The sequence below is a fragment of the Manis javanica genome, chromosome X, assembly GCF_040802235.1.
Source record: "Manis javanica isolate MJ-LG chromosome X, MJ_LKY, whole genome shotgun sequence".
Taxonomy (NCBI): Eukaryota; Metazoa; Chordata; class Mammalia; order Pholidota; family Manidae; genus Manis; species Manis javanica.
The window spans coordinates 19330262-19618619 of record NC_133174.1 but is presented as its reverse complement, the minus strand read 5'-3'; the positions used below and the strand labels follow the sequence as shown (position 1 = coordinate 19618619).

The following is a 288358-nucleotide window of genomic DNA, read 5'->3' as shown; positions in this document are numbered from 1 at the left end:
TTGGCATTTAATATGCAGTCCTTATGGAATATGATCTTGGGAGTGCACTGGGTGTCCCCAGATACACACTATGTATGCCATTTCCATTTTTCTTTTTGCATTGTTGGATCTTATTCCATTCAACAGGGTATTTGCTGGCTTCACTGAATGAAATTGTTAAACATAGGAGAAAAGAAAAGAGCATCTATTTAAATACCAGAACAAAACTAGAGTCCTTTCCAATGCAATGCTGAGGACAGTTGCCATAATTTTTCTGAATGGAAAAGTCTTGCAATATATATTGAAGGTTGTGTGTGTGTATACACACACATGAACATAGAATGGGGGCAAGACAGGGTGAAAGGTAAGTCAGATTAATATAAGATTTCAAGAGCTACAAATACTGAAAGTTGTACTGAACATGACCAAGGGTTAACAAGATGGCCGTATGTGAAAGAGAAACGAAGAGCCAAAGGAAAATATCCAGGTGAATCACTGAGAAGCAGGAAGGAAATATTTAGAGCATTATTAAGTACATGTGTGTATTTTCACTCTTTTGTCTTTGTTAATGTTGCAGCTAGAGAAAATATTGCCTTGAAATCCATTGTCTACATTTAGAATTACTCATAGAATCATATCTAAGCTTAATTTTTACTTCAGAAAGAACTTTCCAGTGGTAGTAGTTACCTATTACTCTGTAACAAACAACCACATATTTGTTGGCTTAAAACAACACAATTAATTTTCTTCCAGTTCTGGAAGTCAGAAATTAAACAGGGGTCTCACTGGCTAAAATGAAGTTGTCAGCAGGCCCGTGTTCCTTCTGGAGGCCCTGGGAGAGAACTGTCTCCTTGCCTTTTCCTGTTCCAAGAGCCCAGTTAGACTCCTTGGCTCATGACTCCTTCACCACCATCTTGAAAGCCAGCTGTGTAGCATCTTTTCTCCTTTCTTGTCTGGTATTTCTGTGGGTCTGATCCTCCTTTGTCTTTCTGGTAAGGGCGCTTGTGATTATATTGCATCCAGCTGGATAATCCAGGATAACCTCCTTATCTCAAAATCCTTAACTTAAATCTGCAAAGTTTCTTTTGTCATGTAAGGGCACATAGTCACAGATTCCAGCAAGTAGAATGAGGGCATCATGAGGTGGCAAAGTAGGATGGAGCAGAGAGGACCTTATACAAACTGCAATGCCTCTCCACCCCTTTTATGCTCTCATTGTGCCCAAATATCATCCCCCAGTCATCACTTTTCCTCTCTCACATTGGACTCCACGAGGGCCGAGGATTTCTTGGTTTAGTTCGCCATTTCATACCCCCTGTGTGTGGTGCAGTGCGTGGCACACAGCAAGACTCTATTCATATTTATTGAATGGGCAACCCAAGTATATTCAGATCCTAGATATCTTAATTCCCAGTCAGAGGCTCTATCTATAGTATCATAATGCCACTTTTTTTGATTAGTATTATTTTATCAAAAATATTCTGAAAGTAGTTCCCATAGATCGGTTAAACTAAATAAAACACCTTCTCATAGCACAACTGAGAAGTTGCTGCATGCTCATATGTAATCCACATAAAATATCCTCAGGTTCAGGTTGTCATTAAACTGGATCACGACCCATGCAAGAGAATTTAGTCTCTTAGTCCTACTTTTACTTCTCATAGTTTACCAAGGAAAGAGAAAATATGTAATGTTAAAGAAATTGCAATTTTGTTTTGTAAAACATTCTGAAAACTGTTGAAATGAATTGAAGAAGTCATTTGCTTACACATTTTTAACTACTTAAATTTAGATGGTATTAAAGAATGTAAAATATATTTGGACCTATTTCAAGGTTTAGGAAAATATGCTCCTGTTACATATCTGTAGTACAGCAGTTTTTATCTGAAAGAAGGTTAGCATAAGAAGATTGAGATCCCTTTAACACAGAAAAAAAAAATGGTCCATCCATAGGTTGCCATGGTTTCAGGTTAGCAAAAAAAAAAATGAAATTGGAAGGTCACCAATAAGTCCTGAACATATTCTTTTTTACCAAAAGAAATCACATCAATGCAGTGTAAAATCCTAACAAGATTTAGAACAATACAGGCACTTCGAAAATTACAAAACCATTAGTCAATACCATATTAAGCTGATTTATTACCCCTAGTGCTACAGCCTTTTAGCTGCTGATGGGAATCCAGTTAAGAAATAAGATTATGACTCCTTTCTTGAGGTTTTCACACACTATTTTCTCAGAAAATAGAGTAAATTAGACAATAAATCATTGTTCATATCACTTCTCAACTAGTACCAACTAAGAGGCTGAAAAAATTTTCCCTCCTCTATATTAAATTCTGTAAAGTCATTTTCAGCCAAATGATGCAGAAGACCCATTGACTGCAAGGAAGGAAACCCAGTTTGAACTAGATTAAAGAACAAAAGAGAATTTACTAGATAGTCTCTCCCTCAATTACATCCCAGTGGCTTTGTGATAAGTCTCCCATAGGAAAATCTCAAGGTAGGTTTGAACTGCCCCTGTGTGAGTTGCTACTTGGGTCATGTGCCTCTTTACTCTATGAATGGTTCCTTGGACCAAGTAAGGAAAATCTGATGATTGGTTTAGATTAACTCAATTTGCCCTCTTGTCACCCCTCTGATAGGGATCAGAATGGCAGTTATTAGCAAAACTGGGTGTAGTAGGTGCAATAATGGCCCCCCCTCCAAAAATGTCTATGACCTAATCCCCAAAACCTGTGAATATATTTGGTTATATGGCAAAGAGGCATTAGGTTGGAAGATGGAATCAGGTGACTTTATAATCAGTTATTCTGGACTATGCCATTGTGCCCAGTGTAATCATAAGGATCCTTAAAAGTGGAAGAGGGAGACAGAAGAAAGTTAGACACTAAGAGGAGTGATAATGGAAGTAAGGGCCAGAGAGTTGCTATGCTTACTGGTTTTGAAGATCAAGGAAATGAACTAAGAGCCATGTGTAAGGTGGCGTCTAGAAGATGGAAATGGCAAGGAAATGGATTCTCTCTAAAACCCCCCAGAAAAAACAGAGCCCTGCCAACATCTTGATTTTAGCCCAGTGAGACCTGTGTTGGCATATGAACTATGCAATATGGGGTTTTGTGTTGTTTTATGCTATGTGTCTATGTTAATTTGCTATGGTAGGAATGGAAGACTAAAAGAAAAACATAGCACAAATATGATGAGAAAAATTTCTGTAAGCAAAACAAGAGTTTTATTTTGCCAGCCCTATATTTCTCCTTCCTCAACAAAAGAATCATTATTATTATTATAATGTTTAGTTTCATTTTTCATGGGGTTGGTGTTGAAAGGAACTATATCTTAGTATATTTCTTCCTATGAAAACAACCAAAATTTACATGACTAATAGTCTTCTTGCATGGGAGAAGTTATTCTGATGATTTTAAGAAGTTTCTGTTAAGTGAATCAAGTGATGCTATTCATTTTTTTCCCCAGAACTTGGTATTTAGCTCATCACTATGTGTGAACTCTGTATAAGACAAAGGCATTATTTCTGTCAATATTGTGGTTGATAATTTCCCAGCTAAATGTTTCAATTTAAAGTATTCAGGTATGCTCTTTTGTGTTTTATAAACTTCTTCAAATTGTATACTGGCTACATAATATACTTTACTTTTTACTTTCCTGATAAGACCCTCCTCATTCACCTCTCCATTGTTTTAAAATACCTGATTTGTTGTATGTTAAAATAAATTACCACACACAGCTGGCTGGCCTCTCCATTATTGCTTAGGGTTGATGTGGGTTTTTTTTTTTAACACTTCCAAGAGTTTTGAGGGAACAGAGGCTTATGAGTAAAAACTGCCTGTGAACAAATGTAATGTAATTTATACTAAGAAAACATTTACTTGTAAGCAGAGTTGCAGTTTTATACTGTAAACCCAGATGTGACACAGCAATGTAGCTCCTTTGTTTCCTATGGAGAATTAAAGAAACAAAAATACGAAACAACTTTCTTCCTAGGACAAGCCTTGTTTCCTGGCCATGGTAACAATGAGCCACAATAACCTGCATTAAACATGTCCCAGTGAATCGGTCACTAGTAAAGAGGTTTTTGAAAACCAGCCAATCGAGTAGCCTAACCCTTCTGAAGGGCTACCAAACAGCAAGTCACACTCCAGTCATCCTGCTTCCGTGGCTAAAGATCACCCAGTGCCCGAACACGCCATTTCTGAGGTCTGCCAATCTCTGAACTCCTTGCTTGCCCAAACTTCATAGAAGATCAGCACATTGCTTTGTTCAGAGACTGCGGGGCGCAAACACATCTCTCCTCTGCTTAATTGGCAGGAAATCCAGCTTTTTTTTGTTTCAGAAACTGAGTGGTAGCTTCTTCCTTGGATACAGTAATTGCTGCTACCTTCCCCGTAAACTGCCTTCATCTTACCCACCCAACCCTCTTACTCAGGAACAAGCGTGCACGTGCCCACAAAGGGGTTCAAGAACAAACTGAAAATTGACAGTAAAAATTAAAATTATTTTCTCAGTTTGTATTTTATCTTTGCTGTAAATCAGTGTAACCTGACTAAAGCTTCTTTCTTCTAATTTCTCTTCCCTTTCCTTGATTCACTGCCTTAAGGAGCACGGGGTTTTCGTTGGGCTTTATTTGCTGTCGCTGGGAGGAAAGGTATGTGGGAGGGTGGACGATTTGTTCTCCTGGAAGCAGAGGAGAGGAGGAATTCAGTTGCAGTTGTGGTCCTATGAGTTTTCTCTGTTTTCAGCTGCCCAGTCGCTGGTCTATTCTAGTTTTCGGACTGGTGACCACACTTCATAAAGAGGTCCTGAATCTGACATTCAGAGTCCATGGTAATAATCGTTTGCTCTCTGTGTTCCAGCCCTTTTGTCTACCCTTGAGTCCACTGGCCCTCTTAGCACCTGTGAGTTTTGCACTATTGGAGATTTTATACCCAGGCTGTAGGCAAGCTGCTCCAGGCTCATCTATCTAGCCATCTCCCTTTGCCACCACTATGCTGTCTCTCTAAATGTTGTTGAATTTGGTCTAGAGAGAGGCTTGTCAGATATGTCCAGGCTTTCAGATTCCTACAAGCTTTACCTATGGAATGATGCCTCTTGTTCCCCTGATATTCTCAAGATCTCCCATACTTAGTGTTTCTAAGTACCCCCATGCCTGCTTTCAGCTTAGTTGTCAGTAGATTGAAGATGCATTTTCCCACTACTTTTCTATTCCGCCTCTCACAAATCACTGACGAAGAAGGGTAGACTTACCACTTCCTTATATCATGGATTTCCCTGGCTTCTTCCCTGTAGAAACTAAAATTCACAACTCCAGTAGAAGGATTATCCTCTCTAAAATATGAGGTTGCTCTATGTTCTGGTCTTCCAAGTCCACTGCTCAGTACGTCAATGGCATATTGGGAAATGCCATTTCTCTCTTAATAAAATTCTTTTCTCTCTTCATAAAACCCTTTTCTTTTTTGATAAAAGCTTGTTTTTAAGATTCTTATCATGCTTTTAACTCAAAGAAAGTCAGTTTTAGATTCCAAAAGCTGACCTTTGATCCTCAATTTCTCTTTTATAACTGTTCCAATGATCCTAATGTTTCCTGTCAAATGAATGCCTCTGACTGAATAGGAGAAAGTTATAAGCACAGTGATGTAAAAGGTAGATGAAAATGTATTTTTGTGAAAATGTTATCTCCAATACATGTTGATACAAATTTTTTGCCATAATTAATTTTTTTTCAAAATATATTCAGATGTAGCACATGTGGCTTAAGGTAACACAAAGTATTAAAGGCCATTAATACTTCATGCACATGTGGAGGTTGACCCTAAAGATCTGGCAAAATAAAAGTCACATATTCTTCACTTCCAAGTGCTTTGAATCCCTCAGTGTTTAATACCTAATTGGTATACTTTCTCCTATGAGACTGAAAAACCAAGAGAACCTTTAACCTAGTTATCGGGTGAGTACTTTTGTTTGGTGGGTTAGTGAGGTCAGAATGAGGAGGTGACTCAAAGGGACAGTCACTCAACCACTAGTAAAGTGAAACAGTGGAGAAAAATGTAAAGGGTGTTCCAAGTGGCAAGTGGAACTAAGCAATACTGACAGAATATAATACACAAAATATAAATTCTTGCATGTTGCAAAACTCAACTAAAATAGTAGAATGAAGGCAATTATTTTGATCACTCTATTAGCCAATAAATGTAGATAAATGTGTATAAAAAGTGCTGAGTCTTTTTTGATACTATCTTAGACTATTCAGTTGGTTTAGGGTACCAACAGCAATAGCCACAGATATTTATTGCATGCTACACTGGGCCTGGTGGTTTTCCAAGTGCTTATATGTTGTTTTTATTTTTTAATGCTCATAACAGTCCTACAAAATAGTAATTATGTCACTTTTATATATTAAGAAATTGAAACACAAAGAAGTAAAATAGCTTTTGGAAGGGCACACAGATAATTGGCATGAAGCTTGACTTTTGATTTATGCATTTGACTTCATGTTCTTAACGTGTAGGCTCTGATATTTCCCCAGAGTCACCAGTCTGTTTGGAGAGTTGTGGACTTCAGAGTTATCCCAGGTGGTTGTGCATGCAGCAGGACTGTAGTATCTCTGAGTATAATCCTTAATTATTGTTAGTCCACACAAATGTTAATTCTCCCTCATTTAGGCATGCAGAATCTGCTATTACTCAAAATGTTTCAGTGATTATCACTTGGAAAGTATGACAATCTGTAAATCATAGTGTTGGGATTTTAATGAATAGGGAAAGCCTCAGATTCAATCCCAAACTTAATAAACTACAGCAAGATAGGGCAAGATGCTTCTCTGTCTGGAGTTGTAGTCACCCAAGAAAACTTTGTTTCCCACTTGGTAATAGTAACTGGTAGATGACTCAGGATACCTGCCATTTGCACTGCTGTTGTAGAAAATCACCAAGTTCTTTTTGAATATGAAGCCAAGCTTATGTCTTCTGCCAGTCCCCACTTTGCCCAAGTAACTGGTTATATGGAGGACAGAGGCTCTGCCAGAATCCAAGGCCCACCCTAGATTCCTATGGGTTTTGAGGACAAAGGAGAAGACATGTTCCCTGGCTGAGAAAAACTGTATCCCAAGATTCCTCATAGAAACTATTTTGTGAATAAACACATCCACTATTTAGGGCTTTTCTTTTTCATAGGATGATGAGTCTGGATATCATAGCAAACTAAAACAATAAAAAATAACAATAAAGAAGTTTAAAAATATAATAGAAATAAAATGACAGAAGAGCCAGAAAAATCAAAAGAGAAAAACCTATGTGTATCACAGTCCGCTTGTAGATAGAAGATACCTACACAGATACACAAGAATTGCACACATCTTTTACTTTGGGCTTTCTAATTCATTGTAAACAAACATTTAACAGTATTAATAGAAATGTGAAATAACAAAGATGATACAATTTTCTGAGGGTTTGTTTAGGGGTTTAGAATTACAACCTAAATTAGCTCTTAGGTTATAACCTTATTTCTAAAGTCATCATATAAACCACTATGAAATTTTGATAAAAATCCCTTAAAATATAATTGTAAATCTCTGATAAAGAAATTATTCATCTTATCAATGAAAGTTTGTGAATTTAACAGATTAGAAAGTATGATCTATATAAATAAAAATTTCTATTCATTTCATGTCTACTGAGGGTTATACATTATAAGTATTTTCTGAACCTTCCCAAGAATTCCAAGATGGCATTATTCACTCAGCTTTACAAATACAAAAGCAAAGGCCCAGAGAGACAGAGTAGCTCCCTTAAGATCATTCAAGTAATTGACAGAGTCAAGATTCAAACTCAGAGCCACTAATTCAGTACCATTAGTATTGGTGAAATGACATACCTTGTACAAAGAAGGAGGAGGAATCATTGGTTGGTTCTAGAAACAAAACATTTTACTATCAGACAAGAAGACTGAAGGCATATAGTCATTCAGACAAAGAATTTGATGCAACTTGTCTCAGTTGACATAGCCTATGAGAAGAAATGAAAGCAAAACAAACAGATGGGGGAACCAAAGCCAATTACTAAAATTAAAAAGATAGCAATAATTAAATGAACAAGCAAAAAATAAAATGTACATTTAATTTGCAAAAAGGTAACTCTTTTATGTAACATGGGAAATAAAATCTATTTCATGACAGAGATGACTAATACCTTCTGCCGGAAGTCCTTATCACTCATGTGCTCATTAATAGATGGCAGTATCAATAGCACTATTTTTTATACCATTTCATACAATTCTCAAATATTAGAACCTCTTGCAATACATACTACAATGATTAAATTTAATAAAGTATATTCTCCATGTCTCCTGACATGTATTTTTATCCACCTTTTTTTTCAGTTTCTCACACAATCATTCAGATCCAAACTGAGTCACCAAAATTTAAGACAATGTCAACTTTTCCCCTGCTTTTCAGACTCTTTGCTCTATCTGCTTAAGACCTAGCACCTAATAGCCTTTGGAAAACCAGCAGAGTTTAAAGTGAAATCCATATATGTTGACAGGGATTAATCAGTATGGTCTCTAAGAAGTAGATGGCTGTCTCGCTCAAAGTCATTTTTTTTTCCACTTCTGAAGTGTAAGGCACTTCCACTCACTGTTATAATCAATAGCCTTTGTAAGTGATGCAATCACGGGCACTTGAATAGGAGCAAATGAACCAATCCAATTAGATCATTTATGTGGAATATTATATGCCCATTTCCAAATGTCCTTAAATACAGCTTTCATCACCACCAAAACCTAAAGAAAGGAAATGTGAAAGAAACATTAGGAAACATAAAGTTTGCAGTAAACTCTGCCTCTTTGTACTACAATTCCATTATACTACGATTCACTCAACTGTAAGAATGACTCTGGCAGATGAAGGTTTATGCTTTCAGATACATAGAATAATAGGAGCAAGTCCTCTTGGTTTAGAGAGGCTGTTAGCTGAATTGCTGGGGAAAAATGCTTAGGGGCTTGATTTGAAGATAGGGAATAGATGCACTGTTGCTGTGATTTTTTTTTTTTATTGCTAGGAAACATTTTGCTTTCTCAGATATTGTTCAGCAGATACTCTCTTTTTAAAAAATAATCCGGTTTCTTAAAGTATGATGAAGTTATTTTTGTCCTTCTAGCAAATTTTTGTATCTATAATTTTTCACAGTGTTCAAAAGAAAGATTAGAAGGCATAGTTTGTTAAAACTGTTGCATGTTTTTATATTTATCCAAGTTGAGTATCCATATACAGCATTTAAAGGATTTGCTACTGTTTTTTATTCACCAATCTGTAAAGCTGGTAGGTTTTGCAGGTCTCCACATGGCTAACATGGTCTTTTCTTCTGCATTTGTATGTTCGTCCATTTATTCATAATTGTGCATTATATCCATGGGCTAATATGTAGAGACCATAGACAAAATCTCTGTGGTGTGGGAGAAAAGATATATAAACCCAAATATTTCCATATATGACAAGGGTTATGACAAGGTGAGGAGTGGCATCACAGAAAAGCAGGCCCTAACTTTTGAGAGAAAGAAAAGTTAAAGAATTAATCCTAAGTGAAATAATACAGACCGAGAAGAGCCAGAGGGAGTTTGCAAGTAGATTCGTATTCTAGAGGGAATAAAACTGTGTTAAAAGGCATCTTTGACAAAAGGTCCTCTCTTTACATTTCTTACTGGCTTAATACAATTAAGACTTTATCTCTAATGTCAAACCCCAATCCATTCTTCCAAAAGCTAATGGAATATTTCAAAAATCAAATCTCATATCACTACCATGGTTACAGATTTGCAATGGCTCATGGTAGGCATTAGAAGAAAACGTAGTCTTTGTAAGTTCTATTATGATTTTTACCAATGTTCTATTAACCCCTTTTGCAGACAGCTTTTATAGGCTTGAAATTTCATTTAATGACATTAACTTACATTGGCAGACTTCTAAGAAATGTTTTTTTAAACTCAATAGCTTCATTTATGTGTAGGACTGTTGAACCCAAATATTTCTATAAATCAAACAGCTGTATTTACTAGAAGAATGTTGATGATATTGTACATTACCTTATATGGTATTCTTTCTATGAAGATTCTTGAAAGAAATATCTCTCTGGTCTCAGAGTCAGATATGGTTGGTTGTTCAGAGGAGCTCTTTGACTTCTCCTTCTTATGTACCTTTTGAATCATGTAACTAGTTTTTAAATTAAAAATTTATTTATTATAGGTACTTTCCCATGTAATTAAGTATTCTTCTAAATTTTAGAATAAATTCTAAATTCTAAATACAATAAATTCTTGTATTTTAGTGGCTGTATTTTTTAAATTAAAGCATTATTGCTATAAAATCTTATGTTGGTTTCAAATGTACAAACAGTGGTTCAACAGTTACCCATATTATTACATCCCCACCCCCTCTAGTGCGGTCACTGTCTATCAATGTAGAAAGATGTTACAGAATCATTGACTATATTATCCGTGCTGTATTACCATCCCCTGACCAAATTATATTGTGATTGTGCCCCTTTATTCCCTTCCCCAACTCCCCAACCTCTCCCCTTGGTACCACTTGTTCCTTCTTGGTGTCTATGAGCTTTCTGAATCATGTCACTATTAGAGTGCCTCTTTGACCTGCCTAGTGGAATGCTTAAAATTCAGAATATATTATCTTCCATAAGGAAATGTTTAAGATATTAAGGAATTTTTTAAGTTGATATTATTTGCCTTTATCTTATTTCCCCACCTTATTTTCTTGACTTAGTATTTTTTCTTATCTGTTTTGTTTCATATAAGTATAGCATGAGTCTTGAAAATTCACATTAAATCTTCTTAAACAAGATACTACTAGAGGAAAGGAGGGAAAGAGAAGGGAGAAAGGAAAGTACACAATTCTCACAACTTTGTAACTTTTAAGGAATAAAAGTAAAGGAGGAGGAGAAAAAAACTGCTCTGCACTCAAGTTATACATATATACATATATATAATATAAATATGATGCTTCTCCCCTCTTTTGAACTGTATCTTTTATAGGACAACTTTTAAAAAGCATAGAGATGTCTGAACCTCATAGATTAGCTGAGAGAGACTTTTGTTAAAAATTACCTGGGGGTCAATGAATCCCCTATTCTCAGTCCAGATGATTCCTTCTATGGTTGCTCACCAGACCCACAAGATGCAGGGGAGATCACATAATCTAGCCAATTAAAGCATCCCAACTTCCAAGAAAAATGATCAGTTTGGAAATAGACCCAAAGCTAGCCAGTCAGAACTTGCTGGGAGACTTTTGATGGGACTCAAATATGTCTTCTAATGAAGGAAGCCTAGAGCAGCTGATGGTTCTTATGCTTTTATTTGCAGAAGCCTTAGAATGAGGGCACCACTGTAGGATGGAGGGATGAAAGCAGTAATAGAAAGGAACCTTAATGCAATTAGACTTTCTAGCTACATAAACCAATAATTTTCTTTATTGCTTAAAATCCTTTGAACTGGATCTTTGTCGTTTGTAAATTCAACTGTCGCAACTAACAAAATTCATATATAGGTAACTGATTCAAGCAGAGGAATGAAGTCTTAGGTCTAATAATAAAAATACCCAATGTTTAGAAGATGTTTTCTCCCCTCTATGTTCAAAGAACATGCTCTTTCACATTCTTACTACAAAAATTTGCACATGCCTTTTTCTGCTCTTATCTGTAATGTTAAGGGTTTTTTTAAATATGATAAGTCTTTATTTGATATTTTTTAAATTTAATTCACAGCTCAGCCTTGCATACCAAATTTTAACACAAGACATGTACAAAATAAAACAACAGCCCCTAGCCTCTAATCTACCTTTCCCCACCCCCTATTAATCATTTAGTGTATATCTATCCATGGCTTGCTGTGTATTACAGAAAAAGCACAAATAAAATATTAAATATATAGTCACAGATATAAGGTTGTCTGTGTTTATATAAATAGGATGATACTATACAAAATGTTCAGTGATGGTCTTTTTTACATAAACTGTCATATCTTTCCACTTCATTACTTGACTTTTTTTTATTAGGACCTTTTTTTTTTGAGAGGGCATCTCTCATATTTATTGATCAAATGGTTATTAACAACAATAAAATTCTTTATAGGGGACTCAATGCTCAATGTACAATCATTAATCCACCCCAAGCCTAATTCTCATCAGTCTCCAATCTTCTGAAGCATAACGAACAAGTTCTTACATGGTGAACGAATTCTTACACAGTGAATAAGTTCTTACATGGTGAACAGTACAAGGGCAGTCATCACAGAAACTTTCAGTTTTGATCACACATTATGAACTATAAACAATCAGGTCAAATATGAATATTCGTTTGATTTTTCTACTTGATTTATATGTGAATCCCACATTTCTCCCTTATTATTATTATTTTTAATAAAATGCTGAAGTGGTAGGTAGATGCAAGATAAAGGTAGAAAACATAGTTTAGTGCTATAAGAAAGAAAATTTAGATGATCAGGTGTGTGCCTTTAGACTAAGTGTTAATCCACGCTAGACAAGGGCAATAAAACATCCACGGATGCAGAAGATTTCTCTCAAAACAGGGGGGGGTTAGGTTCTAAGCCTCACCTCTGTTGATCCCCAATTTCTCACCTGATGGCCCCCCTGCAACTGTGCCTGTCTTAGGTTGTTCCTCCCTTGAGGAATCTTACCCGTCTCTGGCTAACCAGTCATCTTCCGGGGCCATACAGAGAAATGTAAAGTTGGTAAGTGAGAGAGAGGCAATATTGTTTGAAAAGGTTAGCTTTTTACTTCTTTGCAGATTTATGCCCTGTGGCTTTATGCCCAGTATTTGTCTTGAGGTATCTTTACCACTTGGAAGAATTATGATACTTGGTAAATTCGATATGAGGCACGAATTCTATTTAAGGGTTGTAATTAGTAAGGAAGAAGAAAAGCTATAGGAGTAGCAGACGGAAGATACCATGGGAAGATTGATTATTTCTTTGACATATCTTCTTGTAGAGTAACATAAGCATGTATAGGTTTTAAACTACTAATTAAATTGCATACACACATTAACATAATGGGAATACAGTTATATAACCAAAGCAGACCTATAATTACCAGCTATCTCCAGTGAAACTAAGAAAAACAGTTAGGCACCCTAGGCATTTATGAAAACATCTGTGATATGGTGGATATTGTCTAACTTAACTTGAATAGTCTGAGAGAAATCAGACAAATTAAAACAACCCATTCCTGGGGACTGTTCACATCCCATATGTTCTTTTAACAGTAGATAGTCTGTAGTCGTAACATTTTGGAGCGCTACAACTTGCACTTCTCCTAATTCTTGGTTGAGTTCCAACAGTATAGATCCAGTCAAATTTGTTGTTTTACTGTATGCACAGGCCAGCTTAGATATCTCCTTCTTCATTCCAATGGCAAGTCCAGGAACCAGTGGAATGAATGCAGCTACAACTGCAGCATCGCCTGGATCTTTGTTGAGCTTTTTTTTGATGATCATCTTCTGGTATGACTCCTCCAGAGAGTCCTGATGTTGGAAGTTCTTCTTCATATTGTGACTTAGTTCATTTTCTGGGTAGCCAAATTAGGCTTTGATCCTCTGTATAAACACAAACAGACACTTTGCCCACACTTTGATATGCCCTTTATACCATTGTGTAGCACTCATTGGAGGTCACCACACAGGAACTGCTTTTTTTTCTTTTTTTTAAGAGAAAGGAATATTATCAGAAAAATGTTCCTCCATAGCTGATCATCTGACACCCTTTAAGTGATCAAAATTAAGAATATTTAAAGCTTCCATTAATTGGTGACTTACAGTTAGTTTTATCCTATCAGGGAGTTATCCCCCTTTTCTTTCTTTCTTTTTTTTTTTTAATCTTTAATCTACACTTACATGAAGAATACTATGTTTACTATGCTCTCCCCTATACCAGGTCCCCCCTAAAAACCACATTACAGTCACTGTCCATCAGCATAGCAAAATGTTGTAGAATCACTACTTGTCCTCTCTGTGTTGTACAGCCCTCCCTCCCCTTTCTCCCTCCCCCCCATACATGCTAATCTTAATACGCCCTTTCTTCCTTTCTTCTTCCCCCCCTTGTCCCTCCCTGCCCACCTATCCTCCCCAGTTCCTTTCCCTTTGGTACCTGTTAGTCCATTTTTGGGTTCTGTAATTCCGCTGTTGTTTTGTTCCTTCAGTTTTTCCTTTGTTCTTATACTCCTCAGATGAGTGAAATCATTTGGTATTTCTCTTTCTCCGCTTGGCTTATTTCACTGAGCATAATACTCTCCAGCTCCATCCATGTTGCTGCAAATGGTAGGATTTTCCCTCTTCTTATGGCTGAGTAGTATTCCATTGTGTATATGTACCACATCTTCTTTATCCATTCATCTACCGATGGACATTTAGGTTGCTTCCGTTTCTTGGCTATTGTAAATAGTGCTGCGATAAACATAGGGGTGCATCTGTCTTTCTCAAACTTGATTGCTACATTCTTAGGGTAAATTCCTAGGAGTGGAATTCCTGGGTCAAATGGTAGGTCTGTTTTGAGCATTTTGATGAACCTCCATACTGCTTTCCACAATGGTTGAACTAATTTACATTCCCACCAGCAATGTAGGAGGGTTCCCCTTTCTCCACACCCTCGCCAACATTTGTTGTTGTTTGTCTTTTGGATGGCAGCCATCCTTACTGATGATACCTCATTGTAGTTTTAATTTGCATTTCTCTGATAATTAGCGATGTGGAGCATCTTTTCATGTGTCTCTTGGCTATCTGTATTTCTTTTTTGGAAAACTCTCCAGTTTCTCTGCCCATTTTTTAATTGGGTTATTTGTTTTTTGTTTGTTGAGGCTCTTTATTTATTTTAGACGTCAAGCCTCTATCAGATCTGTCATTTACAAATATATTTTCCCATACTGTAGGGTTCCTTTTTGTTCTATTGATGGTGTCTTTTGCTGTACAGAAGCTTTTCAGCTTAATATAGTCCCACTTGTTCATTTTTGCTGTTGTTTTCCTTGCCCAGGGAGATATGTTCAAGAAGAGGTCACTCATGTTTATGTCTAAAAGGTTTTTGCCTATGTTTTTTTCTAAGAGTTTTATGGTTTCATGAATTACATTCAGATCTTTGATACATTTTGAATTTACTTTTGTGTATGGGGTTAGACAGTGGTCCAGTTTCATTCTCCTACATGTAGCTGTCCAGTTTTGCCAGCACCATCTGTTGAAGAGACTGTCATTTTGCCATTGTATGTCCATGGTTCCTTTATCAAATATTAATTGACCATATATGTTTGGGTTAATGTCTGGAGTCTCTAATCTGTTCCACTGGTCTGTGGCTCTGTTCTTGTGCCAGTATTGATTACTGTGGCTTTGTAGTAGAGCTTGAAGTTGGGGAGTGAGATCCCCCCTACTTTATTCTTCTTTCTCAGGATTGATTTGGCTATTCGGGGTCTTTGGTGTTTCCATATAAATTTTTGAATTATTTGTTCCAGTTCATTGATGTTGCTGATAATTTGATAGGGATTGCATCAAATCTGTATATTGCTTTGGGCAGGATGGCCATTTTGACAATATTAATTCTTCCTAGCCATGAGCATAGGATGAGTTTCCATTTGTTAGTGTCCCCTTTAATTTCTCTTAAGAGTGACTTGTAGTTTACAGGGTATAGGTCCTTCACTTCTTTGGTTAGGTTTATTCCTATGTATTTTATTCTTTTTGATGCAATTGTGAATGAAATAGTTTTCCTGATTTCTCTTTCTATTGGTTCATTGTTAGTGTATAGGAAAACCACAGATTTCTGTGTGTTAATTTTGTATCCTGCAACTTTGCTGTATTCCGATATTAGTTCTAGTAGTTTTGGAGTGGAGTCTTTAGGGTTTTTTATGTACAATATCATATCATCTGCAAATAGTGACAGTTTAACTTCTTCTTTACCAATCTGGATTCCTTGTATTTCTTTGTTTTGTCTAATTGCCATGGCTAGGACCTTCAGTACTATGTTAAATAACAGTGTGGAGAGTGGGCATCCCTGTCTAGTTACCGATCTCAGAGGAAAAGCTTTCAGCTTCTCACTGTTCAGTATAATGTTGGCTGTGGGTTTAACATATGTGGCCTTTATTATGTTGAGGTACTTGCCCTCTATTCCCATTTTGCTGAGAGTTTTTATCATGAATGGATGTTGAATTTTGTCAAATGCTTTTTCAGCATCTATGGAGATGATCATGTGGTTTTTGTCTTTTTGTTGATGTGGTGGATGATGTTGATGGATTTTCGAATGTTGTACCATCCTTGCATCCTTGGGATGAATCCCACTTGGTCATGGTGTATGATCCTTTTGATATACTGTTGAATTCTGTTTGCTAATATTTTATTGAGTATTTTTGCATCTCCATTCATCAGGGATATTGGTCTGTAATTTTCTTTTTTGGTGGGGTCTTTGCCTGGTTTTGGTATTAGGGTGATGTTGGCTTCATAGAATGAGTTTGGGAGTATTCCCTCCTCTTCTATTTTTTGGAAAACTTTAAGGAGAATGGGTATTTTATCTTCTCTGTGTGTCTGATAAAATTCCAAGGTAAATCTATCCAGCCTGGGGGTTTTGTTCTTGGGTAGTTTTTTGATTACCATTTCAATTTCTTTGCTCATAATTGGTTTCTTTAACTTTTGTGTTTCTTCCTTAGTCAGTCTTGGGAGGTTGTATTTTTCTAGGAAGTTGTCCATTTCTGCCAGGTTTTCCAGCTTGTTGGCATATAGGTTTTCATAGTAGTCTTTAATAATTCTTTGTATTTCTGTGGAGTCTGTCATGATTTTTCCATTCTCATTTCTGATTCTGTTGATTTGTGTTGATTCTCTTTTTCTCTTAATAAGTTTGGCTAGACGCTTATCGATTTTGTTTATTTTCTCAAAGACCCAGCTCTTGGTTTCGTTGATTTTTGCTATTGTTTTATTCTTCTCAATTTTGTTTATTTCTTCTCTGACCTTTATTATGTCCCTCCTTCTGCTGACTTTAGGCCTCATTTGTTCTTCTTTTTCCAGTTTCGATAATTGTGATGTTAGACTATTCATTTGGGTTTGTTCTTCCTTCTTCACGTGTGCCTGGATCGCTGTATACTTTCCTCTTAAGACCACTTTTGCTGCGTCCCACAGAAGTTGGGGCTTTGTGTTGTTGTTGTCATTTGTTTCTATATATTCCTTGATCTCTATTTTGATTTGTTCATTGATCCATTGATTATTTAGAAGCATGTTGTTAAGCTTCCATGTGTTTGTGAGCCTTTTTGTTTTCTTTGTAGAATTTATTTCTAGTTTTATACCTTTGTGGTCTGAAAAATTGGTTGGTAGAATTTCAATACTTTGGAATTTACTGAGGCTCTTTTTGTGGGCTAGTATGTGGTCTATTCTGGAGAATGTTCCATGTGCACTTGAGAAGAATGTATATCCTGTTGCTTTTGGATGTAGAGTTCTATAGATGTCTATTAGGTCCATCTGTTCTAGTGTGTTGTTCAGTGCTTCCGTGTCCTTACTTATTTTCTGCCCAGTGGATCTATCTTTTGGGGTGAGTGGTGTGTTGAAGTCTCCTGAAATGAGTGCATTGCAGTCTATTTCCCCCTTTAGTTCTGTTAGTATTTGCTTCACATATGCTGGTGCTCCTGTGTTGGGTGCATATATATTTAGAATGGTTATATCCTCTTGTTGGACTGAGCCCTTTATCATTATGTAGTGTCCTTCTTTATCTCTTGTTACTTTCTTTGTTTTGAAGTCTATTTTGTCTGCTATTAGTACTGCAACCCCTGCTTTCTTCTCGCTGTTGTTTGCCTGAAATATATTTTCCATCCCTTGACTTTTAGTCTGTACATGTCTTTGGGTTTGAGATGAGTTTCTTGTAAGCAGCATATAGATGGGTCTTGCTTTTTTATCCATTCTATTACTCTGTGTCTTTTGATTGGTGCATTAAGGCCATTTACATTTAGGGTGACTATTGAAAGATATGTACTTATCGCCATTGCAGGCCTTAAATTCGTGGTTACCAAAGGTTCAAGGTTAACGTCTTTAGTATCTTACTGCCTAACTTAGCTCGCTTATTGAGCTGTTATATACACTGTCTGGAGATTCTTTTCTTCTCTCTCTTCTTATTCCTCCTCCTCCTTTCTTCATATGTTGTGTGTTTTGTTCTGTGCTCTTTTTAGGAGTGCTCCCATCTAGAGAAGTCCCTGTAAGATGCCCAGTAGAGGTGGTTTGTGGGAAGAAAATTCCCTCAGCTTTTGCTTGTCTGGGAATTGTTTAATCCCACCATCATATTTAAATGATAGTCGTGCTGGATACCGTATCCTTGGTTCAAGTCCCTTCTGTTTCATTGTATTAAATATATCATGCCATTCTCTTCTGGCCTGTAAGGTTTCTGTCGAGAAGTCTGATGTTAGCCTGATGGGTTTTCCTTTAAAGGTGACCTTTTTCTCTCTAGCTGCCTTTAAAACTCTTTCCTTGTCCTTGATCATTGCCATTTTATTTATTATGTGTCTTGATGTTGTCCTCCTTGGATCCTTTCTGTTGGGGGTTCTCTGTATTTCCATGGTCTGTTCGATTATTTCCTCCCCCAGTTTGGAGAAGTTTTCAGCAATTATTTCTTCAAAGAGACTTTCTATCCCTTTTCCTCTCTCTTCTTCTTCTGGTACCCCTATAATACGGATATTGTTCCTTTGGATTGGTCATACAGTTCTCTTAGTTTTGTTTTGTTCCTGGAGATCCTTTTATCTCTCTCTGTGTCAGCTTCTATGCGTTCCTGTTCTCTGGTTTCTTTCCCATCAATGGCCTCTTGCATCTTATCCATTCTGCTTATAAATCCTTCCAGGGTTTGTTTCACTTCTGTAATCTCCTTCCTGGCATCTGTGATCTCCCTCCAGATTTTATCTCATTGCTCTTGCATTTTTCTCTGCATCTCTGTCAGCCTGTTCATGATTTTTATTTTGAATTCTTTTTCAGGAAGACTGGTTAGGTCTATCTCCTTCTCAGGTGTTGACTCTGTGATCTTTGTCTGCCTGTAGTTTTGCCTTTTCATGGTGATTGAGATAGTTTGCAGAGCTGGTACGAGTGATGGCTGGAAGAGCTTTCCTTCCTGTTGGTTTGTGGCCTTCCTCTCCTGGGAGAACAGCGACCTCTAGTGGCTTGTGCTGGGCAGCTGCGCACTGACAGGGGCCCACAGACAGGGTTTCTGCTTCCTGCCCGGCAACTATGGGGTTTATCTCTGCTGTTGGTGTGGGCGTGGCCTGGCTCAGGCTGCTGCTCCAACACAGTGGAGCCCCGTTGGAGGGGGAGCGACCAGAAGGCTCTTTATCTCCGTAAAGGTCCTCTGTGCTCCCTGCTGCCCAGGGGGTTAGAGTGCCCTGAGATCCCCAGATTCCCTTCCTATCCCTTTAGTGTCCCACCCTATCCCTTTAGGACTTCCAAAAAGCACTCGCCAAACCGAAACAACAACAACAAAAAATAAATAAAATAAAAAAACGCACGATTTTCTTTGTCCTCAGGCGCCGGCCTCAGGCACCCACTCACTGGTCTTGCTGCCCTGTTTCCCTACTATTGGGGTCCCTGTCCCTTAAGACTTCCAAAAAGTAGTCACCAAAAAAAAAAAGAGGAAAAAAATAAATAAATAATGGCCACCTCCATTTCTTTGTTCTCCGGCATCGGCCTCAGGCACCCGCTCACCAGTCCTGCTGCCCTATTTCCCTAGTATCCAGGACCTCCCACATGCACTGTGCGCTCTGGTGCAGATGGCTAGGGCTGGGTGTTCAGCAGTCCTGGGCTCCCTTTCCCTCCCTGCTCTGACGACTCTCCTCCTACCGGGAGCTGCCTTGGGGGAGGGGCGCTCGGGTACTGCCAGGCTGCGGCTTTTATCTTACCCCCTTCGCAAGGCACTGGGTTCTCACAGGTGTGGATGTGGTCTGGATGTTGTCCTGTGTCCTCTGGTCTCTATTTTAGGAAGAGTTGTCTTTGTTATATTTTCATAGATATATGTGGTTTTGGGAGGAGATTTCTGCTGCTCTACTCATGCCACCATCTTGGCTCCACCTCCTGTTAAAGGTATTTAATCACTTTACCTATAACTTTGGTATCTTTTATATACATAGCTAATCCATGGAAGGGAAAAATGTAACATTTCCTTTTAAAATATGTTAAAGATATTCATTTGGAACACTGAACTGGCACTTTTGCAAAAGATAAGGTAGCCAGCCAACCTTCAAATAACCAGAAACCTGATATGCCAATGATATTTCAAGGATGGAAACAAACTGACTATGTTAAAACATAAAATTCTGAAATTCTGAACTGTAAACGTTCCCATTTGGTGGCATGTCTAGTTGTATTTCTCTGATACCATTATCCAAATTTAAGATCTGACTCTAGATGATAGTAGTCTTCATATACTCACATATTTTCTATCTACCCACAATTTTACTCTTCAAGAGTGACAAAGTCTTAGAATTTCAAAACTCATTTTAGGAATATTTCTACCTCAGTTTTCTAGGGCTTGAATATAAATAAAATGTAATTAGTAGAAACTACATCTGGCTTATTAACACAGGTTTTCCTGAAATCCTGTATTTTTCTTTTTTAGAATGATAAATATAAAAGGTTGTTTTTCATCTATACAGACAGGAGATTTAGGGTGGAAATATGCCATTTATAATTAATGATTAAAGTTCTTTCAGTCTAATAAGGTTATTAATATAAGAATGTATGTGAGAAAAATGGGTAAAGCTGTACTTTTAATTAGTTAATAAAACTTTTTCCTGATTCATTCCATCCATTCATCGTCTTTTCTGTACGGATTGTACTAGATCTTTCACAATGGAACAAAGAGAAATAAAATAATTGTCAGTTTAAAGGGCCACACGAGTTAAGTGGGTAATTTACAATTCAGAGAAATCCCACTAAGGTTACACAGCAGTAGTATTTTATTCTCATGGGTGATTCTCAAGGTCATACTGCTTCACTCCCTGATACATGCTATAATACATTTGTGCCCATTTTCCTCTCAAACCCACACAACCTATTAACCTAAAGGTCTCCTTTTGATATCCCAGTTGCACAGACCTAGACTCTTTTTGTTTTCAAGTGCTATTATCTTTTATTTTCCCTATATGTTCAGAAAGCCCTCTAGTCCCACTCTCCATTTATCTTATTATATAATTAGGCCCTTGAAATAGACACTTTGGTTACTGTGACATAGTAATACTCCCATCTACAGTTGCCCTTCTCAGGTGTAGCATTTTTGTTACTACAAAGGGTTTAATTATTAAATCAGACTCACACAAATACTAGATATTACCCAGCATCAAGCTATACTAATGATTCAGAAGATGCAGGTAAGCATAAAGAAGAAAGGGGTGGTTCTTCTTCTGGAAAAGTCCAAAGTTGTCAGATATCCATTTTCTAGTAAATTGTGGTAAATTTTGCTTTTAGATTAGGAGTTCAAGAATTTAAGTACTCCTCCATTTTATACACCATTAATTCCACAAAGAGTAAAATGCCCACTTGACTACCCCCTATTCTCCACCCAACCATGTTTATAAGCTGAGCTGTTAAAGGTCATGTGTCACTCATCTACTCTTGTCCACATACGAAGGGAAGAGGTTACAGGCCTATAGGTAACTCTAAATGTCAAAGCATGTAACATAAGGCCTAGAAGACATTTTGGAACTGATAACAGTATTATATATGGAGCACCAACTCTTTATTATGCATTATGTCATAAATAGAGGCTCACTGACAACTAAAGGATGACCCCTTATCTTTATAGAATTCATAGTCTAGTGGAAACAATATATAAATAAGCAATACAACACCTTATGACAAGTGCTAAAATTTATGCCAAGCTATTAAGATAACAAAGATGAAGGATACCTAAATCAGACCGAGGAATTCATAACAATGCCTTGAGGAGAGGGTATTTGAAACTGTTTCTTGAAAGATAATAATAACTTGGCTAAGAAGAGAAGGGAAGATAGTCATTCCAGACTCAGAAAATAGTAAACTAAAGGAACAATATGTGGATAAACTTAAGTGAGTTATGGTGTAAACAGCTTGTCATGATGAGAGCAGAAAGAGGTTGTGAGCGCACGTTAGAATAGAAACCGATGAAGGAGGTAGGGCCTGGATCTAATGTTTTTCTTTCATTTTTGAACCTCGAGCTAACCAATTAAAAATGTTAAGGTTAGAAAGGACATATTTTAACTACATTTCCATTCATTCTTGTACTATTTTCTATTCAACTATTCAGTTTGAACAAATACTTATTGAAAGCCAAGCACTGTCATAGAGGCTGATTTTACAAGTATGAGTGAATGGGACAAAGCCCCTTCTCTCTTATAGTTAAGTGGATAAGGAGAAACAATTTAAAAATAACACATATTCATTATTATAAAATACGACATTTGTGACAAGCGGAGCTAGGGAACTTTGAAAATAAAAATACCAGGTGGGAGCTAGCTAGGGGAGTTTATCAGTGAAGGCCTCTCTGGAAATTGTGTCAAAAGGGATACATGAAAGGAGAGAGAAAACAAATCTTTTGTGACTTTGCATGACAGGCAGAGAGAACTTCATGAACTTCTAATGTAGGAAATAACTTGGCATATTTAAGGACATAAAGAAGCCAGGAGCATAGTTAGGAACAAATTGGGACTTTCTATAGTAATTCAGGTGAGAGAAAGTAATGAGGATATTGATAATAAAAGCTAAAATTTGTTGAGTACATACTTAGTTTGAACCATGTTACAGTTGCTAACATACAATGATCTGACCTACCAAAATGGCAGTTTTGTGTGGTTCAGCCTATTTATACTAGACATTACATAAAATCCTTGAATATACAGTCTCATTTAATATTCATGAAACCATATGAATAGATTATTCCTCATATTTTTGCAATGAGAAAACTGAGGCTTATTGAAATTAAGTACTTTGTCCAAAGACATATGGCTAGTAAGAGGGTGAATCTGTCAAGTGCCAGCAGGGAGCAGGTGGTACATTCAGACACAATAATGTGAGGAAATATTAATACAGGGACTATTTACAGAGGCATTGATCTAGTTTAGGGAAACCAAAAGGGACAGTGCGGTAATCCAGGAGCAGCACCAGCCACCAGCTGTCACCTCCACAAGGCACAAAGGGGTTAGCAGAGTAAGTATTACCCAGAGAGGTAACTGTATGTAAAAGATTACCTGACAGGAGCTGTGGCCTTTGGTAGAGACATGAAGCAAATATATGGAGACTCAGTAAGGGAGAGAAATGGGCTAAGAAATACCCCAGAGTTGACTCTCCACACAGCTCTAGTTACCTTCCAGAACTTTCTATTAGAGGAACCCCACCAGAAGTCAGAAGGCAAAGAAGGCTATGGATATGGTCCATAAGGATCCACCTCATAGGGCACACAGCAAAGTAGAGAAGGTGAGGTTAGATTTGGAGAAGAGTGAGAAACAGAAGATATCCAGCATTGTCATGGAGCCGATATTGAATTGAGCTCATGATAAGCACAGTTCAATATATTGCTTGGTGATCTGAAGTAAAATTGTGGAATTAGAGATCATGAGGATGGAATAAATAAAAAAGCTACTAGAGGAGCAATCTATAGAAATTTGTGGGGGATGAAAAAGAAGGAATCTAGGATGACTCCAAAGTGGTTTGGGTGATTGGGGAGATAATGATGGCATTAAGTTAAATCAGGAAAAATGAAAATGGAGACAAAAATTCCATTTGGAGAATGTTCAGTTGTAGTGTCTATGGAACATGCAGCTTAGTGGGTGAGTAGGTAGCTGAGTGGGTGGATGGATGGATGCTTAAACAGATACAGATATATGAAATTTTGGGGATAGTTTAGAATTAGGGGTTAAAATTTAGAAGTTATTAGCATAAAATCTTAGTGGTTGAGATTTGTGATTTGATTGCAGTTTACTCATGGTAAATATACAGAAAGAAATTTATAGAGAACCAAGACAGGAAAACTAGGCTGTATGAATTTATAAGAGACAAATAAAGAAAGAGCATATACTAAAAACCATTGTTCAACTAGACAATTTTAAATAAGCAGGATAAAATAGTACTGCAGAAAAGAAGGGAGGAGAGAAATATTGAATGGTGGTTTACCTTTTTTTCTAATTCTAGAAAGATATAGAAGTGCCTATAGCAAATAGAGTCAGTTAAAATAATGTACATGCATCAAATATAAACACCTATTGGAACTTGCATGCTCTTTCATCCTTCTACCCTAACAGGTAGAAAGTTTTACCAACCTAAACTTTTAGGTAAATTCAGTGGGCAAGTAGAACAGACTGACAGGAGGACTTAGCACTGTGTGGGTAAGACAAACCATGGAAGGGTGCCAAAGCCAAAAACCTAAGGATAGTCTATGGTCAGGACTAATGAGAGAAGGGTATCCACATAAAATTCAATAAAGAGAAGCTATGTATTATGAAGATATTTGGTAAATTCCTTGAACATTTGTGTAGTGGACATTATATATTCTCTTGACTTAATTTTCCATTCTTTCTGTTCCAAGGAGTAGAAGAGGCAGGTGAGCTAGATTTTAAACTATAATTTCCCTAATAATTTATGAAAGCATATGTCTCATTATATATTTAATATTCTATTGATTAAATGGAAAGAACATGTTTCAAAATGGTATTACCTAAGTGAACTTAAAATAGGTATACTTTCTAAAGAAATTAGCTTTGAACTTATTTGATGAAAGATAATTAAAATAAAAAAATGCCATGGTCGCTTTACCTAGGATATAATAAAAATTCACACACAAGTATTATTGTATATATTGTGTATTAAGAGTGCTGTTGGACTACATCCCAGAGAATGATATTTAATGCTGATTATTACTGATGAGTAATACTATTATTTTTTTACAATTAGCTGAGCAGCATTATGAAATGGTTAACAGTGTGGCTAATTTTAGACTACAAAGAACATTTCTGGCCAGTCTAACAATATATTCAAAACAACTAAATATAACTTCTTAAAATAGATGTATTTGGTGTCTAGATAGTTTCTTAACTATTTGTGGCACTCCAACAAAACTCCCTACAGTTCAAAGACACATAATACAGTTCAAAGACTATAATTGGCCATTATATTATGTAGATACTCAGGACTTTGTTTTAAAAAGCAGTTCCTTGCAAAAATATATTTCATTTCTAAGACTAGTTTCTCATTTATGTATTTCTAATCACAATTGTGATTATATTTTCTATTTACCCTTTAACAAAGAGTTGTGACCACCATGATACAAATATAAATGGCCATTTTCATTTATAGTAGTTCTTCTCCAAGCTAATAAAGTACATGGGGTGCTTTTTTTGAGTGTCCAGAGCATAATTTTGAATAAAATTCACAGGAAATAAAAATTTGGCTTAATTCACTATAATAATCAAGCTCTTTATGGCTGAATAGGCATTTGCCACTGTATAATTAGGTGATAGTGTAATTAATATCAGTACTTAGGGAAGCATAAAAACAATTCATTCTTTAGCCAAGATTCATTTTTATTAATGTTGGGTGTTATACATTATATCATAATTCAACTTAATGTTCATTACCTACCCTGCCCCTACCTCCAAGGAAGGAGTATACTTCGCTGTGCATTGATTTTGGGCATGGAAAAAAGATTTGCTTTGAACAATGGAAATTAGGCAGAAGTAACAAGTGTGTGAATTGCAAATCAAGAATCAAAGAAATCTCATAAGTTTCTGCTTACCCACTTGGGAGCTTATCACTCTAAGCATGAGGAAAATATTCCCAGGTAGCTTCATCCTGGGCTCAGAATGAGGCCTATAGGGAAAACCTTCACTCCACTTGTAGCCCGAAGCAGAGTCCTTCAGATGATCCATAGACCAACAGGTTGAAACAGACCTGCATACACCAATACTTAGAAAAATGAGAAATAAGTGTTGTGGTAAGCCCCTGAGTTTGGGGGTATTTTTATGGAGTGTTAGAGAAATTTCTGGCAAAGACTCTAGGAAGAAAACCCAATTTATAATTGTTACTTAACAATTCAGAATGATGTAGTGAAATTCTATAGATTGAGTAAAAAATAGTTGTAAACTTTGAAGATTTTAAAAGAACATTTTAGCCAATTTACATGAATAGTGTCAATATAATTGTTAGATGATAAACAAAAATCAGAACATTTGTTTGTATGTGTTATTTCTCCATTTGCAGCTTTGTCAATCTTTTAGATTCTCTTATATATGTAAATATTGTGCCAACTATTAAAAAAATGAGACGTTTGTACTAGAAAAAAAGTGCCCTACTTCTACAAAAGACAGCATTGAAAAAACTAAATTTGAAAGCTTTTCTATGGGCACTTTTTAGCTCTTTATAGTTCCCTTTTGAGATGGTGTATTAGGTTCCTATTGCCACTGTAACAAATTCCCACAAACGTACCAGCTTAAAGCAAAAGAAATTTATTATCATTAGGTAGTTCTGAAGTCTTGACTCTGTTTTTACTGGGCCAGAATCAAGGTGTGAGGGCAGGGCTGCTTTCTTTTCTGGAAGTTTTGGGGGAAATCCATTTCCTTGTACTTTTCAGCTTTGGGTGGTCACCCACATTTCTTGGCTCATGGCCCTCTCACTCCATTTTAAAGCCAGAAATATTGGGCCTGGTGTATCTTCCACTGCCATCTATCTGGTTCAACCTATTCCTCCTTCCTCTTCCACCTAGAAGGATCCATGTGATTACCCTGAGCTCGCTAAAATAATCCAGGATAATCTCCCATCTCACGGTCACCTGACAAGCAATTTGAATTCCATTTTCAAACTTCATTGTCCTTTACCTGTAACCTAACATATTCATAGGTTCTGAGGATTAGGATGTGGACATCTTTGGGGGTTCATTCTGCCTACAACAGATGATATCATTGCAAGTTGATTGTACTAATAGTAATATTAGAACAAGATATTGTTTTGTACACATACACAGGCAGATATTGCAGGATAGTATATTAATACATATCACATAATCTACAGTGGACTTCCTAGTATTACCTCATCTGTTTTCAAGCTGCATGCATTTTTGGCAAGAAATCTAAACTTTCTAAGATTTGATTTTCTCATCTGTATAATTGGTGATAATGGTAAAGCCTACATCACTATTTTGTGAGGATTACATGCAATAATAACATATAGGTCCTAGTCTAATGTACATTGACTAATAAATAGAATCTATTATTCTAAAATATATGTGCATTTTTCATATAGCTGTAGATCAGGTATTATGTCTACTTATAATAATAGGTTGTTGATGTTATGTTGAATACTGTTTCTGGCAGGGAGTTTCAAATTATGCCTCTGGCTGTATATGAAGCTTATAATATTTATACACTGAATCTACAGTAATCTGAATCATTGTAGGATCAACTTCAAATGCATACTCATTTAATACTACCAGTGTTACTTTCCAAATACATTTGTCGCTAGCTAATCTCAAATCTCAAAAACTATCTAACATTAAAGTGTTGATAAGCTGCAATAATATTTTACTGAACTGAAAACAAATACAAATAAGATTTTTGAGGTTCTAATATTGCTTAATAATAATAGCTCACTCATTCTGTACAGAACTAATTGAAATTTAATTCCAAGTTAAGCTATAATTATTTCTACAGGATTATTACCGTATCAGTCTTGGTTAGTGACAGTTTCCTTGAGATGAAATCTGGCTATTTATTTTCCTAACCTGTGTTGTGTACAGATTCCTGTAGTACGCACAGAGACTCAGGTAAGACTTACTCTTCACAGCAGTATAGAATTGGACAGTTAAGTGACTCTAGAAAGTGTTATTCTTTCTCTTTAAATCAGATTTTAGATAGAGTAAATCCTCTAGCATTACACATTTCAGGATTCCATGCTGAGTATTTTACAAGATTCCTATTCCTAACAAATACCTATTTTAGGCAACTTGTTCTTAAAGGTGAAGATAATTAACTGGGATTATATACTTTGTTATCCTAAAAATTCACAAAATAAACTCTGCAAATGTTTTTAAGGGCCACTTAAAAGTACAAGGTGTCAACACAAAGGCAGTGAAAAAAAAACCTTCAATGCTTCTATTGGCCTAAATTCTTTAGCCCTAAATGATAGTATTCCATTTAAAAATAATTTTTGTGTATATTAATAACAGCTCAAATATAACAATACAACATCTGTGTTATGATGGAGGCTTTCACTGGGCAATTATTATTACAGTATCAATATTAATACATTGAAGATCTTTTCATGATATCTACACCTATGGCAATAGATTGGAAATATGAGAAGAAAACAGAAAAAAAAAATCTGTAAAGCAGGTGGATGGGCAGTCATTGACTTATTGACAACAATTAGATCACAGAACTGTTTCCTTACTGGGCTCAAAGACAGAGTATTACCATTCTGACAAGAGACAGAGAGATTGCCCTTTGGTGAATTGAGCAGCTCAAAAGGTAAGACCAAAAGGCATGGCCAACAGGGTTTCCCTAAGGAATCCCTATTCGTATGTATGTAAGATAAAGCTGACATTTGTTAAGCTCCTTCCACATCAGAATGTTAGTTTCCCATTTATAGTTACAGACAGATGCCCACATGTTCCTGGGAAATTTCAGGCAGAAATATGATAGCTTAGAAGAAAAAAAGATGAAGACAAAAAAATAAAAACAAGGAAACACACACACAAAAAAAATATAATTTGGAGGAGCAGACATCCATGGGGAGAAAATTTCAGTACCTACAGAGAAATATGAGAAAATATCACATCCATGACATAAGATCAGGATGTTATTTATAAAAAAAAGAAAACTGCAGAAAATAATACGTGTTTTTAACTGATTGTTTCTCAGCTCCAAACCCATTCTGTACTCTGCTTTGTGATGCTGGAACAGGGACTCGGTAATGCCTACTTCTGCTTTGCTAGTTGCTCCCTGTTAGGCTCTGTCACTCGGGGTTGAGAGGGACACCGTGAGGCTGGAACAAGGATGAAGGATTTATTCCCATTTGCTTCCCCGCAATGCATCTTCATCCCAGCCACCTGACTGTCTAGTAAGGCCAGCTAAATACAGTTTGCAGTTTCTTCCAACACTGGCAATGCTAGCTTCATCATGCCCCCATCAGGGATATCAGTCCTAGTCCACTAGAGGGCAGCACCTCCTCCCAGGTCTAGGTGGCGGGCCCTGGGGGCCCCTCCTCTGAATTTAGAGAACAGCACTAATTGAGTAGCGTATCCTTCTCAGAGATGAGAGAATCAACTCCCAACCCCTCCTGTATATTTCTAGGTTGTAATTGTTTCAACCTCTTAACTTTGTTCCTGTAGCCCCAGGGTGGTAGCCACTTCTGCCATCTCTAAATTGGTGAGTTTTCTTTTCACCCTTTCTGTTACTATGTGAACAAACATGTAACTAATTATTTTCTACAAGATTCTATCTATTGGTGTCATGTCTATCTTCTTAAAAGACTCTGCCTGACACTACGTAACTGGGGAAATGAAAATCTCAGTGGGCAGGTTAGAAGATAAAATTAGGCAGATCTTCAAGAGCAGAGCAAAAGATGAAGAAAATAAAAGTAGAAAATGAGCAGTTTATTCCAGGAAGCCTAATGGCTGAGTAATAAGCATCCTAGAAAGAGAAAATACACAGGAGAAAAGAAGCAAATATTTTATGAAAATTTCCTGGAACTCAAGTACATGAATTTCCAGGTTGAAAGAATCTAGTGAGTGCCCAGCACAAAAGATGGAAACAGGCCCCCTCCAAATAATATTATGAAATTCCAGAACACTGGAGATAAAAAGAAGTTCCCATAAGGGAGCAAAAATGAGTGTCACATACAAAGGATGGCTTTGAGCACTCAACAGTAACACAGACACAAAAAGAGGCATCTGAGCAATGTGTTAAAAATATAACATAATCAACCAATCAAGTCTCAAAAATATACTTTCCATGTGCCTTTTAAAAATAATTTAGCAAAGGATGCCCTCCAGCAGCACAAGCTTGTAAGTGAGGAAAGTGGAAGAAATGGCTATGTAGAAAATGCAAGCCCTGACCCAGGAAACTCAAAGGGAATTTCCGGTTTGGCCAGGAAGGGAGGCTACAGGGTGAGGAGTATGCAGTAGGAGTAGAGAATACCAGTCCAGATTAAAGCATGATAATATTTACTCTAAATAACTACATTTAACTGCAGTTGTGCTGTGACAATAAAGGGTGTTTGAAAGAAGGAAAACATAGGAGCGACAATGTGGAGAGCTCATCTATCACTGACCCAAAGATGAAAACAATAAATGTAGTAAACGTAAGCTTCCCGCATGTGTATGTGTATGTGTGTGCTCACAGAGGTGTGTGTTTCCTCCCAATTTATCTGCATGATTTTCAGAAGAGATGTGAAGATGTGGAAACTAAGTGGCAACTCTGTGTTGTTTGATAATAATTAATATTTATAATAAAAAGATACATATACATGTTATGTTGAAATATGGAGATATAAAAATGCCAGATTAAGTGGCTGAAAGATTCACAGTATTTGCCTGTGGGATAGAGGAATTGGGAAATTTATGAGAAATCTGGGGTAATGTCGTGTTTTTATTTTAAGTCATGCAACCACATTAAATTTGTTATACTATGTGTGTTACTTGATAAATCAATTAACAATACTGATCTTACAGGCCAACTCATTTTATTTTATTAATCTACAGTGCATTTTATTTATTTCTGGGTAAAGTCATAGGTCTTTCCTACAGATTTTTTAAATGTCCAAGTGAAAAAAGTAACCACCAGGTTGCTTTACTGGCATGAAGACAGATAGAAATTTCCAAATGTCCAACAAAATTTTGACATTGTCTGATGCAAAGTATTCTTATAATAAAAGTTCAAGTGAATGGATAATTAATGCCACCCTTAATTCATAGTCTTTGTTAGTGATACAGAATACTTATGGCTTGATCTTTGTTTATGATTCAGTTCTATATGCTATGAGAAAGTGGAAATAATGTTTATTGAGTGCCTAGCTACCAAACAATTGTCTCAATATACGAAGATACATTGCATTTAAAAAGGCACATTTATAAAGACATGAAATAGACTCATTAAGATTCATTAATTTCCTCATCTTTCAGAGACATGGATTAAGTACCTTAGTAGACATTACACTCAGATCAGAGGATGAGAAGTAACAAACAACTGCATGACATGTTCTTTTACTTACTATACAAAACAGTTCCATTATCCTCACTTCACATGTGACAGAATACCCAGAGATTTAATATTATGTCAAAAGTCAGATAATTTTAAGTGACAGCACTGGGATTTGAATTTAAGCTTACCTGCTCTAAAGCGTGAGTTCAGCAACGGCAGATCACCTCTATCATTCTCAGAAGTAATTGTTTCTAAGATTTATCAATTGCTAGCAGATGTTGTGCTTCCAAAATTACCTCTGTATGTGTTACCATCTAACATTTTCGACAAGGTTAATACGATTAAGTACATAGATATAGGTTTTGATTACCCCTTAAATCCACAAGGGTTACATTTTGCATATTTCTATGCAGAAGAATGCCATTCATGCCAATGGTTGGAGCACAATGCAGTTCTAGGGCCCTTCATGTTTAACCACCATTGGACAACTCTTCAATTTTCTAACTATTCTAAACAATTTAGAGTAGCTTAAAATGTTAAAACCTAAAAGGTTCTAATATTATATAATCCAACTAGAAATTTTATTAGGGAAAAAAGAAGGCAGAGACATTAAGTGACTGATGAAAGATCAGAGATAATGTGAGGGCAGTTTGGGGATTAAATCCCCAGGTGGTAACATTAGCTAACCAGTCCTTGCTATTTGGAACAGAGAGGCTGAAAAGGAAGATGGAAGAATCACCATCAAGACATTGTTTTCAATATAGAACTTGGCTAGGTTTTGTTTCCGGTGATTTTCTTATAAAATGTTTTTTTGTTTTTTTTAAATTTATTTATTTTATTTTGGTATCATTAATGTACAATTTCATGAACAACATTATGGTTACTAGACTCCCCCCATCATCAAGTCCCCACCACATACCCCATTACAGTCACTGTCTGTCAGCTATAAAATGTTTTTAATAATGATTGGTAAAGGCCCCAAATTATTGTTAGAAAATATATATGTTGTGATAAGTGAGAAAATAGGCATTCCAGAAAAGTAAGACTTGAGTAAAAGGGGTTTTTAAAATGCATTAAGGAACAATTAATTAGTTCTTCTAATTATTGATTAGAATAGTAAAATAGGGTTTACTGAAAAATGTGAGAAGCACAACAAGCAATATGTCATATCATATGTGGTCATTAAAACACATAGACAGTAACACTTTATTCAAGGATACAGACATATGTTAGGATGTAACACATAGTGAGCACCCATGGTGCTAATATGCATTAAATAATATTTTTAAAATGAAATAAAACAAGAATGGCACTTTGTGGAGCTGCTGATATGATAAAATGGATTAACTAAATTCTCTGAACCTGAAGTCCCAGAAGTAAATAAAATACAAAAAATTCTTGTTGATATTCTTTAATAATATGGAGTTATTTCTTTAAAGGTAATTATAAATACAAGTGATAAATTCACTCCTACATGATTTATACAGAGAAAAAATGTCTAATCATTGGAGTGTTGCTACATTGAGAAAATTGATTTTATAAAAAGCACTTTTTCCCAACTTTATTGAGATATAATTAACATATAGCATTGTGTAAGTTTAAGATGTACAATGTGGTGATTTTATACACATATATAGTGAGAAGTGTTTACCAAAATAAAGTTAGCTAACATTCTTCACCTCATAATTAGCATTTTGTTGTTACAGTAAGAACATTTAATATCTATTCTTAATGAAACTTTTAAGTATACAATAAAGTGTTGTTGATTATAGGCACTGCACTGGACATTACATCCCTGGAATGTATTCATCTTGCAACTGAAAGTTTGTACCTGTAAACCAGCATTGTATAAAAAACTTGAGAAATTCTATAGGATCCCAATAATTGAACTTCCTAAAAATTTGGAACCGTTGCCAAATCTCTTTCAGTGAGAATATCTGGTTCTAGTTCCAAAATTTGTTTTCACTACCTTTATGGTGTGACTCATTACATCACTATTATCTCATGAATGTTTAAGTTTTGGTTTACGTTTTGCTCTCTTCCTTCATAGTGCCAAAAAGTATATTGAAAGTTATATGTATTTGTTTTCTGTTGAACTTTGCTTTTTCCTAGAACTTAAGAATATTCATGCAAGTGAAGATAACATTGCTGATAAAAGATGCTTTATATGGGAAAGCATACCAAGTTCTAGGGACTTATGTACCACATGTTGCTATTAGGTAAATAGAAATCAGTAATTTAAGTTTGATAGGACAACTTTTGCATAAATGTATTCAATGTTGATGATTAAATGGAAAACAAAATTAAAATAATATTCAATATTTAGATATTTGGGTTGATTCTTGATGGTGGACTTCATATTCAGTATAGCTCTGGCAAGCCCTATATACTGCATACTCAAGGAGTGGTTATATCAATTAGCATGATTTTGGCCGCATATGGCAGAATACCCAACTCATAGTGACAAAGTTCATTATTAATATGGTGTGGTATTGGTGAGAGAGAACTGGATGCTTGGGACTGAGCACCAGTCTGACAAGTTATTCAAACGTTCAGAGCTTCGTTTTGTTTACTTGGAAAATATTGATGTTAGATTTACACAAACTCTTAGGTTCAAATATACTTCGGAGTTACACAACTCCAATTGCATTGTAATGGAGTTAGCCATTTACAGAAATGTTTTGAGGTTATGTTTTTTATTATCTAACCTTAACTACAGTGAATTCAGGCAAAGCAGGAGGCAAGCTTTGTCGCAGAATTGTCCTGTAGAATATGGTTATGATTTGGGTGAGGTTAGTAGGAAATTAACTAATGAGGGATGAGCCACCACATTTGACGTAACGGCATTGCTGGTGAAAGAACAGTTTGGCTCACAAGGCCACAGTGAGTGAGCATAGGGGAAGCAGGAGAACGTGGACTTCCCCTCTAAGGTTTTGAAAATGCGTCCAGCTACATCCTTATTATTCATATGAGGAGTTGTGACGCTCTTCGTCACCTGATGACACTCCACGTAAGAACATGATCATCAAGTCAAAAATGGGGCCACAGCACATAGAAGCCACAGGGCATAAATCTGCAAAGAAGTAAAAAGCTAACCTTTGCAAACAATATGGCTTCTCTCTCACTTACCAACTTTACATTTCCCTGTATGGCCCCGGAAGATGACTGGTTAGCCAGAGACGGGTAAGATTCCTCAAGGGAGGAACAACCTAAGACAGGCACAGTTGCAGGGGGGCCATCAGGTGAGAATTTGGGGATCAACAGAGGTGAGGCTCAGAACCTTACCCCCCCTACTTTGAGAGAAATCTTCTGCATCCGTGGATGTCTTGCTGCTCTTGTCTGGCCTGGATTAATACTTAGTCCATAGGCACACACCTGATCATCTGATCATCTACATTTGCCCTCTTACAGCACTAAACTATGTTTTCTACCTTTATCTTGCATCTACCTACCACTTCAGCATTTTATTAAAAATGAAAATAATAATAATAATAGGAGAAATGTGGGATCAACATATAAATCAAGTACAAAAATCAAACGAATATTCATATTTGACCTGATTGTTTATAGGTCATAATGCGTGATCAAAACCGAAAGTTTCTGTGATGAATGCCCTTGTACTGTTCACCATGTAAGAATTTATTATTCACTATGTAAGAATTCGTTCACCATGTAAGAACTTGTTCGTTATGCTTCAGAAGATTGGAGACTGACAAGAATTAGACTTGAGATGGATTAATGATTGTACATTGAGCATTGACCCCCCTATACTGAATTTTATTGTTGTTAACAACCATTTGATCAATAAATATGAGAGATGCCCTCTCAAAAAAAAAAAAAAAATGGGGCCACAGCAGCCAACAAGTCCTTAGCACATAGTGATCAGGAGGCATAATGCAATGACAAATGTAATTATCAATTAATAAATAACGTTTATTATTTGAATCATTATTTTAATAACAAAGTCTTTTTCAAAATGTTAGTTTTTGTATCATGTCAATTTCAATAATTGATCTGGTATTTATAAGTCAATTTACATCTTCAAATTTGGAACAAAAACAAAGAGTTTTATAGGTTGACAGTTACAAAGAGTGAAGATAAATAAAGGTACAAACATAAATATATTTCATAAAGTTTCTTATGGACCTTGCTAATGATGGACAGTAATCTGGTCTTTCAGTCCAGGTATCCAGACACAGTAAAATATCCTTATTTAAAAGACAGAATTGTAATTAATCTTAATCATTCTATTTACAGGATGCCAGTTAGAAAGTACTTAAAAATTACAGGTTTTAACAAATGAAATACACGTTAGATTCTGAGGGAACACATATTTATACACTCATGTTATGTTACTTGGTAGATTATACTCCAAGGTCCTGAACCCCATGCTGTGATGATGGATTTAACACTTCATAATGAGCACTAAGTAATATTTACTGTGTATACTCATTTGCATTAAGTTGCTTTATGTTAGAGAAATAAGAGCCTTATGTTGAGTTTATTAGAGTAGTATTAGGTTTAAGACCTCCACACTTTTCCCCATCTGTTAACTGGAATAACTTTTACTTGTGGAAGGGAGATCAAAATAAATGTACTTCAATTAAGCTACTTGTTTCATAGCCACAAAATTTCTTTTACATTTTCTGTCTTTGTGGGAGTTGGAGAGTATGCAGAGGTAATGATGTCTTTATTAAAATGCTTGACTCCATTCAAGAAAAGAGAAATATATTTAATGAAAAGCATTTTGTAAATTAAAGTCAGACAAGGCAAGAAAACTAGAAAAAAATTGCTCACCACTATAATTAACAAATTTTATACTGCATCTATTTTTTGCATTTTATGTAAATCATATTTTTAGAGAAAATAAGGGTCAAGGTCAGTATTCTCTGAATTCATTTTAGCATTTATATTTTTACTCATTTCATTCAATAGTACTTATGGAAAATTGTGGAGTCTATTTATGGATAGTGCTGACAAGTAGCTAAATTGAGGGTAACCTTCATTTTTAGGACATGTATGTCTGATTGAATTAGCAAATTAACTACATTTTATCACAACTGAGTATATGTGAATCCTTGGATACTGCAATTAATTCCTGCAAAAAGGTCAAGTGTGGTTAGATATGGGCCAGGAAAAAAAGCTGTTTCTCTACCGATGCCCTAATTCTTTCTCTTTATCATTCACATTTAATATCTTTCTTGCAGTTGTACAAACTATATCTGACCAATCTTTATTTTTGTTGTATTGTTTGGTTTTCAACTTCCTAGGTTCATCCTCCTTAACCTAGACCACTCACTCAATATGTATGTATTTAAATATCAGAACTAACAAGGTGCAGGCAAGATAATGAACCTGGTGAAGTATGGCTTTCAGTGACTTACTTCTCCTTTGATGTTGTTTCTTGATTTCTCTGCTCTCTGCAGCCACACTGTCCTGTTTTACCTCTAACAGAAGCTGTAACAAAATATCTATATACCAAAACATTCTACGCATAAGGTCATACTGTTTGTGGATTAACCGTACTTCAAATAACAGGAGGAATCTGTGGTAAATTATTCTAATAATGAAAATTCAGGATTAGGGTTCTGGTGTATGAGATCTTTTGAAGGGTAAAAGAGCTTATTAAAGCTTATCACATGGGTGGGTTCCCTACCCATTCTGTGGAAGGAATAAGTTTGAAATGGAAAGATTAGCATAGTTATAAAGTATGAAGCCATTATGTTTATGTCTTTTCAGTATTGTAAACTATTTAGAGGATTTTTAATCTCATCTATAAAGGCAACATCTACAGAACTATCATAAGAGAACACTGCTTATATTAGACTGCACAAGCAGTCAAAAAAATTCAGTCATTTTGCTCAAATTGCATGAAATTGGATCTATCAACTCTTTATTACATCTGGCCTTTATATTTATAGGTTGTACTAATAATTGTGCTATTGTTAAATTGCTTAAGAAGCTTAGAAACTAAGAAAAAGTTACCTATTTTTAAGTGAAGGATACAGAAAAATTGAGTCAATTAAGGAAGATCTGATCTACAGGGAATAGTTATGAAAATTTTAACTATGATTTGAGGAAATTGTGGGTAAATGATAATTAAATGTGTTTATTTTAAGAAACAATTAGAGTAATTTACATCATAATAAGGCTTTTATACAGCTTAACTCTGGGAAAAGTTTTCCTTTATTAATACTTTCAGTATTCAGTTATTCTTAAAAGAATTTTAAAATGACTTTAATTTTGATGTTGCATGCAATGCATTCTTCTCTAAATCTGCTTAGTACTCATTGAAATTGTATAATGTCTATGTAACACTGGAACATAGAAATACCTTTTCCATCCTTGCTAATACAACAACATCACAACTAAGCATGACCCCTGTACATTCGGTGTGGGACTTCAACTGGCCTTATTGGGATTGTGAACTGTGCTTGCTGCTGCTATCCTACATATTCTGAGAAATTCCCAAGCACCTTTCAGAAGTGGTTAGCACTCACTAAAAGCAGAGGTAATTAGACAAGAACAAATTTCGTTTCTCAACTTTATATCCTCCCACCCCCATATTGCTCTCTATAGGCCCAGAAGTGAAAAATCCGAAATTATGTATCCCTACATGAGTCTCTGTAAATACTTAGGACCTTCATTGCTTGAAAATAATATCTGTACTTTGCTTGAAAGAGTCCAGACGGGGTGGGGAAGGGGAATTACCAGTTTCAGTTAGTAATACTATCTAAAATGTGCACGGGTATTTCAATACCATAACCTAACTTGCACTTCTCTGCTTTATCAGCACCTATTAGAGGACCAAATCTGTTTCTTGGTAGCATGAACCTACCATCATATCAAAATATTCAGATTGTATTATTTAATGGTAGAATGTAGGTTGCTTAAGGTCAGTTGTAAGAAGATAATAAAACTGAACAATCATTGTATCTTTTCTAAAACATGATTTATATTTAAAAGTAATTTTTCTTATTCCTGTTGTTTTTCCATTCTAGGTAATAAAAATGAAAAAGAAAAAGTCAGGGAAAAATGATAAGTTGAGCTTTGATCAAAAAAAGTTTTAGAGAGTTGAAGACTTCATATGTATATTTGTCTTGAGTAATAGGAACAATTTACTGTTCCTGGTCAGAAGGACAAGTAATCTTGAAAAGAACACCACAGTTATTAGAGGTATAAAACTTATCCAGTGAATATAAATCATAGGAAAAGCCTAACAGAGATTGGATATATTTGATCACGTTTTTCTTCTTTTGCCTATTTTGCACCAAATATTCTAGATGAGTGTTCATGTATGTGAATGTTAACAGCAGGATTAAGAGTCTAAATGGAAATCCTCTTAGTTTCATGGTGCAAAACACAGATCGATGAACTGAGTATCACCAAGGAGGGTATTTTGCCCATATTAATAATTTGGGACACTCTGTTAAAAAAAAGAAATATAACTGCAGACAGCATGACAATAATAGGAAGTATTTTTTATTATTCTTTTTTATAGGAGTTTTTTAATCTGCTTGCATTCTGAAAGATTTCCCACTTGTCAATAAAAGTTCAAATAAACCAAGATAGTTTAGGTCAAATGTATTCTAGGTTTAGTCTACATTTAGACGAAAAAGGACCTTGACTTGAAACAACCAAATGTAGATTGGCTGTTTTCAAGTAAGAATAATTTTAATCCTCAGAGCAGAAACCTGTTAGAAACTACTATGAATCTTCTCATGTAATGGGTATCTCTTCTCTTTCACCTTAGTTTTGAAAGTTTAAAGAAAATCTCTCACATGGTGCCTGTGTCAGAATAGTTTTTTTTCTTCTAGATTCTCTTACGCATTGAAAGGCATGGTAACAGTTATCTATACCTGAAGAATAATCTTCTTTTTTCTTTTTTTAAAAATTAAAGTATAGTTGATGTATTGATTTCAAATATACAACATAGTGATTTGACAGTTATCTACATTATTAAATACACTGTTATTATCTGTCAACATAGAAAGATAGTATAGAATTACTGACTATATTCTCTGTGCTATATTTTTATCTCTGTGGCTAATGTACATTTTGATTGAGATTTTGTGCCTCTTTATCCCCATCACCTATTTTATCCACCTACACCAACCTTTCCACCGTGGTAACTGCCCATCTCTTCTCCATTATCTCTGAGTCTATATTCTGCTAATTGTGAATTTCTTTCTCACCACTTAGCCTTTGGGTAGGTCATAAGTGTTTATTACACTGTGGAATACAGTATACTTATGACTTATTCACAGGCAAAGTGGTGAAAAAGAAATTCACAATTAGCAGTAGAATAACATGGTAGACACATCTATCTAAAATATAATAAGCCATATTTCATTTTTATTTCAATTTGATCATAATATTGTACATCTGTATAAAATAATACTATATTAAATCAATATAGCACTTTAAAGGAGGAGTTCTAAATACTGGACTGGCTCAAATATAGGGTTCCAGTGGATTGTGAACATACTGTGCTCTTGAACAAAATTTCTTATGTATGGTAATATGTGCATTTTTCTAAGGAAAATACTCATAGTTTTCATCAAAATCTCAAAAGGTTCTGTGATGCTGCCCCTCAAAATATCATCACTTTTGCATTAGTGTTCTCAAAGCAATTTTATCCTGATTTTTTTTTTAGTTCTGAAAATAGCATAGGAGAAAAACAAAAAATTATTCTTATTTACACATAGGAGACTGAGACTCATGAGTGTTGAGTAACTGGCCCTATCATACAGGTAACAATTTTATAAGTCAAGCTGAGATTCCAGGAATTATGACATCTGGTTCAATAATCTTAAATATGAGATTAAGAATGATGCAATTAGTTTTAAATATATTGGATATACTTATTTTAAAATATAACCATAGATTCCATTTTATTTTTCCCATTAAAAATAAATACACAATTTTTCTGTTTAGAAAGTGTCACTTCACTTATCAAGTAGATCTTTGGTCTAATACCATAGCACAATAATCCAGCAGTGTTAAATTTTGGATTCTGGCAGGAGGGAACAATGCTCTATCAAGATTGAATATTGAATTTTGTGGTGGGTCAGAGGATGATGATTACTAATTTGCAAAGCAGAAGTCCTGAAAGAAAAATACTTCAGGTCTTTGCCATCAATGACAAAGGAAAGTTATTTGGTAAGCAAAGTCAAAGGGGCAGTCTTTCCTTTCACATAAAAAGAAATGCCAGAGAAAAAAGATGGTCGAGTAGGAAGGCAGGGCAGAAACCTCCTACACACACACCGAGGAAGTAACTATAGCAAATACTACTAACCCTGAAAATGATCTGAAGACTGCAGAACAGACCACCTACACCTGGTAAAGAAGAGAAGACCACATAGAGAAGGGTAAAGTGGCAGCACCACAGTCAGTTGGGACCCCATCCCAGCCCACAGGCAGGAGGAAGCGGAATGGAGCAGAAAGAGGATAGACACTCAGGAACTCTGCACACCTGGCCCTGGAGATTTTCTCTGGAAATGTTAGTCCACATGGCATTGTGTTCTGGTGATTAGAGGGGCTAGACACTAGGGAGAGTACTCTGGGAGGCTTAGATTCCAGCCACATGTGGAGGACAGGCATATGCCTGTGGTTCCACTGAGACCCAAAACAGAGGCAGCAGTTTGAAAGATTTGCCAGCATCAAGAGGGGTTTCAGAGGGGGAAGCGTTAGGTGGGCCTCACTCTGCAGGAGAGATGTTGGTGGATGACACTTCCCCAGCCTTCCTTTGGCCTAACAGTTTGGGAATTTGCAAGAGTCCCAAACGCTCCATTCCCCTCCCTGTCACTGGAGACTCAGCCCCAAGGTGCTTCCCTGCACACACACCTGCCCTCCTGGCCCTGCAGCATCAAACTTTGCTGCCTGGCAGGCAGATGGTGGCTTTCTCATCTTTCTCTACCCTGTCTCAGCCCAACTACAGAGATACCTGCAGGAGCTATCTCTGAGCACATCTTGTTCCCTGAGGGTGGCCCAGCCTCATTCACATGCCCCTCCACCTCATGAGCCTGTATGTTACCTGGTGACTGGCCACCATGTGGCCATTCTACCCACCATGTTAGCCCAGTGGCCCAGCCATCACTGTAGGGCAGGCAGAGGCATCACTGTTCTGATCACAGAGGGCCTGCTTAGGCAAACTGCTCTCTGCAGTGGACTAAGACAGACCACTGCCAGCAACAGAGAAAAGATAACCAGCCCATTGCCAACCAACAGTGACTGGGGCACCACTGCAAAGGAGAATCAGGCACTGGAGAATAAAGAATCTTAAGCATCTGGTCACCACAGGAAGCCTTCTTCATAAAACCATTACTCTCTAGGCCAGAAAGCATAGCAGATCTAATACAAAGGAAGAAACACAAAAATGCTGACAAATGGTGAGGCAGGATAATACATTCCAAACAAAACTGCAGGATAAGACACTAGAAAGAGGGCTAAATGAAACGGAGATCACCAATCTTCTTGTTAAAGTTTCAAAGGAATGGTCATAAATATACTCAATGAATTGTGGAAGAGTACTAAAGATCTCAGGGAGGACTTCAACAAAGAGAAGAGTCGAAAAAGAGCCATTCAGAGCTAAAGAATACAGTAACTAAAATTAAATATATAATGGAGCAAATGAAAAATAGATTGGTGCAAGTAGAGGAGACAATGAATGAGATGGAAATTAAAGAACAAGAAAACAATGAAGCTGAGGAAAAGAGAGAAAAAAGTATTTCTAAAAATGAGAAGATGCTAAGATACCTGTGACACAACTCCAAGTGAAACAATATTTGCATAATAGGGGTCCCAGAAGGAGAAAAGAGAAGCAAAGGAGTAGAGAGTCTCCTTGAAGAAATAATTGTGGAAAATGTCCCCAACCTGGGGAAGGAAATACACATCCAGGTCATGGAAGTGCAGAGAGCCCCTAACAAAAGGAACCCAAGGAACACAACATCAAGATAAATAACAATTAAAATGACAAAGATTAAAAATAGAGAGAGAGTATTGGAAGCAGCCAGAGACAGAAAAAAAGATTACTTATAAGGGAAACTCCATCAGGCTATGAACAGACTTCTCAGTAGAAATTCTACAGGCCAGAAGGGAGTGGCATGAAGTATTTAATATATTGAAACACAAGGACCTTCAACCAAGAATCCTCTACCCAGCAAGATTATCATTCAAATTTGAAGGAGAGAGAAAAATTTTCCCAGATAAACAAAGGCTGAGAAAATTCAACACCACCAAACCAGTGTTACAGGATATGTTAAAGAGACTTCTGGAGAAAGAAATTTTCTTAAGGTTACATAGTTTTTACCATTGAAAATAAACCCACAATAAAAGTCGTGAACCAGTTATTTACCAAGAAAGTATGAAATTAAAAGTAGTAAAACCACCATTACACAAAATCAGTCAAAGGATGCACAAAAATTCAGATTATGACATTTAATACATAAACTGTGGATAAGGAAGAAGAAGAAGAAAGAAGTACTTTTAGACTGTATTTAAAATAGAACAATCATCAACTTAATATAGATAGTTATATAGTTAGGAGGCTATCCTTTAACCTTATGGTAACCATAAATTTAAAGCATATAATAGATTCATAAAAGGTTAAAGAGAAATGTAATCACAACACTAAAGCAAACCATCAAATAACATGAGTATGAGAAGAATAAAGGAACAGAGAGGAACTACAATAACAACCAGAAAAACAATTAATAAAGTGGCAATAAGTACAGCTCTATCAATAACCACCTTAAATATAAATGGACTGAATGCACCAATCAAAAGACATAGGTGGCAGAATGGATAAAGAAACAATACCCATTTATATGCTACCTACAAGAGACTCATTTTAGACCCAAAGACATATACAAACTGAAAGTGAAGGGATGGAAAAAGATATTTCATGCAAATAATAGGGAAGAAAAAGCATGAGTAGCATTATTTATATCAGACAAAATGGACTTCAAAACAAAGTAACAAGATGCAAAGAAAGACATTACATGATGAAGGGGTCAGCCAGTCAACAAGAGGATATAACCATTATAAATGTCTATGCGTCCAAAATGGGAGCACCTAAATATGTGAAACAAATTCTTACAAAATTAAAGGGGGGTAATAGACTAGAACTCATTCATATTAGGAGACTTTAACACACCACTTACATCATATAGACAGATCAACCAGACAGAAAATAAATAAGGAAACAGAAGCACTGAACAGCACATTCGATCAGATGGACTTAACAGATAACTAGAGAACAATGCACACAAAGGCAGCAGGATACACATTTTTCTGAAGTGTACATGGAACATTCTTCAGAATAGATCACATACTAGGCCATTAAAAGAGCCTCAACAAATTAAAAAAGATTGAAATTGAATCAAGCAATTTCTCAGACCCCATGGTATGAAACTAGAAATAAATTACATAAAGAAAACAAAAAGCCTACAAACACATGGAGGATAAAGAACATGCTCCTAAATAATCAATGGATCAGTTAACAAATCAAAACAGAAATAAAGCAATTCATGGTAACAAATGAAAACAAAAATACAACAGTCAAATATTTGTGGGATGCCGCAAATCAATTCTAAGAGGGAAGTGCATAACAATACAGGCTTACCTCAAGTAACAAGAACAATCCCAAATAAACAGTCTGAACTCACAACTAAAGAAACTAGAAAGAGAAGAACAAATGAAACCCAAAGTTAGTAAGAGGAATGGAATAAAGATCAGAGCAAATAAATATCAGGCAAATAAAGATAATATTTCATGTATTTATCAAAATAAATAAAATAGAGAAGAACAGAACAATAGAAAAAAATCAACAAAACCAAGAGCTGGTTGAAAAAATTAAAAAAAAAATAGATCCCTAGCCATACTTACCAAGAAAAAAAGGGAGAGAACACACACAAAATCAGAAACAAAAAAGGAATAGTCACAACAGATACCACAGAAATACAACAAATTATTAAAGAATTCTATGAAAAATTAGATGGCTATAAATTGGACAACTGAGAAGAAATGGACAAATTCCTAGAAAAATACGTCTTTCCAACACTGACCCAGGAAGAAATAGAAAATCTGAACAGACGGATTACCAGTAATGAAATTGAATTGGTAATCAAAAACTACCAACAAACAAAAGTTCGTTACTAGATCACTTCACAGCTAAATTCTACAAAACATTTAAAGAAGAGCTAATACTCATCCTTCTTAAAGTATTCCAGAAAGCAGAAGAGGAGGAAATACTTCCAAACTCATTCTATGAGGCCAGCATCACTCTAATACCGAAAACAGGCAGACACTACAAAAGAAATTTTAGACCAGTATCCTGATGAGCATAGATGCAAAAATCCCTAACAAAATTTTAACAAACAGAATTTAAAAATACATCAAAAAGATCATCCATCATGACCAAGTAGGATTTATTATGGGAATGCAAGGATGGTACAATATTCATAAGTCAGTATCATACACCACATTAACAAAAAAGATAAAAACCACATGATCATCTCTATAGATGCTGAAAAAGCATTTGACAAAATTCAACATCCATTCATGATAAAAACTCTCCACAAAATGGGCAGAGTAAGTACCTGAATGTAATAAAGTCCATATACTATAAACCCACAGCTAACATCATACTCAATGGTGAAAAGCTGAAAGCTTTTCCTCTAAGATCAGGAACAAGACAAGAATGTTTACTCTCACCACTTGTATTCAACATAGTACTGGAGGTCTTAGCCATCAGACAAGATAAAGAGATAAACGCATGCGAATTGGTAAGGCAGAAGTTATGTCATTATAGATGACATGATATTATATATAGAAAACCCTAAAGACTTCCCAAAAAAAATGTTAGAACTAATAACTGGATTCATCAAAGTTGTAGAAATCTGTTGCTTTCTTATATATTAACAACGAACTAGCAGAAAAAAAGATCAGGAAATATATTCCTTTTATAGTTGCATCAAAACAAATAAAATATCTAGGAATAAACCTAAACAAGGGGATGGAAGACCTGTACTCTGAAAACTATAAGACATTCGTGAGAGAAATTAAAGAAGACACCAATAAATGGAAATCTATCCCAGGCTCATGGATAGGAAGAATTAATATTGTCAAAATGGCCATCATGCCTGAAGCAATTTACAGATTCAGTGCAATCCCTATCAAAATACCAATGCCATTATTCAATGAACTGGAACAAATAGTTCTAAAATTCATATGGAACCACAAAAGACCCTAAATAGCCAAAGCAATCCTGAGAATGAACAAAACTGGGGGTACTATGCTCCCTGACTTCAAGCTATATGACAAGTCTATGGTAATCAAAACAGTATATGTTATTGGCCCAAGAACAAACCCATAGATCAATGGAACAGAATAGAGATCCCAGACACAAACCCATGCATATACATTAAAGAAGCCATGAATATACAATGGGGAAAAGATAGTCTCTTCAAGAACTGGGGTTGGGAAAACTGGACAGCTATGTGCAAGAGAATGAAACTGGGTTACTGTCTAACTGCATACACAAAAGTAAAGCCAAAATGGATCAAAGACCTGAATGTAAGGCATGAAACCATAAAACTCTTAGATAAAAACATAGGCAAAAATCTCTTGAATATGAACATGAGCAATTTCTTCCTGGATACATCTCAGGCTAGGGAAACAAAATCAGAAATGAATAAGTGGGACTACATCAGACTAAAACTACAGCAAAGATACCATCAGCAGAACAAAAAGGCAACCTACAGAATGGGAGAATATATTCGTAAATGATTTATCTGATAAGGGATCACCATCCAAAATATGTAAAGGAATCATACACCACACCACCAAAAAGCAAATAACCCAATTATAAAATGGGCCAAGGACTTGAACAGAAATTTCTTCTCTAAAGAAGAAATACATATGGATAACAGGCACATGAAAAGATGTTCCATGTTATCATCAGGGAAATGCAGATCAAATCCACAGTCTGTTAAAATGGCCACATCTCATCACCTCGCACCAGTTAGAATGGCCACCATCCAAAAGACAAAAAAATAACAAGTGTTGCTGAGGAAGTGGAGAAAAGGGAACCCTCCCACACTCTTGGTGAGAATGTAAGTTGGTGCAGCCACTATGGAAAGCATTATGGAGGTTCCTCATAAAACTAAAAATACAAATACCATATGACCCAGTAATTCCACTTCTAGGAATTTACCCAAAGAAAACAAAAACCATGATTCAAAAAGATAAATGCACCCCTATTTTTATTGCCACATTATTTACAATAGCCAAGTTATGGAAGTAACCTTAAGTGTCTAGCAACAGATGAATGGATGAAGAAGAGGTGATACATATACACAATGGAATATTATTCAACCTTAAGGAAAAGAAATCCTGCCACTTGCGACAACATGGATGGACCTAGAGGGTATTATGCTCAGTGAAATAAGCCAGGTGGAGAAAGACAAATAAATACCATATGAGTTCACTTATTTGTGGAATACAAGAACAAAACAAAATGTAAAAAATAGCAGTAGACTCATAGACAGTGAGAAGTAACTGGTGGTTACCATGGGGGAGGGGTTGGTGTGGGTAGGTGGTGTGGGTGAGGGGGATAAAGGGGTGCAAAAATTCTCAATCATAATGTAAGTTGGTACAGCATGGAAGCTATAGTCAATGATTTTTAACATCTTCCTATGTTGACAGTAACTGCACTAGAGGGGGTGAGGATTTAATATGAGTAAGTGTTGAACCACTGTATTGTATACTTGAAACCAATATAAACATCAGTGATACTTCAATTTAAAATGAAAAGGAAATACAACACTGATGTATGTATCCAAGCAAAAGATTAACCAAACAAAAATGAGTTTTTGTTTTTGTACTCTTTTTCCTGTTTTGATTTGGCTTCACTTTTTTTTTCCCCAACTGAACATTCAGGCAGTACTAATAAATAAGGAAGTAACTTTTATCACTGACAAAAGGTGGAATATCATTTCAACATCACAGAATTAGGAGAAATACATGGGATTTTAAGAAGTAAATAATTTTTGGTAAATAATAAGTTAACTTTGACCATAGTCAAATAAAAAAAAGAGAGAGAACTCATAATGGATTGAAATAGGTGACCTAGTGAAAAAAACTTCAAGTCTTTATACTTCTGTTAGGTTAGGGCAGTATTATAATAACACTACTTCTCAAGTCTCCTATGGAAAGGTTTTAACATGTTTTAATATGTCTTTCCTGTGGTGAAAACTCCTTTATTGGAATAAGGTGTAACTTCTTTAGGTCACAAAGGTACATGTATCTGTCAGGATTCAACCAATGAAACATAACCAATAGGAGGTACATGTTAAGGGGTTTATTGCAAGCAACTGGCTTATGCATTTGTGGGGACTGGCTAGTTATGTCTGAAATCTATAGGATGTGCTACAAGGGAAGGCATTCTGGAAATTTTCTTTCCTTATAAACCTCAGCTTTTCTCATAACACCTTTCAACATATTGAATCAAGCCCACCCTGATTATTTAGGATCATCTCCTTTGCTTAACGGTATAAAATTACTTCACAGAAACACCTACATTAATGTTTGATAGATTGAATAATTAGGGACTATATCCTGGCTATGTTGACACATAAAATTGGTCATCACAATGTATTACTTATGAAATTTGCCACTTGGTGCAATAAAGACGGCTTAGAATAAGTTGCCAGACTGTACCCAAAAGTATGTATTATTTATTCTCATGATTCTACTAGTCTAGATTACTCAGAACCAAGGTTCAGCAACACTTTTTAGTAAAGGGCCAGAAAGTAAATATTTTAGGCTTGCCGACCATACAGTTTCTGTTGCAACAAAAATACATAAAGGAATGGGCGTGGTTGTGTTCCAGTAAACTTTACTTACAGGAATAGGGGATGTCCCCTTTTGATCCCTAATGTGAACTAGCATTGAAATTCTCAATATCATCATGGATTGTGGAACATTTTCTGAACGTTTGTGAACCAAATGTGTGTAAGACCCTGTGTTGGAGCCTAGACAAGTTGGAAGTAGCATGGACAACTGTGCAGATAATTGAGTAAAAATGCAAATCAAGGTGAAAATTAATTAAGTTCCAGTCAAAGGGCTCTGGGAAGTTGGATAAGGCTGTCCTTAAATCTGCCTATGGAGACCAGGTGGGGTTGCTCCAAGTAACTGACTTCTGAGTTGGCCCTTAAGGAAATCTCTAAGTCAACAAAGGAGTAAGGGCAGAAAGACACATGCCGACAGACAGACAGAGGGGAGCAGAGAGCAGATTTGCAGATTTTTGGAGGCAGAAAACTGCGTAATATGCTCAATGGGCAGTGAATAATCCAGTGTCACCAGGAGCTGTGTGGAGAGAATAACTAAGGATGATTTTGAGTATATAGACCAGGGCGAATGTTATACTAGGAAGTTTAGCAATTATCCTGTAGGAAATGGGGAGACCATGAAGTATATTTGAGGAGAATACATATGTGTCTATTCTACAAAGCTCCACATAGTGTCATTACAAAAAAAAAAGACGGACTGTTAATACCTGCTAGTGCTAATTTCTCCCTTTCACTGAGCATTCACTCCAGTTTTCTTTCAGGAATGAATCTCTTCCCATGCAGACCATGCACTTTGAGGGACAGTTCCAGAAACAATTATGACTGTTCTAAGAGTAATCCCATCTGCCTTTCTATGTGTACAAAACAAGGAAACAAGATGCTGTATTCTATGAGTAGGGAAAATAAAGATATGTATCTAGTGGGCAAACATTTCCATCTGCAGATATCTTCTATGACACCTAAAGCCTAAGTTATTAAATGTATGCTTTTATTGAGGTATAATTGACAAAAATTTCTTGTCTGTATAAGGACTGTATGAGTTCTATGTGCTAGATATAAATTGGGAAGTAGCGATAAAACAGTTAAAATATATTTGGAAATTAACCTAAGTTAAACTAAGACAGGGCCTAAACAGGAATAAGAAATAGAGGTTGTACTGTACCTCAGCTTGGTATTTTAATGTTTCTACTATAATACTGAAATGTAAATGTTGTTTTAAAATTTAGAATCTCATGTAAAGCAGTCCAGTGGAAAAACATTTATTGAGAAAACTTGTTTTCATTTTGTTAGAAGTACACCATGGTTCTGTTCTTTTTTTGTCTACAGGGAATGAGTATCTACCCAAGAAAAATAAATTATGCTGCTAGAAACTGTATGTAGCAAATGATTAATTTAAGGTACACTTTGAAATGTATGCATGAAATGCTAAGAAGGTGAATAGTTATAAAATGACTTAGCCCCTTCTCAGAAGAAATTATGCCTCTTGTAAATTTAGTGTACCTGCTGGTGTCTGTTTGCAGTTTATATTTAGCTCTTTCAGGGACCAAAAAAAGATGCTTTTGATCTCCTAACATTGGTAATTATCTCTAATTATAGGAAGAGTTCTGTGTGTGTGTGTCAAACAGCCCACAATTTTTTATTTCAGTTGGTTGCATATTTTAACTTGTGCTGTGCTTCCAAGCATCTGTTAGATTTAGATCATTAGCATCCTCACCAAGATAGCAGTCAATGAGACCATGAGAGTGTTTGCCTGCTTATAACTATGAGGAGAAAAATCCCACAGTCATTTGTTTTCCCATTCCCAGTTAGAATCCTATCAGGGAAACTTAGTTCAATGTTCAGTCACAAAAATGTACAGGATTACAAAGCAAAACATGGGAATTCAAGGATGAATTCCTATATCATGTAGACACATTTTGTCCTGATATATTCTCTGAAAATTAGAGAAATGTGATTTGGGTCATGATTTTGTTCAGTAGGTGCACATTCCATCAAAATCCAGAAATGTGAATGTTTCCTCATCTAAAAAATGGCTAGGGTTTTTCAGAGCAGTAAAATGAAAGATTCTAGAGCCAGCTAAAGCAGAGCTGAGAGGCCTAAGAGTAGGTAGTCAGGGATTGCGTGGGACATCCCACCCCTGATCTCAAAATTTAGCCTGAGTTCACGTAAACTCACGAGTAAGGCCTCAGTAACTTGCCTCTCCCATGGCTGCTCCACTTTGGTGCCCAGGCCTAAACATCCCCTCTAGTCTAAGGCTTACATAATCATTCACTCTGGCTTGGCATTGCTGATACAATTCAAAGCAGACCCATATTACCTCCTGAAGGACCAACATTTTTTTACATTTAAACATTCAAAATAAAAAAAAATACATATTCCTCAAAAAGTAAATGAACCACTAGGGTGCTCTTTTTTTTTTTCTCTAATAGTCAAATAACCTTTATTTGTGAAACAAATCTGTGAGACAATGACATTAACAGGGCTGGTCACCCACCTTTTTGACTTATTTGCATATTTAAATAATCTGATGTTAAGTTTGCTGTTTGCTGTTTTGTTTTTCAAATATGCTATCTACTTAAGGCAGCTTTCATCTATTCGTTAGGGTGCTCTTTGGGTAAGCTGCCTTCTAGCCATCAAGTTGACCTGGTCATGTATGCTCTCCTGTGTTTTGGAACTATTGCTTTAAGGGCAAGCTTTACTCACTCCTCCTTCTATCCGTGCTCTGCCGTGTTCTCCAGCTCTGGCACTGGGCTCAGCCAGTGGTTTTGCTTTCATCAAACGCATGTTTACAAATGTGATGCAAGAAATTTCAAAAGCATTTGTGTTTTTCTGTTTGCTGATTTTGCCCTCTGTCATCACCATAAGAAAGTCTTGCTTGGATTGGCTTGCTGCATGATGAGAAACATGGAGCCAAACTGAGTCCCCAATCATCCCCACCTTTCCTATCCTAGGATGATTCAATAGTCACCACCAACCTCCTGAAATGCTGATGATCCCAATGAAGACCTGCAGAGCTATTGAGCCCGCTTGCAGCTTACCACAGATAGATGGACAGGTTTAGTGACATTATGTTGAATCCAGTCCGGATCAGCTTATCCCTGCAGACTTATGAGCTAAACTCATGGTTATTTCTGTTTGACACTGAAGTTTTGTGACTAACTGTCATATAGTATTGTAGAAATGGATACACTTTGCATGAAGATCATATGAATCATGCTTGCATCCTGGAATCTCCATCTGTAATCAAGGCAGCTAGTCTTCCCAGGGGCTGTATCTGAATTTTAACAATGCACAGACATTGCTGGATGAATATTGCACTGGAGCCTTCACTCTTGCCTGCTCAAACATCCCTGGGAAGATGAGCTGTGTATACCATGAATGACATTGTATTGTATACTCACCCACACTGCCCTCTCTCACTCCAGTGAAGATGCCTACATCAGTTCTGAGACAGGTGGCCATAGGCCTTATGTCTCTAGCAACTGCTGGCAGACAAGAGAGAGTACATTAGGGAATGTCCAGAGCAGGGTCTGGATAGAATGTAGCTGTGTTTACATTTGTGTATGTTAGTTGGTAATGTGTGTGTTCTTTCTAGAGTGTGTGCAAAGAAAATTTTATTCTGCAAATGGGAGTTTATTCTACTGTTTCAGAATTTTGGTGGGAGACCATGAAGACCCACGTCTTCCTTCTCATTTAATTCAGAATCAGTCTGAGATGTGAATTGTGCTTGGTAAATATGGAGGCTCTGTGCAAAATATAAATTGAGAGACTGGTATATAGCAGGCTACTTGTGAAGCCTATGATTTCATAATTGGTGAGGTATTTTTCAGTGGAAGGTGCTTAATTTTTTCTTTTTTTTGCACAGATTTATTGATCTTCTCTTGTGAACCTTGGGGGTACAAAAATAAATAAGGTATCCTCTTAGCCCTCAAGGGTTTCAAAGCCTAATCAAGAGACAAATGCAAAAACTATTTTTGTATAGTTTTATAAGTGGTCTTTTTTAAAATAGTGATCAGGGTACTATGGAGAAAGAGTGAACAATTAGGTTTACACAGGAGTACAGGTTGAGTTCACGGAAGGCTTCACAGAACACACATTATAAAAATGAGTAGGCCAAGTAGGAGTTCTTTAGTTAGACATACGGAAAGAGATAAAACCTAGAGAAAGGGAGAAGCTAGAATATTTGAAAAACTGCACCAGGATACTGTCACTAGTTTGAAGATCAGTAAATTTGATGGCAACATGAGTGAAGCCTTAACAATGATGAGGAAGAAGGAATAAGAATCTAGGGGAACACAGAGGACTGTGGGAGATGTGAAAAGGAGATTTGACTTCATCCTGTAAATCATGCATAAATATATGAAAAAGGAATGTATAAAGATCAGATTTGTGTATTAGAAATGTCACTTCAGTATCCATATTGTGAAGTATTGGCCTGGCAGGAGATTTCTAGTTTCCAGTGGGTGGAGGTGGTGAATAATGACCTACATATACCTGGCATATAGAACAAAGATTGTGTCTAGAAGTAAAGACTTGGGTGTTATTCGCCTTATGAGGGGAGGGAAATCATTATCTTCAATGATACTGCCCCAGGAAAGGATAGAGCTAAAGAAATGCACACCCCATGGACCTATAGAACACAACTATTTAAAAAGGAGAGAGAGGTAGAGGAACCCACTAAAAAAAAAAACTAAGAAAGATGGGGGGAATTCAAAGACTGTGACTGATGAAATTTGTGGGAAATTACATCAAGAATACAGAAAAACTGAAAATTGTTTTATGGGAAAAGAGAAGTCATGTAGAAGTAAGACATGGTTTTTGAATTTGAAAATTAGCACACCATTGTTGACCTTATTCTGGTTCTCTGAACTTTTGTCAGCATTCAGAATGTTCTGTTAATTCAGCATTAGTAATAGCTTCAACCTTCTTGTCAAGTCCAGTCAATTTGTCTTCCTCTCAATTGCTATAATTGTAGCTAGAATTTGAAAACACAGTTTCTGATAAAAATCTAATTACTTGATTTGAATGTACAGCATGCAAGAATTCAACATTATTTTATTCATGTGATTCATAAATGATTTGGGCACTTCTTTAATTTATATGAATTGTCTACAATCTCTGAAGTTCATTTATGTCCAAATTTGAGTTGTCTCAGGCTGCCTCGTTAGCCTAACTACCCTCTCTAACATAATAGCCTTAATTTTTTTTCTGGGCAGGTGTCTTAGATCAGGTCAACTCAGAAGCAGACCTGGAGATCAGGATTATTGTTCAAGTAATTAATTAAGAAAGATCATTCATTCCTCCTACACTGCTGGTGGGAATGTAAATTAGTTCAACCATTGTAGGAAGCAATATGGAGGTTCCTTAAATTACCAAAAATAGAAATACCATTTGACCCAGGAATTCCACTCCTAGGAATTTACCCTAAGAATCCAGCAGTCCACTTTGAAAAAGACATATGCACCCCTATGTTTATCGCAGCACTATTTACAATAGCCAAGAAATGGAAGCAACCTAAGTGTCCATCAGTAGATGAACAGATAAAGAAAATGTGGTATGTATACACAATGGAATATTATTCAGCCATAAGAAGAAAACAAATCCTACCATTTGCAACAACATGAATGGATGTAGAGGGTATTATGCTTAGTGAAATAAGCCAGGCAGAAAAAGACAAGTATCAAATGATTTCACTCATCTGTGGAGTATAAGAACAAAGAGAAAAAAACTGAAGGAACAAAACAGCAGCAGACTCACAGGACCCAAGAATGGACTAACAGTTATCAAAGGGAAAGAGACTTGGGAGGATGGGTGGGAAGGAAGGGACAAGGGGGGAAAAGGGGCATTACTATTAGCAGACATAATGTAGGGGGTGGGCACGCAGAGGATTGTACAACACAGAGAAAACAAGTAGTGATTCTATAGTATCTTACTATGCTGATGAACAGAGACTATGTAATGGAGTATTTGGGGGGTACTTGATGATGGGGGGAGTCTAGTAAACATAATGTTACTCATGTAAGTATAGATTAATGATACCAAAATAAATTTTAAAAAAAAAGGTCATTCAAGAGAAAAATGTGAGTTAAAAGGGAAAGCAGGATAGGCACCAGGAGAAAGCCAAACAAGGTTATAATCTTAGGTGAAGTCCCAGAGAGGATTCCTTCAGTCTTACCTCATAGTAGGACTCTGGCTGGTGGAAATGAAAGCTCACACAAGAGGAGGCCGAAGAATGCACAAAGGGACCCAAGGGGTGTAGGTCAAACACCAACATTACCCTTGCGTGAGGGATCTCATCTGTCTTATATCTCTAGCACCCAGTTCAGATCCCCATCCTAAAGACCTTAAGAGCAGCAATGTCAGTGCTGCTCCTGATGGATGTCACTAGTGTCCCCTCTTCTATGACTTTGAATTCCAAAGTGCCATTCTGTAATTCAACCTGAGCCTTTTTTTTGTCAACTGCCATTGCTAAGGCTCTGATTCTCTCTGGAACCTTATGCACCACCCTTCTACCACCTCTCAAAGTATTCCTTGGGCTTCTTTTAAGAATGTAAGTCTCTACTGGCTATATAGAGCCTGTACCTCCTGAATTATATCGTAGACCTAGAAGTTCTCTACCCCATCAAAGCCATTAACACTGATGTTTTTCCCACCGAGTCTAGTTGTCTTCTTTGGCTGGGTGAAAAATTAGTCCACTCCAATTAATGGGCCAAATTTATGGACTTTTGTAATTACTCCTACCATGTGACTGTAATTGCATTATGAAGATGAATAGAATAGTCTCTATCCACAAGCTTGCAGTATACTGTTTAATTGATAAATGTGATATTCAATTAAAGAATAATGCAATAACTACCCATATATCTGTGTGTGTATGTATATAAAAAAATATGTAAGTGTATACACATATGCATACAGTGTGGCTTGATAATTTGGAAGAGGGAGAATTTAATTCTTAATAAGTATGGAAGGTTTGAGAAGAGATGAGTAACTTCATTAGGCTTGAGGATGAGTGAGTGTGATGGGAAAAACATTTTCAGGAAATGAGTTAGTTTATCCAAATGCCCAAAGGCAAGAAAAAGAAAAGGGCTATAGAGGACTGAAATGACTTCATTATGGCTAGAAAAGATCTCCTCCAAGGCATTCTTCCTCTTAAGACTCTGAAATGTAGGCTACCTATTTTTTCACAGTCCACAGCACTCTCCTCAGTGTCACTTCTCCACCATTATTATTCTGTCTTCTCAGAACAAAGCCTGCTCCTTGTTAACACCTGCTGTGTACCTCACCACCCCCACCCCTCAAGCTTTTCAACCTGCTTCTCATCCCCAAGGTCTGTGATCATTCTGGGAAGTTTAAAGATCATATGCTTATCCACCCAGCACACTGGCCTCTTAGCTACTGACTAATGTCAAGAATCTGACTTTCTTATTAAAAGAACTCTGACTTTTAATTTCAAGAATAATAACTCTCCCACCTGCAGTGGGATTATTTCTCAGACTGTAGTAAACATGTCTGTCTATTTTCCTTCATTGCCTTCAGCTCCTACTCAGGAAATGTATTTCAGCCTAGAATGGCTTCACTTTTGGTGTCAAGTCACATGACCCTACCCTTTCTGACTATAGCTCTTTTGAATCAGGGGAAACTAACTCAAAGTCAAGCAGGCAAGCACAATCTCTGGCTAAGGGACAGTGCTTATATACAGCTGGAAGACACTGAACACTCAAACTAAAAGATCTGGTAAAGATCCAGAATCAGTATCTGGCGAGCCAAAAAATGTGTACATGTCAAAATTATGTAGGAACAAACATTAAAAGCTTTTCAGACATGAGCAGACTTCAGAGAGGCTGATGGAATAGATGTAATAATAAAGCACGTGTGGAAAACTCTAGAGTAAGAAATAGAAATTGAGAGAATACATCTCTGATGATTTTTCTATTCTCTATGAGGTTCAGATGACTTTGTATACCCTACAAGGCTTTTATTTTCTGCAATTTTCTGTTCAGTGAGATTCTGCTATATTTTTATAATAAACTCTTTGTTTACTTGAATGTGGGTGAATGTACTGTATTTTCCTGAAAATGATCCATAACTGACACAGACACTACCTCTGTTTGTTTCCACTGCTATGCCCAGGCTTGTGAAATAGATAGTCCAGAGGCTTTCCTATTCCCATTTCTGTCTGCTGCAGGAAAAAGCAATCAAAATCAGTCATGGAATTTCAGCCTTAAAATTCCCAAACAAATTCATTTTTTCTTGTTGACTCCTAAAACTGAGGAATGATATTTACCATTTCAGTCATTTGCAGAGAGAATTGTCATCTTATAGAAGTTTAACTCTAAGAAAATGTTCTTTAAATAATATGATAATTTCATGTTTTGTAAGAGTGTCTGATATATGAGAGTGCTAAATTGTGGATACTGATAATCCACAATTTTCAGGTTTATGATATAAAAATAAAAATAACTTAATGGTAAACATTTTCTCACTTTATTTCAAAACAGGAAAAACAGTTACAGAAAATTTTATCCAGTATTTAATATTGTAGACCGTGGGTCAGTAAACTATGACCTGTGGACCAAATCCAACCTGTTGCCTTTTTATAAAGTTTTATTGGACCTATAGCCACACCCATTCTATGTATTGTCAGTAGCTGCCCTCATGATACAAAGGCAAAGTTGAGTAGTCACAGCAGCAGCCATATGACCCATAGAGCCTAAAATACTTCCTGTTTAGTCCTCTGTGGGAAAAAAAAATCTTCTTTTTTGCTTACTGTTGTTGTAGAAATAGTGCATACATTATTTATCAATCTAGTAAACAGCCTAAATACAACATAGGAAACTCATTTGGAGCTTAAATTTCTGTTCCATGAATTCTGCATTCACAAAATGTTCAGTCTTCTAGGGAGTAACAGATAATTTTGTTTTGTTGCACAGAATCATAATAAAAAGGAAAGAATTGACTAGTGATTTTAAATACAAAGCATCTTTAATAAAATGATAAACATGGTATTTTATTATCTAAAATGAATGAAGTTAACAAAACAAAGAAATCGGTTCAAAGAAATAGAATTCATTAGGGAAATTAAGAAATAGGAAAAATGGAATTGTATTTAAAAGTATAAGGTGGCTTCAAAGAAGTTAAGTAGGCAAAATAATAAAATAACAATGATCTGAAATTCAAATGTGAGTGTCTTTTGAATGGGAATAGACTAGGCTATTAAAAAGAATAACAGATACTTCATATTTAAAATTAAGGTCAACTTGTTTAAAAATACGAACTTGTGAAACTGAAGAGGCAAACTAAGAACTTTGTTTCTCAAAGCACAAATAACAAAAAAATTCATTGAAGAGAACATATGTTAATACAATATTAAATAAAGCACACCATTATTATATAAAGCCAAAAGAACAGTTAGTTCTTGAAGTATGACATGATAGAATGGTCTATTAATTCTTCCCTTTGCCACATACTCTCTCCTCCAACCTACAGACTATATGTTTGCCATTTCTTTTTCACAAAATTCTCCCCACTCAAAACCTGCAGTGCTTTGCCATTGAACAATGGTATTTTAGAGCGGAAAGCATCAAATGTTATCAAGACCACTAACCATGATCTTATATATGAGGGCAGTGGGACATGTAAGGTGAAATAGTGCCTGTGTGGTACATCTGAACAAGGGATGTCCAGATTGAACCCCAAGCACCCTGACAACTAGATCTGTGTTTTTCTACCACACTGAGCTTTCTGTAATACAGTTTTCTTTGATCTTTACTTTTACTGATTCATTACTGGAAAAACTGCTCTGGAAAAACTAGTTTTCTAGTTCTCTACTTAACTCACCTCAGCTCTAAGAGTCATATCCGATCTCTGTTTTTCTGTATTCTGCCTTTCTCTCAAGATACTAAGAAATGGTGAAGGGCTTTGCACAATGCCTATTACATAAAAAGCACTGGTCAAGTTAACTCTATTTAAAGGCAGAATATGAAGCTCCTTTGTTCCTCTGTGAAACTCAGTTATTTCCCTTCTCCCTGAGTTTCTTTAGAAGATGTGGCCTGTACTCATTTGGCTGTTGGTACCTGCTCCCCTGTATTGTACTTTATTTTTCTCTGTACCTACAAGGATGGTGTTATCCAAATACATTGTCAGCCCTTAAAGGCAAACATGATCTATAATACTTCAAATACATTAATTACTCAGTAAATGCTTACTGAACAGAATGGAGATTAAAACTATAGTTTTAAACTCCATAATTCCTTACCACACAGTCAGTTACGATAGTTTGGTGATGAATCAGAATATAGAGGAATAACCCAAGGATCATTCTAAGAATATATGTTGATCTACACAAAATTTAAATCTTTATAGGGATGCTTGAAAATAAATACCGTAAAAAGGTAATCTTCTTATTAGATTAGAATATTATTTGTAATATATTTGTGTTAGTACATGAGAGTTCAGCCTCAGCTTTAGAATAACATATGGGCTAGTTGTAAGTAAGATTAACAATGTTCATATGTTTTGAAAAATACAAAATTTATGATAGAGTTAAATAATTAAGGCCTTCTCTATGAGAACGGGGAGAATTATTACTTGATTTTAACTCAGTTATTTCAAAGCCCTAACTTAAGAAACGGACTGGTACAGAGAAGTAGCAGGTCAGGGAGCAGCATGTAAGTAAAAGCATTCAATGCAATCTAGTCCCACCAAACTTAGGGGTCAGGGTCATAATCTGACCTAAATTTAAAATGTCTAAATTTAAACACAATCTAAGTCTAAAGTAAATATTAGACGCATATATGCAAGCAATAAGTGATCTAAGTATAAATATAAGCATATTTTGTGCATATAATTTCAACTGAAAGAGCAAGGTGATAATTTCAGAAACACAGAGAACATGCATTCCTAACATTCTGCTAACTCTGAATGAGTTTTAATCATAATGTGTATATTAAATGTTCTTTCACTTGCCTATCATAAAACCTTAATATTGGAAATTATTCCTGATATTCTATTCACTAATACAGAAAGGGTGATGGTAACAGATAACTATTTCTGAAGTGTTATTAGTAAAATAAAATGTGAATATAATATTAAGATCTTAACTGATGCCTCCACTCAGCCAAAATTTGTATATTTTTAAAAAGTGCTGTTTTCATTTCCCAGTCATTTTTACTCTTTAGCCTTAATACTTTAACTTTTTAATGAGTGAACACTATATTAGATAAATTATCATTAACTCATTGCCTCATCTTTTACTTTCGGTCTTGGGTTTGTATATTATAATTTATTCCATGGGATACTGTCTACATACCAGGTTTTTATATTATAATTATAAGTATCACCTTTGATGTTTTCACAGAAAATGTTGTAGAATATCTCTTAAACATTAATAAGAGAATAATTGGCTTAATGCCTCACCCCAAAACAGCATTTTAATTATCATTTGTAATAGCTATTCTCTTAAATATATAAAACTAGACACATTCTTGGATTTCATTTGACTCAATTACCTCCATATTCAGGCAGCTCTGAAACTTTAAGAATGAGCAAGAATTTTGGGTGCAGAAGATGCAAGTATCATAATGGTTGATAGTGGGCTTTAGACCCATAACAAACATAGTGAAAACAGAAGGTAATAGAAAGTAATTAAGGGCCAGAAGTTCATGGTGAGAGCCAGGAGAACATTCAAAAAAGATAGGAAAATGGAAAAGTCACAGAAAGTTAGTGTAAATCATACCTGCATTCCCTGTCCATACCACAACCTCTTCCTAGGGCTAAATTCCACATCCAAAACAGAGGCTAACCATGCTGGACACTTGTTTTGTCAAGTCTTTCTTTCAGTTGTCAGTGGGCATGCCTGACAACCCTGACCAAAGGATCTTGAGGGGAAGGCTGCTGGAGGCAATTTTAAGAGGAAAGAAGAAAATCCCCATTAAAACAGGATTTGTAAGGAGAAACTGTTCATCAAACTGTGGTAGCCATCTTGTAAGCATAAGGAAAGACTGAGGTGGATAGCCAACATGTCAAGTAATATAGTCCAGGAAATGATCATAGACTATATTTCCGAAATCATAACTAGCTAAACCAACACTGCACCATCTAGTTTCCAGTCTCCTTGTCATATGAGAGGGTAATGAGCATCTGTACTAACTTGAGTAGGATCCTGTGTCCTTTGGGAAGGAAGTTTTCAGAAGCTTGAGTAAAGGTCATAGAAAGATTTATCCATCTCAAGAATTTGAGTCCCTCTTTTTATCTCAGGGACTAATGAGGGTCCCAGGAATGGAAGACAAAGAATTCTAAGTAATAAAACCAGAAGAGTAATGGAAGTTGAGATGAGGTATTGAATGAGGGGGGAAGGAAAAATATCTCTTAGGTGACTCACATGAAGGAAAAATATATTTTGAAGCATTTTTCCCACTCAAATGCAAGGGTAGGCTACCCTAGCAAGTTTCTAGCAATTAGGGATGAATAATTTAAAATTAATTATATCTTACTGCCTCTGGTTCAATGAGTAAAATGTCATTAATGGCCTATTCACTGTATTTTCTTTAGCGAATGTGAATATGTTCATTATGAATTACGTAGATTCATATGCAAGCTCCACCATCCATACCAACCCGCTCTACTGCTTCATTTTCACATTAGATCTTGAGTTTTTAAACCATGTAAACTTATTTACACAAGAGTTTGCAGGAATCTGACTCTCATAACTTCATTGTTCTTATTTTTCTTGTAGAAAATTCTACCTCTGTCTTTTGTTTTTATTTCTGTCTGTATTTTCCATGTTTAAATCTGTTTAATTAAAATTCTGGAAGGAAAGACAATTGTCCTTTTATACTATAGATTTTCCCTGGTGATGAGTCCAGTGTAACAAGTACAGTGACTGCTTAAGTTATTTATTAATAATGCTGATTATTTGAAAGATACTAGTCTAATTATCCACGCTACTCCTGCTTTATCCTGTTTGGCAACACTTTCAACATTAGACACTAACAATGTGTTTTATTCCCTATATGTCTAAACTAATGTGCTTAGTTCTCAGTATTAGTTTTCTATTCCTGCTATAACAAATTACCACAAACTTAGTGGCTTAAAACAATACAAATTTATTCTCTTTTAATTCTGTAGATCAGAAGTCGATGGGTCTCACTGGACTAAAGTCAAGTTGTCAGCAGGGATGTATTCCCTTCTGGGGGATTTAAGATAATCATTTCCATGCTCTTTCTGCATCTAGTGGCCACTCACAAACCTTGGTTCTTGTATCTTTCCCCGAAGATGCACCAGTGCATCTCTCTGGGCCTTTCTTAAAGAGTTACATCCTGTTCTGACCTCTCCTGCCTCCTCTTCTGTTTGTAAGAGCTCTTGTGATTACATTGTGCCCACCTGTACAATCCAGAATAACTTCCTTATTCTAAAGTCATCTGATTTATAATCTTAATTCCATCTGCAACCTTAATTCCCCTTGTGCCATGTAATCTAACATAGTCACAGGTTCCAGGAATTTGGATGTGAACATCCTTTGGGGGTCATTATTATGTATCTGCCACTTTCTGCATAAGGGATGTTTTTTCTTTTTGATACTTTTTTGTTTTTATTAACAGCAAAAGACAGATTGCTCTCAAAAACTCTAAGGAGAAACTTGAAACAAAACAAGAATGACTGAAACAGTTATGCTCTTAAATAGGAAAATTCAGTATTATGGAAGGTGCGTTTTCCCGAGATTTATCTGTAAATATACTATTATCTCAACTATTTGACAATTTATAAAATATTCTGGAAGAAGAAGCAAGCAAGAGTGTCAAGTGGGATTCGAAAGCAGAGCAGTAAAGAAGGAAGGAAGGTGGATGGAAAATACTCAGCTATTTACTAAAGTGTGTTTAACATCTTAATGGTAATAATGTTATATACACACATATATGTTCACAAATGCATGCCAGGATCAGTAACAGACACTCTCATACACTGTTTACTGGTAAATTGGTGTGACATTTTTGCAAGGCAATTTGGCAATATATATTAAAATGTAATCATATATTTTATCCAGTGCTCTTATTGAAAGGGATTTGGTCTATTGAAATGTTTGCACAAGTGCTAAGAGAAACATATTCATTTCTTGTAAGAATTACAGAAAAGAAACTAATGTCCATTAACAGGAAGTGACTATATAAATCATATCACATGCATTCAATAGAATATTAGGTACAGATTAAGAAAAATTAAGTACAAGTCCACGTGTTAAAATGTAAAGACCTTCAACATACCTAAAGTAAAAAATGGAAATAGTAAAATAATGTAAAGTTCAGTTTTAATTTACATTTTTAAATATTGAGAAGTACAGACAGAGGCTTCACATATAGAAAATGTAATTAAGCAAACACAAGAAATGAATAAAAATCACCTTTGTAAAAATTTGTAACAGGTCAGAGCAACTTTTATTTTCTATTTTGCATGCTACTGAACTAGTAAGATTACTTTGAGCAAGTTTAACTTTTCCAGGAAGAAAAGAAATTCATCCATCGAAATGAATAAAATCTATCTAATTTTACTGATGTAGAAAAATTTCCAATCAATTTTTAAAAAATTTATTCAAAGACCAATTTGAACAGCATGACCTTAGTTTTGTGCAATATATGTTTAACCTTGAAAAGGAAAAGATACAAAATGAAATTTTAAGGAAAGAAGAAATATTTGGCTTTGGACAGCAAGAGCAAAATGGGAATCTTGGGTGAAGAAAGGACACAGATTATGCATTCACAGAAACAAAAGCTAGCAATACTAAATTTACGGAGGGCAATCTGAAAAAAAAAAAAAACAGAGTGCATATGTTGAAAAGAGACCATGCTAAGCACTAGAGGAAATGTGCAGGATGGAGATAATTCTTAATACCAAGAGGACCTTGGAAAATGGGTAGAAATATATTATCAACTCCCTTCTTGAAATTCAGCCTAGCACCTGGGCTGTGGCTTTGTTCTCATGAATTAGGAAACCGTCAGAGTTTATGATCAATATTGCAGCTACCACAAGTGGCTAATTCACTCTAATCGCACCACCCATGGCAGATGATGGGATTATGTGATAATGTTGGTTGTATGAAAAATGAATGATATATAATCTCTTTCCCTAGGTTTACCAACTTGCAAACCAGTGAATTCAGATACTTTCTTTTTTACTTGCATAACAAAAAACAGGGCTACTGAGCTGTTCAGGTAAAATAGCATTTCACTTACAAATTTCAAAATGTGACATTTCAAACTCAATAAGGGCAAACTATTAAAATATCAAAAGACTCTGAAAATTTAGGAATGTAACAACTTAATCCAGTTCTGGTCAATGTGTTGATCCTGGATCAGCACATTAGCATTACCTGGGAACACCATAGAAAGGAGAATTCTTAGCCTCTACCTAAGGCTGACTGAATCAGGAACTTAGGTCGAATCCCAGCAGTTTTTTTTTAATTGGCCTTAATCCCAGGTGAATTTGATGCACACTGAAGTTTCAGTAGTGCAGCTTTAATCCATAAGAATCCAAATGAATGGCAAAGGATAGGTAATGGGACCCATGAAGCCATGGTTCTAGCTTATCTTTGTGAAATAGCTGAGGTTTTATAATTCAGATGTAGGCTTAACATCCCTTAGATTACATTCTCATCTGAGAAATACCAATCTTCCTTTCTCCTGAGTGAGCTGAGTGCTGGTGGAGCTAATTCTGTGTGAAACAGACTGTATCTTCTGTTATCACCGCTGCAGTGCAGAATGGGGCACTTCAAGGCCCTCCCTTAAAGCAGCTTCCATAGAAGCTGGCAAATAGGGAGCACTGAACTTTTCCCCGCACTGATACAGACAGCCATTTCTCATCATCTGGCTGTAGGCCAAATTGCCTCAACATCAAATGCTGATTCTTGGGTGGACACATTAGGACTGAGTGTGTTGGCACTACTCTGTGATGAATGTCCCATGGGGTGAACCTGAAACATACCTTATTCAATCCACCATAGTAATGAATCCATTTCCATGATTTTGATATCCACCTGTGAATACTAAACATCAAGAACACATTTTTTTTTCTTTTTCATAAAATGTAAATTGAATGCAGCCATTTCGGCATTTTCCTTCAGAGTTAAAAGTAGTCTTACCATATGAGCCAGTAATGAGATTCCTAGGTATTTACCTAACTGATTTGAAAATGAATGTCCATGCAAATACCTGCACATGAATGTGTACAGCAGCTTTACAAATAATCACCCAAAACTTGAAGCAACCAAGATGTCCTTCAAAATAGAATGGATAAATGAAATAAGGTACAAGCATATGGGGAGATATTATTTAGTGATAAAAAGGCATTAGGTGGCATTGTAAGCACAGACATGAATGAATCTTAAAGGCATAATACTAAGCAGGAAAAAAAACGTTGAAAAAATTGCACACTGCATGACTCCATTTCTAGTACATTCTGGAAAAGACAAAGCTATAGAGATGCTGACAGTGCAGTACTTGCCACAGGAGTTTGGGAAAACAACTGGATTGGAAAGATGAAGTGCAGGGGGTGTTTAAGGATGGTGAAACTATTCTGTATGATATTGTAGTGGTGCTTACATGAAACTGTCCACTTGACAAATCCCATAGAGTTTTACAGCACAAAGAGTGAAACTTAATGTATGGGAATATTTTTAAAAATTCGGAGTTCAGGGAAACCCAGAAAGAAATGCATACTATGACAAAAGAATCTGTATTACAAATATATGAGGTAACCTCAATGAAGAAATAGGATGGTGGAAGTTGCCGAGCTAAGTAGCTTTGGAAATGAGTGTAGACTCTAAGATTAAAGGCAGTAAGAACTGTGCTTAAGTATTGTACTCTGGTTGACAGAGTTTTCCCTGGGGAAGGGTTCACAATTTGAAAGCACTATACATACATGTATAGTGTAATTGAACAATTAACTAAATGGATTGTGGGTGGGAGTACCTTGATTTTTCACTTTTGAAGACAAAGTTTACAGATAGGCAAGATGGAAAGGCTACAAAAATCCATTTGGTACTGGATTAGAGGTGGAGACATTAGTATGAACTCGTTTAATTTACTAAAGATACAAATGGATACAGATAGAAATATTTATAGTTTATAGTTATAGATGTTTTAGTACACTCACATGTATTTTCTTGCTCTGTCAGTTGAGAGTACCTAGAAATAACACTCCTGGAGCAATGAGCACACTCAGTGCCCAAACCTTGATTTCCAATATCCCCCAAGAGAAGGAGCCAGGGCTCCATGAAGAAATCGCTGATTCTAGGACTGAGGCGGGGAAAATAAAAGGTGAACCTGGAGCATCTTGGAGTGCCATAAAATAAGGAAATGGTAAAAAAAAAAAAAAAATCCCACAACAATGGGGTTACGTCAAAGTGACCCTGGGACCAACCAAAAGAACACCCAATGGCCAAAGCAGGAACAATTTGAACAACAAAATAAGTAATGTAGTATTGGGTTATAACTCAAAGTACAAAATCCTCAAGACCGTACTGAAATAAATGATTGAATGAATTAATGGAAGAGAATGGACAAATACCCCCATGCAGAACAATTCCGAATGTTACAGGTTTTCCCTCTCAAGGAGGTGGCACGTAACTTCCAAATCCTTCAGTGTGGGCTGTGCATAGTGCATGGTACGCAAAGAGGAAAAAAAGAAAGACTTTATAGTGGAGATACGAAACAAACACTGCCTCAGCTAGGTAATCAAGGTTAGCCTCAACAATGACAAGCTATGATGATAGCATAATAAACCCGTGGTATAACGTGATTAGAATAGTACTTCACCACTGTGGTCTTCCTCCTGAAACCCATAGCTCCAGTCTCATCATGAGAAACACATCAGACATAAAACCCAGTTGAGGGATATCTGCAAAATACCTGATCAGTATTCCTCAAAACTGTCAAGGTCAGCAAAACAATGGGAAAGTCTGAGAAACTGCCACAGGCTAGAGGCACCTGAGGAGACATAATGACTAAATGTAATGTGGTAACTTGAATAGAACCCTGGAACATAAGAAGGACATCAGGTAAAAACTAAGGAAATCTGAGAAAAGCATAATCTTTAGTTAGTATCAAGGTATTAAAACTGATAGTAATTAATGTACCATACTCAAGTAAGAAGTTAAGATATAAAGAAAGGAAATGGGGTGTGGAGTGTATGAGAATTCTCTGTACTGAATTTGCAACTTCTCTGTAAATCTAAAATTATTGTAAAATAAAAAGGTTTCATGAAAAAATGGAATATGAATCTTTCACATAATTGCAATAGATGGAATGTATTAAGAACTGTGTGATCATTCTTGCTGCGTTTGGAATGGGTTACATTTGGGAGATTATGTTATGCATATCAGGGTGGTAATCATAGCTCAGGTGCATATTTTGCAAGTATGACAGGCAATGGCATTATATTAACAAACTTTATGATCAAGATATAAATTTAAGTAACACAGTGGCTGATAGGGAAGGTGGAAAATACTCCGCCACCCCCCCCCATCTCCCTTGCCGCAGTCACTCCCCAAACTCAGTGAATGCTGTTGACACTTTTAGGTTATTGGGAAAAGTAGGAGCTTCTTTTATTCAGTCTCTATAACAAAGATGACCACTTTCTTGATCTTCACAGTTAAATGGGCTCCCTGTATAACCCGCTTGAAATACTGTAAACAATGAAGATCACAATTTATCTTCTCTGTTCCCTCAAAATTTCTACTCAAAATTCTTTTAAAGAATTTCATGGATAATAGTTATCTTTCATTTTTCCCCCTTATCATGAGCTTTGCCTTTAATATTTTTTGGGGGGGAAAAGTTACTCATAGTATTCACTGAGGACTGTCTCCCAAATTTCCTGCTAGGTCATTCCAATATTTATTGAGCACCTACTGTATGTGAGATGTTGACTTAAGCTTTGGGATACAGTAGTGTGCAAAATAGATAAAGTCCCTCCTTTCATGGAGCTTGAATTCTGATGGATATGAATGAGAAAAAGGGAAAGTACAGGAAAACTAATAAATTATATATCAGGTGATGAAACATTCTATGAAGAAACACAAAGGAGAATAAGATGATAAAGACTAGTGAGGAATATGTGCTCTTTTTTAAGTATTAGATGTCAGAGAATGTCTCTTGATAAGGAGCGATTAGGGAATATACTTGATATTGGTAAGATGGTGAGACGTATGGCTGTGTAGAGCAGTTAATTATCAAAATTCTGAACCAGCAGCATCAGCATGACTAGGCAAGTTGGGGCAGATGATGGCATCCCCCCTAGACTTAGTGAACCGGAAACTCTGGGAATGGGACCCAGGAATATGTATTTTATGAAGTCTGACATGTGCTTCGAATGCAGCAAAAGTTTGAGAACCAATGGTGTACGGGAAGATAATTTCATGTGGAAATAATGCCAAGTTATGAAGGCACTGAGAGAGGAGTATGCTTATTCTGTTCGAGGAACAAGTAAACCGAAGGTAGCAGAAGCAGAGTGACTGAGGGGGAGAGAGAAATGAAAGTTAGGAGGTGAATATAGAGATTAGTATGGGGACTAGGGAAGCTGACTGTGTTGTGACTTGTAAAGCATTCTATGACCTTGGTTTTTATTTTGAGTCTGTCAGGTTGTGGACTCAGGCCATTGCTCCAGTGTATCTCCCTAAGTAGTTGACTCTGCGTTCCGTCCTCTGCAGAACAGGTGTTCCGGCTTTCCGTCTCATCTCAGATTGGTTATGTAAATTTAGATGAGATGATGTGCATAAAGGCAGTTAGTATAACCCACATACTTTCAACTATCTATTAACACCTAATTTGTGGCAGCACTGTTCTAGACAGTTGGGATAAAGTAGTGAATAAAACATAAAAAATGCCTGTCTTCCTGGAGCATAAAAAATGAGGGCAGTCAGTGCAAATGTCTTGTCTTTTCTCTAGATAGTCTTCCATTTACTTCAGAAAATCTGCTGTCTTCTCTCTCCTTTTCTTTCTCAAAACCCTAATCCTATTAGTATGAAATGCTGTGCTTGGCCAATTTTTTCATTAACATTTAAAGAGAAAATGAAACTATCTTTTTACTTTATAATCTACTTATGGAATGGAAAATGGCTGATTATTTTAAGACTGCATTTTGTAACTATGCAGCTAAGAAAATCTGAGTCACAACATAATAATAAAATCTTTCATCAAAAGGAGACTATTTAAAAACATTTTCCCACATTTGCTCTAACTATATCTGTATCTATATCACCATCTTTACTGAACCATTTGAAATTAAATTGTAGATATGGTGACATTTTACATCACAAATACTTCATCCTCCATCTCCTAAGAATGAGGACAGTCAACCACACAACTCCCATACTAAGTATCACTCCCAGGGGTTTAACAATGATAGAATAATTTTAGTGACCATAGAGTTTATAGTCAAACATCCCCAAGTTTCCCCAAATGCCCTTTTACAAATTTTTGGCTTTGGCCCAGGATCTAATGAAGGATCATTTACTACATTTGGTCATTATGTCTCTTGAATGTCTTTTATTCTAGAAAATTCCCGCCACTCTTTCTGTCTTTCATGACAGTGATATTTTGAAGAGACGAGGCCAATTATTTTGTAGAATGCCCCATATTTTAATTTATTTAAGTGTTCCCTCATGATTAGATGCATGAGAAATGCTGTTTTCATAAGAATTTTATAAATGTAATATGAACTTCTTATTATAGTGTATTAGAAAACACATAATGTCAGTTTGTCCCATTGTGGTAATGCTAGTTTGAAGACTGAATTAAGGTAGCGTTTTCTAGCTTTCTTCACTGTAGAGGTATTTTTATCCATTGTAATTAATGAGCAACTTGTATGTTCATACTATGAGACCGTCTAATATCTTCCTACAACAGTTCACTTAATGGTTTTAGCATCTGTTGATGATTCTTACCTAAATCAATAATTGTATTAGTGGTTGTGAAAGTCATTGCTGATTTTCTAATTTTATTACAGATAACAGTATTAGCTAGCATTTTTCTGAAATGAAGAGCTCTTTCTTATTTCCGTTTTGTTTTTGAATATTACTATTACCATGGGCTCAGTGATTTTTTTAATCTCCAATGTAACACAAACCATTACCATTATTATTCTTTTAGATGTTTAAATTGTCCAAATTTAGCCTGGTGTGACCTGATGGAGTATTTTGACAATTCCCACCACTTTTAAGAAATAAAGCTTTACTTCTTAACATACGAAAATATATTTTATTCTAGTGACAAAAATATTGTTACCTTCGTATTTCTTCTAATAACTTAGAAATCATAATTCTAAGTGTATTTCTCCATTTTATGCAACAGAATGAGTAGAGTAAAAAAAAAAAATAGGTGAATCACTTCATGAGTGATGAACTACTCCCAACGAAGTGAACATGAGACACCTGTATCACAGCTGTTCTCAGCTGCATTTGTGTCATTGCTGATCATTATGGAGAAAAAGAAAAACTGCAACCTTTTAATGAGGGTTAATTATAAAGGAGAGAAATTTTACAGAGCTCTCAGGAAGCTTAGTAGTGTTCTTGAGTAGTATTGGGTGATGGGTAATGATGATTTATCACTACATAGTTGCTGATAAAGTAATTCTCAGTAAAGTCTTGACAGTTTGTTATCACTGGTATAGAGTGTATTATTTTTTAATTGGTCGTAACATCTGTGGCTGAGAAGCAGGCTGTACCATCTATCAAGGTGGAAAGCCTGTTTTAAAATTGCTGCTGTATACCTGTGATACATGTTTCATCTTTCATTTTCTGTGACAACTGAAGCTTTCTATTTCACCATTTCTGTGTAGAGAGTAAATACTCATCATTTTGAGTATTTGTTTCCTGGTGTTTTGTATAATTATTTACGGTGGATATTTACCATTTGGGCTTAACTACATGAAATTATTTTGCTATCTGAGTCTGATTTTCACAAGGAAATAAATGACCTTCACAATTCTAGGGCCATTTGTGACACTCATTGACATTCAATAAATATTCTTATGTTCTTGGCTGATCTTCTTGTCCTGTGGCCAGACTTCAGTCCCTCATCCCTTTATTGTAAAGCCTGGCCGTAACTAAGTTGAAATAGGCAATCCAACAGGTGGAGTGGGAGATGTGGAGAAGTCAGAAAAGAACTTCATTCACCCAAGGCAAAAAGGAAAAGGGTCAGGATTCAGGCTAAGTGTGACATAACTCACCATTGGGAGCTTCTAACGTTATCAAATAGGTTAAGTATACCAATTCAGAGTCAGGGGGTGTTGACTATGAGGAAATAGCCTTTAATGAAATACTGAATCTGTGAAGCCAAAGATATTTTTCAATAATACTTTTGCACTGATTCACTTTCTTCCCCTTGGCTAAAGATGCATCTCTGTTGATTCTGCCTCTGGTCTAGGAACCAGAAACACTAACATTTTTAATTCTTCTGCACAGAAGCACTTGGATTCTTAATGAGAGTTCTTCTTAAATACTGAGTCAATTCCTTACATCAAAATATTTTGAAAGCACTTTAGGGGAATCAGGCTCCTTTTTCAACTCTAATAAGACCCTACTTGTTCAGAAAGTGTCCCAGATGACCTTGTAGGGAAGGAGAGGGGACAGCTATGCTACTCAGAAATATCTGCAGTTTTCAATCTAGGTAGCTGCCTTGTTTCTGTTAAGGAAATTAGCAACTCACATCGAGTGTGTTTCTTCCTTGACCTAAATCCTGCAAGTGGTTTCCTCAATAAGGGTTCACTTTAATTAAGGAGCAGTATCTATCCATAGCTATTATATGTTACTTCTTAAAATTACTTCATAGTACTGGCCACTACCTGATGTGGTTAATTACATTTAAACACTCTAGTTTCATCTGTTCATTTAATTGTTGGTCTCATATTCCATTAGAATATAAATTCCATGAGGGCAAGGACTTTGCCTTGTTAACAACTGTGTCACCAACACTAGAAAATGTATCCTGGCTCAGGGTAGATGCTTAACAAGCATTTATTGTTGAATGGAACGCTGGTACTTGTGTGCTTATGTGGGGTTAGGAGCATATACAGAATCATTGGAAGCAGAGTATAGTGCTCTCCATATGCAAAAAAGATGTGGAGCTTTATCTGAGGCCCACTCCTGAGGAGGAAGGATGCACTGGGTACACAGTGAGATATTTGCTCTGGTAATCGAAGTCTCTATCTTTACTCTGACAGCGTTAGCTGTATCCTCTCAACCTCAGACTTTAACATTGTATGTGAACTGGAATATACTAGTTTTGCCATCTCTTCTCCTTTATTCTCCATTATGATTTTTGCTCTTCCAAGTCTATGTGAGGACAGGAGGCTGTGGATTTTCACTTTTAAGTACTCAGCGTTTACTAGGATCCACAGACAACTTACTCCTTGAGACATGCCAGTCATTTCTGTATACCAGTTGAGAAAGCATTTCCATTTTTTCTGCTGTCTATCCTGCTAAAAGGTAATTATAAAATTGAATGTATTTTGATTATTATAGCACTCAAGCTATTCATTATTGGGTGTCTGCTATCATCCTCTTACTCCTCACCAGCAGTCAGTTCATCCTAGGAAAATATAAGTCAGAAATAGGAGGTGTGGCTCCTGGATGTGAGCTACAGAGGGAGGTATTTCAAAGGACATATTTCATTATAACAAGAGAAAACCCCCTCCACAAGTTCAGTATTTAGATAGGGTATGCTATAGAAATATATCTACACTTCATATCCCTGATTTTAACTTTCAGGAGAATCAAAGGAGAGAGAGGTCTTCTGATTTCCAGCTCTGTCTCACTTGGGGTAACAGCTAGTCAGGCTCTGATTGGCACTTCTTGAGCTTCATACCTAACCACATTTGTCTTTGTGAATTCAGTTTCCTAATATAAGATCTCTACAGAAAAAGATCTAAAATTCTCATTGCACAAAGAGTATTAGGAAACCTGATAAAAGGGAACATTAAGGAGAAAGTGGGCATAAGATTTATAAAAGTGGGGTTGAAGAAAAAGTCAAAGGTGCAAAGAGAGTAGTAAGAAAAGGAAATAGTCAAAATGTCCTTGAAGACGTTAATATCTTAAATCATTTTTCAGTCCATCCAAAACCCTTCATTACCTAACACCAAATTATTTTGATGAGAATCTCATAACACTGTACTCTGCTCTCTATATACTTTGGATCATGCTTAATGTGCATATTTATGCTTATGTGCATTTGTCAATATCACTTCCTCTACCTGGTATTATTTTCCTTGTCTCCTTTCCTAATCTAGTAAAATCATCTTCATATTTTCAGCTTGTATGAAGTATATGTTGTTATTATCCTCTATAGATATGGAAACTAAAGTTAATAAAGTTTAAGGGTTTTCATACCAATGTAATAGCAATTAACATTAAGTCTATAATGGCATAAAGTGAAATGTTTGACTTAACAGGTATATTTCTGAATAGAGAAGCTAATGTTCAAAAAAATGTTAATCATAATTTATATACGGCTTCCTCTTTCACTTAACTTTGCTCCACATCAGACTTTGTGGTTAACAAAAAAAGTAAGCAAGATAAGGATGCTGATTTACGATTAGCACACATAGCATAGAGAGGGGCCCAGGGAAGGCAGCATAGCACAGAGAAGACAAGTAGTGACTCTATAGCATCTTCCTACACTGTGAGAGACAGTGACTATAATGGGGCATGTGGTGGGGACTTGATAATGGGGGAATCTAGTAACCACAATGTTGCTCATGTGATTGTACATTAATGATACCAAAAAAAAAAAAAACAGAAAAGGATGCTGATGATTATTTCTTTATTGGTTATCTTCCAAATTTAACAAAAGAAAAAAAAATCAGCTCTTTCCAGAGTCATTCTTTCCAGTCATTCCAGAGAAGAGACTCTGATTCACTTTCAGCTTGGCAACCATGCTAACTCATTGAACTAAATTTTTCTCTCATCTTTGCCCTCTTTTGTCAAATAGCTGCTAAACATCAGAATAAATTGTGCCCATAAATGTGCCATGATTTAAGAGCATCCAAGCATTTCATTATAGCCCAGAGCTCCAGGAGGTAAAAAAAAATAATAATAATCCCAAGTAAAAATAAATTGGCAGTCATTCTAGGTAATCATAACAACAAGATGATAATAAAAGATAAGGCAGAAAAGGAAGAACCTGTTTTCCCTAGTTAAGAAGTTTTCATCTTTCCAGTTTCTCTTTGGTCTTGAAGAGGACCCTCTGAATTCCATTTGATTATTTTTGAGACTGAACATCCTTTCCTATCATGATGAGCTAAGCACAATTAAGAAAAGTAAAACCCACAGAAGGAATTAAAATAAGGAATAAACATTAGAGTTTTTCCTTTGAAGCAACTTTATTTTTAAGCACAAATGGCTGTGTATAAATTAATAATATGTATGACAAGATGAAACAATGAATTTAAACAAAGATAGGCATGCCACCCAAACAGAATTTCATCAAAGAAAAATGTAAGTGAATTAATCAACATTTACCCTATTTATTCTAAAACAATCTTGTATTTTGTTTTTTCCATCTGGTGTTAGAATTATGCTTACTTTTCTTATTGACGAAGATTGACTAAATATTACCCCAGTGTTAATTTTCTGTGGCACTAATTATAAATATCTCACTGGAAAAAATATGAAAGCAGAAACTCATTTGGAAAGCCAGTCACCTAGACTGCATACTAATAAATTAAAATCAACAGATAAGAGCCAACCCCTTGCTTGCCAATAGAAATATCTTCCTTGATCCGTTTGAGTTCACATGTCACAAATTTGTAGTCTATGGTTTAATTTCCATAATACATTAACATTATTAATAAATATATTTAAACTGTTACATATCACTGTGGGCCGTGTAGTACATAACACCCACAGCAAAACTGTTAAATAAATTGTGAGTCTGTAATGAAGATAAAATACTCAAGCTTAATGTACAATAGTTAATCAGTTTTCTGAAGTAAAAAGAAGACAAGGGATCCCCGTACACACACCACCTCCCCCCCCCCACACACACACAGACACATGAGAGTGTAGTTAAAAATGGGGGACATCTGAACAAGATCAGTGTATTGTATGACTGTGGATTTCCTGGTTGTGATACTGTGCTATTGTTTTGCAAGATGTTACCATTGGGGGAAACTGGGTAAAGAATGTGCAAGCTCTTTCTGTATTGTTTTTGAACAGCTGTGTGTAACTCTACAATTCCCTCAAAAAGTTTACCTAAAATATACAAGAAAATATTTACTTTGTATGTGACAGAGAAAAGAGGGAGCTTTGGGAATGGGATTGAGAAGAATCAAAATAGGAGGACTTAAAATCACTGACATATTGGTGTCGTTCTCAAGAGCCAAGAGTGCTGTAGGCATAGGAAGACAGCTTAGGTCCTGCAAAATTTTATTTTGCTCTGGAAGGAAGTAACCCTGGCTGCAGTCAACAAGTTAGGCCCTCTTGTACTTTCAGGAATGTTCCTATGGGTTTTTTGTATTTGGGTTTTTTTTGTTTGTTTCTTCTTAGTTATGCTGAAATAGGTTTACTCCTAATATAAGCTTATTATAAACTATTCATGTTGCTTCATGATGCAATGACCATGACAGTAGGGAGAAATTAGCAAACTACACAACTGGGGAAAATGTGAAAGATGAGCGTATTTTTCCATCTTGTTTGCCTTTTTGAAATGTATAATTGTTCTAATAAAGGTTATCAGTTTTATAAAGATGGATCCATCCTCTCTAAATTTATCTATGATTTTAGTATAAAATCTATACAAATATCAAGATTATTCTGTTACAGAAATAATCCAACAAGCTGAATTTAAAGTTCATTTGGCAGTAGGGAAAAACCATGAGCTGTGTCGAGCAATACTGTTAAAGAACAATAAAGGAAACTCACCTTATTTTAAACCAAAATAGAAAATTAAAGTAATTGAAACAAGGTGGAATTAAGGAAGGAAGAAGCAAAAGTTGACAAAGCTGAAGACTGAGGAGTAAAGAAGGCAGTGAGTCTGAGAGAAGAGAAAGAACGAAAAGGAAAAAAGAAGATTTCATGGAGTTACACAGTTTAACTTCATAAAGGTACTATAAGTAACAGTGCACCAAAAGATAAAATCAATGAAATTAAAGGGCAAGAAAATGACTAGAAGAAAATACATACAAGAGACAAAGGGCCACTACCCACAGAAGCCTTAAAACTTCTTTAAATCAATAAGGAAAAGGAAGTACATACGTGGGAAAAGGCCAGTACAATATAAATTGTGAAATGACAAAAGCAAATAGCCAGTAAACGCATCACTAGTGCTCACCCTTCATTAGAAATCCGTAAAATAGAAACTAATGCAAATACGAGATTACTTTGACCCTCAGATCAACATAGATGTAAACGTTTGATCATTTTAAATAATGTAAAGAAATAGACCCTAACTCTTTCATATCACATTGATTAAAGTGAACACACTGAAACATTTTGGGAAGTCAATTGACAAGATCTACCAGTATTCTGAGGTACTGATGGGCTAACTGAGAAATCAAATATCCCTACAGGATAGATTCATAGATGCATATGTAAAAATAAAAGAATATTCATTATATTATGATTTGTACTGATTTAAAATTTGAAATGAGGTAAACATGCTAAGGAAGTTTCTAGGTTAACTTTGTTGCAGTCACACTGCGTTGTTGATATGCAGCTATTATAGAGAATGAGGGAAATGTGGAAAAATTACACTGACAGAGAAAGATGTCTTGAACCAAGTCCCTCTTCATCCCTCTCTTACTACTGTCTTTGTATTTTTGCCTTTTCTAGAATGTCACATAGTAGGTAGCTTTTTCAGACTGGTTTCCCTTAGCAATATGCATTTTGAGGTTCCTCCATGTCTTTTCACGGCTTGATAGCTCATTTCTTTTTATCACTAAATAAAATTCCATTGTTTGGGTATACCATGATTTATTTACCCATTCAGCTACTGCAGATTGCTAGATCGTAAGTTCAGACTATGTTTAGCTTTGTAAGAAACTGCCAAGCTGTCTTCTGTAGTGAGTGTGCCATTTTGCATCCCTGTTGTTCCACATCTTCACCAGCATCTGATATCAGCATTTTGGATTTAGGCCAATCTAATAGGTGTTCAAATACATTTGAAGCAATGAATTATGGCTATAGGAATTGAACAGTGATATTTAAAAATGACTGCATTTTTCGGTTTCAATGATTTCTGAAAAGAAAGAATATTTACTAAATATGTTACACACACAAAATCTCTCTCTGTCATACATATACACACACTAAAGCTACAAGAAAAAAGCTAGTAGTATCAACTAGAAACAGCAGGTATTTATGGGGTTTTAGCTAACTGAATGTGTGGGTTTCATGTACGAACAAGCGTAAGGATTTAAATATATATGTTAAAACAGCCCTAACAATTAGTTCCATTTTTCTATCTATACAAGAAGTCCTTATGCATTGTACTTCACATTAACAGCATTATCATACCATTTTGCTTCCTTTGAGTACCTTTCACCTAAAATGCCCTTGCTGAGGCCCCCGGCTTAATGGTCAAGGAATGAGACATTGGGTAGGAAGGTCCTTATATCCTGCAGCCTGTGCACAAATCCCCTGATTGCTTGTGTCTCCCAACACTCAGTTGCTCTTGTATCTCTAGGAAAGATCTGTAACAGAAATCAAAATCTGAAACTCTCAGAATGGAAGCTTAAGATCTGCGAGCTCTTCAAACAAAACTAGCAATAGTGTAAACCGTGTGGAGGAGAAACAGAAGCGGAAAAAAGGAGTAAGAGACAGGAGAGAGGAGGGACACGTTCACCAATGTAAATAGGGGATTATCTGAGTTTTTGGTTCCAGTTCACCTTCAGTTATCACTGCTGATTATCAGTATCTTCATTTTCTTAGAAATCACTCAGAAACGTGTTTCAGATAATGAAGTTGTAAGCAGTGAGAAAGCTGAAGCCCAGTGGTTAATGTTCTCAAGAAGTTTCAAACTCTTTTTTTAAGATGTAGGAAATGGCAGGTCTGGTGGAAATTGGACAGAAAAAGAGCAGGAGGAACCCTGTAAAAGTGATACACAGTAAAATTGCACCAACCACCTCACTGAGCTGTAGTATACCTGCAAAAACAAACTTGTCCTTGCTTTAGGGTTTTTGATGTTTCATTTTGCAGTCGTTTTGTTTGTCTTTTATAATCTGCAACTAAAAATAAAAGCTGACTTCCGTATGGGTGTTGGCGGTATTGGGCAGAAATAGGAAGAGGACTGTATCTAGAGCAGGAATATATCTATGCATATAAAATGCAGTAGACTCTTTTTTCTGTGGGGGATATGCTGTTCCAAGATCCCCAGTGGATGCCTGAAACCAGAGATACTACTGAACCCCATACATATTATGTTTTTTTTGTATACATACATCCCCATAAGTTTTAATTTATAGATTAGGCATAGCAAAAAATTAGGAATAATAGCCAATTATAAAATAGAACAATTGTAACAATGTACTGTAATAAAAGTTACATGAATGTGTTTTCTCTCTCAAAATATATTATTGTACTGCACTCACCCTTCTTGGGATGATAATAGAGGATAGAAATGCCTATGTGATGAGATGAAGTGAGGTGAATGACATAGGCATCCTGACAGCATTAGGGCACTTTTCACTTTCTGAGCATGTCCGAAGGAGACTCATCTACTCCTGGACTGAAGTTGACCATGGAAAATGAAACCCCACAAAGTGAAAGTGCAGAGAGTGAAACCATGGATGGAGGGTGAGACTACTGTATATATAATATATATGTGTGCATGTGTGTGTGTGTATATATACACACAGATATACATATGAATTCTTTATATATTTATATGCATATAAATACATATCTGTTTTAATAGGTATATAAAATTCATTTACAAAAGGTACAGGTAAATTACAGAAGAATAGAAATAGAATGGCTAACTTCAAAACTAATAGAGAAATGAAAAAAGTTAATAAAAGTAAGGGATGTAGAAAATGAAAATGATCTAATTAAAGGTAAGAAAGAAGACAGAAGCCATGGTTGTGTTTCCGATTCTGAATAAACAAATAAATAAATGGCATGGCAGAAATACCATGTTGGTCAAAGTTGATAATGGATTAAAAGTCAGATCTTTACATTTGATAAAACAACAATAATTGAAATCTTTTAACCTACCATTTTAAAAAGCTTGAAAGTAAATAGATGCTTTTCATTTGCTCTTCTTTCTGGATGAGCTAATTCCATGGAGTCTGTGATTCACTTTCATGTTATTCAGGGATCACTCCTTACATGTATTTTTCAGAAGGAGGCTTTTCTTGGCCTCCTGATTTTAAATATACACCCCCTGAGTTTCTTTCACACTGCTATACTTTATCTTCATGGTCCTAATCAGGACTTGGCTATTTTGTGTGCATTTGTTTGCATGTCGGTTGTCTTTACCATCAGTAGGTAGTCTCTGTAACACAGGGATTATGGCTCTCCTCTGTGGGAGGAGAAAAGGTGGCAATAAACTCATTCTAGATCATCTCTCATCCAGTGATTGACCTCCACAGGGGGTCTCATGCCGGTTATTTAGTCCTCACAGAGGGATTCTCAAGTGCCAATATCCAATTCCTACCTCCCAGATATAAAAAGGACCCAGATTTAGGGTACCAGCTTGTCTTCTAGAAGCTCCCCAGAATATAAATTTCAATTTCTTTATAGAGTATATTCTGTCTTCAAGTGGGGTGGGGGCGTGGGATGGGAAACCTCTGCTTGGTGTATGGTCAGGGGAGGCAGAACCGTCTAGCCTTTACAGACAGTTCTTCCAGTAAATCCCTGATTTGTTCCTTTTTTCTAAGCCCTGCTATATAGTTCTTCCCACTCTGTGTGCCCTGAGCTTTAGTTCCTTCCAGAAATATCTATCAATTAATATGGTCCCATCAGCCTCCTCTATTCCACTTATCAAATTCCAGCGTTCCTATTTGTCACACTTCCATGAATCTAACTTTTATATATGTTCTATCTATATTCTTCATTTTTTGTTAACTATGGCATCAAGTTTTGTTTGGTTTTTGTTTTTTGACAGGGAGGTGAAGCAAATGCATGCGCTTGATCTGCCATCTTGAATAAGAAAGGTTCTTGCAATGAAAAAGGTTCTCCTTATCTGTAGTTACATGATTATGTGTTTTTATCATACTTTTACACACCTTTGGTTTATCTCATTTTACCCTTAAACACCCTAGCAAGGAATGCATTCTGATAGTTTGCAAAATCCACCTTAATTGGTTTCTGCTTTTGTCTTTGTTACTCCCATTTCTGAGAGTCATTACTATATTTGCAATTTTAAACATTTCTGCATTGAATGTATTGTTAAATTATTATTATTCTTCTCTGTTTAATAATGAAATCATTTAGAGACATGGAGAACTATTTAAACTTTATTATATATTTGGCTCTATACTAGTAGTTCAGGTGTACAGGACTGTCACTGTCCTTACTTGCAAAGGAATCCAATCTAAATAATTTCCCAAAGAATTATTTGGTTACTTCTCTCAGCCTGTTTTTCTTCATATTATAACTTAGTTCAGTTTATTAGTGCTGAATTTTATTTTTGTACATTATACATATTTTCTTTTAAGAAGTAATGGCATTTTCATTATTTTTTAGCAAGCACATTTTCAACATTTATTTAAACTTGATTCTATTTATAATTGCTTTTAATGTAAGCCAAATTTTCTTTTAAAGTACATTTCTCTCTTTTTTATTCTTATACTGGTTTATGTCTTAAGTTTGTTTTTATTTTTCCCAAGAATTAAGTTACTTGCATAATCCAAGTGGTTTAAGATTTTTAAATGAAGGGTGTTAGAAACTAAAAATACATATTTCCTAACTTTAAGATCATATAGAAAGAAAAAGCAGTTCAAGTAAAATACAGGATTATTTAATGAATGGTAATAACAAAATGATAAAATCAGATTAACTATAATAAAACATACACGTACTGGGCCTGAGTAAAACAGGGCCAAACATTTGTTTTTGCCCCAGTTTTAAATACACTGAAATAGTAAAACAAGACATGGTTGGTACCAATTTAAAATTTCACCAGTATTTTTTTAGCAATGTAGATTACCACACAGCTTTACCAAGATTGAACACTGGCATCTTTTTCAACTTGATGATATAAAATAAGATACAAAATTTTCTAAATTAAATGCTTGAGGTCCACTTAAGAGGCATTAAAAAGTAAAGCTTTCTGAATTGGTGACAGAATCTTTCATGAGCAAATATGAAAATTCTTGAATAAAATTTTTTCCCCAGCTTTATTTATTTATTATTGAGATGTAAGTTTAAGGTGTATGTACAATGTGATGATTACATACATGTACATATGGCAAAATGAGTATCACAATAGTTAGCTAACACCTATCCTTTCACATAATTGCCATTTGTGTGTGTACAGTGATAACATTTGAGATCTACGCTGTTAACAACTTTCAAGCATATAATACAGTGTTGCTAATTATAGTCACCATGCTATGTACTAGCCAGGTCTTTTTTATCTTATAGCTGGGAGTTTGTACCCTTTAACAAACATCCCCCCATATCCTCCATTCCCTACCCTTGGCAACCACCGTTTTACTTTCTCTCTTTCTATGAATTCCAGTGTTTTCAATTCTGCAGGTAATGAGAAGATGTAGTATTTGTTTTTGTCTTAAATCATTGGTTTCCAAAAACCTTTGCTCTTAAACCCCAGAAAAGTATTTTGTAAAATTTGTATTCCCACTCACATTTCTTTTTGAAGTTATCATGTCCAAGTTGCGATATTAAAATAATTTCAAAGAAACAACATATAGTGAATTATAAGTAGTGACATTTTTAAATGAAATTGCTATATCACATTTAGGTATTTCCAATGAAATATAAATTACTTCTCTTGGTATCCATTATCTGCTTAAATATAAATAGTTCGTTCTTAGTCATTTGAAATGTTGCCTCATTCTTTTTTTTATTGAATTAGCATTTCCATTCCATTTCTCCCACTGAATTTATCTTAATTTGATGTTTTTTCTGCTCATAATTCTTCTTTTATTACATGACCATATTCCAATGGCTAATATGTGTACATTTTGAAGTGTTATGTTTTTAATTCGATATAAAACTGTAATACTAATTTTTTGGATGGAGTTGTCATAATATCAGTTAATACATAACTGGTACGAAGAATATACATGACAGAATTTTGAGAATTATTAAACATGGAAAGTATTAAACATGAAATTTTTGTCTCTTAGTAAGGTGGATGGGGGTTTTCTTTTGTATAATTTATGTAATCCTAAATGAGTATTATTTATTGCTAGAATAAGCCAGGTTGATAAACTTTATCCTGATTTTTAATTTTGAAATAGGGAGTGTTGACAAACCTTGTTCACAAGAAGTAGAGAAATAGAAGTTTTGTTTTATGATTCAATTCTTTGAACTCCTAAGTTAGAAGCAAAAACAACTAACTGATCCACCATCAAGTGTATTTTAATGATCTAGTAGCTGACAACTTGATTAGATTCCCAATCAATTCCTTGGAAACCAAAGAAATAGAAACCCTTGCCTCCTCAAATGATCTGCTACCTGGTACTTAGAGTCCTTCACTTTTCCAAAACCAATGTAATTATATTACAGGAAATTGCTCCTTTAGTATCCTGGAGGTTTTTAGTACCTAGAACAATGTTTACAGAAACAGTGGAGGTTTTCTTTCTTTACAAGGGCCAAAGGAAGTTGTGAAGGGGAAGGAGGGAACTGGGAACTAGTGCCACCATCCCATGTGTGCCCTTCTTAGATCTATTTTGTGAAATACTGTTGAAGTTGAAGACCTGGAAATCATTATCTTTGTACAATCTATGCTTTCTATTGTAGGGAAGTCTTTGCCTGAGCCAGAGGTACACATACTCCAGGTTGAACACCTCTGATTCAACTAAAAATGGCATTTATTGTTTGACCAGAAGTCTAGAGATGTGCAATCTCTGGGTTTATTCTGTGGTTCTGCAGTGTTTTGGGGTACCCCCACTCCTTCAGTCCTTTACTGATAGAAATTTAATGGCTACAGCAACTCTAAGCATCATAGTGTGAAGTGTCAACATCAAAAGCAGAAAATAAGGGAGCAGAGATTCTACTTTTTCAGGGAGAAACAACATTCCCTAAGGTCTGAAGCAGATTTTCCATTTACCCGATAAGGGGCAGATATTCACGCTCAGATCAAGCAAAGGCAAAGGAAACAGAACTGCCATGAATATAATAGACCAGTGGTGACCCAGCTCCAGCTTAACTGGGACTATGTACATTGGTACTCTCCAAAAAATTCAGATTTTCTTTTTTAGCAAATAAATGAGTTGTAGTAACAGATGTCACCAGTGCTTTGCCCATATCTCCTAGGATTATTTTTTATCATTTTTGTGTTCTTTACCATTTTTGTATCTGCCAAGTACTTAGATGCTTTCACTCCCAACAACTAATACCAGTATCTCATTGTTTTGAGGATTGTCCTCAGGCTGCCAAACCTGTTCTGCTTGGGTGCATGGAGAGCCAATAGTACCCAGGAATTTACCATCCCCTTCCTCCTTCCTCGCCAGAAGATGTTTAACCAGTAACTAACTGGTATGGGAAATAGAAATGCTCCAGGTCCCTTGGGCCATAATGGAGACAACTCTCAGTTGCAATTAGCATGACGTCTAAAGCTCCTCTGTGGGATTTAGGCACAGTTCCCTTTGATGGGGTTTGCCTGATATTACACCCTTGCTTAGGCCCCCTCTCTACCCCAGCCCTTTCCCATTTTCCTAACACTTTTTCCAGAAATGCTTCTAGCAAATCACTTCTACATGAGAACTTGCCTCAGGGTCTGCTTCTGGAATACCCAGCCTAACACAAGAGAGTGGGCTATTAGGTAGCCTCCAAACTTTTCTGGAAATCCCAGAACAGAGGACTTTGGGATAGAAAAGCCTGGAAAGAAAGCATGTGAATAGTTCACTACTTGCAAATACAGCCTATCCATGAGGCTTTTAATCTTAAGGCAGCAAACGTATTTGCCAGCTTATTTCCACAACATGTGTAACTTTTGAATAGACTCACTCCCCAAAGATTCCTCAGTAGGGAGTAGAAAATTGTTAAAATAAATCCTAAACCTATAATGCTTTGGTTTATGAAATATAGCCTGATATAATTTTATCACATGAATCCCTTATATAAATGAGAGAATTCCAAATTGAGGCATCTATGAATGTAGAATTTTATATAGTTAGACTATAAAAAACAAATTAACATTATTTTATAGTTCCCCAGTAAGATTTAGAGTAGCAGAATTATCTCCCCATGTTATACAAACCATGTTCCTAAAATAAGATCAATTCCCCAACTACATGTAGAAATCCAGTTTATTATTTGAACTGTAGCTTATTATTGCTAGTAACACCCTCATATGAGAAAATTCTATGTACGTTGCAACAATTGGTGGAAATATTTTTATTTTAAATATATTAAAAATAACTTTTAAAATCATTTTTAGCGAGTCAACAGATAGCAATAGATAGATAGGTGATAGAAAGACAGAGAACATTTCTCACTGGAATAAAGGGCTCCTGAACAGAAAATCCCTAAGGGGTGAGCTAAATTTTAAATCATAGGTGTCAACTATGCTACTAGAGAAAACTGGCGAATGGAATGATAACAGATAATAAAATTATCTCTTTAAATCCATTAGTCCACTATATGCAAGGCACTATGATATATGTCTTTTCATCTGAACCTCACAGTAGCTCCGTACAAATTGAATGTAATTATCCCCATTTTTGCATATGGGCCAGTTGACTTTCAATAAGATAAAGGTACTTTTCCAAAGATATACAGCAAGCCAATAATAGAGCTGAGATTTAAACACATGTGTATATGTACCTTAAGTATGTGGTTCTATACCATTATGTCTGCACCATTTTATAAAACAAGGAATTCATGTTTTTTGGAGAATCACCTTGACTTGTTCTATTGATGTTATGTTAGGCAAAACACAGTGCACTTCCAATCCAGTCTGTAGGTATGATCGGTAATAACATGAATCTGAGCAAATAAAGATAGAAACAGGACTAGCAGTGATCAATCCAAGAGCAAATTCACGGGTTTTCCTGCCAGAGTGTCTCATGACTCTAGCCAGGATGTGGGTCACATTTGTATTAGTTCCCATGGATTTCAGGAACATGATAGAAAAGTCAGAAACTAATTCCCCATAGAAATTAGTAAGCCATTAAATGGAGATTCTTCCAAACTCCATTTGATAAGTTGGAATCATCATCTGTATTTCACAGAACCAGTGTGCAAAATTTTTACTTACCTCTGAGGAAGACAGGTTTGATTAAATGTATGCATCTTTTAGGTTTTTTTTGGTCAGAGTACATCATAGTAGCTTTACTTCCAGTACTCAGTTACAGAGAGAAAAAGGGAACAATATGGCTGGCTATAGAAATTAAGGGTATATTGATGTAAGAAAAGAGTTTTTGTTATATCATTTGTGTTTTCATACCACAGCAAATTTGGAAACTGAACAACATTTAACCATTATTAAAATTCCTTGGTCATATTTTTTATCCGTATTTTGGCCTCAGAATCCAGTTGTCATCTTAGGATCCTTCTGTCCTTGTCTTTCTATTGCCTGATATTTCCCCCTGGCTAGTCTTGGCTTCTCTATGGCTAATAATCAGAGCCAAAAGCTCTCCTCCTCCCTTTGGTTAACAGTTTTATTGGTTTCTAATTTATGTAATATAAAATTCACACTTTGTAAGTGTACAATGATTTTTAGTAAATTTATAGATTTGTGCAAGCATCACCACAATCCAGTTTTAGACCTTTTATTCATGCTAGAAAGATCCTTTGTGCCCATTTGCAGTCAGTCTCCATGCTAATCTACAGTCCCAGACAACCATTAATCTGCTTTCTGTCTGTATACATTCGCCTCTTCTAGGCATTCCTTATAATGGATATACATGACATACAGCCATTTGAATCTGGTTTATTACACTTAGCATAAGGTTTTTAAGGTTCTTCCATGTTGTGTATACATCAGTGGTCTGTTCCTTTTGACTAACAGTGTCCTATTATATGAAGTACCACATTTTGTTTATCCATTCACCAACTGATTGACATTTGGATTGTTTCCGGTTTGGCACCGTTATAAATAATGCTGCTATGGTCATTTGTGTGCAAGTCTTTGTGTGGACAATATGTCTTCACTTCTCTTTGGTAGTTACCTAGGAGTGGAATTATTAGGTTGTATGATACATTTATGATGATTTTTTAAAGAAGGACCAAACTATTTTCCAAAATGGCTGCACCATTTCACATTTTCAACAGCAATGTATTAGGGTTCTTTCTATCTTCTCTACATCCTTGCCAAAACTGGGGTTTCTTAATGGTGTTGTTTCCAGGACAAAAATCCAATTTATCATTTAAAATAATTTATTTATAGGTTTTGCTTTTGGTATCTTATCTAAGAATGCTTTGCCTAACTCAAGCTCTTTATGGTTTCCAGACCCAATTCCAACTTGGGGGAGGCGTTCTACCTCACACAACACAAAGCAATTCCTGGACACTAGCAGGGTATCCTGTCTACCCAGAGATAACATCAGACTCAACAGGTTAAACGTTCAGATGCCAGTTGCAGTCCCCAGGCTGTTACCTGTGCTTCTGACCAATCCGCTGTAGACTGGAGGTTCCAACTACCTCCACCTTCAATTCAGTTAATTTGCTATAATGGCTCTCAAAACTCAGGGAAACACTTACTTACATTTACAAGTTTATTAAAGGATATGATAAAGGATACAAATCAATAGCCACATGAAGAGACACTAGGGTGAGGTCCTTAACAAAGGAACACCTGTCCTTGTAGAGCTTGGGGCCTGGCTCAGTAGCACAGGGAAGTGTTCTGGTGCCCCAGATGTGGAAGCTCTCTGGAAAAACGAACCAAAAAGCTGCTTTCTTGGATTTTTATGGAGGCATCATGACATGGTCATGATTGCCTAAGTCATTGGCAATTGGCTAATTAAACCTCCAAGCCTCCCCTCCCCAGAGGTAGAGGGGGGTGGGACTGAAATTTTCAATCATCTAATCACAGGGTTGGTCCTCCTGACAACCAACTCCCACCCTTGGGGCTGGTTTATTAGTAACAAGACACCCATTTCACCTCTTTGACTATGAAGGGGTTTTAGATACTGTGTATGAAGATCAAATAAATCTGAGCAATAATTCTGAATGACCAAATATATATGTCTTATAATTCATTTTGTTGCACAAGTTCAGAAAGATTTTTTTCCCTTCTTATTCTCTAGAAGTTTTATTGTTTTGGCTCTTATATTTAAATCTATGATATGTCTTGAGTTAATTTTTGTGTATGGTGTAAAGTAAGAGTCTAAATTCATCTTTTGCATGTGGATATCCAATTGTCTTACAGTAGGTTGTTGAAAAGCAAATCTTAAGGGAATTACCTTGGCACTTCTGTCAATAATCAATTATCCAAGATCTATATACCTTGATTACTGTGGCTTTATAATAAATCTGAAATAGGGAAGTATAAGTCTTCCAACACTGTTCTTTAAGATTGTTTTGCTTATTCTGGATCTTTGCATTTCCATACATAATTTAGGATCAGCTTGTCATTTTCTACTAAAAAAAGTCCTACTAGGATTTTGAAAAGGACTGTGTTAAATCTACAGATAAATTTGGGGATAATCACTATCATAATAACATTAATTTTCCAGTCCATGGCTAGAGCATACTTTTTTAATAGGGAAGAGTGAACCCATTCAAAACAGCAAGAGAGGGGTTATCTTTAGATTCATAGACAGGCCATCCATTCTACCACTATTGAGGCCAGTTACAATGAGCAGTTGACCAAACAAATAAGGAAGTTTTATTCTGAATGCTTCTGTATTTCCCAAATAGATGAGTAACAAGGTCATAATCAGAGAGATAGACCCAGGAGTGATATTTAATGAGAGATAAGAAGTTGTGAAGAGGTTTTCAGGGCATGAGAGAATGAATTGACTAGGAGGCCGTGAAAGCACTGTGAGCGTGTTGAGAGTGAGTGCTCGGTTACTGCTTTGGGATATCCTGTGACTGTTGACATGAATTGGTCAAGCTAGCTTGCTGGATGTATATTCTATATTCCGTGTCACCCCTATCATCCCAGGCACTAGGCAGTGAAGACAAACAGCCAGCACCCACTACCAGACATGTGTAAGGCCAGGTTACTTCATTCACAGGAGTGGGCCCTGGTAAGACCAGCAGAACTGTCCAGCTGAGCCCAGCATGAATGACTGAGCCACAAAACTGTGCCCTAAAAAATGTTTTAAACTTGCTTTAACATTTTGGGTTCTGTTTCTCGATTGCTCATTAGTCAGTAAAGCATAGTACTTTCTTTGAGTCAAGCATTGTTTCGACAGCTTCACAGTTATTAGCTTATTTTAGGGTGACCATTTTATCCCAGCATAGTACCTGCCTGGTTTCAGTACTAAACGTTGAACATGCCAGAAAACCCCTGAGTCCTAGGCAAAGCAGGACAGTTGGTCTCTCTATAGTTAGCCCTTTGTTTCCTTAGATTTCAGTCTTGTATGTTGTTTGTAAAGTACATAGAGACTTGCATACATTTAGCATAAAGCAGGAAGCATTGATATACAGTCTCCACCATCACCTGGGTGATCTCACGCAATTTAATTAAACTGCTGGTCTCAGTTTCCTTGTCTATATAAGGGAGGTAACAGTATTACCTACTCACAGGGCTGTGGGGGGAATTAAATGGGTTTGAGGGGTTCTGAAAAGAGTTCTTGGTTCTATATCAATTAATTCTTATCAAAATTACTATTACTTTGTGGTGAAAAGTCTCTATTGATAAAGAGTGGGCAAATTTGAAAATGGTATCATTTTCAGTATTATGGGTACCGCTTTCAGTAACATGGCATGCAGTTGATCATTTACAGAGCAACTGTGACATTTTAGCTTTAGTTGAAATCTATTATTTCAAATCTCTGGTCATACAAAATTCAGTTAATTTAGGAGGAAGAGGGAAAGCTTTGATTCAATGTTTGATAAGCCTATCTTGGAGAATGCATATGGCACTGCTTGTTCATGTGTGCCTGGTGAGTGGAAGTTATGAATTTTTAAAAATGAGATTTAGCCATAATCACAGTAACTCATCTACTGTGGATTAAATATTAATAGTAATTTTCAACAAAGTAATATAATTATTTTTGGTAGAGGTTATTGGTAGCATTTGAATATTTTTAACACATCTTTCAAAGGAAATAATAAAACAGATTTAAGCAAAAAAAAAGTCATGAAGTCCCTATTCTTTTAGAGAAGAATAGTGAATGTAAATTTTATCATGTTACTGATATCCTTTAAATAGAATCATAATTAAAAATCTGCCTTTTGGAAGAAATATTTCACCACATTCACAATGCTAGCCTAGTGATTATATGTATTTGACTTGCTCACAGAATATGACCTGAAAGCCAGAAAATAAAAAGGGACTAATTCTACCAGTAAACTGGATTCCAGGGGAAAAAAAGAGAAAGAAGAAGATGATGTTAAAGAAAAATAAAATTGACTATAATGTTAAATATTGGAAAGCAAATTCATGTTGGCTAAAGACGAAGAAACATGATGGACTTAGTGGGTTATATGTAATTCTATCTCCCATTCCATAGATTTGGAGTTCCCTAAAAGAATTAAGTAGCTAATTATTGTGACTTTTACCTAGTTTTCCTGGTACCAGAAGTTCCAGGACATAGCAGGGGCACTGAGGATGTAAGTGTCTTCCCCGTTGACGCGAGAATGCCCATTTCACTCACAAGGGGGATAAAAACAGGAAGGGAATATGGTTCACATTTGATAAGTTTATAGTAGCCTGGTTTAAATGCATGAGTTGAAGTGTACGAACTTGAAGGGGGCTAGGAAGAGAGAGAGAGAGAGAGAGAGAGAGAGAGAGAGAGAGGGTGTGTGTGTGTGTGTGTGTGTGTGCCTCATATCTCAGGACAGCTTCAATGTGATTGTAGCATATTTCACCTTGCTCAGTTTCAGTAGATTAACTGCAATCATCAGTGACTCTCTCCAAATAGGTTTAGCATCATTGTGTACTGAGGTACAGTTTCCTCTAAGCTTTTCTGATTTTAATTTCCCTTCTGCAAAATTTCCTTCATCTTTCTCAAGTCCCTTCATGTTAGTGTTTGCTTTGTCCATTCTTTTTTCAATGTATTAACAGAATATATGGACTTGTAACTATAGAATATTTATATACAGAAATAAAAGTCCTTATTTCTTGAATCATCTCTTAATGAATAAGATGTTTATTGTAAAGATTCTTAAACATGTGATTTTGATCTGCTTGATGACAAAATATATTTCTATAAATAATATAGCAAAATGGTTGCCTGTATAACCTCTTTGCTGATGGTAATAAATTTGAATTTTTTTCTGACAATGAAACAAAGTCATTTTTGAAAATTAACAAAATTATATATATATTTGTAAAAAGAATAAAGTATAAAGATAGAAATGGTTTCATTTCCACCTTGCCTTTTTTCTTCAATGCATTTTTTTACTGTATATTTCCCACAAGATTAGAATCATACTCTGTGAACTGGTTTATAACATGGGTTTTGTTCACTTTACATGTAACAAAATATTTTACTAATATTATATTAATAGTTTACTAGTGACAATAGCTACAGTAATACTGAATGCCAGATTCTTATCTAAATAATTTATAGGTACATTTCAGTAATCTGCACAGTAACAATTTGAGGTGGGTAATATTATCTTCATTTTAGAGATAAGAAAACTAAATCTTTAAAAGAATAAGTAACTTGCCACTGACCATACTGATAATATAAACTAGAATACTGGTTCAAATACTGGTATTATGGTTTACAAACCATGCATTTTTGCTTCGTTTTGTTTTTTATAACTTTGTTTTACAGACTTGATAATATTCAGTTGACTGGATGAAGAGTAATTTATTCTTCTTTTTCTAGATATTTAGTGGTGTTTCAAACCATTCTTATAATTTGTCTTATACTGAGCATTCTTTTATAAGAACTCATATTCATAATTCTGGTTGTTCCCTTTAAGACAAACTCCTAGAAATGTACCTATTAAGTTAAGGCTTGAATAGTTTTAAAACTTGTAATCTGTATTGACAAACTGAAAGAAAGTTTTTGGTTTTTTTTCTCAATTAAGTACCATTGCACTGGCAGTATTTTATTTTGTAGATTTCTTTGCAAATGTTCTATTAATCTTTTTTAAGGTGATCTATCTTTATATGGATGATCATAATTTCAATATCTCCAATTCTGGGGTGGTTTATTTATGTATGGATCTAGATACAGATACGTATTTCCTTAGTATTTGCAAACACAGATATCCTGATGTATACAATATATTTTATTTCATCTATATTAAGATTTGTTGGCTACAGTTCTTCTTTTCAATTTCTCATTCATATGTTCTTCGCCTTTTAAAAAAATGATACATCTATCTTTAACTGATTTTAAAAATAAACTCATTGAATTACCATTAATGTTTAGGAGATCATTCCCTTAATTTACAACATTATGAAATTAATAGGGTAAATGACTTCTTACAACAAAGAAACATGTCTTTTATAGCTGATCATGGACAATAAATTCTGGTCAGCAGAACATAGTGAAAATGTTATGTGCTCGGTTCTGGGATCTTTCCCTTGGTAACTCAGGTTATAGTGTAACTTTCAGATCTATTCTGAAAACTACAGTTAGTCAACTTTTGCACAGCATTTCCATTGTCCATAATTTCTTTCTCATGTGTTTGTGAGTTGGCTGTGGCAGCAGATCAGGTTCAATTATGCAGCTTTGATGGTTCTGATGGAGTCTGGCAGGTCAGCTCACCAGGTGGCCAGGTACTGCCCCGTGCCTCTGTGCCCCCATCATTGCTGTGACATGGAATCATCAGACAGCTCACCAGGCACACCTGTACCATGGCATCATCCCTGTGGTATGTAAGGACCCAGTGTAGGAGGCCTGGGCTGAGGATGTGGACCTCTGAGTGAACTTGGCCTTGAATGTTGTCAAGGCCCAAGGCTTCCTGAAGAAGGGAGATGTTGGCCTTGTGCTGACCAGGTGGCGCCCTAGCTCTGGCGTCACCAACACCATGTGTGTAGTGCCTGTGCTGTGACTGGCCCAGAGCCCCTCCTCCAGCCCCTACCCCATCCTCTTCTCCCAACCCATCCATTAGATGCTTGCAGTGATCACTTGGGGCTACAATGTGGCACTTATAGGCTGGGGCACCAGGGAAGATGAATGTCTCTGAAACGTGGCTGTTTTTAAGACCCTTTTCCACATTGGGTCATGTGATTCCACCCAAGCAAGGGAGATAGATGAGGGAACGGTGCGGGACTAGAGGCCCCAGAGCTAACACAGAGGGCAACAGCTCCTGCTTCCCTTTCTTTGTGTACTTCTTTCAGTTCCTATAGAAGTGGATACCCAGAGAACTTCCAACCCTGGCCCGGGGTCAGGAGATAGCCATAAAAGTAGGGCCTTAGGGCCTGAGGCAGTGGTTCCAGTTCAAGTAGGCTCTGGCCCTGGCCCTGGCCCTTACTTGCTTCTCCAACCGCCTCAGCTTTCCCACTCCCAGTGTTTGTTGTGCACTGTGCACTTGTATTCTGACACTCATTTCAGCTGTCCCTGCAGACAATACTCCACCCACCACCTTCCCTACGACTGCAGCCACCTCCAGGCCTGTTGCTAAAGAGCCTACCTGTGTGTCAGTAAACAACAGCTGAAGCAATAAAAAAAATTCTGAGATACAGGCTGAAGTAGCAGCAACATTGTAGGCCATGTTCTTCACATGTTGGATGGTGGGTACACAAGAGAGTGAGTGAAAATGCAAGATCTTCTTAAATCATCTGCTCAGAACTGGCATATTGTCACATTCACTTGGTGAAAGTGGAAGGGATAGGGACACTCTGCCTGTTCTGTTGGGAGACACTTCAATATCTCATGACAGCATGGATGTACAGCACTATATAACATGGAAGAAGCAAAGCTGGCCACAATAGTCCTGTCTACCATACTCAGGTTATATTCTGTCTCTAAAACCTCCCCAGGATATGATGAGCCACTGAATTGCCTGTAAAATATTCCTTTTCCACATATCTTTGGTGGCTTTTATTCTCTACAGATACATCCTGATATTTTCCAAAACATTTAATTTTTTAACTCATCTGAAATTTATCTGGTACAAGGTCAGAAGACAGAGTATTCATCTGACTTTTCTACCACTAACCCTTTTATTCACATATACTCCGAAGCATCCTGCTCCTTCACCCTCTGGGCGGCTTTGAGTGTGGGATGCCACCCCACTGGAGGTGGAACATGTGATGTCACTGGAACCTGGATAGATATTGAAACACAGTGGAGTTGGGGACAGTCTTATGGGTCCCATAGTAATTAGAACCTGTGAGTGCCCAGGGAAAGAATTAAGCCAATAGAGGAATGAAGACAGAAGATGTCAGAGCACTAGTCTGAGTATGTGTAGCTATTTATGGACAGGGCACATGGTGACAGGTGCATCTATAGAGTCAGCAGTAGAGCAACACTAGTCAGTAACAGTGGATATGCTTACTGATAAATGTTGGCCTTCTGTGAGAGCAGGAACGCTGCTGAAGAAAATGTATAGGTAGATATGCGTGGGGATGTTTCTGTATATACCCCTTTTTCTGTGTAGAGAAATTGAATTTGTTTTCCAGAATCATTGTTTTTGATTAGTTTTTGCAAAAATCCTCCGACAGGTGGGGGAACGTTTGAAAAGAGTGAGGAGAAGGTGAATGAAAGGGTAGGTGTCACAAGGCAGAAATAGATTCAATCCAATTCAGATTTTATGTATGGTGGAAATAAAATTCAGGTGTTTTTTCTACATTCAATTTCACGAGAGTGATTTTTCTCCTTAAAAAGTTCTGATTTTCTTGTTGCAGCTTTGCCTCTTCCTTGCATAGCATAACATTTTCCCCTTGTACTGCTCATTGTTAACCCACTTCAAGGTAGCTTAGTATGATTTCCAATCAATATTATATGAGGCTCTACTAGGCATCACTTGAAACACAATATAAAATGCCCTTAGATATGAACCCCTGGCGTATGCTTCTGCTCTCCAACACATGTATTATCTTCCTAAAAGCCTATAGGTAAGGTGGAATAAGATTTCATTCAGTGATACAAATAATCTGTGTCAATATACAGTATACTGTTCCTGCAGCTAATTCCATCACAGCAGTTATTCACATAAAACTCTTCTTTGTTCTTTATGATGGTCAATACATCCATAATCAATTTAAATGTACTAGATTAAATAACTTCATTTAGGAAAATGAAATTCTGTATGTATGCAATTGAGATATATATATCTTTGAAAACCTTAGAAAATTTTATTGCTTCATATTAGGAGACTTGACTAGTAAGACAACAGAGCTCACCACTCACCAGGATTGCTAGACACTATGAGTTGGGTTAAATACGTGTGAACAGAAAAGACAGTGTTTCTCAGAAGTGCGGTACAGTGCAAGGATCAGAGGACAAATGAAAAATGTTACTAGATTCATGAAGAAACTGTCTAGGGTCATTAAATCCAGGATCTGAGAGATGGAGTAGCAGGACCTAGAGACATTAGGCTAAGAAAATAAGGACCAATGAGATGGAACTCAGGCACATTCTCTTGTAGCAAAGGTAAAAAGGGACACTGGATGATTGGGCAGAATCTAGAAACTAGATCTGAGTCAAAATCCTTACACAAAAGCTGCAAGAAATACACTGACTTTGTAGCTATTAAAGAAAAAGATTAATTTTAAAAGAAGTTTTAAGTGGAAATTAGTCTCATTAGAATTCCTTCCAAGATTCAGAACTGATACCCAAGAATAAATCACCCTGAGCCCATGGGTTGAAGCAGGTAGACAGACTAGAGTTATAAAGAACTGAGCAAGTGAGTCGTCAGCCAAGTCAGGACCCCACCTTCATCTTCCGCAGCTTGGATTTGTAACTGCTATGGCTGTGCTCCCTGACCGCCAACTCTGTGATCTCCCTTCTATGTGGAATCTAAAAATACCAACCAAACAAACAACAAAACCTAGCTCATAATAAATGATTATGTTGTATACCTGAAAGTAATATAATGTTATATGTCAATTACACCTCAATTAAGAACATTGTTTTCCATCTTCTTGTTCAAAGTGAGACTGGAAATTCTTCCCCAAAATACTACTTCCCCTGACACACTCATAAGTGCTATTTTCTTCTATATGCCCATAACCTCTTATTTTTTTGCCTACAAGCGGGGTTGCTATTTTCATTGCTGCTTCCAGACCATTTTTCCTTCTCTCTTCCTTAAAGTGCCCCAATGTTTGAATCTCATGTCATTAGGATATAATACACCCCATTACTCCTTATTGTAGCCATCCACACCTTCTTAGACTTATAACTGTTGTTTTACTAATACATTGGCCCCTGGTTCATTGACATTTCCCAGTATACTACTCCTGTTATAATAATAGCTAATAGCCAGTTCCAGTATCCATTTTGGTGACTCTTCCAATATTCAATTATCAGTCCCTTACCTTTCTTTAATCCAGTTGATTTTGTCTTCTACCATACCTTAACCATAAACTAATGGCCATAGAATTTGTTACTACCAGTAAATATAACCTCTTCAGAATCCTTTCAGTTCAAGCCTCCCACCTCCCAATAACCACCTGCTATCTTTTAATTTACTCCCTCAACCACCACTGTACCTTCAACTCTTTACTTCTATAATTTTTTTCCTGTTTCTCATGTCCCTCTTCTCCCTATTTCCTTTTTAATCCAACTTGAATTCCGTGCTCAGTCATTATTACTCTTGCTTATATAGATTCTCACATCTTTTGTCCTCTGTCACTAAGTTGTGGACACACTACAGCTGATTAAATATCCTTTTCTGCCTAGTCCTTGATGGTATGCACATAGTTAAATATAGCTGGAGCAAACAACATACCATGGTATTTAGGCTCACTTAAATTCATTGTCACTCACTCTGTATGATCTGAATGCTGTGCAGCTATCACATTGTATTTCTCAAGTCCATTCTCTCCTAGAGCAAGTTTATAATTCTTTCTTTCTCTCCACATTCCCAATCCCTTCTTTTCTCAGCTGATGACTCTGTGCTCTATTTCACTGAAGAAAAAAGAAATAAAGCAATCAAAGAAGAACACAAATTTCCAATAGTATGTCTACCCACTTACCTTTATTTCTGTCTGTATGCTCTAGAATCTCTATGGATAAACTGTTGATAATATCTAGATAAGGCCAAATACTCCACTAATTAACCATATCCCTTCTACACCAAGTCAAGCTCTCTCAAAGTGTCCACCAGCAAGGCTCCTGTTCTCTCCTGATTCAACAGCCTTTCCATCTACTGGATCATTTCCATCTACATGAAAGCAAACTATCATTCCTTCCTAAATTGACCTCACTTTTAGCTTTAGCTGCAACCACATTTTCTTCCTTTCCTGTACAGCAAAATAGAGGTTTTTTCTTTCTTTCTTTTTAACATGATTGTCTCCAATTTTTCTTCTTTCAATCTCTCTGGAACCCACCACCCCATTTTTTCAACCTATGAAAACTTCTTGTACCATGATCATCAATATCTAGTGGCAAGTTCTTAACATTCATATTATTTGCTCTATCAGTAGCTTTTGACAGAATGGGTCATTCCCATTCCTAAAATGCCCCTACTCCTTTAGCTCCCAGGAGACATCACACATGCCTTTTTTTCCTTTTTCATTTTTTGGTTTATCATCTTTTCCTAGGTCATCAACTTGACCTCTACATGCTAGATTGCCCTCCAACTCAGTCCTTGGACCTCTGTTCTATCTACACTTACCCCATTTGTCACCAAAACCTAATCCTTATCCAGGAACATACCTTGAATGCCCTTATTTTCCTTATGACTCCTTAATGTGTTATCTCTAGCCTAGACTTTTGCATTAAATGCAATACTTAAACTGGCATGTCAAACTTAACATGTATGACATTGACCTTGTATCCCTTATACAAAGTTATCCCTTTTCCAGTCTTTTTCATTTCAGTTAGTGGTTATTCCATACTTACAGTTGCTTAGGTCAAGAATGTTGGCACTATCCTTGACTTTTTACTTTATTTCACATTCCACATCCTCTTTGCTAGCAAATCCTATAGACTCAGCTTCAAATTACAGTTGCTTCACCCCCTCCACCCTCATGTTAAACCACTATCATCCCTTAGACAGCATTCTGCAATAATCTAATTCCTGCTCTAGTTTTTATCTTTCACTTTTCAATCTAGTCTGAAGAGAGCAGTCTAGAAAGATTATGCTTAAAATTAGGTAAGATGATGTCACTCTTGAGCTCAACATCCTGCAGGGGCTTCTCTTCTCCCTCAGAGTAAAAGCCAAAGTCCTTTCTCTGATAAGCAAGGACCTATGTGATTTGTGTCCCTTCCCTGCCATATTATTCTATAACCTCACATAGCTCACACTCATTCCATTCCTAACCAGAGAAGCCTCTTTGTTCTTTCTTGAACATGTCAGCCATGCTCCCATCTCAGGGCCTTGTACCTTCTGCCTGGAATGTTGTTCTCCCACATAACTTAATTGCTCACTCCCTGATTTTCTAGAAATTTCTATACAAATAAAATCTTCTCAATGATGCTTTTTCTGAAACCCAATTTAAATGTTTTATTCTGTCCCTCAGACTTCCTATTACCCTTCCCTACATTATCATTTTCCTTAGCATTTAGCATTATCTAATATATTGTTGTTTTTCTATTTATCTTATTATTTATCTCACTAGAATTAAATATCCATTTAAGAAAAACATTCTTCTCACATGAAATTCAAACATATAAAATATGTTGAAGTGATTCTAACGTTGTGTATTTTGTTTTCTATTGTGTGTTTTATGTACATGGTTTACACAATATGCTTTTTTTAAACTAAGCCATGTGTCCTGAGGTGTTATATATACAAATTTATTGTTATGTCTCATTCTTTTTACTGCTACACAGTATTGTGTGTGTGGTCCATAGTATTCCATTCACCAAAATTTTTTAGTTCTTCTACTACTGATGGACATTTACATTGTTTACATTTCAAGTTATTGCAAAGATGAATTCAGACTCCAGTGCATTCATGTTTGAGTTTGTCTTTATTATTCATTCTTACAAATAATGAGAAATAAAATTTGAAAGACATGGACTGTGTGTTTTTATGGTTAATAGTTTTACTCAAGTGCCAGTCACACTCAACAATAGCGTAGGAGAGATCCTATTCTCCCACAACTGTATCAGTGATGATATTTCAGATTTTGTAATTTTGTACTGTTCTGAGGGATTAAAAGCAATGGTGTGTATTACCGTTTTTTAAATTTAAATTCCCCTTATTGCTTGTGCATCTTTTAATCTGCTACTTGTATTGTCTATTTTATGAAGTATTTTCTGTGAATCGCTTCTTGTGTATTTTGTCCACTTTTCCATTTGTTTTTTAAATGATTTATAGTAATTTGCATGTGGATACTAATCCTAGGTGATATATTTTGCAAGTATTATCCTGTAATCATACACTTGATTTATAACTTTATGCTGTCATTTGCCATACAAATAAACAAATTTAGTATAGTCAGATTTATATGATTTTCTTTTCTAAAAAGTCCTATTAAGAAAGGCATTCTGAGCTCAGATCTTTTTCTTGTAAGAAAATAGTTTGCTTTATTTTTTCTTTATATTGTCTTTAACTCATCTTGATTTTTGTTTTTATAAATAGTGTATATTACAGATTCACCTTTATTTAATTTACTTTTACTTTATGCAGTTGAATATCAAACTGACTTTCCTTTTAAGCAAATTTGTGTTTTGTTCCCTGCTAGTTTAAAATGGCCTCTTTATCAAATGCTCAAATTTCACAGACAGACATGTCTGGTCTGACTTTCGATTGTGTTCTACTGATCTACTTTCTGTTCTCCTAATATTCATTTATTTTTCTAGATCTTTTATTGAACTCAATTATCATAGTTCCTTGAGATATTATGAGATGAAATATACAAAATGAATTCTTTCCAGAAGCTTTATAATTAATGTTCCTCTACTTCAAGTAGTGCAAAGAAAGGTCAGTTGGTGACTCTTAACCAATCAAGTTTTTATGTATATACTTTTCAGGAGACCAGCCATTATAAATGCAAGATTCACTCCTTTGAGCTGTTCAATCTCTTAAGTGAATGCTCAGAATAAGTTTAAAGCATCTGTAACTTCATTAGCTCCTCACCTATTTTCCAATTATTACCAAATAGCAAAGCCAGCAGAAAATCAATTGCTTCCTTTTTCTATCCCACAGGGAAAGACGGTTTGAGAAACAATCACTAGTGTCCAATTGCAACCAGCATTTTATGGCAACATGCTATCTCCCAACTGACTTTAGTTTAACTACCTGGAAAATTAAAGTAAGGTAGATTTAGGAGACGATGTCTAATCAATCTAGTAGACTTTGTTTCACTTTTAGGAAAATAGACACTACTGTATACATAAAGAAGTGATTTAAATATTAGGTAAAACATCATTTTAGCAGAAACTAATATCATTAGACTAGATGATCATAGTTAACGTATATTCATATAAATTAATTTATAAAGATACAAAACCTCATTGAATCAGTTGATGCTATATATTTATTTTTTTTAATTACACACTCCGTTGTTTTGAAAACAGAAGACTTATCCTGAAGCAGATGATTGCTCATTTTCCTCACAAATATGATCAGTCTTTCTTATAATAATTTATACTTCTGTAACACTTTAAAGGTTTATATTTTTTCAGAGAATACTTGCATATAAAATATTATCTTCAAATATGTATGAATAATGCCTTATATTGCACAGGACTTGTAACATTTACAATATGCTTTTGAATGCATCACCTTTATTTTTATGCATAAGAAGAAGGCTTTTAATCAGTTGCTAATTGTATGTCTGTTAGAAAGAATCCAGGTTGAGGGGAATGTTGGGGAAAAGAGGTTCTACTGGTTGCATTCCATGATTATATTCTGTTATCTGATTTTTGTGTTAATAAATGCCCCCACATCTTGCCTGATTCCCTTTTCTCTTTGTCCAGTCTAGGGAGGGCCACAGGGAAACATCAAATAGAAGTTATTTCCATTTAGGAAATCTATTTAGAAACAGCTGTTAGCTCTGCCCCTTTCCACTGATGTTACCCCCCTGCATTTCCTGCCACCGTGAGGCAATATGGACTGCATTCCTCCTAATCTTTGAACTTCCTCTTTAGCCTGGTTCTAAAACATCTATCTGGGCTTCAGCTGAGTTCTCAACACAACGAACAGGGATCCAAATACAAGTAAAATGAAGATTGTTCTGTTAATGTAATGGAAAAGGAAAAACCTAAGGTATTGTTAGTACTAAAGTACCAAGCATAAAGTTAATATCACGTTTATTCTTTTAGTAGTTCTGACTTATAAAAACAGCAGGTGTGAAGGTATACTGTTAGCTAGATATTTTTCCTAGGTATCTTGTTTAGCTGTCTCTCTATGATTTTCCTCATGTTCTTAAATTCTCTCTTTCCTGACTGTTACAGTAGAACATATTTTCCTATTCAAATAAATGTTTGATAATTGTCTTGAGTTTTCTCACTGTCCCCAAGATAATATGAAGGGAATATGACCCCAAGTAGGTTAATGTTCAATTATCAAGTATTAGTAAAGTGGATATTCAATAAACACTAGATGTTTTATGAGGCAATTTGAGGAAGAAAAGCAAGTAATACATATCTTAGCATTAGAACTCTATAAACCCTATAAACTGTGAGAAAGGTCAAATACGGTGTGCACATCACTTCATTAAGATGCCTACTACAAAAAAAAAAAAGAAAATTAACAAGTATTTCTGAGGATGTGGAGCAATTGGAACCTTTGTATATTACCGATAGGAATGTAAAAATGGTGCAGCCACTAGGGAAAACAGTATGGTAGTTGCTCAAGATTTTACCACATGATCCAGCAATTGCACTTCTAGTTATATACACAAAAATATTGAAAGCACGGACTCAAACTAGTATTTGGACACCAATGTTCAAAGCATTATTATACACAATAGCCAAAGGTGGAAACAACACAAATGTCCATTAACAGATGAATGGGTAAGCAAAATTTGGAGTATGTGTATACATATGTGTATATGTGTATATATATATGCAATGTAATATTTTTCAGCCTTAAAATGGAATAAAATTCTTATATATGCTGCAACACACATGAAAGTTAAAAACATTATGCTAAGTGAAATAAACTAGACAGATAAAGGGCAATTATTGTATGATTCTGTTTATGAGATATCTAGGATACATGAATTCACAGGGACAGAAAGTAAATGATGGTTTCCAGAGGCTGACAGAAGGAGGGAATGGGAATTATTATTCAATGGGTATGGAGTTACTATTCAGGATGATTTTTAAAAAGGCTCTGGGAATAGACTTTGGTTATGGTTACACAACACTGTGCATGCACTTAAGTGTAAAACTGAATTGTACACTTAAAAATGGTTGAAATGGTAAGTTGTATGTATATTTTACCATGATTAAAAAAAATTAGGTGGCAAGGGGACCAATGTACACAGGAATGAATGTACATCTGCATGTGACATCTAATAAGGCCAGGGGTTCATTTTCAGGGAATGTTTTGCAGAACGGCATACTCTCCTATTCCTGGCACTTCTGGAAATAACTGTTAGGCACAGAAAATAAGCTCTCTTTCCAGACTTATAATAATAATATACTATAAGCAGCTCACTCTTACCACCTATTAGCCCCAGTAAACTTCATGTAGAAAAATGGCCAGGGAGGAACATTGTGATTAGAAACTGGGACTTCTCCTGCTGCACCCCCATTTTGCCCCCACCCCTACACATAAATCCTAGACTCCAGAAATCAGGTATGTTTAAAATGGAGACCATTTGGTTAATAGGCTATTAGGATATCTTATTGACAGTTAGTTTCCCTGGTACATAGAAGAAACTAGTTCCCAGATCAAGTAAATCTCAGAGAAACACTTTCAAAATAATTTTTAAAGCTAGACCTGACCTTTTCTCTTCCACCAAATTCATTTTCCCTTCCACCACGATATTCCAGGTTCAGGATGTGTGGTTGGGTTTATTTATAAAGCATTTTGTTTGAGAAGCAGGAAAAAAAGCGATCTCATTGTTACAACCATTCACCTTTAGCCAGGAGAGGCTTGTGATATTAACTAGTACAATGTATTTGTCTCATTCTTTGCAATTGTTTATAGGCTGTAATCAGACTAACGGGTGTTTCAGGCAGAGCCTTAATAACCAAAGATATATTCCACAGATACCCCCCACCACATTTTTTCTTGTATTTACAGGCAGGGATGTAAAGTGTTCTTAAGAAGTCTCCACAGATCTTAATAGAGGGATGTTAACTCAGTTAGCTGGAAATTAGAGGAAAAATAACTCCTATGCAGATGCCTGAATGTTTAAAACCTACTTGACTCAAATCTTAACCTTTAAAAGGAGAGAGAAAATGCTCTACACATGAGAAGGTCCTACGTGCATTATTATTAATATATATAATTCAATGGAGCATAAAACCAATTTGGGCAAATAATGATTGACGATGTAAATGCCTTAATGGACAAAGTGGAAATGCCCAAGAAGTAAACAAGAGCTTACTGGATGTTTGTCTACCCTCTTTCCCAAGGAGCAGCTCATAGCCTGGTGTCATATAATACAGTAAAAAATGTAAAAGCTCATTTAAAAAATGCAATTCTCCTTATTTTAATATCTTTTTATAATCTTTGGGTTTTCCCTCCTTAAATTAACATGATTATTTTTAAAGATAATATATGTATGCAGACTATTATTTATAATCCACCTACTACATTAAGATAAGGAAACTAATGAGAATGTAAACTGAAAGGGGAAAGGACATATAAAAAAACTAAAATAAAAAAAATTGTCATTTAGAAAAGATGATATCACAAAAATAATTACTGTTGTAACACCGTTTCATCTTGTTGAGTAGTTGCTGTTTTATGTATCCTCCTGGAAACTTTGAAATTATCATTTGTCTTTTCCCATTTTTAATGTTAATCTTCTGCTTTGAAATGGTTTTCCTTCTGTAAAAGTTTCACTTTTTATTTTAGGATGAGAGTATATGTGTGTATTACTTACTCTGCCTTATTTGAAAGTCCCAAAGGAATTTAAATTATACATTAGCATCTAAGCAAGTGTTACAAATGAAGACCCTTTCTTAAAAGAAACTGTATTATTCATCTAGTGTACATTTTTAATTACTACTAACTTGCTTTCTTAAAAGACAAAACTTCCATGATCATGCTGTTTACTGAAGCAGTGAAACCATTCTTTACTGGCTAATCTATATTAGCTCAGTATGTTGAAGGATACTAAAATTTGTGCATTTCACTATCCCAATTTTAAATTATTTTATGGCCATGTATTTCGTGGAATGTCCATGACGTCCTTGGAATTCAGTACAGGTTTTACTTAAAGCCACTAATGCTGTTTTCAGTATAAATGAGAGTAATGAACTTGCCGTGCAGTACAGACTAATGGAGTTTGGTTGGTATGTACCTTTCTGAAAAACTGTGTAGCATACTACACATATGCTAGCATTTACATATGAGCTAGAAGGGCATTCATGTACACATCATGGAATGTGTAGGGTGATACTTAAGTCAAAGCTTTAATGACTCTTAGGGTTACTCATATCTGTACATATCTGAAGGACAGGTAGAGGCGGGCTTATCAGGTAGCTTCTTGCAGAGATAACTCAATGAGAAGAGAAAAAAAAGCAAACATGATGAGCTCAAGGCCAGGAGAGATGCTGCAGGGAGGGGTAAAATGCCACTTAGGTTGTGCTCCTTTCCATCTCTTGCACTCTTGACATAAGTCGTAATAGGGAACAAATGGCAAGCTAAAATTGATTTAACACAAGAAGCAGATGTGTCATTACAGCAGTTTTTGCTTCTTGTGAAGAAATGATTTTTTTTCTCAAGGATGACATCGGCATGCGAGTGGCTTTGCCAATGACAGGAGATAATACTCTCATCTCAGACAAAATCACTCTCAATACCAGGTATTAGCCAACAGGAAGGGACCATCGGCAGGTGCTAGCTGCCGGAACACTGCCTTTGGCAGGCATGAACAGCAGCTGTAACTTCTGCACAAATGACGAAATTGTTGCTGCCTGTTAGCATCAGCAGAAAGAGGAAACCTCACTAGCATAGGAAACTAAAGCGTAATGGTAGCATAATGGGCAAATATTCATTCTAATACATTAGAGACGGTGGTCTGATTTTATTGCTCGAGTTAAAAGGAGTAATCATATGTCTTCTCATAGGATATCAATTTCTTAAACATTTTTCTCCTTTGGACTTCCAAACAGATATAAGCCTCTAAGAGAATATGATTTTAAGATCTCATGATATCATATATACTCCATTCTATGTTTTACTGGATACCAATAGGGGCTCTCTCAGGATTAAATTAGATATTATAGAGAAAGAAGCCCAAAATGCGTTTAGCTATGTGAACAGTAGAGGAAGCAAGCAGTGAACAGTGAGAACAAGATGTGCATGTAGGGTGTGATCAGTGAAGAGAAAGGGAAAGAGTTTCTGCAACTTTTATTGGAATCAGTTCTTTGAAGAGGTTAATTCAAGACAGCTCTTTCACTAACTTTTTAGGAATGATTCTTCTAAGATGCTGCACATGATAAAAATGACTCATTATTCAGCTGTTGGTTGGGTAGAGTCGAGTCACAGCCAGTAAGTTGTAACTTAATGCAGAAATCATCAGGGGGTCAGTCACTGTTGAAGAAAGTTCTCCTTTGCTATTTTTTCTTCTGCTCTGCCATGACAGCACCCTTGATTTCCTGTTCTTGGGTACTTAGGAAGGAATTATTTGAAGCATTTAACTTCAACCTTTCCTCCTTCAGTCTTATCATTGAAGTTATTTTACTCTTAGAAAAACCATCTATTATAAAGAGGGATTATGTTTTAAATGACTATAATGTAGAAGGGGGAAATGGGTGGATCAAATTAGGAAGGGAAGACTAATGTAGGTTTAAATTAAAAATGAAACAGAAGTGACATAAAAGTGATGCATTTTCTAGATCCTTTACTTTATATTTGAAGAGCGCTTTTAATGTTCTGGCTGCTTCCATAATTGCTGAAAAGGATATGTTCATTTACAGCTTTAAAGGGTAGGTAGCCTTTTCAAATGTATTTTTCTGAAACTAAGTTGATATTCATTTTATATCTTTTGAATTTCTTCAAATGACTCTACTTCCAAGGTGTTTATTTTGGGATCCTAGGTAATATAGTGTATTATTAATCCAGACTTACACTGCAATATTTAGTCATTTTTCCCAAGCAAAATACCCATTAGTAATACAGTAAGCATTCACTTACTGTATTCAATATAATGTAACCATATGGGGCAATGACTTTATTTGGACCAAGAGAAAAAAGTTACTCTGCTACAAATAAATAGCAGACTGTATTTTGCTGAATTACTAAAATCTTGATCTGCCCCTGTCAAGCGATGGAGTCTGTACCCTCTCCCTTTGAACTGGTAGCAGTGGGTGGGGGTGGGGAGGGGCTTTGTGTGTGCCTCCTTTAATATAATGTAGTGATACTGGGTGACTTCTGAAATTAGGTTCTGAAAGGAGATATGGCTTCTGTTAGACTCTTTCCCTTGGGACACAAGTTTTGTAAACCCAGAACTAACTGACAGGTAAAAAGTCCAGCTGCCATGAAGCCACCATGCTGGATAAACCTTATGGAGAGGCTACGTTAGGATAGAGAGAGAAGCCAAAGGCCCCTCATTTGTTCCTGCTTTCAGCTATTTAGTGTTTCCAAGCCCAGGCACAGACTTGTGAGGGAATATACCTTCAGATGAGTCCAGGTCCCAGCCTTTAAGCTACTCCAGATGACACTGCGTGGAACAGAGACAGGCTGTCCCCACCATCCCCTACCTAAATTGTGAGCAAACTACATTTTGGAGTGGTTGATTGCATACCAACTGACGGATAGAAAAAAACTGTTGAACTCTAGATATATTCATTTATTATTTATATGTCAAGGAAGAAGGCATGAGACCTCTTTGTAAAGCCAGTGACCCTCACGAGACACATAGATTCTGAAAGACGGCCTCTCAACCCAGTATGTAGGAAACTCACAGGAAAGTGAAGAGAAAGGAATTGGAATGTCTTCTTACAAACCATTTTTCACTTACAAACCATTGAGTTACCAACCCAATCTGTATCCCAAATATTTCCCATACTATGTGAAAAAGTCTGTATATGTGCACCCTGGCAAAAACAAATAATGAGGGATTTTTTTCCTCTAAAAATGCAAATGTGGGCAGGAGACTAATCAGGCCAGGGACTCCAAGCTCAATGGCAGCTCAGGAGTGTTAAGGACCCATCAGACAAAGAGAGGACAAGGAGATCTATTAACTGTGAATCTTGCGGGGTATGGCTGCTAGGACTTAAAAGGATTTTGAGGGTGGCTCACAGATGGTAGAACCAGCTCAATGAATTGGAGAGGCCAGATAGGCTCAGGGAAAAGCACTATGGGGCAGTGGCCTAAAAGCCCATAGATGTAGATGAGATCAACTTAATACTGCTTTGATATTGAGATCAAATAACTGTCCATGGGATTTTTGTCAACCTGACCCTTATAAGAACAGTTTCAAGAGTGATAGGACTCTGTAAGCCAGAATGGAATTAATGGCATAAAGTCGGAGACTATAATGAAGACATCTAACCAAGAGAAATTTTCACTGCGTTCTGGAGCAGAGTAGAAATGTGGAAATCTCTTTCTTTAATGTGGTTCCTCCTTTCCTACTCACCTCTGCTTTGGATTTGAAAAGTGAGTATGAGAAGAAATTAAGACCATGTAAGTGGAAAGCAGGAGTAGAAAAGAAAAGGAAAGACACTGGTATTCGTTTACACGTTCTCAGAACCTGAGCAGATGAAAAGTCACTCTCCTACTTGTCCTTCTTCCCACTCAAGCACTCATATACTTCATCCATCTTATACTCTGCACCCATCTGCAGAGCATTTAACTTCATATTCTTCAAATTTAGCTTAGAGAACTCCTTCGAAGTTCACTGTTAGTCCTTCCCAAATTCAAGGAAAGAAAATCTTTAAAAGCCAGCAGTCTATATTAGAATGTATATATACTTATAAAAAAGAAGCCCAGAATGCCACTGTGTCGCTAATGGCTTCATCTGTGATACCAGAATGGCAATTGCATTGTGTGAATATTTAAAAGCAAGGCACTCTGTCTAGCTCATTCTAAAATCTACACATCAGTTTGGGATAAAATGTCGGGTGGATTCAAACTTGATAGATTTAGACATATGTTTCTAATGGATTATTCAGCCTAATGCTATTTAATGTAACTCCTAAATATCACTTGAATATGACGTGTGGTGATTTCTAGACTATATCATATACCTCTTCCAGCCCCACTCCCACCTCCCCTTATACCTAAATGCCAACTCCACACAGTTCCAAATTCGTAGCACAGTGTACAAGAGCTCCAAGGACCTTCCCAGCTTTATGTCCCGTCACTCCACACTTTACACTTTACAGTGTTCATATCACCAGTAGTAAAGCCCAGCTTTCTTTTTTGCAGGTGTACTGCAGAGCCTCACTTTATAAAATGCTCCACAGACACACACAAAAAGGTTATGTCATTTGAAAAAAAGAAAACTATCACCTATTACATTTTCTTCCTGTAATATCCCACTGCATAGCAGCAACTAAAGTTTTAAAAACCTTAAATTAACATGACCCCGAAGTTACACACTATGAACCTTTCTTAAGGACGCCTGAGCTCTGGGAAATGCAAATTAAGCAAGTGCTCCTCCCCAACAAGTAGAAAACCGTTATCTCACTTGTCAATGTTTAAATTGTCAAATGTTACTGAGAATAAATTGTGTCAAGATTACTTTTAAAAGAATTATCAGAAGGAGTTATTTTGTGCAGACCACAAATGCATGCCAACAGGATACTTTTTCTTTAGGTCTCCATAATATGCAAATGGGCACTGAAGGCTTCAGTTCATATTTCCAGCAAGAATACCAAATGCAAATTCAAAAACCTGTTGTGTCTCAGATAACTCAGATTGAAGTGGTGAGTATGTGCTCTAGAACACTGTACTACAGGATGCAGAAAAGGGACTAAGGTGAAGGGAAGACATTGATGTTGACTTTGAAGCATTTTAATACACTTATTTCATTAAATGCAAGTGGAATAGAGACATATTTCCAAATATTTCTATGAGATACGAACATATGTAACTGAAATAATAAAATCAGAGATTATAAGTAGGTATTTGACTTTCTTCTGTTTTCCTGAGGCTTTATATTTAAATTGACCAAAATATTTACATTTGAGTGTGCGCTTCCCTCGTTCGCCTGTCTCTCATTGGAATAATGGGATTAACTGATATTTGCACTTACTCAGGACACTTCATTATTTACAGCCTTTGGGAAGTTCTCTTTGAACTCCTTCTTTTTCTTTGTCTATCTACCGGGATCACTGAGTTCTCTGTACCTGTATAAAATACAGGACTCCCTTGAGTTTTACATGTCTCTCCTCTCCCTATCCAGATCCCTAGGTCTGACAGGTATTTAGACCTATCCCCCAGAGAACAAGCATGGTATCTTCTCGGGACTATTTATTTTCAGGATTATTACAGTGCTAGTCAAAATGCCACTGAATGTTTCTTAAATTAGGTAACATTACTTTTCAAATTAACTAATTGATTAACCCCAGATTTTATTTTCTTCTTTTGTTTCAAATCAGGTTGCATTTATCTCTTTTGATTCCTTCACTAAGTCATTTCACGTGCCAAAGACTTTAAAATCAGAAAGATGAAAGGTAGTATAAAACAGCCTTGGAGATAAAAATAATCATTTATCCTATGAACTTTAACTAGCTCTTCTGATACCAGTTTCAGAGAAATAACATCAGTGAGATTATTTGATATCAGCAGAACTCTGAGCCTGTAAAGGATGTAAAAATATATTTTTCTGTAAAAATAAATAAATATTTTTGCCACAAACTCAGTTTTCTTTATGTATATATTATATTCTTTCAGATCCTCAAGAATTATGCTGTGCCATTGCTAAAAACTTTAAAATTCATTGTTTTCTAACATCCATTTAGTAAATTTCAGAATAATTAATTACTAAAAGCTAAAAGTTGGTTGAGGTTAAAAAAAAACTCTTAGCTCTTTCACTGTCAATTTATGCATTACAAAGGTTATGATTAAGGTTTTAGCTTGTGGAAAGAGCTATAGTAACTGCACTAACCAATAATTTATGTAATTTATGAGCTTGATTCAGGCATTGAATTTAGTGACTATAAAAGAGAAAAGAGAGCTTCAGAGAAAAATTGTAAATGGTCTGTTCATAGTCTGTATAAATCAGCCAGGTATAAAGCATTATAAATATTTAAGCTTTTGTAATATAACCAGCTCTATTATCTAAAAACATAATCATAAAATTGAATACTTTCCTTGACTTGAAATAAGACATCTACTAAGGAATTTATAATTCTTTGGATAAATTGGGGAAGCAAATAACAAAGCAACTTCTATCAATTTCACCATTAAAAGATACCATATTTTTCATTTAGATACTTTATTTTACAAAAGATATAATTTTATTGCTTAAGGACAACTTTGCTGGATTTCAACTGTCTTTATTGGTTAATACTTTTTATAACCCTAGGAACTTTGCTTCAAATCTGCAGATTATTTCAGTTCATTATTATAGTCATCAGCTCTTTTAAAGTATTTCTTTATCAATAACTGATTTATACTTCAGCTTAGATTGTTAGATTCTCTTGAAAAGAATAACTGAAACTAATTAGTATTCATAATCCTTAGCTAATAGGAAATAAAGACACTGAGGTTTCTATCAGAACTTAATTAAATTTAGTGAGTTATAGCTTGGGGCTTCTCAGCGTGTACAAAACAGTTGCCGAATCTTGTCTTAATTACTTCCTCTCTCCATTCCATGATGATTCGATCATCTGTTAAAAAACCACCTTTTCAAATATCAGTTATTAGGTTTTGGCATACATTTATTAAAATTGGTATTGTGATGTTTCCCCTTGCTATTGGTTCAGAAGAATGGGGCTACGGGGTGGGGGAGAGTTGTTTCTTTGTCCCTCACTCCTCTTAAATTGTATCATTTTATTCTTTTGTGAAGTTATCTATCTTTTGGTGTGTTATGCAGCCCACATTTAATGTAGTGCCTTGCCACCTGGTTTATGTTCTTCCAAAAACAAAACGAAACAAAAAATACTGTGTTTTACCAACAGATTATAGTATCAACTTCCTTAGACATCAGTTGACATCTGTGACATTGTGAAGAAAGAAAAAAAAATTGTGTTCCACAATTACATGTTAATAAGCCCTTCGTATTTTCTGTTTGCGTTAAGTAGGCACCTAATGGAAGGTCAGGTCTTCAGTGTTCAGTAGTGCGGCAGCTCCCCCTATAGGAGGTTTGGGACTATATGCTCATCTGCTAATCCAGAGAAGACAGCATTCTTTTTCCTAAGCGCCTTAAGTGTTTAATCACTTTACTCAGGTACTCATTGATTTGTTTCTCAGCAATACATATCTTTAACATTATTTTCATTACGAAGGAGAGAGGGAGACTGGGAGGCAGGAGGAGGAGTGGGGAGAGAGAAAATGAGAGTGAGAATAGTGAGTGGACTGATGCCAAACCCTTGGAAGAAATTTCATAATGTAGTCCATAACAAGAGAAATCTACATAAAAAGTAATACCTATGAAAGGGACTCATTTAAACCTGTTTCTGTATAGTTTTCTTTTATTGGTCACAATTATATGGTAAGGGTACGTGGATGATGGGCAAACTATAACTTTATATGCATGTTCAGGCCACAAGGTGACAAATAGAGCAATGCTAGATGCTGATTACTGCAAATCTCTTAGGAAAGGATTTAGATGTCAGAGTGTTTTTGATAAATGTGACTGACATATCTTAGACCAATTAGAAAATGAAATTGCGATTCGAGTTTAAATAAGATAACCACCTCTAGAAATGCAATATTCCATGTCGCTTTCACACATAACATGAAAAGTTTGAAATTGCGACCAAGCAATAATTTTCTTAGACAAAATCATGTAATTAGCAAGCATTTCTTATTTGACACAATAGCAATAAAATCGATGATGTTTCTTCCTTCATATGGGTCAGTCGTTCTGAAATCTTGCTTGGTAATTTAACTATCTTGCTAAGTGCTGTCAAAGCCCAGCTCAGTTCAGTACAGCAGAGTTCAAATTATTACTAATTTCCAGTGACTGAGGTTCTAGTGAATGAGGATTGTTGTATAATAATATTATGTTGTATTCCTCAAAGTTATTTTACTTTACCAGAAAAACAAAATGTTTTATAAAAAAAGTACTAGTAACCTGAACTATGTATTCAGACTCATAACGTATTCCAAGCACCTTATGGGATACCTATGCCTATTGTCATTTCAGAATTACCTCAACTCACGTACCAATTACTAACTTTTTCAGTATCGTAAGTAAAGTGGTAAGTTAGTCCCCCCTCAGAGTATGTGGTTCAGGTAAAGTAGGTATAAAGTGGGTATAAAAGTTATATATGCATGAATTCATGTTAATTTTCCTTGATACTTCTGTGTCATGATCACTGCCTGCCTTCATTTACAAACATCCATGTCAGTGATAAGATATTGAAAGGCAATGTATAGTGTCTGCAGTTGTTTCTCCAGCTTCTCTTAACTGTGTCCGGGTGTGTAGATGTGGATTAACAAATATTTATTTATGGTCAAATGTGTTAGCCTCTAGATAACTCTTCTAGATAGGCTTTGCTTTGAGAGACAATAGAATGATACTTCAAATTACATAAGGCCATACTTCATAAAATAACTCTGCCAACATAACACTAGGGACAGTGAAGAACGGTCACGTTCCCCTTGCAGCAGTGGGTCATTGCGTACAGGAGCTCACCACCAACCTAGAATATTTTTAAAGTCTCATGTCTAATCAAAAAGGCTTCACTTTCTGTTCAATAATTTATATGTGTTAATTTAAAAGAACAATTTTTTCCAGTTATTTGATTTATCTTCCCCCCAAGATTTCAAGTAGAATGAACATTCACAAAAGATGCATCCTACTTGAGCATTGTGTTCATTTGGAACTCCCTGAGGTGTGTCTCTGGAGCTCTAATTTGAGATGTACTGGCAAAATAATACCTCTTCTGTGAACCTTACATCTGTCCACTAGTACGGGGGCTCAATATGTGTGACTTCTGAATGCCCTTCTGAACTCTTCCATATTCTCTTAGAAAATGTGTATTCTGAAGTACACAGCAAAACCTTTCTTTCTAAATAGAAAGAATCTTAACTCAAATAGCTTTACAACATGCTTCCATATTATTTGCTACATAAGCCAGTATCATTCATGAAATCATTTGCTCTTGTCATAAATTAGGGACAGGGGACAAAAGTATTCTCTTAAACTGCCTCCATTGCAAAAGAATGATAAAATGTCCTCCTTACCCAGACCTTTTGGAAAACCCTTTACCAATCCTCAGGGATATATGAAGATAATCTGGACGTTTCTGTTGGAAGAGACAGTCAAAATCAATCTTGAAGCAAATACTCAATCAAAATAATCAAGGCTTATTACAACCTTTCATCATTTTGGTAACACCCCACCAGCAGCCATATAGCCATTATTTGACTTTAAATCTCGTTATTAATGGCAGTTAATTAAAATTTAATGAATTGGAAGGCTTTGTGTCTTTTCCTCACCTGAGTTAAATGGCAAAAAGAAAAGAAAGGTGAGATGATTGTAGGAAATGTAGACTCTGAGAACTACTCTGCGGTGATACTGGGACAAAGACGGGATGTGTTTCGTCAACCATATTGAAATATAGCGGTCATTATTCTTAGAACTGAAAACTAGGAGAAAGATGGGCAACTTGAAAACTTTCCACATTTTCTCAGAAAAGACTGCTTTAACCAAGATTTTTAGTCAAGTAAACATGCAACAAATTAAATAACCAAAAGCAATTAAAGACAGCACATGTAAACAAACCGGGCAATAATTTGGATTTAAAACCAACGAAAAGTTAAGTATCCATTCCCCAAAGCATGCAATTACACAGATGGGGATAATAGTAGGAAAGGGACCAAGTACGGAGTAAAGCAGTTTGAACATATGGCATTCTTAAAGGTTCATGCACATTGGAGAGCAGGGAGCATTTGGGCTGTAAAGGAGACTAACAGATCACCAACATAATTGGCTGGCTAACGGGGTACCTTTGAGGGAAGGAACTGATCATTATATCTACAGGATATTATACATGATAAACAAATAATTCTGTAATGCCCAGAACTGGCTTTTCCTTCATTTTAGGAAAGAAAAGAGTAAGCCCCTGGAAGCTCTCACAGCTGAAGACATTCTCATTCAGTGCTCAGAGATAGTGTCATAGCAGACATCACTCAGTGCTGACTGGACGCTACCAGAAGGAAGCTTGTGTGTTACCAGAAAAAGACTGGGTTATATACAGTATATTTTGCTTTACTACACATGTTCAGTGTTCACCACTACTTATAAGTGTGCATGGAGGTGAAGCTAGTATTTGTTGCCTATCTACACTCAGCATGGTTCTCTAGATGTGTAAAAATCTCTTCTAAACCTGAAAACATCTTTACAGTGGAGATATTACTGAGATGTGGTAGATAATATAACTGAGATTTAGATAAATTAATTCACCTCAGCACTCTTCTAATGAGTGGAAACATGGATTTGACTCAAAACTATCTCCCAAGTCTGCCCTCTTTCCTCTACATCCTTTGCCTTAATGAGTAAAATTGATTACTCACCCATCACTGATACGCACATGGCCTTTACCGTATTATAATGCTGTTTTTCACCAAGATGAAACATGGCCTTCGGATCCTTCTCTTAAGTGTGCCCGACAGTCACTACAGCTGCTGGAATCGACAGTTTTGCTCCATGACATTAATTTATCAAGTAGAGAGGAAGCAATATTCCAGCTTTGAAGATAGTTTTCAGACAATGATGTGTATATTTAAAGAGAAAAAAATTGTGTGATTTCTTCTTTTTTTTAATGTTACTTAAATAGTTGCTTCTCATTTATTACAGTTCAGTCAGTATTCAGTAGGTCTTCTATTTTCTTTCAAATTTGCATGTAACTTTTTGAAATGCCTTGGTTTTAATATGGTAGCAACTCACCATATTGGCCTGGGGGCTTCTTTTTCTCAGAGACAAATTTACTTCAAAGGTGGTAAAGCTACAGCTTTAGGGACTATAACTTACATGGGCTTCTCTCTAGGACCTGGGTTTTTTGACATAATGTGTGGAAGCTTTTATAAATTTGTAACTTCTTATTCCCTTTCTTGTTCTAAATACTAAATTGTTACTGGAGGTACATTTTTGTAAAAGAGGACCCCCCCAAATTGTAAAAGCCTCAAGTCCTACAAACCCTAAGTACTCCTTTCTCTCTAGAGATAAAACAGCAGATACCTTAAAACTGACATTTATTGTGAAAGACCAGTTTCCAATGCCTTTTTATATCTTTCTGTCCATTTAAAATGTGTGATGTCAGATGAGAAAAATTCTGTTCTACCATGCCAGCTAAAAGCATTTTGAGGTGTCCTTTGCATTTTTTCTCGTTAACTATGATTGACTCAGACTATATAAATATTAAAGGAAATACTGTTACTTTTTTGACAATGTAATCAAAATAAGATTAGAAGGATCAAGATATACTATTTAAAATACTGAGATTATTTCATGAACCACTCTAATCCTTAACTGTGCATACTGGTGTCAGATTTATTTATTTATGTGTATGTTTTTGCTGCTTTTTAAATTGTTTTTATGAATATATAAGCCCTATGAGGAGAGGTAACTCTGTCCTCTTATTTCCCAGAGTCTAGGGCCTGGCAAATGGTAAATGTGAAGTAAATATTTGGCAAGTGAATGAATGACTGAATGGCATGTGGTAAAAACCCCAAAATATACTGATAAGTGGAAGTCAACACTAAAAAAAGGACCTGACTGATCAAGCTGAGTCTTTAGAAGTATTCATGCATTCACAAAATTATACTAATTTTTACTCAACACTCATCATTTCTATACACCAAGTTTCAGCCAGATGTTATTTAAAGTATCTGAATTATAGACCCTTGAATGCTGCGGTTTGTAATGGAAATGCTGACAGCCACTTAACCAGATAATAGCACCAGTTCACTTGGTGTGTATATATAGTGTCACTGCTAATATGGCTGTGCCATCTGTTCTATCTGAGAGTTGTAAAAGATTTGAGCTTCAAAGTATTGGTTTAGAAAAAGACCTGGATAAATTGGATCCTAAAAGGTGGAGTAATAAAATGACACTTTAATGCTTTAATTGCATTGCTTTGGTGACTATCTACGTGCAAATAGTGCACCATGAAGGAGATGATTGGGAAACATCATGTCACCTTGAAACCCATCAGGTATTTCTGTGGACAATTCTGCTTCTGCTAGGCAAGGTAGGAGAACATTTTGCACTCCTTATGACTTTTTTTTACAACCTGATAGTGCAGGTGTGTGGTCAACAATGTCTGGTGAAAAGAAGTTTTTTTTAAACACCTAATGGCTATGCCTCTGCTGGTCCTTAACTTGAAGAGAAAGGTCAAAGAAACTCCAGATGGCCATCATGAACTCTGCAGAAATGGCTTTTTCTAATTACTGACACTTGACAAGTGTTTGTTGTTTTTTTTCTCCCCAGAATGTCAGCTTTACAGACACCAGAAATTAACTCTTAACACCTGTGTTACCAGGGGTTGGCAGCCTGGGAGAAATTCCCCTATGCCTTTTGACTGAATACCTGAGAGGGCCATTCATTTGCCATCCCAAACTCCTAGCTGTTTGACAACAGAAAACTATGACAAATACACCCACTTGAAAACTTCAGAGGTACAAGGCAAGACTCCCAATTCTCTTACAATAGCTGTTGAGTATCAGATAGACACAGGCTTCTCCTTCTACAACAGCAATGCCTGTCCCATGGAGCTGACCAATGTATGTAGCCATACAGGGGAAATCTATCTTAAGTGAGCCCTCACAATCTGCTTATGGTTTACTGGACAGCCTCAAATTCACTCTCACTAAAAAAAATTCTTCACCTCCTGCTATAGGCTGCTACTCTGTTTTTTGTTTTTATTAACTGCATGTTTCTCACAATTTCTTAAGAACCAGTATTGTAGCAAGTGTTCCACTTTTTTGTTCTCCCTTACCTTTCATTAACTTCTCAACTTCCTGACCATTCTGAAAATTGCAAAGTGGAGCTCAAGGAAGGGCCAGTGTGGGCAGGAAGAAGCAGATGAAGGGAACAGTTCACAATTTTGAGAAATGTACCATTTTTAAACATTTTGTTATGATTTAAGAAATCCTTATGAAAATTAAATTACTTTTGTAGCATACTAATACATGGTAGGAAGAAGGAAATAGTATTAAATATTCCACACAGTGTGAATGAACATATAAAATAAGGAAATATGCTGTCTTTCGTTAAGCCATTCATTCATTAGATATTTCTTTCATATTAACCATGTGCTAGTCCCTGTTGTAAGCAATGGAGATACTTTGGAAAACAGAGTTCCTTACCTTCATAGGGCTTATGTATTTGTGAAGGAGATAGAAAATCAACAAATAAATACAATGTACAAATAAAGTAACAATACACAGTATACAAATAAAGTAACCATTATACTTGTTACACCGCACCTCCCCATTTCCCGCCTCCTTCCGGTCACTGGCAACCATCATTCTATTTCTTGTCTCTATGAGTTTGGCTATTTCACATACCTCATATTAGTGGAATCATGCAGTATTTGTCCTTCTGTGTCTGTCTCATTTGACTTAGCATAATGTCTTCCAAGTCCATCCATGTTACCACAAATGATAGGATTTCCTTCTTTTTTAAATGCTGACTAATATTCCATTGCATGTAAATACCACATTTTCCTGATACATTCATCCATTGATGGACACTTAGGTTGAGTCCACCTCTTGGCTATTGTGGACAATGCTGCAGTGAATCTGGGAGCGCAGTTGTCTCTTTGAAGTCAAGATTTAAATTCCTTTGGGTATATACCCAAATGTGGGATTGCTGTATCATATAGTAGTTCTATTTTTAACTTTTTTGAGGAACTTCCATATTATTTTCTATTGTGACTGTACCAATTTACATTCCCACCTACATTGTACAAGGGTCCTCTGTTTGATGGCTTGAAACTTTGGATTTGCTCATGAAACTATTTCAAAAATGAAAACTAAGTTATAGTGGAATTCATGAGCAGCATGTCTAATATCTGAACTTTCTTCTTTCCATCTACCAAACTCATCATCATGTAAACTCAGTTCCGAGAATGGCCCATTCATATCTTTTCTGTTTATAGCTATTTTGTAGTTATCTTTAGACTTTCAGATGGCAATTATGAGGGAAGAAGGGAAGGAACTGGCAGCAAGAAAAGTACCAGACCAGCTTCAGCTAACAGAAAAAAAAAAGAAAGAGGGTTGGTGAATGTGCGTGAAACATGGAGAACTGCTCCATGAAATCCTTGCATCCTTCAGTATGCCCTCTTAGTGTAAATTTGCAGGAGTTTTAAATTTCTGCAATGAATGTATAAGTATATATAAATCATATTTCTTTCTTAGAAAAGATGGCATACTATAAACATTCTTCTGTACCTTTATTTTTATTCCCAAACTCTATCTTAAAAAATGTTTCATTTCATAAAATATAGGGCTACCTCACTTAAATATAGGATAGCATTCCATTGAAAAAATGTACCATAATTTATATCTCCAGCCACTGACAATATACATTAGTTTCTTAGAATTTAAACACATTTATCTTGAAGTGTCTTTCAGATTGATCTATTATCTCCACTTCAGAGTATTAATTCAGTCTTCCAACTTTGAAAGTGGCTTAGCATTGAATGCTTTATAATATTGTACTGTGTACTTGAAACTTTTTCTCTGAAATTTCTCCTTGCCCTTGACTGTGGAGGCATTCCAGTGTAGCATCTGTTGGTAATCTCTGTATGTATCAACAATGTTGTACCAATTATCATGTTTACTCCTTGACTATGTTTTCCTACCATTAGAGATTGGTGCAGATGCAAACCCACTCCTGTGCATAGCATAGGCTTAGATTTCTAGTTTCTCTAGGGTAATTCTTTATCTACCCAAGGTAGTCAGCCCAGTTACCTGCTTTATCCTCTATCCAGGGCATGCATTGCCAGTTTCAATAATGGGACAGCTCTTCCACATTCTCCATCTTAGTATAAAAGCAATTATGGAATTATAGGTATTGTCATTTTAATACCCTTTATCAGACTAAACAAGTTCTAGTCTTATTTTGCTAAGAGATTTTTATTCTTATCACATATTGAAGTTTATAAAATTTCTCTACCTTAAAAGATCATATGATTTTTCTTCTAAATTCTGTTAATATGGTGCATTATATTGACTGATCTTCTAATGTTAAGACAATCTTGCTTTTCCAGGAATAAAGGCTTCTACCTGGGATGATTTTTCTGTTTGAAGGAATCCCTTTGTATATATTATAGTGCAGCTCTGCTGGTCATAAGCTCTCCCATTTCTTTAACTTATCTAAAAATGTAAACTCCACCTCCATTTTTGGAAGAATTTTTAAATTTTTAAATGGGTATAGAAATCTGGGTTAGCAGTCATTCTTCTTTTTAAAAGGGCATTCCATTGTTTCATGGCTTTTATATTTTCTGTTGAAAAAAATCAACTCTCAATCTTATTTAATTGAAGCTAACGTATTTCTCATCTTCTTAAAGATTTCCTCTTTCTATTTGATTTTCATCAAACTATGATAGACTCATTTAAGATTTGACTTATGTTTATTATGCTTTGGGTTCTAGAATTTGTTGAGGCTGTCTTGGGCTTACTTTTCTAGGTTCTGTCTGGGCCTTGGCCCCTCATGTCCTTGCTGCCTTGATAGTCTTGACTCCAATTTTCATTTATGCAGCCTTGATGCCTGCAGAAATCTCTAAGCCGCAGCTTTCTGCTTGGCCTCTCAGTCTTTGCCTTCTTTAGAATTAGCATTTAGTACCCTTAGTGTTTGCTCTACCTTGTCTCTGTCTCACTTTTCTTGTACTCCTGCTTTTCATACTCCCCGAGAAGCTTTCACCCCAGGCTCTGTTCTCCAATGAACGAACCTAGGCTAAGACAGTTACAATCATGTTTAATTAGCCAGTTTTTCTGTGGCTTTGTTCTGAAACCTCGGAAAATTCTTCTGGGCACTATTGCCCTATGGAACACTGCTATCATTCTCTTTGAGTGTTGTCATATCCACTGGTCACAGAGATTAAAACAAATTTATTGGAAAACAATTTGCCAAAACCCTCTGGTAAGAGAAACTTCCTCAAATAATCAATGAACTAAATTTTTTTTGAAATTAAAGCCAATTGACATTTTATGACAAATTAAACTACCAGTTCAAAAGAGTAAAATGCCAGTTTTAAGTGTAGAATTTTAATATTCAGCTGTCAATTTCATGTGTAGAAATTTACGACTAGAATGTCAGTTTTATAGTTTAAACTGGCAAGGATATGGGAAAACTGGATGCAGATGAAGCTTTGCTTTAGGGGTCAATCCAGAAATGATCCCTGTGAAAGTGGCCCGATACTCGCATTGGGTTGGATGGGGAAATAAAATTCTTGGACTTGCATGTGTGTAACGTGTTCTTGTAAGTATGCGTAGGTCCATTGGGTGTGTGCTGACGCTTTCATAAAAATGTTCCGAGTTAAATTTTTCAGAGTGCACCTGTAATTTCACCCTTTTCTTGAGCCCCTCACACAATCAGACTACTGCTTGTGAGCACTTTTCAGTTCTCTGAGGTGCCTGCAAACATGTAAATTCCACAGATGGTGACAAAGTAACTAAAGGCTGAATCTCTGATACATCATTAACAATATTATTATTTCAAATCATTGTCAAATTTTCTATTCCAAGCCAACCAAAATCTTGCATTATGGACCATATCTACATGTTGTCAGATATGGTTGCCCATGATCCTTTCTGAACCCTGAGAGATTTTTTTTAGGTAAAGTAGGGGGTCCTTTTAAAAGTCTCAGTCTCCTTGGACTTCTCATGGCATGTATACATGGTATCTCAGAATAGCATTAAATGCATATATATAAATACATAGGATTTTAATGCAACCACTTAAAATGCATTAATCAAAATATTAAATTTGTGATTTAAGGGTATGTACGTTTTTATCAATGATCTTAATAATGTTTATGGCATAGTGATTTTTAAGTCATAATCATAAAAGATGTTTTAGGAGATTTGTGACAGCTCTAATATGATATAACAGTATCTGTGACTTCTATTGGTTATAAAATCATAGTTGCTGCTAATACCACTGTGGTTTATTATTTATTCATAATAAAAGAAAAATAAATTTAAACTGACCTAGTGAAAATATTTTTTCCATCCAAATTCAGGCATCCCTGAATGCTATCCACAAAGCCTTTATACTTCTGTGGATCTTAGATTAATCCCTGATTGAAGGGAAGCTATTCCCAGAATCCTGGAAAATCCAATAGCAATATAATGAATACTATTTACTAGAGGTAAAATATTAGAATTTTTTTTAACATATAATGCTCCAGCCTCCAGACACCAGAGCCACTTAATCTTTCTGGTGGGGCCTGAAACTGTTTCTGAGCCTATACTTTCTAGTTTGGTTTGAACATAGAAGTCTCTTACATTCTCTGTCCAGATTCCCATTGCTTTGTTAACCCCAGAAACACTGTCTCCCATAGGAAAAGATAGAGGAGAGAGAAGGAGTTTCCACAAGTGTAAATTGGTGTACCATATGCTTGAACAAATCTGCCATATGTCGAATGTGATATCTGTGCTCCAAGTCTGGCTATGATTGTACATTTGCTTCCAAAAACAATTCATGTTGTTGGCTTTGGTTTCTAAAATCTTTATGAATTGAGTTCTGGCTATTGTAGATTTTTTTTTTCTTTTTACTCTTTGCCTCAATATTGCCCTTATAGGAAAGCAAAAACCAGTCTGTTTTTATTGTTGTTGATGATCTTATACATTGGCCTTAGCATGTTTTTGTTGTTTTAGTTTTCTTTTTAATTGTATGTATCTGTATGCATGCATGTGCATGTGTGTGTGTGATAGTGGCTGTGAGTCTGTGAACAGAGGACACCCATCTTTCATAAAATTGCCCTCTTTGGTCAGTCAATATTTATTGAGGAGTCATTACTGGCTATATGATACTAGGTAGGCTACTTTAGACTTAAACCAAATATATTTAAAGTATCAAAACATTTTTTCTATGCACATCAAGTACATTGATGGAAACAGGGACACATAATGTATATACTTCATACATTTTGATAAATTAACGAAGCATTATTATCCTGAGTCTAAATGAAGCTTTTACCAAAATACAGTACAACAGTGAAAGAATTTGTTCAAGACATCTATTTTGGATGTGTCAGCATGCAATGGTCATTGGGATGAAAATCTTAATATCTTTTTGCTTGATATATATTTGGTATTTTCAATTCATTTTAATGCAAGCTTCTATGTTGCTTATCTCTAACTGATGACTTGTTCATTTTAATTAAACTGCAACTGCCTTCTCCTTCCAAACACAAGGACAAAGATCAGCTCTTCTCTAAGTCAGTGATCACTCATATCAAACTGTTTAAATTATCCTTTAGCATAATTAACACAGTCAGCTACAACAATTATTCCTGAGAAGCTGAGAGGTCTTCCTTTGTGAATGCCAGTTGGTTTTTAGATGACCTTAAATGAGGAACTTTCAAATGAGCATTTCTTTTGGCAAATTTTCCTCCAACACCAAATTAGGAGGAGATTATTAAAATTCTGGCCTGAAAAAATCCTGTCATTTTTTTCCCCATTATATGCATGTGTCAGTGTCTTTGTGAGTGGAAGAGGGGTAGTAATTGTTCAGAATAAGACCATGTTTACTTAGGCATCAAGAATATTTTAGTCAAATAAACAACATTAAGATGAAAGGGTTCATTAAATGGCAGGACAGATTTCAGGGACTAATGGTCAGATGTTGGCGTAGTCTTGCAAGGTCCCATACAAGACAGTGGAGAAAGATCAAGCCAGCTGAACCAAGGCTGAACCAATGCACCTGGTTTACACAATACACAACAGAGCTCTTTTATGTTATGTTATGGACTTGTAGGACAGACCTAAATCAAGCAAGGGAAGCCAAGAATATTTAAGCAGAGCTTTTTGAGAGTTGGAGAGGCTTTGAGAACATGGGCTTAAGACTTTATTAAATTTCGTGTGAAAATTATTATGCTAACTTGGTACAAATTCCACAGTTGTATTCCTTCATATAAATGTTTATATATTATTTCCAAGAAGTTTACAGCTCCTTGACAAAAACTTGTAAGTTCTCAACCCCTTAGGAGAGTTCCATAAATATTCTGAGTGTTCCACAAGCCTCCTCAAAGTCAAAGTCATATATTTTTCAAAATGGGGTTTTTATTTTATTTCCTTTTTATTTGTTTTTCAATTGGTAGTTCCATCATGTATTCTTATTTTAATGAGGTAATATTCAAAATAATGGTAGTATCAAAATTATAGTACCTATCGTGCCCTGCTGCAGTAGTTACAAAGAAAAATATCTAAAATGTTTTCTTTCTTTAAAATGACTGGAAAAATGCCTATTAAATAAATCTTTAAAGTTGTGATTTTAAGCTTACAGATTACTTTGCAATAGACTCTTTATTATTCATCTTCCCTCTCTAGTTTTATATAAAGTTGGAATCAATAAGTGTATTAATGAATGAAAGAATTGCACAATTCTTTCACTGTAGAGTATATATTCTATGTCAGAGTTTTAGGGTTTCATGTAGCACCAAAACCCAGAAGACCTCTATATAGCCACACTGTATTTGAATATAGGGGGTGATATTTATCACCTGTGAGCTTAGGAAAGTTACTTAAACAATCTGTGCTTTCTTCAGTTTCCTGATCTGTATAATGGGAAAATATTTGAGCGCCCACAGAGTTCTGATGAGACTTAAATTCTTGAAAATATATAATAGTCAATAAGTATAAGTGTTATTGGTATTACTAATATCCACTTTTTAAGTAATTGAGGGTTATGGGAGCAAATGGAAAATTTACTTTGTTCATAAAGGGGTCTTAAAGCATGTTTTATCTTGGTTTCTGAAAGTTGTTATTGTTTTGTTGGTCTCTGTTTAAGTCTGCTAGGGTAAAACAATAAAACATATTCTCAATTGAAACTTGTATTTGTAAACCCACCTAAATGCAATCAAAATCTTAATTTATGCTGAAAAGTATTGTTAGGCCCTTTTAATAGGAGCTAGAATATTTGTCAATAGATTTCTCAGGTTTTTTTTCTTTTTCCTATAAAGCTCATATTCCATCGAGAAGCACTCTGGGTTAAGGGCCAAGGGATAGGGGCCTTAACTATTAACCCAGCCACTACTGGGAAATTTTGGACGGGTGAGTCAGTCTCCAGGTCACAGGCAGTTAAGTGGCAGGAAGAGCAGTAGTAGATGGTAAGACCAGCTCTTTCAACCTCACAGGATTATTGTGATTTAGATGATGAAAATAAAAGACACTTCAAAGTTAAACATATATGCTAATATTTAGATTTAAATTATTGAAACTTCAACATGCCCCCATATTTTAGTCATATGTCTTGCATATTGAGGTTGTTCAAGACTTCTAAACATATTAGAATGTTAAGTTTTAATTACATTGTACAGGACAAAGTGAATTCCTGTGGCTTTCTTGTTTAAATATGATAGAAGTCGCCTAGCCGTTAATTGGTGCATTAGCTTCTCGTCTGCAAACTAAACATTTCTTAGATTTCAAATGTGGATATTAGATGGCATTGTTAGTTTAGGTGAATGAGTTGGGGTTTTTCTCTATTATTTTTAGTTTTTAAATAATTTTCATTTAGTCTTCAATTGTATAAAAATGGTTCTTTGTTTATTTGCTTATTTTACTAAATATACCTCTTTGCTTATTTAATTATTAGACTAAAAGGTTCAGACACATACCTTATAAGAATAGCAATATACTATTAAGAGCTGTGAAAAATTATAATTAAACTTTCATTAACCTCAGTACATAAAGACAGAAGTCCCTTAGGTATTCTAGTTGATTTTGTTTTGATTGAGAAAAAACATACCTGTTTCTGTAATTTAAAAGTAAAATACTCATTTTGTTAGGTCAAATTTTGTATTTGAGATTTTAAAATATGTTTTCAATTTTTATATAATACAATGTTAAAATATTTTTAAGTTCCTCAATTATAGCATTAATACTATTTATTCTTGGGAATTTTGTTTCTTCTTTAAATAAACTTTTAATGTTATAATACCTTTATAGTTACCAAAAAGTTCCAAAGATGGTACCGAGTTTCCAAACACCCCTGAGTTTCTCTCCTTGTTGATATATATAATGTCTTATATTTGTCACAACTAATGAACCAATATTAGTGCATTATTTAAATTATTTTTTTATTTTTTTATTGTGGTAAGAACACTTAAAAGAGAGCTACCCTCATTAATTTCTTAAGTGCACGATATAGTATTGTTAACTGTATGCATGATGTTGTGCAGAAGATGTCTAGAACTTACTTATCTGGTATTACAAACTTTGTATCTGCTAAGCAACAACTCCCAATTTCCCACTCTTGCCAACCCTTGGCAACCACCATTCTATTCTCCATATCTATGAGTTTGACTGTTTTACACAACTCATATAAGAGGAATCATTCAGTATTTTGCCCTTCTGTGACTATATTATTTCACTTAGCATGTTTTCCAGGTTCATCAAGGTTGTTACATGTGGCAGGATTTCCTTGTTTCTAAAGAGTGAAAATATTATCCATCATTTTTATGGCTAAATGATATTCCATTGTGTATATGTGCCACATTTTCTTCATCCATTCATCCATTGATGGAAATTTAGATTGTTTCTACCTCTAAGCTATTGTGAATAATGTTCTAATGTACCTGGAGTAGAGATTACTCTTCAAGATCCAGATTTCAATACTTTTACCTATATAACCAGAAATGGAATGCTGGATCATATGGGAGTCCTCTTTTAATTTTTAAAAAAACCTCCACACTGTTTTCATAGTAGCGGCAACATTTTACATTCCAAACAGTACAAAATAATTCCAATATCTCCACATTATTACTAATACCTCTTGTATTTTCTTTTTGTTTTTTTGATAATAGCTATTCTGACAGATATGAGGTAGTATCTCATTCTGGCTTTGATTTGCATTCCCCTGATGGTTAGTAATAGCATTTTTTTCCCCACATATCTGATGGCCATTTGTATGTCTTCTCTAGAGAAATGTCTACTTAAGTCCTATAAGCAATTTTTAGTCAGATTATTTGTTTTTTTGCTATTAAGTTATAGGAGTTGCTTCTATATTTTGGGTATCAACTCCTTATTAAAGATATCATTTGCAAATAAATTCTCCCATTCAGCACATTGCCATTTTACTCTGTTGATCATTTCCTTTGCTGTACAAAAGCTTTTCAGTTGATGATGTTGTGCTTGTCTAGTTGTGTTTTGGGTTTCAGATCCAAAAAATCATTGATCAGACCAATGTCGTAAAGCTTTTGCCCTATGTATTCTTCTAGGAATTTATAGCTTGAAGCCTTACATTTAAGTCATTAATACATTTTGGGCTATTTTGTATAAACTGTAAGATAAGGGTCCAATTTTTCCCAACAACCTTTGTTAAAGGGTATTAAATATCATCCTTTCCTCATTGTGTATCCTTGGCACACTTGTCGAAGATCAGTTGACAATGTATGTGTGAGTTTCTGAATGCTTGTTTTGTTTCACAGATCTATTTGTCTCTTTTTATATCAGTGCTATACTATTATAATTATTGTAGCTTTGTAGTATAGTTTGAAATCTAGGACTGTGGTATCTCCAGCTTTGATTTTTCTTAAGATTTTTTTGCTTTTTAGGTTTTTGTGATTCCATGAATTTGAGGATTGTTTCCTATTTTTCAGTTAAAAAAGGAAAGAGAACAGTGCCATGGGATTTTTTAATAAGGGATTGCATTGAATCTATAGATCACTTTGGGTGGTAGTATAGACATTTTAACAATATTAAGTTTTCCAATTCATGAACTTAGATTCTTTCCATCCATTTGTGTCTTAGAGTTTTCCATGTCTAAGTCAATTACCTCTTTGTTAAGTCTATTCCTAAGTGTTTCATTCTTTTTCATGCTATTATAAATGGGAACTTCTAATAATTTTTTGGGGGAATTGTTTGTTGTTCCTGTGCAGAAACACAATTGATTTCTGTACATTGAATTCATAGCCTATCACTTTACTGAATTTGTTTACTAGTTCTAATAGTTTGTGTGCAGAGTCTTTAGGCTTTTCTACATATAAAATCATGTCATCTACAAACAGAGCATTCACTACTTCTTTTCTAGTTTGGATGCCTTTTATATGTTTTTCTTGCCTAGTTGTTCTGGCTGGGACTTCGTACTGTGTTGAATTGATGTGAATAGAGGGTACATCCTAGCCTTTTTCTTGATCTTAGAGGAAAAATTTTTCAGTTTTTCACCATCGAGTATGAGCTTGTCATGTAAGGCCCTTGCTATATTGAGGTAAATACTTTCTATACTTAGTTTGTTGAGAGTTTTTATCATGAAAGGGTATTAAATTTTGTCAAATGCTTTTTTTGCATCTATTGAGATTATTATGTGATTTTTTTACCCTTTATTGTGACATACATTTATTGATTTACATACATTGAAACATCCTTGCATCCCAGGGGTAAATTCCACTTGGTTATGATGTATCATCCTGTTAATGTGCTATCAAATTGGCTTGCTAGTATTTTGTGGAGGATTGTTATATCTATGTTTAACAGGGGTATTAGGCTGTGGTTTTCTTGTAATGTCTTATCTGGCTTTGGTATGAGGGTAATATACTGGCCTTATAAAATGAATTTGGAAGTGTTCTCCAATTTTTTAGATAAGTTTAAGGACTGCTATTAATTTATTTTTAAAAATGTTGAGTGGAATTCACCTGTGAAGACATCTGGTGTACTTTTCTTGGGAGTTTTTTTTATCAATTCAATCTTCTTTATATCATTGGTCAGTTCAGATTTTCAGTTTCTTCATGATTCAGTCTTGGTAAATTGTATGCTTCTAAGAATTATCCATTTTTTCTAGGTTGTCCAAATGTTGGTATATAATTATTGATTGTATTCTCAAGGTCCTTTGTATTTCTGTGGTATCAGTTGTAATATCTCATTTTTCATCTCTAATTTTATGTATCTGAGTCTTCTTTTTTTTCTTAGTCTACTTAAGGGTTTGTCAGTTTTTATCTTTCCCACAAACCAAATTCTGTTTTGTTGATTTTTTCCTATTGTTTTTCTCCATTGTATTTTGTTTATTTCTGCTCTACACTTTATTACTTCTTATTTTTGCTGACTTTGGGCTTAGTTTGTTTTTCTTTTCCTAGTTCCTTAAGGTGTAAAGGTAAACTGCTCATTTGAGGTCCTCTTTTTATAGGCTAGAAAATTAGACTCAAAGAGGTTAAATGTATTTCCCACAACATGTTAATAAAGGAGTCAGGGATTAAGATTTCTGATATCTCCTTTTTTATGATTGACATAGCTTTAGGCACATTTCCTTCAATCCTCAATTATAATATATTCTTTGATTTATAGCTGGACTATCTCCGTCTTATGTTTGTCTTAAGGAACTAGCTTAGAATGTAGAGGCATCTGACCATGGCATTAATATATTCATTGGTTATGTCTCTCAAATCCCATTATTTGGGAGTTACAATCAAAAAGTTGATTTGCATTATGGGCTTTAATAAAAAAGAGAAAAGATATAATGTGTGTTTGGAAAATTCATAGAATAAGTAATCTTTAAATCTGATCCTTAAAGACTCTTTTAAACAGTAAAACTATATTAAAACATTACCAGCTTCATGTTTTTACTCTAATTCTGATAATCTATTCAGATAAACTATTCTCAATCATTTTATTACTAATAACATAATTTTTTTAATGTATAATCAAAATACAATTTGGGAAAAAATGGTTTAGCTAATTAATTCCATTCACTGGTAACTAGATTTCACTGCTAACTGCAGAAATACTATTACACTTGTATTAGTTTTCTAGGACTAGTAAAACAAAGTAACACAGTGCAGCTTAAAACAACAGAAATTTTTTCTCTCATGGTTGTGGAATCCAGAAGTCTAAAATCATCTGTCAGCATTACCACAATCACTTCAAAGGCTCTTGGAAAGAATCATTCCTTGCCTTTTCCAATTTATGGTGGCTCCTGGTATTACTTGGTTAATGGAAGCATAGTTTTATTCTCTGTTTTTGACTTCACATGGCCTTTTTCTCAGTGTGTGTGTGTGTGTGTGTATGCATGCACATGTGTGTGCCCTCTGGGCCTGTGTGTCTCTCTTTTTCCAAGTTTCCTTATCCTTTCTCTTGAGAAAACAACAGTCACTGGATTTATGGCTCATTTTAAATCTAGATGGTTTCATCTTGAGCTCCTTAATTATATCTGCTACAATCCTATTTCTCAATAAGGTAATATTCTGAGTTTTTGGGGGAACACTACTCAACTCACTCTAGTTGGTTTCATCATTATAAACTATATTGCATATATTCATTTACTTCTACGTTATTGTCCAGGGAATGTTTCTTGTGAATTCAGATCTAGAAAAAAAACTGTTACAGAAGAAATATATAGTTACATGATGGAAGCAATAGTGAATTACCATCTTTCTTCAGAACAAATTTTTGCCAAACCCCCAAATTCAGATATGCATGTCCTGTGCATGGTAAGCTAATCTCTGAGGGCCCTTGAAACTTCTAAGATGGGCCTTTAAGCTATGAACCTATCCTGTCTTCATGGTGCCACCCCTGGGGTCCTGGTATGTTTTGTGTTGACTCCCCATTTGGCAGTGGCACTAGATGTTATCAACCAATATTAACATCTCCCCAACCCACTTCTGTAACACAGCTTCAGGGAAGAAGATAAAGGACAGGGTTAATCATTCCTGTAAGGTAGTGAAGTAATGTGCCTACATGCAGCATGTGAGGTTGCTTTGCAGGGAGACCCTAGTGAAGATCCAAGCAAATAAAGATATGTATGTTCAGGTTCAAGACTACAGCAAAATTAAATTCCCCACTGATTTTTCTGGGTTCAAGTAAAAGTGTAATACAATACAGTTTGAAAATCAAATTAGGCATAAACAAGCCAAAGTCAAAATAATCCCAGATATGTGATCCATTTTTGGATAATATATTCTCTTTGGTCATTTCAGGACCAAAATAGTCTTAGATAATTAAAAATAGAAGCTTAATTTTGAGTAGATAGAATACCAAGGATCTTGAATGATTTTGAACATACCATGGTTGCACTGCTTTTAGTAATACGTATATTGTTTATTAGGTGGATAATTGAAGACAACTTTTAAACTGGGCTTATTTCACTTGAACTAAGTGTTGGAGTAGAACCAATAAATTGTTGACTTGATCACATCATTGAAGAATTTAATCAGTAAATAATTTTAATAAAACTCTACCTTGGGAAAAAAAATCTAAAATATGACCTAGAAAGTAGTTTCTAAACCAATGTACTATTCCTATTGTGTTTGAAATGACTACCTTGAGTTTAACAGCAGGCCTAAATTTTTCAGTATATATGAATGATTCATCATAGTTTAATTCTGTGCAATGCTTATGTTACACTTGTATGATAACATTAATATAGAGGCCATATATTTTTACATGGCATTTCCATTATTAATCAGTTTTTCTGCAGTCTATTCATTCTTTCATTGCTCCAGTACATTGGAGCTTAACATTCAGGTTATTTACAGTTGGTAGAGGATCAAAGAAAAGAGTTTTTAATTAGATGCTTTTCTAAAACAACATTAAAATATTGGGCCTAGCAACTGTGGCAGTGTATAAAACATATTCAACTCAAGAATTTCTTATGAAAGATTTGCTTGTAATATTTTACAGTGATATATACTACTAGTATATCATTTTGAATCAAAGTGCTAGTGAAAACATTATCTGGAGGAATCTGCTATTTTCATCAAGTAATATTATACTTTTGCATACCTCCTAATTTTTAAAATTGTACTTCCCCACCCTGCCTGACCTGACATACATAAAAATTCTAGTATATATATGACTTCAATGCTGAACATGATGATGAGCGCTGGGAAATGTAGTCATTTACATAGTTGTTGCCGATTAATTGGATGTTACCAAAGGATTGCAATAGTCATATTCAACTGAATATTTTATTTGTAATTTATGACCCAAATAAATATAATTCCATTCAGATTCAATTAAAAAATGTGACCTATCTTCAGCGGTTATAATAGTGGGGGTGATCCAATACCACTATATATATATAAAATCATCAAAAACTCAATAAAATATTTCTTAGTTCCAGATTAACTATCCATGGATAGTTTTTAATATTTTCAAAAGTCAAATATTTCAAAGGAACATTAAATAAACTTTTTTAAAAATGAATAATACCAATTGCTGAGTGATTAAATTTTAGTTAAGAAAACTCGATATCCCTAAGGATAGAATCGTGAAGTTTTTGTATTAAGGAAATGATACAGAATAATTGGGCAAATTCAATGCTTGAACTGAATTTAATGATGGATAGTAAAAATGAATCTCTATTATTCCTTGTTCCAAATTTCAGTGTTAATGCAACTATACTGTTTATCAGAATTAGACAGAAAACTGGAGTATATATTCAGGATAATGAAAAAGTATGTGATCAATGTAATGATAGGAAAAAGTTTGGTTTCCAAATACATTTTCAAATATATATTACATAGTATCAATGCATAGGTTTTATTTTCAGTTGGAATTATGAATTTGACTTCAACAGAAGAGTGTTTTTGCAAATCTATTTAATTTCATAAGGATGTTATATAATGTTTGTAAATCTGAAATTGCAAAAAGTTCTTCAAAACATATAAAAAGTGATCAGTTATTGTATTAAAAATAGCAGCAGTGATTTTTATTTTGGAGAGGTTATTTATATAATTTCTTGAATACAAATAATATTTGTAAATCATGTCATTTTATTGGATAATCAACCATTTTCTATTTATGAAAACTAAAAACATTAATGCTTGGAACCCTGAAAAAAAATTTTACCAGGAATAAAAAAGTTTAAAAGAGATGAATGCTTCTTTGTACTACCTGAAGTATATTGTTAACTACAAAATTTTGAAATTCTAATTTTAAAGAAATTTAATTGTTTTGCCAGATTTTTTAACACTTTTAAAATTGTTATTGAAGTTATGTATGTCCATTATAGGAAATTAATAAAATAAAGGTGAGCACATATTGTAAATTAAAAATTAACCAACATCTCAGTCATAAACATTATTAAAATATTTTAATTTCTCAATCTTTTTTGGGTGAGACTAAACCTATAGTAGTGAAGATGTCTTAGTTCTATAATAATGCTATATATGCTTTCTTAAATCTACTTTTTTTTTAGTGTAACATCATATCACAGATATCTTTTGGTGCCATTAACTATATTCACAGATACACTTTTTTCACATATATTTTTTAATACATGCATGGTGTTATATTGCATAAATGTTCCAGAAATATTTTAAGCATTTCCCTATGTGACATCTCTTTCTTGCTGTTTTTGTCTTTGTTTTAAACAGTGCTAATTTAAACATCCCTATGGCTAAAATTTCACACACCTGCCTGGCTATTTCTCTAGAATGAACTCCTAAAAGTGAAATTGCTGGGCCAAAGGGTTTGAAGCATTTTCAGGACCCTTGTTGTACATTACCAAATTAAATTTCAGGAAATTTTAATGATCTTGATTATAACCACCTCCAGAAGTGTAATTGAGGGTTATTTACCTATACCTTAGCCAACAGTGGTCATCATACATATTGCAGTGTTACTGCTTTTAATCTTTTCTGGATTTATTAGAAAAAGTGGTGGCACATGGATGTTTCAATATGCAATATTAGGAAGATAACTTTTTGTCCTGGGGTGGGGGTAGGAGGTATTCTTATCAATTGCTTTTCCCATTGTGAAAGGAGCTCCATTAGCCTAATACTCTAGGCTTCTCTCTGCCCCTCATTCACACTGCTTTGGTGAACATGAAGTGCCTTTTCTGATAGGTAAATGTGGAAAGAGAAATTGGTCATGGAGTGAGGGCTCAGCCCTTCTCTTTCTACACCCAAGGGGACATTCCAATCCTGTGGGTAAGGCCTCTTCAGCTCCCCAGCTGTCTGAGTGGAGATTTCAGCCTATGTCAAGGATTTAGATTTAAGAGGTCAGTAGCACATAGTTACAAGCTATGATCTGACTGTCAGATTCATTCATAATAAAGAGGATAGCTTGTAATACACATGATCTATTAATTTGTGTTTTTTATCTATTGGTTCAGAGCTCAGGGTAGTGGGAAGTGTAGTACCAGTTTTAGGAACTCTCAAAGACCTCCAAATTGAATTCAGTTGATTGCTTCAGAGGTTGAACATATTTTTTATGTTTATTGGACAGTTAGGTATCTGTAAATTAATTATAGCATTTATCAGTTTTACTACCGTGATATTGAATTTTTAGAAATAAATTTTAGTACTGTTTCTATAATACTACAATATTAGCTTTTATCTCCCATATGCATATTTTCTAATTTTTTTATTATGGTATCATTAATATACAATCACATGAGCAACACTGTGGTTACTAGATTCCCTCCATTTTCAAGTCCTCACCACATACCCCATTACAGTCACTGTCCATCAGTGTAGTAAGATGCTATAGAGTCACTACTTGTCTTCTCTGTGTTGCACAGCCCTCCCCGTACCCCCCCCCACACTATACATGCGAATCATAATACCCCCTTTCTTCTTCCCCGCCCTTATCCCTCCCTTCCCACCCATCCTCCCCAGTCCCTTTCCCTTTGGTAACTGTTACTCCATTCTTGGGTTCTGTGATTCTGCTGCTGTTTCGTTCCTTCAGTTTTCACTTTGTTGTTATACTCCACAGATGAGTGAAATCATTTGGTACTTGTCTTTCTCTGCCTGGCTTATTTCACTGAGCATAATACCCTCTAGCTCCATCCATGTTGTTGCAAATGGTAGGATTTGTTTTCTACTTATGGCTGAATAATATTCCATTGTGTATATGTACCACCTCTTCTTTATTCATCTACTGATGGACACTTAGGTTGCTTCCATTTCTTGGCTATTGTAAATAGTGCTGCGATAAACATAGGGGTGCATCTGTCTTTTTGTAACTGGGTTCTTGCATTCTTAGGAATTCCACTCCTAGGAATTTATCCCATATGCATTTTGAATATTTTATCTAGTTAGCCATTAGTCCATCTTTTGTTCATATTACTGTGATATTCTGAAGATTTTCATATATATATGTGTTCAGATATTCCATTATTTTCCTTTGTGGTTTCTTTGTTTCAACTGTTCACTTTGTTATTGGTAAAAACTAACTCCTTGTAGTCTGCCAAAGTAAATCTAGTATGATTAAATCGTCAGCAAACATGATTCCAGGTAGTTTTTGAAACTATTATAACTAAAGTTGACTTGATCTACTTTGAAATAATTGCTTAGAAAAAATAAAAGTCCCTTGGCAAATTATCCTAAATGATTAACTTACCCTCTCAGGTAGAACTAATCATTGTATCTTATGTGCTTCCAGTGTACAGTGTAAAATATCTCATTACAAAACTTAATATATGTTTGTCTCATTTTACTTGGGAACTCATAATTTTGGTCTTTTGATTGCTAAGTCTTAAAACCATCACTTAGAAAATATTTATTTAGAAGATGAATCCTGCTTGCTGTTGACTAGGAGCAATGGATCTGAAATTGTGGGCTCTTGACTAGCAGAGTTGGCATCACCTGGAAACTTGTTATAAATGCAAATTCCAGTCCTTCCTATCCCAGATATACTAGACCAGACCCTCCTGAGTTGGGCCCCAGAAGGATCTCCAGGGATTCTGGTGCACACTAAAAATTGACCACTGAGATAAAGGATTCTAGATGGATAAATTATAGTCCCTAGTCATGGTCACTAGTGATCAATTAGTAAATTTCAGTTGAAAGCACAAATTTCTTCATGAGGTATTTAAAATTAAATATTCTAATATTCTGATGGCAAAATGAAATGTGTTAATAATAAATAAGATCAAGACTAAATAGCCTTAAAAATCTTAGTGCCAAACATCTGACACAAGTTTATATAGAATATATTGACAAGAACTTCATACTGAATTAATATTATTGGAAAACAAAGGTTTAATGTAATATTTTTAAGTTGAAATATTTGTACATTGGATGCCTAGAAGGCAGAATTAAACAACTGATAGAAAAGGTCCTATTTTTGAATAAATAATTATTATTTTATATGTATTTTATATTTTTGAATACTTTCTTATAGAATAACATTAGAAAAATAAATATATTTTATATAGTTATATTTATATAAAAATATATTTCAAAATACAGAAAATATAGTAGCTTACATTGGAAAGGAAAGTTAATTGAAACAAAACCTAAAATGCGGTCATTCTACCAAATACTTGGTTGTACTTCAGCTAACATATTGTAGAGTCTAGAATCACAATTTGGTTCATATGCAGTAGAATCAGTATTTATGGGAATATTTAGTGAAAACAAACTGAAAAAAAGGAAGAAAGAGTTTAATTTCAAGGCTCATTATTGGTGTTTTGACTCTCTATTTCTCACATTGTAAAGATCAGCCCATTGATATTTTCTGATATTTCTGTAGAGTTTAACACTTGAGAGTTCTATATCCCTCTTGAATATCTCTTTTTACTTTCTCCTTCTCTTCTGACATCAGAATCTGTCTTTCTAAAATAAGATCCTAATATTGCTCTTCTTTCTTCTCCTTCTTGTCTGTGATTGTCATTTAGGTGTATAACGATTATATCTTGCAAACTTTCCATTTACTTTTTCATTGAAACATGCATTGATGCTATCATTTCTCTCATGTCCCTTTTAGGAAGAGTTGTATTTGTTGTATTTTCAAAAATATATATGGTTTTGGGAGGAGATTTCCGCTACTCTACTCACGCTGCCATCTTGGCTCTGCCTCTCTCATGTCCCTTTTTTAAATCTAAATTTTCACCAAATTTCCTTTTCTTTAAGGTCAAATTCTTTTAGGAAATCATATTTGAATGGAACCCTTTAATTCAAATAATCCAGGGTCTGTAAAGGTAAATTAATAATCTGTTTCCAAAATCTTTCCCATCCCAACTCCCTGTTTCTATCAAAGGCAGCATTTATTAAGTCACTTTTCAAACACATAGCTGCTTTCAATTTCCCTTTTCCTTCATCCTCTAAATAATCCCAAATCATTTCATTCTTCCCTCTCAAAGAGCATTTAGATGTCCTTGTTCATGTCTGCTGCTAGGATCTTAGTCAGGGCTTTCTCACCTAACACCTGAAGGATGGCAAAACATAATTTTCTGCCATCTCTGATCTCTGTATTTGAAGATCTATGCATTTTATGGGCCCCTGTTATATGATTTCCTTTCAGAAAAAAATATTGATTTAATCATGCTTCTCCCATGCTTAAAACATTTTACTAGAACTTCACTACAAACAGGATTCATCTAAAGAGCTAAGCCTAGATTTCAAGAACCTCCAAATAGTACTATTTTCTTATCTATATGGTGATACATAATTTATAAAGAACTTTTATGTATTTTAGTCATTTACCTTTATACCAACTTTGAGGTATATGTGAAAAATTCGGAAACTATATCTCAGAGATTGTATATTAGTGATGAAGTGTTGACTGGAGGACAGTTTTAAACAGCAGGAGTTTATTAAGCAAAGCGAAAATATACTCTCAAGAAGGGTGGAGAGTGGGCTGTCTGAAAACCAGAAGCAGCCCGGTTATTAGGGTCAAGATTGATTTTTTAAATGGTGGTAAGTCCCTCCTTTCATCTTATGTCATTTAATTGACATGTTCATTGGCAATTTCAGGTTGTATATCCCTCTTAGTGCACAGATGCCCATGCATGAGTACCTAAGTGAAACTCCTGTGGTGGGTGGGGCAAAACTGCAATGTAAATTTATTACAATTAGGGTATAATGAATCCTGAGGTAACTGAGTCACCTTTTGGCTCTTAGCGCACAGGCACCAGCCCAAGCTGGTAGTTACAAATTGTTAGGCCCTGCTTAGGCAGGAGACTGAACCATAAACAGGAGGGGTTTGGGGGCACATCCCGCCACCTGGCAATAAGGAGTAGGTGGGAACAGGGAGGATCTTGTCCAGGACAGGGCAGGACCTGCTCATGTCTGCTTAGCTACCTGCCACATATACACTATGAAATGGTTACCATGATCAAACTATAATTAGTACATCCATCACCTCACATTATTTATTTTGGTGAGAACAGTTAAGATCTACTCTTTTAGCATGTTTCAAGTATATAATACGGCAGTACTAACTATAATCACTATACTGTATATTAAAGTTGCACCTTCATCTATCACTGCTTATGGTTTCTAACAAAGAACTGAGTACATTAGGTGAATAAAATGTGTTTAATCATTGTGATTAATCTTCTGAGGGCCTGATTTCTTTGACCTTGAAGAAAGCTGTGAGTCTGCTTTTTGTCAAAAATACCTAAGAATTTATTGAACTCAACTTCTAATGTCTGGATAGTAACTAGTCAAAATAAAAATTCATTGCTCTTTAGAAAGATAAAAATTGGACTAGGAGAGGAAATCTTTGAGCAGCTAAGCAAATGCAGTGGATTCTGGACTTGTATTTTGTGCCCTGGCTTTGAGCTTAAGCATTCTACCTGGAACTAGGTTGCCAGGAGATCAGTTGAATCAAAGGAGAGACAGGGCTGAGATAGTCGAGAGTGACTGATTACAAGAGTGAAATTTATTTTCAAGAGTCTTTCTTCAGATATGGTAACAATGTAATTCATGTATATTCTCTGTTTATTATTTGAGAAAGATTATTCTGTCTCACGTGGCAACTCTCAAGTAGATTTTTTTTTCTTTGCCTTAGCCTTTCTGGAAAAAAAATTAAAACCCATCATTTCAAGGACCTGTTGAAATTTATTTTATTGTGTTAGCATTTTTTTTTTCATATGAAAGGAGAAGTCCAATTTTCTCTCAAGAATCGTTTAGATCACCTCCCTCCTGTAAGAGATTAGATTCCTCACAAGCAGAACAGATGTTCTGGTGCAGATGGATTATTTGAGAAATGAGCCCAGGAAACACAAGAAAGGAAGTGGGGAAACTGAGACTGAAAAGGGAGAAAGTCATGAGTGAGTTAAGAAAAGATTACTGCTGTGGGCAAATGGAGTGACTCAATCCCACTGTGGAAACGCTCAGGTACTTTGTAGAAAAGAGCTCAAAATTGTCACATTGAGCAGTGGGGCGGTTGGTATACTATTTCACAACTACTGATGATCACTGGTCAAGGGGAATCCATGGCGGTGCTTAGTCCCCTGGCATTTCTTAGCTGCCCTAAATGTGGGCTGAGCCAGAGTCAGTTGTCCCAGAGAAAGCCCTCAGGGAGGCAGAGAGAAACTCTAGAGGTGAGAATCTGTTGATTTGTATACAAACTGTCTACAGTGGCTGCAGCTGAACTCAGAAAAGGAGAGATGTCTCAGCAAATCAACAGGGTCTTATTGAGACAGGGACCATGGGCTTAGACAGAATAAGCTGAGGGCCTCTGGAAAAAGCAAGGCAGGATATTTGCAGTCAGAGCAATGTAACTACATGCAAGGAAACCCCCTACCAAAACTCTGTGTTAAACATTAAGTTCTAGAGTCATTGTTCAGTGAGATCAGATCACATGTTTTTATTATACTAACCATTTGTAATCATAAGATTCACTTTAGCATACTAAAAGGCCCAGGCCTGTGTGCTGTCTTTCCTCCTTCAGACCTGATGAGGTGATTTTGCAAACTGGGCAACTAATTTAGCATGAAGACCCAGCTGTAAACAACATAGTCAAAGGCAGGAAAGATTCCACCTTAAAGGTAAGATGGCATTTTAACACCCAGGAAGTTTAAGAACTAAGATTGTTAACTTACTCTTTAGCAAACAATACCTCAGCCCACCTTGGGGGCTGGGCAGGCAGCCTTGTTTGATATGCTCCCAGACCAAGACCCTGGTATCTCAGGGAGAATTCATCAGAGCAGGAAGTTGCTTGTGTTAAGTTATTTCTAAATATTCAGGAACCACTTAACAAGTCCACACCCCTAAGCCCTTTATCCGGTTCCCAAAAATCCTCAACTGCCTATAAAACCCCTAGACAATGCAACACTACGGGCTCTCTTGTCCCCTTCTGGCACAAGCCAGGAGCTCTGTCCTCTCACTGTATCTCTCAATAAAAGCCTCCCCTTGGCTCTCCTACCTTGACTGTTTGCTAAGTTCATTCTCCAACTCCGCAAACAAGAACCCCAGCATCATTATGATAAGTTTTGCATAGTTTAAGCAAACAGCTCCTTGGCATCTATTACATACTAAGCATTGACAAGGTATTATGAAGATGTAAACTGACAAAGCCAGAAACCTGGCCTCTCCTTCATTTGCCACATCAAATGATCTTCACCCTTACAAAATCTTGCTCCAAAATATCTTTTCTGCCTTTTTTCCTCCTGTTTTTCCTCCCAGTACTATAGTTTAGGCTCTCACCATTATTACTTACAAGGTATATTGGAGGAGTCACTTAACTTATCTTTCCTTTCAGTTTCAGCCTGTTTAAAATCTTTTGTAGGTTCTCAGAATAAAATTCAACCTCTTTCATCTATGGCCAACTTGCTCATCTTCCCAGAACCAGTGCCCACTTTTGTCTCCTCCATCCCACATGCAGTGTAACCAGGACGGAGCCTAGTTCCATACCCAAGTTTGGCTGCTCATCACTGGATAGGTCAAGACTGGAGAGAGATGCATGCATGCATGTTGGTGAAAAGTAAAGGTTGCTTTATTTAGGAGGTCAGAAGCCCAAGAAAACAGTGGGCTAATATCCCAAGACCACCTCTGAATTGCATTTCTGGACTGGGGTTTTTATGGGAAATCTAGGGAAGTGTAAGCCATGCTGTCTCTGCTCCATCTCAGGCAAGCAGTTATTCATTACTGCCCTGGCCAGCATCTTGTGATGTGCCTACACCTTAGCCTGTTCTTATCTGATGGTGGAAACTGTCAATCAGCTTTGTTCCCAAAACTGCTGGCCAGCTTGTTCTGCTCTTATCTCTGCTGGAAGGTCCTGTTTCTCTGAGGTTGTTATGTTCTTAATGAATAATCTACAATCTTAAGCAAAGCAGTTATTAGAGGAACTGATCATGTGCATACACACACACACACACACACACACAAAATGATAGCAAAATGGGGTCAGTGCTGTTACAATGCCACAGTACTTCCTGTTTCCTGTATTCTCCGGGTGATGAACAATCAGAGTGTTCACATTCAAATCTCCTTTTAAAAATGAATCTCTGCCCCTCAGTAGCAACTCCTATAATGTTCTTTATTTTCTAGTTAACTGTCAGATTAGGTGACTTCTTTTACCTGAGAGATGGTAGACCCTTCTCTCCTTTTCTTGATCTTTATATAGTTCTTGCTTATTTTCTAATAATTTACTCTATAACACCTCAACATAATTCTTTAATGCACTATATTGGGATTATTCTCTGCCTCTCAAAATAGCATGTGAACTCCTTGGAGATAAAGATTTGTGTGCTTCATGTTTGTATCCATGCCAAAATGCCTGAAATTTGTGTTCATTTGCAATAATGTTAAGTGAGTGAATGTGAATTAATGCAAGAAGACAATGACTCTAAGTCCAAGGATCTCATGGAATAAGGCATGATGTCTGCCCTTAATGAATTTGCAGTTGATGGCCTTTTATTTTTTGGAGGTTTAATAACTTGCCAGATCAGTATATGCAGTAACTGCAAATACCTCCCATTGAGTTCATGGTACCTTAGAAAAAGAGATCTACTCTGAAATATCCTTGATAAAGTGAACTGTCCTGGTATTAGCTATAGGTTTCATTCTGAGTAATTACGGTCCTAATTTCCTCCAATTACTCCTGTTGAGTTCTTCTACAATCTTCCATATCTCTGGGATTCAAAGCCACATCATCTGAATCTGATGAAGCACCAAAATTGAGTTTCCGGGAGCCACAACAGTCTAGTATTCTGTGGTTTTCTCTCTCTCTACTCATTTTGTAGATGCTTATAATACAGGCCTAAAAAAGCAATGACACAGCTGGAAGAAGGTTTCTTCCTCTTCTGTCTTTATTTAGCAGTTACTTCCTAAAGCAGGAAAATAGCATCATTATTATGATTCATGATCTTTTTTCCCTATATTAGCATCAAAAGGAAGTAAGATGTCAGAAGATTTGTAGCAATAAAAGATTGTGATTGGCAATACTACAGGCTCTTTTATTTGATTTACAACTCAAGTTTTAGCCAAATATGGCAAATCTTATTAAGACTAACACAAGAATTAGTGATAAGGTCATTGCATTGATAAAAGACTCCCTCCTTGACCAAATTTGAGACAGGCTCCTCTGTACCTCTTCTGACTAGGCCTTGTCTTTGGGCCCTGTCTTCATCCTGCCCAGGCAGTTATAGCAAGAATCTTGCTAGGAAAGTTTAGTGAGGATTTACCCGCCCTTCATATCAAATCATCCTCAGTATCTGATTATATTCTTCATCTCCCACCCTTGATAGTTGATCACCTGGCCTGCCTTCAGCAAGAATCCTTTTAAGTCAGTTTAGCAAGAATCCCACTAACTTTGATGTCTCCTCTTAGTAATTTTCCATCCACTAACACACCCACCCCACCCCCATCTGCTCATTGCCTATAAATCCCCAGCCTTATTTACTGTATTTGAAGTTGAGCCCCATCTATCTCCTCTATTGCCATGGTCTTGACACCTATCACAATAGCCCTTAATAGTCTTCCTTATTGTTTTAACAAGTGTCAGAAAAATAGTTTCTTTAATTAAACAAATGGCCAGTGTCTATAAAAACCTCAGGATCCCCTAGTATAATCAAATCAAAATTATTAAGTGTGTACTCTTTTATCCCCCAAAGCACTTGTCTAAATAATGGAATAGAGGCATGTGTGGTGAAACCTGAACAATTTATCCTAATAATATTGCTAATAGTGAACTTTCATGTTGGTCTATTAGGGCCTTTCTTCATATTGTTTCTTCTCCTTTGCACATTCTTCATCTCCCTTTGTTACATGTAGGACTGCATATTCAAATCTCTTTTTAAAAATGTCTAACTGTCTCTGAGTCTTCCTCAACATCTCTGAGTCTTTCTCCTGGATTGTCTCAGGAGTATCCTGATTACTTTGTCTAAATAATGCCCACCCTTATTTTTTATCATACACCTGTATAGAGTTTAGAATAAATGTATATCTTCATTTAATAGTTTATTGCCTTTTTTCCCATTTCAATAAGCCCTTTGTTCTATTTACTAATTTTTACCAAAATAATAAGAATCCCATAATTAATATTTGTTTAATTACTGACTTTTTAACAAAAACTAATTATGGGATGATGATTATCTGGTTATAAATTAGTGAATAAAATGTTACCATATTTAATATCATTCTGTGCAAATTGCACACTATTTCTAGTCCCCCTTGGTCCACAAACAAACCTATGTCTCTATGATTGTCCTCCTCCTAAGCAGATTAGAGTACCAAGTTTCAGAAAATTTAAGAAATTTGTACAAGATCATACTGTTAGGCAGAAAGGCAGACATAATCGGGTGGAGGGAGAATAAGGCCATTGCAGTCCACTGAAAGAGACTCAAAGAATTAACCAAATAAAACCAGAGAGCCAGAAAGGACTCATAGTGTTAATTAGTTGAAGTTTCAAGGTCCAGGAGTGACTTGGAATATACAGACACTCCCCAGATGAAAATCAACTTCCCAGATGAGAAGCTTCCAAGCACAGACACTCCCCAGATAAAGAAAATTTCAGAGCACAGGCGCAGCAAACATCAGAGCGCAGCCAATGTCTTCTTTTTACCAATTAGACCAGGCCTCCAAGGCCAAAGATTGCCAATCAAGGATTTCTCTGCCCTGCCAAAAACCCCATAAAAGAAGCCTCACAATAAGCAGCCTGCCTTTGTCTACCTTGACTCTGGCCCTCCTTCTTTGGAGTGTATTCAAATAAAACTTTGACTCTGCTTTTTTACTGTGTCTCTACCTTTCAATTCTCTATTGCAGCAGGGACAAGAACTGAGGAGAGTCAACTAAACCTGCAACAATGTCAGTAGAAAGTAGTAGAGTTGAGAATTAAGGGCCATCTTTTTTATTGCAGAGCCCATGCACTTCACCAATCTGTGAAAGTATCTCTCCAGGAGAAATACGGGGTCATTACTTTCTGATAAACTAGGTACATGTGAGTACCCATATGTTTCTCTGCCTATCATCCTACTAGTATTTGCATGCTGCTATTGATTTGGGTGCAAACAAAAAATTCACTCAGAGATGAATGACATGCAACTTTTTTCCTCAGAAAGTTTCCTCTGAGGCTGTGCAGGAAGATTACAGAACTAACTGCCCTGATGGCTGGTTCTCACTGATAACAGGAACAGCCTTGAAAAGGCCAGATGAGGTTAGAAATCCACAAACAGGCACAGTTTAGAATTAAAAGGGAGAACATCATTTTCATTTTTGTCCTTTGATTATAAATATTCTTATGCCAGAAATAAACATAGACAAGTCCAGAATAGCATAAAGGACTGCTAGACACTTCAGAAGAAAATAAAATATACAGGATTTTGAAATTTAAAGGAACCAAACATTCATAAGATGTAATACTTTTCCTATCATATGTTCACTTTAAAGGGTTGAAGATGTAGCTTAGAATCATTTGCAGTGAATTGTCCACATCACTGTGCATGGATTATCTTTGATGTGCTTGATTTATTCACTTTCTTCTTCATTAAAAGAGAAAAGTGGCTTTAGGTACCTTCTTGCAGTCCTGATTATACAGTGGAATCAGCTCATGACATGAGTTTGCATCCACTTTGACTGCCAGCGTGCAGAGTTTATAAGAAAAAATGAAATTGATATAAGCTATTTCACTTTCTGCCATAAGCAACATATTCATTGAAGGCGAACAGAATTTGCCACCCCAAAATGTGCCTGTTTGGCATTAAGTCTATTTTGAGCTGGTTATTTTTAAGGAACAAACATGGGAGAAGCTCTGAAAACAGGGTGGAAGTTACATCTTTTGTAATAGATATTTACATTTATAAGGGAAATCTCCATTTGTAAGAGTGTCTGTGTACCAGAATGACTACATCTCTAGAAACTCTTATCAATAGAGAAGGCAAGGTCTTAAATCTGCATTTTTAAGTCCTTAAAATGGAGGACATAGAACCTTGTTTACTGTGGTTTTCCTAGTCACCTCCTGTAACTATACCTTGCCCTTCCACCCCCAGCCTCTTTCACATTTAGCTGAAGATAGCGTTTAAGGTGCTGGCTTGGCTATTTTGGGAGTTACTCAGTTTTCCTGATGTGGGAGAGGAAAAATAATTTCCCCTCTACCCTTCTAGGTTCCTAGCTGATCAGCCTCCACCCCACCATAATAAATGACAGACTAATACGATTAAAACAAATAGAAGTTTAATAACATATATACCTCCTATTGTCATGGGAAAGACACAGGAAAACTGAGGAGGTATACATGTTACTAAACTTTTCTTTGTTTTTCTCCATTTTGTCTTTTATTATATCAGGAAGTCTTACCCAAAAACCCAGAAGGGCACAGGAAAACTTACTTTTCCTCCCTAGATAATCTAGCAAGTAAAATCATAGCCACTTAAGATCTGAATTATCCTATCAATGAAGTGTCATTCTGCAATGTATGATGTATATAGTCTGTTTAAGGCCCTAAACATTTCTCAATCTATAAAAATTTTATTGGTAGCTATTTCTGTAAAAGTCATTCACCAATAAAAACATATGAAATAAATCATTTTAGAATATTGTTGATAATCATTTAGCATAGTAAAAAAATCTTTGCAGAAAATAATATAAAGAAACAACCACAATGAATTTAAATATAACACTGAGTTGTAAGTCTGAGTTCCAATGGAGACAGTGTAATAATGTCAGGAAAATACCATCCCTTCACTTACAATAATCTCTTTTAAAAGTCACCTTTATCAATGATTTTTTATTTTGTAGTGTAGCTCCAGGGTAAAGGCGTATTCCTGGCCTGGGGCAAATAAACTGGTGGAACCAAAATCAGTCAAGGTAGAGGCAGGTTGGGAGAAACCCTTTTATTGCTCACAATAAGGCCTGACCCCATGCCCTCTGGCTGAGGCAGGTCCTCTCCTTTTTCCCTGGTCCCTGCTAGCAAAAGCCTGCTTGGTGCTTTTTTTTGTTGTTGTTATAATTAATCCAAAATTACATGAAGAACATTATGTTTCCTAGGCTCTCCCCTACCCCAAGTCCCCCCTACAAATGCCATTACAGTCACTGTCCATCAGCGTAGTAAGATGTTCCAGAATCTCTACTTGTCTTCTCTGTTGCACAGCCCTCCCCTTTCCCCCACCCCCCACATTATACATGCTAATCATACCCCCTTTCTTCTTCCCCGCCCTTATCGTTCCCTACCCTTCCATTCTCCCCAGTTTCTTTCCCTTTGGTAACTGTTAGTCCATTCTTGGGTTCTGTGATTCTGCTACTGTTTTGTTCTTCAGATTTTCTTTTATTCTTATACTCCACAGATAAGTGAAATCACTTGGTATTTGTCTTTCTCCGCTTGACCTATTTCTCTGAGTATAATACCCTCTAGCTCCATCCATGTTGTTGCAAATTATAGGATTTATTTTCTTCTTATGGCTGAATAATATTCCATTGTGTATATGTGCCACATCTTCTTTATCCATTCATCTACTGATGGACAATTAGGTTGCTTCCATTTCTTGGCTATTGTAGATAGTGCTGTGATAAACATAGGGGAGCATCTGTCTTTTTCAAACTGGAGTGCTGCATCCTTAGGGTAAATTCCTAGAAGTGGAATTCCTGGGTCAAATGGTAAGTCTATTTTGAGCATTTTGAGGAACCTCCATACTGCTTTCCACAATGGTTGAACTAGTTTACATTCCCTCCAGCAGTGTAGGAGGGTTCCCCTTTCTCCACAGCCTCGCCAACATTTGTTGTTGTTTGACTTTTGGATGGTAGCCATCCTTACTGGTGTGAGGTGATATCTCATTGTGGTTTTAATTTGCATTTCTCTGATAACTAGCGATGGGGAGCGTCTTTTCATGTGTCTGTTGGCCATCTGAATTTCTTCTTTGGAGAACTGTCTGTTCAGCTCCTCTGACCATTTTTTAATTGGGTTATTTGCTTTTTGTTTGTTGAGGTGTATGAGCTCTTTATATATTTTGGACGTCAAGCCTTTATCAGATCTGTCATTTATGAATATATTCTCCCATACTGTAGGATACCTTTTTGTTCTTTTGATGGTGTCCTTTGCTGTACAGAAGATTTTTAGCTTGATATAGTCCCACTTGTTCATTCTTGCTTTTGTTTTCTTTGCCCAGGGAAATATGTTCATGAAGAAGTCACTAATGTTTATGTCCAAGAGATTTTTGCCTGTTTTTTCTAACAGTTTTATGGTTTCATGACTTACATTCAGGTCTTTGATCCATTTCGAATTTACTTTTGTGTATGGTGTTAGACAGCGATCCAGTTTCATTGTCTTACATGTAGCTGTCCAGTTCTGCCAGCACCATCTGTTGAAGAGACTGTCATTTCCCCATTGTATGTCCATGGCTCCTTTATCGAATATTAATTGACCATATATGTTTGGGTTCATGTCTAGAGTCTCTAATCTGTTCCACTGGTCTGTGGCTCTGTTCTTGTGCCAGTACCAAATTGTCTTGATTACTGTGGCTTTGTAGTAGAGCTTGAAGTTGTGGAGTGAGATCCGCCCCCCAACTTTATTCTTCTTTCTCAGGATTGCTTTGGCTATTTGGGGTCTTTTGTGTTTCCATATGAATTTTTGAACTATTTGTTCCAGTTCATTGAAGAATGCTGTTGGTAATTTGATAGAGATGGCATCAAATCTGTATATTGCTTTGGGCAGGATGGCCATTTTGATGATATTAATTCTTCCTAGCCAAGAGCATGGGATGAGTTTCCATTTGTTAGTGTTCTCTTTCCTCTTTAATTTCTCTTAAGAGTGTCTTGTAGTTTTCAGGGTATAGGTCTTTCACTTCTTTGGTTAGGTTTATTCCTAGGTATTTTATTCTTTTTGAGGCAATTGTGAATGGAATTGTTTTCCTGATTTCTCTTTCTATTGGTTCATTGTTAGCATATAGGAAAGTCACAGATTTCTGTGTGTTAATTTTGTATCCTGCAACTTTGCTGTATTCAATATCAGTTCTAGTAGTTTTAGAGAGGAGTCTTTAGGGATTTTTATGTACAGTATCATGTCATCTGCAAATAGTGACAGTTTAACTTCTTCTTTACAAATCTGTATTCCTTGTATGTCTTTGTTTTGTCTAATTGCCATGGCTAGGACCTCCAGTACTATGTTGAATAACAGTGGGGAAAGTGGGCATCCCTGCCTTTTTTCTGATCTCAGAGGAAAAGCTTTCAGCCTCTCACTGTTCAGTATGATGTTGGCTGTGGGTATATCATATATGGCCTTTATTATGTTGAGGTACTTGCCCTCTATGCCCATTTTGCTGAGAGTTCTTATCATGAATTGATGTTGAATTTTGTCGAATGCTTTTTCAGCATCTATGGAGATGATCATGTGGTTTTTGTCTTTCTTTTTGTTGATGTGGTAAATGATGTTGATGGATTTTCGAATGTTGTACCATCCTTGCATCCCTGGGGTGAATCCCACTTGGTCATGGTGTATGATCCTTTTGATATATTTTTGAATTCTGTTTGCTAATATTTTATAGAGTATTTTAGCATCTATGTTCATCAGGGATATTGGTCTGTAATTTTCTTTTTTGGTGGGGTCTTTGCCTGGTTTTGGTATTAGGGTGATGTTGGCTTCATAGAATGAGTTTGGGAGTATTCCCTCTTCTTCTATTTTTTGGAAAACTTTAAGGAGAATGGGTATTATATCTTCTCTGTATGTCTGATAAAATTCCGAGGTAAATCCATGTGGCCCAGGGGTTTTGTTCTTGGGTAGTTTTCTGATTACCGCTTCAATTTCTTTGCTGGTAATTGGTTTGTTTAGATTTTGTGTTTCTTCCTTGATCAATCTTGGAAGGTTGTATTTTTCTAGGAAGTTGTCCATTTCTTCTAGGTTTTGCAGCTTGTTAGCATATAGGTTTTCATAGTATTCTCTAATAATTTTTTGTATTTGTGTTGGGTCCATTGTGATGTTTCCTTTCTCGTTTCTGATTCTGTTGATGTGTGTTGATTCTCTTTTTTTCTTAATAAGTCTGGCTAGAGATTTATCTATTTTGTTTATTTTCTCAAAGAACCAGCTCTTGGTTTCATTGATTTTTTCTTTTGTTTTATTCTTCTCAATTCTGTTTATTTCTTCTCTGATCTTTATTATGTCCCTCCTTTTGCTGACTTTAGGCCTCATTTGTTCTTCTTTTTCCAATTTTGATAATTGTGATGTTAGACTATTCTTTTGGGTTTGTTCTTCCTTCTTTAAATATGCCTGGATTGCTATATACTTTCCTCTGAAGACTGCTTTCGCTGCATTCCACAGAAGTTGGGGCTCTGTGTTGTTGTTGTCATTTATTTACATATATTGCTGGATCTCCATTTTAATTTGATCGTTGATCCATTTACTATTTAAAAGCACGTTGTTAAGCCTCCATGTGTTTGTGAGCCTTTTTTCTTTCTTGGTACAATTTATTTCTAGTTTTATACCTTTGTGGTCTGAAAAGTTGATTGGTAGAATTTCAATCTTTTGGAATTTACTGAGGCTCTTTTTGTGGCCTAGTATGTGGTCTATTCTGGAGAATGTTCCATGTGCACTTGAGAAGAATGTGTATCCTCTTGCTTTTGGATGTAGAATTCTGTAGATGTCTATTAGGTCCATCTGTTCTTGTGTGTTGTTCAGTGCCTGTGTGTCCTTACTTATTTTCTGCCCGGTGGATCTGTCCTTTGGAGTGAATGGTGTGTTGAAGTCTCCTAAAATGAATGCATTGCATTCTATTTCCTCCTTTAGTTCTGTTAGTATTTGTTTCACATATGTTGGTGCTCCTGTGTTGGGTGCATATATATTTATAATGGTTATATCCTCTTGTTGGACTGAGCCCTTCATCATTATGTAATGTCCTTCTTTATCTCTTCTTACTTTCTTTGTTTTGAAGTCTATTTTGTCTGATACTAGTACTGAACACCTGCTTTTTTCTCCCTATTGTTTGCATGAAATATCTTTTTCCATCCCTTGACTTTTAGTCTGTGCATGTCTTTGGGTTTGAGGTGAGTCTCTTGTTAGCAGCATATAGATGGGCTTGTTTTATTATCCAGTCAGTGACTCTATGTCTTTTGATTAGTGCATTCAGTCCATTTACATTTAGGGTGATTATCAATAGGTATGTACTTATTGCCATTTCAGACTTTAGATTCATTGTTACCAAAGGTTCCAGTTTACCTTCCTTACTATCTAAGAGTCTAACTTAACTCACTTAGTATGCTGTTACAAACACAATCTAAAGGTTCTTTTCTGTTTCTCCTCCTTTTTCTTCCTCCTTCATTCTTTATATATTAGGTATCAAATTCTATGCTTTTTCTGTATCCCTTGATTGACTATGGGGATAGTCAATTTAATTTTGTATTTGCCTCACAATCAGCTACTCCACCCTCCCTACCATGATTTTACTACCTCTGGTGACAGCTATCCAACCCTAGGAACACTTCCATCTATAGCAGTCCCTCCAAAATAGACTGCAGAGATGGTTTGTGGGAGGTAAACTCTCTCAGCTTTTGCTTATCTGGAAATTGTTTAATCCTTCCTTCAAATTTAAATGAAAATCTTGCCAGATAAAGTAATCTTGGTTCCAGGCCCTTCTGCTTCATGGCATTAAGTACATCATGCCACTCCCTTCTGGCCTGTAAGGTTTCTGCTGAGAAGTCTGATATTAGTCTGATGGGCTTTCCTTTGTATGTGATCTTATTTCTGCCTCTGGCTGCTTTTAATAGTCTGTCCTTATCCTTGATCTTTCCCATTTTAATTACTGTGTGTCTTGGTGTTGTCTTCCTTGGGTCCCTTGTGTTGGGAGATCTGTGGATCTCCATGGCCTGAGAGACTATCTCCTTCCCCAGATTGGGGAAGTTTTCAGCAACTACCTCCTCAAAGACACTTTATATCCCTTTCTCTCTCTCTTCTTCTTCTGGTATCCCTATAATGCGAATATTGTTCTGCTTGAATTGGTCACACAGTTCTCAATATTCTTTCATTTTTAGAGATCCTTTTTTCTGTCTGTGCCTCAGCTTCTTCGTATTCATCTTCTCTAGTTTCTATTTCATTTATTGTCTCCTCCACCATATCCAACCTGCTTTTAATACCCTGCATCGTGTTCTTTAACGATTGGATCTCTGACCTGAATTCATTCCTGAGTTCTTGGATGTCTTTCGTACCTCCATTAGGATGTTGATGATTTTTATTTTGAACTCCCTTTCAGGAAGAGTCATGAGGTCCATATCATTTAAATGTTTCTCGGGAGTTGTATTAGCAGTTTTACTCTGGACAAGGTTCCTTTGGCATTTCATGTTTGTATATGGCGCCCTCTAGTGTCCAGAAGCTCTATTCTGGAGCTGCTGAGTCCGTGAAGCAATGTCAGGGGGAGCAGGGGAGCAGTGCTGGTGCCTGGGGGTAGGAAAGAGCTGTTCCCCACCTCCTGGCTGCTGTGCCTGTCTCCATTACCTGAGCCAGTGGGCCGGTCCACAGGTATAAGGTTTTGTCCCAGAGCAGCCAGATATGGATCCCTGCTTTCCACAAGCAGAAAGAATTCCAATCTCCCCAGGAACTCTGCGTGTATGAACTTTCCAACCCAGTAGTCATGCAAGTCTTATGAAAGCACCATGAAATGAAGGTTTGTGCTCCCAGAGCATATCTTCGGAGCTAGGTATTCAGCAGTCCCAGGCCTTTCACTCCCTCCCTGCTCCATTTGTCTTCCTCCCACTGGTGAGCTGGGGTGGGGGAGGGGCTCAGGTCCCATGGAGCCACAGCTCTGGTACATTACCCCGTTTGCTGAGGTCTGCTCTTTTCTCCAGGTGTGTGCAGTCTGATGCATCCTCTTTCCTGTTGCTCTCTGAGGCTTAGTTGAACCAATTAAATTTTCTATTTGTATCCTGTTTTAGGAAGAAATCTCTGTCTCTCCTCTCATGCCGCCATCTTTAATCCTTCCATTCAAAGATGATATTCTTTAGCATTTGTTTCAGCAATGGGAAATTTCGCTTTGTAATATTTCAGGGACACACATTGAACAGCATAATATTCACAAGTAATACTGTGCAAAAAAAATTCAATCCCAAATGTTCATACCATCTTTTAATATAAAGATTTTATACAAGATTCTCCATCATCCCTTCCCACTCCAACAAAGTGCTGAGTTCTGCTGGACTCATTTTTTGAAATCTTTACTGTCCATATTTTTGTTGACCAGTTTAGCTTAATTCACTTGAACAGTTTGGTAGCTGATTTGTCTCTAAAAATTAAAAAAAAAAAAATTACCTTATGAATAATTCAAACCTTTGCTGGTTATAAAATTGCATCTTTGGCTCTCTCCACAGCCAACTGCTTTCATGTAGCAGATTCCAATCCATCAATTTCTATCATGGGTCTGACATCTGGGGGAAAAAATAAAACCCAAGATTTGTTTTAAGCAAATTTTCATTTTCTCATCTCAGGTGCCAGGATTTGCTTATTATTGTTTGTGAGAAAATAAAGTAGTTAATGCTTTTTTCATATTCTGTGTTCTGGTCTTCTTTTTGAGTGCAGAAGTTTAAAGAGGAGCAAAAACATGAACAGAGTGCTGTAAATAAATTACTTAGTATTGAGAACATCTGCAAAATTGGGATGATAAGAATATATGTATATTTTTGTTCCATGTGGAGAAAACAACTGCTAATTTTCACAGTATAGAGTTCTACCATCTTCTTGAAATGTACTTTGGAATTAATTTTGCATGGATGAGATACATTTTTTCTTACTCTGAGGGCACATTTTTGTTTTGAATCATTTCAAAGATATTCAGATGAGCATTAAAATGTAGGTAAAACCTTCCAATTCATATTTAAGCAGCCCCAAATTTATTATACTTTTTTTCTAACTAGAAATAATATATACAATTAGCTTAATTTTTTTTGCATGTATATTTTGGCATCTATCTACTTTTCACTTGAATGAATAAGTGAAGAAGTCATTCCTTTTCTTTAACAATATATATTTTAGTTAAATTTTCTTAGGATTCTTCAAATATTGTCCTACTGTCTGAGTTCCAATTTCCTTTAATAAAGTAGATTTTTAAATTTCTACTTGCATACATAAAACATTCCAGTGTTTTTCCATTTTAGTACCTGTTTGTCAAATAGACTGGGAGTTATATCCATCCCATGAGGGAGAAATGATACTGACTCAGGGTTCAAAGGATATATGGGATAGCATGCTATGCCATATAATGGTACTATCATGGTTAAACCTGCTAGGTGATTCTTAAAAGGCCCTTTTTTTTGGTATCATTAATGTACAATTACATGAGCAACATTATGGTTACTAGACTCCCCCCATTATCAAGTCCCCACCACATAACCCATTACAGTCACTGTCCATCAGCATAGTAAGATGTTATAGAATCACTACTTGCCTTCTCTGTGCTGTACAGCCCTCCCCATGCACCACCCCCCACACCATGTGTGCTAATCGTAATGCCCCTTTTTCCACCTTATCCCTCCCTTCCCACCCATCCTCCCCAGTCTCTCTCCTTTTGGTAACTGTTAGTCCATTCTTGGGTTCTGTGAGTCTGCTCCTGTTTTGTTCCTTCAGTTTTTGCTTTGTTCTTATGCTCCACAGATGAGTGAAATCATTTGGTACTTGTCTTTCTCTGCCTGGCCTATTTCACTGAGCATAATAGCCTCTAGCTCCATCCATGTAGTTGCAAATAGTAGGATTTGTTTTCTTCTTATGGCTGAATAATATTCCATTGTGTATATGTACCACTTCTTTATCCATTCATCTACTGATGGACACTTAGGTTGCTTCCATCTCCTCACTACTGTAAATAGTGCTGCGATAAACATAAACATGTCTTTTTCAAACTGCACTGCTGCATTCTTAGGGTAAATTCCTTGTAGTGGATTTCCTGGGTCAAATGGTATTTCTAGTTTGAGTTTTTTGAGGAAACTCCATACTGCTTTCCACAATGGTTGAACTAGTTTACATTCCCACCAGCAATGTAGGAAGATTCCCCTTTCTCCGCATCCTCACCAGCATTTGTTGTTTCTGTTCTTTTCTATGTTGGCCATCCTAACTAGTTTGAGGTAATATCTCATAGTGCTTTTAATTTCCATTTCTCTGATGATTAGCGATGTGGAGCATCTTTTCATGTGCCTGTTGGCCATCTGAATTTCTTCTTTGGAGAAGTGTCTGTTCAGATCTTCTGCCCATTTTTTAATTGGGTTACTTGCTTTTTGTTTGTTGAGGTGTGTAAGGCCTTTATATAATTTGGATGTCAACCCTTTATTGGATATGTCATTTATTAATATAGTCTCCCATACTGTAGGTTGTCTTTTTGTTATGTTGGCGGTATCCTTTGCTGTACAGAAACTTTTTAGTTTGATGTAGTCCCATGAGTTCATTTTTGCTTTTGTTTCCCTTGCCCGGGGAGATTTGTTCATGAAGAAGTTGCTCATGTTTATGTCCAAGAAATTTTTGCCTATGTTTTTTTCTAAGAGTTTTATGGTTTCATGACTTACATTCAGGTCTTTGATCCATTTCAAGTTTACTTTTGTGTATGGGGTTAGATAGTGATCCAGTTTCATTCTCTTACATGTAGCTGTCCAGTTTTGTTGAAAGGCCCTAATTTTGTGCACCACTAAGAGTAGAATATGGTTAGTAATGAGATATGAGCTGTATTTATTTTTATGCTGGGATAGATTTCTTCTGACTGTTACTGTAACGTATATCCTATTCAATTCTACCTTTAAAATACAACATATTCCAATTTTTGACAGTCCAGGTAGATTTCTTAACTGTAAGACAATTGGGGCTAAAAGATAGTTGAAAAGACATTGTTTGCAGTCCTACTTTGGGCATTGGTGTTTCTGTTTTGTTTTAGACTTTTCCTATTTGTTTTTATTGAACTATAATTGATACACAGTATTATTTTGGTGTTGAACTATAGTTGATACACAGTATTATTTTGGTTTCAGGAGTACAACATAGTGATGTGACAATCATATATTACTAACTGCTCAACCAATAACATCTGTCAACATAGCAAGATAATACAATGTTATTGACTATCTTTCTTATGCTGTACCTTTATCCCTGTAACTAATTTATTTTATAATTGTAAACTTGCACCTCTTTATCCCCTTCACCCACTTTACTCACCCTCCCAAACCCCCTCCTCCAATGCAACTGTCAGTCTCTTCTCTGTGTCCATGAGTCTATTTCTGGTTTGTTTGCTTGTTTGTTTTAGATTCTGCATATAAGAGAGATCATATGGTATTTGTCTTTGACTTGTTTTACTTAGCCTAATGCCCTCAAGGTCTATCCATGTTGTCACAAATGGCAAGATTTCATTCTTTTTTATGGCTGAGAATATTCTATTCTATTATAAACACACACACACAAACACATGCACACACACTTCTTATCCACTCATCTATTGATAGACACTTAGGTTACTTCCATATCTTGGCTATTATAAGTAATGTTATGATGGACATAGGGGTGCATACATCTTTTTGAATTAGTAATTATTTTCTTTGGGTAAATTACCAGATGTGGAATGACTGGGTCATATGATGTTTCTATTTTTAGTTTTTTGAGAAACATCCATACTGCTATCCATATGACTAAAGCAATTTATATTCCCACCAATAGTGTAGGAGGGTTCACTTTTCTCCACATCCTCACCAACACTTGTTATTTCTTGTATTTTGGATACTAGCCAGTATGACTGGTTAGGGTAATATCTCATTGTGGCTTTGATTTGCATTTCCCTGGTGATTAATGATATTGAGCATCTTTTCATGTTTTCCAATTGCCTTCCTATGGATACAACCCAAATACTCTTCTTTCTAGCAGATTACTCTTGATGAAAGCGTAGCTATTACTGAATGTGTGTAGAATGAAGCTAAGAGATAATCATATTTGGTTTTCTTTTGAGCCCCCCCACATTAGTTATGAATAGGATTCTACAGTGAATGCCCTTCAAGGTCTACATTTGCTAAAATGGTATGTAGGGTGCCCCAGAGTGTGAATACGTGCATATGTGTGTATCTGTGATTCCTGTGTCACAAAGTACCAGATCTGTTTTCTCCTATGGGAAAAAAAAAAACAATCAGCCAAAACAAAACAAACTAAAGACCTAATTCATAACTTGGTCAGGGAGGTAGAAGTAGGGCTAAAGGAGAACTCTACATGGTGTGTTTTTACACAGTCTATTAAGAAGTGAATTTCATTACTTGAGAAAATAAACCATGCTTTCAGGATTCTAAATCAGCCACTTGAGACAGCATTTGAAGTTAGAAAATTAAATAATTGTATAGGTGTTATTCTACAAGGCAATGAAGGAAATGGAACACTTTAATCACCTTCCTGTTTGAGTTTTTAAAAAAACTAGAAATGTTTTCCTTCTTATTTCAAATAATTAGTATGGTGTTTTGCCTTCTCTCACCAGATTTTCTTGTGACAGTACTTCCCTATTCACCCAGTGACCATAGTGGTGAGATCAGCGCTAAAAAACATGGGTTCTAGCCTTTGACTGATTGGGCTTGCATTGAACTGGATGTTGTGTGATGTTGGTCAGGGTTCACAAACTCACAAAGCCTCAAACTCAGTTACAATGATTATGAAAGAGAAAAATAACAGCACTCACCTCATGTTTTGTTTTGTACTACCAAGAATTAACTGGAACAATGAATGTACACTTGAAACAGTGCTTGGCATAGAGCAGGTGTGCAGTATCTGCCAGCTATTATTGTTGACATCCATTTATAACACTTTTTCACTATTGCATTGCTGTGTCTAAAAGGTGCTTCTCTGCATGTACTTATGTTACATGAACTATCTGTTGCTGGATGCAAAAAGAGACCGAAATCATTAAATAGCTGCTGCTAGCAGCATTTTTATAAAGTGTAAGGTTTAGTAAATGACAGGAGAGCTTGCATTATCTATTCCCTCTGGACATTAGGGGTTAAATGAAATTCTCAATATATATTCTTTTTTGATTTGGACTCTCAATTGAATTATTAGTTCATTTTGGAAGACGATTTTAAGCATCTGGAATGTTCGAATTAGGGAAACCTTTTTCCTTCTAGTTGCTGCTTTTTTAAATTTTTTCTTAATTGCGTTGTTTATTTTGCATCTAGAGAAACATTGCTGGTAAGGTTCTTAATCCCTCTCCTGCCAATAATTAGATGATTGTAAACAAGATAATTAGTATTTGCCTTCTTTTCTCCAGCATTTGAAGCAAAATGAATGTGAAAAACAAAGATTTTTCTGCTTTTTTGCCCTTCATATGTTCATGGGAAATTGAAACAGTTAATACTAAATTCAGAAACCAATTCCAGGAAAGCATAATTGTGGTTTGATGTGAAATTTAAGTCCAGGTCTCTGGATAATTTAAATTTTGATTCCATCATTTGATAAAGATGTATTTATTAACTCTCTTATAATCCTCTAAGCCAACATCTACTAAACTTTGCTTGGCCAACCTTCCCCTTTCATGATCATTGCAATTAAGCAGAATAATTGTAAAAATGTTCTTTGAAAATTGTTCAGATAAGATAATGAACAAAGTGATCCCTCTGAAAAAGAACATCTGGGAATAAGATCAGGGCTGGTGGGAAAAAAAAGATACTTCGCTACCTGCTTTCTTATATGGCTAATACATTTCAGATGCTTGCTTTACCCTCTTGTTTCCATTTATAAAAACAAAATAACATAGTTATAGTTCTTGTCCTAAATCTGTGCCTGAAAATTTTTAAAATATGTATCTTACTCATTCTCATCACTTCATTCCCTCGAGATCTAACTCAATGTTAAAAACATAGATTGAGGGTTTACCATGTAGCAGAAATGGGTACTGGCTTTCAAAAGTGTAAAGGGAGAGGTCCTCCATGCTAGGGAACTTGCCGTCTATACCGGCAGTCAGGTATTAGGTGTCACACAGGAGCTCCAGGGAACAGAATAGGGAAGCTGCAATTATAAGTGAGGAGGAAACCTTGGTTCCTTCATTCAGGTGGGAGAAGGAGTAGAAGAAGAAAGAATCGAGGTCAAACTAATTAAACATGACGATTCAAAAATGTGTATACCATAGGGACAGGAATGGTAATGTTAATTGAAAGCTAGAGTGCTAGGGAATTACAATGCCAAGTTTGGACAGCAGTCTGATTCCTTATAATTGATAGTAGCATTAATTTTTTCTTTCAACATATATTTAACTAATGACCATTATATTTAAGACACTGGGCCAAGCATTGGGGTATGTGGGAAATGGGATAGATATGACTCCAGCCACCATGAAGCCTATATTATTATTAATAAAAAATATTTCCAAGTTATAATAGCTACTGTTTATTGAGTAACTACTATGTTTCTGTGTAGTATAGTATTTAATCATAACAACAAATTGCAACTTGTTTTCACTTTTATTTTGTGCGAGCAGAAATTGCAGGACAGAAAAGGTTGATACCATTCCTAAAGACCACAATGCGACAAGGAGGTTACAAGTGCCTGGCTACTCTCATTACACCACGTGACCTGCAGCTGTTTGCTGATGATACTCACTAGCAGAACCACGATCCACAAGTTAGAATTTTGAGACATTCATCAGTTTAGGGTTATAGATGTCAGAGCTGAAGAGAACTTCAGGCAATATCTAATTGAACTCTCATTTTCTTCTCATGTCTAAGGTCCAGTGATGTTAGGGGACTACTCCAGGTTTGGGCAATGCAGAGTCTTGACTCTCCAGTAAAGATCTCCCTTACTTTACAATTCACTCGAGGCCAGTCACTCCAGCTCCACCTCTGAATGTGCACTAGCAAGCAAAGCAGACATAGACTGTCTTCATGAAGCTTAGAGTCTAGAGGAAGAAAACAAGATAGTTCTCGAGGTACAACAGTGTTATGTTTTCCTAGGAACCCACCTACTGTCATCTTATACTCTAATTGGGCAGGGTAAGACAACCTTGGAAGCAAGGTATTGCAATAAATATTTGTCTTCTGACACCTACTAATTGCCAGTGAGTAAGACTTTTTTTTTGAGTAAGGAAAGTACATAAGATACTCTGCTGGTGGAGCTACCTTGTGCTATTTTTTTATTGAATCCAGGTAAAACAACTAATTTTCTGTTCCAGTCCCATCTCTTCTCCTTCCTGTCATCCACAAACTAGATGGCTGTTTGCTAGACTTATTATGGTGATCATTTTGAAATATATATATAATTATTGTTTTATGCACCTGAAACTAACATAATGTTTTATGTCAATTATATCTCAATTTTAAAAACTAGTTTTAATTTCAAATACCATAAAAAAGAACTTACTTTTAATTACTTTAATGGTTTTAAAGTGTTCTTTGCGAAAATCTGGTCCTTTGATCTCTAAATGTGAAATTGAGAACATATATTAATTATAAATTGTTCTTAATCTAAAGCATATGCTATTTGTCAGGGTTGAACTTTGGATTCAGAAATATTGGTGTAAAAATTAAGCCTTTTCAGCATCACTATATTTTTACTAAAAATGAATAAAAGCCTGCTAAGTGGTTTAAATATTAAACTCAGCAGAAATAATGTTTTCAGTTTAAATTACTTAAGCATCTATCAGAAGATGGGCATTTGACATAGCAAAAAGATTGGAGTGCTAATTGGAGTTTTACTCTCAAGTTTCTTTTATAAGTATTCCTGAGAAAGTGATTTTAGGCCTGCAGAGAAATAGAGAATGAAAGTATGTCACAGGTTTTCTCCCATCCTTGCTGTACCCAAGTGTCTAAGAAGCTCAAGATGAGAAAGATTTACCATTGACGTACTGAATAGCTCAGTGGTCTACAGATAACATATGTTGGGAGTCAGAATTTGCTTTAGAAAGTGTGACATGCCAAAGAATTATTAAAGTAAAGTGTACAGTTAACAGTTTCAATCCAAAATACCAAATGTCATAGAGATACCTCATTGAAAAATAATTATTATCAAGATAGCAAACGGGCTGCCGCCAGTGGATAGCTATGCCACGAATATAGCAAGGAAGATGCAGAAGGTTGAAACTTGCTGCAGCAAAACTAATGAGACTGAAAATTTCGAACTCGTGTGTGACAATTCAAATTAGACATGATCTTTTCCACTTGCCAAAACAGACTGTCTTCAGAGGCAGGGTTGCTGCAGCCTGCACCATGTATAAGTGACCCAGTAGCCAGATGAGATAAGACACTCAGCATTCCGATTTTCACATTATTTGTGTTTGTTCTCTTAGTTCTCTTTTAGGTGGAACAAGAGTCATAACTGTTATCATTGCATTTTAGGTGCTGGGAGAGTTCCAAATTTAAGTAGGTACATGCTTGCTTTTAATATGGCAAAACATGCACTTAGCTTTCGATTTTGACCCTGCCACACACATATCCTCTACTTATAAATAAGGATGAATGTTTCTACTGTTGATAATGTAAATATATGGATTATTTTTTCAAACCTTGTGTTATTTCCATGATGTTATCAGCAGATATCTTTACAAATTTACAAATGTATTATAGATTTAGACTGCTTTATTTATAACTTTCCCAAATTCCTTCCCTGATAACCTTTGCAGTGTATGAATTAATTATACCTGTGCTGTGTTTTCTCTGGGAGACATGTTCTCAGAAACTAGAAAACAAGGTTAATCCTTGTAATTTTCAGAGTGGGCAATCTGGTTAAAATATCATATGTTCAAATAAGTATTTGCATCTTAACAAGAACACACATATGTATGGATCGGCATATTTCTGAAACTTCAGTCTTACAAGAAAACTTCACTGTTAAGCTAATGTCAAGTAGCATATCACCCTTTACAATGGTCAACTGACCACAACGTTAAAGCTATAGCACTTAAGCACAATGAATATAAATAGATAAGACAATAAATACTTGTTAGATGAATGGATGCATTGCCAACCTAATTTAATCAATATAGTTTAATCAAAACAGGATGACACTATAACACTGGAAAAAATATATGAAACAACTATTTTGAAACATTGGCAACAGAAAAAAACAGAGTAAACATTTTTGCTAGTAGAATAATATTTATAATTTTTACCAATCCTCATATTTATTTGTAAGACTTATTTGATATAAATTACAATTCCCAATTTGGCTTCAGAGCAAATATTAACAGGAGATTTTAAAAAGTCCAAAGCTCAGGCCACACCCCACACCAACTAAATCAGGAAATTTGGGGTAAGTTCCAGTCATCAGTACTTTTGTCAGAGCCCCAGGGGGCTTCTAATGTTGCAGCCGCAGGTGAGAACCATGATCTTTGCGAGTACCACAAAAGTTGACTGGATGAGATGTATAGTAAACACTTTCCCTTTTATCCTATAGGATTACTTTTAAATCTTCCCTTTCTGTGTTTATCACACAGCATTGAAATTACTTTATCATTCTCTGCTCCAGTAGTCTGAAAGCTTTTTCAAGGCTGGAACAGTATATTATTAATTCATGTGTATTACTATTAGCATGTACTATTTATAAATATGTGTACAGGGAGATAATGAACTAATGAATTGATTTAAAAACTGAAAAATAACAGATTTCTACATCCAGGCATAGTAGAATAATTGGTACAGGAAAAGTCCTTCCAACATAAAAAAAAAAGTCAAACTGGACAAAGTATATGAAACAACTGTTTACAGACATTGGATAACAAGCAAGGTAGGACTTGATATACCTTAGAAAAAGTGAACAAAAGGATTGGGTTATGTCTGGAAACATTTTCTTGATCATGGCACATGGCTGGAACTCAAACAGAGCATAAAGATCTCTTGCTGAGTTGGGGGGACTGAGATTGTAGTTCAGAGCTACTAAAGTAGCTGGAATTTGTGGGGCAGGGTATCAAAAAAGAGCACTTTTCAAGAAGAACAAACTCCAAAATTCTTTATTAGAGTCTGCTTGAATCTTTGGCTGAATACCAATCTGTACATGTGTGGCTTAGAATATTCTTGGTCAGGAAAAGAAGAAATTTGTGACCTATAACTAGGTAAAAAGTAATAGAAACAGATGCAAAAATGGCAATAGCAGAAAAAGACATTTAAACTATTATAAATCCCTTTAATAATTTAGAGAAAAGCTATGAACATGAGAATCTTAATACAAAAGTGGAAATTATGGAAAAGAACAATATAGAAATTCCATAACTAAAAAATGAAATATCTGAAATGAACAATTAATGGTATAGACTCCACAGTAGATTAGAAAAGATCAGTGTAGAAGAAAACATCTATGACCAGGAGACAGGGCAATAGAAAGCACTCAAACTAGAGGATAGTGAAAAAAAGTTAAAATAGTAGATATAATGTGTGTGTTTGTGTGTATACATAAAAAATAGGTAAGTGAGTAAATACATGAAGTGCAAAAAACAATAGAACAAAGAGAAGGAGAGAGAAAAGCTGAAGTATCCTGGTGTCATGTTTTTACATTATATATGAAGTGACACAATATTGATTTGCTGCATTCTGTAATTTAAGGATACATATTATAAACTATAGAGCAACAATTTTTTAAAAGTCATTTAATAAGTAATATGAGAAATGAAATACAAAAAATATGTAGTACAAAATAGGAATGGAATGAAAAAGAATGTATGGGTCAAATGGAAAATAAATATTGAGATGAGAGTCTGAAGCTTATCAATTACTAATTTAAATGTACATAAACTAAAAGTTCCAATTAAAAGGCATGAGTTTTGAAACCAGATAAAAATATAAACTTGATTTAGCTATCTGCTGTTTATAAAACATGAACATTAACCTTAAAAATAAAGATACACATAGGATAAAAATAAAATGTACAAATCATATAATAAGAATGCTGGAAAATATTAATATTTAGACACAGACTTGATGATAAGGACTATTACCAGATTTAAAGACAATTATTTTATAATTATAAAATGTTGAATCACTAAAAACATTACAGTACTAAACATGCATGGCCTATTAATGTAGGCATAGACAGAGTAAACAGCAACAGAACTAAAGGAATAAATAGACAAATCAGAAATTATAATTGTTTTCATTCTCTCTCAGTAATTTATATACCCAAAGACAGAAAAACAGTAAAATTTTAAAAATTTGAATTATGCTAACATTCAGCTTTGCCAAATTAACATTTTTTCTTAGAACAGTGAACAAAGCATGTACAGAATATGTATTCTTTACAGATACACATGGTATGTTCACCAGTGTAGACTACATTCTGTGTCATAAAAGAAACCTCAATACATTTTGAAAAGAATTGAAAGAGTACAGGGTTATTACCTAGCCAAACAGAATTAAATTGGAAATTAATAGCAAAATATCCCAAATACTTAGAAATATTTAGGAATTACACACTTCTGTATAACCTATGGGTAAAATAGGAAATTAGAAGTTTATTTAGAAAATATTTTTAACTGAATAAAAATAAAGTGAACATACCAAAATTTATAGAATACAATAAAGTAATGCTTAAAATTTATAGCTTTAAGTGTTTATATTAGGACAAGTTTTTGAAATAGATTATCTACCAGATATTTAAGGGACAAATAATACAATTCCAAACAAATTCTTCCAGAAAATAGAGAACACTCTCCAACTCATTTTATGAAGCCACCATAACCCTCATAGCAAAACCAGACAAGAAAATTATGAGCAACCTGTCAATAACTACCTCATGAACATCTACAGTTATCTATAAATATTAGCAGAAATCATTCTGAAACATATAATTTAATACCAAGGGGAAAAGCAAGCTTTATCCCATGAAGCAAAGTTTTCTTATTGAAAACTCAAACAGTATAATTTGCATAGTAACACTGAAAAGATATACTAAAATGTCATATGATTATCTTGGTAGTTTCAGTAAAGCATTTGACAAAATCTAAAAATATTTTGTGATAAAAATTCTCGTCACTCTAAGAGCAAAGTTGAACATCCTTATCTTGATAAAGGGCATCTATGAAAAACTGTCAGCTACCACACCCAATCCTAAAGGATTGGAAATGAAGCAAGGATAGCCTCACTTATCTTCACCCTTGCATTGGAGGTCCTAGACAGCTCAATAAGACAAGATAAAGAAATAAAAATGTATGAAAATTGAAAGAAAGAAGTAGAAGTGTCTCTATTCAAAGACAGCATGACCGCATATGTACAAAGTCCAAACGCATTTATGTCGATCAGCTATCCATCAGAACAAATGAATGAACTTAGCCAAGTCACAGAACACCAGGTCAGTATAACAAAATGTGCACAATTACATGAAAGTTAAAATATTACCATTTACCGTTGTGTCAAAAATAAAAGATATAGAGATAGAGGTAAATGTAACTATACCTCAGGCCTCTACACCAAAATAAACAAAACACTGATGAGAGAAATTTTAAAGACCTTCAAAAATTTAACAATAAAATGTATTGGAAAGAAAAACTCATTTTGTTAAGATATGAGTAGTTTCTGAATTACTATATAATTTTCAATGCAATCCAAGTCAAAATCCTAGCAGTCTTTTTAAATTAGGAATTCACGAGTTGATTCTAAAATGTAGATGGAAATTCAAAGGATCTATAATGGTCAAAATATACTTGAAAAGGAGAACTATAAAACTCAGTATAAAGCTATAGTAATCAAGACAGTATGACATTGGCAAAAGATAAATAAATCAATGAATACAACAGAGAATACAGAAATAAACCACATATATATGGTATATTGATTTTTGATAAGGGCACTAAAATAATATAATGGGAAAATAAAATTTCTTCAACAAATCATGCAGCAGCAGTTACATAAAAGTATAGATTAAAGTGAACATAACCATCTATCAGATACCACAAACATAACTTAGTACAAGATGGAGCACAGAACTACTTTTTTAAATGTGTAACATTTCTATAAGAAAATATAATAGTCTATTCATAAATCTGAGGTAATCAAAAGATTTCTTAGATGGAACATAGAAAGCACTAAAAGTAGTAAATGATAAATTATTAAAATTTTTAAATTTTGGTTTATTGAAAGATATTAAAGTAGGTAGACAATTTACATTGTGGGAGAAAATATTCACAGTGCATATATGTGATGTAGGATTTGTATGCAGCATAAATCAGAAGGATTTACCCACATATCAAAAATAAAACATCCCAGTAAAAATGGGCAATAGACTTGAGCAGGGAATTCATACAAAAAAAATTTATTAAAGGTAAACAGTCATATCAAAAAGTGCTCAGTATCTTTAGGTATCATGGAAATATAAATTAACACCATGAGGCATACTACACACGCATTACAATAGCTAATATGTGTAAGACTAACCAAACTAAGTTGTGTAAATGATACGGGTTGACCAAAACATGAATATGTTGTTGGGAGAAATGTAAAACGATAGGTTAAACCAAATGTATTTGTTTCTGGGGATGTTGTAACAAATACCACAGATGGTGTGGTGTAAGCAACAAAAAAAATTTGTTTCTCACAGGCTAGAAGTTTCTGAGGTTAAGGTGTCTGTGTGGTTGATTTCTTCTGAGAGTCTCTCTCCTTGGCTACAGATAACCATCTTCTTTGTATTTCTTCATATGATCTGTCCTCTGTGTGTTGTTCTAGTCTCCCCTTTTATAAGAACAACAGTCTTATTGGATTAGGGCCCACACATATGACCTCATTTTAACCTTAATTCCCTCTTTAAAGTCCCTGTTTCCAAATGCGGTCACATTCTCTGGCACTGGGATGCTAAGACTTCAACATATGAATATTGGAGGGACACACTTCAGCCTGTAACACCTAACAAAACCACAATTCTGGTTAAATCTAACTCTCCAAAATTTTGCATTTATTTCTGAGTAGCTGAATGTAATTTAAGAAAAGAACAGTCAGATGAACCCTAAATAATTCCCAGCAATCATACCATTTTCCCCATTCCATGTATTCTCACTTGCATAGCAACCATTTCATACATTCCCTGAATCCAGTAACTTCACCCCTTGCCTCCACTCTCTCTCAATTTACTGTTTGTTTTTATTTCACTAAGTATAAGCCTATCTTGAAGAATATTCATAAGCTCACTCTGTAACATCTATTCACCTACCTACATCTTTACAACTACCCTCCATCTTCCCTCCTGTTATTAATGGATGAGATTTCCATGTTTCCGACATTGGACAACCTGTAAACCCAGTGCAACATTCCTCATAGGTTAGTTTCTCAAGGCCATTATTCCAGCAATCTTACTGTCTCCTGCATCATCATTCTCCCCTTTCAACTGGTTTGTTCAATTGACTCCCCCAAATATGCTGATATTCATTCCAGTTGAAATATTTTCTGTTGCTCCAATTTGTTTCTTTGGATGTTTCTCTCCTTCCCTTCATGCAGTACTGTGCTTGAGAGTGCAGTGCATTGACTCATTATCTCCATTGTCTTTCTTCCTAATGGCTATAAAACCCACTCTCATCAGATTGAAAACACATTGTATGAAGGACATGGGGAAAAGAGGGGAGTCAAAGTGACTCCAAGGTTTTTAGCCTAAATAATTACAAGGATGGAACTGTAGTTCCTCACTTCCAAAACTATTTTCCCAAAGTCATTGGTGACCTACACATTGCTAAATTTGGCAAGATGATCTTTCTTAACTCATCAGCAGTATTTGACAATTGCTTATGCTCTCCTCATTGAAACACTGCACCCCCACCCCCGATGTTAATGAGATGTAAATGACATACAAATTGAGAAAGTTTAAGGTATACAACATGATGACTTGGTAAATGTGTGTTCAGCACAATGATGACCAAAGTAAGGTTTTTAAAAATATCCATCACCTCCATAATTGTTGTGTGTGTGCGTATGGTCAGAACATTTAAGATCTTAGCAACTTTCAATTATACAACACTGTATTGTTAGCTATATTCACTGTGCTGTACTTTAGATCCCCAGAACTTACTCATCTTATAACTGGGGGTTCATACTCTTTAACCAACATCTCCCCATTTCTGCTATCCTCCAGCCCCTGGAAACCACCACTTTACTCTCTGTTTATATGAATTATACTTTTTTTTTTTTTGAACTTGAGTGCAGAAAACAAGACACTTATACCCATCAGCTGTGTCATCAATTTCTGGAGTTTGATCTCATGTCCTTGACTTCTATGTAGGGCTATCATTAGACCTATTCCCTTTCTAACCATTCAACTGTAGTGTCACAAAGCTTTAAAAGCAATCTCTGAGTCAACAGTTTCATGATTTATAACTCCAGGCTGGTCCTTTACTCTGAACTACTCTCTTATATACAACTGATGCTTCAGCATCACCACTTGGATGGTTAAGAGACATTTTGGACTTAACATGAATAAAACTCACCTATTCATCTCACAGACCTGTTCCTCAGTCTTCCTCATGCCAATTAATGACAATTCCATCCTTGTAGTTATTTAGGCTAAGAATGTTGGAGTCAGTATTGACTCCTCTTTTTTCATGTCTTTCATGTAATCTGTTAAAATTTATGAAATGTGAGTGCAAATATATACGAAATCTCATCAATTCTCTTCATTTTCATTGCTAAGTCCAAGGCATCAGCATTTCTCACCTGGATCACTGTAATAGTCACATATCTTAATTCTGTCCTTGCCTCACTCAAGTCAATTCTCAACACACCATCCCGTGTGACCCTGAAAAATAGATCAGCTAGCTTATCACTTCTCTGTTCAAAACTCTCCAGCACCTTCTACCATGGTAGAAACTAAAGCCATTATAATGGCTGAATGTCACAAATTTTTCTCACTTGAAGCTTTGCCTTGATGCTCTGCTAACTCCACCTTGTTCACTCTTCTTGTGTGTGTTCTCTTTGTGATTCCTTGAGCTCTCTAAACACAAGCTCACCTCATGACCTTAGCATTTGCTGTGGCCTCTGCCTGTGTTGTTTTTTTCTGGATAAGTATATGCTTTACTCCTTCACCTGCTTTTCCTTTTTATTCAGTTATCACTCTCTAAAAAAGTCCTTTCTTGGCCACCATATTTTAAAAACATGAAACCTACCTTAATACTCCTTGTTCCTCTTCCTTGGTTTATGTTCTTCTGGAATACTTACCACAATCTAACAATAGATAAAGTGTTACTTGTTTATTTTCTTTATTGTCTCTTTTCTCACAGTGGAATTTAAGCTTCATGGAAGTAGGGAATTAACAGGTACTAAAGACTTTGTGTTTCTTTTCCTTATTGCTTTTATTGTAGCATCCATACAGTATATCTGTCACAAAGTGTATCTTCAGTAAATATTCTTTGAATGATTGTAGTCCAATCCTCCAATTTGAGGTAGCTTACTTAGGCTTTTTCCTCTATAACAATCTCTCTAGTTGGATTCGATCCACACTGAATCTTGATGTAGAAGCATAATGAAGTGATTTAACTTACTGTGTTACTTTTTTACATTAATATAATCAATTATATAGTACTCTATAAGGGGTCACTGGTTTACAGGAAAAAAGCATTAGTGTTCTCATTATTACAACAGACATGAACGGCAATTTTGTGCCTTTTATTTAACCAAATTAATTTTAAAATATTTTTGTAAATTGACAGAGTGATTCATCACAGAGGAAATCACTATATCCTATTTTGTAAACCTCAAGCAAACCAAATTCAAACTATAAATATTGAAAATGACCCCTTACCTTAAGTAGCACAGATTGAACCACCATGGTGATCACATTCACACTTAACTCTGCAAATAGATGGAGCAAAAATAATAGTGGTGCATATTATTTATGACCTTTCAACAGAAAAAATTAAACTGTGCTTTAAACTGTAAATAAACATGTAAAATATGTCTGTTTGCTTTTTCAGCCATTAACATTCAGATCTGATTCAGACAGTATTACAACTATTTGTCATTAGTTTAATTGAACAATAAATATGAAAGGGTGGTTATGTATATATTTATAAATATATGTAAATTTATACTTTTAAAAATGTTTTTAAAATAGAGTTGTCCAAATACTTTAAGACTATTCTAGAACTGGTAGTAGCATTATTGAGTTAAGAATCACAATCTCTAGATTATATATTTTAACTCTGTCATTGTTTGTACTTGACCTGTTAGAATAATAGCAGATGGTGACATATCTTAGGTCCCCAGTGTTGAATCAGTTGTTCTGTTAGAGTTCATCTAACTGTTATATGACTGTTATTTTTACCATGTTTACAAAGTTTTAATCTCTGAAATCGAATAGCATATTTGTCAGGTAGTCATTTTTTTCTATTTTTTGTAATCTTAATGACAAATCTAAAGAACTAGAAGTTCCTAATGCTTTGTGAGAAAGAAAATACTTACCATTTTCTCCAAAATTCCTCTTCACCTAGTTCATTCTTGCTCATCTTTCAGTTCTCAATTCAATTGTCACTTCCTAATGGAAGTTGTCCCTGATCCTATTTTATGTATCATTCTTTATCAGCACTGTCCAATAGAACTTTGTGTGATGATGGAAGTTTTCTATATTTTGCTGTTTAATGGGGTAGCTAATAGCCACTCATAGCTATTGAGGATTTGGAATGTGTCTAGTGTGATTAAGGAACAGAATTTTTAATTGTATTCATTTTCACTAAATTCAAAATTACATTTAGTTAATCACATAGCTAATGGTTACCGTATTGGATAGCACAGTTGTAGACCATGATTTTTGCCACTATATTTGTCATCATCGTGACTTTGCATTTCTCTCTGTAATTACTTGATTAATATCTCATTCCACCATTGAAACTTAATCGTCACAATTAAACAAAGACGTGTACATTTTTACTCATTTTTGAGTCTTCAGGACTTAGCCAAAGGCAAAAACTGAGTGCTTAATAAGTAAATGATGCTGGAAGGCTGTATTATGCAACTCGAGGGGCACCATCTGTGTTTTGGCCTTTGTAAATGGCGCTTGCATGGACTTGTTCTGTGTATTGTGGCCAATGAAGTGGTAGTGCAACAGAGTGGCTCTGAAGCATGATAGAGAAGGGAGGGGAGTTTTCTGAGAGTGGAATCTGTAACAGAGAAAGTGTCATTTTCCATACCCACCTTTCTAAGAGAGCCCAGTGATTAACAATGAAACATTGAGGTTTACTAATTGAGCATTTAAGATCATTTCCAGTGGGACTGAGAATCACCCATTCATTAACTCACGTAGGTAAATTCCCTAATTTGTATATTGACAGTCAAGGATTTTTATTATACATGCACGATCCTGAAAATATCAGCAGATGCATCAAGGCTTTTTCCTTAAGATACTGTGAATAGCAGCCAGTCGTGAACTGTCTACGGCTTGTTTTCTTTACATTCCTACAGTTTCCTTCAGATAAACTTCTAAATTTCTAAAATATAAAATCCGAGGGATTTCCTATAGGTCAACAGTGCTACTGAATCTTCAACACACACATATTCATGTATGAAATCCAGTGTTAGACTTTCTGTTGTTCCTAATATAATCCTTTAACTCAATAGATAGTTTTTCATTTAGAATAAAAATTGAGTAGAGCTGATATTCAGTGACTGTTAATTTTCCAAGAGGTAAGCACCTTTTTAATTATTTAGGCTACTTGTAGCAAATCTATTGGTTCCAACTTCCTTCTTTTCGACCTTTCTTTCTCATTCTACCATCACCCACCAGATCTGTCAAGAAAAGGAAAGTTAATAACCAGGTTCCAAGCCAAGAATGAGATTAGATTCACACTCAAGCGAGGGAAAGTGAGTTTTGAATTTTGAAAAGGAGCCCTTCAAGGGTCATGTAATTACTAGGGTGTTATCAAAAAATTATTACCTCATTTGGAAGGCGGATGCCGCAATGCCACAGGGCAGTGGAAAGTTATAAATGGTGACATGCAAATGAGTTGAGAAAGCACATACATTGGTGCTCTGCAGCCCCATTTGCTAATGGAAAATGCAACATCAGAAAGCATGCCTCTCATGGAGAATGACATATCTGGGACATTGGCTAGGATTTATAGTCAGCCATCTTTCTGCCCCTTCATTGGCTTTTACAATTCATTTCAGTTTTCACTTTTATGAAAAATCATGGCACGCAGATTAGCATATATCCCCTGTCATGCTTCTTTTGGCTGCTTTTCTTAATTGTGGTTAATTTTTAAAATTCAGCTAATTTATTTATTTGATTGTTCCTAAGAATCATGACTTGGAAAATAATTTTGTCTTTATCCAGACTTGTCTCCATAACAATACTCCGATACGCACATGCTAAGTAACAATTCTGCTCTTCACATTCTACCTTGACTCTTTTTTTAATTAAAGGGCCCCGTTTAATTTTTTTTAATTGCCTAGAGAAAGAGGGAAAAAGAGAAACTTAAAAACTGACATGCTTCAGGACTAATGTATAAAAGGTCTGAAAATCACAAATCATTTAGTGCTTTCTATATTAGAACATTAATTCTTAGGAAAATGTTTTATTCAGATTTAATCAGCACCTCAGAGATACCCTCTGAATCTTTTGAGATTTTTGTGACCCTTATTTCTGATCCAGTTTTTAATTTTTCCGGTGTTAATGAACTACTTTCTGACTGCAAATAGGAAATAAAATCTATTTGGAATAGGTTATCTCTTGTTAGTTATTTAACTGGTAGATTTGAGCATTTCATTTTCCTTTTACTTGGAGTAATAAGGATGCCACAAATTGTTTACCTTAGACCAAACAATGAAAATGTGACAAGACTAATTTCACTTACAGGAACTTTTTATAAAGCTCTAAGAACATTTACTATGTGAATATATATTAAATTAGTTTTTGTGTTATTAATTATTATATTTCTGAGTATAGTATCACAGTATACTTTTAATAGTTATTTAAAACTTTTAAAATAATTTTGCTTCCCTATAAACAAAATTAAACATATATAAAAAGACAAAATCATCCATGTTTGTCTTTTACCTATAATCATGTATATCAGCTAAGAAAAAATGTTAAAATAATAGAAATCATAGACACAATATGTTGTTTCTTGGGTGCCTGTTTCCATGTAATATTTTACTATACAATAATTCTATGAGCTTGAAATCACTCCAAGTTATAGGTTATGAAACTGACATCTATTTTAAGTAGTATGTTCATAATCCATATCTAGTAAGTAGCAGGAGTGGAAGCCATGCTCATGTCTATCTGACTCCAGAACCCACACTTTTAACCACTCTATTATTTCAAGTTCTCCATTTTTTCACTGGATCAAGAAGTCAGCCTCATTCAGTATTTTTGGAGGCTGGCAGATGTACCATAGCTTTTAATATTACTAAACCCAGACTATCACAGTAGAACTCAAAATAGACTACCCATCATATGACTTGCCAATAGTTAGTCCCTTTTATATTGATATTAGAGCAGTGGCATAACTTTAATAAAGACAAGTATTTCAAGAAAAATCAAGAGCTATCCAAACCTGAAGGAATGGGATGGGACTTGAGATCAGTGACCAAAGGCAGATAAAAGAGACCATTCCCAGCCTTCTAGAACCTTTTTTCTTAGTGTCAGTGTGATCCAACAAATACCTGACACCCTGTTTCTGATAGCTTCTTATAAGATTAGTCCATCAATAATCCTCCCTTTTAATGTCTTTAATTGTTGTCATATCATAGACATTTTCCCATAACCTCAATATGTGCAAATATCCCTGGAACAGGAAATTTATTTTCAAGCCATTACCACCATATATCATTTCCCCTTAAATATCAGGTTCTTAAAAACAGAAACTTATTCTTGCCTGCCATTCATTCCTCAAACCTTCTGCAACTAGGGACTAACTCCGAGCACTTTAAATACACTGCAAAATCTATCTAGAGGAAATCCAGCTCCCAATCCAATTCAATCTCAAGTTCCACCATACCATCTCATTTATTACTTATGTTCATAAGGCATTTTATATCGTTGAGTATTGCGTTATAAAAATTACTTAATGGAAAAAGGAAATCGAGTGCTGAAAAGAGTTTTAACAATATCAAGTAAAAGTCCTTTTCCTCTATAAGGATTTTAAATGTTTTGTTTAATTATATGTGTATAGTTATAAAGTCTGAAAACCATTATGAAAATCCAAAAATTTTATGATTTAGATGTAGCTTATTAAAATAAAAACACAACAAAGAAACAAAAATGTAAGAAAGGTAAACTATTTTAGTCGATGTCACTCAGTGGTAGAACCAGGAGTTGAATTAATGGAACAACTAGTTTGATCTAGATTTTCATCAAGATGTCTTTTATTTTCCTCTCAACACTGTAACACTAATTATTCTTTCTTACACAGCTAAATAATGCTGACCACCCACTGTATTTATAAAGCACATCTCTTAGTGTTATTTGATTTGCACATCCAGTTTTTCCCAAGCCGTAATTTAAACTGTAATGTCAACTCACCACAGTCAACTTATTTCAAGTTTTATGGCTTCATTAATTGATTATGTTTTTGCCCAGCTCTTACTGTGACACCTACTCAAAGGAAATTTTTAAATGATACTGCTGTGTAATACATTACCATTTCTCATCTTTTTCTACTCGCATTCTCCTCCCTTGCTCTCCTAACATTACTCTTCACTGATTACCCTCCTAAATGTCAGACTCATTTGGGCCATTCTCCTTTAATGCCCTATTTTCCTTTGATAGCACTTAAACTCAAGCGGTCCTCAAATTTATGCCCTTTGTCCTCTCAGGCAAGCTTGCTGGAGTGAAAAGGCGTGAAATTTATACTGAAAGTATTTGGATGTGAAATCTGTCTGTGCCAGTAAATAACTGAGCTTCCTTGAACTATTTAGACTTTTCAATACCACTTTCTTAATAAAAATATTGTAGCTTATCTCATAGGATGGCTGCGAATCTCAAAGGAGATGATGTGTGTCAGTTTTCTTTGCAAAACACTGAAAATTTCCATAAGCACTATTCTTACTTCGAGACTACAATCTCTTTGGATGCTATGGCTTCACCCCTTTAACTATGTATTTACTATCTACTTCTCACCTGAGATACTCATGAGTCATCTCCACTCCAGGCATTCCAAATAAGGACAAACAAACAAGCAAAAATCCTAAAGTATGACCATGGTTGGGATCATGGTGAAAGGGGTACAAGTTTGGGGGCCATTGGTGGGAGCCCTCCAAAGAAGTTTTGAACAGAACTGTTATATAATTAATTTTGTTTTAAGATTTCTGGAGAAACTGTAGAGAGAGAAACAGGAATTTGTCTTCAGAGAGAAACAAACTGAGACTAACTTTACACTAGTGATAGAATATATTGGAAGGAAAGTTGATGGACGATGTCATACTGTATTGACATGATATACCAAAGAAGTCTAAGCAAGAGCTGTAAATGTTGAATGAATTTCAGATTCTAGCACTGAGTGACAAGGTGATAGTGATTCTGTTAAGTTGAATTGTGGGTTGATATTAGGGGCTAAATTGTGATAGCCAGAAAGATATGTAGAAATCCTAACCCCTGGTACCTGTGAAAGTGATCTTACCTGAAAATAGAGTCTTTACCAATTGGTCAAATTAAGATAAGGTCATTAGGATGAGCCCTAATCCAATATGACTGGTGTCCTTATGAAAAGAGGAACATGCCATGTAAAGACAGAGACACACAAGGAGAATGCCATATGACCACAGAGGCAGAGATTGGAGCGGCGCAGCTGCAAGCCAAAGAGGGCCAAGGATTAATAGCCATCACCAGAAACTAGGAAGAGGAAAGGAAGGATTCTGCCCTACAGGTTTCAGAGGGGACATTACTCTGCTGACGTCTTTATTTCATTCAGACTTTTAACCCCCAAAACTGTAAGACAAAATATTTGTTGTTTTAAGCCACCCAGTTTGTAGTTCTTTGTTACAGCAGCAGTTGACAACACTTGTTTCTATGGGTAAATGCTATCTTTGAGAGGCCGTTGGAATATGCACGGGGACATGTAGAGCAGAAGACTGTAAGAAATACAAATCTCATGTTCAGGAAAAAGGCTAGAAACATGGCTCTAGGGAACTTCAATATAGCAACCATAGTTGAAATTATCCTGTAAAGGGGGACATGACTTGTTGTATTAATCAAGGTCATTAGTGCTAGCTAGCTGCAATAGCAGCAGTAATCTAAAATCTATCATAATCTAATCAAGCTTTCCTATTTACTTCACAATTGAAATAGGTTTTCAGCAGGAAGCCTACCACATGGTGATCCAGGGATCCCAGTCCTTGCATCTTATGGCTCCACTGCCGTAAGGGATTCTCTGTATTCAGTAGTCCAATCAGCAAAGGGAGAGAAAGAGGAAGATTGTGTAAGATACTGTAAGAACCAGGGCTGTCTACATTCCCCCAGCTAGAGCCCAGTCACTTGCCCCACACCTCACTGTGAAGGAGCCTGGGAAATAAGATCCCCCTGTTTGATTAGATGAGCATATCTAGATTCTATCACAGATGCACATAGAAACAAATGTCTGCAAGAAGGAAAATGACCTCCATATTTAAGGTAGTGCAGACAAGATTCTGTTATGTTCAAAGGACAGAGAGAGAGAGAGAGAGAGACCCCTTCTGGCTATGTGAAATCAGAAAGTATGGCAGTATTGGTGTAGAGCTTTGAAGAAATAGTACAATTAGAACAAACAGTCATAGAAGAGAAATGGCTTCAGGAAGAAGAGGCTTGAATGAGCAGAGCCACAGAGGCAGAGGATCCCAGGATTTCTTGTGAAAGTAGCATTTGGCCAGTCTGATTGAGGCGTATAAATCAGAATCTAGTTAAAATCGAAACAGGATATTTATGTATCCCTAGTTCATGCCCAAATCAGTAGTAGATTCATCCTTTCATTTTACCTTAGCCAAGTGAATTTAAAATTCTGCAGACTCTAATTTATTGAAATTTACTACTGAAGTGAGAATGACAGTTCTTTCTTTCCACTTCTCAGTATGGTACCACAGTTTTATTAGCATGCTTGCCCTCTGAGCTCAGCAAGGAGCATGTTATAATTAGATGAGTATTACAATAGAGACTCTGTTAATGGGATTTTTGAGACACAGTAAAAAAGAAAACCTACAAGAGTATCTCCATTAGGCTCCATATAAGTAAGGGAAACCTGTCTTAGGAGACCACTAAAGAAATCAGCAGGAGTTAGTTAACTGAAGGTCAAACAAAATGACATGATAAGCCTTGAGGGACACTGTTAAAGTAATCACTGCAGGTGAGAGACTGACTGACTGTCAGAGGTGCCTGTGCATACTGCTAATATGAAAATGAAGATGGGAATTGAAACAGCAGAAAAGGCTTTATTCTTGCATAAGCTCGAATAACACCCAGCAGTAAACAATATTACAGCATATTTTTTCTATACATTGAAAGTGTGAAATCATGGGGCATCCTATAATGTACATGTTCTGTATGCAGTATTTAAAATTACCCTCCCTTAAGGTCAAGTACTGGTCATGTGAGAAAACTTAAAAAACAAAGAAAACATAAGAGAAAGCACAGAAAAGTGCCACAAGTCTGGAAAACTAACATTTTCATATTTTTCTAATTAGTATTCACATATATCATATTAATGTACCCATTAGGATGATTTATATCTGTCTTTCTACCCAGTACTTTTCATTGAATACTTGGAATTGATTGGCCCTTTTTTTCTTCGACTTAATTTTTTTTCATTATCTTGGAAAAATCATGTGGAACAGCCTTAAAAATAATTACAGAAACTTTCATCTAATCAGTCTGAATTTCCTCTAAGGGAAGTTAAAGAAAATGAAAGTCAATTATTTTTCACTCATTCAGCACAAGTCTGTGCTATTCTTATTTGGGTAAAGAAAAAATATTCCCCAAGAAAATGGAACACAAGGAGGATGAAGGAGAGTGCCACACTGGCTGGAGCCTTGTTCTCTGGGGGCTGCTTATTGGCAGTGCAGTTCCCTGTGACTAGGGGTTCCTGTAAATACCCTTCAGTGGTAAGAGGGCAAGAAAGGGCAGGGAATGAGGAAAAACTTTCTCTCTTCTCTTTGTAGATTTCTGCCTCAGAAACTAGACTCACTGGAATGAGACTCTGCTCCTAAGTGCTGACCTTTCCAAATGCCCAACTCCTGTCCCCAAGATAAAAAAGGGCTCTGAGTGGGTTTGCTCTTTCCCTAGCATTTACCTTTGAGAAACTTCAGGTGACTGGTCCTGGTATTGAAAATGACATGACTTTAGTATTTCTTTCTGTACAATGTTGTCATAATTTAGAGCACCAGCACAAAATTAAATAACCGGGCTGCCATAGCACAAGTGTTGTACTTTTCTCCTGTTTGACCAAGCAAGAAATTAGTAGCTCCACTAGGAGAAAGGGCAACTCTGTGTTATGAAAGTGAAGAAATATTGTTCTGGTGCAGGTATTCATCTCAGAAATAGGACGACAGTAGGATGTTAGCCACGTTAGACTGTAGTCTATGCTCAACACTGCTCCATCTACCCATTTGAGATTTGGATGTTATGTGCACAGGACTAATACATAAAAGACTAATAACATAGACTGAAAACATATTTTCCTTATTTCTTAATCTCTTTATAGACATAAAATAAAGCATATATAAAATACATATGTCCATATATGCTGTCTTGAACCATAAACATATATGAAAAATAGTCTTACTTCCAATAATCAATTGTTAATATAGCCTCAGGAAATTTCACTGCCAGTTTTAGAAGTACTAGAAATCCTGTTGACCAAACTTTGAGTAGATTCATACGTTTTTACATGTCCTGATTTGAGGGTCAAAAAATTTACTTTGGTTGCATCAAACCAGATGATAAAATTCTTGTGATAAGAACTGACTGATAATAGCACACTTGGATGTGTGCAGGATTAATAATTGAAAATAATTTACATGTGTGATATCCATATATGATTCTTGACACATATCTATGCCCAAGAATTGTATTATCATTGGTCAAGAGTTGAAATATGATTCCCATCAATCCATAAATGGTCTCTGGTCCCAAATTACTTCAATTGGCAACTATTAGAACCTGTTTTTCTTCTCTGATTTATTTATACTTTTTTCCCACTAAAGTGGTTTGTCTTTGTTTTGGTGTTGTTTTACTTATTTATTTCAGATAAGCAAATGCAAATGAGCAAATTCTTTGGTAGTAAAATTGATTCCTCCGAAAGAACATAAGGAAGGAGAATCAGGAGGAAGGATGGGGAGATTTAAAGAGGAAACTGAAAAACAATTAACACGAACCTCACTTGATGTTTTCTTTTTCTTTTGGTGACCCGAGACCTTCCATAACTAAATGATACTGTGCTATTCTTCACCATCTTGAAGGTCACACTTTATAACATTTTTAAGGAAATGTTAAATATATCCTCTGAACTAATACCCATGACCATTTCTTCTCTGGTAGATTATAAGTGTCCCACGCAAAAGACAGAATAAAATCAGGTAGACTTAAATTGGTGTATAGAAGAAATATGTTTCTAAAAAAGAAAGAAATTGTCTAATATCCAGGGATCATGGATCAGAACAAGTGATCATGGAATGCTGGAGCTACCAGGAAATTGGAATGAGTGAATCTGCCCAGTCAAAGCATATTTCTTTGGTCCATTGTTCTTATAATGAAATTACATACTTAGAAGTATTAATAAAAATGGAATCACTCTATTAGCCTTCTTCGTAGTGGTATTCTTACAGATTAGACTCTTTTCAAATTTAATCACTTAAACACGGGCTTTTTATACCCCCTTTTCCTTCTAGACTCTCTTCCACATATGCTGTAAACTTCTCTTTACTAGTCCTCCTCATCACTCTCCCTTAGCCTGTTTCCAAGCCCACATTTGATATATTTGCCTCTAAAATATGTATTCAAAACTTTCACCACAACCACACCACTTTGACAATAGCAGGATACTTGTGTCCACCAAAACCTTTGTATATCACACCTCATATCCCTGTGATGGCCTGCTTAAGAGATCTTATTAATTCTGCCAGGGCCTGATTTTGTAGATGATGCTGGGTTTCCTATGTTTTTCATTTTTGTTTTTCTTTGTTCGCTAACTCCTTGGGTGCTTTTGGAATTTTTTGTGGTAGTCTTAACTTTACAGAGTGACCTATTTGAGAAAATATTTTAAGTCTTAAGAAGTCATGAATGCAATTTTGTGGAAGACTGAGCTGAATATTATGAAGCAAAGAACATGTTTAACATACCTATTTTAAGAGATCTGTTAAATACTACTTGCATACTAGCATGGAAAACTTGATAGATCATACAGGGTCAGAGTCACTACTTAGTCTGTTATAACAGGCATCCTCTCTGATCACAGGAAGCAGCAACTCATAAGACAGTTCTTTTTCTCTTAGAAAAATGAAAGTGTGTTTTTTATAACTAATTTTGAGTTCAGTGATAGAACAAATGACCCCATCCGAGGCAGATCATTTTTGTTTTGTAAAAGAAAATGTTTTGCTTTTCTTCAGCTGGCTTCTTCTCAGCCTATAAATAACCTCAACATACCTATTTCCATTCCTATTTTGTTCAACTGAAACATCCCTGGTGCCTAGAATAGTGCTGGTGAAATAAACATTTTTGAATTAAGTAATTGAGAGAAAATCTGAATCCACCTGTCTAGATAATATTTATTTTCATCTATTTCAAAACTGAACCAAAAGTAAGAAAATACTCAGTATTTACTATCCCTTCTTTCTCATGTCAAATCACTTGTAAACCCACCAAAAGCAATTGTCTATGTGTACTATTAAAATAAAACTTCTCTAGATCTAGTCACTGTGTATCAGCCAATTCTAGAGCTGTCTTTTCTCCAATCTTCCAAACTGACCTCCTCATGGCTGTTAATCCTCTGAAGTTTCCTCTGTTCTTGAAACTCCTCCCAGAATTTTATGCAGTAGGATCTCTATTTCTCTCCTTCCCCATCCTCATTATAACCCTGTATTGACTAGTGCCTTCTGAGAATCTATTTAATAACTCGTTTAGGGAGCAGTGAAAAGCATGGATTCTGGAATCTCATTGCCTGGTTCAAATTCTGGCTCTCCTTGTGACAAGATCTTCTTTCTGAACATGTTCCCAAACCTCTCTGTCTTTACCTCTGTAAAATGAGGGAGAGAATTTTACCAACCTCATATGGTTTCCATGGGTAAGAAATTAGGTAAAACATACAGACTCCTTACAGTAACATTGGGCTTATTGTAAATACTCAACATGTATTCGTTTTTATGAGATATTAAAGAACAGTGACACCTAAACACATTTCATTTCCACATTCCACAGATGGACAATTATGTGTAAGTCCAGTCTCTCTCTCATCTTCTCCTCCAGTGAGTTGTAAGATACCATATCAATCTGCTCAAAATTCTGTTCACTAAATTTGGCCCTCATTGGTTTCTTGTCTAGAGGTTTACAGATGTGGTTATAGTTTTATAACACTGGGCTAGATGTTGATAGGGTACACAAGCTAACAGGTATCAGGTAACAGCAGTTGTTCTAAAATTATCTCATTTTTCAAACAATCATGTGGACTAAATTTTTTTCCACTCAATAGAATATCTAAGGCTCAGATGAGCCACTATCTTGACCCAGATAACACAGTTAGTAAGAACAATAAATGCCAGGCCAGAAATTTTCCATTAATATCAGTTTATATACACTTTGTTCCTTAAGCACTCCAGTAATTAAAACCCTTTTGGAAGGGAAAGGGGGAAAAATTCTTAGAGAGTATTTCCTGTGGAAACATGGGGTTGTAAAAATGCCCTGAAAAGACATAGGTATTAGCATCTTACAAACTTTCTGACATCTCAAGATTACATAGGTGGATTAGATCATGAGATTGTGAATGGCTCAGTTAAATTAGGCTTTATCTAAAAACAGTTCATTGCACAGTGGCTCTCAAAAGCCTCTGATTCTTATAAATCATGATATACAGTGACTTCAACAAGTCTATATAAAATTAAACCAAGAAAATTCTGCAAAGCAAATAGACTCTCCTTTATGCAGTAGTAGCACTAATGGCTGGCTTGCATAGATGTATTTAACCTGGTATAGACAGTCAGGCATTGGCACCTATCTGCTGTATTTCTTGAGTTCTAAAGCAAGCAGTCAAGAAGCAATCTGAACAGTTTATTTGCATATAACAAAGTAAAGTAAGATCATATCATAAAATGTAGACCTCACCCACTCTAAGATGGTATAACCCAATCTAGGAATTGGCTACAAAGCCCATAGATGTGCTTTTAATGTAAATTGTGGCCCTACTTCATAAAGTAGCATTTCATATTACTTTGTGATTAGACTACTGCAGTTTTTTTTCAAGTAATTTTGTAATAGTTTTAATGAACTATTTTCAGGCTTTTCTCCATGGAAAGCAAGAAAAATATAAAGACTTTTTTGATCTAGTGTCTGGTATTAATTTAAATTGAATATGCACTATTTGGATTTATTGCAGCAGATGTCCTCAGCTACCCAATTATTTTAGCACAATTTGGCACATATATAATTTTAAAAGATCTTGTATCTAGGCAAAGCTTTTAATTTCCCACCAAATTAATCCCTTTGGAACATTACATTGGATGCCATGGTGATTAAAAAAAAAGACTCTTTCATAACAGCAAGTTGCTCCAGTAAATACCCAGTACTCTGCACAAATGAAAAATCTGCATTTTTTTCCTCTGTTCTATATGGTGCAGGTTTCCTTAATACTAATTATGCACTTTTTCTCAGACATTTTTAATAACAGTGTGTGCTATGCCCTCTCCTCTCTAATTCTTGGCTTTTATATTCCCCTGTTTGAAGAAGACATATTTTTCTTGCCCCCCCAAAAGACCATGGTTGCAGACTGATCCAGAATTCTTTAGCAGTGTGGTCAAGAACAGGAATGATCAAAGAACTTTCTCTTTAAAATTTTGTTTAGCTAAAAGGCATATACCACAATACACATTTTTAGTGATTTTTTAATATAAGGTAATGTGTTCCAACTACTGTTGCTGTATAACAAGCCATTCTAAAACTTTTTGGTATAAAACAACCATTTTATTATGTGCACAAATTCTGTGGATTAGGTATTTAGACTGAGCATAAGTGGGACCATCTGAGCCCTCAAATGGCAAGACTCAAACTTAATAGAATGACTTAATGGCTGAGAGCTGTTATCTGGAAGTTACTTCATATATGTCTGGCACATAGGTTGGTATTACTAAAAGGCTGGGGGTTTAGCTGGGAGTGTTGACTGAAACACCTATATTAGCCTTTCCTAATGGTTTTGGTTTTCATAACATGATGACAATTTTTTGAAGGGGAAGCACCCAGCAGAGGGCCTGTGAAGAGCAAGCATTCTAAGAGAAACAGGTGACAGAACATCAGGATTCAAACGGCTTCATTTCTTTTGACAATCAAATCACTAAGGTCAATCTAGATTTAAGGAGAAAAGGTAAAGACCTTTTACCTTTAAGCACATAATTTCTATATGTTCAAGATTGTTGTAGTCTGCATATACCATTGTGCGTCTCTCAGCTGTTAGGAAATACACTGAAGTTTAGAGTGGATGACAAAATGTTCACCATATATATTGAAACTCAACTTTGAATTCTGCTTTGGGATTCTTGATTACATGTCATGAATCTTCTTTGCGATGTCTAGGGTTCCATTGACCTTAGTAATTTTTTTTTTATTATTGAAGTGGAGTTGACGTAATATTAGGTTCAGGTGTACAACATAGTGATTTGATAATGACATACATTACAAAATGCTCACCATGGGAAGTGTAGTTACCATCTGTGACCAAAGTTATTACACTGTTGTTGACTATATTCCCTATGGTGTACTTTTCATCCCCATGGCTTGTTTTATAATTGGAAGTTTGTACCTCTATATGCCCTTCACCTACTTCATTCACCCCTCATCCTCCTCCCCACCGGCAACTACCAGTTTGTTCTCTGTATTTATAAGGCTATTCTTGTTTCTTTGTTTGCCCATTTGTTTTGTTTTATAGATTCCACATATAAGTGAAATCATATGGTATTTCTATTTTTCTGTCTGGCTTCATGGTGTTTCTCCTTCTAATCTTGTGAGGAACCTTCATGATGTTTTCCACAGTGCCTGTCCCATTTCCATTTCCACTGACAGTGCAGGAGAGCTCCTCTTATTCCACATCCTCTCCAACTCTTGTCTGATACTAGCCAGTCTGACAGGTGTGAGGTGATACCTCATTGTGGTTTTGGTTTGCATTTCCCTGATTAGTGATGTTAAGTATCTTTTGGCCACCTGAGCGTCTTCTTTGGAAAAATGTCTGTTTAGGTCCTCTACCCACTTTTTAAGTGGATTATTTGAATTTTTGGTGTTGAGTTGTACAACTTCTTTATATCTCTTGGATAAAAACCCTTATCAGATATATCATTTGCAAATACATCCATCCATTCAGTTGGTTGCCTTTGCATTTTGTTGATGGTTTTCTTCACTGAGCAGAAACTTTTTAGTTTGATGTAGTCCCACTTGTTAATTTTTGCTTTTGTTTCCCTTGACTGGGGAGGCATATTCAGGAGAAAAAATTACTTAAGGCTAATGTCCAAGACTTTACAGCTTGTATTTTATTTTAGGAGTTTGATGGCTTCAGGTCTTATATTTAGGTCTTTAATCCATTTTTAATGTATTTTTGTGTGTGGTGTAAGACAGTGATCCAGTTTCATTCTTTTGCATGTGGCTGTCCAGTTTTCCAAACACTATTTATTGAAGAGACTTTCTTTCCTCCATTGTTATCTTGCCTCCTTTGTCATAGATGAATCGACCATATGTCTTACCAGTGGGTTTCAACCCTGGGCAAGTTCAGACTTGAATCAGTGAGACCAATAAAATGACAATGTAATGCTCTTGGCACAAAAGGGTTTAAATCCAACTTTATTCCCACAGTGGCAGGTCAAGCGCTAGAATCCTGACCACCTCAGAGTAAGTCTGTATGCAGTAAGCAGGTCTCTCCCTTTGGGTCTCTCCACCCCTGCAGCTGTCTCAGTCTCTGTCCTAGGCACTGCCAACACTCCAGCCTCTGCTCTCCTGCAGCCTTGCAGCCCAGAGGCCTGGGCAGAGCTCTTTACATAGGGTCAATAATAACATATTGCCCACATGTGTGCAGTGGGCAAGTGGACGAGGGTCAGGTGAGAGTCCTGGCCATAGGAACTTTTATTTTCTTTACACCATATAAGCATGGGTTTATTCCTGGACTTTCTGTTCTTTTCCACTGATATATGTGTCTATTTTTGTGCCAGTACCATACTGTACTGATTACTGTAGCTTTGTAGTATAGTTTGAAATCAGGGAGCACAAATACCCCCAGCTTTATTCTTCTTTCTCAAAATTGCTTGGCTGTTTAGAGTCTTTTGTGGTTTCATACAAATTTCAGGAGTATTTGTTCTAGTTCTGTGAAGAATGTCATTGGCATTTTGACAGGAATTGTACCTTGCTTTTGGTAGTATGGACATTTTCACAATACTAATTCCTCCACTTATTGGGCACAGTCCATCTTTCCATTTATTTGTGTCATTTCAATTTCTTTCATCAATGTCATAACAGTTTTCAAGTACAGATCTTTCACTTCCTTGGTTAAATTTATCCCTAGGTGTTTTATTCTTTTTGATGCATGATCTTAGTTTTTTAATGCTCAATTATAGAAACAGAGTTCTTTAATTGCTTACAAGGCAATAGGAAGATTAAAGTAAACAATGACAACAATAAAAAGATAAAAGAGAGGCATATAAATAGGCATTACTGACAAACATCTGCTAGTCTTCTGTCTTAGTTTGGGTTCTCCAAAAATTAGATATCAAGGAAAGAACTTGGGTACATGTAGTTTTATTGGAAGGTGATCCTAGGAAGCATGAGAAACTAAAGAAAGTAAGGGAAGCAAAAAAAGCCAATAGAGTATGCTACTGATAGGTAATTACTGTAGGCAGCTGGGGCTCAGTCTGTTGAAGATCTGAGAAAGCACAAGAAATATGCTTCAGAATCATCTCTAGGTGAATAAGAGGCTGGAACATTAACCACCTACAACCATACCCAGTGTCTGAGGGTTGACAGTACACATATTAGGGATTCTACACTTACCCATTGCTCTTGTTTGTAGTAATCATTATCCCCTGTTGCCAAGCAAACCCTTAGAGAAAAAGAGACACTGAAGCCCATGAGGAAGGTAGCTGTCAGAGTGTGTAGGAATCATTTACCATAGCTGCCAGTGGACTCATGTGGGCAAAGGGGATGTAGAATGGGCTATCAACATCTCCTCCATCTTATTTTCTCTTTGACAAATATTATTTTATAAATGTATTGCGTGAATATAGTTTAAGAAAAGCAAACAATCTAAAAGGCTTACAATAACAGGAAGAGGAGCTGCTTGTTTGACGTTTTCCTTGTTCTCAAACCTCTTGCCTCTAGCAGCAATCATTTCCAATTCCTAACATTCTCTTCATCTATTTACTTCCATATTTCTAAGTGATATGCATATTGTGATTTATCTTGATTTATGAGTTTTATAATTGGGGCATTGCTTTCCTTTCCTATTATAACAATTGAGAATTTAATATTTTATACCATCCTAGATCCCTCCAATTTTCCCTCCTTTCATTTTTCCAATATAATCATATCACAATTTAGGGGTAACTCAATATTCATACTGTTTTGACATTGCAGAAGTTTTCCATTATCAAGATAAATAATATGTAATGATAATAGATTCTTGCTTGTGAAACTTTTGACTTTCCTAGAGAAAAGTATTTTCATTTTTTATTTGCTTTTTTAAAATGTACCTATTGTTGATTCTTCTCGAATGCTCTACAAGCTCTGCAAAATGAAATACAACAATATCGTTTGCACAGTTTAATGCAACATTTCTCTTTCCTTTATGGAGTTGTCTTTATTGGTGACCCCTACCCACTTCAATCTTGACTACAATAGTCAAGTGTAACAGTCATCCTAAAATTTCCCTGTGCCTTGATTCTGGAGCTTCTCTTTGCTTTGCATCTGAGTTATATGACTTATTTCCTGCTTCCTGGAACTCAGGTCTTCCTTCCTCTTCATGTGTTGCCATCCTTTAGTGGATTACACCCACCCTTACCCCCAACCACAGACTTCCCTGAGACTTTCCATGGATGGAAACCGTTTTGAAGGTAAATTGTTTCCCTAAAGTAGGAAAATGTCTTCATTTTACTCTCAGCTTTGTTTGCCAGTTTAATTTTAAATAATTACAGCATTCTAGCTTAAATATAAACATTTTTTAGAACTTTGAATGTTTGCCCAAATTTTCTTCTAGTTTCCAGTCGTTAGTATTGGGAATGCCTATACCATGATAATCTCTAACCGTCTGTACGTAACCTGTTCTATGTGTTGTTGCTCTTTGTTTATTTTAATTTTTCTGCCTGAAAGCTTTCATGATTTTTCCTTTATCCTTTGCATAAGACCATTTTGTGATTGTGGTACTTGGCCTGCTCTTTAGTATTTTCTCTTCTGGGCCCAGTGGGTCCATTAATATTGATAATTATGCTTCTGCTTTCTAGGAAATAATGATATTCGTCTCTGTCATTTGTTTCTTAAGTTTGCTGGGACAGTGTTCCACCACTGGCTTTCCCCTCTCCATTCTTTTTCTGTAACTTTTACAAATTAGATATGATCTTTCTGGTTTGACCCTTTGATATTCTTTCCTGTTTTCTCCTACTTTCCACCTCTTTAACTTTTTTCCTACTTGAGAGAGATTTTGACTTTCTTTTACTGAATTTCTATTTTGGTGCTGCTATTTTTAATTTCTAAGATAACATTTCTCTTCATATCCTTCTTCAGACATTCTTTTCCAGTCCCATGTATACAGTATCTCCAATGAATGTATTTCATCAGTATTTTCTCTTATTTCTTCTTTTGTCTGTATCATCTTCCTTCCTACATCATTTTTATCTAATTGTAGTTTATTTTTGTCTCTTTCATGTTGGAAGCCTCCTTCATATATTTGGTATCTTTGACTGTATATTCATACTAAGAATGAGACTAACTTAATTGCATCAACAAAAGTAGTGATTCAACCTAAAGATGACCAAAGGGTAGGTGTGAGGTCAGAGAAATGGTATTGTGCTTCACAACTGCTGAATGGCACAGAACTTCTCCCTTTAGGATCTGTTATTGTGCTTCTGAAGATCTTTGACTTCTTCAATATTTAACACAAAAATTTGAATTTTAGTACATTCTTTCCTCAAGAGGATGGTCTATAGCATTAATCAGTTCTTAAAAGGTAGCATCATTTCAAAAGATGAACTAGCCTTAACTTACAAGATGGTAGGGACTTAACTTAGCTCAGTTGGTGAAATGGCAGTTGTCTTTATTTGAGTAACACATTGGTATAGAGCATACTAGAAATAAGACAAAGGAATAGTTCTAATATTGAGGGAGGGGAAACTGTTATTCTGTCTAAGATGAACTCAGGGACTGAATTTATCCTTTTTCTGGAAGCAACTCAAAAACAGACAATGGTTTTAAGAACATTGGATATAAGACAAGTAAGTACAGTGATCCCTGAAGAGTGAGAAACAAACAAGTTGTGCTCTGATTATCCCAGGTTATTGCCTTGAGTGGGTGTCCAAGCCATGGTACAAGTAGAACTTGCTAGATTTCCTCCCTGAATTTTGGAGATGGAGCTAAGAGTCCAGGGAGAGCAATGTGGCTAGTTTGTAGGACAGACTAATGGAAAAGGAAAGAGCTACACAGAGAGAACATAGGAGATCTGCAGAGGGCCCTCCTCAATGTTCCTCAGAGTACCAATTAGTACTCGAATGTGAGGAAAGCACCCCAGGTTCTGAAGAAAACCATCTGAGAGGATTAGAGGTAACAGTGCTAAAATCTCATATAGGTTTGCAAATAGTGCCTGTTACCACCAGCCAGGCTGGGAAAACTCCTAATTCACAGGACAAAGGTAGATTACCCAGAAGGTTTTGCTTCAGTAGTGGAGAAATTTCACCTGAGACTAACTGCAGCTCTGATCTGCTAGCAAAGCTTGCCTTTGGAGAACAGGAAAGACTTAATGATTGGGTGAAGGCACAAAGGAACTTCTGGTATGCTCCATAACATTCTTTTTATTAACCTGGGGTATAGTTGTAACTGTTGTGATATCATTGAGCTGAGTATTTTTTAAAGCTGAAGCAACCATTTTAAGAAGTTAAAGAAATAAGAACAAAGCAAACCCAAAGAAGAGCGGGAGAAGGAGATAAGAAAGATGATTAATGGTAAGGAAAGCAGACAAAATAGAGGATCAGCAAAACCCAAACTCGGTTCTTAGCAGAGACTCATGACATTTCCAAGCTCATATGAGTTAGATTAATTAACTAATCACAACTAATATGAGATAGTGATCAAGAGCGTGGTTGAGAGAGAGAAGGAAAGAGAGAATGTCAATTAATAACTGGAATACAAAAGGCCGTGTAACTACAGCTGATGAAAACACTGAAAAGATACCAAAGGACATTTGATCAGCTCAGTGACTTTTTATTTGAAAATTGAAATAACAAAATCTGAAAAAAAAAACAAATTAACAAGTTGAGTGATTTGAATTTTACATGCTCCAAGTAATAATAAACATAAGATGAAATGTTTAGATCAGATTAAATGCATAAAGAAGAAAAAGAGGTGTGTGTTTTTTTTTCCGTTGTAAGCACAAATGGCTCCCAAACATTTCTATGGGAAGTAAGGAATCTTTGAGATCTGGAAAAAAATGGTATGGTAGGCAGCTTCTGAAAAAAAAAAAAAAAATGGCCCCTGCCTCCTGGGCCCTGCCCCCTGGTATCCACTCCCCAGGTAATCCTTTCCCCTTGTGTGGGCTGTACCTGGTCACTTGCTTCTAACAACAAAATACAGTACAAGTGATGGGATGTCACTCCCATGATTGTTGTAAAAGCCTCTGGCGTCTCTCTTGCTTGCACACTCTTGCTCTTTCTTGCTCTGATGTAGCCAGCAGCTGCATTGTGAGTGCCTTGTGAAGAGGTCCACAGGGCAAGGAACTGAAGTAGGTCACTGGCCAACAGCCAGAGAAAACTTCCCTAACCAGAACGTGAGTAAGCTTGGACACAGATGCTTCCCTATTGGAGCCTTGGGATGATTACAGCCCTAGCTGACACTTTGCAGCCCATGAGAGCCCCTCAGCTGAGTCATTCAGCTGAGCTATGCTTGCATTCCTAATTCACAGAAACTGAGATGGTAAATATTACTTTAAGACACTCAGTGTTAGGTAATTTTTCATGCAGTAATAGGTAACTAATTTAGGGAGCTCTGAAATGTGCTGAGGGTAACATCTCAGCATGCAGTAAGGCTCCTAAATACCACAGAGAGGAATTGGTAAAAGCAGGAGGCAACCTGGAAAGCTTTCCAGGGAGGCTTCAGACATTCTGGAGTGTTCCCATTCCACTGGTTGTTGGCATCTGCCACAAACTGTCGTCACTGAGTCCCTGAGCATTATAAAGTACCAATGGCAAAACTGATTTTCTCAAGTTTTGCTACTCTCTGGAATCCACTCTCTGGAAACCAGTAACAGAAGCAGCACCTGACATATCAACATGGCATGTAGCAATCAGGAATTGCCTGTCTTGTTTTTAGCAAATTCGACACATAACACAAGAGACAGCAGGCAGTGTCCTAGCCTTCCAAAAAATGCCTACGGCTGTTAATGAAAACAAAATCATTCCTGTCTTCTGGCTGAAAAGACAAAACTCCAAATTTATGCACATCGCGATAAAGTCATCTGACAAACACATGCACATACACTCACACACACACACACACACCCCTATTTCATATCTTTAATGTGCAGTGCATTGCTTGCGTGTATGTATTCATTTGTTTGTATAGATATGGAGAGTAAGTAAAAGACATTTATCAGACTGCAAGTGTTTATTTTTCAAGAGAGACAGAGGCAGAGAAAGATTACTACATCTTCTCCTTTATATTTCCTCATACAAAAAGTATTAATGTTTTTATTATGTGAAATAATGAAAATATATTTAAATGTAAATAAAGATGAGATTACTGTGACTTTGCATTATTTCTGAGGCTTGTGCTCATACTTGTTTTTGACATGGACTGTAAATTCCTAACTCCTTAGACACCTTCAATATTAAGAGGTGATAGAAAAGAAATATAGCAGGCTTAGGGAGGGCTTGCACACAGGGTAGTATCCAGAGGAAAATAGTCCCATTCTGCAGCACTATGGGCTGGCTTTATTTTGCTTGAAATATCTAAAGTCATCCTCTCTTAAACCATTTTTTTCTAAAAAATTTACCAGAATCATCCGTTGTGGACCTGATATATTGTATTCTTATTTTATTTAAATTTATTCACTGATGTAAGATGTTAATTCACATTTTCTTTTACTTCCTGGTGGTTTTTTTTTTCCTTTTTTCATGGCTGTGTTCTGTGGCATTAAATAAAAAGCCATGGAATTGCAGGATTAGAAGAAATTGCACTGGGTATTGAGTTCGAATATAGCAAAAAGCAGCCTGAAATGAAATATAGGCAGTGGACTCCAGAGTACTAATTAACTAATTATGGTATTTTATTCATTTTTAAGTAACTTTAGTGGTATGTAATGAAACCCAAATAAGAGCTTTATAAATTTTGCATGTTTTTCTGAAACATTTTGATCCTAGGGTCAAAGGTTTTGTTTTAGATTTTGGGGTTTTTTTTGGGGTGTGTGTGTGGGGGGGTTCCTTTTTCATGTTTTCATTGTGTTTTGTTTTCCCTAGTACTAAGTGATTGTTTTTTACTTAATTTTATAACTTAGTAATTACTTTAAAAAATGGATTTTTTAATTAAAAAACATCTCTTGTAGTGTATGTGTCAAGAGTGTCTTAAGAATTTTCTTAATGATCATCTAGAGCAAAAGTCTATTTTTATTTCATCTCATAATTCTGAAAGCTCTTTCAGTAAACAAGTAGTATGTTTAAAAGCTGTGACAAGGTGTGTATGATTTTTTTAGAAATATTTGGATTTTTTGCTTAGACTATGACCTCTGTAACTACATTTGGATAGTTTAATTATTATCTACTACTATATACCAACTCCCAGAAACTCAGTGGTTTAAAACAACCGCCATTTATTAACTCACAGTTCCTGAGATTGAAGAACTTGGGAGTGACTTAGGTGTGTGGCTCTGGCTCAGAGTCTCCTATGAAGTTGCTGTCTCTCTGCCTTGCCTCCGGTTGGACAGTCTGCTTCCAAGCTCACTCACATGGCTGTTGTTCGGAGGCCTCAGTTTCTCAAAATGTGTGCATCTCCATACGATTGCTCATGATACAAAGTCTGCCTTCCTCCTAGAGCAAGAAATTCCAGAAGGAGAGCAAGTGGGAATCTACAGTGCTTTTTATGACCTGTAGATTTCCAAGGCATGCACTGTCACTTCCGTTTTCATGTGAAATGGGAGTAATACAAGGATGTGAATAGCAGGAGTCGGGGGCCACTGGGGATTACGTAGAGGCCAGACCACAGCTAATGTATAAGTCAAAGCTTCATCAGATACACAGAACGACTAGGAGTGATAATGAGTAAAGGATGTATTCTAGAACAGGATATTATGCTAGTGTGGAAGTTGATTGAATAGTCCATGTAAGGCTCCTGCTTCTGCATCTGCTGTTGTGGCTGAAGTTAGCAGGGCCAACAGTCAAGAAGGAAAGATGGCCTTGAAATGGGAGAGAACAAAGGCTAACTGGAATTCATAAAGATAACTTGGGCAAACTGAAACCTGTGAGCCAAAACTGGAAACAATGAAGGTAAACTAGGATGTGTGCCTGTCTCCTATCCGCTCCACCTTTAACGATGTGGGTGGCTGCAGGATCAGCTGGGCCCCTTCACCATAAAGCTGTTCCAAACCCTGGCCCAGGATTCAGAGAAGAAGGACGTGGCAATTCAAAGAGGTACATGCCTGGCTGCCAGCCAACACCATCATGGTAGACCAGCACATCAGTGACAACCTATGTAAGTGGCAAGACACCTTGCCTTTTATCATCTTTAGAGCATACCAGTGTTTGTGCCTTTACTCCTGCCTGCTAAATAGCTCGTGTATTTTCATGTGGCCAACATCAAACCAGAAATATATGTCAAAGGGAATTTACAGAGCATAGTTCCAGTTAACCTAAGTTAGTACAATACAAAGCCATTGCAGATTGGTAAATATATATGTATAAAGGGACCAGAACAAGAGCATAGCTATTTTTCCTGAGCACATTTTTAAAAGGGTCTTCTCAGCAGATGTTTATGAAAACATCTGTAGTTGATAACACTGTATTACATAACAGAAATTTGCTAAGAGAGTAGAACTTAAATGTACCCATACAGAAAAAGATGCATATATGAGGTAATGGATGTATTAATTAACTGGATAGGAGGAATCCTTTCACAATGTGTACATACATCAAGTCATCATGATGTATCTCACAGTTTTGTCCATTATGTCACAGTAAAGCTCAGAAAGAAAAAAGAAATATGTTAGCATGATGTGTCCAAGGGTAGGATCTTTATTATGTGCTCCCTCTCCCTGCTGGTGGCAGTTAAAGGGACTATTTTAATGGATGTTACAGGAGTGGGTGGAGCTATTGGGAAATAAGCGGACTAAGAGAGGCAAGAAGAACTGAGCATGCTCAAAGGAGCTGTGGGGGTTTTGAGCCCATCCTGGTTGGGAAATACTGGCCTAGGGCAGCTCTTCTCTGTCACAGAGTTAGTGATCTGTAGACATGTGGAAGAGAAAAGAGCTGAATTACTCTCAAGGAGAGTCAGGAATTGAACACAATCTAAACTGTTGCTTTTTCTTCACTGACAAGAAGCCAGACAAATTGAGCATGTGAACCTGTAGATCAGGTGCACTGAGGCACAAGGATTCTGGCGAGGACTCACTAAATTTTGAGTGATTTTGTCCAGCTCATAAAACACATATCCTTGTGAAATTGGATACTTATACGTGCATTACTATGCCACATGATCATCACGACAAATGTGTCCGTTTGGCAGGTCAGGCAATAGTTAATGTCCTCTGCATCCTGTGGATAGTAGTTGAGTGTGAAAGAGCTTACGATAAGTATTCAGGGTCACAAAGATTGTGAAGCTAGAAATGGACATTATCATAAGTTAAATGTGGTTTTCTAAGGCTAATATACCCCTCTTTCAGATATTAAATACATTTTATTAAGTAAGGGAAGACTCATGCTGTTTCTACTCTTGTCACATAGCAGGAAAAGAGATAAGAACTTACATTAACTTCATGTTGAATTTGACTACCACAGAGAGTAGCCACATGTGCAGACTGTATTTTCTAATTGTAAGGTGTTGATTATAGGTCATTGTACATGGATATCACAGTAAAGGAAATAATTCCATTAAGTATCAACTGTTTCACTTTTCTCTATGCAAAGTGCCTGGTCTTTATCCATATGAATTCACATGAAGATGTTACATAGCACTGGCAGCATTTCTCATCCCACTTCTATGTCTTATTATTATATCATGAAATAATAGCTGGATTTCCATTGTCCATCTGGTCTTTCTAGTGGCTACTAATATTCTTCCATTTACTCACATTTACTCATAAACTTTCTCCTCATATTCCGATACATAGTCACTACCAAAAGAAGCAATCATTTTATTTTTGTCATTGGTTATTCAAAATTTAAATATACTCAAAAGTAAAGCCTAAACACTGTTAGCTAATTAGTTTGGAAGCATTTCAAAATCTTCATTACTGTGCTTTCGTTTTTTCCAAGTGTAATGTGAAGATTGAGTAAAGGCACTGCCCCTACTTTCTTATAATGAAAAAATTTTAGTCATTAACTGTAGTAGAAGCCCAACTACTTACAGATAGTCAAGAGTCTCTCTAAATATTAGCAGCACCAGTCCTAATATCAGCCATTCCATAGTGTTGTAGTGGGATCTCCAGTCTTCCCTCTTGACAAATGCTCTAAGAGGCATGCGTTTCTTTTCTTTCCCATTGCTGAGAGTAGTATATGCAAATCTTATGGCAAGGTCTATCCCACATCAATTCATGCCACAACATCCCTGGAGTAAAGTCATGACCTTGAGTTTGCGTATAGGGTCCACCTTTAAGAGGGAAGACAAACACGTTCCCTCTATGTTTACAGCTTGCAGCAGATTCCACGTGTTCACTTTCAAGCTTTTCAGAAATGATTTTTTTGTAAGTATCATTGAGCCTGAAGAGGTACATTTGAGTATATAGAGGAGCATGAAGCTTTGGTCCATTGTGTCACCTGGGGATGACTGGAATAGAAACTAGCCTTGGTGGCCCTGTCAGAGTGGCAAATCAGAGCTTTTAGTTTTTGAAAGAGCACACCCGCATGTGCCAGTGTAGTGTGGCCACAGAGAGGGAGTCTACTTTTCAGCATAAACCACCTTTTCCAAAACTGGAATTTTGTGTAAAGTATCAGGATTCTTACAAATGTCTTCACTGTAAATGCATCTACTGTAGAAACAGGAGGCTTCATTTTCCTTACAGACTCTTTACAAGCTCTCTAAATTGCTGGGGCAAATTTTCTCCATTACTAATATAATAGCTTTTAAAAATCTTGTTTTTTTACATGCATTTCTTGTATTGCTCTGAACAGTCTATATACTCCATGAAGTTAGGGCCTTTTCTTGGTTTTCTTCAATATTGTAATCCCAGTAGCTAAAACAGCATCTGGCACATGGTAGGTTCTGGTGCTGTGGGTTGACTGGCCTCAGCTGGACAGGTTGCTCCACATAGTATTCATTCCCAGGGGTGTGCAGCTGGGACTGGAAGATCCAAGATGGGGTGTCTAGAATTTCCAAGATGGGATATGTGGAATGATTGAGAGCTGGCAGTGCCTGTCCCACCAACTGTCCGATGGACTTCTCATCTGGTGCCTCATGCCATCAAGAGCCCCTCCCTTTCAAAAACTAAGCTATAGAATAATCTCATGAAGTCAGTGAGCATTTTCCACATTGGCTCTTAGAGAATCATTGATTAACTTTAGGTAAAAATGAAAATATATAGGATGATGACTGTGTCACTTAAGATACACTACTCCAAAGACAACAAATGCACTAATGTTCTGTGATATTTTCCCATGAAATAAATCTGAGCTGCAATGGTGAATAGATAAAAAATCAAATGAAATATTATCCCTTTTCATTAAAGCACTCAGGCTATGAATGATACATGCTTCTGTAATACAGAGCTTATTTTGAATTAATAGGAATAGCGAATATAATTTTTAAAAGCATTTAATTGCATCATCCTCAAGTTTGTTTTCAAAGTATTATTTTTCAACAGCTATTACCACACAATTGCTGACACTGAAAGAGGACCTTCTAAATGTCTTTCCCCTCAGTGTAGTAGTTTACTAAATATTTTCCCCTTAGAACCTCTCCACTGCAGATGTAAAACAAAATATTGAATCTAAATTAAAACAATTTGAACAAACTACTGTCAATTATAACAATTTGAGAACAAACTACTGTCTGTGGGTACAGAATAAATGGAATGTAACCCCTTTAAAGAAGGATTGTAAAATCAACATGAGCAGCTAGAGCGCTGATGAAATTGTGTTTCAGACCACTGAGAAAATGCAGAATATTGCCATAATTGCTATTTCTCCCTTAACAAAATCACAGCAAGTAGGCAAAAAAAGCAGAGCAAAATATTGCAAGGCTGAGTTTCATTGACTTTTCCATACATTTTTATTGCATATTCTTAATAAAAGTGGTTTTTTTTTTAACATTATTCTCTTGACATTGGCAATCAATATAGCTCATGTTTGGAATTAGCTAAATCCTTTTACCCTCACTACCACCAACCCCAGGAACTAGATATTAATATGTCTGGGTTGACTTGAGCTTATAGTTCTAAAAATAATGCTTCATTGTTTCATAATCTATAGTCAAACATGGTGCACCTATTATTAGATTAATAACTATATTGATAAAATATGAAATTTATGAGTGTAATCAAATTATTGAAATTATAATTACTTAAAATAGTTGACTTTAAAACAATCAAGATGTTGTTTTGAAACTTCAATTAAATGAGTCATGTCATATGCACCATCTTTAAACTTCAAATGGCTTTTATAAACATGTTTTAGCAAATATGTCTTGGATTTCTACTTGGATAGAATACAGAATAATTGCTAAGTTATTGTCAGTTATATTTAAGGGGATAAACTTTTCCATTCAATTAAAATATTTGAATGCAACTTTAAAATTTTTAAATGAATGATGTTATTTTAAAGCAAAACCTACTTTAGGTAGCAAAACCTATTTTGTATACAAAAACATAATCATTTGGAATCCACATTAAGGTTTCAATGACTCCAAATAATTCAAAAATATGTCCTAACATAAAACATCAGTCATAATACTAGTTAAATGAAACTAATCCATCTCATCTACTACTTGTTAGAAATGTTTAAGATAGAAAATAACCACTGTTGATGTGTGGATTGGACACATGTGCACTGTTGGTAGAAATATCAATTGAGGCAATTTCCTGGGAAGAGAAAGGTCATTTAGCAGAATCTATAAAAAAAGAATATAATGAGCACAACTTAAAGTCAGCTATTTTACTTCCATAAATTTATCTTTTAGAAATAACTCAAGTACATGCAATTATCTGTTTTCATACCTTACCATTTTTTAGTGAAAATATGGAATTAAGTTGATTATCCATTCAAATGAATTATGATAAATTCACACATTGGACTACTCTATAACCATTTAAAGGAATAAGGTACATCTGCAAGTTCTTATCTGGAAAGGTATTCACAATGTATTAAAGGGAAGAAAGGCGATTGAAGGAAAATATGTAGAGCATAATTTGGTTTTCAGCTTTCATATTCTGAAGTGTATGCATATGTATATATACATATATATATATACACTATATACACACATGTGTATTTTAATATAGAAATCTCATTAATACAAATGAATTGTAGTACTGACCATTTATTTGAAAAAGTAGAGCAAAGCATTTTTTCTTCCTAATTTCAATTTAAAAATATTCCATGGTATTCTGGGTTATTTCAAATTCATTTTGTATTTTATGATTTTATTTTTAAGTTTTTAATTTAAATATAGTTGATATATAGTTTTGGTTTCAGGTGTACAACATAGTGATTTGACAATTATATACATTACAGAATGCTCACCATGATAAGTGGTAGTTACCATCTGTCACCTCACAAAGTTACTAGAATTTATTGACTATATCCACTATGTTGTGCTTTTCATCCCTGTGGCTTGCTTGTTTTATAATTGGAAGTTTGTAACTATTTCTTAACCTGTTTCAGCCATCTCCGTCCAAACATTTGCCTCCCCACAAATGTCAATTTGTTCTCCATATTTATTAATCTATTTCTGGTTTTTGTTTGTTCATTTGTTTTGTTTTCTAGATTTCACAGAGAAGTGAAATCATATGGTGTTTGTCTTTTTCTATCTGCCTTATTTCACTTAGTACAATACCCTCTAGGTCCATCCAAGTTGTCATGAATGGCAAGATTTCATTTGCCTTTATAGCTGTGTGATACTGCATTGTATATATGTACTATATCTTCTTTACCCATTCATCTGCCGATGGACACATAGGTTGCTTCCATTCTTGGCTATTGTAAAAAGTGCTACAGTAAACATAGGAGTACATATGTCTTCAAATAAGTGCTTTGTCTTCTCTGGGTAAACTCCCCGAAGAGGAATGACTAGGTCATAGGGTATTTCTATTTTTAGTCTTTTGAGAAACCTGCTACTACTTTCCATAGTGGCTACACCAGTTTCCACTCCCACCAACAGTGTAGGAAGGTTCCCTTTTCTCCACATCCTCACCAACAAAAAGACATTTAGAGTGAAAATGTCTTAGAACTACAATTCAGCCTTATTTAATTAGAGTTTTCATTTATGTGCAATGTCTACCCAGCAGACAGGTATTGTCACATGTACTAACCACAGGAGTACAGTGACCCTGTCATTTGCCCATTCTAGATTTCCTTCTGACTGGATCATTCCAATACTTCTGTATACATTAAGTTGTAGCAGTTTATAAATACTCTTCACATTGAGAGATGGGGTCAGTTTCCCCTGACCGTGGTTCTGGGCAGACTTGTAACTGCTTTGACCAAAAGAGCACAGAGCACCTAATGCTATGTGACTTCCAAGACTATATCATTAAGAAACCAGCCAACCTGTAAAAAAGCATAACTACCCTGAGACCAGCATGCTAGGGAGGCCACTTTAGGTGCTCCAGTCAGCTGCCCTAGCTAAGATCCCACCAAAACAACATCAAATACCAATCCTGGGAATGAACTCTTTTGGGTGTCCACCGCACTTGAGACCTCAGATGACCATAGCCCCAGCTGACATGTGAGAGTTCCCAAGAAAAAACCAGTCAGAGAGTACTTCCACAATTCCTGACCCACAGATTTGGGAGCAAAAGAAAACAGTTGTTTGACTTACCTCATTTTGGGGTAATTTGTTACAGAGCAATAAAGAACCAGAACATAAACTTCATTTAAAAGTCTAAAACAAATACTTGTTAAAGATTTCCTCCTTTGGGACCTGACTCTAATATCAACTGGAATGAAAAATTCCAGTCTTTTTCCAATTTCTGAATTTTCATTATTTACAGAGTACTCAGTTTAGTCTAAGCAATTTTTGTAAGGGACAGTCCACTTTGGATTCTTTGGCGAATATTCTATGTGAAGATGAGGCCGGCTTAAGTACAGTTATTTCAATACCTTTATTTTATCCATTACCTCCCCACGGACAAATCTGTTAGACACTGAATATGGTCATGTTTTACTGTTCTTTTCTTGGCCTTTTACTTTTGATTAAAAAAATGTACTATCCCGATTCATTACTGGCCCCCAGCTACTGATGCTTATATCAATTTCAGCAAAAGTCAAAATGATTGAGAAGTAGTCTATTGTCAAGCTTAGTATTCATGGTAGAATAAAATAGTAGTGTATTCTGCGTCCCTCTCTTTTCCATGTTTATATTACTGACTGAAAATCATTCTGAATGTGCTAGTTGTATTTCCTATCCATTGAGGCTAATAGCAAACTGGCTATTTTCCTATAGAATAATGGCATGTTTTTTTCCTCTGCTTGCTACATAATTATCATCAGAAAGAATGACTTATACCCAACTATTCTTAAACAAAAATCATTTTTGACACAAATTCTATATTGCTTATATCTAACAACCTTTTGCAGTAGATCAACAAGTCATTTTATTTAGGAATATAATTTACAAATGGATTATCAGGGGATTCATTAGATGTTACAATACTTAAAATTAGATCTATGACTGATGTGTATTTTCATATTTAAAGTCATAGGAATTGTTTGGTTATGTATGCATTGGATATTTTCCAAACTAAAATTATTGTGATTATGCTTTGTGCAGTACAACTTTGGTATCCTAAATTCCCATTTATCTGTGTGTGAAAAAAAGACTCAGTGTGTTTTTCTCAAGGGAAATGTTGATCCTGACTGGCAACAGTTATTGCTGGGCCAACTTTTATGCATAGGTGAAGTTGCCATATATACCAGCAGATTTCCAGTGTAGGCTATTCAGTTTTTTTATTAAGTGTCACATTTACATTTCACTCATTTTTAAAGAGTATCTTCATGCTGTGTTCTTGCAAAAGACTATAGCCTTAAATATCTTTGTTAGCCACATTACTAAACACACAAATGAAAAAATAATATTTTTAAAAGTACTTAAAAGATGTGCATATCGTTTATTTCATAGATTCTAAAGTCTGTTAAGCTGCACTGTCCAATACCTTAGCCACGAGCCACTTGTGACAATTGAACTCTTTAAATGTGGCCAGTCTGAATCGAGATGTGTGTCATTTGACACATTTGAGATTCACTGGATTTCAGAGACTTGGTACAAAAAGTGTAAAATAATTACATTTTTAATATTTTGCATTGATTACATGGTGAAATGATAATATTTCATATATGTTGGATAAAATAAGACATATTATTAAAATTAATTTCACAGTACTCATTTGTCGCTTCAGTTATGTATCTACTGTATAGTACTTCTTTGAAGGTAATTGTTGGGTTAAATTATGAGAGAATTGAGTGCAGGGACCACAAGAGTTTTGATTCTCCAAGGAATCAGTCTTGTATTGTTCTCGATTTTTATTCATACTGCATTTTTTGGGTTGTGGTTGAGAATAAGTAACCACATGACATAGGGTGTCCTTATGAGGACCATATCAGTCAGTGTAGTCTAGCTTACCCTGCAGTAAGAAAGAATGTCTAAACTCTCAGTGGTTGAAGATGACAGAGGCACATTTCTCCCTTAGGCTTCATGTTCACAGGTTGAAGGGAGGGTGCTCTATTCATTATAGTCACTCAAAGACCAAGACAGACAGGGCATCCACCATCTCAAATGTTGCCAATCTCTGATTCAGTGGGAAAGACATCTCTGTAGGATTTCATACCAACAACTAAATATGGTAACTGAGAAGTATCTCATGTCACCTACACTAAAAACTCACTGATAACCACTAGCTATATTATCCCATTCACAGTTAAGCAGTCAAGGAACTTCAGGCTCCCATGCACCCAGGAGGGGAGAAACAAAGCAAAGAGCAGCAGTAATGATCATCACAATTGCTTATTAAAGAAATTTCTCTCATGTAGTAATGCTAAAAAAAAGTACTTAATTTTTTTCTATTGTTTTTAGATACTACTTGTTTAAAAATAACTAGGGTAGTTAACCTTATAATACTTATTACTAATCATGTTTTCTTGTGTGTTTTAGCTAATATGAAGTTAATCTTTAATAACATTTTAGAACTCTTAGGGTTTTTATTATTCTGTCTTTAGCTCCCCTTCTTTCATATCCATGAGAAAGGAAGATTTTAAAATAATTATTTGTAAATAATTGCTAAATTATGGTTTGTAAAATTACACTAAATAATCCTCATCGTAAGTTTAATAATTAGAGCTTCAGTTTGTAATGCTCAGTGTTTTAAGTGTATACTGAAAGTGAATTCACCTATATACTCTAAGAATAAGATATTTTCTTTCCCAATAGTTGGCTATTCATTATTCCCTGTCTTTATTCTATCCCAAGGGAATAACTGAATTAGTTACTTTTCTGGTGAGAGAAATTTCATTTTTTTGTCTCACTCAATGTATATATATAGTACTTGAGAATAAAAATTCAGTTATTTTATGAGTGAATACAAATAAGTTGAATGTTAAAGAATTAAAGTGAAATCCACTTTTGTTGAGCTATATTTGCATGAACCAATTGACATGAATGCTGATTTCCAGGTCAGATCCCACACCTACCTGTGATAAGTTACATCAAGAACTACGGCATATGATTTTGACCTGCTATACATATAAATCATGATGACATATTTATTTAATTCTTCGTATTAAGAATTTTAAATGCCCCTCTAACCCTGTTAGCATGACTCAATGGTGGTTGAAAACATCAACACATATCTTTAAATGACTTTGATCATAAAATTGTTTTATTGAAATTAGTAAATATATTAGACCGTCTAAAAGAAAACCTGTGGAGAGAGTGTCATATTTCCCATAATCCAGAGGATGTTGGCCACACCTACAAATATAGGAACTTAAGTTCCTTCAATGTTTGCTAATTAATATGCATGACAGTTCCCAGAGAGTGGCTCCCTGTGACCATAAAGAATCATGGCCAATTATCAAGTAGTACTTTCATTTCTGTATCTAACCTTGATCTCATTATTACTAAGTGGAAACATCAGTAAGAAGTTACTTAGTAAGACAAGACTCAGTCAACATACAAGTTTAGGGCTAGAGAAATAAATTTGAATTGATGAGTTGGGTCTTATAGCAGTCAGTTTATATTATATTATGCAGCAGTCACAAACAACCCTGACATTTCAGTGGCTTACCACAACAAAGTAGTTTATTTCCTGCGTATGGTATTTGTGGAAAGAGTAATAGCTATGGCTCTGCTGGGCTTTGCTCAGCCCTGCTTTACAAGTCACCTTCATCCTCAGAATTAGGCTGAGGAACAGAAACTAATGGAAAATCCCAGCCTCAAGGCAGAGAGAAAATGAGGAAGAAACTGTGGAAATGCATAATCCCTCTGTGTCAGCTCTTTACCAGTGTTCATCACTCCTGTTCATGTTTCCTTAGTCAATGCAAGTCAAATGGAATAGAAGGGTATACTTTGCCCACAGAATAGCACAACATGTCACACACCAATGGTCAGTAATAAATAATGCTCTTAGTGGCCAAGGAGAAGAGAACATTTGGGAACAATTATCAGTCCGCATCATATAAGGATGTAATCGATGGAAATAGAGAAGGGCAGAGTAAGGTCAATGAAGGTCAAGCACAAAAAAGGACATGGCAGAAGAAGAAATAATAGATTAGGAAAACCAGGCGAGTCTCCTGATCAAAGCCAGAGGGTTTTCACATAGGAAACTATAGCCAAATGCATTGGGTGCCCCAGATAGTCTAATAAGAGGAGGATAGGCATAACTTGCCACTGTATTTCTCTATATCTGAATAAGCCTGGTATCCTCAAAAAGTGCATTTTAAGTGTTTTGAAAGTGAGAATAGAGATAAGTTCCAGAGTGGACAGGGATTTCCTGTTCTGACATAAGATAGCCTGAATTAACATAAAACCTCCAGTGCTGTAAGTTCCTATAAATCCCAGGAAAAGTATAACAATAGTAACATGTACTGCTGAACTTGTAAGAAAGCAAAGTCCCCGAAGCCAGAAACAAGGAGGAAATGGAAAGATAGGGTCACAGCACACATCAGGTGGTTGTGGAGGCAATAGGAAGCAGGGAAAGAGCTTCATAGAACCTTCAAATTCATTTTAAGGCTAAAGCTTGGGTGTTTTAAAGCTTACCAAGATATAGGACAAAATGCCTTGCACCAACATGAGGTTAGCAGTTAGGAAAGGTGCCCCTAAGTCAGCATAGAATCTATGACTAGAAACAAAGTGCCCCACATAAAAATGGAAAACCACAGCAATGGCAAAAATGTTATGATTTGCTAATTCTAGCTCATGGGTACCTAGATGCTGTCATTCTCTGAACTCCTCTGTATGTTTGAAATATTTCCTATTTAACATGTTGCCTGGGAACTTGGGATGTGTTGACAGAGATGTTAAAGTATAAAAGTTATCCATCAACAAAGTAAGTTACAAGAGACACTATGTAAGATAAATTCTAACCGAAATGAGCAGGCGACGAGAGGCAACAAAAGGCCAGGCAGTTTATTTGAGTGCAATCCCGAGCGAGGTCCACCAGTCTACACAGACACAGGCTGGAGAAGTTGCACCCAACCAGACAGGCGGGGAGTTTATATAAGCACAGGGAAGAGAGGGGAACGTGGGCCATGCCAGGGGTATGTGGGGGATTTTTATTGGCTCAGGGTCAGGTGATGGCTTGGGGAATTTTTATTGGCTCAGGGTCAGGTGATGGACAGCCAGAGGTCTCCTCCTTCTGGATGGAGGGGGGTCTGCATCCTGGGTTTGTCAGCACGTCATGGGACTGGAATCCAGGAAGAGCCATCCGTTCCTTCCTTATATGGCACAGAGCTATTTGGTGCTCTTTGTTCGGCTTGCACTGTCCTCGCTTTCCTCCCTCCGGTACCTCTAACCTTACACACTGTATTCGGGTTGTCAAGGAAATATCAAAAAATATCTAAAGTATATCTACAAATATCCAGAAATAAGGGGCATGACTAAATAAAAACCCAAAAGCCCCTTGTGGTTCCCCACTAGGATATATAAGGGTGGAGAAAGAGGAAATGGGTAAGGATCTGTGAAGATTTCTTTGGCTAACGCTGTCAGTGTGTTGGGAGTCTCTGCCTCCTTCCTTTGCAAAGGAGATGAGCAGGGGCGCCATTTCCCAACCGCAAACCTGTTGAGGAGACACTTGAAGAGAACTTCTCTGAAAGCTTGATATATATTCTTTGCACTCAGTAAACAATACGGACTGGTGTCTGGTACAGCCTGGAGACTCTTCAGATAAATGTCTCGGTATTAGCTAGAAGCATCAGGGCAGAAAAAGAGGACAGAAAGTTATTTGGGGCAAAGAATTCACTTTCCCTAGTTAGATCTATTTTAAATGAGTATCACCCCTGTTGGAACTCTCACAGCATCTTGTGGAGTGGATCCCCTAGATAAAAGGAAACTGAGGAAGGTAGAGGCAACTATGATTACTGCCGGGAAGGTCGAGTAGGGGAGCTTCCAGAGAGCCAGCCCGTGAAACGAGAGAAATCGGCAGCATTTTTTAGACATGTCCACAAGGCGGCGCTAGTGCCAGATGACAACTTGTCATATTAAACGATTTGTTCACCTAATCCTGTCTTCACCTGGGCCTTAATATAAAGATTTAAAACAAATACACACAATACTCTTAGCACGTTGTGGGAGGAGGTTAAATGCTAAGTGAGGACAGAGAGGTTTAGGAGCCCAAAACCATTTCCTACTAATAGCTGTCCATCCAGATGATGCTCTGACTAGAGAAGGGCAGATGATTTTACAGTTAAAGCAATTTCAGAGTTTCTATTATTCCCAGAGATTGGCCATATTAATTTATGTGTACTGCTAATTAAAAAGCCTCTAGACTTGTCTGTTTCCTAAAGAATTTCATGGGCTTGCAATGAAATAAAAAATTGTTTGAATAAGGATGTCAGAATAAATGAATATAAATGACCAGAGGTTGTGGTTAGAAGGTGTGGTGCTTGGAATTGATATTATGAAGATGGCAGTTATTGATGATACTCAAGTTTAGGGCATGCCAATGAGACTGGATCAATAAAATAAGATATAGATAAATTCACTAAGTGACAGGTAAAGGAAAAGAGGCTGATTGCTGGGACTGAACATCCACTGTGTCAAGTCAGGTGCTCTGCTGAGCACATACTGACATGGAATTAGGGGTCCAAGAGAGTTCCTGCGGAGGCCAATTCCTGTGGAAGATAAAATGTTTCAGGGAAACATTCAGACAACAAGCATATCTGACGGCTATGCAAGGAAAGAGGAGAGGGAGCATATGGCAGAGAATCACATGCTGCCATGCAGAGCTGAAAAATGTTTTGTCTAACTTAACAGCTAGCTCTGGAGCAAAGATCAGCTGTTAGAAGAGTCCTGCATTTGGTCAGAAAGGTCGAGGAACATAGTATCATCACCATGCTTAGTAATCGCCTGGGGGTTTCCCTGGAAGACTGTGGCCTTAAGTCAAATACTACAGCAAATCCTGCAGGTGCTGCTGCTAGAGGTCATCAGTTACCTACGCTTCCCACAGCTAAATGGTATATCATTTCTTAAAGGGGAATCAGTGTGGCCATCTCCATGGCTATTGCTTCCATTTGTATTTGAAATCATCTAGAACAGTGGTAACAGTGAAGAAACAGAGAACCAGGAGCTAAATATTCACTGTATGCGATGGGGGAGGTAGGCAGTGACTGCTGTTGAAGTAGATGAGAGTAAGGAAGACAAGGTATAGCTTACAGTGTGGGCTGCAACAGATCTGCGGTTACAAATGAGAAAAGCAGAAAAGTTCTTGCAAACACCAATTTGGAGCAAAAAAGAACAGTTACCTCACTTCCCAGGAATGCGATATCTGGACTGGGAGAGAAACAAATACACAAACTAAAACCAGTTTTAATTTTTACTTAGGGAAGATGTAGTGTTGGAAAGACAGGCAGAATTCAGTTAGAGCGAGAAGTTGAAAGTTGAGGACATGATGGACTTTGCTCTTTAGAGATCTGGAAACCCAGGGAAACCGTAACAGGTTTGGGGCAGGAGAAGTGGTTTTGTGGGGACTGGATCACATTAGAAAAGTGCCGACAATTGCAGGTGTGAGAGTCTGGGGGATGACAATGCAAATTGGTTTCCTATTCAGAGTAGAGAAAAGTGGATAATCAGTTCAGATTTAGCCTTTGTTCTTAACTGAATGTGTTGGTTATCTTGGGAATGCCTGTTCCTTCTTGCAGCTTCCCATAGGGACCATAAAACCAGGTGATGAACTCTGTTTTGATGTCAAATTGTTGACCCACTAAAGGTTAGACATTAAAGACACAAATATATTGGTATAAGATCGAAGTTCATAGGTGACTGGAATAACAGCATAGAAACAGTGGAAACTAATTAGGTTGATAAAAATGAGTCTGATTTCATAAGGTTATAGTATGACAGCTATCATAAAGTCAGAGTCACACTTTTTAAAGCATCAAGAGGTGATTGTTTCTATTTATCTGAAGCAGTTATGGAATGAGATACAAAAAAGAGACATCACTAAAATGATTCTTAAAATAGGTACCTTTTAAAAGACATAAAAGTATATGTATATCCATATAACGGAGTATTCTTCAGACATAGAAAGACATGCAGTACTGATACATCATACAATGTGAAAGAATGTAGGAAACATGGTGCTAAGTGAAAGAAGCCAGACACAAAAAGTCACAATCTGTGTGATTCCATTCATAGGAAATATCCAGGGTAAGTAAATCCATAGAGGCAGAAAGCAAAGTAGTGGTAGCCAGGGGCTGAGAGAAATAGGGAATGTGCAAACAAGTGGTTAATGGGTATGAGGCTTCCTTTTGGGGTGATAAAAATGTTGTGGAACTAGAAAGAGATGGTGATTGTATAGCAAGGTTAAATGTTCTAAATGCCACTGAATTGTTCACTTTAAAATGATCAAATTTATCTTATGTATGTTTCACCTCAATTTAAGAAATATAGTAAGAATCACTTTAAGTGGTTTAAAATGTAATAATACTTAGTGTTGGAAAACTGTGAGGAAATAAGCACTTTTATATACTATGGGAATATGAATTAGTGTGAAGCTTTCAGAGCAATATGTCAACATATTTCAGAAGTAAATTGTCCCAGGTGTATTTTGCTGGCAATCCCAATTTTAGATATTAATCCTACAAATATATCTCATGGTTTTAGGTCACATATTTCATAACCCATGGAGAGACTGAAAGCTCCCTATCATGCACAACTGGAAATTGGTGGAAAGAAACTCATCCAAAGTAGTAGCCAGTTCTTATATATTTTGGAATAATATCTTTTAACTATGAATAGTCTAGTTTTCTTTGTGTTCCACAGAAATATGAAGTATGGTTAAATTTTTAGAATCTCAGAGTTTGAAGGAATGTCACCTAGTGCCAAAGTCCTCTCCTGAATAGCTCAAGAGATCTTTTATTTTAGATCATTCTAGAAAAACAAGGACACAGAACTCCATACTTATAAGGCAACGGCCTCTAGACACATTTACTTATTTGAGTATTTTCCCTCTGCTGTTTTTAAGTATTCCTTGAGGTTTTAAATAACACATCCCAACTGTGTCTATACAGAGCAAGTCCACTCCCTATTGAATCTGAAATTCCTTGGGAAACAGTTGTCCTCACATTGAACATCCCTGTTTCTTTGAACCATACATATTCTACACATAGATTTTTGAAGTAACAAAGAATTGTACGCTTCGGTTCATGGAAATACATGCACAAACTATTGCAGTTTAAAAGGCCGATCACAAGATGCTTAGTTAATTACATATACTAAAGAAAATTGAATCCATTGCAGTAACTATAAGGCTGAAAAACAGTATCAAACAAAGTAAGAAAGAGAGTTCTACTGTGGCAGTTCCTTTAAAAATTCAAATTTGCTTTATTTTAAGATCAAAATAGAACATTTGCATCCTGTGAATTTGTGAGCCAAGTTTTATATGGGGACTGATTATTATGTTGAGTTATGAATCCCTGAAAATACAGCTTTACAAAAGAAATGCTGGAACAACCTTAATTGCAGTTCAAAATGTTGACATTTCAATCTATATAAATAGTCTAATAATATCCTCTTTCTTTGTGTATGTAAGCTGGCAGGGCTATTTAAAGGCATTGGTATTTATATATTGTAGGTTTGTAGGACCCTTGTGAAAGAAAGCCTTGTCAGAAGGAAATCATCATTTGGGCTGACTAGATGAAAAACAAGAGCAAACAAGTACTCTGATCCAGCTGGGTGTCCCCTCAGCATCATGATTATATGACTTTTATGAAGTCTAGTCCCAGGGGAGCTAGGAAAGTGCCTTCTAGAACTGCTGATATGTGGATATATTCCCTATTCCACTTCTGCACCTAAAAACACCTTTACTTGCATTTTCTTCTAAAACTTTGACTTAATTCTGTGCATATGCATACCAGACATATTGTCACTGAGTGCTGCCTTTATGCCTGCTCTTAATTAAAGCAGTTTTGTTTAATGTCTTCCTTCAAAAGGAAATCCAAGGAATAGTATAACCCAGTGGATTAGCTGACATTTTGAGCTTCTAGGCAAACATTCATGAAGCCCACTGCTACTGCACCCTGACCATGGCATCAGACATTTGGAAATGGAAATATATATATTCTAATTTCCCTTGCAATTGAGTGTTGCATAAACAATGTTTCAGGAAACAAAAAATAAAATCTGAGAAGAATATCTTGAAAGCATACCATCTATAAATGTGCAGAGCTTAGCTGGAGTGGACATTGGTCATTTATAAGATGACAAGATGACAGTGAATAGTCTAGTAATGTTTGATGCATGTTTTTCTTGAATAGTAACCTTAAATAATCATTGTAAAAAGGGATACAACAATATGCACATGTTCAACCTTCTGGTTCAGTATCTGGAGCTTTCCAGGCCTTGCTTCATTGTCCAACAATAATTATTTTAGGGTCCCAGCTTTTTACCATATTGAGCTCAGTGATTTTTTTTTTTTTTTTACTAAAGGAGTTGCAGTCAAAATGTTTTGGTCATGTTTCCTTGTATTTTTAATTTTTTGTATTTTAAATCATTTTACATTATCCTGAAGCACAATTTACAAAGTAAAATGCACAAGCTATAACTTTATAGCTCAATGACTTTGTTTAATTAGTGCTCTTTATTTTTAGAACAGTTTGAGAGTTACAGAACAATTGAACAGTAAGTGCAAAGAGTTTTCCTTCTAACACTATCAGCTCTTATCAGCATGTTGCATTAGTGTGGTATATTTGTTCAAACTAATAAATGCATATTGATAAATTATTAGTAGCACAAGTACATAATTTACATTAAGATCCACTTTTTGTTTTGGGCAGTTCTATGGGTTCTGACCTTTGCATGTCATGTATCTACCATTGCAGCAGCAAAGGGAATAATTTTGCCACCCTGAAAATCCCCTGTGCTTTACTTATTCATCCGTTCCTCCCTCTCCCTGAATCCTTGCCAATCTCTGAATTTTTTACTCTCCATAGTTGTGTCTTTTCCACAATGTCATATAACTAGAATTATGCAGTATGGAGCCTTTCCAGATTGGCTTTTTTCACTCAGCAATATGTATATAAGGTTCCTCCAGTCTTTCTTGGTTTGACAACCCATTTCCTTTTTTAATTGCTGAATAATGTTCCACTGTATGGACGTACAACCGTTTGTTCATCTGTTCACCTACTAAGGAGTTTTTAGTTAAGTTCCAACGTTTGGCAGTTGTGAGCAAAGTCACTATAAACATTCAGGTGCAGGTTTTTGTGTGGATAGGCGTTTTCATCTCAATTGGGTAAATGCATAAGTGCATGACTGCTAGATCCAATTGTAAGACCCTTTCACTTTGTAAGGAAGTGCCCAAATGTTTGCTGAAGCAGCTGTACCAATTTGCACTCCAACTAGCACTGCATGAGAGTTCCTGTAGCTCAACATCCTTGCCAGCATTTCATGCTGTCGGGTGTTTGGATCTAAGCCATTTTAATAGATGTACGGGTATCACACTTGTTTTAATTTGCAATTCTCCAATGACAGATGATGCTGAACATCCTTTCATGTGCTTATTTGCTGTCTATGTATCTTTTTTGAAAAAGGTGTCTATTAAGACCTTTTGCCCATTTTTTTTAATTGGGCTGCTTCTTTTTTTTAAGTTTTAAGAGTCCTTTGTATAGTTTGAATACATATCCCCTACCAAATATGAGGTTTACGAGTTTATTTTTCCCATCCTCTGGCTTGTCTTTTCATCATCTTAACAGTGTCTTTCACACAAAAAGAGGTTTTTATTTCAACAAATTCCAACTTACACTTTTACTTCTTTAATGGGTCATGCTCTTTGAGTTATATCTAAAAAATTATAGTCAAACCCAAGGTCACCTAGATTTCCTCCTATGTTATCATATAGAATTTTTTTTTTAAGTTGCAGTCAACATTTAGGTCTGTAATCCACTTTGAGTTAATTTGTTGGGAAAAGTGTAAGGTCTGTGTACAGGGCTTTTTTTTTCTTCTTCTTATGGATGTCCAGTTGTTACAGTACCATTTGTTAAAAAGACTATGAATTGTCCATTTATCCCTTCAATTACCTTTCCTCCTTTGTTAAAAATCGGTACAGTATTTTTGTGTGGATCTATTTCTGGATTCTGGATTCTGTTCCATTGATCTGTTGATGTATTTTTTTGTCAGTACCACACTGTCATAATTACTGTAGCTTTATAGTAAGTCTTGAAGTCAGGTAGTGTCAGTCTGCCAACTTTGTTCTTCTGTATTGTGTTAGCTATTTTGGTCTCTTGCCTTTCTAAATAAACATTAGAATCAGTTTCTCTGTATCTACAAAATAACTTGGTGGGACTTTGACTGAGACTGAATTGAATCCATAGGTCAAATTAGAAAGAACTGACATTTTAACAACATTGAGTCTTCATAAACATGGAGTATCTCTCCATTTATTTAGATATTCTTTGATTTCTCCATCAGAGTTTGATAGTTTTCTTCAGATAGATCTTCCACACATTTCGATAGATTTATACCTAAGCATTTCATTTTTTGTTGCAAATATAAATGCCATTCTGCTTTTAATTTCAAATTCCAATTGTTTGTTGATTGCTTATACATAGGAAAACTATTATATTTTGTTTATCAAGCTTGTATACTACAACATTGCTATAATTGCTTATTAGTTTCAAGAACTCTTTTGGCAGTTCTTTGGAATTTCTAGGTAGACAATCATGTTACCTGCAAATAAAAGCAATTTTATTACTTCTTTCTCTCTCTACATAGCATTTATTTCCTTTTATTATCTTATTACATTAGATAGGGTTCCTAGGACAAATGTTGAATAGGAGTGATGAGGGAGGACATCCTTGCCTTGTTCCTGATCTTAGGGGAAATAATCTAGTTTTGCACTATTACATATGATATTTGCTGTCAATTTTTTATAGATATTCTTTGTCAAATTAAGGAAGTTACCACCTATTCTTAGTTTGCTGAGAACCATATATATATATATGTATATATATATATATATATATTTGAATATTTCTTTAACCTTTTGATGTGAGAAATTTCAGTAATTGATTTTCTAATGTTGAAACAGACTTGCAAACCTAGAATAAATCCCATTCATTCATGGTATATGATTAATTTTATACATTGTTGGGTTCAATTTGCAAATACTTTCAACAAACAATATTAATATTTAATTTGCTATTTTGGAGAATTGGCTCCTTTATCACTATGTAATGCCCTTTTTTATAAGTGATAATTTGCTTGCTCTCAAGTGTGCTTTACCTGAAATTAATGTAGATACTCCAGCTCTCTTTTATTAGTATTACTATGGTATATCTTTGTCCATACCTTTATTATTTACCTGTCTGTGTCCTTATATTTAAAGTGGGTTTCTTGTAGACACCTATAGTGAAGTCTTACTTTGTTTTATCCACTATGACAGTCTATGTATTTTAACTGGTATACTTAGGAAATTTATTTTTAAAGTGATTATTTATAAAGTTTGAGTAATATTTACTATGTTTATAAATGTTTTCAATTCACTGCACTTTGCTGTGTTTTATCATCACCTCTTTCTGCTTTCTTGAGCATTTTGTGTGATTCTATTTTCTTCCTTCTCCTAGTGTATCAATTATGCTTATTTTTTTTTTTAGTTTTTTTCCTAGAGTTTATATCATATATTTACAACTAATCTCAGTCCACTTTCAAATAACACTATATCACTGCATGGGTAGTGCACATACTTATAACACAGTATTCCCATTTCATCCCTTCCACTCCTTCCAACACTGTTGTCATCACTTTATTTATCCATTTAATATAATCACTAAATGCATTGTTGGTATTATTAAATATACTATAATATACTATATATATATATATATATATATATATATATATATAGTATAATTATATAATACCATTACATGAATAGTAATCTATTAGATCAATTAAGAAAAAAATTTACTTTGCCTTCATCTATTCCTTATCTCACATTCTTTCTTTCTTTATGTTAATCTGAATTTCTCACATATGTCATTTATGTTTTCTCTGCAGAACATCTTTTAACATTTCTTGCAAAGCAGGTCTACTGACAATAAATGCTCTCAGTTTTCTTTGTCACAGAAAGTGTATGTTTCTCTCACTTTTTTTTAATATGAAAGAAAAACATAATATGAGCTCTACCATCTTAACTTTTTAAGGTTATAGTACAGTATTGTTAATTATAAGCATAATGTTATATAGCAGATCTCTAGAACTTTTTCATTTTGCATGACTAAAACTCTGTATTCATTGAACACCAGTTGCCCATTACTCCCTCTCAAGCTCCTAGCAACCACCATCCTACTTTCTTTTTCCAAGAGTTTGACTACTTTAGATACTTCATGTAAGTGGAATCATGCTGTTGTTGTCTTTCTCCGACTGGGTTGTTTACTTAATATTCTCAATGTTCATCCATGTTGTAACATTTGAAAGGAATTCCTTCCTTTTTATGGCTAAATAATATTCCATTGTATGTACACGTCACATTTTTTTCATCCATTTATCCATCAATGGACATTTAACTATTTTCCACTTCTTGGCCATTGAGAATAATGCTACAATGAATATGGGTATGCTATCTCTCTGAGAACAAGATCTCAGTTATTTTACATATATAGCCACCTGTGGGATGCTGGATCATATGGTAGTTCTATTTTTAATTTTTTGTAGGACTTCCATCCTGTTTTCCATGGTGACTGTACCAAGTTACATTCTCACCAACAACACACAAGGGTTCCCTTTTCTCCACAGTCTAATACTTATTATCTCTTCTCTTTTTAACATTGGCCAGTCTTACAATGTGAGGTGATACATCATTATGGTTTTAATTTACATTTCCCTGTTGAGCATCTTTTTATGTGTCTGATGCCCATCTGATGTCTTCTTTGGAAAAATGTCTGTTCAGGTCCTCTGCCCATTTTTTAAGTGCATTTTTGTTTTTTTTCTTATTGAGGTATATGAATTATTTATATATTTTGGATATTAATTCCTTAAGAGGTAAATGATTCAAATATTTCCCTTATTCTGTAGGTTGACTTTCATTTTGTTGATTATTTATTTTTCTGTGCAGAAGCTTTTTAGTTTGATGTGATTTTTTGTAGTCCCACTTATTTATTTTTGAAGCATCAGCCTACCACCTCAAGAACTACGTTTTTGCTACCTGCCTCAAGTTCTATTGTCATATCTCAGGTTTCCATGCTCGAGTTCAACCTGTAAGTGAAGAGTTACAGACATGATGGCCAACCTTCACCATCTGTAGATGAGAGCAGTACAAAGATGGCCTTGGCTCCCACCTTCCAAGGGGAAAGTTCAGTATGCTCTTCAGGGAATTTGGCAGAAACAAGTCCCTATTGTTCACAATAGTGGTCACCATTGCTCTTAACATTGAATTTTTTTTTCTCTCTTCTCACCTCTCTCCATTCTCTCACGTCCCCTTCTTTAGATCATATCCCAAATATGTTTCCTATACTAAGTTTTTGTTTTAGTGTCTGCATTGGGGGAAACCTCAAATAAGACAGACTTTTTTCTAAGTAATTTTTAAATTTCTTTGTGGAGAAAAATGGGCCATAATAAGTGACTCAGAGTTGCTTAGGAGCCCTGAGTATACCTAGGAATACATCATATTTACATATAAAGTCAAATGGCTTGGACATCTTTTTATACCTTAATAGAGTTAGTGAGAATGAAATTCAGGACAAGGACTTGAGCAATCAAATTTTAAGTCTTTTGTACTATTTCCTTTGTGTGGTATGTTTTGATGCATTGTTTGTTCATCTTCTAGATCAAACATAATATATTCTAATTAGGCAATGTTTGTTATTTGAATTTTTTTTACATTAAGTTGTCCAAGAATTGGTAAAGTTGCAAACAATTTCTATGTCATCTTAAAATTAATCTTATATTAAAATTTTTATGTGGAGCCTAAATATTTTTCAATAGATAATAAATACATCTATATCAACCAAATTTGTCTTGATGAACATAGTAGTAAATAAGATAAACATTTTTATTAAGTTCCAATATCACTTGCAGTTTTAAGATTTTTATCAATGTCTAAATAGGGCAACTGGGTAATCTTTGTTAACTGTACTATTTGGCTCATTCAGTCACTAAGTTGGCATCATTAACCTGAAAATTTAAATTGGTTCTTACCAATAATTCGGTCTTAATTTAACTTTCTTCTACCATGTTTGCATATATCATTTATCATTTCCATTTATCATTTCACACTACTGCACTTTGGTTTCTTCATTTGAAAAACTGAAAAGTTCTACCTTGTTTTACACTTCATTGGAGATGTTTTATGGTGACGAGAATATCTTAATGAAAAGACTTTTCATTCTCTAAGTGAAAGACATGCAACAATATGATTTTTGATATAGATAGAAGCAATGAGATTGTAGTTGTGTGTATATTAAGGCCAGTTATAAAACAAATATCAAATGTTCATGTTTCATCGGCATTCATAGTTTTGATAAAAAATGAATAGTCTGATATTTACCACAAGTTATATGAAAAAGGTGTGCTAATTAAAAAAATAACATCTTACAATGCACAGAACAGTACCCCACAGCAAAGAATTATCTGATCCAAAATATTAATAGTGCCGATGCTGAGAAACCCTGCTATGAAATAGGTTACTAATAGGTAAAATGTCTCCATAGTACTTTATGTATGAACTAAAGTGTGAACTTAGTTATGAGCTATATGTAGACTTACAGATAAGGAACAGTGACCAAAACTGATGGACCAAAACATATAAACTATCAATTATACAAACAAACACAGCAGCTCATTAATAAAAACCTTTCATAAAAGGATAAATGCAAATTGCCAATCAGCATATGAAGAGTATGCATCACTAATAAAGGTAAGGGAAACAAAAATAGTAAAAACCCTGTCTTCCTTAATGAAACTGGTAGGAATAAAATGAAAGTGACAGTGCCCCTTTAGTGATACCAAAGCTGTGATGGAGAGGCCCTACAAAATACTGCTTTCTCACGCGTGTGTCCATGCTTCTGGAAAGCAATGTAGAAATACATACCAGGAGCCAAAGCAATATCTACCATTCCACTGCTCATTTTACTTTCATGCATTTATCTAAGAAAAATGACACATGGGCAAAGACTTAATACAGAGTTATTTATTTATAATTGTAGAAATTGAAGATAATGCAAATGTTACATTAGGAAATAATCTATTTTAGATTTCCTACATTTAGGTTGTATGACACTAAGATATTTAATGATATGGATGAATGTTGATATCACTTTAAGTGGTCCTATGGGCTGCAAGGTGTCCTCCTAAAATTAATATGTTAACTCCTAACCCCAGTACCTCAGAATATGATTGTATTGGGGGATAGGGCCTTTAAAGAGAAAAATAACTTAAAATGAGGTTTAATGACCCTCATTAGGTGAACCCTAACCCAGTATGACTGATGTCTTTATAACACGAGCAAATTCAGACACAGACAAGTACAAAGGGAAGGTCATGTGAAGACACAGTGAGAAAACAGCTCATCTATAAACCAAGGAGAGAGATCTCCGAAGAAACCAGCCCCATCACACGTTGATTTTGGACATCTAGCCTCCAGAACTATGGGGAAAAAAATCCTGTTGTTTAAGCCACCCAGTGTGTGGTTCTTTTTTATGACAGCTCTAGAAAACTACTACCAGTATGAAAACAAATTTTCTAAAACTTGTATGTATGCATGCACCTTCTTTGTGAATATTTGAAACATGGCACCAATTTTGTGAATGTGCACCTACATTAGCATTAAAGTCCTAAAATTACGCATGCCAAGATGTTAACAGAAATTATTTCTGGGTAGTAATAGGAGGTAATTTGTATTTTCTACTTTAAATTTTGTATTTCTTTCTATTTTCTCCACCAGATTGTAGCTTCTAAGTAATTTACTCCAGATACTTAAAATATAAAATATATTTTGGCTAAGCATGAATTAAAGCCTACTTTTCATTGTATAAGGAAAGCATTATAGTAATAAAATTAATTAAGCATAATTTAAGTGGTACATTTATTTATCTATAATTATATTTAAAAGTTGGAAGCCTATAGTGGATTTGAGATCTTATAGCCTTAATAGCAGACTCATTTTTATATATCATATGTATCAAAGCTTTTCTGCGACAGCATTAGTTGTCCTTTACAGTACCCTAATGTTAGTGAAATTTAAAATGGAGATTTATTGCTACGTAAACATATCCTTTATTACATCAGACTGGATGTTCCCTTTCATCCAGGGGACTAAGTTTATTAAGGAGCATTTAAGAGTCCTAACCAATTGAAAATATGAACACAGAGTCTTCAAATCACCTTAATATTGATTTTTCAAAAGGCTAATGAAAATTTCCGTAAGTTCAAAGTAACTAACATTTTGGTTGGAGATAAACACATCCCAAATAAAATTAATTGTTGGCTCTTCCTTTAAAGGTTTCAAATCTTGTGTCCTGTGATTTAGGCTTGTGGATTTCAAATGAAAGTGGCATTCCAGAACGATTCCGGGATAGTACTAATTTGCAGCTCTTTTCAGCCTAAATAAAACCCAGCTCCTGTGCCTGGGAGTGAATAATCTACACTAAACTACCTGACATTTCCACTCAGTCCAAAGAACAGACTAAAAAAGCTGAATTGTCAGCAAAGCTTTGATGTAAATCAGGGGACTACAGAGAAGAACATAATGTAACTGTCAGCTCATCAAAGGGAAGCTTTCTTCTGCTAAAGAAAACAACATTCCAACGTGTTTCCTGTGAATTAAAGAATCATTTGGCCTCATTATTTTAAGACATTTTTCCTCCCCAATAAATATCAAAATAATTAACCCTGAAAAGCAATTGTTTCTTTTCCCAGTGATCCAACAGAATTATAAAAATACAAATAAGAAACAAACTGCTATTTGGCACGTGAAACTTTCCTTTAAAAAATTTGAAACCGTGTTTAAGTTCATGGTTATCTCACATGGATCAAAGTAAACAAAAAGTAAGGAGAAAAACAAACTTGAGCATTGATTTGACATTATTTTTTTATAAAAACTAAAGGCTCATTTTCTTCTGTTCTGAACAGAACTATTTCCAATAGACCATACGTCTCCATCTTTTCTAACAAAACACGGTCTACACATTAAGCCACGCTGACATCTCTTTGAAGCTCGCTAGAATGTGCAGATTTTCAGGCCTCACCTCAAACTAAATCAGAACCTGCATTTTGACTAGATTCCTATGTGACTTACATACGCATTAAAAGTTGAGACACACTTACCTATGTGATAACGACTCAAAATCTTCAGAAGCAACGAGTTATTGAATTTCAGTGTTTTGTTTAAACTATTTCAGACCAAAGCATGGTCAAATAGCAATTTGTGGACCAGGTTTACTTTGCTTATAATCTTTCCAGGCTGTAGAGCTGTGTTCCAGGTACATTCAAATCCAAGAATTATATATATTTTTCTAGATGGAGGGGAAAAAATGTAAAAATGATGCAGTCCAATTCTTCACACAAGGCAAGATATTCTTCTACACTGTAGATTTTGTGCCAGCTAAGTGGTCAGTTTCAAATAAGGAGCTTAGTGAGAAAGACTTAAACAAGAGAACATTTTTTCTATTAAGCGAATGTCAGGGAAGATCACACTGGGCAAATTCTGTGGCTCAACATTATCATTAAGAACCCAGTGCTTCTGAAACACTCAAAAAAGCATTGACTTTGGTTTTAAGCTAGCTTCCTTGATGGTCGCAAAATGTTTTCCACAGTCCTAAGTAGCACTGGACCATGGGAAAAAGTGATTTTGCAGAGTCTTCCCTCCTGGCTTCCCCTTATATTTCATTGATGAGATTAGCATTTAACATGTGGCAAAGGAAAGGAATCATCATGATTGGTTTTAGACTAATCAGGATGTAAGCCTGAATCATACTGGAGAAAAGGAGTTTGGCAGTTGCTTCTTAGATGCTTCCCAATGATTCCAACTCCTGGTACTCAGACCCCTGTGGAATCCCCACCCTGCCTGAGTGTTACCTAGACCTAGTGATTTGCTTCTAACAAATAAAATATGGTGAAAGTAATGGCATGTCACTTCCAAGACTGGATTATGAAAAGATTTTGGCTTCTTTCTTGCTTGTTTCTCTTGCTCCCGCTAATGCATACTAGCTGTCATTTTGTGAGTATGCCCACTTAGCAGCCTAGATAAGGGTGATTGCCAGGCAACAACCAACAAGAAGCCAAGAGGCTTTAGTCCTACAATCACAAGGAAATGAGTTCTGCCCAGGATCTAAGCGTGCAAGTAGATTCTTCCCTATCAAGCCTCAGGATGAGAACACAGCCTGGCCTGCATTTTGCTTGTAGTGTATGAGACTCTAAGCAGCACACCCAATTAGAGGAAACAATTGCCTGGACTCCTAAGCCACGAAAACTGAGCTAATAAATATGTGCTATTATAAACTGCTATATTTGTCTTCATCTGTTATACTGCAGTAAAAAGCTAATGTAGGTAGGCAAATGAATACTGTCTTCTACAGACACTGTTAGTAATATCTTCTACGGTCACAGGGAACTACATCCAAAGACTGAGAATCTATCCATAATGTCTACCACTTTATAGTCATATGGTTTGATTTACTAGGAAATCATTTCTAATGATGAATTAATTATGCCACGCAAGTAGAAACATTAGGTTGAAACTTATAAAATAGCTACTTTTTCCAGGTCAAAAAATGATTCAGATTGGTGATTTCATATGGTTCAACCTGTATTTGAAATTGTTTTGGAAAGAATTATATTCAATTTTAATGGTCTTCAAATTGAGACTTTGACTTTAAATGCACCAGTATTAAAGGGTAGGCATTTCTTCTTCAGTTAGAAACCAAAATTTTCTTTCAGTAAATATTGACTTACTCATTTCTGTCTTTACATTCTAAATTAACTTTCTAATTCTTCAAATATATTCTGCATATGTTTGAGTATTTTTCAGAATTTCTTAAAATAGCTCTACCTAACTTGTTCTTTTGTTAAAATACATTTTTGGGGGAGAGTAGGAGAAGGGAGAAAGGTAATTCAAGCTGATATCAGTTACCATATCTCCATGTGAAAGAATTTTGGTCCTTTATTGAATTCTTTGAGCCCTTTTTCAAGCTTTAATAGGAAATGAACTTTCTGCTATTACACTTAACGTGAGCCTTAGTTTATGGTATAATGGCACATCTCAAAACTTAATGCTCTTTCTTAAAATGTTAATATGTGATGTATATTTAATATACTGTAATATAACTTCTAATTGGCACTTGTAGGTTATGGAAAGTGAAAACTTAATTCCAGTATGTTGTCTAAAGTTTGACATCCTCACTGGAAACCATACTACTTACCTTTAAGTAAATGATACATTTAATATTTGTTTTAACATATGCATTAAGTACTTTTAAATAGGTTCCTGGTTTTGCTCATAATAAATATTAAAACCACAACTTCCTTATGAGTCTCTCGATCATTACTGCAATAATGATATTATCATTATAATCATTAAAATTTCTGTGAAATTTAGAGGGCTATTTGTTTTTAAACAGTCTTTCTCAACTGCAGACCTGGGACTCATTGAAACCAGATGTGGAAATAGATCTTAAAGAAATCAAATAAGCCCCATTTCCAAGAGAAATGGCCTAGTTCTCTATGGACGTACATTTACTGTAGATTCTTCTCACTGCACACCTTGTGTATGCTTGATGACCATGAGGTATTACAAGAGAGTAAAGGAAATTCCCCCAAGTGTTTTCTAGAATTAATATAAGCTTTAAAAGTTCCCACAAATGAAGTAGCTTCTGATTTATAAACATGCTAATTGGCAAAAGTAGCCCTAGGCAGTAAGCAAATGAGAAAAGACTTCCCACAGCACTTTTCATCCATCCTGTGTTCCTGGGGTTTTTCAGTTTAGGAATCTATTTCCTGTCTTTAAGCCCCCTCTCTGGCCTCCCACATGTTATACAATGCACTCTCACACCTCCTAACACACTTCCTGTAAATGACTAATGTGTTAGTTTTACCTTTTTTTTTTTTTCATAGTCCAAGCATTAAGTTAAGGGGATGGTATATGAATATTAGGTTTTCAAGAAAAAAAAATAAAGATTGCAATCTGGAATTAAATACATATTAAATAAAACATTTAAGCATTTAAGCAAAGTTAATAAATCCTCTTACAGAGAAACTGGTACCCAGATAATAGGAAATGCCACTTGTAACCAAGTATTTTGGCAGACCCACTATATTCACCAATATATATTGCTGTGTATTTCTGTGTCCATATCTATCTGTATCTACCTATTTATCTGTCTACCCTCTACAGCCACAAATGTCACCCTTGTATTTTATAAACTGGACAATAATTAACATGTTTGTTAACATAATCCAAATAATAACCATTCTGCAACATAGAAAACAAGAACCAGTCACACACACACACAGTCCTTGTTGACTGATCTTTTAGCAGTCTGTATTACTTAGAAACCATGAAGTATACAAAGTCTACTTTACTCTGTACAATTATCCCAAGATATTAAAGGTAAATGAAGATAATGGAAATAATGTTGAAGCTGACCTCCCACACTATGTAATTCCTGTTAACATAAAAAAAACTTTGTCATGAATATGATTCACCTTAGTTGGACACATAATTTAAAGTTTTTCATAATCTTAAACATTATGCAAAAATAATATTAGCATATTTTCTTTAGATAAATATAAAAAGTTCAGGAAATTTAGGTAAATTGGTCTCTAAAAAAATCAAATAAATGTTACAATAATTACATTTATGATAGTTTAATTATAAAACTCATATAATTAAGGAAATGAGGTATAACTGTTGTAAAACCCTACATATCAAGTCTGACATATCCAGGGATTCTCCTTGATTATGTGAACTTGATTCTTAAAGAAAAATGATTTTGAGCTAACCGTTTCTATGGAAATATGTTTTGTTAAAAGAGTAGCAGATTTAATATATTGGTATTTTTCTCAGTATTCTGTGATATTTAATTTACATGCATGCTTGTTAGCCTTTTTAAAGAGAACTTATAACCTATTAATAACACCTTAAAAGTAGGAAAATATTTTGTACCCACAAAATGAGACTTTAATTATTACCAATACACAGAAACAGCAAGAGCTACCAAGTAGTCAATGGTGGGCCAGAGTAACCACAGTAAACAAAGACATGAGATTCCTTATTTTAAACTAATGTTGTTTTTCCCAATGAAGGTGGAATATATTCTTGCACAAATAAAAAAGACAAAAACAAATACAAATAACCTGACATATCAAATTCTTTTTTTCTCTCACTCAAAAGAATATAGATCCCCATGCCCATCTCTACTGATCAGACAATAAAATCAAATTGACGATTTTTTAAATTAAATGTAATTGATGTACAATATTCTACTGATTTCAGATGTACAACGTACTGAGTGGAAAATTATATACATTACTAAATGCTCACTACATTAAGTGTAGTTACCATCTGTTAACATACATAGAAATTGCAAATTATTAGCTATATTCCCTATGTTGTACTTCCATCCTCTTGACTAATTTATTTTATAATTTGAAGTCTGTACCTCTTTATCGCCTTCACCTGTATCATGCAGCCTTCTAACATCCTCCTCTGTGGCAGTCACCACTATGTTTGTAAGTCTATTTCTGTTTTGTTTGCTTGTTCATTTTGTTTTTTAGAGTCCACATATAAATGAAATAATATGGTATTTATCTTTCCTTTTGACTTATTTCACTTAGCATAATAGCCTGTAGGTCCACCTGTGTTGTCATTATGGCAAGATTTCTTTCCTTTTTATGGCTTAGTAATACTACATTGTATGTATGTACTACGTATTCTTTATCCATTCATCTATCAATGGCATTTAGGTTGTTTCCTATCTTGGCTATTGTAAATAATGCTATAATAAACAAAGGGGTGCATATATCTTTGCAGATTACTGATTTTGTTTTCTTTAGGTAAATTCCCAGAAACGAAATAACTGGGTCATATGGTATTTCTATTTTTAGTATTTTGAGAAACCTCCATGTTGCTTTCCATAGTGGTTGCACCAATTTACATTCCCACCAATAGTGCACATGGGTTCCCTTTTCTCCTCATCCTTGCCAATGCTTGCTATTTCTTGTCTTGAAATAACAAGCCACTCTGACTGGTGTGAGATGATATCTCATTGTAGTTTTGATTTGTATTTCCCTAATGATTAGTTATATTGAGCACCTTTTCATGTGTGTGTTGGTCATCTGTATGTCTTCTTTAGAAAAATGTCTCTTCATTTCCTCTGCCCATTTTTAAAATTTAATCACGTTCTTTTTGGTATTGAGTTGTATGAGTTCTTTATATATTTTTGATATTAGATGCTTATCAGATATATCATTTGCAAATATGTTTTCCCATTCAGTAGGTTGCCTTTATGTTTTGTTGCTGTTTTCCTTTGCTGTGCAAAAGTTTTCTAGTTTAATGTAGTTCCCCTTGTTTATTTTTGCTTTTGTTTTCCTTGCCAGGGAGATATATCCAGAAAAACTTGAACTCATGCTGATGTTCAAGAGTGTACTGACTGTTTTCTTCTAGGAGTTTTATCGTTCTAGGTCTTATATTTAGGTCTTTAATTCATCTCAAATTTGTTTTTGTGTATGGTATAAGAAAGTGATCCACTTTGATTCTCTTGCATGTAGCGGTCTGATTTCCCAGTGCTATTTATAGAGGAGACTGTCTTTTCCCCATTGTATATTCTTGCTTCCTTTGTCATATGTTAATTAACCATATAAGGATGGGTTTATTTCTGGGCTCTGTATTCTGTTCCCTTGATTTATGTGTCTGTTTTTGTACCAATACTATAATGTTTTCATTACTGTGGCTTTGTTAGTATAGTTTGAAAGCCAAGAGCATGATACCTCAAGCTTTGTTATTTTTTAAAATTGCTTTTACTCTTTGTGGTCTTCTGCAGTTCCATACAAATTTGAGAATTATTTGCCCAAGTTCTATGAAAAATGTCATCAGCACTTTGATAGGGATTTCACTGATTTGTAGATTGCTTTGGGAAGAATGTCCATTTTAACAATATTCTTCCTATCCATGATCATGGAATATCTTTCTATTTACTTATGTCATCTTCAGTTTCTTTCATCAGTGTCTTGTAGTTGGGTGCTGAAGTCCCCTACTATTAATGTGTTACTGTCAATTTCTCCCTTTTCGTCTGTTAATGTTTGCTTTATCAATTGAGGTGCTCCTCTGTTGGGTGTCTGGATATTTACAATTATTATATCTTCTTGATGGAATGAGCCCTTGATCATTATGTAACATCTTTGTCTCTTTTTACAGTTTATTTTAAAGTCTGTTTTATTTGATACAAGTGCTACTACAGCTCTTTTTTCATTTACATTTGAATTGAACCTCTTTTTTTTTTTCATTCCTTAAGTTTAAGTCTGTGTGTGTCTTTAAGTCTGAAGTGAGTTGCTTGTAGGAAGCTGATAGGTCTTGTTTCTTATCCATTCAGTCATCCTATTTCTTTTGATTGGCGCATTTACATTTAACATAATTTCTTATAGTAATGTATTTAGTGCCATTTTGTTAAGTGTTTTCTGGTTGTTTTATTGTACTTCTGTGATCCTTTCTTCTTCTTTTACTCTCTTCCCTTGTGCTTAATGGCTTTCTTTAGTGTTATGGTTGGATTCCTTTCTCTTTATATTTTGTGAATCTATTGAATGTTTTTGGTTTGTGTTTCCATGGGGTTCACATATGATGTCCTACATATATAGCAGTCTATGTTGATAGTTACTTAAGCTTGTATTCTAAGACCACTGTATTTTTTTACTCCCCCTCTTACATGTTTTATGTATATGATATCTTTTTCTAATCCTTTTTATTTTGTGATTCCCTTATGTAATTTTTAGAAGTAAATGATTTTATGAATTTTGTCCTTGGACCTTCATTATTAGCTTTTAAGAGATTGGTATACAGCCTTTTCTATATGTTTGCTTTTGCCACTGAAACTTTTTCCTTTCATAATTTTCTTGCTCCTAGTTATGGCCTTTCCTTTCCTCTTAAAGAATTCCCTTTAACATTTATTTTATTGCCAGTTTAGTGGTGGTGACCTGTTCTAGGTCTTTATTTCTCTTTCAACTATGAATGATATCCTTGCTGGGTAAAGTATTATTGGTTATAGGTTTTTGTCCTGTAAGTACTTTGAATATATCATGCCACCCCCTTCTGGCCTGTAGATTTTTGCTGAAAAATCAACTGATAGCATTATGGGGTTTCCCATGTATGTAAATTGTTGGCTTTTCTCTTGCTGCTTTTAGGATTCTCTTTTTATCTTCAATCTTTGTTATTTTAATTATGCATCTTGGTGTTGGCCTCCTTGGTTTCATCTTGGTTGGGGCTTTCTGTACTTCCTGGACCTGGATGTCTCTTTCCTTCTTCCATTTAGTAGTTTTCAGCTATTATTTCTTCAAAAAAGTGTTCCACCCCTTTCTCTTTTTCTTGTTCTGGGACACCAAGGATATGAATGAATGTTAGTACATTTGATATTGTGTCAGAAGCCCCTTAACCTATCCTCATTTCTTTTCATTCTTTTCTCTTTTCACTGTTCAGCTTGAATGCTTTCCATTGCTCTGTATTTCATTTTGCTGATCTGTTCTTCCGCATCCTCTAATCTGCTTTTGATTCTCTCTAGCATATTTTTTACTTCATTTATTGTATTCTTCATATCTAGTTCTTTTTTTGTATTTTATGTCTCTTTGTCCAAGTCCTCCCTGAATTCATCCAGTTCTCTCAAGTCCAGTGAGCATCTTTATAACCATTACTTTTAACTCTTTTTCAGGTAGATTGGCTAATTCTGTTTCATTTAGTTATTTTTCTGAAGTTTTGTCTTGTTCTATTATTTTTAGCCTATTTCTTTGTCATCTCATTTTGACTTTCTTTATTTCTATAAATCAGGCAAAAGTTCAGTGTCTTACAGTTTTGAAGGAATGGTCTTATCTAGTTACGATCCCTGGATAGACTGTGTGCCTGGTGGCTTTGGTTGGCTGGAGGCCAGGTGACCATGGGCTGGGGATGTCCTATTACTAGGTTTCCTGGTGCCTGGTCTGGGGGTATACAGTAAGAAAGTATTCCAGGTAGTTGCCAGCCAGAGCTGCACTGGTGGGGTCGTGGCAGGCAGAGGTGCAATTTGGAGGTCTCCTGGGTAGTCACCAGCAGGGCCATGTATGCAGGGTGGTGGTGGTTGCAGGGATTGGTGGGGAGCTTCATGTGAATGCTGGACAGAGCTATGCTTACAGTGCAGCAGCAGGTGGGGGGCATACTCCCAAGGTATCCTGGATGAGTATGGGGTAAGACAGATAAGAGAGCATAGACAGGGCAACTTGGGTAAGTACTACACTAGTGTGGTCTTGGTGGGGATGCTAAATCTCCACTGTGCACTTTTTTTTTGCTATCATTAATCTACAAATACATGAGCAACATTATGTTTACTAGACTCTCCCCATCATCAAGTCCCTCCCACATACTCCATTACAGTCACTGTCCATCAGCATAGTAAGATGCTGTAGAATCACTACTTGTCTTCTCTGTTGCACAGCCCTCCCTGTGCCCCCACACACATTATACATGCTAATTACAATGCCCCATTTCTTTACACCCCTTTTATCCATCTCTTCCCACCCATCCTCCACAGTCCCTTTCCGTTTGGTAACTGTTAGTCCATTCTTGGGTTCTGTGAGTCCACTGCTGTTTTGTTCCTTCAGTTTTTTTCTTTGTTCTTATACACCACAGATGAGTGAAATCATTTGTTACTTGTCTTTCTCCACCTGCCTTATGTCACTGAGCATAATATCCTCTAGCTCCATCCATGTTCATGCAAATGGTAGGATTTGTTTTCTTCTTATGGCTGGATAATATTCCATTGTGTATATGTACCACATCTTCTTAATCCATTCATCTACTGATGGACACTTAGGTTGCTTCCATTTCTTGGCTATTGTAAATAGTGCTGCGATAAACATAGGGGTGCATATGTCTTTTTCAAACTGGGCTGCTGCATTCTAAGGGTAAATTCCTAGAAATGGAATTCCTGGGTCAAATGGTATTTCTGTTTTGAGTTTTTTGAGGAACCTGCATACTTCTTTCCACAATGTTTGAACTAATTTACATTCCCACCAGCAGTGTAGGAGGGTTCCCCTTTCTCCACAACCTTGCCAACATTTGTTGTTGTTTGTCTTTTGGATGGTGGCCATCCTAATGGATGTGAGGTGATATCTCATTGTGGTTTTAATTTGCATTTCTCTGATGATTAGCGATGTGGAGCATTTTTCATGTGCGTGTTGACCATCTGAATTTCTTCTTTGAAGAAGTGTCTGTTCATATCCTATGCCTATTTTTTAATTGGATTATTTGCTTTTTGTTTGTTGAGGTGTGTGAGCTCTTTATATATTTTGGATGTCAACCCTTTATTGGGTCTGTCATTTATGAATATATTCTCCCACACTGTAGGATGCCTTTTTGTTCTGTTGGTGGTGTCCTTTGCTGTACAGAAGCTTTTTAGCTTGATATAGTCCCACTTGTTCATTTTTGCTTTTGTTTCCCTTGCCCAGGGAGATATATTCATGAAGATGTTGCTCATGTTTATGGCCAAGAGATTTTTGCCTATGTTTTTTCCTAAGAGTTTCATGGGTTCATGACGTACATTCAGGTCTTTGATCTATTTTTTATTTACTTTTGTGTATGGGGTTAGACAATGATCCAGTTTTATTCTCTTACATGTAGCTGTCCAGTTTTGCCAACACCAGCTGTTGAAGAGGCTGTCATTTCCCCATTGTATGTCCATGGCTCCTTTATCATATAGTAATTGACCATACATGTTTGGGTTAACATCTGGACTCTCTATTCTGTTCCACTGGTCTGTGGCTCTGTTCTTGTGCCAGTACCAAATTGTCTTGATTACTGTGGCTTTGTAGTAGAGCTTGAAGTTGTGAAGCGAGACTCCCCCCTGCTTTATTCCTCATTCTCAGGATTGCTTTGTCTATTCCAGTTCTTTTGTGGCTCTATATGAATTTTAGAACTATTTGTTCCAGTTCGTTGAAGAATGTTGTTGGTATTTTGATAGGCATTGCATTGAATCTGTAGATTGCTTTAGGCAGGATGGCCATTTTGACAATTTTAATTCTTCCTAGCCAAGAGCATGGGATGAGTTTCCATTTGTTAGTGTCCTCTTTAATTTCTCTTAAGAGTGTCTTGTAGTTTTCAGGGTATAGGTCTTTCACTTCCTTGGTTAGGTTTATTCCTAGGTATTTTATTCTTTTTGATGCAATTGTGAATGGAATTGTTTTCCTGATTTCTCTTTCTGCTAGTTCACTGTTAGTGTATGGGAAAGCAACAGATTTCTGTGTATTTATTTTGTATCCTGCAACTTTGCTGAACTCAGATATTCTAGTAGTTTTGGAGTCGAGTTTTTAGGTTTTTGTTTATGTACAATATCAAGCAATCTGCACATAGTGACAGCTTGACTTCTTCTTTACCAATCTGAATGCCTTGTATTTCTTTGTTTTGTCTGATTGCATGGCTAGGACCTCCAGTACTATATTGAATAACAGTGGGGAGAGTGGGCATCCCTGCCTTGTTACCGGTCTTAGGTGAAAAGCTTTCAGCTTCTCTCTGTTAAGTATGATATTGGCTGTGGGTTTGTCATATATGGTCTTTGTTAAGTTGAGGTACTTGCCCTCTATACTCATTTTGTTGAGAGCTTTTATCATGAATGGATGTTGAATTTTGTTGAATGCTTTTTTAGTGCCTATGGAGATGATCATGTGGTTTTTGTCCTTCTTTTTGTTGATGTGGTGCATGATGTGGATGGATTTTCGAATGTTGTACCATCCTTGCATCCCTGAGATGAATCCCACTTGATCATAGTGTATGATCCTCTTGATGTATTTTTGAATTAGGTTTGCTAATATTTCGTTGAGTATTTTTGCACCTATGTTCATCAGGGATATTGGTCTGTAATTTTCTTTTTTTGTGGAATCTTTGCCTGGTTTTGGTATTATAGGGATGCGGGCTTCATAGAATGAATTTGAAAGTATTTCCTCCTCTTCTATTTTTTGGAAAACTTTAAAGAGAATGGGTATTATGTCTTCTCTATATGTCTGATAAAATTCAGCATTGAATCCACCTGGCCCTGGTGTTTTGTTCTTGGGTACTTTTTTGATTACCAATTCAATTTCATTGCTGGTAATTGGTCTGTTTAGATTTTCTGTTTCTTCCTTGGTCAGTGTTGGAAGGTTTTATTTTTCTAGGAATTTGTCCGTTTCTTCTAGGTTTTCCAGCTCGTTAGCGTATAGATTTTCATAGTATTCACTTATAATTCTTTGTATTTCTGTGCTGTCTGTCATGATTTTTCCTTCCTCATTTCTGATTTTTTCATGTGTGTCGATTCTCTTTTTCTCTTAATAAGTCTGGCTAAGGGTTTCTCTTTTTTGTTTATTTTTTCAAAGAACCAGCTCTTGGTTTCATTGATTTTTACTATTGTTTTATTCTTCTCAGTTTTATTTATTTCTTCTCTGATCTTTATTATATCCCTCCTTCTGCTGACTTTGGGCCTCATTTGTCCTTCTTTTTCCAGTTTCAATAATTGTGACTTTAGACTATTCATTTTGTTGTTCTTCTTTCTTTAAATAGGCCTGTATTGTTATATACTTTCCTCTAAGAACTGTCTTCGCTGCATCCCACAGAAATTGGGGTGTAATGCTGTTGTTTTCATTTGTCTCCATATATTGCTTGATCTCTGTTTTAATTTGTTCATTGATCCATTGTTTACTTAGGAGCATGTTGTTAAGCCTCCATGTGTTTGTGAGCCTTCTTGTTTTCTTTGTACAATTTATTTCTAGTTTTATACCTTTGTTGTCTGAAAAGTTGATTGGTAGAATTTCAATCTTTTTGAATTTACTGAGGCTCTTTTTCTGGCCTAGTATGTGGTCTATTCTGGAAAATGTTCCATGTGCACTTGGGAAGAATGTGTATCCTGCTGCTTTTTGGTGTAGAGTTCTGTAGATGTCTGTTAGGTCCATCTGTTCTAGTGTGTTGTTCAGTGCCTCCATGTCCTTACTTATTTTCTGTCTGGTGGATCTGTCCTTTGGAGTGAGTGGTGTGCTAAAGTTTCCTAAAATGAATGCATTGCTTTCTATTTCCTCCTTTAATTCTGTTAATATTTGTTTCACATATGTCGGTGCTTCTGTGTTGGATGCATATATATTTATAATGGTTATATCCTCTTGTTGGACTGAGCCCTTTATCATTATGTAATGTCCTTCTTTATCTCTTTTTACTTTCTTTGTTTTGAAGTCTATTTTGTCTGATACAAGTACTGCAACACCTGCTTTTTTCTTCCTATTCTTTGCATGAAATATCTTTTTCCATCCCTTCACTTTGTCAGTGTATGTCTTTGGGTTTGAGGTGAGGCTCTTGTAAGCAGCATAAAGACGGGTCTTGCTTTTTATCCATTCTATTACTCTGTGTGTTTTGATTGGTGCATTCAGTCCATTTACATTTAGGGTGATTATCTAAAGATATGTAGTTATGGCCATTGCAGGCTTTGGATTCATGGTTACTAAAGGTTCAAGGGTAGCTGCTTTACTATCTAACCATCTACTTTAACTCTCTTATGAAGCTATTATAAACACAGTGTGATGATTCTTTATTTCTCTCCCTTCTTATTGTTCCTCCTCCATTCTTTATATGTTAGGTGTTTTATTCTGTACTCTTTTGTTTTTCCTTTGACTGCTTTTGTGAATAGTTGATTTTATTTTTTGCCTTTAGTTAGTATTTGGTTGGTCTGCTCTCTTTGCTGTGATTTTGTTTTCTCTGGTGATATCTATTTAGCCTTAGGAGTGCTTCCATCTAGAGCAGTCCCTTTAAAACATCCTACAGAGGTGGTTTGTGAGAGGCAAATTCCCTCAACTTTTGCTTAACTGGAAATTGTTTAATCCCTCCTTCAAATTTAAGTGATAATCGTGCTGGATACAGTATTCTTGGTTCCAGGCCCTTCTGTTTCATTACATTAAATATATCATGCCATTTTCTTCTGGCCTATCACGTTTCTGTTGAGAAATCTGATGATAGCCTGATGGGTTTTCCTTTGTGGGTGATCTTTTTTCTCTTTCTGGCTGCCTTTAATACTCTGTTCTTGTCTTTGGTCTTTGACATTTTAATTATTATATGTCTTGGTGTTGTCCTCCTTGGGTCCCCTGTGTTGGGAGATCTGTGGGCTTCCAGGGTCTGAGAGACTATTTCATCTCCAGATTGGGGAAGTTTTCAGCAATTATTTCTTCAGAGACACTCTCTTTTCTTCTTTTGGTACCCCTGTAATATGAATATTTTTCTGTTTGGATTGGTCACACAGTTCTCTTAATATTCTTTCATTCCTGGAGATCCTTTTATCTGTCTCTGCCTCTGCTTCTCTGTATTCCTGTTCTCTGATTTCTATTCCATTAACAGTCTCTTGAACCTATTCCAGTCTGCCCTTAAGTCCTTCCAGAGACTGTTTCATTTCTGTAACTCCTTCCAGACTTCATCCCTTAACTCTTGAATATTTCTCTGCTGGTCCATTAGCATGGTTATGGCCTTTATTTTGAATTCTTTTTCAGGATGATCGGTTTTATCTGTCTCCCCAGGCCCTCTCTCTGGGGTTGTCTGAGTGATTCTTGACTGGACCAGATTCTTCTGCCTTTTCTTGGCAATAGAGGTGGTTGTAGGCAGGTGGCACATGTGTCAGCTGGGACAATAAACTTCCTTCCTGCTTCTTGGTCACCTTGCCTTGTCTGCTGCCTGTTTTGGCTACCCACACATGGGGAGCAGTCTCTGGGACAATCTCCTGAGCTGCTGTGAGTGGGGCAGCCCTCAGGATAGCCCAGCGCCCTGCAGGAGGGTCAGGCATGCTGGCTGTGTTCTCCTGTGAGAATGGCGCCCCTTCGTGCCTTAATCCGGCTTCCTCTGTCTGTGTCAGGCAGCTACACACTGGCTGTAGCCTCTGGGTCCGTCCTGGTTAGCTGTGTGCTTGGAGGAGTCTCTGTGTGGTTGCTGTGGGTAGGGCCGCTCTCTAGCTGCTCCACTGCTGTGGTGGGTCAGCAGGTTTGCTTGCAGCACCAGTGGGGGGTGGGGAGAGCGAATGTCAGGCTGCTTATTTCCATGAGGAGCTTCAGAGCTCTGTTGCCACCCAGGGAATTAGGGCACCTGAAGTTCCTCAGGATTCCCACCTTGCTGGGCTGAGTGTGACATGATGATTCCATCCAGCTGTTAAGCCCTTGTCCTTTTAAGACCTTCAAAAAGCACCCACTTTTCTTTTGTCCCAGGGGAGCTGGCTGTGGGAACCCATTCACAGTCTCCATCTCGGATTTTACTTTTCTGTTTCTCTAATATCCAGCACAGCATGCAATGTGTGTCTGTGCTCCCAGTGCAGATTACTAGGGCTGGTTACATAGAAGTCCTGTGCTTCCACTCCCTCCCCACTCTGATTCTTTTCCTCCTAGCATTGGGCTGGGGTGGGAGGAGCGCTCAGTTCCCACCAGGCCATGGCTTATATCTTACCTCCTTCATGAGATGCTGAGTTCTCACAGATGTAGATGGAGCCTAGCTGTTGTACTGTATCCTCTGGTCTCTCTTTTAGGAATAGTTATATTTGTTGTATTTTTAAAAATTTATATCATTTTGGGAGGAGATTTCCACCACCCTACTTATGCCGCCATCTTGATCCTCCTCCCCAGTGTGCACTTTTGGGCACAGGTGGTCCAGAAAGCTTCCTCAGTTAAGTCTGAAGTTCATATGTGTGTCTGAACCCTGCTTCAGATCATGCTGTCAATGTGTGGGGGAAATGCAAACAATGGCAATCTCCAGCACTTGCTATCCCAGAGAGTATTCCAGAAGTTCCCCTGTCAAACTGCAGATGCTTTAGTTCTGAAAAGCTGCCTCCTTCACTTACAGTTTCAATACAGTTTGAAGTGTGGCTTTTTACCGTGTCCCAGCGCAGACATATTTGCATTTACGTCCTTCAGTGATATCTCTTTCTACTGCAAGTCTGCACTGGGGTTGGGGTTCCTACCATTACCATGTCTCCATCTCTCTTGCTAATTTTTAAGTGGTCTTTCTATTCCTTGTGTAAATGATGTTCACTCAAGCTTCAGTTCTTCCTCAGGAGGAATTACTCTGTATATAGATTTAGATTTGTTGTGTAGGTGGAAGGAGATGTATTCAGGCTCTTTCTACACCACTATCATATCCTAGCCAAATGGACAATTTTTATTGTTACCAATGGAAAATTAATTTAGTGACCATTTGCAAGACAGATTAAAAAAATCAATTTTTACTAAAACCCAGAAATATACACAAGTACAAAATCAGGAAAAAAATCAACTGTGAGTCACTGAGAGTAAAATACCTTTATAACTTGAGATTTATTCTAGCAGCTAAGAAAAGATGTGCCTGGGTTTAAAAAACCCATACAGGGCAGTTCTCATGCAACCCTGTTTAATTGCCCATTTAGATGTCTCGGTGGAATTTCCAAACTGTCAAAGTATAATTTTCAAAAATGTAAAGCATGAGCCTCAAATAGGAAGTGAGGGTATGTTAAATATATAATTAGCCTGTTAATGAAGGTATCAGAAAAATGGTAAGGTTGGTTCTATAGTTAATTTTTATATACTTATTCTGTGTCTTATGCCTTTTCTAAACTTGATTGACAGTCCTTCCAGTTTTTTTGTTGATTTTAGATTGCTAATTTTGGTAATTAATAAATAATTGTGGTGATATAATTATTTGTAATAATGTAATTGTGATAATGTAAATTATTACATTGCATTTAAATTAGACAGATTCACTTACTCCTTTTCAATCTAAGTTAGTTACTTTTTTTTTCTTGCCACTTGGTGTGACGTTAGCCTTCCATAGACAATGTTGAATAGCAGGAATGATATCCTTGCCATGTTCCCAATCTTAAAAGAAGGGCATTAAATATATCACCACTAAGTAAGATCTTAGCTGTAAATATTTCTTATATGTACTCTTTATCAGTTTGAGAAATTTTGCCCAGAGCTTTTATCATGAATGATTGTTAAATTCCTTAAACACTTTTTCTGCATCTGCCAAGATGGTCATAAGCTTTTTCTCTTCCATCCTGTTAATACTGATTGATTTCCAAATTTTCCTAATCTTGCTTTCCTTGGATAAGCCTCAGAGGTCATGATAAATTTCCTGTTTTGTTAATACTACATTTAGGAATTTTATCATAAGAGATAGTAATCTGCAATTTTCTTTTTATGCCCTAGTTGTTGGCATAAGGGATATCTTGATCCTTTGAATGAAATGGGAAGCTGTCCCTCCTCTTCTTTTTTTTTCTGAAAAGTATTTTTTCCTTTAATGTTTGCTTAAATATTCCTGGGAAACTATCTGGTTCTGGAGTTCTTTATATAGAAATACTTATGATAATGAATTTAACTCAAAGAATTCAATAGTGCTATTCAGGCATTCTAGTCCTCTTTTATTTGTTTTGTTGACTTCATTTTTCAAAGAATTAATCCATTTTATTTGAGTTATTATGTGTGTTAGCTTAAAATTCAAAATATCTCATACCTTCCTGATTTGCTTTATATGATGGTTTTATAGTTCATGAAATGGTATCTATCCACCTACTTATCTACCTTCTTCTACAATGTGATCTGAGGCTGCTCTATAGCCCTTTCCAGACATAATCATTACTGCCTAACCGTCTCTGTACATCTATCTTTAAAAATACTCACATACTTAAAATCTGCATTTTATCCATGTCTCAAGACTATACTGTTGGAGACTTCAAAGATACAATCTCTGTTATCAAGGGTAATAAAAAGCATTTAATATTTTAGCTTTCAAATAATAGGGCATACCTCTTTATTAGTGGACACAAACTTGTCACCTAGATGAAAAATATGAGCACACACTGTGAAGTAAAAAAGTTTACTCTGCAGAGTATATATTCCCATATGCCCATCCAGATTTTCTGTTTATCCTTCTTCAGCCTGCTCTGTGATTGGAAGGCTTAACCCTGTAGATTGCATCAAGAGGCCTCTGGTTTTCTGCCTTTCAGTTGCATGTGCTCTAACCCTCAACGATACCTCATACTGTTGAGTAGTAGTCTTCACCACATGACTTCTGCTGAGTTGTGGTAACAGCTTCCTCCTCTTGCCCCTTTTCTTCACCTCTTTAGGCCTAAGTATAATGGTGCCTATTATTAACAGTTACAGGACCAGCACTACCCCTCGCTTTTACACCTTTTCCACATCTTTGTACATAGTTCCTTTGTGAAACTCTTCCTGGAGTCAACTCTTTCCTTCAAGGACTCCCATAGACACAATGTAGAAAAAACAACTACTGCACTAAAATAAGAATGACCAGAAAAATTATAAAAATAATAATAACAGGGCTCTAGACCTAAATGATAGAAACATTACTTTAAAGCTAAATAATTAAAAATTGTGTAGCACTTGTCCTATAAATAGACAAATCCAGAACATTGATTATGTATATAAAAATAAATTTATATACACATATATATGTATATGTGATTTCTGTAATATGACATGGGTAAGGAAACAGTAAGAAAAAATGTGTTTTAAAAAGTAGGAAGTTTACTTCATGGTACACACCACAATAAACTCCAAAGGAATCAAAGATATAAATGTAAAGAAGGACAGAATAAAATATTAAAAGAAACAATAAGAGGTTTATTTTCCCATCAGAGAAAAGCCTTTCTAAATATAACACAAATTCTAGAATGTGTAAAAGGAAAGAAGTGTAACATTACACTACATAACATTTCAATGCATACTGTAGCTAAAAAGGCCTTTCTCATGGGGGACTGCAACCAAAATATGGACCCAGAAGGGAAGCAGGCACAAGAGCTATGATTCCCTCATTTACTGGAGCCCCATGTCAAGGACCATGAGAGGCAAAGCAAACTGGGCCTCCCTAGCTTGCTGGACCCAGCTGTAATATGCAAGAAGGGGGAGCCAGTCTATAGAAAGATCTTGGTACAAAGCTACTGCTTTTCAGGATCCAGGTGCTGGGGCCCCATATCTCTTTCATGAGAGTTCAGAGCTCTTGAATTTGCCCCTTATGAATCTTCTTCGAGATTTTCTGCACCTTCATAGCTTTTAACGTCCTGATTTGGCTACTTACCCACCGGTCCTTTGCCTCAGCAGCCTTCAATTTGCTAGTAGTTTAGAGGTGAACTTAGAGCTCAACATCTAAAATACTCCCTTCCAAATGCCATGGGCTTGATCCAGCTCACACATGCCATATAGGATTCTCACACTCCTACTGGTTTTCCCCTTAGCCTCTATTAACCTATGAAAGGTGTTTGGTTAATGTTACTGTGTATGTTAATTGAGGTAGACCAAACATGGGCAGTTTTGGTTTCTATTTATGAGAATGATACATGAAAATCAATTTAAATTACTTGAGTTTACTACCAAACCATAAAAGAGGCAGTGCAAAGGATATGTATAAAATTAAGGAGACCAGGAGACATGTATTCTATGCCTTCCACTGACTCCCTTTATTCCAACCAAAGTTTTGTGGTTTCACAGGGTACTGCAGAATAAGGGATGCATCTAATCAAAGGAGACAACAACTGGCCTCTAGCCTTTCATTCCATATTAGATTAGGTGAAGATGTCACCATTAAAGAGTTAGCCTTGTTAAATGAAAGTGAATTATTTCTGTGCCAGTGTAACTCCAGGGGGGGAATGTGTTCCTAGCCTGGGGCAAATAAACCTTTGAAGCCGAAATCAGTCAAAGGGAGAAGTAAAGTGAGAGAAACCCATTTATTGCTTACAAGCAGTTGTCTACTCCTGCTCACCCATGTCTCTCATGACTCAGCTCTGAGAAAGCCAAAAATACCTTTCTGCTCCAGGTACCTGCTCACTCACCACCCACCTTGTTATCACCTATTGATATGGAGATGAACTACTTCTCTCCATCCCTTGGAAACACCTATTGATATGAAGATACACTAAGGCCAGGCAAGAGATTCTGGAAATATTGTAATTTTACCCACAGCCATTATCACCAAACGCTTTGTTTCAATGCAGAACCCTGCTCATGGCCTACAGTAAAGCTCTTTACATTTTGGCATATAAAGACACTGCAGCCTGAAAGCTCTTTTGCCACTCACTTGTTGCAGACAGAAGCCTGTTTGTCTGGTGATAACATAACATAAACAGTTTCCCTTGTCAGAATTACTATTTAGAGGAAAGGGGTACTGAAAACACACCTGCCTTCACAATACAGAGGAAATGTGTGACAGTCACCTAGGCCTTCTTGGACTGCCATGATCCACACTAAGGATCATCATACATTTGAAGAAACCATGCTGCCTAAAAACAAAAAAGAGGAAGGTAAACATATCAAAAGTAAAGTGCATGACAGAGGTAATTCTTCAAATATATATATAGTTAGGAAAACAAACCACTTTATTAGTATTTCAGAGCACTTTAAAAAATAGTAAAGCTCTATCAAAACACAGCGCTATACAAGATACGGAAGCAACCTAAGTGTCTGTCAGTAGATGAATGGATAAAGAAGAGGTGGTACATATACACAATGGAATATTATTCAGTCATAAAAAAGAAATCCTGTCTTTGCAGCAACATGGATGGACCTAGAAGGTATTATGCTCAGTGAAAGAAACCAGGCAAAGAAAGACAAATACCATGTGATTTCACTTATTTGTGGAACATAAAAATAAAATAAAATGAAGAAATTAGCAGTAGACTCATACACACTGGTTACCATGGAGGAGGGGTTGAGGTGGGTGGATGGGGAGGGTGAGATTGATAAAGGGGCACAAAAATTCTCAATCATAATATAAGTTGGTCACAGGGGTGGTAGTACAGCATGGAGAATATAGTCAATGATTCTATAACATCTTCCTTTTATACACACAGTAACTGCACTAGTGAGGGTGAAGATTTCATATGTGGTAACTGTTGAACCATTGTGTTGTATACTTGAGACGAATTTAAAATTATATATCAACAATACTTCAATTTAAAAAATCGACAGCAAATAAAAAAGAAAACAAGGTGATAAAAACCAAATGGTTGTAGAATAAGTAGAGTTCATAGCAAATAAGAATATAATTGCTAAAATAATCAGAGATAAAATTTCAAGTTGAGAATATCTCCTAGAAAGTAGCTTAAATATCAAGGTTTGAATAGCATGAGAAATATATAAAATGCAGAGTTCAACTGCTACAATATCCACTAGTGATTTCTCTAGAAAGATAACACCAAGAAATTAGATGGGAAAATACTTGAGGAAAGTTTCCTACAACACAAAGAAAATATCTTAAGAAGGAAAAGGCTTATTAATTACTGAGTTCAACAGAACAAAAACAGGAAAAGGGCTGCACATAAACATACCACGATTTCTTAACACTAATGCTAAAAGTTAGTAAAATTTTCAAGAGGAGAAAAAAGCAAGCATCATACTTGTTATTATCAATATTGAATGTAGAATACATTGGAACAAAGAATTAGGAGTTTGAGGGAAACACTTAGAATCTTGAGTTCTCTAATCAGCAAAACAAATATATTTTCAGACGTGCCATAAATCAAGTAGTTAACTTACAAAACACACTACCTGAGAATTTACTCTAGGTTGTTCAACAAATAGAGGAAAAAACAAATAGAGAAGAAGGCATGGGTTTCAGGAAAACGGCAGGTGGATAGCAGGTTAAGAAATTCTCTTTAACAATGTGCACTAGGTCTGAAAAATGCATTTCTTTGAAGCAGGAAGACAAAGACCTTTGGAAAATAAGTCTTCTTAGAAAAAAAGGCAACACCATCCAATAGGTCATATAATTCAGAAGATAGAAACACTCAAGTATATAATTCATTCCTTCATTCAGTGAACATTTCTTGAGTGCCTATTTTATTCTTTATACTTCTGTTTGCAGCTAAGACACAGCAGCGGGAAACATACAAATTTCAAGGAACTTATATTCTAGTTGTAGAAGGTAGAATGTAAGCAAATAAACAGATGTGTATTCTTTGCAGTGCTATTACAAAAGATATGAAGGTAAAGGAAAGCATAGTGAAAGAATGATGGCAGCTGTTACTTTTAATAGGTTGAGTTGAGACGTTCTTTCTCGTAACAGCTAATTTGTGTTGAAACCTGCAGTTTCAGGAACAAGAAAGAGGTCAGTGTACATGTAGTGGTGAAAATAAAAGAAAGTGCTGGAATAGAAGAAAATGGAAACCTAACAAATGACCTAATAGGACCTTAAGGCCATAATAAATGCTGAGTGAGATGAGATAGGAGACCATTGGGTAACTTGGATGCGATCACCCTGTGGTATGTAAAATACATTGTTGGGGTAAAGGCATAGGAAAAGGAAGACCTGTGAAGGGACTATTATAATAATTCAGAGGGAAGATGATGGTTACTTGGAATAGGGTTCTAACAGCAGAAATGACAAGAGATATTCAGATTTGAGATGTGATTTAAAGGTTTAGCTAGAGGAGTTTTGTCTGGATTGGCTGTGTATGAGAGAAAAAGAGAAGAACCAAGATTGACAGCAAAGTATTTGGCATGAGAAACTGAAACAACAGAGTTTCCATTTATTGGGACAGAAAGTGTAAAGGAAAAACTGGTTTGATGTTCAGGGGACAGGTAGTTGGATATATAAAGCTGGAGTTCATGAGAGTTATTTGGGATACAAATGTACTTCTTCTTTCTCAATAAGAAAAAGTGAAAGCAATTATAAAATTCAGGGAAAAGAATACTATAACAAAGCAGCCATGGTCCAAATATGTAGGAAATTTAAAAACATATATATATATTATATATAAAATCCTGATTACTATAAAGTTTTACTGGAAATAATTTAGTATCAATGCGTTGTGTCCAAAAGAATGTATTATAGTCCTAGAATACTCATTTCAGTCAATAAACACTATTTATATAGTCATAGTATTTGCATTGTATTTAATTTGCATTGAATTTATTTTTAAGTTGTGTAAATTTACAGGCAAGGCAAGAAAGTTATGATTATGGTTGAAGAAAAAAATGTAGGATTTAACAACCTTGACAAGTGTAAAAGTAAATCTGTAGGTGACAGATGGTGGAAGATGAGAGAGGAGAGGAATGTAGAGAATATATGGAGGCACTGATATCCTCATCCTACACAGAAGGGAATCGAAATACTTGAGTAAATTTTATAGCACAAGAAAATGAGGTATGAAAATATTACTTAACATTATAGTTTCCCACGTAAGAACTAATTATGGCCATCAACTATGTGGAGACAGATGAATAGGTAGTGGAATGAGTTGAAATGTTAAATTTCCTATTGAGATTTTTTTTCTAAAGTCATTTAAGATATAGAATTATAAGCATATAAACTTTTTAAAATTTTGGAAATTACTTCAAGAAAAGTTATATTGGGAGTCACATCTAGGCTAGGGGAGATGTGATAAAGGAGATATTCTATATATTTTCAGAATAAGCCCTGTTGTATCTTTTTTATTTTAATATTGGTATAAAATGCTTAAACATTGATTAGAAAGATATTTACATTCTAGTACTATCTATAAGCTTTTATTAAACACTAGGATGAATAAAGTAGGGTTTAAAAGATACAAGAAATTTGAAATGTTTCACTTAAATACAAAGTTTTAATTCTTCCCCATCTAAGTATTTCTTTAGGACTATCAAGATTTGTCCCATTTCACATCCATTTAATAACCTAGACAAGTGCACCAGAAATTTTACGCTATAAACTGTGACCAAATGTCAGTATAAAATTGTAAGGTAATATTATATTTGATATAAAGCCTTGTGAAAGTAGAAATAGTCTTATGGCCCTAAGTATTTAAAATTTTTTTAATGCTACTGTGAAATTGTCCTTCTTAGCATGATAAGGAAGATGAGTTTGTTCAATGTTTACATTCTTATAATCACAAATGGCACTGTTCATACTGTCCACTTGGAGCTGTCTTAAGCAAGATAAAACTACACATACTCATCCATACATATACTACATACATAACAATGGTAATTATTTTATCATGCTTATAATTCCTCTCCCTATATAAAATTTTATTAAATTAAAGCAAAGTCTCCTAAGAGAATTAGTTTATAATCTTTTAACTACACAGCTTGTAAAGTTTTAACCACTTATGATGATGATAATAACAGAAAATATGGAGTGTAGTCTCAAGTAATTAAATTTCTCCATACAAATACTGGTTGACTTCTTTGTTGAACAGAAAGCATTGTATTCTCTTTAGTCTGATACTTTCTAATGCTGCAAGAATTACATCAGTAAGAGCTGCCTCTGGCAGTTCTGATTCAAACTTAACGTGAATTTTAATTTCCTCCTTAACTTGATGGAGATCTTGGTCTGGATTTTTGTGTTTTCTACTTTCATGTAGATGGTTTCTTCTTACATACCAGCAACATGGAAGCTGGCTTCTTGGACAGCTTTTTGGATATGGAATGAGGAATATTCATAAGGAATACCTACCTCATATTCTGGTCCTGATTTTAAGGATCCTCCAAGTCAGATTCAATTAACATCTCAATTTTTAAAGTGAAATTGCTTTTCCACATAAGTATCATGTTGAATGGAAGGATCAGTTGTCCTTGTTCTCAACACTTCAACTCTTTGACCTCTTTTTCTCTCCTAGTGTACATTTCAATCAAACTTTTTCTTCCAGTTATTTTTATGTATTAATTCTTGCTCTCACACCTTTCTGTCTTGGACCTAATTCATGTTCTGCTAGAACCCAACCCATCTAGCAGGTGGCTGTTGCATAAAACAAATTTGCATGCAGCTACATTTATAAGTGTTTTTCATTAGAATTATCACATCTTTGCTGAGTTGGTCTTTTGTGTACTGTGAAACAGTTCAGCAAAGTTGACAGATAATCAAATTTAGTAAGACCATTTTTAAAAAGGAAGATATCATGAATAGAATACAAATATCTCTTCAAGACACTGATTTCATTTCCTTTGAACATATACCCAGGGTATGATTTCTGGATCATATAGTAGTTCCAATTCTATTTTTAATTTTTTGAGGAACAGCCATACTGTTTTCATGATGGCTATACCGGTTTACATTCCTACCGGAAGTATATAAGGTTTCCCTTTTATCTACATCCTTGCCAACATGTTATCTCTTGTCTTTTTGATAATAGCCATCCTAATAAGTGTGAAGTCATATTTCATTGTGGTTTTGATTTCATGGCCCTTTGATTAGTGATGTTGAATACCTTTCCATATTGTTTATTGACTAATGTAGGTCTCCTTTGGAAAAATGTCTATTGTGGTCTTTTGTTCATTTTTGAAATTAGATTATTTGGGTTTTTTGCTATTTAGTAGTATGAGCCCTTTATATATTTTAGATATTAACCCCTTATCAGATAGATGGTTTGTAACTATCTCCCATTCTGTAGGGTGCCTTTTCAATTTATTGATCCCATTCCTTTTCAGAAGCTCTTTAGTTTGATGTAGCCTCACTTGTTTATTTTAACTTTTGTTGCCTGCTCTTTTGGTGTCTTATCCAAGGAATTGTTGCCAAGACCAATATCAAGGAGATTTTCCCTAGGTTTTCTTCTAGGCATTTTATGATTTACATTTAAGTCCTTAAGAGGGCTTACATTTAAGTCCTTAATCAATTTCAAATTAATTTTTGTGGTTGATGTAAGATAGCAGTTCAGTTTCATTCTTTTTCATGCAGCTGTCCAGTTTTCCCAATCATCTATTGAAGAGACTGTGCTTTCCCCATTGTGTTCTCTGCACTCCCATGTTCATTGCAGCATTATTCCTATTTGCAAAGCTATAGAAACACCCTAAATGTCATTTGATTAATGGATAAAGTAAATGTGATATTTATATTATTCAGCCATGAAAAAGAAGGAAGTCCTGCCATTTGTGACAACATGGATGAAACTGGAGGAATTATGCTAAATGAAATAAACCAGAGAGAGAAAAATAAATACTACATGGCATCATTTATATGTGGAATCTCAAAAAAAAAAAAAAAAGGCCAATTTCACAGAAACATGGAATGGTGGTTGTCACAGACTGGGGAGAGGAGAAAGTAAGGAAATGTTGGTAAAGGGTACAAATTTTAGAAGAATGAGTTCTGAGGATCTAATATACAATGTGATGACTATAGTTAGTAGTACTATATTGTATCCTTGAAAGTTGCTAAGTAAATCTAAAGCATTCTTACCCACCCCCACCCCCAAAAAGAGAATTAATTATGTGAGGTGATGGATGTGTTAATTATCTTGATCTTGGTAATCATTCCAAAATGTATATAGCCAATCATCACAATGTACACTTTAATATATGCAATGATATTCATCAGTTATTCCTCAATAAAGTCAGAGAAAAAAAGGGGAAGTGATCAAATAATGTAGAAAACAACCTTGTGTTTTGGAGGAAGTATACTTTTGTATTTTTGATAGCTCCTTAAATGAAATATAGTCATAGAGAGATGTGGAGTTGGTATATGCTTCTTTTCGTATGATATCCCCCCTAATGCCACCTTTACATTTGGGTGTTTTAAATATGTCAAGGACATTACAACAGAGATTTAAAAAATCAAAATTGAAAACCATTGTCTCCCCTTCAATAAAACTGGTGTAGAGGTAATGATACATGGTTCAAAGTATGAACTCAGCCTCTTAATATGCCCTCCGCTCTATTACTGGAATCACATATGAGCCTCTATTTTTCATTTTATAGTATTAACATACTAAAAATGGAACCCCAAAATGCCACTCCAAAAGAGAATTTTAACTATTTTTCATGTATTCCCATCATCAAGATAGATCTGAGTTTCCCCAAAAAGGTTTAAAGGAAACTGAACCACCTTTTAAAAAAATGTTTAATATTCTATGTTGATTTTTTTTCACTCATCTCAGACATGTCTTCCCTCCTAAAGGAGTAAGTGGCAATTAGGTATCCTCTTTGGAATTTCCTTAGTGTAATGTTTCTTTTTTGAGAGTATATGCCACCCACTGCATTATGATTAAGAAGTTCCATTGTATAATCATATTTTTTACTGTGGGATTAAATGTTACTTGAGAATTTGTGTTCTTTCTTTCTCATACCCAATCACCAGTGAACCAATCTATAGTGCTAGATAAGTGCTGAACTGAGCTTAAAATTTCACTTTACTTCTCAACTTCATTAAAGTATGTAGGCATTTTATGGTAGCTTAACCAATTTATCAGCTTGAAGAATGCTACCTTTTTCTTTAGTATGATCTATGATTAGTGTGATTATTTGGCTCACCCAATAAAAATTATAAACTGACCAAAGAATTAGCTTGGGCCAGTCTATTATCTCTCATCCGGAATAAATATATTTTGAAACAGAATTCCTAGTTAAGATTCTATAAGTATGTGTAAGAATGCCACAGAAAAACATATTACTATTCATTTTACATAAAAATGTTCAACTTATTTCTAAAATTAGGATATAAATTGTTAAAAATTCACCCAAGGTAAATCAAATTTCCATCTCCTTGACTTATTTGGTATGTTGTCATGAAATTTTGTATTTAAATATATGATGGGAAAGTAGGCTTTAATAATCAAAGATATAACCTATATAGGCCAAGTACCTGTGAAACTATTAATATTCTAAAACAAGCTATTATCACTTAAATATTTTGATATAACTGTTTCTCAACAGAAGATATAACTACATTTTTAGTAATGTGACTAACCAAGGGTCAAGTTGCACCACAGATTCACTGCGTATTCCTAATCTGAGGTTGGTATTTTATTTCTTCCCAAGACATAAATATACAATAAAGGTAGAAAAGCTTCTTCAAATGGCATTTATCCAAAATATCAAACATAATTAAAGATAATTAGAATGTTAAGATAATATGAAAGAAAAGTTTATACAATGTTTATTGATTAAACCATTTTTCATTCAAAAAATATTTATTCTGTAACTATTTTGTGCCACAAATATACTAAACTTAGTCCTTGAATTCATGGACTCCATAGCCCAGCAGAGAAAGTGGATATTAAATAAGTAATAACCAAAATGATAAATATCAACACAGATTTTTATTCATTCATTATAGATATAAATGAGCATGGATTACATTTTCTATGACATTACACATGTTGAAGGCATTTATGGACTTTTTAAAGCATCTAGTACAATGTCTTGTAAAGAGATGATAAATATATGTTAAAAAATCAATATGTGAGCATAATATTCATGTTAAGTGCCTAAAGGCTATAATGGTATATGAGAAACGGCATGCAAAAGGATTTCACTCTAGGGCTAGAATGCACACTGTCATGCTTTATTAGAAACAAAATAAGCAAAAGATCAGATTTTCAAGTAAAGAATGCAGGACTTAGAATAGATCTAAGAAAGCTTTCCAAAGAGTGGTAGTCATTAAATATGATAATTTATTTCCAAATGAAGTTGTCAAATCCTTTTCACATGTCTTTGAAAAAAAGATAGGAGTTTCATCTGTTCAGAATGCTTTAATTGTCCCTACATTATGCCAAAACATCTGCTAGTTTAAGTCAATAGTAAAAACTCCATACTGTCAATTCAAAGAATAAAATTGGCTCAATCATTTTTCTAATATCATGTGGCTCAAACAAACCTGATTGACATTTTTGTTTTTCTTCAAATTATTTTAGCTTGCTGGTAACTCCAAGCTCATGTAGTTCTGTTTAAGTGGACTAGATTAACTAAAATTTCTAAATGCCTTTTCAGCTGTATATGCATTGAACTGTTTTTCATTCATGATGTATGTGTGTAAAATACAGGTTACCTTTATATAATTTGAATGAAGCATACTTTAAGTATATTTGAAAAACTTTAAAATGAGAAAATGGCAATTTCCCTATTTAAATTAAAATGCAGCTTCCTAGAATTTAAGAAGTTATATGAAGTATTCAAAGATGAGTGCATTTTATATGCTCTACTTGTATACTCATCATCCATAATGACATGCAGGAAAAAAAAATTGGAAAGGGTACCAGTGATACTAGAAGTGATGTTAAAGAGAAGGAAATACCTTTTTAAAAAATTCTAGAGAAAAGAGCTTGGTTGATGCTTAACAAATACCTATTGGACAGATTAATTGGTTGCTTTGTATGGTGAGACACAGAGCTAAGGTGTATATAAGAAGTGGCATACTTAATCTGTTAATTCAGTGTGACTAAAACAATACTTAGTCTTAATTTTTTGGCTAAGGGGTTTTCAAGTGAGAAGAAGAAATTGAACAACTAGTGGCACCTGGGGAAGAAAATGCTATTCACTTCATGTTCTACTTCAGATTTTACCAGATAATTTTTCTTATAGTGATTATTTCTAGTGAACAAAATTAATCAGCTCCTTTTTATGTGCTTTTATATGTGTATAAATAACCATTAGAATTTTCACAGTATTTATAACTTAATTTAATTTTGTAATTTTAGTCAATTTAGTAATAATAAACCTTTGTGAAAACTTTCCTTATAGAACATAACATTAGGTTAAAAGCTTTGCATTTTTTTCTTAGGAGTTACATCATCCAAATGGGGTAGGTACTCATTTATAGATGTAGCAATAAAGATCAGAAGAGGTCAGTGATTACAAAAATATGTGGTTAAAAAACAACAGTTTCCATGATCAGTTACAGTCATTATTATTCCTATAAAATAGTATAGCGTACCATTTTCATTATAATTGTTCATTTTAATGTTACTTTGTAACTATTCAAGTCAGAGTGTCACTAGTAGCTATAAAAGATAAGCCTCAAAACTAAACCTTATAAAATATTATTCTTCATTCACATGAAGTTCAATATGAGTGTCCCAAACCTGTAAGCGGTTCTTCTTTAAATAATATTTAGATACCAATGCTCTTTTTGGTTTGCGGCTCTGCCATTTTAAAATATGACTTCCAAGTCACTGTGTTTCTTTGCCTCAAGTCAGACGAGTTAAAAAAGCATATGTAGGATGAATGGACTTTCTTAAGAGCCAGTGCTGGAAGCTGCACACTTCACTTTCACTGACATTCCATTTTTAATAACTCATTCATATGAGCACATCTAATTGCAAGGGAGTTTGTGAAATATGTTTTAGCTGCATGGTCTAGAAGAAGAATTGGCTTTCATGGACAGCTAGTGAGATTCTGTCACAATCAATTCTTTTGGTCATTGAGTATCTTATGCAGCGAATGCTCCCAAAAGAGAAAACCCAAAGTCTCATCCCATCATTGCATCTACATCCAAGTCCAGCCTCTCCCAGGGTGTGCAGTAACTATTGTTAAGTGGATGTGGCCCTTCTTCATCTGGAGATCTATGAACTAAGAAGACAACTGATCACTGTGGTAGGCAGAATAACCACTCCCCACTTCCCCCGCCCCCAAGCCCTGACACACTCAAGGTGTTCAAGTCCTAAACCCCAGAACCAATGAGTATGTTAACATGGCAAAAGAGAATTAAGGTTGCAGATGGAGTTAAATTTTCTAATCAGCTGTTTTTAAGATAAGTAAATTATTGTGGATTACCTAGGTGAGCCCATTATAATCACAAAGGTCCTTAAATGTGAACGAGGGAGCCAGAAGAAAGTCAGAGTCTGAGAAGATGTTCTCATGAAAGGACATCAGAATGGCGTGATGTGAGGACCCAGTCAGCCACTTCTGGCTTTGAAAATGGAGGAAGGGACCAGTAGCCAAATAATGTAGTCAGCCTCTAGAAGCTGGAAAAGCCAAGGAAATGGATTCTCAGCTAGAGTCTCCAGAAAGAAATGCAGCCCTGCAGACCATTTGATTTTGTCCCAGTAATACTTGTACTGAGCTTCTGCCTTCCAAGATTACATAATAATAAATTAATGGTGTCTTAAGCTACTACATTTGTGGTAATTTGTTACAATATCAATAGGAACCTAATACAACTCTCTCCCTCAGGAAATACCCATTATGCAAAAGGGATGTTGGAAAACCAGGTTAACTGCAAACCATTCCCATTTAGGAAAGGAAAAAATGGGAGAGGCCCAGCATTCCTGCCTCAGAACAATGAGCTAAGCTTAGAGGAAAGCATCGTGACCCCCACCACCCCACACAACCCCCAACTTTGTTCTTGTAATTCGGAGCATTCCTTGATTACCTTTGATTTTTGTTCTTTGATAGCAAATGCCTTGTTGTTCAGGAAGTAAGGCTCCCAGCTCCAGTTTCTACAAGGTTTCTGCTCTGTCATTATTCTTTACCTGAAAGCGACCATGGGGACTATGCTTTCCTTAGATACTTCATAGTTTTTACCACCTGCATCTTGCTCAGGTATATCAGGAGCCATTACATTTTTGGTAATATTCCTTCAAATAATGTAAAAAAATTTCTTAATACCTTTATTTTTATTTGATTCCATGTAGTTCTCAAGTCTGGTTTCCAGACAGAGCTAAAGTATGATGTAATCTTTGCTTCTATACTGCTGGTGTGCTGTAACTAGCTGGCGTTGGCTTTCATGAACTGATTATGTTTTCAGGAATTTTGTGAACCAGTTCATGTGTTGGTAGCTTGAAATTGGCTCTGGCGGAAGTAGTTATACCAGTGATGTTGGCAAATACTGTAAATTCATGGCTTTCTTATTTATGTATTTTTTGAGAACCAACTGTTAAAATTTTAATAGCAAATAGCACAGAAGCACCCATGTCTCTCTCAACTAATATAGACTCATTCGACTCTGAAAAAATCAGTTAGAATGCTGCATAACTTAATCATGGCTGACATCAACTGGTCTTACCGGGCTTTTTCATTTGATGCCTCTTAAATTCTTACCTATATTGCTCTTTGGCACTTAAAATAGGTCTTTTCTAGCCCTTAAAGGTCCTACATTTGTGAAATTTCTCTGCTTCCTAACCATTTCTGCTTCTAAAACAGCCAATTATTTCTTGATCTTAACTCCTAACAATGCTTTACAAAAAGCAGAAAGTAAATGTCATCCCATCGTTATCACTACCGTTGAAGTTATTGCAGGCGACATTTTTCACCAAATATTTTCTCACTGCACCTGATGGATCTCACTGCAAAATTGATTTAATTGCCCAACCACTATTCAACAACTACACTACTCCATGTATTTTAAGGTTCTATTAAAATAGCACCCCATATTACATTATCCATTTCTGTATTTGTTTAGATATCATTGCCTACTATAATCGGTGAATCCCCAAATCTTCAAATCTTAATACAGAAGTTCATCTCACATGCAAATCCAAAGCTTGAATCTGCGATTTGCAGGAGTCTTTTGTTCAAGTAGTGATTCAGGGGTCCAGGCTCCTTCTCTCTTGTGGCTTCCCTATTTTCAAAATATTGCTTCCTAGATCACTGTGTTTCGTTACTAGCTAGGTGAAAGAAAAAGAGCATAGAAGATTATGCATGGGGTGTTTCTATGGGTCAGTCCTAGAAGTAGCATCATTAATTCATGCTTACACGTCTTTCGCTAGAAATCATTCACATGGACACACTTTACTGCAAAGGAGGTAGAACATGTCGTCTAGCTGTTGGCAAGAGAAAAAAAGAAGTAAATTGGTGAAAACCAGCCAGTCTCTGACACAAGCACTTTTCATTGTTGCACTAAGTATTCTGTGTTAATGCTTAATGTCTCCCCATAATTTAATCTTTATATTATTTTTTAGAATTTTACAATTTTGTATTAAACTGCAATAACACCATCATGCCCCGTCCACTCTGAATACTAATGGAATTTTCATTTCTGGAAATCACTCCCTCCAAGGAAATCCATAAAACAGAAAGTATAAAATGTGTAATGCACTGTAACAGGTTTACAAATAGCTTCAGTTTTCCTATCCCTCAACTATGTAGATGTGTATCTGAATCACAGGTAAGTTGTGATCATTAGGCATGTAAGGCATAGAATCTAACGTCTTGTGTTTAATTCCTGATGCAGCGTGAAACCTTTGTCTAGTTACTAAATCTCTTTGAGTTACAATGGCTTCATCTGGAAAATAGGGATTAAAAACAGTAGCTATTTTATAGGACTATTGTGCAGATTAAACAAGAAAATGTGAATAAATCATTTAGCTCAGAGCCAGATAAACAGCAAACATTGAATAAATTTTAGCTATCGATTACTGAGCACTCTTGCTGTTTGAATTACCAGCACTGCAAATTGTCCTCACTCAGCCCTGTTACTCTTTGGATGTTGAGGCTGCTGTACTCACACTGATAGCAGTCCTCCAGTACTTTTACCTCCACTGATAAAATGAAGAATTGAATTCACGTTTTACTTCACTAGAGTTTTAAATGCCAAACTGGAGTTTTTCAGATTTGTTTTTGGAAGATCTATTATATTTTACTTCTGTGATTCAGATAATTGCTTTGTCTTCCAACCATAGCTTTCTGATATGCAAACAACTAAAAACAACTTGTAATCTTACAAAAACAGGAAGAGTGATCATAACTTAGAAGAAGAGAGAAAATAACCTGGATACATACAATACAAGATTAGTGAATAGTTTCTGGTATTCATGTGATATTAAAATGAAATTCTAGCATTGCCTGTTTTAAGCTTTACAGGACAACAATTAACATTTCTAGAGTGTTTAGTATATGCCAGGCATGTAGAAAAGGAGCATTTAAAATGCTGATACATTAATGCATTCCATACTCACAAAGACCCTAGGAATCAGATACTGGTATTGTCCCCATTTTACAAATGAAAAGCTGTGGCATAAAGATCCGTAGTTAAGCAAAATGTAAAAAGGCTGAAACAAACAGCACAGAGGGTCCTTGATTATCTCTGTGTCTTCTACATTTGCTCCTTTTTTTTCCCTTTCTATCTTTGAAACTTGACTAGCCAATAAATGACCAAGCTTGCAAAAATAGTTCTTAAAAATACCATTCTGATGATTATCAGAACCTGGAAGGGGGAGGATGAAAACAGGAACAATCCTGAGCCATGGAGTTTGGTTAAAGTAACAAACTGCTGCCTACACCAAATCATGAAGGGTATCTGTCCACCCTCCCTCTACCCTATAAAATCCTAGCCATGCTTCAAGTGAAGAGTTACCTGATCTGTTGGTACTTCCTTATGTGCATCAGTTAAATAAAGAGAACCTTTAGCTCTACTTAAATCACTAAAGTCATTTTTCTTTGACAAAGATAGCAATGTTAGTAAGTGGCAGGCCAGGATTTGCATGACCTCAGTCAGTCTGGTTCAAGCTTGGATGCTGTTATGTACTTTATGCCCTTTTCTTTTTTTAACATTTTTAATGGAAATCTTCACAGAAACAAAAAATTAGAATCCTATAATGAATGAATGCCCATGTACCCACTGCTCAGTTTCAACAATTGCCAACCTGATGTCATTGTTTCATGTTTTCTGTACCTCCATGTACATTTCTTTGTTTTGCTGGAGTGTTTTAAAGAAAATCCCAGATACCATGTCATTTCAGTCTGTAAGAATGTCATTAGCCATCTCTAAATTATAACACAATTTTTAACATAATGTGAATGCTATTAGCACACATTAATATTAAGAATAATTAGTCTCTTGTAGCATTCAGTCCATAGCTCCCCAGTGGTGTCAAATTTGTTCAAAGTTCTCAAAGTTGTCTTTTTGCAATTGAGGTATTCAAATCAACATCCAAAAAAGCCCATATGTTGCACTGGTTATTTTGTTTATTAAGACAGATTTGCATTGTAATTGTCTGTCCTCCATTTTTATACCATTTATTGGTAGAAGTAAACATGTCATTTGTCCTGCAGGATGTTCTACATTCTGGATTTAGTAGGCTGCCTCTTCAAGTTGTCTTTTACTTCATCTCTCCTGTATTTTCAGTAAACTGGTAGTTAGATATAGAGGCCTGATTTTACTCAGATTGCATTTTTAGGCAAAAGCAAGTCTTCATTTCAGTGCTGTTTACTTCTTCTGTGTCGTATCATGAGACACTTAAAATCTAGTCGTCCAATTTTCATGAATGTAATGTTGATCAGTGAGTTCATGTGATGTCAGTCTGATGTTCCCATTGTAATTTTTTTCCATTAAGCTTTTACCTAACACTCTTAGCACTCACTGATGATAGTTGTCTAGGTCCATTATCTCACTAGAGATTGGCAGATGTTGATATTCAGATCCCATATTTCCTTCTACTTGTATTAGCTACATTTATTTTCAAAAGAACTTTCCCTCCTCAATTCTTTGGTCACTCTGGAGCACAGTTTATCCAAGTGAGTCAGAGAAAAATGCTAGATTCTATCCCACTAGTTACAGTTTTTATAGAAATGAGTTGGTCCTCAAGCAACCCCAATGGGGAGTAAGTAATAAGATGTCATGAGTATTATAAATTCGTGGATTTTCAGATATTTCAGACTTCTGCAGTTATTCTATTTGATGATCAGTATTCTCTACCTGACACCTGTGGAAACCCCTTCAAATTAATTCATATATTTTAGACATGATCAATTTAGTCTTTAAAATCTTAGCACTCTGGCATAACAAGGTATCCCAGAATCATCTTGAATATTTCTTACTCTCTACCCCTAATCATGCATTCCTCTAAGAATCCCTGATTCTGTTTAGTTTTTAGAGCTCACAATCTAGGCCCCAGTGGTACTCATTGCTACTAGTCTGTCATTTCCCCTAGGCTTTATCAATAGACAAATACAGGAAATATATGTTTTTTACAGAGAAACAAATCCTGAATTTATACTGATTTTCTGATGTGAGTGTTAGGTTCCAGTCACTTAACATAAGCTCTTTTATTTAATATTTGCATCTCTTTCACTTATGCTGAAAACTTTGGTTTCTAATGGCATTCCCAGAACTACATATCTCATTTCTTCTATAATATACTTTTAGTGCTTTAAAAATAACAATATGAATATCTTTTGCTAACAGCAAGGATACAAAATGAAGTTTAAAATGTCTTTATGTTTTGTTTGTAGTTTGAATGTCGCCTACTAAGAACATATGTCAAAAAAATTGTGTTTTCAAATCACATAATGAACTCATGTCTCTCTGTGGTTATCCCACTAACCATATATAATTAGGTACATTTCCTTAGTTTGCTTTAAGGTTTTAGGACTTTTTTTGGTTCTGATTTAATATTTGTAATTGTGTTAAATATTTATGTGATTTCGTAGTCAAAGTCATATTCAAATCACATGCGCAAAAATTTTACTCCCATTCTCACTCCCTTTCCCTGTTGCAGAGAGAGACAGAGCAAGAGAGAAGGAGCCAAGGGAGGAGAGGAAAGGAGACAATAGGAGCCAGGAGCAGAGAGAATTTCTACCCCTTCCTTTTTGTGTTTTTGGGCACTATTCTGAATCTTGCTTTTGTCACTTCACAATTTGCCCTCTTACCCCTTTGTACCAGTGTAGTAAAATTGTCCCCATTCCTTTTCATAGCTGCATAATATAGTCAGAGCATATTTTACTACATTTGGAACATATTGCATTGAGGGTAGTATTTCTCTTTCTACTTTCCCATATTTCTATTGGGCCATTGGGCTATTTTCTTCACAATTTTTTAGAATATCTCTAAGTAATGGCAATGTTAGCCCTTTGTGAAAAATTGCAAATATTTCTCCAAGATTTTCATTTGGTTTTGGATTTTCTTTTTGAATATTTTTGGTAATTCAAAAGAAATCAGTCAGAAGCTGATGTAATCACTGTACATGGTATTCCAGGGAAGAAATGAATACAAACAATATAGAGCGAGACCTCATTCCACCCATTTTATTGTGTTGGTTATCTCATTTATTTTCATTATTTCTTTGTAGTATTGCACACTCTTAGCTATGGATATGGGTCTCTTTAAATACAAAATCCTCTTCTTAGAATGGGCTATTCAACTACTCTGCCCATTTTTATATAGGATTGTCTTTTTTCTTTTAAAAATAAATTATGAATATGAATGTTTTGATATGTGCCCTGCAGATATCTTCTGCTTAGTCACTTGTCTGTAAATGTAACTTTCTCAATGGTGGTTCTTGTTTGTTTTGCTTTTTGTGAACAAAAGTTCTTAACTTATTTAAGTCAAATTTATTGAAATTTCTTTTAGGTTAGAGTGTTTTGGGTCATATTTATAAAATATTTACATACTCCAAATATGCAAAGAAATTCTTCTATGTTTTCTTTTAGAAGTTTTATTTTATTTTACCTTTTTCTTTGATATGAAATCTATTCGTAATTGACTTTTTGTTTTGGGAGTGAGGAAAAGGTGGAGTGTTCAATATTTGAGTATATGCTATCAAATTGATTCGCTCAGTTTTTCGACATGGTGAACATTTCCACGGTAACATCATCTTTGTCATCAATCCGGTGACTGTTGGTCTTGTTTTGGATTTAACTCTGTTCTCATCTATTTGTTCTTATACCAAAAGCACCCCACCTTAATTAGTGTAGATTTATAATAGATCTTGGTATAAAGTGGTTTCACTACTCCAGTTTTTGTTGTCTTCACAACTTTTGAGGCTATTTTTGGTCCTTTGAATTTCCCTCTAAATTTTGGAGCCAGTTTATCAATTCCAGCAATATCTTGCTAGGATATTAATTGGAATTGCATTGAACTTATAGATCAGTCTGAAGAGAACTTACATGTTTACACTATTGAAAAGAGCAGTTAATGAACTTGCTGTTTCTTCCTTCCTTCTCCCTCACCACTTATCTGGTCTTTTAAATTCCTACACACATTTCATTAGATTGATTCCAAGGTGTTTTATTTTTATGCTTTTGTAAATGGCACTTGAAAATATTTCTATGAGTTTGTTGTTACCATATGGATATATAACTGGCTTTATGCATAATATCTTCTTTCCAAAGAAAGCTTCTGTGTTTTGATCATTCGAACCTTTTCCTTTCCCATCCTTCAGCCCTAGTTGCTTCTTATAGTTACTATCTCTGTATCATCTCAGTGTTCCTTTGTCTGCCTTTTTGTCTCCTATGATACCTGTTAAATCAATTGTCTTCATTAAATTATCTATGTTAATAGATACTAATACATTCTAAATTTCTGATTGAAATATATAAGATAATACATGTAAGTATATAAAGCTTAAGTAAACAGTGCAATGAATCTTCACAAAGGAAACACCACCTAGACAAGGAAATGGACATTACCAGCATCCCAGATGCCTCCACCATGTCCCATGTCCCTCCCAGTCAAAAATCTCATCTTTAGAAGTAACCACTTTCCTGACTTCGATTACTAGAGATTACTTTTGACTATTTTTTAACTTATATAAATGAAACCATTTATTTTATACTCATATGCATGGCTTTTTCCATTTAATATTATATTTCTGGCATTCATTCAAGGTAGAGGTGAATACAAATTAAATCATTTTCATTGCTATAATGTATTCCATTCTGTAAATTTACCACAATTTATTCTGTTCTTGGTGGATATTCGTGTTGCTTACATTTGGAGGCTATGAACAATTTATAAAGAATTTTGTATTACTTCATAATTTTCTCTTTTTAAAACTAACTTTGCCATTGTAGAATAAATTATTTATGATTGTGATAGATTGTTTTGGGCAGTAGTTTTAACTTTGTTATGCTTTCATTTACTATTTTCATAAACTTTTTGCATTAAAATTTGGAGTTAGCATTTGAATGATTATGTTAATGTTTTATTACAACATTACTGAACATCCAGTCTTTGTTATATATCACAGAATATTGAAATAATCCTTATCTTTAAAAGATTACAAACTCAATAAATATATGCACCTGAGTTATTTTTAGAGTGGCCAAGACAGCTTTAATGTTCCTCTAATCTTGACTAAACTTTAGACAGTTTTCTTTCTGACTATAAGTCCCTGACCTTCCTGTTCTCAGAGCATTTGCATTAGAAAATGTGTGTTTGTAAATTCTTTTGCTTCTCGTTTAGATGTAACTCTGCTTCCCAGCCTCTTACTAGTTTTCCAACTCAGAAAAGTCTTTATTCAGGACCTGGGAATCATCCCTTTGAAGCTTACACATAAAGAAATGTATGTCCCTTATTTCCTAATCTCTGTGGGAGAATATAAGCCTACCTTCTAGGAGAGTCAATTAGCAAATATTTGGAAACTAATCATATTAACCAGCCTCCCCATAATGTTCTATAGTACTTAATCACTTGCTCACTCCAGCACTTAAAAACTCTTCTGCCTTTAGTTTCAGGGTAGTTGAGTTCAGTCTCTCTCCTCTACTGTGATAGTCTTGACCAAATTTTCATAGTATTGAATTAAATCTTCTTTGCCTGTTTTTGTCCAGTGCAATTTTTCTTTGACAAGAGAGATTAATTTTTGATCCTCCATGATTACCCATTGGCTAATTTTCTCCTGTGCCTTTTGGATAGATTTTAATCACTTTGCCAGAGCAGAAAAATTACATTTTTCTCAAAAGGTCATCGGTTCATGTGAGCCTTCCACTTCTCTATCATTTCTTCCATTTTACTTTATAATAATGGGAGAGTTGATTAATCCAATTCCTGACCTTCAGCTACTAACTTTGATGCACCCTGTTGTAAGTTATCATAGCAAACCATGTGTTTAATTTATTCTGTTGCTTGCAATTTTAGGAGTTGCCATTTTCTTTTGTTGTTGTGATTGACTCTTGCCCTGAATGTCCTGGAATTGACTTCATAGTACACTTGTCCAGTCAATTATTTCATCATCATTAGGCAAGCACTGTGAACCCCAACCTCACCAGTTAGATCTGGCCACCCACGGGGGTAGAGAAGCATGACCTGGCAGCAAGTCTGGCCTCTTCTGCCTCCAGAATAAGGACAATCTTCTTTCCTGGTGGCTCCTCGCTATGTTTTTCATTTTTTTTTTATTTTGGTATCATTAATGTACAACTACACGAGGAACATTGTGGTTAATAGCCTCCCCCCAATATCAAGTCCCCACCACATACCCCATTACAGTCACTGTCCATCAGCGAGGTAAGATGCTATAAAATCACTACTTGCCTTCTCTGTGTTGTACTGCCTTCCCCATGCCCACCCCCACATTATGTGTACGAATTGTAATGCCCCTTTTTCCTCATTATCCCTCCCTTCCCACCCATGCTTCCCAGTCCCTTTCCCTTTGCCAACTGTTACTCCATTCTTGGGTTCTGTGAGTCTGCTGCCGTTTTGTTCCTTTAGTTTTTTTTCTTTGTTCTTATACAGCACAAGGTTTTATCTTATTTTCACAGTCTGAACCTTGGGGTTTTTCGAATCCCTTTTGGGGTATTCTACGTCAGTGGTTTTCCAAGTGTAGTTTCAGTATCAGCAGCATTAACAATACTTGGAAACTTGTTAGAAATGCAAATTCCTGGGCCTCTGTGTTGTAACAAACACTGGGTGATTCTGATGCTTGCCCAACTTTGGCAACTGTTGTGCCATCCACAGAGCTTTGGCTGACAACAATGAAGGAATCTAGAAACTGCTTCTTATACTTCCTTGACTTTGGCTCATTTGTCTGTAACTGTCCACACGGCCTAACCTATATAAAATATAAAATATATGTATAAGAAAGGGAAAGAGGACCCAACTTTCTTATTAAATAAACCTCATTTAACAGCTTGAATGTCTTGAGTCTAGAGCTGTACCTTCTCCCTGGGTGACTCAAAACTCACTGCTTCCCCGGCAGTTCTGGACATCCCTTTCTAAAACCTAAACATACTACTGAAGAATGTTGGCAACAAAACTCTCTCTTTAACTATGGAAATTCAGATGGTTTGGATACTGGAGGAAGTGAGCAATTAACCCTCTATAAGTTCAGCATTTATGGAAGCCAAGAAAAGAAGTTTTGATAGAGGTGAGACTTGTAGAGCAGGATTAAATGGAGAGAGTCTTGGGTTGAATTCCTCTGGCTCCTACATTTCCTTATAAGGTATACATCTGCTAATGACATTTTTCATAGTGATATGTTCCTCTAAAATAAAAGAGCGGAATAATTTCTATAGTACTGCTCTGCCATTTAGAGGTTTACAACACCATACCAGAAGCAATTACCCTAATAATCAACATATTTCTGTTTGAATGAATGCATACAGATCTTTTTTGCTCCTTGAATGAAAATCTTACAAGAGCATTCCTTCAGCAAATGGAAGCTCCAAGGATGGTCTCGCACCAAGTGCCCTTGTATAATAACTCTGCCACCAGATTTCAGGGTCTAAGAGTCCTCCTCTACACTATCATCCATTTTTTTAATGTGCATTTTCTTGTTTTTAGCATTTCTTCTCCACAAAAACTATATATATTAAATATTTAATTCTTTCACTGCAAATATGTTGGATCAATCTTTGCAGCTCACTTTTCTTTTACATATATTTTTACATATAAAGCATTTTTTCATTACCTAGACAAATATACTAATTTTTCCTTATATGTTTCTGTCTCTGTTCTAAATTTTAGTAACATACTCCTAATCCCAAGAACAGATAACTATTCAGGTACAGTAAGGTCTTTTTGTTTTTTAGGTTTTTATTTTCACATTTAAATTTTTTAAGGTGTACATTGAAATGTACTTCATTGTAATATATGAGGTACTTTTCTAACTTTCTTTTTTTCAGTCAAACTTATGTTTACTTTCTTGAATGCCAATTTTAAATAATACCTTCCAACTCATTTAAAAGTCCATGTTTAAAATGGTCTCTCTCCTTTTTAATTCAGGCATATATCTAGACTTTTTATTATATTCAAGTTTATTCATTTTTTGATGTTTCAAAGTATAGTAGAATAAGTCACTTTTCATCCTACTTTGGCCATATATACCCTAATAATTCATCTCTTCCTTCCTCCAAAGGAAATCCAGTCTCTTACTGAGACATTATTTTCATAATGTCAGACATCATAATAGAAATTTAATTTTAATTAATTAGAGAGTAATTGAAATCACAAAAATAAAATCTATTTTTCAAAAACAGATTTTATTTCTTTCTTTTGTTTTTGTATTATTGCACGAACCTCAATTTAGTTTTGTACCTTTCTTAAAACAGGCTCTCATACTATATTTAAAGCATACTGAGAGTTTGTTATGTATAAATTAGTAACTATATATCTCAGTAACTATATATCTCAAAATTAATTTTAATTAATTAGAGAGTAATTGAAATCACAAAAATAAAATCTATTTTTCAAAAACAGATTTTATTTCTTCCTTTTGTTTTTGTATTATTGCATGAACCTCAATTTAGTTTTGTACCTTTCTTAAAACAGGCTCTCATATTATATTTAAAGCATATTGAGAGTTTGTTATGTATAAATTAGTAACTATATATCTCAGACCACTCTGGTTGCTCTAAAAAAAAATACCACAGACTGGGTGTCTTATATAAATAAAAGAAATTGATTTCCCACTACTAGAAGCTGGGGTGTCTGAGATGAGATTAGGGTACCAGCATGGTTGGGTGCAGACCCTCTTCTAGATCACAGACTTATCATTGTATCCTCATTTAGTAGAAGGGGCAAGGGATCTCTCTCCAGCCTCTTTTATGAGGGCATTAATCTCATTTAGAAGCTCCCTGACCTAATCACCTGCCAAAGGTCCCACCTACTAATAGCATCACCTTGGGCTTTAGGATTTCAACATGTGTTTTGGAGTGAAATGAACATTCAAACCATAGCACTCTATGAATGGAAAAAAATTCTCATTTTAATTAAATTTTATCAAGTTCCAATCATAATACAATATATGAATATAGTCTCATTTTTTAAAATCAGCTTTACAGATTAAGTCTTCCCTGAACATCATTACCAAACCCCTTCCCTTCTTCAGGCTGATACATAGCAGCCACATCTCTCCCATGGATTTATAGCTTTATTTGTCTTATCAGAAATCATATGTTTGTAAATATAACTTGTATGTATCATTTTACACTTGCCTTTTAATTGCTCAACAAGTTTCCCTGGTTATATTTACAAACCAATGCATATACATCAATCACAAACTTATTAATTACTGCAGAGTATTCCATGGTATACTGTGGTTTTTGTCAATACCTTCTTGATGGACATCCAGCTTTTATCCTATCTGTCACCATTACAAATACCAGTGCAAATAAATAAGACACCTCTGTGAATGCCTCGTAGGGAACGTTTGTGAATGTCTCTAGTGTAAATACTCAGAAGTGGAATCACTGGGTCATAAAATATGTGCTTTTCTATTTTAATGTATTCCATTAATTGCTCCCCAAAGTGGTTTTAGAAATGTACTCTCCAGTCAGCAAAGTTTAAAACCATTTCTTCTTCACACATCAGCTAATCCTCAATATTATTAAACTTTTACAAATGTTTACTTTCCAATTTTTCCACAGTAGAATCCAACATTTTATTAGTAAGAGCGTGGACATTAGAAAATAACATAATGCCAGTTCACACTTGTAGATGATACATTTTTCAGTATTACTATTCACAGGACATTCTCACTTAGAAGACATTTCATGTATCAGTTGGTATACACACTTCATTCTGTACATAAGTAAACCAAAATGTAATCCAGGCCTGGTTGACAGGAATGGTTACTAGGTTCTCAGTTAATGTCCCTCAGATATGAAGTTGTTTTTTTTAGTAACTTCCTCAATTTAACAACAAATCAGGACAAAAATCTAAAACTTCTAAACTCAGAGCAATATTGTTTCCAGCCACAATATTATTTCCATATTTTCTTAGCCTCTGACCTAAGAAAAGTATGCACAAGTAAAAATTATAGTGCTCTGTGTGTTGCAGTGGCAATCTTACAACATCCGTTTTGTAAAGCAATTCCCAAAAGCCAGAAATTATATTTTATACTCAATGTGGTTGTTCATTCTGCCTTCATACACACTCTTATGGGTAAATAAATGTGTACACATATACGTAAATATGCATATACATTTACCTACTATCTACACATAGCATACATAGACCTCAATTCATACATATTTACCTATGAACATATACATCCATATTACTTTTATATGCACATATACCTGCCCATATATATGTAAAGACATTTTTCTGCATCATTGTATAGTCTTAAATGGAGGACAGTAAGGTAGAGTTGTTAAGAGCAAAGTATATAAAAGCTTTGCATTGATTCCTGGTTTGGTCATTTGTTAGTTTTGTGACTTTAACAAACTACCCCTATGATGCTATGTTTCTTGCCATCTTATCATTATAGAAAGTCTTGAGTGTTAATTACTTTTTAATGGGTTAGATATAAAGTTTTTCCATTTTCTTCTTGATTCAAGTATATATTCTTCCAGGAAGTATGCATTTTGCCAAGGTGTCATTACTCTGTTAAAAAAAAATTCATTTTTTTCTAAATTAATCTTTGGATTGATGTATGGGGAATTTTCCTTCATCATTCTTTTCAGATATGTGGCTGTGTCTGATTACATCTCTTTTTTTTATAGAGATATAATTGATGTATTATATTATTTTTAGGTGTACAACATAATGATTCAGTATTTGTGTATCTTGTAGAATGATCACCAGAATAAGTCTAGTTAACATCTGTCACCAAACATACAGAATTTTTTTTCTTGTGATGAGAACTTTTGAGATCTACCCTCCTAGCTACTTTCAAATAAATAATACAGTATGATTGATTATAGTCACCTTGCTGTACATTAGATCCCTGTGACATTTATTTGACAACTGGAAATTTATATCTTTTGACCACCTTCACCCATTTTGCTTACCCCCAACTCTTGCCTCTGGCAGCCACCAATCTGTTCTCTATTTATGAGTTGGACTGGTTATTGTTATTTAAGATTCCACATATAAGTGAGATCCTACAGTATTTGTGTTTGACTTATTTCACTCAGCATAATGCCCTCGGGGTCCATCCATATTGTCACAAATGGCAAGATTTCCTTCTTTCTTATGGCTGAATAATAATTATAATTATATATCTCACATTTTCTTTGCTCATTCAGGTTGCTTCCATATCTTGTCTCTTGTAAATAATGCCGTAATGAACACAGGAATGATATCTTTCCCAGTTAAGTGTTTTCGTTTCCTTTGTATATGTACCCGGAAGTGGAACTGCTGGATCATGGTACTTCTAATTTTTTGTGAAACCTCTGTATGGTTTTTCATAGTGGCTGCACAAATCATATCCTCATAAACAGTGCACAAGTGTTTCCTTTTCCCTACATCCTCGTCGGCACTTGTCATCTCTTTTTTTGCACTGGCCATTCTAACTGGTGTGAGGCAGTATCTCGTTGTGGTTTTGATTTGCATTTCCCTAATGATTAGTGATATTGAGCAACTTCTCATCTACCTGCTGGCTATCTGTATGTCTTCTGATTGTATCTCTTTAATGAAATTGTCTCTAATTGATCTGCAAATTTTTGTGTCTTCTCAGGGAAATGTTCTATCCTTGTAGTATATATTCACCTCTGCTCTCGTTCTTCTATTATTTTTTTCTTCAAGGGCACTGGGGATTTGTAGAGTGATTATTTACTGTCTTATCAAAAGACTACGTTTCAACTCATTCCTCCTTATTTGGATTTTTATGCTTCTGTCTTCTACCATGGATTTATTCCCTTCCATGCAGATGCTGCTGTTAACATGTCCTAGTGAATTTTATTTTTACTGTTATGGTTTTTTTCCTCTGGATTATTTTATTTTCTGTCACCATTCCCTTTTCAATTCTGGCCATTTAATTCTGTATCATTTTGTCTACTAAATAATTGGTAGGTTTTAATTTGAAAGTAGCATAACTATATGTTTTTTAAAATTATAATACAGCAGAGAAAAAACTAGGGTAATTTTTTAAATCATTAAAATGTCCAACTAGAGTCAAAAATAGTATAAAAATGTAAGTTATTACATAAAGAAATAATTTAGATAGACTTTCAGCTTTGGGTGCTGGTGGTGGAGCTATTGCTTCTTCCTTGAGTCTTAGGGAGAAATATTATTTTCCTTTTCTGGTTTACAAGACCAGAGTAATAGACCACAGAGGATCTTCATTTTACAAGGCTGTTTTCAATGATGCTTGTGATTGATATGATTGCTAGAATGAAGGAAAAGAAAGAACTGACACTGATAATGGCCAGTGATAATAAATGAGTGCTCAACTGGCTGTACTCCAATTCATGTTAGTGTAAGTATATCTGCTACTAACAGAACAAGCATTGACTGAGAGGTCAAAACATTATACTTCATTGTTTTGAAGTATGTAATACAGCAATGATCATTAGAATTGGAATGGAAATGGTTCAGGCTAGTAGCCTTCCTAATTTATCAAAGATTGAGCATAACATTGCATAAGTGATTAGGAAATATCATTCTGGTTTTATATGAAGGAGAGTGTTAAGGGCGCTTAGCTGGTGTATAGTTGTCAGACTTGAGAGGTGCAGTGAAAATTAAACTAGAGCCAGAAATAGTAGGATTAAGAACAATTACCCTAGGGTGTCCTTGATTGTGTATGTGAGGAATGGGTTTTTGTTGTCTGTGTCCAGTGAAATTCCTGATCGATTGTTTGACCCAGTTTCATGAAGAAATAACAGGCGAAATAAGGCTGAGATTATGAATGGGAGGATGAAATGGAAGGCAAAGAATCACATAACAGTAGCTTTCTCTACTGAAAAGCTACCCCAGATTCTTTCTACTGTATTAGTACCAAATTCAGGGATGGCTAAAAGTAGCTTGGTGATGACTGTCACACCTCAAAAGGATATTTGTCCTTATGATAGTACATAGCCTATGAAGGCTGTGGCTATTACTGGAAACACTAAAATGATTCTGATGTTTCATGTTTCTAGGAAGGTGTGAGATCTGTAGTATAGGCCTTGTCCAACATAGATGAACAGGCAGATGAAAAATATGGATGTTTCTTTAGTGTGTATGATATATATCAGATATATATATCATCAGATATATATCAGATATATATCAGATAATTCAGCCATAGTTTATGCCTTGGCATTTGTGAGTTACCGATGAGAAAGCAGTTATTGTATCTGATTTATAGTGTATAGCTAGAAATAGTCCTGTTAGGATTTGTAGAATTAAGCACATTCCTAGGAGTGTAGCAAAATCCCATCATGCTGAACTATTTGATGAGGCTGGTAGGTCTATGAATGAGTTGTTGATGATTTTAATTAGTGGGTGTGATTTTCAGATGTTGGTTATTAATGTTCTTATAGTTGAAATACAACAATAATTTTTCATGTCATTGGTCATGGTTAAATTCCAAGTGGGAATAATGATGACATACATTGAGTTTTAAATACAATTTTTGTAGTTAGTTTCATAAGTTCTTCCTCAAAACTTTCACCAATTTAGGGTGGTCATGGGTTGACTGTGAGTGGTGGAATGGGTTGTGGCTTTGTGATGAAGTTTGGTGGGTCACTTCTAGTTTTAATGATAATTTTGCATTATCTTGGGGGGATGTTAGTAGTTTTGGAATGTTCAACAGCTATGGCTACTGAGCAATATCCTGAAGTTTTAGTGTGTAATGCAGCCGTCTTGAGAATATTTCTTATAGAAGTTATGGTTGTATTTTATGTGTTGAGGAACAAAGAGGTAGAGATTATGTTTAAGTTTAATGGGTTGGGGGATTGGGTTATTTTATATATTGGGGAGTCTGAGTCTTTCAGTGAGGAGGCTATGGGAAATACTGGTTTATACACTTATGGGACTTGGCTTGTGATTGTGACTGGGTAGTCTTTTTTATTGGTGTTGTAGTTAATATAGATGTTACTCATGGAAAAGTAAGAGAAAACTAGAGTTAGCATGATTAGGAATGAAAGAACGTATAGATGGATTAGGCCATTTGGTTGGAAATTAGTGTTGAGATTTTTATTTGAAAGTAGGATATGGATTTTGGTAGTATGATTCTAGCCAGGTTAGGTCTAGTAATAGTGATGCTAGTTTTTGTCTTATTGAAAGGCTAATAAATGGTGGGGTACAGTGCAAAATGGTTGGGAAGTAGCCAAGAAGATTTGAGAATTTAAAGGTGTTTGAAGAGCAGTCAAATTTTAGATTTTGTGTTATAACACTGAGTTCTAGCACTACTATAAATCCTGAAATAGTGACAGCAAGAGCTGTTATTTTAAGGTAATATGGCAGTTATTTGTGGGTAGTTTTTGGGGTAATGTTATTGGAGGTTGAAAACCCGGCAAAGACACTTCCTATTATGAGGCATTTAATAGAGCTTATTAGGAGTGGGTTATTTTCATTAATAGAAATTAGAGTGGAGAAACAAGTTTGTACTAACAGTCCAGAAAAGATCATTCGAATACTATATACAACTGTTAGGGATGTGGCTAAAAGAGTAATTAGCAGGACTCAGGTGTTGGTATACACATTAGTGATTTTGATGACTAGGTGTTTAGAGTAGAAGCCTGTTCGGAAAAGTATTGCTTGTTGCACCAGGCTTCCAATGATAAGAGAGTTTGTGGGGAAGGTTAGTGATTTGAATAAACCTCCTATTTTTGAATACCACCATTTAGGTTATGAATAATTGATCCAGAGCATATGAATAGTATAGCTTTGGAAGAAGCATGAGTGCAGATATGTACGACTGCTAGGTGTGATTGGTTAATACCAATAATAACTACTGTTAAGCCATTCATAGTTTGAATTTTCTAGGCAAAATAATATAGATGATCTAAGACTGTGAGTATTAGGATGGTGGCTTCTGTATAACTTCATGGTTTTGTATGAGGATGGCTTGAATTTCTAGTGTTGTATGACTTCCTGATGAGTATGCAATAAGTAGTTTTTAACCTGTTTGGTGTAAGCAGATAAAACTAGTTATAGTTATTCCTTATAAAGATAGTATAAGAAAGGGATAAACTGTATATTTTGTTATTGGGTTTAGTACAGTTGTAATTTGAAATATTCTGTAACCAGAATGGTGAATTTAAGGAATTAGTTTAATATTTATGATCTATGAAAATCGGCCATTTTCTCGATCAGTGACTATGATCTAACTTAATGGGATGTATGAAATACAATAAGAACACTGAAATTATTATCAACCTAGTTCCAAAAAAAAGGTTAACACTTTGGTTAAAAATATATACAATATGCCTGCTTTCATTTAGAAACTCTTATGTGATTCCTTTTAGAACCCAAAGCAGGTACTGATCATGAAATCAGAACTTCTGGGACTCTAATGTGCATAGGTCAATGCTGATGAGAGTTGGCCATCCTTATAGTTTCTTGACAGGCGATATAATTGATGTTTATGCTTCAAATGTGCCTCATCAAACCCAGAAGATCTAAGATGCTCATAGAGCCATCTGGCAACTTTATATACTTATTGGTAAAGAGCAGATTTTGTCTTTTATTTTAAATATAATAATTTTAACATTTATATTAGGGAGAATGTAAAAGAACAGAAGGTACTATTCACACTTCAGATTTAGAAAGTGACCTAAACTAAAAGTAGAACTGTGTCAAACAAAACCCAGTCTAGAGACCACAACTGGCTGGCAGTGACAAGGATGCAGACACGTGGATGGGATCAAGTTGTTTGGGAATAAAGCCAAAATACATGGTGCTGCATGTCAGGAACAAATGTATTTGATGAATAGGCTTCAGGTTTCAAAACCAAAAAAAAAAAAAAAAACAAGAATGAAAATAAAAACACGAATCACAATTTATGTTCAGTCCCTTCTATATGACTACTGATGAAATCATATGAATCAGAACTAAGGAATCCCTTTAGAAAGATGTTTAAAGGGCAGAGATCAAGACTATTCTTATAGAATATTTGTAAGTGTTGAAGATGAAAAGTACATCTTACATTACTCTTGAATATAAAGACTATATACAATATAGTCTTTATATTGTTGGAAACAGGCTTCAGTGGTATACAACAAGAATAATAAACATCTTAATGAAAGGTATTTTACTTTTAACAGTAGGGGTAAAGAAAAGCAATAATAAAAAGATGTTAAGTAATCACATAGGAGAAGCAAAGCACAAGAAAGCAACACCAGCAATGAAAATGTACTGATAGTTTTCTTTTAAATATTCAAGTGCAACAAGGACATTTCTTGGCTTTCAACATAGCAGTAATTTAGATTAATCTACATTATCTTTGAAGTTGTTTAAGAAAATAAGAGAAAGACATGGACACATAACCATTTTTCTTGATATGGATAGTCCTTTTCCCTATTTGGAAGTGAGAAGATAATTGGTAATTTACTTCCAGGTTTATAATTCTGTAATTTATATATCTACATTTAAATCTCTACTATGTAAAAACCATACAGAAGTTGAAATAGTTTTACCTACAAGTCAAATGTAAACAACTTATAAATCCTTGGCCTTTCCTGAAGGCTTTAGGCAACAGAACAGTAAATGATGGAATCACATTTTCCTTGATATTTAATTACTTTGTTATGGAATTAGAATTCTAGTCTGAAGAAGAAGGTTCCAGGGGACAGTATTTGTAATTGTCATCCTGATTTCTATAGTACCAGACAGAAGGGAGTAAGAGACACCAAAGAATTATCCAATCATCAGAGGGACAGCTCCAGCATTCCTCACTGGAGATGTTGGAAAAACTATCACTCATTATCTTAGCATAAGATACTGAAAAAAGTGAGGGTAAGAATGATGCTTTGTAGCAAATAGATACCTGCCACTCCTAATTATTCAGTATAAGGAGAGAAAAAAGAAAAATTTTTATGGGAATTGCTTTATTCCTTTTTTTTCTCTCAATATAATCAGAGGATACGGCTAGTAGAGTCATCTGCTGAAAGTCCGTAACAATGCACAACATCTGGCCTCATAGAGTTATTATGATGATTAAACTATCAGAATGCTTAGAACAGTGTCTGGTCAGGAGGAAGTACTACATTATCAGTTCACTGATTTTTTTCTTTAAGTCAGTCAATAATAGTTGCATTTGTAACAAAGCCTGTCAGTTATTATTTGATTAAGGTCAGATCAACTTTTGGGATTTGTATAAACTGGTAAATTCAAAACTGTGCCAATGGTATAAGCTGTAATTTTAAGAGGAAGATATTTGGAGTTTCCCCTTAATTAATTAATTAATTGATTTTGATGAATTTAGCACACACTGAACTTTGCTGTAATTGATAGCAATGCTACCAACTTTCTTTTTAGTATTTTTAAAAAAACAGATTTTAAAAATCGGTAAATGATGGTACATACATAAATGATGGTATGTAAATATGCCAGACATAAAAATGTTATGCAAAGACCTAATATTCAGAACATAATCATGAAATAAATAAAAGAATGCTTTTTTCTTTCTTTGAACACTTGTTTCAGTTTTGTGTCACAAAATTACATTCAATAAGTTTGATAAAGAATTCAGTAAAAACCAGCTTCCCCTCATTTAGTTTTCAGTTTTTACACATGAATATTTTATTCACATAATCAAAATCAAACTGAGTTCACAAATATTTGTACTGAAATTACAGCTCTGACTTTTGAAAACATGTTTGTGTTCTGTTAAAAATTTCACTTGTTAAAGTGAAATAACTGAAGATTAAGCTGATCAGTCCTATATTTGCTGAATCCAGTGTAATCACTTGAAAAACTTAGTTACATTTGGTCCCAAAGGGTTAAATATATAATATAACCCCAAACAAAACTAACTTAGCAATTATGATTGTACATTAGAGTGACATCATACTTGACAGTTCTTTTTTTCTTCAGAGGCAGATCTGTTATTAAATCCAAAAATGGATTTGAAAAATATCTATCTTTAAAAACAGGCATCTGCTTAACAGATAAGTGTAAGAAACAGGAACGTTCATTTTACTGGAAGCCAGAACATCTTAGAAACATGCTCAAAATCCTAGACCAGCGTTAGAAGGAATGAAAATCACTTTGTATTCAGTCATTGGTGCCTAAGATTGAATATCAGTTTTTGAATGTCTGTGATTTATCAAGCATATTACCTGAGACAGTAACTCTTATGGTAATCAATTTGAGATTTTTATCAATAGGTTATCCACCATGAAGCTAATTTAAATTTTTACCCATGGGGCCCAGACTCCCTTTGGACGAATTAGAAAGGAATCTATTTGTTCCAAATTTCATTTTGAAATTACAAATTATTTTAGCAGCCAGTAACATTTGGCCATGATGCTTAAAAAGTCATTTCTCAAAGGTTAATGAAGGTGAAAGAGTTAAGAAAGAACAAGGTTTTGATTAAGTGAAATAAAATTTAAGGGGAATTGTTCACCTTTCTTTTGTCAAAGAAATAATAAAATAAAATCATTGATTCTAAGGAAAAATTTCCCAACAAATGTGCACAAGGTTTAGAGGGTTGGTCCCAGGTCCTCATGAAGAGTAGGAAAGAATCAAATTTGCTTCCATCCCACTTCACTCCTCACAAGAAATATGGTTTATCTTGATATGCACTTATTTTAGTAAAGTAAAATTTGTTATTTGGAATGACGTCACTCTAATGTTGAAGTATGATGAATTTATTGTAGCTCTACTATTTTCTATAAATCTGTTTTCTTTTAGAAAAGAAAATAATTAACTGAGTCAGAGAAAATTCTAGAATAAAACATGGGAAGGAAGAAAGGATTAAAAAACAAAATTCAACCAAGTAAATTTGAAGATCTAATTGGTTTTATTAAGCAATTAATGAATCAGATAGCATCCCATCTAGCAAGCAGAGAAAGACAAAATGGAAGGTTTTTATGGACAGGAGGGTGGGGCAAAAAGTTATTAGCAAAAGAAGAAATGAGAGATTGTTGTAGGGAAGGTCATCCACTCTCGGGACTAGCCAGGCAGCTTGTGCAGATGACCTCACTGGGAATCAGAAAATTCTAGACTAATTGGCTTGGAATTCCACTCCTGGGAGAGGCTGAAACTGTAGTCAGGTTGGGCATTAAGCTTCAGTTTGGGAACCTGGCCTAGGAGGACTGACCTCATGATGGGCCTGTGTGTTTCTTTTTTAACAGTAGAAGGAAGAAAAGAAGGAACCATTAAGAGAGACTTATCACAGATACCAGGACATAATCTGTAGTCATTGAATTCCCACCAATCTGGCATTGTTTTATAGAGAGGCAAATGTCCAAAAGTATCCAGCCAGCTGAGTCTGTCCCTTTTAATGATGAAAAAAACATATTTTGCTAAGTGCCATCGAGAAGACTTCCATTTCTGCTATATGACTACACCTATGTTACATAGCCACCACTACAGTAATCAGTTACCCAGCAAAGATTACTATTACTGGTTTAAAAAATCTTACACCAGATTTGAGATAGTCCTTCTCTTTGAACTCAAAAACCTTTTCTGTTTCCTTAACAAATTAAGCATCTGGTAGCATTAATAGGAATAGGTAGTAAGAATTCATTAGGTCTTATTTCTCACAATGCAGACAAGGACAAATAGAGGAAGGGAATACAATAGAAAATATCAAAATGCATAATATTATTTAAGAATGTGATATATGGCAAAAATGGTAGTTCAATACAGTGGGGAAAAAAATGGATGTTAACAAATAGTGGAGACATAATCTGCAATACACTTGGAAAACAAAGTAAGCCTCCTTATATCATAAATTAACATATACTCCACATAGGTTATATATTTAAATGTAAAAATAAAAGAGTAAAAATCTTGAAAGAAATCTTGAAAACTTCATCTGAAAAGGAACTGCAGAGAAGACTTTAGTCATGATTGAAAACCCAAAAGGTATAAAGAAAGGTAAAAGTATGTTTTTAATTAAAGTACAACAAAATATATCATAAACCAAGTTGACCCAGGAGTAGTACACCTAAAAAGAAAAGGTAAATGCAATTAATGACTGCTTAAGTTCTATAAAATAGCAAATATTCTTACAAATCAACAGGAAAAAGAAATGAAATCTAATAGAAAACAATGTAAATAGATATTTCATAAAGCTATAAATGCAAAGAGTTGACAGACATGAAAAGAAACACAAATTCTCTAGTAGTCATGGAAATGCCAATTAAGAGTAACAATGAAATACCAGTCTGCCTATTAGAATGGCTAAAATTAAAAAGAGCAATAACCTCTGTTGTTGATGATGACTGAGGAAAGAGGGACTCTCATAACTGCTTGTGTGATTCTGATGCATTAAAGGCTGTTTTTGAAAGCAACTTGGCAACAACATTAAAATTAAACAATGCATATACCCACTCCTGGGAAATCCATCCCATAGAAATACAAGCACATAAAGACACAGATATGCAAAAGTTTATTATAGCAATATTTGTTTCAGAAAAAAAACTGGAAAAAAAGTGAATCTCTGTTATTAGGTAAATGTCAGCATAAATAAGGGCATATCCATATATACCATGAGTTATTATATTGCTGTTTATAATAATGAAATAGAACTTGAGCAGTTGAATTGGATGCTTTTTATATGAGGTATTTTGAGTGAGAAAAGCAAGATGCCAACATGTGTGTACAGTGTCATGCCATTGTTGCAAAATCAATGATGACAAAAATAAATATCCTTACATACATAGAGAATATATCTATTTATACAGGATGTATGGATGCAGGCTATATCAGTCATCTTGAAGGCAGAGAAGGGGGCATGTGTTGATGTGAGGGGAGCCAAGCAAAAGAAATTTATAAAAAGGCATCACTAAAAATAAAGTACCTATATCCATTGTAAGTATATATTTAAAATGATGTATCTGTCTCTGTATTGTATATTTAATAAAATTAAAAATACAAACTTATAGAGATATTTGAATATCAGTAACACGAGGAATTCAGTTCTTATAAGCTTATTCTAGTTTGTTCTTAGTTATATAATAACCTTCAAAATACCACTTTATGTATTTCAATATTGTACTGCATCTTTGGTTGCTTAAAACCACTCATTGCCAAAAATGGACTAGTCATTCAACTAAGAGTCCCTTTTGAACTGGTTTAGGTTGGCATAGGTTTCTGTTTTATAATGTCCTTTTTTATCATTAATATTCTCGGTAGTTCTTTATTGTGCTTCTTAAACTGTCTATTATCAGGGAGGAAAAAGTCTTCCTCTATCCTTCTAGGTTCTTTGGCTGGTCTAAAATAGTCAAATTAACGTAAGACAGATTAACAGGAGAAAAATTAATTCCTTATATAAAGCAGACCCATAAGAATATGAGAGCCAAGGAAAAACCAGGCAGTTAGGGCTTATGTGCCATCCTGAGCTAAGGAATAGAACAGGGGCCTGGGACTTCAAAGGGGAGGAAAGTGATTCACAGGATGATAAGAGTAGATGATTTGAAATTAGATATTTGTCCTACCATACAGGTGTGTCATTCAAATAAAAAAAATTACCTCTTGAGAATAGCTCACTTTCTGGGCCATGCCCTTTATCTACATTATTTTAGGTAGTTTAAGAGAGATGTAAAAATTTTTCTTGAGTCTGAGTCTTGATTGCCTTCAGGACAAAATAGCCCATATGCCAAAGTAGCCCATTTTGGGGAGACTTGTTCTGAACTCCTTCGGGTTCATTCTAAAATGCATTTTCCTTTCTGTGGTGGTTTGATTTATCCTACTGATTCTTCCCTCATATCTGCCATCTTAAATTTCATCTTATCCTGTTGTCTCGTCTCTTTTGCCCTACTTTATTTATTGTATTTCTGTCTTGGGTTTTCAGTCAGAGAGCTAGCTGCATGTTTGGTTATATTTTCTTAGACATTCATTATAAAATATTTGGTTGCACTTTATTTCTTTTCTGTGGCAATATGTTTCTAGTTAGTGTTCTTCATATGTTAATTAATGGTGGAAATGTTGATTTCATATTTTAACTGTCTTTATATAGCTGCTGTGTTAGTTTGCTTTTTAAATCATCTCTGATTACCATTTTTATTCCAGAAGCCAGCAATAATATGAGGATTCATACTTCAGTTCATCTTACTTGTTCATTTCCTTTTGGTAGTATAAGAAAAAAAATTTTAGAATTTAGTAGCCTTCATCTTAATTATGTTACCAGGCCTTAGCTAGTTCCATACTCAAGTTCATTTGCTGCTCCCTGGAAAGGCCAAAACTCTAGAGACAAGCATTGGTGAAAATGAAAGATTGCTTCATTCAGGAAGCTGACAACCCAGGAAGATGGTGAACTGGTGTCCCAGGATCATCTCCAAAGTGCCTTTCTGAGTGAGAAGGTTTAAAAGGGGAATTTAGTGGAGACAGGAGGGGGATACCTGCAAAATGGACAGTTAATCAATAGCTTGAGGGCAGATTTTCTGGCCTCAAAGAGGCTGTATGCTTTGAAACTGTTGTCCAGTAGCTCCATGTGAGGAGTCTCTCCCTGTGCACTAGGTGAAACCTCAACCGGGTTGGGAGAGGGTTCTTGACTCAGATCTACAAGTAATTCTTGACCAGGTCAGACAAGTGTAGGTAAGGGAGGAATATATTAAAGCAAGAGTAGAAGCGAATCTCAGCAGATGTGCAGGCAGTTGAGAGCAAGGAGGAACAGAAAGAGGAAAGGGAAGTTCACTGAACTGCTTAGCATAGGACAAATCCCTTGCCAACTCCTGAAGCAGGGTCACCTGGCATCCAGTATCTGCTTGAATCTGCGTGGTGTGGGAACTAAGCCCATATCACCCCAGGATTTGGGGGAGCTGCAGAGCACTGGATGGAATGAGATTATGTTCTGAGAACTTCCCAAAGGCCAAGAAATGAGGTTTTCAGGCAGGCTACTAAAGAGCATGATTGTGCAGCTGCAGTCCTGTCCGGATCACCCAGGTGATGGGAACATGCAAGCCCAAATCACAGCTTTTAGCAGCCCCTCCCTACTTGTGTGAAGTAGGACAGAGAGAATGAACACTTGTGCTTAAGTCTAGAAAATTGAATGAAATAGCATAATCTTACCACTGAGAAAAGGGTCTCTTATGAACCTCCTAAGAGACTTGGAAATGCACAGGGACAAAATCCAGTAAGTTAAGTAGCAAGAAGTCTTTATTTAAGGGAAAATACTCAAAGAAATGGGAGTGCGGGCAACCTCAGAGAGGAAGCGCCCTTAAAGGCTTGGGATTCTTATGGATTTTATGGATTTCAAGAGTGGGGCAAAGGGTCAGGGGTGGGGTAGGTTGAGATGTGGTCTCATGATGTCTAACTCTGGTGAGAGACATTATGCCATCATCCATAGTCAGTCCTCCAGGTATTCTGTACGATAAACTTAACACAGCAATTTCATGATCCTGCTCTTCTCCAAGATAACGGTAACCATCCAGCAGTGGGAACGTATCATTTAGGACTCTTTGCCCTGCCTTAAGAGAGGGTAGGTTATTGGCTGGTTACCATAAAATATGTTAGGAATCTTACTTCCTAACTTCCTGGTTTTTTAAATGGAATCTTAGCCTTAAGATGGAGTCCTTCCTGTTCTTACTATACTATTTCTATCTTGGCCTTTTTATCATAGTCAGGAAAAATTAATCATGGTGCTTGTCCCATGTCCCTGTCCTACCTCAAAACTTCCTAGGGAATGGAAAGTCCTTCTCTGTGCTTTCCAGGGCACTCTCGATGAAACACCTGAAGCTCAGAAAGGTCTGGTTAGAGGGCAACATGTAGGGAGAGGTTTAACTTCTTCGTGGGTTTCAGAGTAGAATGAGTTAGACTTTGTTAGAGCTTTTAACCATTCTGGTCTTTCAATTGCCAAAGTTGGAACAGAGAAATTTACATGCTTATTATTTGCACTTTTTGGATAGTAATGTCTTAAGTTAGTATTTAGTATTTTAGATTTCACAGATGTTTACTTAACTGCCTGGGCAATTTAGAGAATGATTAGTAATTAAATGTTACTTCCATTAACAGTACTAAAATTGCAAAACAGCAAAAAATGGAACATAATGAGCAAAATGAGATATCTGATGAAATGTATGTCTTAGCAAACACACATTTGTAGAAGCGTGGAACTCCAGAGGGAAAATCCTGGGGCAAAATACCTCTGAAACTGAAATCAGTCAAAGGGAGAGATAAAGTTAAGAAACACTTTTATTTCTTACAAGCAGTGGTCCCTTCTCTCTCTTGACCCAGCTACAGCAGAAGAGAACTCCACCCAACCTCTCCTGTCCAGATAAGACCTTGCAAGCCCTTGTAGTCACCTATTAATATGTACATGGATTAATTCTCTCCATCACATGGAAACATCTATTGATATGCAGATGCACTAAAGCTAGGCGTGAGATTCTGGAAATACTGCAGCTTTACCCACAGGGAGGAAAAATAATTTTCCCTCTACCCTTCTAGTTGCTGAGACACCCCTGTAATAAAAGATAGATTAACAGGAGAAAAAGAACAGGAGTTAATGACATGTATACTTCTTATATACATGGGAGAGACCCAGGAAACCTGAGTAATTCTCCAAAATGGCCCAAGCCACTAACTGAAAGAGAGGGCATGTGAACTCAACAGCCCAAGCAGGTTTATTGCTGAACCTGATAGGGACCCCCCTGTCCTGGCCGGCAGAACAAAGGAAAGAGAGTCTCTAACAGGTCAAGAGGATTTTTATGGCCAGGGTTTTTGGCAGGCTCTTTGAGGGGAGGGGTCAGGGGAAAGGTGGGCTTGTGGCTTGCTGACGTGTCCTCTGGAGAATGCTTATAGCCTAGGTAAGATGACACCTATGTCTCTCTGAGATGGTGGGTGGGCTTATTCAAAAGGTGGTACTCAGGTCCAGATTCTATCATTTCTGGCTCTAAAAGGTATGGGGAGATGGGTTGCTGTTCTTTTCTTGTATACTGCTGAGAGGGGGTGATGAAGGGGTTTTCTGATATTTTGAAGCAGAAAAGCCATTTGGAGGTGTTCTCGAGTAGTTGTCTGGGATATGGCTGCCATTCGATTCTGTAAAAATCTTTGGAATAGGTTAATTAAGCAGGGAAAGAAAAGGAAAAAGGGGGGATAAAGGTGAATGGGGCCAGAAAAGGTAGAAGGTAAGGGTTGTAGAAGCTGAGAGTGTAGACTTGGACTTGGGCCAGGGAGAGAAACCCAGTGGCTGAGAAAGTCAGAGAGGTTGTGTGAGGAGTGTACTTATAGAGGCTGATGGAGGGCAATTTTTGGGCTTTGGGGTTAAGGAGTGCAGCTGATGCTATGACATGTAAGCAGAGAAGCCAACCTTTTATTACAAGGTCGAGTTGTTTGGACAAATAGGCAACAGGCTGGAGGGAGTCCCCAGCTGATTGGGCAAGTAGTCCTAATGCTTGTCCCTTTTTGCTGGTTAAGAATAGAAAGAAAGGTTTGTTAGGGTTAGGTAGAGTCCAAGCAGGTGCCTTGAGGAGTGCTTGCTTAAGAGCCCAGAAAGAAGTAAGAATTAAGTCTGTCTCTGGCACCCTTCCTTGGGGATATCCATGGGAGGCCTCAGTAAGAGGTTTTACAATGAGTGAGAAATTTTGGATCCAGAGTCTAAGGTAACTAAGAAACTCTAGGAAGGAAAAAAGATCTTGCTTTGTGGTGGGGAAAGGGAGATTATTGATACCTTGTTTTTGGGAGATAGGTATGCAGCAAGTGGTAGGGGTGAGGTCAAGACCAAGGTAAATGACCTTGTGCTGTATTAGTTGAGCTTTGTGTTCTGAGACACAGTATCCCATTTTCCCCAGGATATAGAATCATTTTCTGAGGGGTTGCAAAGCAAGAGGTCATTGACATACTGGGGCAGGTGTCTAGGGGCAAGGTTGAGAGATTGGAGGTCCTTTTGTAGTGCTTGGCCAAAGTGGGGACATATCAGTTAAGACTGCCTGCCCTGCCTTAAGATAGGCTGTTGGGCTACTGTCTGATTACCAGAGAATATGTTACAAATCTTACCTCTGAACTCTGCTTTTTAAAATGGAATCCTAGCCTCAAGACGGAGTTCCTCCTATTCTTACTATACTGTTTATATCTGAGCATTTTTCATCATAGGCAGGAAAAGTTAATCATGATGCTTGTCCTATGTCTCTGCCCCAACTCATTCATCCCTCAAGGAATGTGGACCCTTGAAATCTTTCAAGGCAAAGTGGCTGTTTGTCACTCTTCTGTAACTGCTTCTTGCGGAGTAGGGGCATTGTCCCTGCCTGTGGGTCCAGCAGTTCCTTGCTGTCAGGGAGAGGAGGTCATGGAGCCATAGTAGCAGAGGCAGACATGGGCAAGGGCACATCAAAGGAGGATGCAGCTAAGTTCTGGGGTTGCTGATGTGCATCTTCATCAGCGTTAGGGTGGATTGAAATCCTCATCTGAGCAACATCTGGAGTTGCATATTTTGTTCTGGAGGAAACAAACTTGACAAGGAGATTAAGAATGAATGGCTGAATATGAGAACTTCAAATAGTAAAATTCTAATTGAAATGATAGGAGAAAACTGAAATATTTGGAATCATAGCCAGATACTCTGAGGAAACTAGAATCCAGGATCTAGTCTATTTTACAATGAACAGTATTAGAATCTAATAATATAAGGCTACACTATTGAAACACAACTCCTCTTTCTCTCTAAAATTACCTTCATTTTTATTAATATAAAATAAGTTCAGCTTTAAGACAGTTGACTTGATTATTTACATAAATTCAGCAAGAACAGCCACTGATTGCACAGGCTCTTTTAAATGTGCTTTGCTGGAACTTTTATAAGGAATTTCACATTGAGCTTTTAAAGGCCTCTCGAGGCCAGAAAGCCAAGCCAGACTTGCCATCAGGTTTTGCCTGCAGTACCTGTAGATATGGGTGAATTCCTCTATTCTCGAGGTCCCCAAGATATTTTGAGCTTCCTGCCCCTGCCAGGAAGTGACCTTCCTTACTCACCTAGCAAGGCTGCTGGGAACCCTGTAAGCAAGGTACCAGGCCAGTTCTTCCAGGGAGCTTTGTTGGTTTTATAAAGTCGACTTTAGTTCCTTAAAGCTGTCTGGTCATATCTGAGTCTATGCACGTGTCTCAAATATGACATTCCAGTCAAAGCCTTGATAATATAACCAGTGTTTTCAGTTGGTCCTGTCACAAGGAGAGCAGATCCTTATTGAACTTATGAGAATAAAAATGTTGCCATAAAATATGAAAAGAGTCACTAAGAGTTTTTAAATTCTGGAGGGATCAGGTTGAGAGAGAGAAAAATGTTTCAATTCTGCTTTAAAGGTATTAATTTTCTAAACTATTGTAAGCTAGCTTAAGAAGAAAAGGTTGAAACAGACACTTGTTTTTCTGTTTAAGAGATTAGCTTCATTTGCATAAAAATTAAAATCACCTTCCTCGGTTTACTTCATTTTATGTAACTAATTTTTGCTCTGCTTGAATCTAGTTCTTTACTCATTCAGGAGCAAAACAGTAACTAAATGACAAAAGACTTAGAATTGACAATGGTTGAAGATCTGATGAGAGATTACTGTTAGACAGTTGATATAAGGATGTTTGGGTGTTTCTGTAACATCAACCTAGCTTTTAGCTCTTTTAATATTAAGATTTCATTCTTTTTAAGTACGTAGACAACTCACTGAGGCCTTAAACATGAGAAATCATTTTGATACAATTAGAAAAACCCTTCACAATTTTTCAATATTAGAGCAGACTTACAGTTTAAGAAAACTTTGTCCTTTTAACAAACAGAAAACAAAATTCTAATTTTGCTGGGTACTTCATATCAAGACTCATTTGCTTTAATCTCACATAGCATGACCATATCAAATTCTTCCACAAACTTACTACAACTTTCCTTTTACATTCATTGTTCTTCCTCTTTAAATAAACAGCTGTACTTTAGAACAGTTACCTTCTTTTACCCTCAATAAAATGAATTTCCATTCCTTACACTTTCTCTTACCAAAACACATATCTTTTCTGTCATGCAGAGATGTTTTATTTATTATTTCAAGTAGTTTTAATTAGAACTTAAAACCATTAGAAACTTTAATTTTTAGTGAACACTGAGAAGTAAGCTATTGTAAACTGTTAACATTAGCATTCTTTAGATTGTCAATCAGTAATGTTTCATTATTTTATCTTACTTGGGAGTGACTTAATTCATTAATTTTGATGCCGGGGGTTCTTGTTTGCTGAGTCGAAGAATGGACTTAGCAAACACCCAAGGTAGGAGAGCCAGGGAGAGGCTTTTATTGAGAGATACGGTGGGAGAATAGAGCTCCTGGCTCATGCCAGGAGCGGACAAGAGAGCCCTGGGTGGTGCATTGTCTAGGGGATATATAGGCAGTAGAGGATTTTGGGGAACTGAGGGCTTAGGGTGTGGACTTGTACCACCTGCCCTGCCCTCAAGGTGGGCTGGGTTGTTGTCTGTCTGCTAGGGCTGTTTACAGTGAAGTCATGGGTTATGCTGAGATACCCTTGTGGAACTCTCAAACATTCCAGGCCAAGTTGCTCCTGGCCTTTTGACCTTTAACTGATCTCACTGAAGATGTCTATATTCCTAGTCTGGTATCTTTACCCTAGAGAATTAATGTGACCTTGACTTTGCATAATGCTGAACGCAGAGTTTCGATAGGGACTTTACATTCTTACATTGCTTTGACCGTAATTATCCTGTCTTGCTTTTTCCAGAGGCCCTCACCCTACTCTGTCTAAACCCACGGTCCCTGTCTCACTTAGATCTGTATGGTGTGGGGACTAGGCCCTACCACTCTGGGACTTGGAGGAGCCGTGGAGCACGTGATAGAGTGAGATTATGTTCTGAGAACTTCCCAGAGAAAGGAGATTTTTACGCATGCTGCAGCAGCACATCCCTCTGGGTCACCCAGGCGATGGGAACTTGCAGGCCCAAATCTGAGCTCTAAGAAGCCCCTCCCTACTTATCAGGAGTAAACAAGAGACTAAATGAAGACTTGGAATAAAATAAAATAGCAATAATTTGATCAGATTCTAATTTGTGGTATTCCTAATATTTTCACAATACCTTAGCAAAGTTAATACAAAATAAAAGATCATAAATCATCCTTTCCTTTATTACTTTAGGCATTTAATGCTTTTTACTGCTAGGCTAAATAAGCCAGATAAAAATTTAACTCATAAGTAAGTATAATCATTTGAATCTACAGAAATGTACTTTGTACTCTTTGGTATGGTCTGGCAAAAATAATAAGTTATATAATGCAGTACTTTTTTTAAAAGACAGTGTGATGTTTTACAGACAAGCTGCAAATCAAAAAATGAATACCTCATTGTGCAAAATGAATAACTCCCCATTTGCAAAAGCTAAAAATAAGAGTGTTTTGAGAGTTTGAACTATTTAATAAGTATTGATGGAGGGCAGAGAAAGGATTCAAGCATCATGATTAATTTTCCAAAAAAGCCAAGATAATAAACAGTATAGTGAGAGCAGGACGGATTCCATCTTCAGGCTAAAATTCCATTTTAAAAGCCAGGAAGTCAGGAAGTAAGATTCCTAACATATTCTTTAGCAAACAGACAGTAACTCAATCCACCTTGTGGGCAGGGTGGGTGTTTTGATTGATATGTTCCCAGGGGGAAGCTGATATCCTGGAGAGAACCAACCGATTTCTTGTGTTAAATTAATTTTGCAGAATTACCTGGAAGATTGATAATAGAAGAGATAATGTCTCTCACTGGAGATAAGCATTTTGAGACCACTTTGCAAGTCTATACCCACTGGCCCTTTGTCACATTCCTGAAAGTGCTTAAAAGACAGAAACCCCAGCCTTTCAACGAGCCTCTTCTCTCTGAGGATGCTTGCACTTTTCCTCTCTTTCAGTGCATAACTTTAAATAAAGCTTTCTCACTGCTCAACTTAACTGTGTTTTGTCTCTCTGCATTTTTCCAGTGGTAAGCAGCTTCTGAGAGCTCAGATTGGGGCCTGCAAGTCCCCGTTGCCTGGGTGACCCAGAGGGAACTGCAGCTGCAGTACTGCCTGCCTGGAAACCTCCCTTCTTTGGGAAGTTCTCAGAACAAAATCTCACTCAATCCTGTGCTCCGTAGCTCCCCCAAATCATGGGTTAATAGGGGTTAGTTTCCATGCCGAGCAGATGCAAGCAGACACAGGACACCAAGTGACCCTGGCTTTGGGAGTGTACAAGGGAATCTGCCCTATCCCTCTGCATTTTCCTGTTCTCAGATGCCTGTAAGGCAGCTGCCATTCATTTCTACTGTCTCTTTAATGAATTCCTTCCATACCTATACTCTTTCTGACCTGCTCGAGAATTCTTTCTTGTTCAGAGTCAAGAACGCTCTCTACCCATGCTGTCTTGGTGGAGGTTTCACCTGGTGCACAGGGAGAGACCTCCCCAGAAGCAGCTGCCCAGCAGCAGTATGATTGCATGAGTAGCAGGCAAAGAAGGAAATTTTAGCTTCTGTTTTATCCATTGGTCCAAAAAAGTTGTGCCTCTGGAAGAAATTTTACACACCACCTGAACATATTATGAACTGGTCACACTTAATTTTTTTTAATTTTACTATAATCTGAACTATCCATACAATCTTTGCAATGCAAACTTTTGTTTCCAAATATTGCTTTAAAATAGTATTGTATTCATGGAGAGCAGGTGTCTTGGACCCACTCAGTATTTTAGCATTGTGGTTCAAATTTCACTTTGCACAAACGTTTTCATGCAGTGAAAGATACTGTACATATTGATTCTCATGGGTTTCCTGTCAGTATTCACTACATGTGTTCTTTGCAAGAATGGATATTACAGTTTTATTATCTGGCATACATGCATAAGCCTAACATATCAAAATAGTTTATATATTTTTATTTTTTGAAATCAGTATTTTAGAATATTTTATTTTCTAATAGTTAAATATGAGACATTATGGGTAGGTTACTTCATTTGAATATCCTGACAGTGGTCACATTCTAAATATATCTATAGATTTCCAAGGAAAATCAATTCATCATTTTTTTTCTGTTGCACAAATCTTAGTGTATAGCTTGATGAATTTTGATGTGTATATACTCATAACCATCACCTTATCAAGATAGCAAACTTTCTCACTAACTTTTCTGCCCATCCTGTATTTTACTCCCTCCACCCTCCCTCCCCTGTGGTAACCAACAGAGTAATATTCCATTATATACATGTACCACATCTTTATCTATTCATCTATCAATGGACATATAGGTTGTTTTCATATTTGGCTATTGTAAATAATGCTGTGATAAATATAGGAGTGCATATATCTTTTGGATTAGTGATTTCGTGTTCCTTAGGTAAATTCCCTGAAGTAGAATTGCTGTGCCGTATGGTATTTCCATTTTTATTTTCCTGAGGAAACTCCATACTGCTTTATATAGTAGCTACACCAATTTACATTACCACCAACAGTGTACAAGTCTTCCCTTTTCTCTACATCCTCACTAACACTTGTTATTCCTTGTCTTATTGATGTTAGCCATTCTGACTGGTGTGAGGTGGTACCTCATTATGGTTTTGACTTGCATTTCCCTAATGATTATCAATGTGGAACATCTTTTTTTGTTTATTTTTATTTATTTTTTTATTTTGGTATCATTAATCTACAATCACATGAAGAACATTATGTTTACTAGGCTCCCCCCTTCACCAAGTCCCCCCCACATACTCCTTCACAGTCACTGTCCTGCATAGTAAGATGCTGTAAAATCACTACTTGTCTTCTCTGTGTTGCATAGCCCTCCCCGTGTCCCCCATGAACTATACATGCTAATAGTAATGCCCTCTTTCTTTTTCCCCGCCATTATCCCTCCCTTCCCACCCATCCTCCCCAGTCCCTTTCCCTTTAGTACCTGTTAGTTCATTCTTGGGTTCTGTGATTCTGCTGCTGTTTTGTTCCTTCAGTTTTCCTTTGTTCTTATACTCCACATATGAGTGAAATCATTTGGTACTTGTCTTTCTCCGCCTGGCTTATTTCACTGAGCATAATACCCTCTAGCTCCATCCATGTTGCTGTGAATGGTAGGATCTGTTTTTTTTCTTATGGCTGCCTAATATTCCATTGTGTATATGTACCACATCTTCTTTATCCATTCATCTACTGATGGACATTTAGGTTGCTTCCATATCTTGGCTATTGTAAACAGTGCAGCGATAAACATAGGGGTGCATCTGTCTTTCTCAAACTGGAGTGCTGCATTCTTAGGGTAAATTCCTAGAAGTGGAATTCCTGGGTCAAATGGTATTTCTATTTTGAGCATTCTGAGGAACCTCCATACTGCTTTCCACAATGGTTGAACTAATTTACATTCCCACCAGCAGTGTAGGAGTGTTCCCTTTTCTCCACAACCTCGCCAACATTTGTTGTTGTCTGTCTTCTCAATGATGGCGATCCTTCCTGGTGTGAGGTGATATCTCATTGTGCTTTTAATTTGCATTTCCCTGATGATTAGCGATGTGGAGCATCTTTTCATGTGCCTGTTGGCCATCTGGATTTCTTCTTTAAAGAACTGTCTATTCAGCTCCTCTGCACATTTTTTAATTGTATTACTTGCTTTTTGCTTGTTGAGGTGTGTGAGCTCTTTATATATTTTGGATGTCAATCCTTTATCAGATCTGTCATTTATGAATATGTTCTCCCAAACTGTAGGATACCTTTTTGTTCTATTGATGGTGTCCTTTGCTGTACAGAAGCTTTTTAGCTTGATATAGTCCCACTTGTTCATTTTTGCCTTTGTTTCCCTTGCCCAGGTAGATCTGTTCATGAAGAAGTCACTCATGTTTATGTCCATGAGATTTTTGCCTAGGTTTTTTTCTAAGAGTTTTATGGTTTCATGACTTACATTCAGGTCTTTGATCCATTTGGAGTTTACTTTTGTGTATGGGGTTACACAGTGGTCCAGTTTCATTCTCTTACATGTAGCTGTCCAGTTTTTTGCCAGCACCATCTGTTGAAGAGATTATCATTTCCCCATTGTATGTCCATGGCTCCTTTATCATATATTAATTGGCCATATATGTTTGGGTTAATGTCTGGAGTCTCTATTCTGTTCCACTGGTCTGTGGCTCTGTTCTTGTGCCAGTACCAAATTGTCTTGATTACTGTGGCCTTATAGTAGAGCTTGAAACTGGGGAGCGAGATCCCCCCCCCACTTTATTCTTCCTTCTCAGGATTACTTTGGCTATTCATGGTCTCTGGCGGTTCCATATGAATTTTTGAACTATTTGTTCCAGTTCATTGAAGAATGATGTTGGTAATTTGATAGGGATTGCATCAAATCTGTATATTGCTTTGGGCAGGATGACCATTTTGACAATATTAATTCTTTCTAGCCAGGAGCATGGGATGAGTTTCCATTTGTTAGTGACCTCTATAATTTCTCTTAAGAGTGTCTTATAGTTTTCAGGGTATAGGTCTTTTACTTCCTTGGTTAGGTTTATTCCTAGGTATTTTATTCTTTTTGATGCTATTGTGAATGGAATTCTTTTCCTGATTTCTCTATTAGTTCATTGTTAGTGTATAGGAAAGCTACAGATTTCTGTGTATTAATTTTGTATCCTGCAACTTTGCTGAATTCTGATATTAGTTCTAGTAGTTTTGCAATGGAGTCTTTGGGGTTTTTTATGTACAATATCATGTCATCTGCAAATAGTGACAGTTTGACTTCTTCTTTACCAATCTGGATTCCTTGTATTTCTTTGTTTTGTCTGATTGCCATGGCTAGGACCTCCAGTACTCTGTTGAATAACAGTGGGGAGAGTGGGCATCCCTGTCTTTTTCCTGATCTCAGAGGAAAAGCTTTCAGCCTCTCGCTGTTCAGTATGATGTTAGCTGTGGATTTATCATATATGGCCTTTATTACATTGAGGTACTTGCCCTCTATGCCCATTTTGTTAAGAGTTTTTATCATGAATGGATGTTGAATTTTGTTGAATGCTTCTTCAGCATCTATGGAGATGATCATGTGGTTTTTGTCCTTCTTTTTGTTGATGTGGTGGATGATGTTGATGGATTTTCAAATGTTGTACCATCCTTGCATCCCAGGGATGAATCCCACTTGGTTATGGTGTATGATTGCCTTGATGTATTTTTGAATTCGGTTTGCTAATATTTTGTCGAGTATTTTTCCATCTACGTTCATCAGGGATATTGGTCTGTAGTTTTCTTTTTTGGTGGGGTCTTTGCCTGGTTTTGGTATTAGGGTGATGTTGGCTTCATAGAATGAGTTTGAAAGTATTCCCTCTTCTATTCTTTGGAAAACTTTAAGGAGAATGGGTATTATGTCTTCTCTGTATGTCTGATGAAATTCTGAGGTAAATTCATCTGGCCTGGTGGTTTTGTTCTTGGGTAGTTTTTTGATTACTGATTCAATTTCGTTGCTGGTAATTGGTCTGTTTAGATTTTCTGTTTCTTTCTGGGTCAGTCTTGGAAGGTTGTATTTTTCTAGGAAGTTGTCCATTTCTCCTAGGTTTTCCAGCTTGTTAGCATATAGGTTTTCATAGCATTCTCTAATAATTCTTTGTATTCCTGTGAGGTGCATTGTGATTTTTCCTTTCTCATTTCTGATTCTGTTGATGTGTGTTGACTCTCTTTTTCTATTAATAAGTCTGGCTAGAGGCTTATCTATTTTGTTTATTTCCTTGAAGAACCAGCTCTTGGTTTCATTGATTTTTTCTATTGTTTTATTATTCTCAATTTTATTTATTTCTTCTCTGATCTTTATTATATCCCTCCATCTGCTGACCTTAGGCCTCATTTGTTCTTCTTTTTCCAATTTCGATAATTGTGACATTAGGCTATTCATTTGGGATTGTTCTTCCTTCTTTAAATATGCCTTGATTGCTGTATACTTTCCACTTAAGACTACTTTCACTGCATCCCACAGAAGTTGGGGCTTTGTGTTGTTGTTGACATTTGTTTCCATATGTTGCTGGATCTCCATTTTAATTTGGTCATTGATCCATTGATTATTTAGGAGCATGTTGTTAAGCCTCCATGTGTTTGAGAGCCTTTTTGCTTTCTTGGTACAATTTATTTCTAGTTTTATACCTTTGTGGCCTGAAAAGTTGGTTGGTAGGATTTCAATCTTTTGGAATTTACTGAGGCTCTTTTTGTGGCCTAGTATGTGGTCTATTCTGGAGAAAGTTCCATGTGCACTTGAGAAGAATGTGTATCCTGTTGCTTTTGGATGTAGAGTTCTATAGATGTCCAGTAGATCCATCTGTTGTAGTGTCTTGTTCAGTGCCTCTCTCTCCTTACTTATTTTCTGTCTGGTGGATCTGTCTTTTAGAGTGAGTGGTGTGTTGAAGTCTCCCAAAATGAATGCATTCCATTCTATTTCCTCCTTTAATTCTGTTTGTATTTGTTTCACATATATTGGTGCTCCTGTTTTGGATGCATATATGTTTATAATGGTTATATCCTCTTGTTGGACTGACCCTTTATCACTATGTAATATCCTTCTTTATCTTTTGTTACTTTCTTTTGAAGTCTGTTTTGTCTGATACTAGTATTGCAACACCTGCTTTTTTCTCTCTGTTGTTTGCATGAAATATCTTTTTCCATCCCTTGACTTTTAATCTGTGCATGTTTTTGGGTGTTAGGTGAGTTTCTTGTAAGCAGCATATAGATGGGTCTTGCTTTTTTATCCATTCTGTTACTCTGTGTCTTTTGATTGGTGCATTCAGTCCATTTACATTTAGGGTGATTATTGAAAGATATGTACTTATTGCCATTGCAGGCTTTAGATTCGTGGTTACCAAAGGTTCAAGGTTAGCTTGTTTACTACCTTACTGTCTAACTTAACTCACTTATTGAGCTATTATAAACACAGTCTGATGATTATTTCTCTCCCTTCTTATTCCTCCTCCTCCATTCTTCATATGTTGAGTGTTTTGTTCTGTGCTCTTTTTAGGAGTGCTCCCATCTAGAGCAGTCCCTCTAAGATACCCTGTAGAGGTGGTTTGTGGGAGGCAAATTCCCTCAACTTTTACTTGTCTGGGAATTGTTTAACCCCTCCTTCATATTTAAATGGTAATCATGCTGGATACAGTATACTTGGTTCAGGCCATTCTGTTTCATTGCATTAAATATATCATGCTATTCTCTTCTGGCCTGTAAGGTTTCTGTTGAGAAGTCTGATGATAGCCTGATGGGTTTTCCTTTGTAGGTGACCTTTTTTCTCTCTCTGGCTGCCTTTAATACTCTGTCCTTGTCCTTGATCTTTGCCATTTTAATTATTATGTGTCTTGGTGTTTTCCTCTTTGGGTCCCTTCTGTTGGGAGTTCTGTGTGCTTCCATAGTCTGAGCAACTATTTCCTCCCCCAGTTTGGGGAAGTTCTCCGCAGTTATTTCTTCCATGACACTTTCTATCCCTTTTTCTCTCTCTTCATCTTCGGATACCCCTATAATGCGGATATTGTTCCTTTTGGATTGGTCACACAGTTCTCTTAATATTGTTTCATTCCTAGAGATCCTTTTATCATTCTCTGTGTCAGCTTCTATGCGTTCCTGTTCTCTGGTTTCTATTCCATCAATGGCCTCTTGCATCTTATCCATTCTGCTTATAAATCCTTCTAGAGTTTGTTTCACTTCTGTAATATCCCTCCGGATGTCTGTAATCTCCCTCCAGACGTCATCCCTTAGCTCTTGCATATTTCTTTGCAGCTCTGTCAGCATGTTTATGATTTTTATTTTGAATTCTTTTTCAGGGGAGACTGGTTAGATCTGTCTCTGCAGATCCTCTCTCAGGTGTTGTCTGAACTATATTGGACTGGACTACATTTTTTTGCCTTTTCATGGTGATAGCAGTGGCTGTAGGCAGGTTGCAGGTGTGTCAGCTGGGAGAAGAAAGTCCTTTCCTGCTTGCTGGATGCCTTGCCCTTCTCCGCTGCCTGTGTCTGTTACCCACACTCCCGGAGCAGCCACCAGGTTTGTCCCCTAAGCCGCTGTGCGCGGGGTCTCCGTCAGAGCAGCACGGAGCCCTGTGGGGAGTGGCAGGCATGCCAGGTGTGCTCCTCCGTGATAGCGGTGCCCCTGCCTGTCAGCTGTGTACCAGCAGCGGCCTTTGGGTCTGGCCAGGGTGGCTGTGCATTGGGCTGGGATTCCGGTCGGCTGCTGGGAGCATGCCTGCTCCCTGTGGCTCCACTGCAGGTGCGCGCGGGACTCTCCCACGCGGTCCTCTACCGGGCTCCTCTGGCTCCACTGCCGCTGGTGAGTGCAAGCCACACCCAGGCTGTTCAGTCGCCACTGCTGTGGGCTTGCACAAGCCTCTCCTGGTCCCCTCTTGCACCATTGGTGCACGCAATCTACTCCTGGTCCCTTCTGGTGCCACCGCCCCCAGCACACGCTGCTACTATCCTGCTACTGGGCCGGTGTGTCGGGGTCCACTCCAGTTGGAGGAATGACTGTCAGGCTGCTTAGTGCCACAAGGGGCTTCAGAGCTGCACTGCCTCCCCGGGGTTTAGGGTGCCTAAGGTTCCCCAGGATTCCCAGCTGCTGGCTAAGTGTGCTGGGACGACTTCGTCCAGCTATGGGGTCCCTGTCTCTTTAAGACTTACAGAAAGCACTCGCTTTTCTTTTGTCTCAGGGGCACTAGTTGCGGGGACCTGCCCACAGGTTTTGCTTTTCCATTTCTCTAATATCCAGCACCCCGTGTACTTTGTGTCTGTGATCCGGGTGCAGATTTCTAGAGCTGGATGTTTAGCAGTCCTGGGCTTTCACTCCCTCCCCATTCCAACTCCTTTCTTCCCGCCGGGTTCTGGGGTGGGGGATCGTTCAGGTCCCGCCTGGCTGTGGCTTGTATCTTACCCCCTTCATGTGATGTTGAGTTCTCACTGATGTAGATGTATCCTGGCTGTTGTACTGCATCCACTGGTGTCTCTTGGAGGAATAGTTGTATTTATTGTATTTTCATAAATACATATTTTGGGGAGGAGATTTCCTCTGAACTACTCACGCCGCCATCTTCCCGTGATCTGGAACATCTTTTCATGTGCCTGTTGCCAATCTGTATGTCTTCTTTCAAAAAATATTTTTTCAAGTCCTCTGCCCATTTTTTTTAATAGGGTTATTTGGTTTTTTTAGTCTTGAGTTGTATGAGTTCTTTATATATTCTGAATGTTAGCCCCTTATTGGATATATCTTTTCTGAGTATAGTCTCCCATGTGATAGGAAACCTTTTCATTTTGTGATAGTTTCCTTCACTGTGCAGAAGCTTTTTGTTTTGATGTAGTTCCACTTGTTTATTTTTGCCCTTTTTTTACTTGCCTGGAGAGATATATCCAGAGAATAATTACTAATGCTAATGTTCAAGAGCTCATTGCCTATGTTTTCTTAGAAGAGTTTTATGGTTTCATGTCTTACATTTGGTCTTTAATCCATTCTGAATTTATCTTTGTGTATAGTGCCAGAGAGTGTTCCAATTTTATTCTTTTGCATGTAGCTCTCTAGTTTTCCCAACAACTTTGGAAGAGATTGTCTTTTTTCCAACATGTATTCTTGTCACCTTTGTCATATATTAATTGACCATATAAGTGTAAGTTTATTACTGTGCTTTCTGTTCTGTTCCCTTTTTTAGACTATGTAATTGTGGATATAATTTATAATATTAAAGTCATAACTAATTCTGTATGACATTTTGCAAAACCACTTAGCTATGCATTTATTGTATCTGTGAAAAAAGTTGTCTCACTAATTTAGGAATGTTAAAACCAAAGAAAAAAATAACAAGAGAATTTATGGTTTTATAAAAAATGTATTTAAAAAGTGCTATATAATGTAAACAGTATTGTTGAAGAAAATATTTTTAAGCAATTTTTGTCTATTAAAGGGTTAATTCACTGAGATCTAAAAGAGCGAAAAACTAAAAATCATTTGTAAAAGATTTTGCTATTGTTTGAGATCCTTTTATGTACATAATGATACTCAGCAATTTTTAATTCTTGAGCCAGCAATATACGAGCCTCTCACCACTTTCATTTCAAACATGTGGAAGAAAATAAAATATATAGTATGTCACCATTCACAATCACAGAAGTTGAGGATGTTTTTCCTTAAAAATAAGGGAATGGAGTAAAAAGTTAGTGAAAATGGGGGAGTTAGAGAACTCTAAAAGTCTGTTCTCTCAAAAACTGTCAGAATCAACCTTATTAGAACTCTGGAAATTAGTCATAGTTTAACAATCAGGAGAATACTTAATCAAGCTGAATCTTGGTAAGAAACCTTTGTAGAATTCTAACTTACCCCATACCTGGTTCCTAGTCACTGGTGGCCTTGAGAAAGGGAGCCAGCTTTCCAAATATGGGTTCCTCATACTAGGGAAGTCAGAAGGGGCCTTGTTCTTAGTGCATTGTGGATGTTTTGGCTTGTCAAGTGATTCCTTGAAGTATAGACTCAAAGGACTTCTTTTATTTCTCTTAACTCAAAACTGTTCTAGGGTGGAGGCATTTCCTAGTCTATGTGTGTCAGAAACATGTAAAGATAAATTTATTATTAGCCACTGATGCCTAAAGCAAGGAATAACAGTTGGAGAAAACAATAGGCAAACTAAAAAGCATGGAAAGAAAGGTTGAGGAGAGTGATGCTCTGGGGAAAAAGGGCTTTGAGAAGCTACCATGAATTCCTGGGAAACTAGAAGATCATATGAATATCCAGGACTAGGTGCTGCCGAAAGATACACCTGAAAGGACCTAGTCTGTCACCTCAGGTTCACATTTTGCCTCTGTGTGAGCAGGAGAAGTATAGGCAAAGATGTAAACTGCCCAACTGAGTGTAGAAACCATGCTCCAATACATACACACAGAGCCCATCAGGAAAAGATTGGAAGTAATTTATATTTTGCCTCCAGACATTGAGGAAATCTCCTTCATAACATTAGCTGACCAATAAAATAAATGAACAGAGATGTCAGTGGCCATACAAGACAGAGAACATAGATCTTTAGAAGTTAGTTTTGAAAGTTCCTGAAAGAAACAAAGCCACAAGACGCAATAATAAACCATGAATGGTGGAAGAATCCTATTGCAAAATTGACACATTATAATCAGAATGTCTAGTTTTCAAAAAAATGAGGTATGCAATGAAAAAAGAATGGGAAAAAAGGAACTTACTAGAAACTCTTTGGGAAGAAGTCCAAATATTGGATTTACTATACAAAGACAAATTAAAAATATCTCTGATAATACTTAAAACTATTTTAAATATTATCAGGGATATTAAAGAAACCATGTACAAAGAACTAAAGCAAAGTATGAGGAAGATGTCTCACCAAATAGAGAATATCAACCAAGATAGAGAAACTATGAAAGGGAACACATAAAAATTCTGGAGTGATAAGTTTAAATAGAAATGAAAAATACACTAGAGGAATTCATCAAGAAATTTGAGCAGGCAGAGGAAAGACTCAAAAACTTGACTATAGATCAATTGAGATTATGCAGTGTGAAGAGCTAAAAAGAAAAAATAATTTTGAAAACCGAACTGCCTAAAAG

At 35.8% G+C, this 288358-nt stretch overlaps 1 pseudogene; it reads right to left on the bottom strand.

Moving 5' to 3' along the window:
- Window positions 1–260080: 260080 nt before the first annotated feature.
- LOC140847512 (cytochrome b-like) lies at window positions 260081–261299 on the bottom strand (annotated as a pseudogene).
- Window positions 261300–288358: the final 27059 nt, after the last annotated feature.